General features: G+C 39.1%; 6 protein-coding genes across 21 annotated transcripts; 3 read left to right on the top strand and 3 right to left on the bottom strand.

The window, feature by feature from the left end:
• Positions 1 to 3,280: 3,280 nt before the first annotated feature.
• On the top strand, positions 3,281 to 54,940 carry FKBP1B (FKBP prolyl isomerase 1B). 6 transcript variants are annotated; one of them, XM_055810313.1, is made up of 5 exons: positions 3,288 to 3,347; positions 4,570 to 4,678; positions 9,944 to 9,991; positions 51,482 to 51,594; positions 54,243 to 54,940. In XM_055810313.1, the coding sequence occupies exons 4-5, from the start codon at positions 51,484 to 51,486 to the stop codon at positions 54,369 to 54,371; spliced, it is 240 nt and encodes a 79-aa protein (XP_055666288.1). In that variant the 5' UTR covers positions 3,288 to 3,347; positions 4,570 to 4,678; positions 9,944 to 9,991; positions 51,482 to 51,483; the 3' UTR covers positions 54,372 to 54,940. The 6 variants fall into 6 exon arrangements, with proteins under 6 accessions (XP_055666290.1, XP_055666288.1, XP_055666289.1 ...); XM_055810312.1 differs by having other exon boundaries at positions 3,297 to 3,656; XM_055810315.1 differs by lacking the exon at positions 9,944 to 9,991 and having other exon boundaries at positions 3,281 to 3,347.
• A 5,305-nt stretch (positions 54,941 to 60,245) lies between these two features.
• Positions 60,246 to 64,191, bottom strand: SF3B6 (splicing factor 3b subunit 6). Its single transcript, XM_055810316.1, has 4 exons — positions 64,043 to 64,191; positions 63,608 to 63,726; positions 61,064 to 61,202; positions 60,246 to 60,555 (listed from the first exon to the last, which is right to left on the bottom strand). Exons 1-4 carry the CDS (start codon positions 64,070 to 64,072, stop codon positions 60,466 to 60,468), a joined length of 378 nt encoding a protein of 125 aa, XP_055666291.1. The 5' UTR covers positions 64,073 to 64,191; the 3' UTR covers positions 60,246 to 60,465.
• A 339-nt stretch (positions 64,192 to 64,530) lies between these two features.
• On the bottom strand, positions 64,531 to 70,908 carry TP53I3 (tumor protein p53 inducible protein 3). 4 transcript variants are annotated; one of them, XM_027777503.2, is made up of 7 exons: positions 70,588 to 70,774; positions 69,570 to 69,769; positions 68,824 to 68,966; positions 67,883 to 68,150; positions 66,488 to 66,700; positions 65,684 to 65,880; positions 64,531 to 64,894 (listed from the first exon to the last, which is right to left on the bottom strand). In XM_027777503.2, the coding sequence occupies exons 3-7, from the start codon at positions 68,959 to 68,961 to the stop codon at positions 64,706 to 64,708; spliced, it is 1,005 nt and encodes a 334-aa protein (XP_027633304.1). In that variant the 5' UTR covers positions 68,962 to 68,966; positions 69,570 to 69,769; positions 70,588 to 70,774; the 3' UTR covers positions 64,531 to 64,705. The 4 variants fall into 4 exon arrangements, with proteins under 4 accessions (XP_027633304.1, XP_055666283.1, XP_027633305.2 ...); XM_055810308.1 differs by lacking the exons at positions 64,531 to 64,894; positions 70,588 to 70,774 and adding an exon at positions 70,808 to 70,908 and having other exon boundaries at positions 65,040 to 65,880; XM_027777504.2 differs by lacking the exon at positions 64,531 to 64,894 and having other exon boundaries at positions 65,040 to 65,880; positions 69,557 to 69,769; positions 70,588 to 70,777.
• Positions 70,909 to 74,582: 3,674 nt separating this feature from the next.
• Positions 74,583 to 93,640, top strand: PHF10 (PHD finger protein 10). Of its 8 annotated transcripts, none has more exons than XM_055810097.1 (12): positions 74,583 to 74,785; positions 77,490 to 77,596; positions 78,162 to 78,286; positions 79,066 to 79,149; positions 80,650 to 80,783; positions 80,900 to 81,049; positions 82,254 to 82,363; positions 83,910 to 84,063; positions 86,478 to 86,633; positions 91,425 to 91,533; positions 91,819 to 92,007; positions 93,418 to 93,640. In XM_055810097.1, exons 1-12 carry the CDS (start codon positions 74,717 to 74,719, stop codon positions 93,501 to 93,503), a joined length of 1,473 nt encoding a protein of 490 aa, XP_055666072.1. In that variant the 5' UTR covers positions 74,583 to 74,716; the 3' UTR covers positions 93,504 to 93,640. The 8 variants fall into 8 exon arrangements, with proteins under 8 accessions (XP_055666072.1, XP_055666071.1, XP_055666070.1 ...); XM_055810096.1 differs by having other exon boundaries at positions 74,585 to 74,785; positions 78,156 to 78,286; positions 79,072 to 79,149; XM_055810095.1 differs by having other exon boundaries at positions 74,589 to 74,785; positions 78,156 to 78,286.
• An 817-nt stretch (positions 93,641 to 94,457) lies between these two features.
• Positions 94,458 to 97,187, bottom strand: C7H6orf120 (chromosome 7 C6orf120 homolog). The gene is made up of 2 exons (XM_055810100.1): positions 96,821 to 97,187; positions 94,458 to 95,408 (listed from the first exon to the last, which is right to left on the bottom strand). Exon 2 carries the CDS (start codon positions 95,369 to 95,371, stop codon positions 94,814 to 94,816), a length of 558 nt encoding a protein of 185 aa, XP_055666075.1. The 5' UTR covers positions 95,372 to 95,408; positions 96,821 to 97,187; the 3' UTR covers positions 94,458 to 94,813.
• A 5,539-nt stretch (positions 97,188 to 102,726) lies between these two features.
• On the top strand, positions 102,727 to 233,129 carry WDR27 (WD repeat domain 27). Its single transcript, XM_027777499.2, has 24 exons — positions 102,727 to 103,027; positions 103,821 to 103,962; positions 106,361 to 106,485; positions 106,951 to 107,064; positions 109,061 to 109,112; positions 110,259 to 110,329; positions 111,224 to 111,338; positions 112,653 to 112,785; positions 115,820 to 115,923; positions 116,346 to 116,413; positions 117,366 to 117,499; positions 118,867 to 118,943; positions 120,524 to 120,602; positions 121,115 to 121,186; positions 122,210 to 122,313; positions 125,215 to 125,304; positions 129,658 to 129,779; positions 130,365 to 130,498; positions 138,426 to 138,523; positions 138,821 to 138,942; positions 147,049 to 147,146; positions 159,356 to 159,458; positions 173,462 to 173,560; positions 232,566 to 233,129. Exons 1-24 carry the CDS (start codon positions 102,848 to 102,850, stop codon positions 232,611 to 232,613), a joined length of 2,484 nt encoding a protein of 827 aa, XP_027633300.2. The 5' UTR covers positions 102,727 to 102,847; the 3' UTR covers positions 232,614 to 233,129.
• The last annotated feature ends 1,140 nt before the right edge of the window (positions 233,130 to 234,269 follow it).

The following is a 234,269-nucleotide window of genomic DNA, read 5'->3' as shown; positions in this document are numbered from 1 at the left end:
GAGCTGGTCGTAACCCTGTATTGAAACTGGTTGGTTGACAGTGTAGACAGGGTCAAACTCTGAGCAACATTTATTTTGGGAAGTGCACTAGACAGCAAATTTCATAAGGTATATCAAAATTAGTTGCTTCTGAATCACATGGATTCTAGTATCTATTCAAGCAATTAAACCACGGTTGAGAATATTGATTAAGAAAGATCGTGAGGTCTCTCTCTGAATCAAATTTTGCTTGATGTATGGGTGTGTATGATGATAACAATTCTGATGGCCGGACTGCAAGAATAGTTTTGCTGTTGCTGTTCACTGGTAGAGCTGTTCTACTTTAGGGATGATTATGGGACAATGTCAGAAGTATCTGAAGAGAGCTGCCTCCCAGCTGTATTTGGAAACTCTCGTAACAAATCACTTTTTACTTGGTCTTCCATAGAAATGTTATTTTTGTTAAACCTGACAGGGTCTCCCTACGTCTCCCCTCATGATATAAACAAATTATTGCTGAATATGTTGTAACACAAACCTGATAATAAAAGTTAGGTGGTGGTAACATTGTGCTGCTATCCACCTGCTTTTTTTAAGTGGTTCACCTATAGCTTTCTGTGTAGGCTGAAACAGAGCTAGTGGGTGATGATCTTAATACGTAACAAATTAAGTTAATTTGTAAGGTAGAATTGTATTGAAGGTCCTGTGGTGTCTGCATTCTCACTGAAAGGCTGCAATGGTTTTGGCCTTCTGCTTTGTCTCAGATAAGGCCTTAATTTAGAAGAAAAAAAGATAAAAATACTGTCCTACTTCACTAGGAAGGATTAGCTGGGTTTTTTTCCATTTGAGGGTCAGTTTAAGCCTAAATAGTTCTCCGGGATTCAGCCACCTTGACTCCATAGGTGCAAAAACTAGAACAGCTGATGCAGCCTTGCCTTGCTGTAGGAGACCTGAAGGCCAAATGCTGGATCAACCCTCACGAGGAGCTGAACACAGGAAGGATTAGTGTTTGTGTTTGTCTTAGAGATGAATGTAAAAAGCCTGAAATTTTCAGTGGCTGTCGTCAATCTGTTGACACTCACTTTAATTAGAGTTAAAGCTGTTGCTGGAGTATCATGCAAAAAAACCCCAAACTTTTTACAATCTTTCTGTGCTGTCCTACTTGTAGCCATCCTAGTATGTGTGCAACCTGCCTCTCTGCATGCTGATCTTTCTTTCAGTTGTAACTTCAGATCATTTTGGTCCGGAGGTTCTAGAAACTCATTAAATAGTGTTATAATTGCACATGCAGAATGAAGGAAAACAAATATGGCCTTAATTTTCTGAATCCATTACCCAGCTCCCTTGATTCATTTATCTGGAGGATTGAGAATGCCAGTTAATTTCTTTTCCACAGTTACATTTTCCAAAATCATCGAAAGACTAATCAGAAGCTTGTAGCTAATATTTGCGGTTTGTTTGGTTTTCTCCTGTTGTTTGAACTGCTTCCAATATGTCTTGCCAGTGACATTTCTTCACCAAGCAGAATAAATACCGCAACTACAGAGAAAAGAGTTTTATTGGAGAAAGCAGTAAATGTGCTGCACTGTAAATACAAAGTTTCTCAAAGTCACTGTCTTCCTTCTATAACTTCATTGGCAAGGAAATGACAGAGCTGGAATAATTAGTTAACTGTTTATAGATGTGATTCCAGTACTGTTCTGTTCAGTTTGAAAGATAGATCTACTTACATTTTTTAATCCATTTTTTGCTATGAAAGATTGGATGGAAGAGAAAATCTAATCCTCTTGGGCTGTCTGCTTATGATATTGTTATTATTGGAAATGTTATTTGTGAGACCACACTGCATGACCCTGAGTTCAGGCTCTGGACCCCAAGGTGTTACATTCATGTATAATAAAAGAGGACCTCTGCCCCTGAATTGTTTGCAATCTAAATAGACAAGGCAGAATGATCATTCTCATTATATAAATTAAATTCTGAGGCACAGAGCAACTCAGAGCATATCTTCAATTCAGCAAGCTGGCTTCAAAATGGTAGGCAGTGAAGCAGTATCAGCACAGCAATATGCATGCGTGTTAATTAGCCTGGATGGATGCTGCAATTTTATATTTATATTGCATCTGAGATGCTAGCTAGTTTTTACACATACTGTTGTGAAGTGCCCAGTAGATCTATTAGCCACTTTGGAGCATGATGCATTGCAAATAGAACCAAAGTGATTTAGGGTCATGCATTCTATTTCAGGACTGTGGTTAACCTCGCTACCACTTCTTTATTTCCTTCTCTTCTTCATTCTGTAGGAAAAATATTACAGACTTATAAAGCAATTTAGGAGAAGGGATCTTTGAAGGCCATATGGTCCAGTTGCTTGCTTGAAACAGGGCTGATTTCAAAGTTTGATCATATTCCTCAGAGCTTTGTTTGATAGCTTATCTTGTGAAGACTTTTTCCCCTATATTTAGTCAGAATTTCCCTTGCTGTGACTTGTGTCTATTACTTCTTGTCCTTTTGTTGGGCATTTCTGAGAAAAGTGCGGCACCATCCTCTCCACCACCCATTAGGTAGTTGTAGATAGCAACTGAGGTCCTTCTTTAGCTTTGTCTTCTTCAGGCTGAACAAATCCAGCTCTTGTCACCTTCCCCACATTCTCCAGCCACTAACCACATTGTATTGGTTGGATTTGCTCCAGTATGTCACTGACTTTTCTTGTACCAGGGAGACAGAAGCTTGAGGGAGTGTGAGTCCATCTGAAGACATTAATCTAAACCTACTTTTTTTTGGAAGTGGTAAATTGCATTAATATTTTCTGGAAGTGAGCTCCATTAGTTAAGTCCTGGTGTTGCAGAATTTTTGCCTCCATTCTGGAGCATAAGCTGCCAATTTCATGGTTCTAACAGCTGCTGGTGTGTATCCTGATGAGCTGGAGCTCTTCCCTGTGCTTACCTGAGGCGACCTTACCTAGTCCTGTACAAGTCTTTGAAGATCAGGAAGAAGACCTTCATAATGACTCACATGTAAGTGCTGTGATAGAGAATAAGTGAATATCTGAGTTGCGAAGAGCCCAGTGAGCCAGAAGAGAATGCCAGGGAGAAGTGGCCGCTTTCAAGTCAGTTTTAGCACTACTGAAAAATTCTGGCTGCAGTTTTGCACTCATAGCTACAGCTGCAAGAGGAAACTATGGATACAGAAGTGGATGAGGAAGATGAGGATTCAGAATAATTGTTTCAGGAGGAAGCTTTATTCTGTTTGGGGGCATTTGGAACTAATATCAGTTGTTAGGATGCAACTGTGCTTGCAGACGTGTGGTAACCAGCAGTGGTGAGAAGTGAGACAGGCTTCTTATGACAGTTTCATTGAGATTTTTGGTATGTTTTGATCTATTTATCAAAGAGCCATCACTGCAGGTATGCTCTCAGAATTGCTCTGGGCACCTGCTTTGAGGGAAGTCACTGATTCTCGCCTGACTCTGGTTGTTGTTTTATTTGTTGGTTGTTTTTTTTTTTATCAAAGCTAGTTGATGCACAGGAACATTTGCAGTGACATGACCTGCTGAGCTGTGCAGGCTGGTGTTTATTTTGGTTGGTTCTTTTCTGGTGTGGTGCTGGTTTTGCATGTCCTGTACACTTTTGAATGAAAACTACTTGACCGTGCATGTTGGTTCAGTGAGTGGAAAGGTCAGTATTTGTAATGCATTTTTAGTTTGCTTTCGTTATTTGTTCATAGAATGGTGGCTGGATTTCAAAGTAATACTGAGTCCTTCATGGATGCTGGTGAGGGAAATGTGTATTGTCTGGTTTTTTTTGTGGCCTCCATGAATTTATAAGTTTGCAGAATTTGTGCTTTCCATTTATGGGCAATTTAGTGCTTTGGCCTTCCAGGGGAGTTCTTCGTGTGCATATGGATTCTATTACACATGATTTGTAGATCCTTTATAGTTTTTAAAAACAGTGAAGAATAGGATTTCACAATAAAGGAACTATGAACTAAATTAAAACACCCTAAAAACTGGAAAACTGTTTGTCTTCCTAGAAGTGGAAATGCATAAATAGTTTGTAAACAGTGCAGGCTTTAGGGGTTTTAACTAAAGAAAATGAGATACTTAGCTGCTAAACTTTGAGGTTTGGGGTTTCTGCAATAACTCATAATGACTGTGATCAACTCTTTGTGACCACTGAGGAATCTTAGACATTGGAGTCATGTGGTTCCATCATAACGTTTGGGAACAAGGGTTCAGAGACCCTCCAGCTTTTCCAGGCTGCTGGTTTTGTTGCCAGGATAGAAAGACGTGCTGTGGGAAGGTCTTGTGGTAAACTGCTGTTCAGAAAGGTGAGCTCTACAGAGCCTTGGAAGCTGAGAATAATGGACTTTATTCTTGATACAAGTATGCTGGATCCCAAAGCGGAAAGAGGTGGATGTTGTACAATAGCTTTCAAGGAGTGTTCTTTAAAACACTGATCTCCTGGTCTGCTTTGATAATTTGGTTTTAGCAATTTCCTTGGTCGTGGACTTTCCCTCTTAGCCCCTTTGTCTTTTTTGCCTCTCCTCCAATTCTCTGCCAATCCTAAACAGCTTTCCCTTGCATTTCAGAGGCTTTCCTGAAGATAGAGGACATTCCTTGTTTCAGTCTTCTCTTCCAAGACCTTTGTATGCTGTGTAGCTGTTAACAACAGTGTCTTTGAGGACCTCAGTGTCTCTGGTGAGTACTACAAGGTGAAAAGTAACAACATTGTTTGTTATTCAATGTCTGTGGTGACAAAAATTTTTAAAAATATTCACCCGCCAATTTTAAGATACTCTCTACAGATCCTTTTTTCTATCTTGGAATTTGGTCTCACATTTCTTTCCATGTGCTTGGGAATACAAGTGTAGAGGATCTAATTAGCTTATGCCTGAAAGAAACTCTATGTCTGCATATAGGGACCCAGCATGGGCAAGAGGCCGTGGGATGGGATGCTTATAAATAGAGCAGGTTTAGACCTAGGTCAAGGCTTGGTCCCTCCTAATCCCACCTTGCGGCTTGTGCAGTTTGCTGTTGGTGGGTTTCACTTTTTTATTATGGTTGTAAGTCTGCCTGAGAATGCCGGGATCTGTGTTTAAGGCCTGTTATTTGTGATGATGCTTGGAGCAGATGTTCTGTGGTCCCTTCTGAACTATATCTATTATGCAGTTGAGTCCAATCTTCTTCTGTCACTAGACATGACTTGGGAACACCTTTTCTTCCACCATCATGGAAAGATGTGTAGCCCTGATAAAACGAAGCGTGTACTTGTAAAGGCTAAAGGGAACACAGCAAAGTATAAATGGTTTTTATTCATCAGAGTTATGCTTTCTGAAGTTCCAGTTGTCTGAGAGGACATAGACATCTGCCTGGAGCCTGGATGAAAGCAGCCCTTTCTTGTAAAGTCAAGGGCTCTACTAGGACACTGTGTACCTAGAATTTCACTTTATAACTCCCCTTATATGCTCAGCATTTGCCTTGTTGCTCTGTAATGCCTCTGAGGCACATCTGGGATCAGCAATGTTCGTGTGTTCTTAATACCTCTGTGCCACTTACCTCCTACCTGCCATTTTCCTATTTCTCAAATGCATCTTTCTACTGATCAGAAATCAAATGACGTTCTGAGATTGACACTGAAAAAAATCCCTTTTCAGACTTTGCACTGTTGCAGATATGTTCTGATGAACTGAAGTAAGTGCCTGCTTACTCTATATATGCTACATACAAATATAGAAGTCACTGGGGTGGAAGGCAGGCTAAAGGAAGCCCTGTCCAGTCCTTAGTACCGCTTCTGAACTTGTGTGAACTCATGCTTTTTCCTCACTTGCCTCCTTTCGGGTAGCTGCATCCAGCCAGCCCCAGTAATTTTGGAGTGGCTGACTCACAATAAAACATACATACAATAAATCATGCAAGTGAACAGTCAGTCTGATCAGAATAGTGTGAAAAGCAGCAAGGAGGAGGTCAGTCATAGTTCAGGGTGTAGATGCAAGGGCCACATGATCACAGTTACAAAACGACACAGTGTTTCTGCAGTTCAGTCATCCTGACAGCTGCCTTGTATAGATGCTTTTTTCCTGAATGGAATCTAGTTTGTAACAGATAAAAATCCTGAAAAAGCAATGTCAGAGAGTGCAGGCTGGAATTAGATGGATACAGACAGCTCTTTCAGTTGGAAAACTGATGACATTGAGGTTCCATTTCATATTTTTTAACCCAGAACACACAGAACTGTAAACAGAACTATTCCTTTAGAGTCAGTGGGAACTACGACATTCACGAGCACAGTAGGTTTATGGGGAAATAGGATTTTTCCTCTCTTTAGGGCACACTCGTCAGAAGTAGTTGTAGCTCTAGCACAGGCTTTTGCATCTCTAGTCTCACATCATGGGAGCACCAGAGCAATACATACATGGATTTTCTTATTTCAGACACGGGTTAGGGCAGGAAGTTAGCAATTCTGTTGTGCACTGACAACTCGGGGTACCTCACACTGGCCTGCTGGAGACCTGCCGCTGCTGCAGCCCCCTCCAGCAGCGGGTACACAGGCGGCTCCGGCCGGTGCGGACGCTCCTGCCTGCGTGGCCGGTTGCAAGCAGGGGTGGCTGCCCCCCGCGCTCGGTGCAGCCCCGTCCCGCAGCCTGCACGGTGTCAGGAGCGCGCTGCGCGGCTCCCCGCCTGCCCGCCGTGCCTGCGCCCGGCAGCGAGCTCGGAGCGCCGCACCGCTACTCCCAGCTCCCGCAGGCGCCCCAAGCCCTCCCGCCGCTCAGACCGCGCGGCGGGCACGGTCGGACGCCGGGGGTCTGTGTGGGGGGTGAGACAAGACCCCCGGGGAAGCGCTCTGCCGGGCACCCACCGCGCGGGGAGTCGGCGGGAGCCCCCGGTAAAGCCAGCCCTGCCCGGGGGAGGGCAGCAGCACCCCCCGCACGGCACGGGGTGGGGGGGCCTCGCCGCGGCAGCCCCCGGGCGCTCCGGGCGGGGGCGGGCGGCCCCCTCCCCTCCCCGGCCTCCCCGCCCCTGCCCCGCATTGGCTGCGGGCGGCTGACGGGCAGCCGGGGAGGCCCCTGACAGCCGGCCGCGGAGGGCATGCCTGCACTGGGGGTCCGGCCGCGCCGGGGAGCGGGGCCGTGCCGAGCCGAGCCGAGCGAGCCGAGCCCAGCCCGTGCCACCATGGGGGTCGAGATCGAGACCATCTCTCCGGGAGACGGTACGGGACCGGGGAGGGGAGCAGCCCTGCGGTACAGGGGCGGGGGCGCCCGGCTCCGACCGGCGGACCCGACCCGGTGGGTGCCAGCCGGGGCGCCCAGACCGGAGGGAGCCGCCGTCCCCGCCGGCGGGCAGAGGACGGAGCGCGGGGCCCCGGTGCGGGCAGACGGCGGGGTGGCAGGAGGGAAGGCACGGCCGCCCCCACGCCCCCCACGCCTCGGGCACGCACCCCTGATGCGGGAGGGGGCAGCGGAGCCAGGCAGCCGCCCGGCGTCCCGGCGGCGGGGGAAGCCGGTGGCTCCCCGGGCGGCAGCGCCGCAGCTCCCGGCCGCTGGGGCGGCGAGGGGGCCGGAGATTTTCTCTGGCATTCGCCGACAGCTGCGCGGCCGCAGGGCGGACGGGGGGCAGCGGCGGGGCTGGGCAGGGGGCGCGGGGGTGCGGGGGGCAGCGGCGGGGCCGGTCGCGGCCCCCAGCCGCAAACTTTACCCGGTGCCTAGCCCAGCCGCGCCGGGGGCCACCGGCCATTTGCGGGAGCATCCCTCCCGGCGGGGCAGCCTGCCTCCTCCCGTGCGCACGTGTGGTGCTGAGGGCCGAGGTGCAGCCCGGGTGACAGTGCCCTCTGCTTGGCGCAAGCTGGCCTTTCCAATGCCGATTTGGTGGTGGTTTGCTCTTCTGGGGCATTGTAATAGCATTTCGTAAGGTTTGGGGTTGGTTTCCTTTTCAAGAGGACGTAATTTCTAACATACGGCCATACGTATCTTTATAATAGGCCAGATTCATCCTTGGCTGGTACATAACTGTAAATAATTTGTTCAAGCCGATCTCAGCTTAACTTTCTTGGCCCGGTGTCTTTTCTTTCTTTGTGTATGCTTTTAAATTGGCTTCTCCCTCTGTGTTGTTTAGCTCTGGGGATCAAATTCTTGTCTTGGTTGCACAGATGTAAAAGCAGAATACTTAACGTGGGTATAAGTAATGTTGCAGGGCTGAGAGCAGAAAGAAGGGTGGAACTTAATCTCGCAATAGTACTTTCTAGCTATTAAATATATCAAGGCTGTCTTTGTAAGCAATATGCTATTCCAAATAAGGTTATATGGATTAGTTCTCTTGGTTGCAAGTCTTAATCAAAATCAGCTGACTTTAAACACTGTCTTAAAACCACAGCTAGTCAGCGGTCTTGAGAATCTCTGCTTTTAATTCAGCTTTGATGTGAATTTGCGTAGCTCCGTTGCCTTTGCTGCTGTTAGACTCACACAGCAGATTATGTGTTGGTAAGGTCTGATATTCCTTTTCTCAGATCTCCGTGTAATAGTAACTCATTTGAATAACAACTGTTTTACCGAGGGTAGGATTCATCTCACCTAAGTCTTCTCTGGTTAGGTGGTGAGTCTAAAGCAGTCTTCTAGGGTTTTTTTTCTGCAGTCATCTCCAGAGAATAATCCATTTTGCCTTTCTCTGGATAGGCTGGGTTTCTCTCAATGCCCTGCTAATTCTCCACTGTCAACAGAAGCAGCCCAGGAGACTGCCGTATGATCATTGCCTGTGTTTTAGATAGCTAGAGTTAAATGAGATGAATCCCATGACTGTACAGCAGTGCCCTAACTGGGTACCTACTTGTACTGCATTTTGTGCAACCCACAGCTGGAGATATTCCAGCCAGCCAAGCTGATGAACCAGGCTGCTTAGATGACACTTGGGAGCACCATCTTCTCGATTTCATGTTATAAATCTTGTTTCATTGTATTAGCCTGCCTTCCTGCCATTTTACTGCTCATGGTGGTCTTGGCATATAAGCCCCAAGTATACAGCTTGTGTGTTACTTGTTTTATACCCTGCAATGCACCCTGTAATGCATAGCTTGTTATCATGTTAATTCAGACTAAAAGAGGCCAGAAAGCCAAGTAAGATAGGAGCCTGCTTTTCTACCTGAACCCCCAGTTTCTAGCTTTCTGTTAAGGGTGTTCCTTAATGATCGATCTCATTCATATTTTTAAGTTCTTCTGAGCCTTGGCCCTCCCTCAACCAACATAACCTTGATTTTTCAAGTAATCTGCTTTAATACACCTTTGGCACCTAATTGAGCCTGGAAAAATCTTTCCCTAGTTTTTAGTGCCTTTGGCAGCCCAGGTAAAATGGAAATGGTAGTTTCATTTTCCAGTGGCAAGAAAATAATATAAGCTCTTTTCTCCTTTCAGTATGAAAATTTTAGGAGGAGTTACCGGGTTCTTACAACAACTCAGTGTATCACTGCTTTAGTGTTGCCCAATGCTGTAAAATTAAACTGCTTTTGTATGTGAATTTTTTTTTTTTAAACTCTTCCCTGCTAATTAAAGTAGCCCTTGTTAGAGCTGTCTTGAGTGAAAGGCATTAGAACTGTGAATACAAATGGACTTTTTCATAATGTCAGCCTAAGATTTTATTTGAAAAATTACAGCAAAAAAATTCCAAGAATTTTAAGGTTATAATCAGTGAAGCATTGACAGTCTTTTTGCACTTACAGAATGTAAATGCATATATAATGCACACATGTATAGGGAAACTTATGTAAGGAAAATATTATTTGGTCTAAGAGCTGAATAGGAGCCAAGCTGGGATCTTCTATCCTAAATGATACCCATTCCTGTCTTACATATTAGTAATTTGATAACACATAGTCAATACGAATCTCAGTCTAGCATTTTTTCTTTTAAAAGATAAAACTGCCTAGCCACAGAGGTCAATCAGAGAAAATGAAAGAACAACCTTTTATACTTTTAACAGGACGGACATTTCCAAAGAAGGGTCAGACATGTGTGGTGCACTACACAGGTAAGGCATGTTTTGAATGTTCTCTCAGTCCTGACTGCCTTGCATTGAAGAGTGATTTCCCATTTCAAATGTGTTTGGTGTATTTTTTGCTTTGTTCTGTCACTCATAATCCATTTGATTATGTTCTGATGGGTTTTCTGAATATTTCACTTCTAGCTGAGCAGTTCAGGCTACAGTACCTAGAGGTGCCTGCTAACAGATTTGCCACTATACTAGCTAATGAAATCGAGCATGAAACTGAAAATACTGGGCTCAAATTTTTCTAGCCTCTGATCTTGATATAGACAATTGATCATTGTATATATCTTAAAAGCATGTGTCTATGTATTGGCAGTAAAATTCATTCCAGATTGAAGAGATCAATACAAGGTCTATTTAACACCTGCTTTATGGACTTGTATGAATCTTAAGTGACGAGTTGGTTAATGGAGCTGTTTATGCTGCATCTTTGCGCAGAGGGGAAAATGTCCTTTAAATCGGTTTGTGACGCTGTGTTTTGTATATAGTCATGTAAATTGTCAAAAGGATGCAAAGACCTCTGCAGTCTGAGTCCCCAGCTGGGAAGTTCACATCAAAAACTGCCATTTTATGGGTTGTTTTTTTTTCCTTAAGAAGGCAAAACATAGGTGATCAGGGTATTGACAGCTACTGATCTGGGCCTGGATCTGTGAGGTAGTGTTTTTCCTCTAGTGTTCAGTATTACAGGAAAGTTCTCGCTGGTAGCTGTTCCCCTCTAGCAGTTTTGCACTTGCTTCTGTAGCTTACAGCTGGAGCGAGGTGGGAGCATTTTCCAGTAAAATTAACTAATGAGGTAAACCTATCTGTGTTTTCAAGAAGCTTTTTGATACAGTTTCAATAGTATCACTCTTCAGAACTGTGAATTAGTCCGCTGGCTTAGGATATAGGATGTTTGGGTTTAAACTTCTGTGTTTGTATATTCAGTGTTTTGATCTGATGAAGATTGCTAGTTTGAATTAGAAGCAGTAAAACACATGCGTCTCCCATGCCAGTCTCAGCTCTTACATACATTCTTCTGTAACTTGGACCTGAAAATAGATGTTTTGAAACTATTTTTGTGAAGATGCTGAAAGATATGTTTCTGTTCCGGTCCAAATTTCATAAGTTTTTGTGAGATAAGATTGTCACCTCCCACCCCCAACTAGTTCAAGATAAATTTAAACGTCAGAACTGAAACAGGCAAAAAACAATTTGAGGCCAGTGGCTCCCACCAAGTGCAATTTTGCTGGATAACTTCAGAGTGAGTGTGAATGGTAAATGTGGAAACATAACAAGATGCTGCATATTCTTATTGCTATTGGATACCATCTTAGATGAGGCTATCATAAGCTGGCTTTGACATGAAAGACTTTATGAAAACTCATTAAATCAATCTCCAGCATAAACTGTGCTTCCTCCATGTATCTTGCTATTTGTGCTACGCAGCCTCTCTAGCTCCCAGATCAGAGCAGATACTAGGAAAAGCTCGTCATCTTAAGTTCCAGTGCTGTTGCAATGTCCAAGCAGTCTTTGGTGGTAATATTTTTAAGGGGAGCCCCATGGCTGGTGGATAAAGTGTTTTCTTCCAGTGGTCTGTAAAGCATATGGGAAAGATGACATACGAATGTCAAATTTTAATTTAGAAGTATTTTATCTGAATGCAATGTAACTTCTTTTTATCCTGGTGTGATTCTGGATATGTTCGGGATTAATCTTTAAATTATCTGTCTTATTTCTATGATCTTATTAGGCCTTACTGTGCTTAATGCTTATTCTCACCACACTCCTGTGAGTCCTGCTTTAGGAAGTGGATAGCTAAGTTACAGAGGCATCTGCAGAGATAGCCAGAATATCTCTCCTGTCCCCTGAAATGGGAGTTAGGAAAAATTAGGACCTGTAGGTGCAAGGAAATGATCCAGAAATCCTGCTTTCCAGAGCTGCCTTATATTGGGTGCATGTAAAGTTCGCAGGTTGTCTCTGTGTTCAGCCTACATGTCACTCTGGAGCTGGGCACAGGTACCTGCAGGGAGGTGTTGTAGCCTGGGAAGTGAGGGAACCATGCACTGGCTAGATTCCACCAAGATCTAGAGGTCACTTGGATCCCCAGAAAAGTCTAACCTCACTGGAGTGCTCCAAGCACTGCTCTGAATCCAGCATCAAGCACAGCAGACAGCCACTTGCTGTCAAAACCACGGCCTGTGGGAGCTCACTTTATGTATAACAACAGAACAGTTGTTTCAGCCGTGGCAAACAATGTTCAGTTGCCTTTTCCAACAGAAGAGGGTCATAGCTCTATTTGCCGCATCCCTAACTGCAACCATTATGTTCTTGGAGAGGAGAAAGCTGCAATTTCCCACTCCAGTTTAGCCTGGGACATTCTGCAGTGAAGAATGCAAGAACCATGGGCAAGAAAAGGAGCAGTCAAGAGGGTGAGTAATTGGTTCAGGCACTTCTGCAGGAGTACTGATGGAGTTGTATCCAGTCCCCTGTCTTCAGGGATTATTTCTGTACTTTTTAAAAAAAAAACCAAACCAACCAATTATTTTTCCATATAGTGGTGCCTAGTCTTGACAGCTTGGTAGGCCATGTAACTTCTTGCTGTGGCCTTTCCTCCCTCATACTGATGCACGCACTATGTGGCGATACAGGTCCTTAGCACAAACATGGTTGGTTCTGTGGTTCCCTGAAGGGCTAGATTTTTTGTGCGCACGTAGAAAAAAACATTGCCTGTCCGCTAATTATTCATGTCATGAGAGTTTCCAGCTGGGAGGAGGAGGAGAGTAGAAGGGGCTTGCTTCTGCTAGAGCAACTTAACAATTTTTTAAGAAGACTCAAACGAAGAGTGGGCTGTGGGCTCTATTTTGTCTTATTTCCCTGTCTTGCCTTCCATCTCAAAGAGTCTCATAGATGTGCATTTACCATGTGTTGGGGAGTGATGGTGGAGAGCATGCACAGGAGGGGACTGCTGGCACTACAGGAGTAAAAGGCCTGTAGCTTGCTTCTGAAGCATCTTTGGGAAGAAGTTTTTTAGGAGCAAGCTCTCTGCATGAGTTGTCCTAGCAGTCCATGCAGAAAAAGTCCAGAGAAGACCAAAGGCTGGTATCCTAGATATTTGACAGAACTTCACAGAGTCCTGTCTGCTCATCCTCCAGGGTCTTCTGATTCATGCATCCCCAAAGTAGGGATTCAGCAGGGTAGTTTCTAGTCTGACGACCCCACATGTTCTGGAGAAGTGGGAAGTGAGAACTGGAATCTCCTCAAGATGAAGGAGAACTGTGATCAAGTTTTACACTTCTGTTGTCAGCGATCCAGCTATTAGGCTGTTATATGTGGCAGCTTTGCCTCCTCCTTCCCTCCTTGTTCGACTAGAGATGCATAATCTCAGGAGTAGACTTTGTGGTCTGATTCCCAAATGCATTGTGATGCCTTTAATGGACAGACCTGAGTTCCAGTGGCAGCAGGGGTTAAGGTGCAACCTCACTGGGGAACAGTTTAGAAGGAACCTCTTAGATGAAGCAGATATTTTTCTTTTTTGTTGTTTTGGTTTGTGTTGTTGGTTGTTGGGTTTTTTTCCCAAAGAGTCGTTCTTGGCTGCTTTACAATTAGAGCAGGATTTTTGGATTATCCTTCAGAAGCATGTAACTGCCCTTTCTGACTACATAAGACGACTTAGTGCCTAACTTTGGTACTGTAAATCACCTGCTAAATTTTCAGGTTTACACAGCCTAAGTTAAGTATACGAATACATGCTCCAGATTGTTGTAGATTAGATAGGAGAACTGTGATAGAACATGAAACCAAGCCCCGATCTTAGTGTATGATGGAATAATGTGGTCAGATTCCCGTATGTTTTATATTTGTTAAGAAGTATAAAAATGCAATAATTTCTTCTTATCATCCAGCATCTATGTTTTGTCTCGAAAGTTACCTGACGCTATATTGAAGTAATGGGATTGATAGATAAGGTACTGTGTTGGCACCAAAATGCATTTCCAGCAGCAATGGTTTATGTCATGTTTTTGTCAGAAATTTCATTGAGCAGGCTTCTGAAAGCCTTTGGCAATCTGCTTACTCCTTCTGTTTTCCATCTGTGAAATGATAGTTGTACTTTGCCTCATGTAGACTGCAAGCAGTTTGAGATATGAACTGCCTCTCTTTGTGACTAACATAATGGTGTCCTAATCTTGATGAGTCTTCAGGTTACATTGTAGTACTGATAGTAATACAAGTAAACAAATTACAGTGTCATTAGTCCTGAGTGTATCAACAGAATTGAGGCATTTTCTGCAGTTTTGTTTGCTGTGATTTAAATTTGTTGACTCTGGCAATGGGAATTACCAGTGCAGAATTTTCAAAGATTTATGAAGGTGAAACAAAACAAGACTCAGTTAGAAATGCCCCTAAACAAAACCTTTGATGAGGTTGTGAATGCTCTGTCTAGAGACTGTGGGGTAAAACCTGCACTCTGGGAAGCTGAATACCATTCCTGGTCCTCCTGCTTGATGATGGTGTGCCCTCAAACAAGCTTTGCATATATTGGTCCCAAATCTGCTCTTAACAATGAAAGGGCAGCTTTTTTTCCAAGTTATTCAGAGCTGACATTCTCTTGTGCTGTCCCATGTAGCTTGTGGCTGAGCTGAATTCTTAACCTCTTCATCTTTCTCCTTGTCCACTTGTAAATCTGTGGTAATAATACAATTACCCTTTTTGAGGAACTGATGATGTTCAGTATTTGTAGTGTGCTGGAACAGACTTGCTTGAGTAAGGCTGTGAAGGCACATTAAATCATTAAACTGAACTTCTATTGGAGAAGATTTTCCATAGACCTTTTTAGATTAGGGCAATGACCACAAAATTGCATCACATACATTTTGAATGGAATGGAATAGACTAGAATATTTCAGTTTCATGGGACCTACAAGGATCATCTAGTCCAACTGTCTGACCAGTTCAGGGCTGACCAAAAGTTAAAGCATGTTGTTCAGGGCATTTTCCAAATTCCTCTTAAACACGAACAGGCTTAAGGCATTGACCACATCTCTAGGAAGCCTGTTCCAGTGTTAGACCACCTTCTTGGTAAAGAAATGCTTCCTAATGTCCAGTTTAAACCTCAGCTGACACACCTTTGAACCATTCCCATGTGTTCTGTTGCTGGATCCCAGGGAGAAGAGACCAGCACCTCCCTCTCCACTTCAATATTTCAGTACTGGAAAGTTGATTGATTTTTTTAAATGCTTAAAATCAATTTCCCCATTGACATAAGTTAATATTACTCCACTTATTTGAGCTGAGCTGTACAAATTCATTCTGTTTTAGGAAGCAGACCTTTATTTAAAGCAGAACAAATGATTAATTGTCCTTTTCCTAGTGATCTGAGGACAAACTCGTATAATCTCCTTTTCCCAAATATTACCAAAATTACTTTATATTGTTTCTTTAGCTTTGGCAGTGGTGTAGTGTTGAGAGTTATGGTTGTATCTGTGTAGTTGAAAGCCTCTTTTCTTTTTTTTTTTCCCCACCTTTTTTTGTTCTAGCAAAATCATACTGCGTAGATGCAGGTTAATAGTAATTTATAGAATATGCTTGATTTATCATGATTTCAAAAAGCATTTTCCATTTAACACAATACAAATATAATGCAATTCCCTTGAAATAACTCTTGCCAAAAGAGAACAGATCTGCCTATTTTTCTTGGATCAAAATCAACCCAGTCTTAAGTGTACGTAGTAAAAGCCAGAAATTTCTCTGTACTGACATGCTCTCAAAAAGACTAATGTAAATTCAGAGTAACTTTGTGGACTGTCATATATTTGTTTATAAGCCTCATTATCTGCATGACTAGATGTGCCAGGTTAAGTACAGGACTATGTTATTTCTCTGGTCCTACTTTCGGAAACATCTATAGCACTTCAGTCTTCAGTGGGAGCTGTGCATGTGTATCTGAGAGGAAAATTGAACTAACTAAGGAATTTAATCAAAATTCTTTGTCTCCAGGAAGCTGTCTAGCTGCATTTGGAAGAGGATAGTGAACACTGTAATTAGAGTTATCATTAATAAGAATTGTATTGTAACAGACATTATAATTGAGTCTTGAATTATAGCCAGCTAAATCTTGCTTAGCTAGAAAGAGCTTAATTGTTTTATTGAGCATGTTCCCAAGATATATTATACTAGGAGAGCGTGATGTCTGTCCATCTTTTGGGGCCTGCCAATTTTCTGCATTTTTTTACTCAAAGTAGCTTCTTCAAATTGCCCTGGTTTGAAAGGCTGAAAGCCCTTTCCTTCTGCAGAGGTCTTGGTGGCAGCTAAGCACTTACAAGCATCCTTTTTCTTTGGGGAATCATAACTGAAAAAAGTAGCTTTAGTCCTCAATGAAGAATGTGGTCTTTTGCTTCCCCTCAGAAATGATTTGCAAGTCTTAAAACTCTCTTGATAAAAGGAATAAGATTCTCATCTTTGCTTATTTAGTATAGATGGATTACCTCTGGAAATATTTAAGTGCTGTCTTCAGCCTGATAGTGATCAGAGTCCAGAAGCAAAAGTTCGAGAAGAAGAGATTTCTCCTACACATTTTGCTATCAGCTTAGTGACTGATTTCAGGTATACTACTTGTTCTTTCATTTTTAAAATTTGACAGAAAAGGGGGCTGTGCCTCTCAAAATTAAATTAATTTTTGCAAGTACCGTGAGACTCACTGTAAGAAGAGGCTATTGACATGAAAAAATGATTTGATGAATAAAAAAGGTTCAGAGATTTGTAAGAAAAAATGTAGCAGTTTCAGCAGCTGAATTGGTGAGTTTAAACTGAACATACTTGATTGTTGCCTGATGGAAAAAGATCAGTGTAATAGACTGTAACTGCAGGTTTCGTGGTTGCTCCTCCTTTGCACTGAATGCTGCGTTGCTATGTGCTGTGCCCATCAGTTTCACTGAAATAACTTGTGGTATTAGGTAAGTGTGGGTAAATGAAACAGAAAAGGAGCTCGAAATTATCCAGAAGCATTCTTACCGACAACCTTCGCTGAGAAGCAATGGTTTGACTAAGAATTGGAAGTGTCTCCCTGTAAAGGTGGTCCCCATGGCATTGAGGTGTTATCTGGACATCTGCTGATATGCTTTGTGCAAAGAGGGGGAAGAATTCAGGATTGCCTGTAAACACCATCTTACATTCATTCAGGAAAAAGACAGGATGAGTTTCTTTCTTACAGAGTAAAGATTATAAAGAGATTTCTTTAAGATAGCATGCACAGGCACTTTCTCCCCTGACAGAGACCTCTCTGTCAGCATGAAATTTGGTGACTGCTAGCTTCAATTTCGGAGCACCTACTAACCTGCAGGATTTCCTTTCACAGAGGGATTGTAGCATCATGCTCCCTTCCTATTGTGCATAGAAATGAAACTGCTAGCAAATAATTAAACCTCCTACTCCTACTTCACAAAAGCCTTGAAGAACTGGGTTTCAAGATATTAAAAAAAAGTTCACAAAGCAGATTATATAAAGTACCAGAGAACTAGCAGCCTCTCTTCATCCAGTTTTTAAAAGCCCAGAACTGATCCAAAACAGTGCCATCTTTTAGAAAATTAGATTGCTGTCTTCAAACAAAATATTTTTGCTGGGTCCTCTTTGCATTTACTTTCAATGATCCCAGCGTGCCACTTTGCCTATTTACAGCTGATACGTATATTTAAGGACTAGGACCTGAAAGGTTTGCATCAATTTTTGATCATTAGAATTCCAGGTCCTCACAAGAACGGCATCGTTTTCTAATAATGTATGCCTCCAAAAATCAAAGAATGGCTGAAACAATCATGCAATGAATAGTGTTTGTTACGGTAACATGTAAAAATGGTTATTGCATCAGCTAAATGAGAAGCTCTTATCAGCTGGCGCCAGTGATAGGCTTGTCTCTCTTTATTGACAAAATAGAACTGACATCACCATCTTTACCTAATTAAGAAGTCTTAAATTGAGAGCTTAGTTACCTCAGGCTACCTAAATAGTCAGCCTTTGGATACACCTCTCTATTGATAAAGCAGAGCTTAGAACAGTTCTTAAGTCAGGCAACTCAGCTAGGCAGTGTTTGTGGAAGGGGTAATATTTTCTTGATTAGACAGCATGCAGTGTCATCTCTCCACGGTGGATGCATGGCAGCCACATTTCAGGTGTATTACCCAAGCAGTTGCTGTGGGGCCAGAGATCTCTGCAGGCTTATGATCTTCAGAGCTCAGTGGGTTGGTAGAGTGCTGCAGTGATGTGTGTGGGAGATCCCTGGGGAGGACCATTGCCAAGGAGCTCATACAGTGCCTGTCTTTTGGCACTGGTAAGCAATTGAATGGGCGGCCTCAGAGGAGACGTGTACTGCTGCGGGAAACAGCAATTCAGCATTGGCATGAGTTCTGCTGAGTCCTGCTGAACCAGTGCCAGGGGGCTGCTAGAGGCCTTTATATTGAAAGCGACATCTCTTAATTGAGATATATTATTTAGCTTTAGTTACTCAAGGGCATTGTACATCTTACTTAATTTATTTTTTTTTTCCACAAGACTGCTGGTTGCAGAAGATCACTCATGGCTGGGGATCTTAAATGTTGTAGCCATGGTGTCATCAGTGGATCTTTGTAGATGAGGCAGTGGCAGATCCATGCAGTCAGGCCGTGTAGCCTTGTATCTCCCTTCCAGCATCCTGAGGTTTGTAAAACTCAGCATTACAGGAGTGGTTGTGAGGCACATGTGATTTGTAACTCTCCCTCTGTATCTGCTTACGATATCCCAAGTCTGGTTTCCCCTTCCAGATCTTTTCCATTTAATCCTGCATAGTTACTGGTTCTTAGTTGTAAGAGCTTCCCTTTGCACATTAATGATGCAACTACTGTGATTTAGCAGGATAGTCTTTTATTCTGTTTTCAGTGATAAATTGAAGTCTTGGTTTGGTATGGGTGATTTCCTCCTGGACACAGGAAAAGACCTAACACCTGATTAGTTCATTTTCCAATCTAGGATTGCTACAAACAATACACTCTCTGATGCATTGGTTCTGTCTAGTTTTAAACTACCAAAGTGATAATGCTATTTTGCTACTTCCAAAGCCATTGAAGTTGTTTCTGTTGCAACATTAAAAGTAGCAGCTTTCTGTTGGAATTCTTTACCCTGCATTAGAAAACAAAAATAAAACCAAACCACAGAACAAGTGGTTGTTTGGAAATGACACTATAATACTATACAGGGATTGTTGTTATGGGAACTTGTATTTTCGTTCTCTTCTGTGGATGAATTTCTGTTTATGCTGTAAGCAGGAATTGCCAGGAAGACAGGAGGGCCTCATACTTTCTGAGGTGAAATCTAGCCCTATCTAGGGTACATAAAAGAAAACAGATGAGTCACACAGTGGACAAGTTCCTGAAGCATCACCATGATGTGTTGCCATTTCCAGACTGGAATGTACAATTTTCAGCCTGAAGAATTGAAGTAAATTTCCGGTTGTTGTGAAAGCTGTAATTTTGGTGAAAAAGCCTTTCCCACAAATTGTATTGTGGAGGTTGAGGAGCTGAGACTGAAAGTCATAGGCTAGCTGCCAAGTCTGCATCATAGAATCACAGAATGGTTTGGGTTGGAAGGTACTTTTAAAGATCATCTAGTCCAACCTCCCTGCCATGGGCAGGGACACCTTCCACTAGACCAGGCTGCTCAAAGCCCCATCAAAAAATAGGACATCCACAATTTCTCCAGGCAACCTGTTCCAGTGTCTCCCTACCTTCATCATAGAGATTTTTTCCCATATATCTGATCTAAACCTACTTTCTTTCAGTTTAAAACTGTTGTCCCTTGCTTTGTCGCTACAGGCCTTGGTAAAAAGCCTCTCTCCATCTTTCTTATAAGCCTCTTTAAGTATTGAAACTCCTCAATAAGGTCTCCCTAGAGCCATCTCCAGGCTGAACAGCCCCAACTCTCTCAGACTTTCCTCATAAGAGTTCCAGCCCTCTGAGCACTTTCACGACCCCCCCTCTGGACCCACTCCAACAGGCCAATGTCTTTACTGTACTGGGGACCCCAGAGCTAGATGCAATACTCCATCCAGGTGGGGATATTATGAGAGCTGAGTAGAGAGGGAGAATTGCCTCCCTCAACCTGCTGGCCACCCTTACAATTGACTTTCTGGGTTGCAAGTGCACATTGTTGGCTTGCGTCCAATTTTTCATCCACCCTGTTATGGTTTAACCCTGGCCGACAACAAAGCACCACGCAGCTGCTCGCTGTCTCCCTCTCATCGAGAAGGATGGGGAGGAGAATCAAAAAGGAATGTAAGACTCAGGGGTTGAGATAAGAACAATTTGATAGGTAAAGCAAAAGCTGTGCATGCAAGCAAAGCAAGGAATTCATTCACAACTTTCCATCAGTAGGCAGGTGCTCAGCCATCTCCAGGACAGCAGGGCTCTGTCACATGTAACAGTTACTTGGGAAGACAAACACCATAATGCCAGATGTCCTCCCCTTCTTCTTTCCCCAGTTTATATACTCAGCATGATGTCATATGGTATGGAATACCTCTTTGGCTGGTTCAGGTCACCTAACCTGGCTGTGTCCCCTCCCAATTCCCCGTGCCCCTCCAGCCCTCTCACTGGCAGGGCCCAAGAAACTGAGAAGTCCTTGACTTGGTATAAAGTAACATTGACTTGGTTATCCAGCAACAACTAAAAACATCAGTGTGCCATCAATGTTGTTCTCACATCAGAGCCAAAACACAGCACTGTCCTAGCTACTAAGAGGAAAACTAACTCTATCCCAGCTGAAACCAGGACACACCAGTATCCCCAAGTCCTTCTCCATAGGGCTGCTCTCAATCCATTGATTCCACAGTACGTTGATACTGGGGATTGCCTTGACCCAGGTGTGGGACCTTGCACTTGGCTTTGTTGAACTTCATGAGGTTCACATGGGCTCACTCCTCAAGCCTGTCAAAGTGCCTCCAGATGACATCCCTTCCCTTAAATGAGTCAGCTGCACCAATCAGCTTGGTGTCATCTGCAGACTTGCTGAGGGTGCACTCCATCCCACTATGTCATTTATAAAGCTATTGAACAGTACTGGTCCCAGTATGGACCCTTGAGGGACACCACTTGTTACTGATCTCCATTTGGATGTTGAGCCATTGACTACATCTCTTTGGATGTGGCCATCTGGATTCAGCAAATTCTTTATCCATCAAATAGTTCCATACCTCTCCAATTTAGGAGCAAGGATTTGTGAGACCATGTCAGAGGCCTTACAGAAGTCAAGATAAATGGCATCAATTGCTCTTCCTTTATCCACCAATGCAGTCGTAGAAGGTCATCAGGTTCATCATATTGGTCTGAGCTGAATGAAGTACTGTATGTTAACTAAAATTTGTGGCAGTATTGAAAGTTGTGAATCTGAATTTTACAGCTCAGGCTCATCTTCAGTTTTAATCTGAATTAGTCTTCCATGGTTTTTGCCATTTTCATTGTAAGGCAAGGTTATTTTTTTATTATTAGGAGGTCATTCTGTCTGACCCTGCTGTAACCCTTTCTTGTTTTCCTTGCTTGAAAGTTATGCTTCATGATGGCCACCCTACTACACACGTGCAGCCACATTAGATATATCCAACCATAGTTTACAGTACCTCTGCACCTGACCACTATCCACACACACTTAAATTACAGAGTAAATAAAAAAAACTCAGAATTGCATGTAATTGTCTCTCATTCTGAAATTTTTGTTGTCCTTTTTTTCTGAAAGAATTTGGAGTGGTAATCACAAAGACTAACTTTAACCATGGGGGAGAAGTCTTCTTCCATGACATCTGGCATTCATGGAGAAGAGTGATCTTTTTTGCAGTGTCATGCTGAAACACCTGACCTTGGCTTGGGCTTGAGATCATTCTCTGGAAATGTCTCTCCCCCGATCAGAGCAGGAAATGCTCCTCTGTCATTCTGCCTGTGTGACTAGCTCCCCACACCCTCTGTGTCCCGCAGTGGCCAGCTGGCAACAACTCCAGAAAAGCTATGGCTGTGACTGCCCCAGTCTGCAAGGGGAGTTTGGTGAGTGCACAGGCAGCCCCATCAATAGCTTTCATTTTATGCTGTCCTTTGAATTTTCTTCTGCTGTCATTTGCACCTTGTCTTCAGTCAGATAAATAGCAGGGACAGGTTCACAGCTCTTCCTTAGGTCAGTCAGCAGTGCTTCTGTACAGCACAGCTAAGGGCTATCATCTAACATGGGTTCAGCCCATTTTGTCTTGTCCTACTTTTTCCTGGCTGGAACTCAAAAGTCATGACCTTCTATATCTGAATGCGGGGGACTTCCCGAGCCTGTAACTGTAAGAAGATGTATTGAAAAGATATTGGAACAGGATGGAAATGCTTCATGAAAAAATGATCCTTACCTGTGCCATTAAGACTTGTTCTATGTGAAACCATTGATATAGCTCATCTCCTTTTCAACATTTATTCCTATTCCTTTCTGGGAGTATTAGAGTTTTAAATGCTTATGAGTCAAATGCAAATTCAAGGTTGATACAGTCAGGAAAAACTGCTATCATTAATCCCCTGTGGACAAAAAGTTGAATCTGATCAAAGTGGCACATCCTTCATTCATAAATCCCTTTGGAAAGGGAGAAGCATTGTTTACTGCTTTTTAAAAGACAGGGACATTCAGAAGGGAAAGGATTTGTCCAGGGAAAACAGCAAGCCTCTGATAAAGCTGGGGGTGGAAATTCACGTGCTTTTAAGGTCCTTATCTATTATATGTATCCATTATGTTACCAGCCTGTATATTTTTTTATATATATTTATTTATTTAGGCGTTGTCAGCTCTGTGGAATAGCTGTTTCTTTGATCCAGACCTCAGAAGTGTTTAACTTTTGAGAACAAACTATTTAAATCGAGATGAACAGTGGAAAATCACAAAGTATTTTAGTTTTTATTAAGTTTTCTGTCGTTCTCTGACCAGTCCTGATTTGATTGGTTATGTAAGCATTGTAAACAGATTAAGGGCTCAAACCTTCCCTGCTGTAAAGAATAATAGGGGATTTGATTGTAATGATTCACTTTATTTCAATAAGGTAACTAAAGCTTGCAACACATTGATTCACTAAAACTGCAGAGCCATTTCTGAAGGGTTTTCCTAAGGCTTGCTGTCGTAGCGCATTCAAAGTTCCTCTTCAGATGCAAAACTTTCCAAAGCATTTGGGTAAACAATATCAAACAAAGTAGGCTGGACCTGAGAGAGTTGTAGCTATAAATGCAGGCGCCAGAGGTGATGAAGAAATGAGAAATGATTTGCCTTGAAGAAAAAGAACAACGAAATCTTGGCCTGGGATTTTTCCCTGCATGAGCTTGAGAAGAAATGTTTACTGACTGCAAAACTCATCCATAACTGTAATCTTTCTGTAATCATACAACCTGTAATCTTTCTGTTATTCAGTCTTGTCACTATAGGACTGGCCCTTTTATAGAGTACAAAGCATTTAAATGATGACAGCTGTATTAGGCAGTCAGGGATGTGGTTAGCCGTTGTGTTTGTAGGGAGCAGCAAGATAAGAATAGCTCCCAGTCTTCAGTGCTTACCACACTTACTTTAGATTTTGGACACCTCTGTACGTTTTGTGGACAAGTAGCTGTGTTGAAAAAGTGGGGGGTACTAGGGCAATAGTTATCTTAGCTCTTCTTTTTCCCTTGAGAAACTGATGCACAATACAGGCGAAGAGAGTGTCATCTGATAAAAGCCAGACAAATGTGAAGTGTTCTCTGGATTTGATGTCAAGGATCCTGCCATCCGAGAGAAACCGGACATTGTCTGGCAGCACCACGAATGAATGAATGAATGTCCCTAATGTGCCCTTTCACTGCACCTTCCTGTTACTCTCTTGCTCCGTGTAAGACCAGCCTTCTTCTAGTTTTACTTCAGTACAAGTTGTAATAGACTCTTAGAAGAATTTTCTAGTCTGTTTGTTTAATTGTGCAAGTTTCGTTACAGTTTACAGTGTTACTCATCATGCAGCTTTTAAGCATGTTCTAGCAGTACATTAAGTGATCGGACTTTTTTCTGATTGCATCCTCAGAGGATGAAGCAGTGAAGAGTTTTAACACATCCACAAGAACGTGTGAGTGCAGCCTGCATTTGAAAATGTTGCTTGTTCTGCAGCATAACTTGTGCATCGTAGGCACCAAAGGTGCTACAACATGAATAGGTAGAGCTGGAACAGGGATGCAGGAACTTCCTCAGCTATTTCCTCCTGCCTTTGCACCGCTCCATCCTGGGCATAGAAATGTTGCCGTGGCTCCACTGGGCTGAAAATCTGATGTGAATGAAAAACAAGCTGGGGAAGGAGGGAAGAAGTGATTGTGAAGGACAACAGGATGGAAATGCAGGGTGATGGAAAAAGCAGCAGCAGTGCTTGTAATTCAGCACTGCCGCAGGTCCAGAATTTTGCAGTGATATGGGGGACCAAGGCACTAAGGTCGTTGTAGTGAAGAGAGAAGACTTGCCTGTGGGAATGAGGGGGAATATTTATTTCTGTTTCCTTTTCACATTTCTGACCTGTCAGACTTTCCCCATAGTGTACAGTTTGGGGACCCTCCCACAGCATGCTCTCAGTCTCCCTATTGCAATAATGCACTGGGTCAAATTTCTCTTTTTAGCGTGCTTCGTATATTTAATGCTGCTATGGTGGGGACTATTTAGTGGTGCTGTTATTTGTTTATATAAGTGATCTCAGAATAAGTTTGTTTGACTTCTTTTCCCCCCAAAAAAGAAGACAAAACCAGTCCTACTTGAATCTCTGGACTAAAGCACATTTCTGGTGCACAGTTGTTTGGTGAGTGGGTGGACAATGATTTTGGGGTTGAGATTATAGTTCACAGTGAGAGCAGTTTACCTTGAATAGGCAGACAAGGTGTTTATACACGGAGGAAGAATTATTGTTATTAATTTGTTTAAAGGAAGTATTGTTGCCCTTCTACTGAGTGATTGCAAATTTCAAGTCTTTATAATTAGCTCCTTATCAGAAAATAAATCAATGTCACTAGCCAAGGTAACTTTTGAATTTGACTTGCATAAACCTGTCACTGAATAGGATTCATTGGAACTGCATTTGTTCCTGATGAAGGAACAGTAACAATTTGAATGTGAGAAGCCCTACCAGGGTGAAGTATTTAAAGACTCCCACCTTACCTTGAATTAGTGGCAATGCTGCGCAAGATGATCTGCCTACTTTTTTCCCCCCACAAAAGATTCATGGCTCTTGGATTTAAGAGTCAAGAAACTGTTTTGCTGAACCTTTCTTTTACTGCTCCTCATGAAGCAGTGTTTGCTAATTTAGAAATGCTGCTTTTGGCTGAGCTGAGTGAGGATGGAGTTGATGACTGGCCCTACATATAAGAGGGATACTTAGGACCGTTTTATAGTCAGAAGCCACAACTCATGCATGGTCTTCTACCCGCTGTTTGCCGAAGAGCTGAGGAGACAACTTAGAAAAAAATGAAATCAGCATACCCAGTATTTTTAACTGTGGTGTGTATCCTATACAACAGAATATTGTTTTAGTTTAAATACATCAGCATTTATGTATTTAAGGTGGATTAGTGTGGATTTTTACAATTTGTTTTCCTGCTCATGGGTTTATTTGAGTAAGGCGTCTCTAGTACAGGTGTATATGTGTGTGTGTACCCTTGAAGTATAAAGATCTTAGATCAGAATGTTAAAAAATTCAAGTCAAAGTGAGTGGAGATTTCTTAGTATTCAAAACATTTTAAGGTAAATTCCAATTCTTGTTTTTACTCAGTATTGGAGTTCTGAAGTTTATTATATTGTACCTCGTTCAGCCAGTCTTTTTTATCTGTGTTTTTGATCAATAATAGTGGGAAAATTCTGATTTAGGATTGGATAGAATAGAAATAGAATAGGTTATGTCAGTTGAAAGAGACCTGCAGTGATCATCTAGTCCAACTGCCTGACCACTTGAGGGCTGACCAAAAGTTAAAGCATGTTGTTAAGGGCCTTGTCCAATGCCTTTTAAACACCAACAGGCAATTTTGGGGTTATGGATAGCAAAGTTGTCAAGCTGGCATCTCCAGAAGTAGGTATACAGATGACTGGACAATGCTTCCAGAGGGTCATAAGGATTTCCATCATGATATGCAAGTAATTAAATGATACTTTGAATAAGAAACTAAAAAAGGTACAAAATAAACATGCCAGTGGATATGAAATTGACTTTGTGAGTAGAGGACTTTCCAGGAGGCCTGAAAGTGGACTGGTGTTAGCCCCACTTCTATCAGTGGAGAAAGGTATCAAGGTGATAAAAATTAACAAATATATCCTAAATAAAGGATCTCATCCCATAGGTTATTGACAGAGAGTAATAGGGATCACTATGTAAAATGGTCACAAGTCAATAATGCATTTCAGTTTCTATAAAACCCTTTATGAAGTGGTAGGTGGAAGAACAAAGAATGAAGCCTGTGCTTACAGATAAGAGATCTTTGTCATGCAAAGCAGCGACTTTGAAAATGACTTGAGGAGTGGTGGTTGATTATCAACTGAACACAAGCTCCGGAGCTGTTGTTTAGTCTTTACCCAAAAAGCTGACTGCAATCCGTGAATATAATAAACAGGAGCATGCAGGAAAAGGGAGGAGGTCCAGAGGCCTCACTACTATGGCTGTTTCAAAAACAGTGTGCTGGTTTGTATTTTACAATGCTGGAAAGAGACATGGGGGTGGTAGAAATGCTGGGAAACCTTCCTGAACATAAAATACTTAATTTATTCAGCAGAGGTTAAGGGATGGTTTGCTACTTACATGGGGAACAAAAAATTGATAGGACAACTGAATTGTTCTGTTAGTTCCCCAAGATACATTAAGATAGAGTAGCTGGAAAGCGAAGTTTTACAAGTTCCCCTTAAGATAAGGAATACATTTGAACTGGCAATACTAATTTATAAGTGAACACCAATCAATAATTGCAGTCAGTTCATTGTCCCAAGAAATCTTTAAATCAGCTCTAATTCAAACAGGAATTATTTAGAGAAAATCCTACAGCCTGCATTAAAGTAGGAAGTCAGATGAAGAGATTGCAAGGATCACTTCTGGCATAGAGGTGCATTAATTAAGAGGTTAGTCGTGTATTTTGGAAGCTTTAGTTGCATTCTTGTTCAGTGGTCTTTTCCTCATGTAGATTAGTCGTAGGGGCTTCAGATCTTTCCTAGATTCATAGCTTTTGGGGCTGGGCTGGCAATTAGTCTGGCTTCCCCACATAGCAGCGTTTGAACTTGAACTCATTTGCTTCCTTAGGTTTAATCATGTTGGTTATTTCTCTTCTTTTGCGTTTCAATTTTTTGTGTGTCAGTGTCTTTAATATGTTTTCCTATGTAGATAGGGATGACAACTTCAAAATGTTAATTGAAATGTTACCTGCTTTTTCAACTTTTGGGTTTTCTGGTGGTCAAATAAATGCTCTGCCACAGGTGGAATGCACTGACATCAGAGGACAGTCACCATTTTGCAGGAGATGCTCCATATTGTGAAAAATGAGCTGGTACAGAGCTCTGGAACCATTTAGATCCACTTGCATTCTGATTACCAGCTTGCATTGGGCGTCCTTAGAATTGGTCACTTCTCTAAAAAGTAACTGGAGCATATTAAAGGGTGATTAACAAAATGACTAATCAGTTACGGAATGTAGTATCACATTTCACTCAAAGTCATTTTCCATGCTTAGCCAGAGGCCTTAATGATGTTTTTACACCACTTTGGTTGATATGATATTTATTAGAAAGTGCTTATTGTAGATGAAAACCAAAATAGTTGCATTGAAACAGATGGGTATTTGACTTCAATGTATATCTTTGATGTGGGGATTACTGGGCAGAAACCTTTGATCGGTACTGTGCATCTGAGCAGAGAGCTGTGATGGCTTTTTCTGTAAAAATGGGTGAGTATTAGAAAACCCTAGCAAAAGACAAGTAGTATTTACGAGAAGGAAGGCTTTCCATCGTGATCTGCAATGCACAGAAATACTTGCAGCTCAGAAAGATTGACAAGCCAGCACACTGTTCAGGGGAACAAATGCTGTTTGCAAAAACCACCTTGCAGTCTCATTTAATTGACATCCCATGACTTTGTTTTTCTCTTAAAACTTTATTTGACTGAGCATTCTGGAAAACTCTGCCTTATCAATTTAGTACAGGCAAAGCATGTTCCTGCAGCAGGTATTTTCAGGAGCTAATGATGCTGGCCATTCAAAGCCCTGTCCCACCTTTACTCTGCCCTGTTTTGCAGCAGGACTGCCTGACTCTCGTTCTGCTGCATGCTCCCACTCATGGGGTGCGCAGTTGTGCAGTTGTGGATGTCACACGCCCATCAGAACTGTATCGTGTTACAGGAAAACCCTATGCTGGCAAACAGCATTCACAGTTTGTGCTTTAAGCATACCTCAAGGACATCTGCGTATGGTAAAAATAAAAAATAGCCACACTGGAAAGAACATGGAAAAATTCCCTGGAGAGTGACTGTAAAATAAAATGATCCCATCTAAAAATATGATGCGTACCTAGCACAGACGTTCACCTTGATTTTAAAGTCTAGCTAACACTGGAGGTGGTTTGGGAACAAATCCTGGGGCTACCAGAGGACCTGTGGGTTGACTACACTGAAGGGTGCAGGCAGAGGTGTCTGGGTGCTGTGCAGGCACAGCGGGAGCCTGGGGTTGCCTGCGTGGCCTCACACAGCACAGGTGGTGAGCGGCACGGTCTGTGCAGGATGATACTGAGAACCCACCGGTCTTTCCCAGCATAGGCCTGTGTCATAGACGTTAAAAGAAAAGACAGAGGCATGGGTAGCCTCGCAGCCTATATTTTGGTAAAATACAGCCTTATCCCATAGATGGTTTGGGTATAAGACCTTCTACTTGATTTTATAATAGGTTTGCTTTAAGTAGAAAATGATACCTACTTTGTGTATTTTCTAGACTTGGTGATCAAACCAAATACACAACAAAACCCTTTGTAAAAGACATTAAAGTTACCTTCTCTCTTAATGTCACACAGCAATCTCTGAAATGTAAAGCCACCTGTAGCCCTGATTTTGCTGTGCCACCAGTCATGGTATGAATTTTATTCTTGAAGTTTGTATTCATCATTATTTTCAGTACAATGCAACTGTTCTTTACTTGTGTTACAGTAACCCCTAGAGGTCCCACCGGAGGGTTTCATCATGCTACGCACAGCTGACATAATGAGGTTAATTTTATTGAGTGTAGTTGGTTCTCTGTACCTCAATGTTCATGATTCATCATTTCTTTTGTCAGTAAATAGTGAGATAATGAGATAGCAGGTTGACAAGGGCAGAAATAAACTTAGATTTAAAATGACGGATGTGCCTTGTGAGCAAGTTCAGCCAAGTAGGATCTCCGTCTGTTCTATGGGAATTGCCAGGTCAAAGCTGACTCAGAATTAGTATTTGTGAATACTCCTTCAAAATGGAAGCATGAATAATTACAAATGTCTTAATACACATACTGACTGATATTTTCCACTATATCTTAAAATATCTATGCACCAAACTTGAGAAGAATAATACTTTCAGTATCATCAAATCAGAATTATGGCTGCCTGCTGTGATGCAGTGTGTGTCCTTTATACTAGGTAATAAAAATACGTGTCTTGTACTGTATGGACATGATAAATGTTGTAATGTTCTCACCTGTCGATTTCCTCAATTTTAAGAATTGGGATTTTTCAGGTGATGTTATACATGTTTTCACACAGCATTGCATCTTAGGAAGTTGAAATTTTAAATAAGATGTTTAGGCTTTGAAGTGATGGTAATTGCTGTAACCTTGTGATAGTTACACCTTATGTCCAGGGAGGGCTTAAGAAAATGTTTAGAGTTGACAAGTTTCTAAAATAATCTCATTTGAAATCGAAGGAGTTAGATGCCAGATGCCATTCAAAATGTCCACAGTATGACTAGTGCATCTTTAGGCACCTAATTATCTTCAAATATCTGTGTTTTATGCTGGTTTTTTGCATGCAAAAACTGTGCCGTTTATAGCTAGCATTTTGTTTTCTGGCATGGGTGTGCTGATATGTATGATGTGAGCATTGCAGAAGTATTAAGAAAAACTTGTATCTTCAACCAACATTTTTGTAGGATATAAAATGTAACCAGATATTGCATTCTTCTATCCTAGTAGGTGTGACATTTTTAATGTGGTTAATACATACTGCATTTTGTATACATTTGCAGTTAAAAGAAGATAGTGTGTACCGCTGAGTAGCGGGCACCAATTGTTTCTTGACTTTTTCTGGGGAGTATTACACAGTTCTGGCCCCATTAAATGAAGATTGGTTTACAGTCTTCATTTGCATTTGGCTTGCAATTTTAAGTACTGACTAGTTTATTTAATAAAGATTTTGACTGCCTTCTATTACGTATATCTGTGTGGTTCACCGGCTTAGGAGATGTGGCATGTTCCGCCTCTAGCTTGAGAGGATCTGCTGTGTTAGAGGCGAGCACGTTCTTGGTCTTGAACACCACCCCAGGCCGTGTCTACATTACAGCTGACAAGGGCTGGGAGCAGGACTCTTGTGTGAGCCACAGCTTCTGATCAGAGGCTTGCCCTGCAGGCATCTACAGCCTGCCCATGCGGGTGTGCTAAGGTGCCTGGCAGAACAGTAAACTGCCAGACAGGCTTAGACATAAGAGTCCCTTGGGCTGTGCGTGGGGTTGCGCTTGTAGTTTCGCTGTCTGAATATGGAGTAGGTCTGATCCGGAGGGCAGCCTTTGGATGACCCCGGCACGCAATACCCACAGTCTCAGAGCATAGATAGCCTGCTCTCTTAAGCTGGAAAGTTAGGTTGGAGATACGTGGCTACTCAGGGGTGAGAAAGAGAGAGCAATTTCAGCTGAGGAAACATCTATGACCTCAACATGCCCCAGCCATGATTTTGTAGCTCTCCACTGGTGATAATCCATGTTGGCTCAGACCCCAGCTGGGATCAGACAGGTCAGCTCCGGCTTAGAGATTTGTGACTGGGGAATAGAAACAGAGCTCAGAACAGAAGGAAAAGAATTAAAAGTTTTGAGATTAGACTGAGAATGATTAAGTTTGTCTTGGCAGTAGCAATGCCACACACACATGCAGCATTTGGGAGCTGCGTCCTGACGGCACCACATAAAATGCTCACGGAGTAGCATCCAGGCTGCGTATCGGTGCATTCGCTTGACTTGCAAATCTGAGCGTGGCTCTGGATCCAACCACAGAGCTTGCTACTGGCCTCACTGGGCAGTTTATCACTTCTTTTACTTACTCTTACTTTAGGCAGACTGAGAGCCTGATGACAAGAATGTCCAGTGTTTGATTTAGCTTCTGCAGGTGGTCAGAACGTGCCTATCTAACTTCTTGCAGGTAGGGGCCAAAGGGAGAGAAAGCAAGGAATTTAATGGGCCCTGCATAGGAGTTGCCTTCTGGTAGTCTGCAACTTAATGCGAGAGTCACACTAGGTAAACAGAGTCTTATCTGTGAGAACAAAGGTTTGTATTTGATTTGGGTCTCCTTAGGGCTGGGTAGGAAGAATGTTTCTCTGCCACTTGAAGGCTCCATGTTGCTGCAGTTTGTAACGTTTGTGGGATTACATTATTGATATTTTTTTTCTTAGGAGAAAAGGTAAATAGAAAATTTTGTACACCCCAGCGTGCATTGAACATCAAGACTCCTGTATTAGAGCTCAAGGTGACTGAGAAACAGAAGACACTTCATTATTTAACCTCCTGCTGAAGAGACGTGTTTAATTCTTTATTACGTAACTGCTTTTTCAGAAAATTTCTGTATTTTTCCATGCATCTCTGACTCTGTTTCCAGTTATTCTAGTAAACATGGGTGTGTAGGAAGAAGGGGAATAATTCCTTTTTAAATGGTTGAAAATAATGCAATTAAACCCCTGTAATCAGATGCTACAGGATGTGGCTATTCATTTCAAGGCCCTTTTTGCTTAAGATGTATCCTGCAGTGATCAATCAGTGACCGTTCTTGGGCTTCAGATATAAATACTCAGGAAGGCAAAGCTGAGGAGATCTTGAAATCAAATTTTGGCGTTTTTAAGGGTGGAGTGAGAAGTTCAGCTCTGGAAAAGTAAGGAATGAGCTAGCTAGTTATCACAACTAAACCACCGTTTTAATGATCCTTCGGTTGCTTTCAATGCAGGTGCTTTTGAACTGAGTTCTGCTCTCAAACACCTTCTGCTCCCCCCCTATAGATGTGCCCACCATTGTTTTTTTTATAGCATTGTCCTTGTTTCCAGGAACAGAGGAAAGGCAATTTGATTATGTTTGTATCGTAGCATCATTGAAGAGCTCCATTGTGCTTAACTGTGCAAAAAACAAATTAAGAGAAACTCATTCCCAGACAGCTAAGGAAGATGAACAACAAAGAACAGAGGAGGAAGGAACACAGTCAGATACACACATATATATTACTATTACATTTACTTTCTATTTTCAAAGGTAAATGAAGTAAGAGACATTTCTCAGCCAAATCATTCAATAACTGATTTTTCTGTAATGTTAGGACACATTTGGGTGTTGAGGAGAGACACAGAAGGAGGTGGCCTCAGCGAGATGCTTAGAGAGAAAGAGAGCATTCAGGGCATGGAGCACAAATCAACAGCTCCTCCAGGTCTCCAAGATCATTTTGTTTGTTTTGAATGTGGTTTAGCCCACTGGCAGTCTTGCCTGTGCTCACTTCAGAGAGAGGTGGTTATACTGCTGTATGTACAGTATGACTACATGCTATCAATACAGCCCCAGGGAAAGGGAGGATGGCGTGGTACAGTGTGTGTGAAAAGATGCCTTGTGCTGGCGGCACGGTCGTTGAGTCATTCCAGCCTGTCTGCGGCTGCGGAAGGCAGTCACTTCAGGGCCGTAAAGCTGCCACAAGCTAATCGTTATAATAAGCACTTCAGGCAGAGTCTGGTTCCCCCCATTTAGTCTCTCTCTGCTTTAGGTCTGTAAATATTTGTCCTGTCCGCATCTATTGTTGGCACAGAGGCATCAGAAGAAAAGTTCTCTTAAGCCTTTGCTTGCATATTTGGCTTTGGGCCACTGAAAGTTAAACCTGATCATCTGAGCCTCTTACTGCCCCTGCTAATTCTTATTTTTTAGTACTAAATGATGACTCTCTTCAAGATGGGCCGGAATTTCCTGGGAGTAGGTTGGCACTCCCCCGAGGCATACGCATTTAATATCATGTGCTGGTGCAAGTAAACAGCAGGATAGAGAGGGGGTTTTTTTCTTCCTTTTGTACTATCTAATTGGTTCCTTGGCTCTTTCCCCACTCATAGGGAAAGATTGCTGTCTCTCTAAACAAGCCAGAGTTTAATTTATTTATTTATTGCCTTTCTTCCTCTATCTGTCTGTAGCAGGCACACTGAATTTCCAAAAATGAAGGTGTTAATACAAGTATCGCTTACTGCCCCTCCAGTGACATCTATGCCACAAGTTACCCAAAATGAGAAATGCAATTTGGATGAGTCAGGGAGTCTGCCCTGACGCAGGCAGTTTAATGTAAGAGTGTCTCAGGGTCATGCATATTTCTATTAATATAGAGTCAAACTTGAGTAGGGAGCTCTGGTCTGATTTGCCTATTTTTAGCAAAGGCACGCCAATGTGGCAAAACCAGCCAAACTAAAGCAAGCTGTTTGCTTTGAATTTGTGTGAACAAAAGAAAAAAAAAAAAGCTATTGTTTTCTTAAGGTAACAAAGCCTATTCATTTTATTCTGTGCAGACAACATGCTAGTTTTCATGTCTGTGGTGGGAATTTTGTACAAAGTTCTCCTTTATTCTTGCAGCTCCAACTGGTACAACCATCAGTTGTTCTGCTTTTGCAGTAAAAAGTGTTGGAACCTAAGTATTTTCATGTCTCATACACAGGTGGTGGGTTTTTTTTTTTCTCTTCACACAAGTTAAACCACAAAGACCTCTTAAATTCTGGTCCTTTCAAAGTGAATATGCAAGGACACTGAGAGAGCCTGTATCTGTTCTCCTTCCTACCCTCTCAGAAGGCTCTTGATGCAAGGACAAAAGAAGAGTTTGGATCCAGGTGTACTGTTTGTTACTGTTAAGAATAAGAAGTTGTAGGTAAATATTCTTATTCTCTCTCTTGTAATCCCACCAAGGTTTTTCAGTGCTGGGTCCAGCAGAGTAATTCCATGTTAGAAAATATTTGTGGTGCAAGGATTAGGACATGTTAATTTTCTGGCTTCCAGGAAAGCAAGTTGTCTTTAAATACAGTGAGTAAGGGGGGAAAAAAAACCAACCAAAAAAACCCACCCCAAACCAACCAACCAACCAACCAACCAACAACCTGCAAGAAATTGAACACAATATTTAGGGAGCTAGGGAAACTGTGTAGGAGGGTAGAAAACAGTTTCAGGAGAATGTGTGGTGGGAAAAACCCTCTATCCTAAGTCTCGTATCTGTGGAGTGGCTCAGTGAGAATTTCTCCTTGGCTGGGACAAGCTAGTGTTGCTCTGTTGACCTTTTTGAAGTTCAACTGATTTACTCCAGCTTAAAATCTGACCTTTTGTGTCCAGATAGCAAGGTGGCATAGAACTACTGTGTCCAGATAGCAAGGTGGGAGAGATCAGAGCAACACTTCCTAATCTCCATGAAGGCTTCTGAAGCAGATAAAAAGGTAGCGCTCCTGCTTTGCATTCTGTAACACTTTAGCAGAACAAGCAGGATGTTGTAGTTGCTCTGAATGAGATCAGAACAAGGGTTAGACAGTCTTGTAACCTTAAAAATACAGGTGACACTGATTTTCATTCTCTTCTGAGAGCTTAAATGATTGAGATGTAAGCAACCAAACTGAGACATGGCCCAGTGCACTTAGTCTGGTAGCACTGTCACCACAAACATAGAAGTAAAGATAATATCTGGGCACCAGCCTAAAAACATTCTATGGACTGTTAAACAAGTTAGGGATCAGATAACACGTTCTCCCAGTCACTGAAACAATGTCTGTCTGCCTTAGAGTAAAAACATACGTTATGCCATGGCTCGAAATGCTCACTATCAACTTCATGTCATGAGTGAAAATCCGTATCATCTTTATGGCTGTGCAAAGCATTAGATCATCTGAAAAAAATGTCAGAATTCTGTAGTTTAAATTGGCCTTCCCTCTTTTATTAAGCAATACCAAGAGTGAGCACAGGTCTTGGAGCTTGCCCAGAAGTTTGGTATTTGATTTGAACATGCACAGTGCATCTCTAAAATTCAAACTTGATGTAGAGGCCAAGACAATTATATTCAGACGTGCAGGCTGGACCTGCAGTCCACGTTACATGGCAGCCTGATGTCATGCTCTTAGCCTGTGAAGCATCTGTAGCAGAAATCATCCTTGCAGCATTGCAAACAAGTCCTTTCTGTTGTCTTTTTTCACTGCTAGAGCTTTACCTCTAGCCATTATTAGATTACTAGATAGAGAACCTGACACAGAGCTCAAGCTCATGTGAGAAAATAGAATCGTATGTATCCATTCATGCAGCAGTTCTGAAGAATTGATATTGCTTATGTGTTTATTGGGTGTAGATATGATCCACCTTTAGGCTGTACTCCAGCAGTATCTCCATCACTGCCTTTCCCAGGGCAGTCTGTGATCTTCCTTGCTGATAGGATTCTATAATTTCCTCTTCCTTCCCATCCTTCAACTCTTACTTGCAGCAGAAAGACTAAAAATAATAATAATAATAATAATTTACAATGGTTTTGTTGGATTTCCAGTCGACAATACCCTGGGAGAAGCAGCTTTGGCTGCTCCACTGAAAAAGTTGCTACAAGATGATGTCATCTGGCAGTAGGCACCAAAACAAGAAGTGGTATTGCAGCAGCTAAAAATGACAATCTGCAATGCACCAGTATTTAGGTTTCATGGTCCTATAAAGCAGTTCCATTGAAAGAGACACAACTAAACACTGAGTTCTGGCTCCTTGCAGGGTGCACTGTGCCTATTATCCACATAACCTGGTGTAACAGAAATAGAAAAAATACTACACCTAAACAGAGGCAGGCTGTTATATTTTCTACAAAAATAACTTCGCTGCTTAATGCAATGTTGCAATCCAAATGCAGCTGGTTTATAAATCACTTGGTTTTTTATATCACACTACTTTCTTTTAAACCCTTGGGAAAGCACTGATGAAAGATGTATTTCTGTAACTGTTCAGCAAAATGTTAATTTGAGATTTGCTGTCTAGAAGTCCAGTGTCATAATCTCCAGAGTCAGGTGTTCAGATCTTTGCAGAAAAGGCTGTTCATGTTACAGAAGCCACCTTAGCACTAAGGGCAGATCACAGAAGGGCTCACTGGTTCATTTGCAAGCTGTGCAAAAATTTATATGTAGGTTTTTTTCCTAGCTAATTGGCTGCTAAATACCAACCATACTGGGCTTTGAAATGTGTGACTGCCTGTCTAAGAAGGCTGTGAACAGCAAGTGAAAAAGTAAAGTTACATACCTTGTTGCTAGAAGGTAAACGCTGGGACACACAGCGCACAAGCTAGGCAGATGATGTTTTGACTTAAAAAGGCAAACCACACAAAAAATACAGAAATATGCATAGATCAAGAATTGAATTCTAGAATTGTTACGGCTGGCTTAGACTTTTGATCCAGCAAATAATACAGCTTTAGATGTCCGTCCTTCACCCAGCATCCAGGCTGACACTCAGGATGTGGTGCAAGCAGCAGTGCCCTATACATAAGGTCAGGTATGTGTCCATTAGTGACCACACTTTACTGAAGGCAGAGAAGAGGCTAATATTCCTGGCCTGCAGGGAGTAGTGGTCTTGCGCTCCATCCGTGAAACCTGTATGGTGGGACAGGGGCAGCTCAGAAACAGAAGTCCTAATTACATGTCACAACCTGCCTGACAGGAAGTTCTCCACTGAGCATTCTCAGAATTGAAAACCTTGCTTGCAGCAGAAATGGAGCTTTCCCTAACTTACAGGATGGGATGAAAAAGTGAGGTAGCTGTGCAAGGCAGCAGAGACATAGCTTGCATGGTATCATTGCAGTGCCGGAGGTCAGGGAGAGCCACAGGTAGTGCCTGAGCAACCTCATCGTGCCATGATGGCTACAAGAGAGAGGAACCACTGATGCAAAAAAAGCAAAACCAAAACTCAGCTGAGCTTCTCGGCCTATCAACAAGAAAATACAGCCGATGAATGGTCTTGGCAGAGACTCTGGTATCAAAGAAAGACCCAAAACACTTGAAAGCCATCATTTGAGAGCACATCCTAGGCTATAAAGCACGGGTTTATTTAGAGCCTTAGCCAAGGTCATAGACATGCAGCAGAAGTCTTCATCTGGGTAAAGACCAAGTACTGGTGGTGGGAGAGTTCTCATGAATCAGTGTCCTGTCTTCAGGGAAGATTAGCAAGTTGAAAACCATAAAAATTATGCCAAAAAAATTTAGGTGGATTTGGTGAAAATAGTGGTTTTATTACACAATTATTTTTATTGTGCTAGGTGGATGCTTATAATAGACAAAATAGGAATGGGGTATATGGTGCTCTGTGTCTCTAGGATACTGCCTGAGCCTACAGACTGTGCAGAACACGTGAGATGTGAAAAGAGATACAGAACATGCTTTCATGTGGTTAGTTCCTGTTAAAATGGAGTTATGGCTTAAGCATGCCTGGCAGTGTCCTTAGTGATCTTTGGTCATGTGAGCAGGCAGAAGCTCGCAGATACTCCATTGTGTTAGGGAACACAGATTAGATATACCAAGAAATTTAAATTCTCTGCATCCTTTTTCTTGAAAAAGCCACAAATAAACTTGTTTTCCCAGGAAAGAGATTTGTACCCATGTCAGTTTTAAGTTGAATCAGCAGGGTTTTTAAAATTTATTTGAAACTTAGATTACTTAAGTTCATTGGTTTTATGTAATTTTTCATTTAATTTCCCCTTTTTTCTTGGCAACTCTTTGATAACATGAACAGCCAGAATATTTACAGTTCTGATGAATAATTTCCAAAAACTCAGTAGCTTGGGTGGTTGCTGCCCTTGCGAGTGGGATCACTGAAACTCTTTATGCAGGCAGCCAGTAAATCTGCAGACACATGTTTAAGCATTAACATGGTACAGAAAACTGTGATAAAGTAACTCCCACAAACCTTTTTCTTTGCTGTGCAAAATGGGAAAATGGAAGCAGCAGCCTAAATGAATTGACCTTTTACATGTTCCATAACATTACATATTATGGATTACAGAGTAAGCCGTGTTACCTGGTCAGAGAAGATCTGTTCAGTTGTTTTTAAAAGTGATGTAGAATACCTCTGAGTGTCTGGGCATATGGCTATTTTAGACTACATAACTGTATCTTCTCACATACATCTCACCTTCTTTGATCCAAATTTTAGGTCAGTTCTGCCTTTCTTTTGACTGGTTTGGCTGTCTGGATACTTGAATTTTATCTGTTATGCATCCCCTTCAGCATGCTCCTTATGAATTTTAAATTTTCTCTTTTCCTTTTATGTTTTCTCCTTAATAGTTCCAGGGTCTTTTGGCTTGGATGTAGCTAAACAATACTTGGTGTTAAATAATTGGAAAGGTGGCGATATTCAAGAACTCTCTAGACCTCATCAAAGCTGAATTTAAATAGTTCATATTAGTAATCTGAAAACAAAGCAATAGCAATGTGTTTCCACTAGAATGAAACATTTCTGGTGAACATAAAGCTTTTTTTAAAAAAATTATTTTCTAAGGCAAAATGTTTCATTCCATTTGACCCACAATTTTCTTTGGAGTTTTGGATAAAAATGAACAGGACGTCCATTATTTTTCTGCAGAAAATAATGTGATTTGTATGGGTTTTGCCATTTGATTGTTAGGAATAGATGTCTACCAACTTGTTATAGTAAGTTACTCATATAGGCTGCTACTTTTTCAGTTACACTTACTGAGATGATAAAAGATAGCGCGACCTGTGGTAGAGAGCTGTCTGGGCTACAGCAATTCCTCTGAGTTATGCAATATATTCACCATCTCTGTCTTTGCTTGTACAGATGATAACGTTACACATTTTGCTGTAGAGTCTATAATCATCTGGCTTTTCATTGCTGGTGTAATAATACATTTGTTTATTAAATGCTTCACTGTTTGGTCCATTCTCAACTTGTGTTGTTTTCCACTCTGTTGTGCTATTGATGTATTTTTGGTAATGTTGATCCTTGTCATTTGTGTCTATGGACTGGCTACTATTTCTATCTGTAGTATGTAAACTGGTGTCATTTACAATGTCTTTCGCTTGCAGCAGTCCTGAGTGTGAAAATACTTTTGCTTTTACGGTTTGTGCAGTCCATCCTCAAGCTCCTGCTAAAGGCAGCGAGAGCAGTGTAGGGACAAACCCTATGCAACATCACGCACAACTGATCTAACAAGTCCTGGGAGAAAGGATTGGGGTTCAGGTCTCTGCCCATCCTGCTGACCTCCCTAATTACTGCTTGCTTAGTTTTCTCCTAACTTCATTCTCCATTTCCAGCTACCACACAGCTTCAAGGGGAGAGCATCAATGGTGATTCTATTGAGTGTTTGGTTGACTGATGATGAGAACACCATCAGAAAAGGTGAAGGACAGGGTTTTAAATTCAGGCTTGAGGTGGAGTTGAATTGATGGTGCTCTTGGCAGGTGTGCATGACAGAAAAGGTGGGCAGCAGCACCCTCTCTGCCAACCACTCTTGAAAAAGAATGAACCTTTCTCAGACTTGTGCCTGTGCTCTAAAATTGGCTTCAAAGCTCTACATCTAAAATGGACGATGATGCTAAATTCTAGGAAGAGCTGAAAAGTGAGGTGCATCCTTGTATTTATTGTGTCCTGCTAATTGCCGGTAGACTGCAAGTTACTCAGTGCAGACGCTTTCTGTATCTCACCTTCTGGAAGTGCTTGTTTGTCTCCATTGCCTGCATAAGAAAGTTCTGATTCTTTTTCTGTCACTTCAGTAAACCTCAAGGGGGAAGTCACTAATAGGTGATACTCATCTGATTCTCACCCCTTTCTTTGAAGAGTTTCCCCTAAAACATTTATTTTGTATTCTCCTTGCATCTTCCCTTCACTAGTCCAAGACATGAGTGGCTTGTTAAGTAGATGAAAATAGATACAGGCACTTGGAAATTCCTATTGTTCTCCAGAGAGACGACTGTCTAATGTCCAGCAGAGCAATGCCTAAGACCCATCTGTCAAGATAACAGCTGCCACTTTTTCCATAGTTCATTTATAAGATCACCGAGATCAAAACTTAGAGATGGAAAAGACCTATTTATAATAACAAACTGCACTGTTAATAGCTCCTTTCCACTGTGGCTCTGAAGATATTTTAAAGGCTTACTGAATGAAGCCTTTCAAGATACCTAAGGCAAAGTATAGTAATTAATAATATTATTGCTGGATATGCTAGTGACTCTCTTTCTGACCTTGGTGAAACTACAGTCATTGTTTCACAGGGAATAAAATGAAGATGAGTTATATTTACACAGCTGTCTGGTGACAGAACGTATTCTTTTTGACATCCAGCTTTCTACTCTGATCACAGATGTACACTATTCCGTATTCTTGCAGGATTCTGCTCTGGAGAATAGTCCGGAGTGCATCATTCAACTTAGTTTTAGATTACCATTATCCAGGTCTTAAACTGCCACATGTATTTTTGTACTTTCATTAATATCAGGAGAACTATGCCAGTTTACACCAATGAGAATCTGCAACACCAGAAATTACGAAGAAAAATAGGAAACATATGTGGCAAAAAGAAGAATTTTGTAGCTAATATTTCAGAGCATACTCTCAGAATTTACTGGCAGAGATATATTTATGATAGTGCTAGGGTCTGCCTTGAAGCACGTAAAACACTGTTTACATTGAAAACAGTACTGCAAAAATACTTTTTTTTTTTTTGTGAAACCAGGTGCATTCCTAGTAGGTGGGAAGAACAAACTATACATCTGTAGAAAGATTTGTTCCTTTGATGAGTATCTCATACATCGTTTAAAAAGACAGCCTAGAAAAATAACAGTATCTGAGTAAGACATTCTTCTACTGGAGTGCTGCAGCAAATGATAAAGGCTGCTTAGCAAAATGCTGGGTTTATCTGATCTTAACGGTAGGCTGAACTTCTGACAATATAATGAGGGTTACCCAGTACATAACTTGTTAATAAACCCTTCTCAGAGTTCATTCAAAGACTAGAAATGGCTTTTATCTTCTGTTATTTCTACAGCATGTTTACTGTATGTGTTACTACAGTAAGTGACTAGGTAGATCTAGGCAAATCTGGAGTCGCTGAGTCTAAAGGACCATAGGCAACATAATCCACAGGAAGGTGTTTGCTACGCAAATCAAAACCGGCTTGGTTTTTAAGTGCATTTTTTCACTAATCTTGACAGTGATCAGGTCATTTTGGGTGGAATTAATCTCAACTGTCTTTAGCTATCTAGAAGTGTATGCTCTGTCTATGCCAATGGAGAGAGTGCAGCATCTAGGTACCTGTTCTTCTCCACTCTTGAGCAAGGGATTTATTCCTTGGGTGAAACAGCAGTGTGTTTCACTTGATTACCCTGGAAACTGTGTGTCATGCTGAAGTGAGGCCCCATGGTGGCCCCAGATTGGTGCCAGTGAAGTCATGTCTTATTTTCCTGCGTGGAATTGCAGGCAGGAGGGGACGATTCCCCAGGAATTCTCGGAATGCTTGTAAGGAAGGGGATATTACATAATGCCAGGCAGGAAGGTTATACCACATCTCTAAAATAAGCCATATGACAGGGATGTCTGACCAGTCTAGCTCAAAAAAGTTGGATATCCTGCATAAAAAAGCTTTTGACCTCTGCATTATGTATGTTTTATGTACATATGAGATAATGGTGGAAGGGCAGTGTCTGCCTCTGACTTTAGAGTGTATGTAATCTTGGCATATTGACTGCACCTTCTTACATAGCTCAGTCAACACCCGATTTTATAAACTGTGTTTTCTTCTCTGGCTGCATCTTGTGTGTGTGTCTCTCTCTCTCCAAGAATTTTTTCTCCTTCTTAATAAAGTAGTTGCTAAGTCCTTTGCACAATGTTAGATGATTGCTGTGTTTGTCAAGATGAGTTTCAGTAAAACGCTCCTCCGTGAAGGAGGTATAGCCATGCTGTGCATTAAGAAAGTTGGATGTGTTAAAGAACCAGATAAACAGGGACCTGCAGGAAAGGAAGAGCATTCATTCACAAGGGATGTGGAGAGAAATGCTATTTTTCAGTTCCAAATGTCCTAAAAGCCAACATGCCATTTTAACGTTTTGGTGTTAAGTGGTAACACATTGAGAATATACTTTTTCATGCTCAAATTTATTGTCTGTGGGTATGCATAGCCTTTTAATCCAATGCCCTACTAGAAACAGGTAGATTTGTCATTAGGCTGTTGCTAGCTTAAGCCAAGGGAATCAGAAGTGCTGCACTGATAAGTTAAGAATTCAGCACAGATTTTATTCAGAAGGAAATGAAGGCACATACTGGAAATCTAGACAGTTGAAAATCAAAAGATGCCAAATCTGGGACCAGCTCGTCATTAAAGCACGTTTAACTGCTGATGCAGTATTATTGTATTGGGTTGGAAAGGTGTTACTTGTGGCAGGTCATTCAATATCCCCTTTCCCTGAGCAGAGGAGGAATTAACAAGTAGGGAAGCTGGTACTTTTCTCCCCAAACCCCTCTCTTATATGACCTTGGAGCCGTGCTCAGAGCATTCGCAAGAAATGTCTGAAGATCCCTTTCTGCTTTCTGTCATGTTTTTCCATGCTCCCTGCACCCAGATCTGTATTCAGAAGATTTGGTGACCTAGCTTGGGCACTTCTTTTGCTGCATGTTCACCTATTTCAGTGAGGTTTAACCCCCTGCTGAAGTGTGTGACTTCCCAGTGGAAGATCATCTGCACATTCATATATGTACTACAGGCTAAAATATCAACTCCATACCACCACTGCATAGGCAATCATAAAACAAAAAAGGGGCAGCAGGGAGTGCATGCGTGCATTGTTGCATAAAATGAGGCTGAGAATGAAAGCAAGAAGGAAAAAAAGAGATTAATTGTATTGTCCTTTTATCTTGGTGGACTAGATGGCCAGAATTCTTTGGCCAAGCTCCACTGCATGTGTTCGGGTGGAAAGTCTTGCAAAATGTTTTCTTTGTATTACAGCCGTGCTCTCAAACTGCTCTTTGTGCTTCTTGGCTGGTACCAGAGGGGAGGGACAGAAAGACCTAGCCCAGTCAGGAACATTCCCTCTCCCTCCAGAACCTGTGTTACAGGACATGGTACTTAGGGGTAGAGATGCAAGAGATAAAGTATATCTGTAGTTCTGTATCGTGTCTAAAAAGTTGCTTTAGATTTCGGTTGGCCTACTCATTAGCATACCCAGATTGACCTGATTCTGCCATGCTTATTCAAATGAAATTTGCCTTATGCTGCAAAGCATTTACATTTTACAGCTGAACTTTGTAATGGTAACAGAATCAAACCCTAAAATAAAATGACTGTTTCAAGGCAACAGGATACCAGAGGAATTGTTTTGGTCTCCTTACAATTAATGTAGAATATGCTTATTGAGCCTCATATCTGCCTTGAGGGTAAATCAACGTTTTCTTCTCTTTTAAAAATATGCAAATTTATAAAGCCGTTAGGACAAAATAATGCCTTTCAGTAGAGTGAACTAGACAACTGCATGTAATTTTCTTGGCTGTGAAGTCAAGCTAAGTGCAAGGCTCTTTCATATTGTCTTGTAGTTGTACGCAATACTGATATATTGTGCATGGTAATGCATTATTGAATAGTTTTCTGTTGTGTCTTCATTGCATGTTGTCAGCTACATAATAAATAATTGATTGTGTTGCTCTTACTCCAGATTAAAGATATATGAGTATATAATACATGAAGAAAATGAAGCAGCAAGGCTGCCTGTATTGAAAGATCAACCGTTACTGAAGTGCACTGTGGTAACAGGAACTAAGACGTGACCACCACCGTTACCACTATCCATTTCCTATTTCTGTACTTTGAGTCAGTGATTGTTTGTCATGGCAACAAATGGCACATTCAAATCATTGCTGCTGCCTTTTTAAACAATAAAAAAGAAATTGTGGTAAAGAGCTGATATGCTGCAGAGATGCACCCCCAGTGTCTTCAACTGATATCCCTCTAGACTGAAAAGTCCCTTGGAAAGATTAATCATTTTCTGAGTGCCTGAAAACTGTCAGAAAAACACGGTCTAAACTAGCAAATCCTTTTTTCCTCTGAAGACTTTATTTATATTAAACAGAGGAGGAGTTAGCAGGGAAGAGTGAGTTTGTGTTGCAGTAGTACTAGACATCTCTCGTTGAACCTTTCCCTTGAAAAGCTATGCTTCTCTCTGTTCAGTTGCCAAAGTCCCCATACAGGACACGGTAGGCCCACGATTCAAACGTAGCGTAGGAAACGAAGCATCCTCCAGCTCGCATTCAACACTCTTTATTTCCATTACAACGGTCATCATTTCTGATGGAAACGATTTTCATCAGTAAAATTGATGAGATGCCAAATTTGTGCAGAAAAGAGTTTGCTGTGGAAGTCAAATCAAGGAAATCAGAGGCATGCAATACTCAGTGTGTTTTTTTGGAAAGAGGCTCGTGGCCAGCTGTAACTACAGATTCTGGGAGCTGTTGTAATGATGAAAAGGTGTCAAACAGTGAACTGTGTTTTGAGATAATAATGAAATGGCAGATGAAGATGTAAGAGGTATGAGAGATCTGGCTTATGCAGATCTGGAATCTGATGGAATGAGCTGGAGAGCTGAGGTATGTTAGGTCCTCTAGGCCTTTCCCTGGGAAGCAGAAACACAAGGCACCACCTGTATTGGCCTAGAAAACTGTTGCCCAGATCTCTCCATTTAACAGTAAGACATATGGGAGCTGTTCTTGTTCCTCATGGGAAACCACAAGTTTTTCAGGTGTGTTAGCATGAGACTTAGCTGTGACCTAGGGGGGAACGCCACTGAACGCAGAGGAGTTGTCTTGCTTTACCACAGTATGTCAGAACGGAGTCCTGAAGAGAACTGATCTATTTTAATGTAAAATGTGAATAATACTGCTGAAATCAGTGGAGTTCTGCTGGTGTAAACCAACCTGGGATATGATTTGTGACTTTATGAATGTGTTTCTCCCACCACCTCTATGCAATTAGGCTGAACTCCTCTGCTTTGCTGAACTGTGTCTTTGTCTATATGCCGTGAAGGTGTCAAAGTTGACACAAAGGCATATGTACAGTTTCTAGAAACTTTCTGATAATATGTTTTATAGACTTAAGTGTATATTAGTAATAGTTACAGGCTGTAAGGGGGGTGTGTGTCAGAATTTCCAGCCTTTGTGACATTCTTCCAACAGAATATTGACATATTTTGACATAGAAACTGTATTTTGAGGAAAAAAGTACACACTTGAGATCAAAAATTCTTAACCCACAGCAACACTAACTACAGCACATGCTGCCTCTGAGTCCTAGGAGCCAAACTGAATGGGAAGCTTGTAACAGCACAGATTTATTACAAGTCATAATTGCAAAGGTGATTGCATTAAACAGCATCAAAATATAGTCCCTGTCCTGAAGAATGTGTCCTAGAAACACCCGAGTAGCTGCTCCTCTTTCTGCTGCCAATCTGTGTTCAGAAAGTAGCTGTCTTCAAGTGTATGTATTGCCTTTTTGTTCTGTAGGTAACCCGTTTGAAAAAATAAGGTAATGGAATGTTTTGCAGGTAAATGTTGCTGTTTTTTGAAAGCCACCTATTCAATTTATTCCCTTAACACTTGTAAGTGAATCCCATTGTACAGCATAAAAGGAGAGTAACTAGTGAAATCAAGGGATTTGTCCTGGATTAGGATCTCCATCTTCTGATTCCCAGAATGTGTCAACACTACAAAGACAAATAATTCAGTAAGCGCTGGAGCCAGTGAAGCCTAGGATGCAATTTGGACAACTTCATTTAGGTATGGATGGATGAGTTAATACCTCCTCACTAGGGCCCTATAAAAAGCTGGCAGTCTAGCATTTAAAATTAATGTTGTTAACTTTTTTAACTCTTGTAAGTTAGTTGACTGAGAACGATAAACAATTCCGGGAGGTTATTGCAGTCCTAACGTTTAAATCTAGGTGGGATGAATCATTCTTGGAGATACCTCTCTTTCTCCGTTAACTGTGGAAGTAGCCTAGGTGACAGGTTCAGACGCAGTTTCTATCCTTGAGATGGCTAATGTTAGTAGTGGGATTTTACACATAAATTTTCCAGATTCAGGCACGAAAGCTTGAAAGGCTGTCGTGGTTTAACCCCAGCCAGCAGCTACGCCCCACATAGCTGCTTGCTCACTCCCCCTGCGGCGGGATGGGGGAGAGAATCAGAAGAGTGAAAGTGAGAAAACTCATGGGTTGAGATGAAGACAGTTTAATAGGTAAAGCAAAAGCCGTGCACACAAGCAAAGCAAAACAAGGAACTCTTTCACCACTTCCCATCAGCAGGCAGGTGCTCAGCCATCCCCAGGAAAGCAGGGCTCCATCATGTGACTTGGGAAGACAGATGCCATCACTCTGAATGTCCCCCACTTCCTCCTCCTTCCCCCAGCTTTATATGCTGAGCATAATGTCATATCGTCTGGAATATCCCTTGGGTCAGTTGGAGTCACCTGTCCCAGCTGTGTCCCCTCCCAGCTTCTTGTGCCCCCAAGCCCGCTCACTGGTGGGGTGGGGTGAGGAGCAGAAAAGGCCCCGACTCTGTCAGCGCTGCTCAGCAATAATGAAAACATCCCTGAATCGTCAACACTGTCTTCAGCACAGATCCAAAACACAGCCCCATACCAGCTACTGTGAAGAAAATTAACCGTAGCCCAGCCAAAACCAGCACACATGTGGTCTATGGTGGGCCTTTGGTGTTCTCTCTCCATCCATCTTTTGTATAGATATTGGTTTGGATGTGGTTTGGGGCATGGTTTTGTTGGGACCAGAGGTGTAAGTTAGGTGTCTGAATAGCTGGGCTGGCTCTGCGGAGTTGTTATGTGGTTGGTTGAATTCCCAGCTGAATCATTTCCAGATGAAGGAACCCTCTGGTATAAAGAAACTTAGGCTGTGGTCCAGCTGCAGCTTTCATGTCTTTCCGTTCCTGACCTCTCATCCATAATACAGGTTCTCTGATACTGTATTATTTCTCTTGGTAGAAGCTTTTACAGGATCTTCTTCCCAGGCAGATTTATTTTCGTGACATGCATAGGATCTTTATGTCAGTATGAACCCTACTCCTCTGTCAAACTTGGCTGAAATTGGCTGAAAGATTCAAAAGTTATTAGGCAAGTACAGACAGTCATTAGCCCTCTCCCCTTAGGAAACAGGCTTAAATTATGTATCTTAGCTGAGGTTGACTGGCCTCAATTAGTTAATTCATGTTAAAAGAGTAGTGTAGAAAAATCTATTTTAATAAGAAATTACAGCCTGTGTTAAACCTAGATTGAAGTTTTGTTCTAGCCCAAATGGCATTGCATTTTTGGCAGTTTCAATGGATCCCTAGTCATATTCCTTAACAAAATAATTTGTCTACTCTTTGATCTTCAGCCTCAAAGAGCTGAACTTAAGTGATTCAGCAGGAACCATGATCTGAACATCTCCTTTTGTACAGCCACCTATTTTTTAAAACCTAATCTTAATAAGGACACCTTATTAGATCAGAATATTTTCAAATCCGCACAATATTATGATAACTGAGGTTTTACAATTAATTACTTTAATATGACGATAGTTGCCTTTCAGCATCAAATGTAAGGTTATTAGAACAAGTAAGCATACAGGCATCTAGATGTCCTTGCCCACTCAAAACTCTTATTTATTGTTCTGACTTTGCAAAGCAATGCCATTGTTCAGTTCCAGATTGTGGTTTTTTTTCTCCTTGTTAGCTACCTAAATAAAGGTGCTAGCAGACTAAAGATGGGCTTCCATTGTTGTTGAAGAATATTAACCAAATCAATTTTTCCACAAAAAAAAAAATAATAAAAATCAATTGATGCATTAGCAAGAGAGAAAGTAAAACATTATGCTCTTTTAGCTCCCAGGAGCCTGAAGAGTTGACTCTAACTTTCAGAAATAGAGAGATAAGAAAGATCTAAAGTTCAGATCTAAGTCCAGATCGTAACTTCTCCAGGGCACATGGGGACTGTGACTCATTTCTAAACTAGATGTGCATTTAAAGGGCAGTCACGTAAAAATTGACCCTCCTGCCATGAGCTTTGGCAAATATGAACACGTCTGACTCTGAATCCCAGTTTGTCCTCCAAGATCAGTAAAGTGGGGTGGTGACAGAGGAGGTTACATTTCTGAATTCATCACCTGAGGAGTTTTCAGCCATTGCTGAAAATAGGTTGTTGCTGTAAACAGAAGCCGCCTGTTTTCTTCTACAAGGCCTAACACATCTTCTGTAGGCTTTTGATGGTGAAATGAGAGTCAGTTTTTATGTGATATATGTTAGACTAGCAGGCTCGTGGGCAGATGGAAACGTTATTTTAAATGGGAAACGTCCAGTGGCTGTTGTCAGGCTCTCTGAAGAGTTAATCCTGGTTCTGCTGCCAGTTTGATGTGTGGTATTTAGTAAGCTATCAGACCTTTAAGCTAGGTATTTTAATAGGATTTAGTTAAAAAACGAAGTGAAAGCGTACTAAAGTGTTGTGGAACTTTGCACCTGTATCTGAACTTCCAGACTGAGGCTGTTTTATAATAAACATCTGCCTCCTTAGGCTGCTGTGAAGAATAATTAATGTTTGAATTTTGCTTTGAACATGCAGAGTGTAATGACAGTACTAAGTTTTAATATTAAAACTGTTAAATATTGGAATTCTCTAATAGTCTGTATCCATTTCATATAATCATAAGTTTTTATGATGTGTTTAAAAAGAAAATTGCTTTGAGGAAGTACTGCCATTTAAATTTAAGATCAAATACTTCAAAAAGGATTATATGATATGCCTGAGAGGTCCCCCTGAGATGCTTCTCCCTGCCTGCCCTCCTCCATATGCAAGCTGGTTTTCTACGTTGCAAATGAACCCATGTTTGTCTGTAGCTAGAAAGCCTTGTGCAGGCAGCTGGTGCGACTTCCCAGCCTGCGTGAAGGGCATTTAGGGATGTCACTGAGCCAAAACACTGCATAATATGTGTATGTACTTGCATCAGAGCATACATAAAGTCCTTCATTGTTATGCTGTGAAAAACTTAAGGAATATGGCAAGTGCTAATGGTGAAGGTTATGAAACATACCTTACGGGGAGGTTGTTCAATAATTTTCCTCCTAAGGCCTTATACACACACACACACATCTCTGAAGTACCAACTTTGACAAACGCTGAACTTGGTCAGCAACTAATTTGCCTTAATATGGCATTTGGTTTTAATATTGATGTAAAATATCTAGACACAGAACCCCACTGGAGCAATCAAATACTGTGTACCCATTACGGCAAATTCAGAATGCCATCACCACTGATTTAACTACTAATGAATTTGGAGACATCTATGTCTGAGCTAGTTGTTTGGACTTCCCCTTATGTTCATTGCAGAGAAACAGGCACTGCTAGGATGCAATTCATTATGTCCTAATCTAGATCCCTAGATTCGGCTTGAATTGCCCTCTGAAAGTGCATTTTTCTCTGTCTTCATTATAGAGGGAAGCAGAGTAATTAGTTCAAAAGTAGCTGGCTACATCTTAAAAGCATGAAGGTTGGTGAGATGAATCCTACCTTTTAGTCTTTGTTTTTCATTCTGGCATATCTCTTTCTTTTTACTTTTGATTTGTAACACAGACTTTTTAAGCAAGCAGAATATTACTATTTTTGTTGTTGTTTGGACAATAACTGATGGTTTTCACTGGAAAATAAAACTTGGGAATCAAACTGGTTTATTAATATAACTGCTTTAATGAAAAAAAACTTGTGTCTTTCATATTGGATCATAAAGTCACTATTTCTTGGCATTTTCTGTCAAAGCTGTGCTTGATAATATTTTTTTCAACCAGAAACTTTCTCAGATATTTGCTTATTAATGAACTTTTCTTTGTGCAGCACCTTGCTTGGGAGAGGCATGGTACATGCCCAGAACATAGGCACTACTGCATTACAAAGGAAGGATTTACTCTAACACATAAATATCAGCCCAACCTTGCCATATCCAGAGTATAGCATTTTGAAAGAGCAATTACAAGGTACTTTTAAGTTGAAAGCTACCATAATTATCCACTGTTTAGAAAGAGAATGAGAATACCTAATCACCTAGAGCTCTGTGAAGGTTTATCCATGTGCAGTAGAATCTGGGCATGTGTTCATAATATATAGGTTGAAACAGTGGTGTGCCCATCAAAAGGAACGAATAAGGTGTTCTGTGACTCTCTTGTGGCTGAATGAAAATATAAAGAATAAGGGTAGTAGAGTATTCATATCAACATCCCTGGTATTTTCATATTTTTGAATGCAGAGTCTTTTCCATTCTTTCTCTACAAGGAGGAGGAAGCACATGCAGTTGTAACGTTGTGTAGAAGTTTCACAGGCATGGTGGGGAATGGCCACATTTGTGAAATGCACAATTATTCTAGTACTCCTGAGTAAATCAAGTTGGGAGAGTAAACAGTCCAAGATACCAAATATTCCTTCTAGGTATGCTGGTATAAATTTACAGGAACAAGTCAAAGGAGCTGCTGTGTACTTCCAGATGTTTAACTGGCAGCAAATTTAGCTCAAGAGGTCCCAAACCTGAATCTACATCCCAGCCCTTTGAAGTCGGCGGAAGGCTCCTGTGGACTGTGGTGAGCTTTGAGCCACACATAGCAACAGCCCGCTGGCTACCAAACATGCACTCCTCAAGGACTACTCCCTTTAGTTAGTTCTACTATTAAGAGAATACCTTAAAATAAATGGCAAGTATTTAATGATAAGTAAACCGTAAACCTAGTCAAAGTTATGTTAAATTTGGTTTCTTTGTCTGTAGGCTTGTTTTTTGTGTTTAGGAGCAGGTGTGGATCAGGCACATGCATTGGGATTCCCTCCTTTGCTGCTTCCCACTTGTTCCTTGCCTGCTTTTATCTACTTAGGTGAGAAGCTCCACTGTGCAAGCCACAGCTCTTCTGTATGTCTGTGCAACATTTGGTGTTGAGCTTATGAGCTCAACATTACATTAAGAATAATAAGAATATATTTCCATTTTAGAGCCTAAATTACTAGAAAGCAAAGGTAAAAATACGGTACCACTGCATTTGACTCTCCTGCCTTATCCATTTTGGGTGAGGTTTCGAAGTGAAAATGGAAATGGGCAGTTGATGTAACCAAGACATTAATTTTTCACTCCTTTCCTCCTTCCCAGCATTTAAGTTTAGCTGTAGCTCAGATTGAAACTCTGTGTCTTGTTTTGGCAGGAATGCTACAGAATGGAAAGAAGTTTGATTCCTCCAGAGACAGAAACAAGCCTTTCAGGTTCAAGATTGGCAGGCAAGAAGTCATTAAAGGATTCGAAGAAGGTGTTACACAGGTACAAAGAAATTATTCTGGCAGAACTTTGAGCCAACTGAAGGGTGTGTGAGCACAGCAATGTCTGGTGCAGTGGTGACAAAACCACGGGGAAATTGCAGTGTAGGATACAGAATGGTTTTCTGAAAGTGTGGTCCATTCGAGCACAGTATTTCCTGTAGTTGTCTGTCTGTCCAGGGGCATCCCCTACTCATGAGGTTTTCCACGTGGTATGTGTTTGGGAGGGGAGAGGCAAAGTCCCCTCCCCATGTGCCAGTGTGCCACATAAGCCCCGTGACTTTCCATGGGCAGCTCCACAAACTGTGGACTCTAAAATGTTCCAGGTGGCAGCATTTTTATGGAGTGGCCTCTATTCAGCTACTCCATAAAAGTCCAAGCTGCCGTTTTTGATGACAACCATGGCCAAGCTACAGATTTTGATCCTTACTGAATAAGGTACCAAACTGCACTGTTAAATTTTTATGACTTCAAGCTCCCAGCTACAAAATTTAACATTCAGTGACCAACCCTACACTGAGAAAAAGGAAATTGCACTCCATTAATTACAGTTTGAGTGCCAACACAGTACGATCCTAAAAGAGCCACACAATGCAATTAGTTGCTTTTTGTCAGCAGTGTTGTAGGGCCCACTATGTGAGGGGTGCAACAAGCCTGCTCAAGTGCCAGAGTGAACAAAATCAGGGTGCAGATTCCTCATGAGTGCCCGTTTCGGGGTCCTAGAGCTCAGTGTCAGATGAAACTGCTTAAATATTATTACAGGAGGAACTGTAACAGGAACAACTTCTTATGCTTAGAGAGAAGGGAAGAATGCAAAATAAGAAACAATCCATGGGGGAATGAGCAACTATGCTTTTCCAGGAGGGGTTGAAGAGAAGATGGTTTCCAGCCCTGTGGAGAAAGCAATGCAAGCATTCCCTTCTCTCCAGCCAGAGAAGAAGTTCATTTGAGGAAACCTAGACTCTCTGAAAAATACCTACCCTCCTCTCAAGAGTTTGAGTTGGACTCTTTACTATTTGCTTTGCAATAAGGCCTAAGAGTAGCTCAGCACCCCAGTGTACTGTAGAAACCAGAAGCCAGTGCAGATAAAGCAGTGGCAGCAAGCACTGGGTGAATCAGTTTGTCCCTTCCTTGACCACTCTCGCTCCCTGACTCCTGGCCCTTCATTAATAAGTGGCCGAAAGCCATTCCAGTGATTGGTGTGGGAACGCGCTGCCCTCTGCTCCTCCTAGTGATCACTGACTGAAGGCCAGTCTGTGGCTGCTTCCTTCCACTCCAGGGTTTTGAGGGGTTTGGGGAGTGTGATTGACACAAACCACTTTGGAAAAAGGCAGTTCGCTATGTCTAGCATGCAGAGTTTTCAAACCTTGGTTTAATGACTGTCAGATGTCAGCAGTGTCTGCATTTCTCTCCTCAACTTCGGACCGTTCAAGGTTGCCCCATGCCTAAAACCCGTGTGTGACTTACCAGCTGTCTGGTTTGCAGGGGCCCATCAGAGCAGCAGGCAGCCTGCTGCATGCAAACCCTTGCAGGGACCAGGGGAGGTCATCTGCTCTTACCCCCTCATCCCCATGGTATGAATACTCCCTGAATGTGGGAAAGGTCATGTTCACATTTTTCTGCTATCAAAAGTGATCAAAGTTCAAGCTTTGGCATATTTTACAGGACCTGAAAAAAAAAATTCAACAGAAGATAGCGTGTGATCTGTAGTCCAGTGATGTGCCCAGTTTTGGGACAGAGGTGTGAGTTAAAATCACTGCTTCAAATCAGGGATTGTTTCTTCGCCAGTGAATATCCCATTACCAGTGTATGGTGCATGAATAGCAATTTGAGAATGCTCTACCGCAAAATACTCTGTTGGAAGAGCAGAGGTTTGATTCTTGATGGCCCAAATCTCAGTGAGCACCTCAGAGCTAGTCTGGAGTGAGACACATCGTCATTTCTGTCCATCCCAGGAACAAGGGCTCACTGCCGGAATAAGCAGCGCCTGAGGTGAGGTGGCTGCCCTCAGGCTTCAGCTGAGTTTAGGGAAATAAGTACCTCTTTTAAACACGATCTGTTTGCTTTGCATCTGCCCAAAAGTAGAAAGTTGGGTGCCTGCACCATTGGCGTTCAAGCAATGGTTCTGAAGTGGTCCCTGGTGGTGGCTGAAGAAGGAAGAATGTTGCTGAACACTTTTCAGCAGCTGAACTTGACTGATCTTATGAATACAAAGCTCCGGTCCTATCCGTTACTGAGAGCCTTTTCCTAACACCTGCTGGTGGCGTTACATGCACCCTGCGCTCTGCAGAAGGGACTCAGGCCTTCTAGTGCTGGCTCCAGTGTAGGCAGGCTGAACCAAACTGTGTTAAAAAGCCTTTGTGTGACTCCCAGATTGGCGCTGGCAATTTAAATCACTGCTGTGAGGAGCCAGAGGAGTCGGGAGATCTATCTCTAGCTGCTTGTGGCAGCTTCAGCTTGAAGTTAACGATGCAGTTGGACTCTAGTAATCTTAAAGGTCTTTTCCAACCTAAACAATTCTATGAATCTGATGATCCCAACTCTCCTTGATTCTGTAAATCTGCCACGTAGTGATTTGTTCTTTGTTTTCCTCCTAATACTGGTTTGGTTTTTTCATTTTCTCTTTTCCTTTCTGCAACATCCAAACCCCAGATGAGCTTAGGACAAAGAGCAAAGTTGACCTGCACACCTGAGATGGCCTATGGAGCCACAGGCCACCCTGGGGTCATCCCTCCTAACGCTACTCTCCTCTTTGATGTGGAGCTTCTCAGGTTAGAGTGAATCTTCTCGAGGGAGTTGGCTGGAGACATCTGTTAATAACCATCCCTTCTTTCTCACCTTGCCAGCAGCGGGAAGAATCTTCACTGGAATCCCAATCTTCCCTACTCAAGCTGTCCTGTCAATAGCACCTGCCATTCGGTTTCTTATGCCTTCCTTCTCTTTTTTAACTTTGTGGTGTCCGTATTTGCCTTTTACTAGAAGCTTTGCTTTGAGAAAAATATCTACCATTGTAACATTTTCAAGTTGTACATTTTATTTAATTTGCATGTAAGAAGAATTCACAGTGATGACTGAAAATATATATAAATATAAATATATATATATTCCTTATTGAAAAACCACTGCCTTACTGTACACTTAAAACCAAGAAGAAAAAAAAAAAAAACACAAAAGGTGCTCAAAAAAAATTCCAATGTACACCTTGTACATGAATGGGCATTAGCCAAACAGAGTTACCTGCGCTGCCACTTTTCTCAACTTGTACGTTCTGCTTGCTGCTGTTTAAAAAAATACTGTCTCATTTAAGAATTAAAAGTATATATATAAAACAATAAACTCTTGATACTTTACCGTTTCTATTTGCTGGTTTTTTTACTCTGGCCACTGGAATGCTTTTTGGTGTATAAGAAGTTCTTCAAACAGTCATCAACCCATTTTTTGTTTTATTTCTCCTCTTATGTGAAAATACACATAATTCCATGCCTGCTTCTGTTATAGGTGGCACAGTGGAAGATCTCTGTGGGACCAGAGGTCCCAAGAATGTGCAAGTAAGGGCTGCTGGGACAGAGAGGTTCCCTAACCCTCCATCTCCCCTGCCCTGCTGGCAGCCCTCAACTCTGGCCAGAATTTGGCTGCTGAAGAGATGGGAAACGATGCTTCTCAAAGACACGCAGTGCTGCTCCACTTCTACGTCTTTGTAACAGTAAAACAGTGTAACATTTTCTGCTGGGGCTAGGAAAGGCTAGAGAAGAGCAGAATTACGTACACCCACCTTACAAAACAAATGTGAACTGTGGGATAATGTGGCCGCTGAACATACGGGTTTTTTTTAGGCTGCATCTTCTGATGCTGTTTACACAGCCTGCAAACTTACTTTGTGCACTGTGCTGCTGGCACTTGAAACCAAGCAACATTTATTTCATTTGATGGTCACACAAATTCCCGAAATGCAGCTTCCTCCCCTGGAGACAGAAAGATGTGCAGATGGTCATTTACGTGGTTTTAGGAGCAGGACCTGAACAGTGAAGCTGCCTCTATGCTGTTATTTTGTTTTGCCTGAATCCGATTTCTCACTTTTTGGCTTGCTTCTCCCATTTGCTGTAGAAAAAAAGAGCATCACTGGGTCACGATGTTTTTATTTAACTTCACTATAAACTATTGGCGTAATTTTCAACTAATGGATTTTTTTGCTGGAAATTTTTCATACAGTTGTGCTATTTTCTCGTTTGTGTAAGAAGAACACACTTAGCACGAGCAGACAGACTTCAAAGCTACATAGGTCTCTCCAGGCGATACCTCCTGGAGAGAGAAAAGGAGCACAGAAAAGCAAGCCTGGCTGTCTGGCCAGTGACTGCAGCTCATGCTCTTCTTTCTCTAGGTGTTAATTTTTCCCACAAAGCTGCATTTGTTTGTTCATGACTAAGCCCACAGAGTCCAGTTCTTACGGATTATTACTTACCAGAGGTTGGTGGAGTGAAAAATTTTCTTGCTCCCCTCTCCATAAAGAAACAAAAGGCCTTTTAGGACCCTTTTTTTGGTGGAAATCTAGGATCACTGCAGCAGCCAGGTTAGACATCCACATTTCACTAACAGTTCTTTTATTTAGGACAGGATAATTTCCTGTTAATAAATAGGGAATTAGACCTGCTGGGTTTTGATGCCCACTAAGTCTCCCAAATTCTTTTAAATGGTCCCGGTCCCCTGTGCCACTACCCTGGCCTCTGTGGCTGGTCTCTATTTCAGCACTGGGTTACAGCTGGCGGTTGGGTCGTGGCAGTTGCAGATGTGAGCTCCTATAGACGTCTTGGTTAAATGTAACGCAGCCCTGTTGTGCCCGTTGAATGCAGGTCAACAGCGCATCAGTCTAAAGCTGCTCCTACTGATGGCCCATCCCAAGAGAAATACAGAAGTTCTACTCAGAGAAAACTAGTGCTGAAGGCAGCTGAATTAGCTAAAACCTTGGAAAAACTCAAGATTACCATGACTCTGATCAATCTGTAGTTGCTCGTTAAAAATAAAGAAAAAAACCCCATAAAGTATCTGCTTTGGGACATTTCCCAAACGCTTCAAAAACAAACAGTGACATGAAGGGTTGGCTCAGCGTACCTGGAATGGCCATGCATTCCCTCCATCATCTCCTGGTCCTGCTGCTGGCAAGTGTCTGCTGCAATAGGTAGGGCACCGCTCTGCCCTTCTGCTGGGTTTCCTACCAGTGACAAATGTGTTCCTGCTGGGCTTTTAAGAGCTGATCATATTCAGTCTTATCATCTCTATCTGCAGAGCTGCTGTGCACTTTCCTTTTGCCCTCAGCAGCACAACGCAGCCATTACCGAGTCTGTAAAATCCTTATTACAGCTGGTTGATGAAGCTCCCTCCCTCGTCACCCTTTCTCTGCAGAGACCTTTGTTGGAAGCAGAGATTATTACATTTTTCATGCCAATTTCATTAAAAAAAAAATCTGAAAGGAAAACTAATTGTGCTTTGTGATACTTAGGGAAATTAAGTCTTCAAGGAAATGTAATCTTCAGCTCTTTATTTGACTGCAAATGCGTTAATTTATTTAATTGTATCATCGATCAACATACTACATATAATTATTACCACTGTATAATGGATTGGAAAAAATTTACTGTCATTGCCTGTGTAATCAGATATGCTCTTGTTACTAATTTCTAAACAGCATCGATGGAAAAAAATGACCTTCCAGGCTTAATTTCATGCCCTACTTCCTGAAAAATTAAATGGGAAGTGAGCACACAAAAACCAGCACAGATGCAGAGTACAAGGCTGGTAACATCTGCCTTATTTGTTGCCCCCTCTGCCATTCATAGAACTGAACTCATTTCCCTGTCCTTTGATATTACATTTCAAACAAAATCTTGAGCAGACCTCATCAAAACAATCCTCTGGGCATTCAATTTCCATTCCCTCTGTCTTGCAGGTACAAATTATTATTTCATTTTACATGTGCAGGGACACTGAAAGCCCTGAACAGGCACTAGAAGAAAAAGTATGAAATGGAATATTTAATGAAAGGCAGCAGCTGAGCTCTCAGAGAAATCAAAAGCTGCTGATCTTGAGGATTCATTGAAGGAATTTTTATTAATCTTATTACCCTAAAGAACTGCTTTCTATATATGTTTTTCAAACAGCATCAAATCCTCATCAAAACAGACACTGCAGTGCAAGCACCATGCTCTCCGCTATTGACAGAAGGAATGTGGTATTTGCATATGATTTTAAACAAGGCTGGCAGCATGTGGCACCATTATTGGCACATTGATACTTTATCGCTATTTATTACAATTTATTAAAGCATAAATCCAGCATGGTAACAGCACCTCCAGTTCCTGTTACAGCAAGGGGTCTTCTAAATGCCCAGCAACTGGTGTAAACGGCCCCAGTTACCCTAGTGTTCGGCACGCCTGTATTTATATACACGGCATACATACATGTATACAGGGGGGCAGTTAGTGAACATCCATAGCTTTTTAAAGGTTACGTAGAAGAAAGCTCTCCAATAGCATTGCATCAATTTAAACATTTTTAAGGCAAATTGGGTTTTGCCTGGGCAACTTAGGTTTGTATTAATCTGATGGGTAAGACCTGAAAACCAAGCTGGCATCAGAGGAGTAACTGCTGGCCTAACCACCACAGATCCCAGCTGCTTTACATTTAATGCATGTGCATCCCAGTGCACCTGACAGTACTGGGCTGGGCAAGGGGGAAAGCTGGCAATGATACTGCAGCAGAGCTTTGTTTCTGTGGTCCAGAGATGTCAACCCAGCTACTAACGGGCTCAAAGTCTCCCATCGCTGTTCCCAGCCTCGGGGACAGGTTACTGCAGCCTGCAAGGCTTCTTGCTGCGAAGAGCAGCAGCTTTAAGGGCAGGACACATGTATGGAAGAACCACAAACTAAGGACAAAGCTCTTCACCACACACACTAAACACAGCTCTCACGCACGTCCCAAATGCCTGTCTGCAACAGAAGGCAGACCTGTCCCAGTAGGACACTTACTGGTGAGGCGCAGGATGGGATTTCCAGCACCAAGCCATTTCAGCTGCCTCCTCCCTGCTGCTCAGGGCGAAACAGCCAGCTCCGAGTGTCACTGCCACCCTTCCTGCTCCTCCCAGCTGGGGACAGACTGCACAGCACATGGCAACAGCTCAGGACCTCCTCCAGGTGAGAGCTGCACCTTGGTACCCACAGCAGGGCTTCCCTCCCCATCATCGGACACTGAACCTGTGACCATTCAGGTTCATATGGGGACAATGCTCTACAAGTTCTTACCTGTGTCACAAATACTCACGTGACAAGTTATTTCCTTTCTAAAAGGAAAGGTTACATGCAGAGGCAGCACAGCTTAAGGCAAGCCTTGATGAAAAAAGCAGAACTGTGTAAACACACATTAATTTTTTTACTAAATGGACACCAAGAACAGCATGGTTCTTTAGGTGACAGATTTCAATGAAAATCAAAGGATAAGAAAGTGGAAACATTCCTTTTTAACAGTACGGTGCACTGAAAAAAAAATTAAACTACAAAACCTCAGGCAAAGTGTATTTGCATGTGCCCATGTTCTACACCAGCTAGAAGGCATCTGGTCAGGGAGTTAAACATCACACCCAAGCAAATAAATCCTCCCAAGGCAGGATACAATCAGCATTCACAGAACTTCCAGCTGGTTCAGAACAGAGGCAGAGGTTATTCTTCTCCACTTCCAAAATACACTGGTTATACATACTTTGTATCATGCTAGTTTTTGTTCATAGGATGAGTGTTGGGGGAAAAAAAAAAAAAGAATTTTTAAATGTTTTTCCTCCACCAGATGCTATATTTAAAAATGTATGTACATAAAATATATTACAGTTCAAACACAGAGTAGAAAACAATCACACTACAGGTATTTGAAATTACCACCTTCATCTACTATCTCATTTTGGTCAAGTGTTCTCTACTTAACATTAAAAAGTGTTAAGTTTATTCCTGTTGCTGCTACTAACCTCAGTACAAACCTGGCACATGCAATAAACATCTCGTATACCATTAAGTCAGCCCTGCAGCAACCCACTCTTAGAACAATATTAGTTTACTGCAGCTTATCAGTTTTGTCTCAATCACTGGGAACAAGGTATTCTGCCTGAAGTCACCTAAGCAGCTGGGTTCTTTTAAAAGGGCATTTATTTTCTATAGTTTGTAAAAGAAACTTTGTTATAAATGTGGATTTGGGGTGCTTTGTTTCCAGTAAGAAGTAGTCTAATGATAATGTAATGGAGTTAGGCTCCATCAAACATTCCTGGAGGGAGAAAGGTGCAATAATTTGTGTACCATATATAAGTGTGATGAAGTATCAAACCACACTTTCTTTTTTAAAAAAAAAAAGTACAAAAATTCCTGTGGCAGGGAGACTAGTTGCAATACTCCATTTTCAGAAAGTAGCAAGTGAGGTTCACCTCCACGCAGACAGCTCAGAGAACCCCTGGAGCCAGATTCCCAGGCTGCTGTGCTTAAGATCTACCCTGGAGACCGGGCAGAACTTCAGGAGGTGTGAAACACTCAGCCTGCTCGGTCCCATCTTGAGAGGTCCTGCTAGAAACAGGACTGTGGTTATGCAGCATTTACCAGGTCACCCTTACAACATGGAGAAGTCATGTCCATTTAGGGGGATTTAATCTTAAAGCAGATCTTCCGATGTTTTACATTTAATTCTAACATGAAAACCTAAAGACTCAAATTACAGCTTATCAATTTTTTTTAAAAAAAGTTATACTTCATGGAGAATTCCCATGTTTAGTTCAAGAACTCAGTTGCAGGGCTTCAAAAGAGCTGAACTCAACAGCAGGGCTTGGAAAGAGTTTTCCCAAAAGATCAGTTTATTTTGGTGGGTCTGTATTAATTCCGTATTTTTCCTTGAGAAGCTTAAGCTGTTCCTCTTTCTTCTTTGTGTCCATCTTTTGGAATGCCTGTCATTGGGAAAATAAAAGATGTGAGAAGAAATAATGTAATAAAAAATATTTCATGACGTTATTTCCCAGTAACTGCAACCAGCATCACTACAAACTACATCAACATCACACAAAACAGCGTTGTTTTAATTCTTGACCTCCGACAATGCCACGGTACCCTGGATTCCATCAGCAACAGGTAGAACATCAAGAACAAGAGACTTTTTACCTGTAAACAAGATCACACAGCCTGTTGCAACTGTGCAGTTTTAAGGCCCCCACTTCCTCTTGCCCAAAGTCCCATCTCCAGAAACGTGTTTTTCACACCCTTGGTCCAAAGATATGGTTCTTTGCACACAAATCACCAAGTAAGGATGAAATCCTGATAAATTATCTAATCCATTCCCTCTACCAGTTTGGATTTATTTCTCAAAAATACCCAAGCAACTGTCTTTTCAAACTGGTTTTTTTCTTGTGCTCACTATGTTCACAGGTAACTTAAAAAAAACACGCCACATGTACGTACCCTGTTTGCATTATAGTACAAAACGACAAGGTATCTGTTGCACACATTGAATCCCGACAGGTGGTCACAAGCGTTTTTGGCATCAAAGATGTCTTCATAGACCACATAGGCTGTTCCTCTAGTTTCAGGAGTGTTTCCACTGCAAAGCAAGATCAGTTTTAATATTAAACAAAACGAACAAGAAATAGTTCTATTAGTCTTCAGCAGTGACTGAGATCAGATTCAACTATTCAACAATTAGATGCAACTGCACTAGAAACCCATTTATTGTTATTTTTTTCCTAGACATTAAAATACATCCCTGCTTTCCACACCAATCTCCACTTACAGTTCAGTCTCAGAGATGGCAGGAAAATGTGAGTGTCGTGTGCTATGTTATGCCTCTTAAGGAAAATTCACCTCTTCACAACAGATATCAGAAACTGTTCCTGTCAGGGGTTGTTATATTTCTTGAAATACTTTTTTATTACAGCAATTGGCTTGTTTTGTTTAATATTACAAGGCTGGGCTGTCAGTTAATGGCTGTCTGGATCAGATGTCTCCCTAGGACAGAACACAGCTCTTGGCACATCACAAAGTCAATTTAAGAGAGTCAAAACAGCCCCACAGGTGCAAGACCACTCGAGACGCAGAGCCATCACCTATCAGACCATCAATTCAATTTCCTTTGCCTGAGGGACAGGAACACATCTGGGCATGTAACGCTAACTAGCCCAGAGAGACTGCAGAGTTTACAGATCCAAAATATCTCAGCTAAAAGACAGTTATAGCAAACTTAGTAATCAGAAGAACTCTCTCTAAGGTGCTTGCTTCTTAGAAGAGGACTCCTGAGGACAAATGCTATCAAACTCGTCCACACCAGGCTGTGTATAAAAACAAAAAGGAGAATAGGATAAAAACTGCAAAGCACAAAAATCATTACAAATGGAGTTCCACGTTATGCCTTGTCTTACGACGACGTTAGGATTTCTGTGGAAAACAACACTGATCGGTAGTTCTGAACAATCCGTGGGGATGCTGCCTCAAGTTCCCTGTTGGACACATAAGCCAGCATGTCGCTGATGGAAAACTCCCCTTATATGTCTTAATACTTTTATGGCCCACTGCCATGCTGTTCCAACCTACATTTTTAGAAACCTTAAATATTAGGTGGAATCCTCCACTGATAAGCGTAAAGGAGAACTATTTAGCCAAGCAGTAAGTTTATTATGTCCCCTGTTCCTTTAGCCACATCTCATACAGCGAAGCGCAACAAAAGTGACTGGGGAAGGATCTCACGAGCTACACCTTCCAATGCAGCATCAGCAGCATGTGTCCCCATCCTTGTTTGTTCAACAAAGGCAATTCCATAGATAAACCTCACTTTATTCTATACACTGAACAACCATTTTTAATCAGTATGGTCTGAAATGAGCCCTTTATTTGGGTAGCTAAGTTTGGTCTGTTTAACTGTTAACATATTGACATCTTACATACTCAAAGCAGTTAAACAAACTGTGGATTAATTACCAACCCCAGTCTCAGAGCATGGGGAAACGGTTACATAAATGTCAAGGATACATTCTGCTCTAATCCCCTCAGCAACCTAATCAAGAACTCAGATGCTGCCGGTTATTTTGCCACCATCCAATACATCCAAAGCAATACAAAAACTCCCATATGAAATATAAACTATGCTTGCTTTCTGTTTGTACAACTATTGAAATGTGACCTACAATGTTTGAAGTATTAGACACCAAGTTTTGTTTCCTCCCTCTCCACGTCATAAATATTTTTCAGAGCAGAAAAAAAAATAATTCTTTAATATGAGTGTCAATACTCCAACCAGCCTTACTACAGTTCTCAAGAGCTCTTCCTAAATTCCTGCTTCAGCCAACTCTTTCCACTAGAAACCTAGTGGAACATAACACTAACCAGATAAAATTGTTGTTTAATTCGCAGCATTCAGCCAGTACTCAGGATAACAAGGAATATCAGGTCTCAGGTGTTCAATATTTGAACTAAGAACCTCGGATTTGCTGTAGACATGTATACATATCTCCGTGCATTTTGAAACAAATAGTCCACGGACTATGCTGCTCAGGGACAAGCTGTATCTGACACACAGGAAGCTGTTCCTGGTATTTGTTTCTAGTCGCCAGGTCCAGCAGTAACATCTCTACTTTCCCATTAGTTAGGTATGTAATACTCATTAAATATGGGAACTGGTTGTATTCAACTTTTGCCTTTCTTATTTTTGCCTTTAGCTAAGGCAAAAGGTTAGCTGTATTTAAAGATTTACTGAAGAGTGTGTCTCATTTTTACCAAGTTGTCTAAGTCCACATCAAATTTAAGCTTTTTCACCCTACCTACAGGCAATATTACTTTCTAACAGATTCACACATAAGAGAAATACCATCACATCCACCTCTGGCACACAGCGATACTGCTAAAGCACGCTTAACTTTTTCAGCTGTGAAATCGAGTTGCTACCTACTGCACTAAGAACACTGACGGTGAAGTACATAAATTTCTCAATTTTTCAAATAAAACTAGAATACTTACACTCTGATTTGTCGAATAGGTCCGTATTTCCCAAAAATATCATACATTTCCTCCGCTGTGATTTTATACGGCAGGTTCCGAATATAAAGGATCCGATTGACCTCCGGGGGCAGCCGGATCTGATGCAGAAACAACACACACAGCGTCAGGCCTACGGCGCTCGCTGCACACCCTAAACGCAGCAGCCGACGTGCTAAGCCTTGAGGCTAACATCACCACTGAGAGGGCCTCACCAGTGCTTTCTGAACCCTTCACAGCTACAAAGTTACCTCAGACCAGAGGCCTGGCCGGAGGGGCCGGGCTGCACCGGCCGGGGAGGGGGAAGGAGGCCCAGCCGGGCGGGAAGGCCTGCTGCCAGCCCCAGCCCGGGGAGCCGCTCCTCACCGCGCCGGCGGGCTGAGGCGGGCCAGGGAGGGCCCAGGGGAGCGCACTCACGTTAGCTCGCTTGGCCGCTTGCATCGCCATGGCGCCGATCGGGGAGAGGGGGGGAGTGCCGCCTTGGAGAGAAACAGCGGCCGCGAAGGGGCCTGCCGGGCTGCGCGCCGCCGCTCGCCGCTGCCGCGGGGGACCCGGATGCTATCCCGGCATGCACCGCGCCGGGAGCGCCCGCCCGCCGCCAGGCCCCCGCCTCAGCCCGGGGTCGCCACGCCCCACGGCCGCAGGGCCGCCGCCGCTCCCCGCGGCAGAGAGGCGGTCCCGCCGCCGCCCCCCCGGCAGTGGGGGTCCCGCCGCCGCCGCCTCAGTGCCCGAGGAAGGGGCGCTGGGGGGGCGCAGGCGCCGCCATGTGAGGGCCGCTGTGAGGTGCGGGCCTGGCCCGCGGGCGGCGCCCAGCGCGGGGAGCAGCCGCCGGTGCCGGCAGTTTCTCCTGCGTGGGGGAGAGCTCGCCGGCGTTCTCTGACGCGATCAAGACGTGATGCTAGAGCTGCATCGCGAACCGTTTTATTAAGCGCATCCTGTAAGGCGTTGCTTTAGCCCTCCTTTGTGGCATACTCCCACAAGAAATCATTCCAGACTGGGAAGCAGAAGTGGCAGATTCACTGCCTGTCAGACGCCCCTAATGATTCTGTCCCTGAAACCACTACAGCAGTAGGCCTTTCTTTAAGACGAAGCAGGCATTTTGATGACAATTTTACCAATATTCTTGTTTTCTTCCATGATCCTGTGTGCCTCTGCAATCTCGTGCAGAGGGCAAACGCTGTCGACAAATGGTTGGAGGTGAGGGGAGCTCCCTCCAGAAAAATATGGCAGTGCATCTTCTGTGAAGGCTTTCACCAGCCGTTCTTTATACTGAAGAAAAAAAGTATTTTGAAAGTTATTTGCAACCATTTCATTCACTGATGTTTCTCTAAGCACTGTGTAAAAAATGAGCACAGTTCTCAAGGCGGTTCTGACATGTTCATAGTGAGATGGACATGTAAACATCTGGCAGGTGTAAATTACAAACAAGAAGAAAGCTTTTAGTTTTATTATATTATAATTGAATTAAATTCTCCAAAACAAGGGGTATAAGCACAATGCAGAACCATTTAAACTCAAACTGATAAAAGCTCTTGAGAACATTATGTATTAAACCATGGACAGAATCTATCCTAGGGCTCTGCACTGCTGTCTTTTACTGTAATAACCTGAGAATTTTTCACATAAAGTGATTTGCCTGGGTAATTTCTGGGCATCCAAATGGCCTTGGTTTCTCCTTTAAAAAATGATCTAATAGACCTTTTTCTTTCCCACCCCCCAGACTAAATCATTGCTTCATCACTTGTGTTTTGTTTCTTCTTAGGCCAAGTCTTTAAGCACTCATGAAGTATGTTAAGAAGTCCTGGGTATCATTCCTCTGATTCTATAGTTGTAAAAGGGAGGCATTTAATAAAAATAGAAAAGGGAAATTATAACTTAATTTTGCAATGTTTTCCAAAGTATGCAGTAACAATTCAAGGTGGTGTTTTAGTAATAATAAGTTAGGTTCTGCTTTAACACTATATCAAAAGAAAGTAACACTGTATCTGTATCAAAAGAAAGTTCACCATCATCAATCTTAAGATCAAACTGTATACATTGTTGATAGCCATTACTTGCCTCCTTGCCTCGTGATCGTAATAGACTTGTATGGATGCTTGCTCTTCTGGAAAGCAGCCTTGCAAGCAAATCTCCATGTACTTCACCCCCACTCAGTAGTCCATAAATAATCCACCGGCCATCAGTACTCAGACAGTTGAGATTCTTCTCCCAGTATGAGCCACCAACACAGTCTAAAATAATATCTACCCCAGAACCTAAAGCAGAAACAGAAAAGATTTCAGCAATGTAGTTGAGCTGCATTAAAGGTAGGATAATTTCAGACAAAATTAAAACCTTGTTCTTTATAGGTACAGAATCAATTCTGCAATTCTTATTTAAATCTTTCTGCTGAAATCAGGAATTGGCATGATTATTTGTAAAGAATTCTCGAATCAGGCATGAAAAAAGAATCATTGTAGATATCCACATGCAGACTCCTCTGTAAACCATCCCAAACGCTTAGAAAAGCTAAATTTTTCTACCAGTAAGAGAATTAAGTTTTGGTCCTGTATTCAAACACTTACAAAGACAAGCGCGAGGATTTGGTCCCACAGTTCCTTGTGGAGGCAACAATAACAGGCAAGAATATTTATGCCCCAAATGAACACAAAGACAAAGAGTCTGTGCAGAAAACAGCACAACTAAACCAAGGAAAGGTATATTCTTCAGCTGAACAGGATGTTGGGTTGTGTTAGCAGGGTCGTTACTGTCTGCTCCTTCACCGACTAAGGTGACAGTTGAAACTGAGTGTATGTGTGTGTATGTTAGGAGATGCCCACTCCTCCCCAGCTGTAACAGTGTCTTTTGTGTAGAGGTTCTTACCTTGAGTGAACGCTAAGACCTTTTCACTAAAATCTTCATTCTTGTAGTTGAACCCTGCAGCTGCTCCGGCCTTTGCTGTTGCCTTCAGTTTCTCTTGAGTTCCTGCTGTCACGATGGGAATAGCTTTTGCCAGTCTTACCAGCTGGATGGCTGCCATACCAACTCCACTAGCTCCGGCATGGATCAACACTCTCTCGTCCTTCTGTACTTTACCTGAAGGAGGACATAAGGGCAGTGGTTACCTTTTTGGCATCACCTCTGGTTTAAAACATGATCAGGGTGGAAAATACCAAAGAGGAAGCTGAAAGAGATGCCCTTGAGTGGGCTTTGTTTACATCTTCATACCCTTCATAAAAGAAAGAAATTCAGAACTGTGTGCAACAGGACTCCTTCTACCATCTTCAGTGGAATGGCTTTAACTTGGCCGTGTCCTGGTCCGGGCATCTGTGACCAAGCTGGTTAGGCGAGTGCAGTCAGCCTTTTTATACCGGGACTGTCCACTGCTACCAACAGAAAATGCACTTGGAGGATGTTAATACTGAGAAATCAGGCACTCAACAACACTCAGACTCAACCCAGAAGCACTCGGTAATGTTAAGGACCAGTTCTACCGATCATTTCACCATCTACCAGTTGCTTTAATGCATTTGTTTGTGTTCCACTGATTGATGGAAGTGAGGCACCAAGCAGTCCTGGAGACCTTGATCAAAGAGCCAAGGGAAGCGAGTCTGCATTTTGGGTAGTGAGGGAAGCTACTTGTTTGTAACTCCTGTCCTTTGGTGAAGTTGTAGATACTACTGCTGAAGAGGGTAGAAGGATAGTTGTCAACTGAGGGAAATCCCGGAAAGTGCTTCTGTTAGTGCCTCATGAGCACATTTTCAAAATGAAGAGCGTGAGCTTACAATTGTTTTAAATCATCTCAGAGGGGATTTAACCTACAGTTAATGTCTCTGTGAAACAAGGTACAAGAAAACGTTGTTTACTGTAGGGCCACAGGCAATTAGTGAGAATATGATCATGCTTGCAGAAAAGTCAAATCTTTAGAAGTGGTATATGCATTTTCAGTTTAGAGAATGCATAAATTATTTCAGGGTTTGAGTTTAATGGGAATTGCCATTCGAGCTGAGAAATACAGATTAAAACAAAACTGACCATCTTTCTATATCCTTCCTTGTAAATATGCAGTCATCAGAATAAGTTGTGACTGAGGAGATGTGGTCGTTATTTCAGGATATGGAGTCTGGCATACCAGATTCTGATTCATGTGAATACAGCGACAGAGAAAACATTCTTTAAAGGCAAAGAGCATTCAGATGGAGGCAACAAAGAGGGGATTTCATAACAGAAAGGAGGACGAGCTGTTTTGCTGGATAGATTTGTGAATACGCCTCTCACCTACAAAATGCAGCAGCTGAAAGGCGGTTAACCAGGCTTCGGGAATGGCTGCAGCCTGAATAAAAGACATATCATTGGGAATCGGCATCAGGTAGCCTTCGGGTACTGTAACGTATTCTGCCTGGCCACCTCCAGAGAGCAGAGCCATCACTGCATCGCCAACCTTCCACCGGCCCTTGCAGCCAGGTCCAAGCCCAGCCACACTCCCAGCTGCTTCTAAGCCTAAAATATCACTTGCTCCTTTGGGGGGCGGATACTTCCCTCTCCTCTAAAACAAAAGAAAAGAGAGGGCAAGGAAGGAAAAGCCACACATCAATGACTGTAATGATCTGCAATATTTGATTCACATGCCTCCCAACTAAATTCCTACTTATTTAATCTTGATTTTGCAATGTGCAAATGTTCAAGTAATTTGAGGATCTTCCATCCTCTGGCAACACCTCTGTTTCCTTAAGTATGTTTTTTATTTAAAACTGTGTGCAAATTCAATTTGTTGTGAGTCCCCTTTGTCCAGACCAATCCATGGTGGGGAGGTATTATGGTCTCCAGTTGCAGAGCATGGCTTTCAGCTCAAATTAAAGCAGCTCAGACTTAAAAATCTGAATGTGATTTTTCCCCACTGGAATTGAGCCAGTGGAGCATTTCATGTTGACCTCAAATGTCCAGAGAATGGGCTAAGCATCTAGAAAGACCTGAGCTTTGGTTTTACATCTTGAAAGGCAACAGCCTTTCCATGCCACCCCAGCATTTCAGCGACCCAGGTAAAAACATTTATCTGCTGAATCAATAGACATTTCTTCTTTCAGCCCTATGAACTCTCCCATCCAAGTGCTCACCAGATCCAGTCTCTTTTAACTTTTCAAATTTGTCAAGACTTCTGATAGGGACTTGAAAAATCGGTGTCATTTTTAGGTGCATAAATCTCCTTAACATACACATACCTGGAGTAAATCAGCCCTATTCAGAGCACTGGCAGAGACCTTCACAAGAACTTCTCCTTCTCCTGGATGTGGTTTCATCACTTGTTTCACATAGAGATTTTCTGGGCCTCCTGGGCAATCAAAATAGGCTGCCAACATTTTATCTGTAAAAAAAACCCCAAAACAACAACAAAACAACCCCAGCATGAATGGAGGCACACTTATGTGCAGCTGGAACATCTCAGTAATCAGTAACCACTCCACTCCGCAGACAACGCAAACTGTGAAGCAGTTCTAAGGAGGGCTGCCAGAGATAGCTGAGGGCTTAGCCTGCAGTGAAAAACATTATAATTGGGACACAATATACTGTTGCAAAAGCCATTTGACAAACCATGAAGATCCCCTTGCATCAACTCATAGGCTTTAACCCTGCACAGAGCCGTGTGTGGATCCAACAGTGCTGGCCACCCACCCACCTTCACTGTAAAATGTAACACACAAATAAAACCAACATCCTTTGCTCTCGACTTCCTGCATGATTAGGGCCCAGTGCTCAGCCGACTAAAGGACACAGGTCCTTAAAATGGTAGACACAAATGGCATTTTAAAACCCTCAGCAGAAAGAGCCTTCCTTTATCTGAGACATCTAAAACCATCTAAGTGCTGCTTTCAGCCCATAGACTTGAAGATCCGTAATGGCACAATGGTGATCTAGCGCAAATGAAAGACAACAAATGGTTTTAAAAGTTCCTACTTATTTCCCTTGCCTCAGCAGGTGATTGCTGTGTGCCTGCTTTGCTCCGGTGGAGGGTCCCACTGCTGCAGGAGTCTCTGAGGTAACTCCTCAGACACTGTTCCTGGGTTCCTGCTTTTGGCACCGCTAGTTGTTGAGATGGGCTGGGATATCAAGCCTCCTCCCACCCGGCAAAATCAAATCTGGAGCAGTCTTCCCTCTTCCCCCTGGGTGCTGGGTGGAAGGAGAGGAGAAGAGAATCACAACAGGAACCGCCGTGTTACTTCCGGAGAGCTGGTACTGTACGGAATACAGTATAGGGCTGCCACCCAAAGGCATGTGCAGGGTGGGCTGCAAGCCAGAGCCTCTCTTCAACTAAACAGCATTGTGGGATAGACCACCAGGCCCTCTGTAAAAATCACTTGCATTATGCTATCTGCACAGGAAAAGCTAAGTGCATGCTTAATTATTTGTGGTAAGACTGCACGTGTGGAAGGATAAACACCCTGAAACCCCAGGAATGTAAAACCCCACGGGGTGGTGCTCTATGGCTATTTTATGGTGAATAAACATCCAATGATTCCTACAAAATGTAACCTAAAGGCTTTTCTTTCTGAGGCTGGCTGGCTGTTTTCAGCTGAACTGTTTAATCCAGTTACACAAAATTTGTATTAGCACAGAAATCTAGTGGGAAGCCCACCAGATTCCACCTCATAACAGCTGCTTCTGCTCTCTTAACTGTATCCAAATTCAGTCAATTAAAATTAAAATGCGGAAGACGCTTTGGTCCCACTCACAACACGGTTCACTGAACTGCATTTTTATAAAGGCTTGTCTTTGTTGCTAGAAGCAGACCCACAAAAATATTTTTAAAAGAAATACATTGTGGATCCGAATACGTACATCGCTCTCAAACGCACAGAAAAACACAGGAATTAAAAACCAAGTTTCCAACCAACTGCAACAACTCCAGACTGTCCGATCTGCCAGCAATGGCCCCAAACAGCAATTTAAAGATGTTATGTGGCTCCAGAGCACAATTTGTGACTCACCTTTTTCCTGAAAGAAGAAAGGACGTTCTCCTACACCAAACCCAGCGTCTCCCCCAGAACAGAGTCTGATCCCTGTTCCTCCTCTCCCAGTTCCTCCTCTCCCAGCTCTGCCCTTGCAGTCAGCTATTCCCCAGCAAGTCAGGGGGTGGAACAGAGCGAGGTTGGGTTTTACTTTGGTGGGACAGACTTGAGCAGAATCAGAAATATTAGTACATCTCACCATTATTTCTACCCACCGATATGATTTATTCCACGGAGTGAGGCAGGAACCTGCTTTCCCCTTTGGCACTGAGGCGGAGATCTGCTGCTCCCCCCCGGCACACAGGGAGGTTTGGCCTAACGCCTGTGCTGTGCCCATTTGCTGCGCGTGCGTGTATTTGTATGTTCTCGGGCACAGCACTGAACTGCTGTTCTGATTTCTGAACTCTTGAGTAGTGCAGACCCAATTAACTTAAATTGCATTAAGGGCACGTGAGCTGTGACAGCCCTGGTGCTGTATATCCGCCTGAGGAGGCTTTATTGTGCTCTCTTCCGTAAGACGGCAGCGTGCAGCGTTCAGTTTCCTGGTTCGTCAACGCCGTGCGTTACTACCTGGTGTTCTAGCTGCCCGATCGCATCTCTTTGTTCAGCTTTGCTGTGTCCCCCAGAAGGAGAAGGATCAGATCATGCCTTTCTCTGTGCCCTAGTCACCAAGGCTTGAGTATTGGAGTTGTCAGGGAATAAAACAGACAGTTCAGAGTATTTAAAAACGATAAATCATATGTCTGCCCATGTGTGGGATTCGTTGTGGATTGTTTTCCTATCAATTTTGAGATTTTTGGATTCAGGCTTTTGAACTCTTTGAAACTAATCTAGAATCAAATATAGCTAAAAATTATTGTGTTCTCACATGACTCAAAGAGCTAATAATTTGTTTCTGCAGATGAAAAGATCATGGAGCCTGGTCTTCTTGGGACTGCTCTTGTTTGATGCCCTGTAGTACTCACGGTCTGATTCAGGCCTGGTAGTCACACAGTCCCTCCTGCCCAGCCCTCACAGAACTGTGCAATCCTCTAGAGTTTAAAATAACTGTTTGTAGCAGTCAATGAAAATACAAACTGACATGTTAAAAATATTTTTTATTTGTAGCATTCAAAGATACTGAACAATCTGAAAATCTGTTAATGTAATGATTTCCTTTGTCCTTTGGGTCTGTGATGCTACGCATAGTTGTAACACTATTAGAGAAATTGCTTTGCTTAGTGAGATTAGTGATATTCTTATTTGGAAACAGGATAAAAGACAACATTAGAGAGATTAAGCAGAGCATCTTAAACCAAATCTTGATGGTATCACTTTCAGTTCAGTTAAGAAACCTAGATGATAGATGCATAGGGTAGTCTCTCTGGGCAGCGAGCCCTCAAGCGTTCTTGAAAAAACAGAAGGAAACTCAGCAGTTGGAATGTTGCAAAGCAGCAGTTTCTTGCTTAGATTGGACAATGCTTCAGACTTGCATACTTTATTTCCTTGTGAGCAGTCCTTCTGAGGTAGATGAAGTTCAAGTTTTCTGCTGATTCAGCTACTTGTCTCTAAAGTAGTCCGCTATAGTAGCACAAGGAAGTACATTTGGAAAATCTAAAAAATCAACCATGATAAAAATCATATACAGAACTGCTATAATGGAGATGCTTTTTTTCAAGTTCAACTCCACCTCTGACTGCACTGTACTCAAAAGAAGACAGCAGTATTTCTAGCTGAACATTTAAAAATACTAATATTAATATTCATGAGGTATTATCTGTTCTAAAGCATAAACACTGAGCACTTTAAATAATTTTCAGAAATCTCTTGTAACATGCAAAGAAAACTACTTTGTTTTCTTTTTGTAAAGAAAACATCGAGAACAGCAAGAATAAAGTCCAGAGAATACATGTTGTCAAAACTGCTGCACATCTGGCCCTGGAAACACTTAGACCTTAGACTTTACTCAGGAACTGTGGCCAACTATGGACAATGTGACTATTTGCAAAACAAAATAACTTGTGTGGAAATTGTTACAGGATTTTGCAAGTGTTGGCATTGTTTTGCCATCTTCCAACTTTACACTTTCTGCCTTCCTCCTGTGGCAGCGGGGCAGTTAGTATCGGCTATGACATGGCTCCTGAATTCATTACTGAGCCAGCCGGCCAGACATGGGGCTAAATGACACAATGACACCTTGTGGATCTACTTCAGCCCCATTGGTAGTACAACAGAAAAACAGTAGGATAGAGCTAGTATACATTTATTGCACTGGCTTTGGTAATGGCTTGTTATGATAAGTAATACTTTAAAAGCCACAGCTGGTTTTGTGCATCACGTGTACTTCGTATAGTTGAAAATGTTCAGAACGTCATGATTTTAGTACTAGTTTTTGTCCTAATCCTGTTGGCACGTTGAAATTGACATACAGTTGAGGTAGTTTTGCTTGCTTTTCTCTGTCAGAAAACCCCAAACCCAAAAACGCTTTTGAAATGTGTATGGGTGAGTACATATGGGCTTCATCTGTTGTAACGCTCTACTGTGGAAGTTAAAGCAGCTGGTGTAAGGCCAAACATTGCAAAATTTTGAATGTTGCTTGTCTGTTGCATGCCTAGGGTTGTTAATGAATGTTCACAATAAATTGCAGGTGTTGGTATTCTTAAAAGCACACTTCTTGTAGGAAGAGGCAGCGCTCTTTTTCCCCCCTGCTTGTGTCTATGATAACATGCGGGTGTGTGCAGGAACCTGGCTGGGAGGGAAGCCATGTTATACACACTTAAGAATTTGTGCAAATTTCCAATCGTTTGCTGTGAACGAAGCGTGAGCTCAGTCATAAGCTTCTGTGGGCCTTCAGCTTGCATGGAATGGAGCTGCCTTCGGGCCGGCGCCCGAGTTTGCTCATTTCAGTCCAGTGGCTTCTGTCGGCCGCGGCAGGGGGGCGATGAGGCCAGCGGGGAGGCTATTGATCGCAGGTCGGTGCCTGGCAGGGACGGCAGCGACTGCATTTTGAAGAACGGCTCCGGCAGATGTGTGAAGCGCTTGGGCGCAGCTGTTGGAGCCGCCGCGCGTGGGCACGGAGCGCGGGTGCCGTTTCCGCGCCTGTTGTATGAAGAGCTGGAAAGAAACGCGGGCGAAGACAGCAGGCGGGGGTGGCGGTGCTCGGGGCTGCGGGCCGGGGGGGCAGCGCTGCGGCCAGGGGGCGGCCCCGCAGCCCGGCGAGCCCCTGCGGGCGGCGGCCGGGGCGCGGCTCGGCGCTTTGTTCGCCGGAGCGGGGCCGTGCGCGGCCACGGCGCCCGGCAGCGCGCGTGCGAGCGGGCGGGCGTGCGCGCCGCCCCGGCGGCGGCGGGACGAGGGTCTTTTCGTGCCGGGGAGGGGCCGCGCGCCGCCTTCCCCCCGGCCGTAACGGCGGGAGCGGGACGCGACCCCGGGCGGCGCCCGGCGCGCAGCTGCTTCGGCGCTTCCGCGCAGCGGCGGGGCCGGCTTCCAGAGCCCTCCTCGCAGGGGCGAGCGCGCTTGTGCCGGCTCCTCGAGTGCGCCCCCCGCCCCCCGTACACCCCTCCTGCGGGGGCTGATGGTTCACAAACGTAGCTCGTCCCCGGCTGACGTTCCCGGAGACGGGAGCCTGGCGGCGGAGCAGCCCAGCCCAGCTGGGTGCCAGCTCCCGCGCCGGCCAGCGGCGGCGGCGCTCGGCGCAGACCACCGCGGGGGAATGCTGCCCCTCCGCCCCGCGCTGCTGCCCAAGCGCTACCGAGGCGGCTCGGCTCCGCGCTCGCGGCCGGGCCGCGCGGCCGCCCGAGCGGCGGCGGGAGGAGGCGGCGGCGGCGGCGGCGGGCGCGGCGGAGGCGGCGGCGTGGGGGCCCCGGCGGCGGGCCCGCGCGGCGGCGGCGGCGGCGGCGGCGGGGCGGGCCGGGTGCCGGTCCGGCGGCGCGGGCCGGGGTCGCCGCGGGCTGCCCGGAGGGGGGCGGAGCAGGAGCTGCGCGAGCCGCCGCGCTCGTGCGCGGGCTGGCCGGTAGGGGCCGTTGCCACCCCCCGCAGGGGGAGGGGGGGCGGAGCCGGGCGCGGCGCGAGGCCGGGTCGCGCGGCGGCGGCGCTTCTCCTGGCCCAGCCGGCGGCAGCCCCCGCGGCGGTCATGGCGGCCGTCCTGTCCCCGCGCCTCTGCGACAGCGACCCGGCCACGCCCGGCGCCCAGTCCTTGAAGGTGAGAGCGGGCGGCGGCGGCGGGCCCGGCGCGGCGGCCTGGGGCTGCGGCGCAACAAGCCGCCTCGGCGGGAGGCCTCGCCCAGCCCCCTCCAACGCGGGCGCCCTGACATGCCCGCCCCCGCCCGGCTCGGCTGATGGCCCCCGGGGGAGCCGGGCGGCGGGGGCGGCCTCTCGGCGGGGGCTTGGCGCCTGCCCGCGCCGCGGGCCGAAGTTGGGGGGCGGGTCCGGGGTCCCTCGGGGTGGCCGGGGCCCGTCCTCCTTCCCCGGAGTCCTGACGCGCCTGCCCGGCCGCGCCGCGGCGTCGCACCGGCAAAGTTTGGGTCCGGTCGGGGCTGCTGCGCGTAGGCCCGCGGGTGGTGCCTGCGGCAGCGGCCGGGGCTTGCGGCGCCGGGTACTTGCTGCTGTTTCTGCACCCAGGGCTTGGCAGTTACTTTTTGAAAGGTATCTTGAAATGCCTTTGAAAGGCGTAATTCAGGCTTTCCCGTTGCATAATAAAAGATCGTTGCGTAGATGCTGTGATAGGAGTTTGTAATGTAACCTCATTTCCTAAGCGCTAACAGGCGTTTAACAGAAACAGGCGTTTTCAAGGGAAGAGAGGGCTTTTTTTGGCAGTGTTTAACTTTCCATGTAAAGAGAGCCACGAGACTGTCCCCACTTGTTATTTTTGGTACACTACAGCATGTCTTAGATGGCGGTGCAAACGTTTTCATTTTCTCTGCAAAGTCCTTGCAACAAACTGCCTCATTTCCTGGAGTGTTTAGTCTGTGAGCCTGTGTGATTGGATTTGCAGAAGTTTTGAGCAAATAAGAAAGAAAAGATGGAGATGGAGGACGCCTATCTCTCCTGTGATATAGGTGCTCGTATTTTTTGACAGTACTGGATTTAGTAAAAGAAAATTTCGAAGCGAAAGGAGAAGCTGATGCAAGGCACTTCCTCTCAACTGTCAGATGGAGGTCTTCCCTTTTAAAAATGTTTTGAAGTCTCTTGGTAGCTTTGGTATAGCAAAGCATGGCGTTGGCCCTGTTTGTGTTTTTGTCTGGCAGTTCAGAAAGTTTGGAGTGCATTGATGTTCCGTGTGGGATGTAGGGATGTGCTGCTGATGAGATACAGCTGTGTCACAAAATACTTCAGTGTGATATTGTTTTGATTGGGGACTGCTACTTGGTATGTTCAGTTGAGTTTATACAGGGTATTCTCAGCAGTACTGGGAAGTAGTATTGCTAGTAATATTAGTGGAGATGCCTACTTACCTGATTCTTTAAGTATAGCTGCATTGAGTAAGCATAGTTTCATTAAATTTATTTTTCAGTTTTTGTTATTGTATGAAAGATGCTCTTCTTGCTCCTCCATAAGAAAGAAAAAAAAAAACAAACCTGTGAAGAATTGTGGGAAAACATGAAATAAACCAAAAATACAGGAGACGCATGCTTTTTCTCTGTGGCCTGTCTTGATTATAGGGCTGAGAAATGTTGCATAACAAGTGTAATGTATTCTCATTTGCTGGAATCTTTTAAAATGATATTTCAAGTGATTTGATATGCAAAACATAATAGAATGAAAGACACTAGCTAAGGTAGACCTAACAGTGTTCTTGTCATTATGTAATAAGTAAGTATAATGTGAGTATAATTGGGCTTTATTTCTGACAGGTTAATTCTTCTTTCCTAAACTTTTCACCAAAGTTATGAAATTTGATTCTTTCATGCTACTCGGCAGTTTTCATGCTTAAAGAGCTATCTTGTTCTTGGCTCTACTACTGGTTACAATCAGTGATTCACTTTAACAGTTCTGCCTTCTGTTTCTCAATTATAATCATGCAAGGTTAGTCACTAAATGCTTTGAGAGTTTGATTGTATACTATTATTGGACAATAAAGCAGTAAAAAACGCAAGAAGATCAGTTGAATCATTGGTCTGCTAGATTTTACAGAATTCTTTGTTTTTTTTGTTTTGTTCTTCTTTACCCTTTATTCCCTTGCTTTGTATAGATCTCATGAAATCTGAATAGTGACCATCTGTAAGTTAACTTCTAAATACTCCCTTGTAATGCCTTTTTTCTCTTCTGCACCTGTTGCAATGCAACATCAGATATTTTTTCTTCAGTTTTTCCCCACAAAAGACAAGTCTTTGCTACTTGCTGTAATCATATATCTTTATATACTGTGTACCATTCCTTTTACTTTAACTGTATGTCTGTAAACTCCCGTGTTGCTTTTGGTAATATTTTCCTTGATTTTATAAGCATCAGCTTTTAGCAAGGGCTTGATGTTTTTGCTTTGCCCTTGCTTTTGCTTTGGAGAGCTAGCCTGATTAAGTGAATTAGTCTTGTCCCTGACTGTCACCATTGAGGGAAGTTTGCTGGCTCTACAGCTGTCTGGCCGTGCTGATGCCTTGGGTAGTTTACATCAAGAGCAATGAACTTGATGGTCAGAGCCACAGCTTTTGTCTGTTCAGTGCTCCACCTACACAACAGGTGAGAAACTACCCAGTTCTCCTTCTGCGCTCCTATGTGTCATGCAGCTAGTTTATAGCAAAGAATAATTTGCTATGTAAGCTGTCCTATGAGCTATTTGTAAAGAGTGTTATTAAATAACTCAGTACTTAGGTATATTTAAACTGTGGATGGCCTTGCAGTATTTTTTGATGTTTTGCATTATCTGGTGGATTCTCTTTTTTAATATTTTATCTTCATTTTCATTTCAGGATGACACAGAAGAAAATTCCAATGACGGCAGCCAGCCATCCAAAAGACGACGTATGGGCTCAGGGGACAGTTCTCGCAGCTGTGAAACTTCTAGTCAAGACCTTGGGTAATATCATTTTTTATGATTCCTGCTTTCTTATTGCTAGCTTTACTGTACTGTTTGATATGCTTAAGTATTAGCTCTTCTTTCTTTGCTTGTATATTCTTCATACATCTTTCTGAAATAAGGGAATGTCCTATGAATAACTAGCTGTCTTTTTCTTCCAGCATATTTAAAAACATTTTATTTTAAAATGACACAAAATCTGTTGCATCTAATTTACAATCTGAAGCATATCTCACATGTTTTTAAAATGTTGCATATTCTTTGAATGAATTTAAATGCTGTAGTTTCTACTTTTCCCAGTGTGCTGTCCACTATCATGAATATCCCTTTCTTCGTGTTCTGTCCCTCAGCATATTGATAAATACTGGTCTGGAGAAATACATGTAAAGTGGGGTGTGACAAAGTGACTTTGAAATGGGTTTACAGGACAAAGTGTTCTAAAGCCAAACTTCATAGATGTTGTTCATTGACATATAAGTAGGAACTACTGAATTTCTAGAAATGTAAGTATCCCTCTTAAGGATTCTTTGCTTTGTTCTGACATTGTTCTTATTCTTAGATACAGCTATTTTCCTGCTGAAAACTTGATAGAATACAAGTGGCCACCAGATGAAACAGGCGAATACTATATGCTTCAAGAGCAAGTCAGTGAATATTTGGGCGTGACTTCCTTTAAGAGAAAATATCCAGGTATTTATTTTTAAAGTTTTTCTTCTAAAACTCTTTGTCTTTGTACAGTTTGGTTGTAATCTGTATCAGTCTGACTATAGCATGAGACAACTGATTAAAAAAAAGACCCTGGCAAAAGCAGATCTGAATTATGTATGTTGTACTTTTTGTTACTGGCATATTGAAAATATATCCTATGTTTTTTGAAATAATTTAAGACTTTTTGGTATTGCCAGTAAAAATCTGTAAACAAGTCTGATTTGGGGGTTAGATCAGCAAGTACCTTTTGAAAACTGACATCGGTTTTATTTTGGGGTATTTTGTTGGTGATCTAGTATATACCTGTATCTCTATATTCTGTTTCCTGAATTGTGGAAACATTTATACACTGGAAGCATTTAAAGAAATTAATTGGAGAGGCTCTAATATTTGAGCCTTCATTATTCAGGATTGTCAAACCTTGTTCTTCTGTTGTGGAATTTATTTTGAAAAGGCATATTAAAAGGGAGTATACCTTCAGTGCCTGATAGTGTTTTGTGCATCTGAGCTCTTACGTCAGATTTCTTCACTGTTTCTGTAAATCATAACTACAGGCAGGGTACTCAGAAGAATTGACCATGTCCCTACAGTGTATGTTAAATTTAAAATTATTTTATAAAATTAATGTGTTTGTAGGAATAGTAGTATAATACAGACTTTTACTGGCTGGTAATAAAATTGTCAGAACACTTTGACACTGTTTATGGGGGAGCTGGAGTAACTGCACACATTTTTATTGCTCTTTCTTGTTTTCTTTGGAGATTTAGAAAGACGTGATCTATCTCACAAGGAGAAACTCTACCTCAGAGAACTAAATGTTATCACAGAGACTCAGTGCACGCTAGGTAAGAAGACAAATTGTTAGATTCATGGTTTCAGTGGTGCACTTGACAATGTTGGGTTAATGGTTGGACTTGATGATCTGAAAGTTCTTTTCCAATCTAAGTGATTGTATGATTTCTTGTTAAATTATTAAAAAATATGACAGGCTGAAAATGTGATTCAGTTTGGTAGAGAAGAATTGCATCACTCTCAGCTGAAAATGTAAGTTCTGAGATGAAAACTGGTTTATTATTATTTTGTGTAAATTCGCCATGAAGTATCAGTATTCCAGGTTTATTATAAAAACATAAATTTTTGATCTATTCCAATTACTTGGCAAAATCCCTTCTATATTGTAAATTAACTTTTTAGAACTTTGTTCTCCTTCTAGAATAGAGAACACCATCATTTTTCAAATAAAAAAAGTAATAATTCAGTCTTGTTTTTCTGAGTTAGTTAGAACTCAGCAAACACTTGTGACACACATTAACTTAGATGGTTCAGCTAATATGTTGGAAGTTAGGAGGGTGTGTATTAAAGCACTTTAACATATGTGAAATGGAATGATGCGACTTATATGGAAAAAGCTTGAAGTATTTTTTCCTCCCTCTGCTAATACATGTGACTTGGAGCATGTTAGAAATTAAATGATGCCTGTCACATTTTTTTCTGTATGTTGTGAGTCTGTGTAAATTTGTGTATTTGTAAATGTAATGTCATTTTATATATGACATTAAAATGTAGTGTCATTTTATATACGAACAATCTTTGGTATACCACCTTTATTTCTCACTTGCCAGCTTTCTTGATTTGTATTTTTTTTAACTTAAATATGTGGGAGAGAACAGTATCTAGTTTTTATCAATAGAAGCAAAATGCTGTATTCTGCCTCATGTATCCAGTAGAGATGTGCGCTGAGTTGACTATCCCTATTTTTTAAAGGTTATATTTGTAATCAGTGGAGGTAAGTTGTGTTGGAACCTTTGAAGGAGGAGTTCTGCATTGTAGCTGCAAACTGAGGCATTCTAACTTCTGAACATCACATGCTTTAATTGGGAGTCAGGAATCTGTGTGCAGTTTGCTGCTCTGAATTGCCCTCACTGTGTTTCTTCCTTGATTTGAATAGAGAGGTTATGTAAATTTCATAATTTCAGTTAAAGTTCTGCAAGTTAATAAAACTAATGCTTCACTAATACTGGAAACTGAAACTAGCAGTTGAGCAGATCCCGCTTAGAGGTTTCGCCTTGCAGGGGAGTTTAGTAGGTGGCTGAGTCGATGTGAAGGGGTCTGTAGTTCTAAGGAAGGAAAGAAATAAGCCTTGGCTCCTTGGGTAGAAGCAAACTCCCAATCAGCCTTGAAAGCTAAACGGCACAAGTTCACTCCTATATGAGAGAGAGAGAGAAGCATTATTGTGCACAGCAGGTTGTTGTCTTTAGCTGCTCAAAAACTTGATCATTGTGGGATATAAATAACCTACAGTTAGTTTTGCCAGATAGCATCATTATTGCTTTTATCTATTTTAGGTCTAACAGCTTTGCGTAGCGATGAAGTAATTGATCTTATGATTAAAGAATACCCTGCCAAACACGCTGAGTATTCTGTTATACTGCAAGAGAAAGAACGTCAGCGAATAACAGACCATTATAAAGAGTACTCTGTAAGTAACTAGCATTGTAAGTGAACCAGATCTGTAACATGTGGAGTATAAGAAAAGGCTGTTCTCAAACTGATAGTGGAATGTATGTGAATTAATAAAATATTTTTTATTTTCAGCAAATGCAGCAGCAGAACACACAGAAAGTAGAAGCCAGTAAAGTTCCAGAATATATTAAAAAAGCTGCCAAGAAAGCTGCAGAATTCAACAGCAATTTAAACCGAGAACGAATGGAGGAAAGAAGAGCCTATTTTGATTTACAGACACATGTAGGCAGATTTAAATTTCTTATCGATATCAGTAGGTAGCTCCATGCTTTTCAGTAAAGTTGGTTTTGGTACCATTTTAACTATTTTATTATCAAAGGTTTTGATTAGTCTTGTTTCAGTGATGTAGGGACTTGAAAAGTTTTGCTGTTAAATGGGTAATACTGCTAAAAAAATAATCTCAAATATATTTAATGTGAAACTTTTTTTTTTAAACTTGAAAATACTTGTCTCCGGGAGCTTTACAAATTTCAGTGTTACTTTGTTGTTATGTCTTTAATCTGCTGGTAGTGGTATAAAACTAAGAGGGATGCTTAGGTTACTAAGAAGCTTCTGTTGCTATTGTATCTATTCATATAAATGGCTAATTCTTTTTTGGAATACCTCCAAAATTTTGACTGAACAGTACCTAGAGTAAAAGAGGAAACTATCCTCTAAGAGAGTGCTGCCTGTCAAGGTTATGCCCTTGATTTTCTTAGGTGTTGTATTATTATTGTATTAGATATATTTCATGCTCCTGTGCCTGATTAAAAAAAAAAAACAAAAACAAACCAAAAACAATTAGCTGGCATTTTGAAGCAAGACTGTTCTACTTGTGTAAAGACAGTAAAAGCAAAAATTTTCTCTATGCAAATCATTACGTGACAGTCTATTAAGGAAAATTTACATTTTTCTAGTACTGACCCATGTTCAAGACAAGATAGTGGATAATTAGTTTCATTTTTTCCAAGGGAAAAAAGGCTTTTATGTAAGCTTCTCGTTTCCATATATTCACATTATTAATTCATGTCTTTATAGTACAGTCTGGTTTCAGAATTAGATGGACATGTTCTTGCTACCCTCTACCAATATGGACCAGCGATGATAATTCATGCTAAAGGTGCCAGTCACGAAAGTTGTTTACTGTTTCAGTTGTTAGCTTTTAATTTTTACATTACTTAAAATAATATATTGTTAGAAGTGGTCTTGCCTAATATTCATTCAGTTCATTAGGCATTTAGTGATTGGACTTAATCAGTAATACTGTTTTGTGAGTGGGATCTCTTACCATTTTAATGAATTGGATTTCCCATGGGAGAACCCGATTGGCTGTTCCAACTCAGTGAAACTAGTTAGTTAAAAAATATTTGAGGGGGTAGATGGTGAGGAAGGCTCAAAAGTTTGTATGTGAAAGAAGAACGTCATTGTTTTGTATTAAACAATACAGATTATCCAGGTGCCTCAAGGAAAATACAAAATCTTACCTACAGAGAGAACAAAGGTTAGTCCTTATCCAGTGGCTCTCATACCCGGCCAGTTCCAGGAGTACTACAAAAGGTATTTTAAAAGCATCCTAACTGCCGACTCTCTTGCACTGATCTATTTTCTCTACATCTAGCAGATAGAAAACATTTCAGTGTATTAACTGTAAGGTTTTGAATTAATTTAATGTGTGAGACACTTGGTAGTCTAATAGCTGCAGAGCATGACAGCTTTTGTCAACAAAACGGTACTGGCTGCAAGAGTACTGTCTCCACTGACGTATCACAGTGCCTGAGATTTGGCCTGCTCAGATATTTACTGTGGTAAAAGGAGACATTGATTTCACTCCTGCTACCCTCATGTGTTTACTAATCTGCCTCTGCATGTGTGCTAAGGTTAATGTTGCTATATTAAAATGTTGTAATGCTGGCTTGTGATCACGTTTTCTGTGTTAATGGTGTTAATTGCTGCCCTTTTAAAAATTTGTAGAAAGTTTTTAATTAAAAAAAAAAAATAGTTTCGTCTTGTGGGCTAAGTTTAGTGTTGGTTTTAGAAGTGAGAGGGAAAGGTATTGCTAGTTGGATAGTCATATTTCATGAAAAATGTGTATTGACTGTCTACACAAATTTAAGACTTTACCAGTAGCGTTCTCCCATTTGACAAATACGTAGTGATTTGAAAATTGTTAGCTAAGTCCTTACCCCTACCAACAGGGATGGTACTCATCCTGTATATATACAGTTTTCTTTAGAGAAGCTCTTTATTTGCATATGCCTTGCTCATTCCAGTCTGTGTGCAAACAGCCCACTCCAAATTTGCATGTTACAGGACATCCTTGAAGGACTTTAACTTTAATAAAGTAATTTAATTAAAAATACTAGATACCTTGTGTATTTTGCAGTTATAAGCTGCAAGTGAAACTGCTTGTCCTTAATGAAGGACACAGCATTTCAAAATATGCATCAAAATAATACCCTATTCCTTACAGTGTTCATCCTTAATAGTAAGAGGACTTTCACTTTTTTCTTAGTATTTAAGGTAAAAAAAAAGGGGGGGGGTTAGATACACATGTTAAGTCGTATCTGGCTATAAGCAATGTGATTAGATCTTCACATTCTTCTGAATTATATTTTTATACACATTTTATGTTCTCCTTCAGTAACCAAAGAACGTAAAACATAGCTATATTCTTTACTTTCTTCGCTTTGGACCCTAGCTGTTTGCGTGCCCTGGGTTAGAATTGTTCTGCGCATGCTTTGGGAGCACTGTACATTCACTAATGAAGTGTGTAGTCCACTGGGCGTAGTAACGTGGATTGGCTAAAAAGTTTTTAGGGGTTCCATGGCCTCTTATGATTATGTAGGTTTGGAACATTGCAAATATATTCTTCCTGTGTTCCATGAATATTCGCCATACAATGGAGACAAGTACTAGATGGTATCACATTTGGTAGGAGAAATTAGTATGTTTTCTGTGTTTTCAGAACTGCGTGTTTTTATGTGCTTTTCCGGGAAAAAAAAAAAAGCAGCTTTTCTTACTCTTTCTCATTGAAGTCCGGGTATGCTGTGTGACTTTATGTATACTTTATGCATAAACATTAAATTATTTATTTTAATTTTAGATACTCTCCAGATGAACTTCGTTACTTGCCATTAAATACAGCTCTTTACGAACCTCCTTTGGATCCAGAGCTGCCTGCGTTAGACAGTGATGGAGATTCAGATGATGCAGAGGAAGGGCGAGGTGATGAAAAACGGAAAACCAAAGGCAATTCGGTGAGACAAATTGAAAGTGTTTCAAAGACAAAAAGATCCTTTCCCTTCACTTTTGTTGGTTTCAGTAGTTTCTTTAACATTCACAAAATGAAGGAGAATCATAAACTAAAAAGTGTACTCCCTTTTTTTAATACTTCTATTTTATAACCTTTCTCTCCAGCTTTCCATTTTGCTCCATTTTTAAAGTAAATTGAACAAATATTTGAAATTTTAGGCCCTTTCTTCCTTCTTTTTAAAGACATTTTGAAGAATCTTCCCAACCACAGCTCTTTGTTATGCCTTTTTCCCAAGGGGAAGTTGGTAGCATTTCTGAGGGGAATGAACACTGTAGTTCAGGTCACAGCATATTTTGCTCTTTAAGTCCCACAGAATCTGTCACAAAGCAAAGAAAGGTGTTGATAGCCTTACAACTTTTTCTTCTTGCGACATAGAAGCAGGAGGTACTTGATACAGAAACAGTTATTTTATTCCGATGTAAAGAGAAGGTAAAAAGCACTGGGTTTTTACTTTAAAATACATCTTTTAAAAGATGTTTATGTTCTGTTACTGGAAGTTAAGGGAAACTTTTGCATGCCTACCTTGATAGCATTTTAGATGCTCAAAATCAGCTGAACTTCAGATGAGCTGTCTGACTACAGCTGAACTGCTGGTATATTGTTGTAGTTAGTATGTTGGTGACAACCACTTTCCAGAAGTTTAATCCTAACTTTAAGAGAAATAGAATGTAAAATCACAGGTGCTTTTAACAGTTTCTAGTTCAACTGATGAAGATGTTAGATGGTGGATACCTATAATGCTAAAGCTTCATATAAATGTTTATTTTGTTTGAATATTCATAAGATACTCATAAATGAAGAAGAAAGGAAGGGGTCAGCTTTTAGGTTAATAAGGGAGGGATAGCTGTTAATACACCCTTTCTGCTTGCATTTTTTTGGAGAAAAAGAAATCATATAAACTTAGCATGCTAAATATCAGCTCAAAATTTTGACTTAATCACACTCCAGCTTGTTTACAGTTAGTCTTTAACCGTTTCTTCCCAGTTCCCTTTTCCACTGACATCTATTCCCTTTAAAGATAAAGAAAAGTAATGGGACTGAGCAGACTATCCTTTCTTTTTTACAGAAGTTCAGAAGTCTTTTTGGTGACAGAATGCAGAAGGGAAATGTCCTTGTGTTGGAAAAGTGTAGGGAAAATTTAAAATGGGATTCCTGTGAAGTGGGTTTGTCTATAGGAACAGGGGTCCTTTTCTAGTCATTGGGGTGTATTGTTCAGGAAAAATACATGTTGAACACAGAGGTGCGCAGTTGTCAGGACTCTTTTCCTGAGTTTTGGGCTACCTACCATTTGTCAAATCTCCCTGGTGAGTCCTACAATGTGCTTTAAGCTTTTGCTTTTTCACCCTCCCTGTTGTTGGAGTCAGGTAGCAATTTTCCTGTTCTGTAGTGTTTTAATGGGCCTGTCCTAAATAATCCTTCCCCTAAAATAATGGTGAAACATACAATTTCTTATTGCCACATAGTGTGCTTTGCTTTTACACTCCTCCCTTTGCCCTGTGTCTGTTTTGTCTGGTTTAATTTTAGGCTCTGGGGCATAGGCTCATTACTGTGATGTTTGTACAGAGTGCCTTTTACTGTAGGGCTCTATTGTTACTTGGCCTTCTGGTTTTTATTATAATAAATGTGATTAATCATATTGCTTTCTTCTGGAGCTTTTTGGAGGCCTTTATTAACACTTTTCTGAGAAAAAGCTTGTGCTCCTGTTCTTAATTATGCTTACATTGGTCTCTCACCCTCTTTGAACCTCTTGCCCTCTTTCTTGCCTCCTCATTCCTCAAAAAAAAAAAAAAGCTTTAACTGCAGCGTAAATTCTGTTGTTTGGTTCTGTATTAAATATTGAAGCGTGTGTTGCCTTTGATGGCATTCTGCTGCTGCAATCCAAATTAAGTATTTCGATTGCTCCTGGTGAAAATAGTAGATGAGGGTGGCAGAAAAAAACTTCACATGTTTATTAATTCAAGGCAGTGCTATTTGGTGGTACACTTCAAATGCATGGCAAGGGCATTTTTAACTTTTGCTGGCCCTTTACTTCTTAAACTTCTTAAATCTTGCGTATAGTGGATTTCTTGCTAAATTTTAAAGGAAAATGGTTCAAAGAATTGCAGTGTTGTGCTTCCCACCCTGGTATCAAGATGAACTGGAAAACATGACTGCTGCTGCTGATGCCAGTCTCTTAGCATGAGAAAAAGTAGTTCATGAAGGTTATGAGCAAAAGTGTTCTAGATTGTGCTGTACCCCATGCTTTTGCAGAAGGAAAGATGTATCCTTCTCTTACCTTAGTTGGCTCTCAGGGGCATAGGAAAGACTTGTCTGTCTATCCAAAAAATAAAAAATATAGCTATGATATTTTTATTATAGGACAATTCGTCTGGCAATGTATCTGAAGGTGATTGCGCCACAGACAACCAGGAGGATTCTTTTCAGGGAAGACAAAAAACAAGAGACAAAAGTGCTACACCAAGAAAAGATGGTTCCAAACGTTCTGTATTATCCAAATCAGTTCCTGGGTACAAGGTAGAAGAAAAAAGCCCCTGACTGAACTTCTTTACTGACCAGCCTCTCCCTGAAATATTTGTTTTTTCAGTAATATGGGACTTCTGCTCGCTGTACTTCACTAGCTGCTCTCCTGTTGTGTGCTCCATCTGTTTGCTTCCTTACTTCCTTTTTGCTTTTATTTCATGTGGGGTTTTCCTTTACCCTAGCTATACAGTGGCCTCTGTTTCTGTCAACTTCTCAGATTCCCAGGTAGTAACGCTGTAAAAAATCTGCTGTGGATTTATCATTGGAACTGTACACCTGTCTGTCTGCCTTAACATAGCAGTCAGAATTACTTGCCAGTTCGAAACTAGCATTCATTATCCATTATTGCTTTTTCTGCTATTTGGTGTGGCAGCATACCAAGAGATCCGTGCTGTAAAGTGCAGCTACGTGGCTGAACATATTGTTACGATGTTCATTTTGAGCACAGACTTTCATCCTGAGATGTTACGACGTACAGGATGGAAGGCAAGAAGCTTACTACAGTTGTATAGGCAACACTACATAACCACTTTAACAGTATATGGAAAACAGCTTTTTATGTAGCTCGTACTGTGTAGAAACATTTGTGGGCAATATGGTTTTATCCAAGCCAAAAACTTGGGGAGGTTGTTAAGACATATCAGCTGTCGAGCAGTGATTGCCAAACCTAAGACCCAAATCTTCAGTATTACTGTATAATAATTTCAAAAATGAAGATGAAAATAAGATTAAGAGAAAAATACTTTTCAGGAGAAATGGTAATTGACATGCATTATTTATATGTGGTTATTATTCTGCATACTAAGAGAGGATGTGAATATAATGTAACACTTTTAAAGCACGTTACTGCCTAGTCCTGTTCCACTGAAAGGAATGAGAATTTTCCATTGACTTACATGGGAGCAGGAATAGACCTGTAAGGAAGGAAAACACTATATTAAGATAGTGTTTAGTATTTAGCAATCAAGAATGCTTGTTAGGAGAGGTTATAGAAAAAGAAACACTTTTGTCAATGACAAGATCGTACATACTGAGAAACTGTCTCAGCAAGTGAGCTGTTGATGGCTTGCATTTTATATTCATAAATATTTACTATCTGTATTTACCAAGTTAATAGTAAATCAACCATAACTTATGTTAAGCTAATTTCCAGCAAGAATTGGACAGCTTTGGTGAATTTTCTCTACATACAGTATCTGTACAAGTTCATAACATACAGCAAGCTCCAGTTGCGTTTTCTCTTTTCAGGAACTTACTAAGAAATATGCAAACTATGGAGATTTAGACTGTGGTACCATATGTATATTTTTTTATATGTAACTTTACAAATTGTTGTAGACACCAAATGTATACCAATATTCCCATGAACATGAAATCCAAAGATAGAACTTGAATTTTATTTTTTAGCTTCATTTGACTTGACATTAGAGATTGTGTGCCACTGGTTTACAGAAGTTTCACTTAGCTGGGAATGCCGGAGTGATTATTAGTCCAATCTGTGTAATGGCCTTATGAGTGCATAGAGAGAGAACTGAAGGGCAGAACTTTCTGCAAGGTTCTGAACTTCTAATTGTAGAAGAGTAACGATGGTATGCAGCATTGCATTTTGAAAATGGTTTCCTGTAGCAATTACTTACTGGTTCAAAACCACCGATGTTGTTAGTAACAAGGTGTTACTGTAAACTTGCAGTGCCACATCTCGGCAATGTCAGCATGTCCTGCCTGCATCAGCCATCAGGCTGTTGATAAGTCAAAGGTGGTGATGTTGTGTTGGGAGGGTGAGAGGATTGGCTTTCTTGTTTGTGGGAACGTTTAAACGCTTTCAGTAAACCCAATTACGTGAGCTGTTTTAACTGGTAAGACAGAACGATTCTTGTTTGTTAGTCTATAAAAAACCCAGATAATGATATATACCATATGTGCCTAAACGTTAAGGCACTTTGAGCTGAAGGCTTAACTGGTTTAAAATGTTGTCCCTGTGAATTCTAAATCTTTGTAATACTTTTGTTCTGTATTGTTCTCTAATATCTGACTATTTTTGTAGGGCAGTAATCTTTTGGTTACATGTAGTTAAAATTGAAGGATAATTACTATGGCATTGACATGCAAATGTATAGTTACAGCCACACGATGAGTATTAGAGGATTCACACATTTCCACTGAGTTATTTTTAAGTAAAAGAAATAATGTATTTTATATGGAGCCATTTTTATTGTCAGTTCTTTAACAAAGAACGGTTAGCGTGTGTTCTACATTTTTGTCATGTTACAAGTAGTGAGTCTGTGTTGCTGCAGGACTGGCTACGACAATTGCACACACAGGGTACTGTTAAAAGTACAGGAGATCTTTTGCACATAAAACTGAAATGTATTGAGAAACTGTATTTTACAACACTTCTATTTCGGGTCACTGTGTATAAAAATGGAACGCTTTGCATTCGGAATAGGACCTTATAAAAAGGTGTAGTTGGAATGCTTGCTTTGTGAGCTGCAGCACAGCAGCATGGAAGTGAAAACTTACAGAGCAGGGCGTCATCGTTCTGACTCTGCATTCATTTTCTCTCCCTTTCTCATACCAATAAGATGAGGATGTAGAAAGCAAAATTGACTCTAAAATCAGATGGGATATTGTGACTTCCCATTTGGATTTGATAGACTTTTTTCATAGCATTTCTAAAAGCCATTTACGGTGGTAGAACTTGAACTGATTTGAAATGTGAATAGTCTTCTTTTTTTTTTAATTATTTTTGTAAAAATACTTCCATACTGTTGGAACTTTATTAGTAATAGGCTGTGATTCTCACCCCCCAACATGCACGATTTTTAATGAACAGAATTTAGTGAAGTAAGACTAGATGGAGCGTTTTTAATAAATGCATCTGTATCAGTGTCTAACTTTAGAGTTATGTGTATCAGAGTGTTAACTGCACATACCCTAACGCAGGTACAGCGACCGAAAAGCAGCTCACTTGAGTTTTCTTGCTGGAGTACCGGGGAGTATGCTGCTGTATATTAAAGGCTGTAAAATACAAACCTATAACAAACTAGAAGTCTGATTAGAAAAGTGCACATGCTATTCTAGAAAGGCTTGGTTTAGTTAGAAATAGATAAAAACACAGTAAGAAAAAAAAATAATAGAAAGTAGCCTAAACAATGGAAGGGTAAATGCTGCAACACTGACGAGGTTTAAGCATGTGCCACTTTTGTTGGGAGGAGCAGGGTATAAAGGTATACATGTAGGACACATAGTATAGTTAACAGTAAAGGAGTTTGTGTGGTTTTGCTTCCATTATATTTATTATTTTGTAGAGATGTTTGTGAATGTTAGACTTATTTTATTGTTTTATTATATTTATGTATAAAACAGGTTGACTCTGCTTTTTTATAATAAATAAGCAAAAAAAAGTCTGTATGAATGCCTCTGTCATCTTTTGAAGGAAGTTACCTATAAATATCTGGTATGGTGTTTTGTTTTCTCAACTAAAACTCTTTAGACCAGAGAATTTGAAGCAGACTGTAGCCATATTTTAATTTAAGAAGCAGTTTGAAAACTTTAAGAAAACTTAAAGCACTGCGTCCTGACTACTCTAAAAATGAATCAAGATACCTTTCTAGGTGCGAAAAAAAAATGAGGAAATAGACACACTTAGATAATTCCCAAGATCTTTTGCAGTACAACTTTTATGCAGTTTATATATATGTATGTAGAAAGAGAGTTCTGTTTTCACTTTTAAAATGTATTTTAAAATTAAACTTCGTTCTTTTCCCCACTGGTGGGAGTTGACTGGGACTCTTCTTGCTTGCAAACAAGCTGTTTAGTTCTTTAGAAAACAGTATATGCCTTGAACTCGCTCTGCTAGCTGCCTATTTGCAGCAATTCTTTTTTTTATAAAAACCCTCTGGCACTAGTCGATTTAACATCAGTGAGTACTATATGAATTTTAAACTGCGTTTCTCATGGATCTCATTATGCAGTGGTCAAAGCTCAACAATATAGTAACTGAAATCTGTCTGAAATTTGTAGTTCCTTACTTCTTTGGTCCTCATTGGGATAAACCTCTGTCAGTGTATCTCTTGGGTTGGGACACAGAATACAAACACACCGTTACTCGCGGTAACAGCCTGCTGTTTTCTCTTACCTTTTAAATGGATCTCGTGGACCCCAATACACTCCAGAGGATCACTTACATTATGTATGTAAAACTAGAGTTAAGTGCAAGGCTGTGTTTCTTACAGTGAACATGACTGGATACAAGAAAGAATGGTAAAACAGACAGCTGTGTACAGCATAGCTAACCAGATATTTTGGAACTAAAGATAGAAAAATCAAGTTTATTGCTTTTGTAATTAATTTTCACTGTTTAGGAAGAAATACATTGCAAATGGAAAATTTTATTTCATTTGCTCCATAAACAGGAAATCCGCATGGAGATTCATAAAGAAGTATTCTATGCTGGAAAAAAGTTACTAAAGTTTTTCATTTTATGTCACATTTAATATACATTGAGAAGAATATTAGCTGATGAATTAACAGGAGGAGGCAAGTAGATGCTTTTGCTCCAATTCAGTTCACGTAGAACTCGCTGTGTGTGCCAAACACAAAAATTTACGTAGTTAATCGATATTTTTCAATGCTGCTGCTTGTCAGTTACTGCCATACGTTTTAACGGTCACACATCTTAACAGATAGTTCATTAATTTTAAGAGTTAAGGAGATAAATGACATTTCCTGTTAAATCTGTAAATTCTTCTGGAATGAATTTATAGCCCTCTTCTACCCTTCCAGCCAAAGGTCATTCCAAATGCTATATGTGGAATTTGTCTGAAGGGTAAGGAGTCCAACAAGAAAGGAAAAGCTGAAGCTCTTATACATTGCTCCCAGTGTGACAACAGTGGTAAGTATCTGCATACACTAAGCGGATTCCTAAAGGAGTTTGTTTGACGGATCTTTTTGTGAAAATATTTAGTGTACTACACATATGTACCAACTGTTTGGTTGCCCTTTCTGTCCTTCGTTAAGACTCCACCTCCATTTAATGTGACATGTACTAGCACATTCAGTACCCTGTGGGACCTCACCAGGAGGTGAGCTAAGCTTCAGCTTCTGTAAAAGCAAACAGTCTTAACTAATTTTATATTTCATTTCAGACATAAAAGTAATAATATTGGTTTTAATCTAGGCCACCCTTCTTGCCTTGATATGACCCCGGAGCTTGTTGCTATGATTAAGACTTATCCTTGGCAATGTATGGAGTGTAAAACATGCATTATATGCGGGCAGCCTCACCATGAAGAAGAAATGATGTTCTGTGATGTATGTGACCGTGGTTATCACACTTTTTGTGTGGGGCTTGACGCTATCCCTTCAGGTAATAAAGTAAGAATTAATTGTTCCTCTCCCACCTCCTCTGAATCCTGGGCTTTCTCTGTCAGAATTAATTACTCATTGCTTTTGAAAGAATAGTTTAAAAGAAGCGTGAAGGGTAGAAGTAAGTAATACTGTAGAAAAGCATTCACACTGTAGGACCCAATTTTTTCTTAATAAGCTTTATTTCTGTATATTTGGTTGGGCGGTTTAACTTGGCAACTTCTGTATAGGAAATATAATTGACTTTTACAACCGAATCTGAACAGACTTTCAGAACTCAGGGTTTCTTTCCGTATCCACAAAATACTGAGAAAAATGACCTCTTCGTAAAATAAACCTGTGAAGAGGCTGTATTGCTGCATACTGCTGGCGTACAGCTTTCGCATTAATAAAGCATTTGTGCTGTTATTTCAGTTTCTAAACTAAAAGCTATGCTCAATTTTATGTTTGTAAGCACCCTTCCTTCCCATTTTTTTCTTACACGTCAAAGCTGGACGTGATGTCAGGCAGCATGTACCTTTACATTACCTGGTCACTCCTATCACCTGGCCAACTCAAGGCAATGTAAAGAAAATTACTGGTAGTACTAGTACTTGCTTTTCACGTAATACTAAGTCCATGGTAAGGTAGTTCATGAGTAAGTGTTCAGCAACTGCCAGTTCTGCAGTGACAGTATTCCTTGTAACTACAGTACTGCATATTCCCATTTTGGGAAGCCCTGGCACTAGCTGTCACTTCTGTACGGGTCCTGTGGCTGATTTAACTTTCAGGCTGACCTAAGGACAGAATGTAAACGTAATAGACTATTCACCTACAAAACTTTAAAATTACCGAAGCAGCCTTTTATGATTCCAGCTGTTGTAATACAAACAGTTAAATGCTTCTGCTCTTTGCTCAACCCTTTATTGTTCCCTTAGCAAGCGAGCTTTCATATGAGGTCTGGTCATGAAACTCTGCCAGCAGTTTGTGCTGTGCTGAAATAACAAGCACTGGTTTGGGGAATGGGACCCCACACCTGAGGTAGAAGAGCAACATTCCCCCAGCTGCTGTTCATTTCTGCTCTGGGGAAGTGTCTTTAACCTCACACCATGGTCATTCACATGAAAATAAAACTTTCAAACTCAAGCGTTAGTTTGTCAGCCACCTCCTTAGCAGTGCTGGCACCTCTTGGGGTCCATAGAGATCAGTGTAGCCAGTTGTTGCGCGTAATCAGCCCGCAAGGGAGGGTGAATTTTACATGCTGCTTTTTGTACCTTTTAGAAAAGATGCTTATGTTTTAAATAAAAGCACTGGTGGTTTACATTAAAGGAAGTATTGCAGATAGATGAGCACCTATCAGAATGGTAAAAGGTGCGTAACTAGGTGACTGAGTAACAAAGTTTCCCAGTAATTGATAACTTTCTTTTCTTAGGTCGCTGGATTTGTGATTGTTGTCAGAAAGACCCTCCCGTACCCAGAAGAGGAGGAAGAAGGGGGAAAAACAGCAAGGAGGGCTAAACCCCCCCAAAAACTTGCTGTCCAAAAACTTAACTGCACAAACTAAAGTGATACTTTGGTGCTATTTAACCAACCACTCTTAAGAGGAACAATACCACTTTTTACCAAATAAACTTTTAATTTTGTCTATATAATGATTTTTTTGTGATACAAGTCACTAATGATGTCCTGTCAGATGTCTAGATAGAGACAGACAAGCCAAATTGCCACTCAAAATGAGAAGGCTTTCAGTAATGGAATTTAAATTGTACATGCACAGTTCGTATAAAATTACAGTAATGCACTTATTTATTTCAGTGCACTCATCAGTAAGCTCTGTGAAAAGAAAATTACAGAGCCATTTAAATACACACTATTTGCATAGCAACTGGTTATTTTGAAAGACTCAACTAAAGCAAAACGTACTCCTGGAAAAACTAACTTTCAAGGAAGAGCGGGCATGACTTGACCTTCTTACCATGTACTACAAATTCTTTTCAGTGGAAACTTTCTTTGCAAGCTAATGACTTAATCATAAAAATGTAACAACGACAACAACAAAATCACCGAAGGCTATAAAGGAAGGTGTAAGAAAACACCTCTCAATTTCAGGATACTGTATGCTATGTTGCTTTTATGAAGGAACAAAAATGTCGTATTGACAAGTAACAACAGCTGAAGGCTTACTCTCCCCACCGTAACAGTGAAGAAGTAACACTATTCATGTCATGGATATGCAGAGGTGATGAGTGACTGGCCAGACCTCTGACTGATAGTTGACGTGATTTAGAGCACAAGCAGTCAAAATGTAGGTGATCTATCCCCTTAGGTGATTGATTGGTTTTTCCATTGTACACCCTAGGCTCCTCAACCTGAATACACTCAGAAACCATTGCCAATTAGTCTTACCGGAGATACTTGCTCAGAAAAGAAGCAGATTTTATTTTAAAATATGCTCTAAACTGAGAGTGGGCATGGAAGTGCAGCAGTTTATTTCACTTTTCTTTATAAAAAAGAATAGAAAATACTGAATTGGAGTTGATTTTCCTAAGCACCTGTTTAAAGTTAACAAAATCCCGACTGTACATTCATTTTTAAGTGCTGATCTCTGAAGAACGCTGCAAATACTGTGCTTGCTGCTCCTTTTACCTATAGGGAAAGATTTACAATATAAAATTAAATATGGCTTTTTCCCCTGCTTCCCTTCTGGTCTAGGAAAAGTAACCTGAATACCTCTTCAGGAAACATAACAAAGAGTATTAAATATTACAGCAAGTCATTCGTGTTCGATTTCACAGGCTGAAGTGTGACTTAGTCCAGTGTGTATCAATTTAAAAGAGAATTTCAAGTATTAATTTCAAGATCCCAATAAGTATAGTCCAGAAAACAGATTCCTCATCCTGAGATTCGTCTTCTGTAGACTGTGAGTATTTCTGGTGTGCCTCCACCTCCTCAGGGTTGTAAGAAGCCTCGCCAAATGGATACTGTACAACTGTTCGATCGTAGTACACTTTCATTTCAAACTCGCTTTCCAGGTGAGAGGGGTGGCCGTAAATCCCTATTCCCACGGGGCGGCGGAAGTGTGCAGGTACATGGACAACATCTTGGCCACAAGTTACAGACTGCAACTCGTATTCGTCAAAGCTGGGGTGAAGCGTCATATCAGATACATACAAGTCTGCATCACCTTTTAAACTCCGCATCTGAAGTACTATTTTTCCCTCATGATTTAGTCTCAAATAGCTGTAGTTTCCTGCTCCAATCTGACCTTGAACAACATGAAGAAGAATCCATTCTTCAGGTACATCCTCTTCCTCAAAGGTATTTACCACAAATAGTACTTCAGCAGCCACAAATATTACCAGGATTCTTCTCCAGCGTGCTGCCATGGTCGTAAGTTTTATTCAGACTCTTCCTGTGTGCTACCTTGTGAACACAAAACATAAATCAGATTTTAGTATACTCCATTCTTGGGAGGAATCAACTTCTTTTTTTAAAAAAAAAATTCAGCAATTTTTATAAATCCCCTCTGGTCCATACAAAGTTAAGCAACTTCAATTAAGTATGTTCATTAACTTTTCTTTTTTAATAGTAAAAAAACCCCACTGCTAAGATTCAGATCTCTGTAGGATTAAAATGGCTTGAATTTCTTAAACAATCTAGCAGGTGTTCTTTCACCCAGAACTGACACGGAAACTATGGTTGCACTCTATCTGCATACATGCCAAATTTGACAGATACCTTGAAGAGATGAAACCCTCTAATGATTTTAGCTTCTGTTAAAAAAACCCCACCAGTTAAAAATGAAGGCTTTTGCATTCTTGAAGAAGCTTAACTTTGTATTTGGGGCACCCTATTTGTTCTCCCAAAGACTGACGTTACCAGGACAAGGGGGAGATCGAAAGGACCGCTGCGAGGTTAAGGCTCTTATATGCTTTCCCCCCTCCTCGTTGCACACTCCTGCTCAAAGAGCCTGAGCGCGTCTGCAGCACTCCAGTCCTTCGAACAGTTGCACGAAGTTTGTGCATACAAAGAAGCAAGCTCTGACCCTTGCTGAAGGCTTCCGAAGTACACAGCTGGCTGAATTTGACATGCAAACCACAGTCAGAGGAGCCACAAGCATACACGCTTGCATGTTTAAGAGGATGATTCTCATCCCCTCATTCCTTCCATAAGGGCACTACAATTACCTTAAACATGAAAGCTACCAGTAAGTTGTTTTGTACCCTGCTAGCATCAAAGCAAACTGCATTACCTCCACCGAAATGTCACTTAAACCCTAGAGGTTTTACAGTTAAAGAGATCCAGGGGAAAAAATACACAAATATTTCCGTAGTTCCAAGTTTTCTGCCCCAGAGGCCTCTTACACTGCACGGCCACAATTATTCTGCAAAGACAGCATAAAAGAGGGAAGCAGAGCACTCACAGAACCTGCCAGACTGACAAAACACCCTCGACAGCGACAGAAAGAACAGTCAGTCTTCTGCCTTTTGTCTCCCTGCGTCAGCGAGCTGCCTCTCGACCACTTTTAAATCCAAATGGTGAGGAAATACCCGAGCGGAGGAACAGGAAAAGCCCCGCAGCGGAGCAGAAGGTAAAGTTGCCCAGGGACACAGGCAAGCCGCCTGGGGCCGGCCCGGCGCTGGGCCGGCCAGGCCACCTCCGGAGACCTTGGACAGAGCCCGGGCGGCTCTGCCCGCCCCCGCCGCGGCCGGGACAGCCGCCGGAGCGCACGGCCGGCTCCGCTCCCGCCGGCTCCGGGCCCCGCCGGCGGCCCCGAGGGGCGCGGCAGCGGCTCCGGCGTCGCCCCGCCAGGCAGGGGCTGGGGCGCTGCTCACCTTACACCTGCCAACGGGGCTCCGGCAACGGCGAGGCCGCGGCCACGGCGAGGCGGCGCAGCAGGCTCCGCGGACGTGCGGCAGCTCAGCGCGGCCGGGGCGCCGCGGGGAGGACCCTCCCCGGGGCGGGCTGAGGCGGGCCCGGGCGGGCCTCGGGGCAGCGCGGCGGCCGGCAGGAGGCGGGCGGGCGCGGAGGCCGCCCCCTGAGGAGCCGGCAGGCCGGGCAGTACGCCTCGCCGCCCCCCCTGCGCGCCCGGGAGCCGCCCCGGGGCGAGCTGACGCCGGGCGGCTGCCGGCAGCGGAGGGCTTGGCCGGCGGGGGGGACCGCACCGCCACCCACCGCCACCGCCGCGCTCCGCCGCCCCGCCCCTGCCCGTCCCCTCCCCGGGGCGGGGCGGCGAGCGGGACAAAGGCCGCGCCCCCCGCTCTCGCGAGAGCTGCCCGGGAGCCGGGCCGGGCGGGCTGCGCTGAGCGGGCGGGGCCTCGGGCCGGCGCGTCCCCCGTCGCTGGGGCGCCCGGGGCTGGGGCTGGGGCTGGGGCGGCGGGGGCGTTCGCTGTGCGGTGGGAGGGGACCCGGCCCGGGGACGGGCCTTGCCTTGCCTTGCCCCGGCCCGAGGCGCTGTGGCGGGGCCGCGCTGGCAATGCGGGGCTGTGTCCGGCCGCAGGGTTCCTGGCAAGGCGCCGGCGCGAGGCTTCTGTGAAACCTGCCAAGCGAGGCGGGCCTGGTGCCCGTGCCATCGGCCACTGCCCCAGAGTACAAGGTACGAGAATTAAAAGACAATCAAATGTGAGAATTCCTGGCGGATGAGGCTATGAAACAAGATCGGGTTGTTTTCCAGGAACCAATATTAAACGATAAACAAAACGAGTTGTTTAAGCCAGACCTAATATTTGTAAAGGAACATCAGGCCCTTGTAGTCGATGCCACATTTTGGTATGAAAGTAAAGCAACATCTTCAACAGATGCCGCTAATGAAAAAGTAAGGAAATATCAACATCTAAATGACCACATCCATGAATTAATGAATGCTACAGCCATCAGATTTAATGGCTTCCCTTGAGGTGCTGGAGGGAAGTAGCATCATGGTTGTTACGGAGCACTGGATGGACTTGGACCCTTCGGTTCGTGGCAAGAGAAGGCTGCGTGGCACCCGCCTGACCAAGCGCTCTTCTCTCCGCGTGACATTGTACACGTGCCTGCTAGGTATTCACGGGCCATTGTTAGATCTAGTCAGTTACAGTGATTTGTGTTTGCGTGCTTGTTCATGCGTTATTGTTAAACCTTGCAAATTGTACAGTTGCTTATGGACCATAAATTAAGTACCCATTCTCTGGTAGGTAGGGTTCAAGGGTAGTAGGTAGGGACATCAAGTGGGACGCGAATTCATGATTCATCACGTACTCCTCAATAAGACAAAATTTGCCAGTTCTGACCTAGGTGGATGGGCCACCTTTACTTACCCTGGAAAAGGAACATCTATAAATACATATGTGCCTGATAAATGGCCCGAAGCAGGGGGACCTTGCAGCACATCGGCAGGCGCCTGCGCTCAGTGCGGGCACGCTGGGAGGGCAGCAGCTGTGGATGTTGCATGCAGTGGCCGTGCTTGCCCCGGGTGGTTGGGAGTGGCAGGGTTCACGCTCTTGCTTCAGGGCATGCCTGGGGTGGGGGTCCCCATGGGAAGGGCATTGGCCCTTGTGAGGGTCAGAGTGCTGCAGGCAGGGGTCTGCTGGGGTGGGTGGGTGGGAGCTTTGCCCTAGAGCAGGCTGGGTCTGCGCTGGTTCCCCTGTCTCTTGGGGCAGTGCTCTCCCTGGCCTTTAGGATCTACCTGGACTATGGCTGGGGAAGTGGAAAGCTTTGCCATGTTGTTAGAGGGGATGTGTTTGGGGCGAGTGGGGGGCCATGGCTTCACAGCACCAAACACTTGTAAATTCAGTATAGTAAGATTTGCTTAGTTGTAAATTAAGAGTTAAGGGTGACACATTTGAGGAGGATGGTGAGACACTGAATGCCTGAGTATGTAGATTTTTCTACAACACACTAAGCATTTTTCACAATGGAATCCTGAAACCAGAGGAATATAATTTGATCTGTGCTGAAATTGGATGTAATATACCTACTGGAGGATAGGTTGCCCTTCAACAGTTAGTGAGTTTATTTGACTATCAGCATAAACGTGACCTAAGATCACAAAACAGAAAGCCATTGTGAAGAGAGAAAAAAAATATCATTGCATTTGAATACCTGTTGATATCAATAGTTACCTTAACTTGACTGAGCTCTTTAAAATTGTGAGCAAGATTGAAGGACTGAAATTGAAAAAAACACAAATCTGCATAGATTGTAGTGTTTACAGAGAGATTCACAGGAATCTGTGTATGTATCCCAAGGTTCCTGTATCAACAGAATGAGCTATCGTTCTGTCTTCAAAGCTTTCTTGATTTCATAAAACTTGTTCTGTTCATTCCTACCTCAAACAGACTGCATAAACCCTTCAAGTGTGGATGCTATTAAATTTTAGCTTTATTAAAATCAATTTCAGTCTTATAAACAGTCTTATAGACTGCTTAAAACACATTAAAATCTTAAAGCTGATAAATCTCATTAAAGTTGTTCTTACAATGATTGAATATCGAGACCAATAGAAATACACTACAGACACAAAAGCATGATATGATAAGGAACTGCCATTTCCCTAAAATGCCCTAAAATTGTAACTTACTTCCCCCCCCCCCGTGACTGTCAGTTCTATTTGAAACGGGTGGATACCCAAGCTGTGGGAACATGCTGGAGCCAAGGTCTTTTAGCGTTGAGTTCCACAGAAACAGGATGTTGCCAGGAGGTATGTTTCATGGGAGAGTGGTATAAATTTCTCATTGCACACTTGCATGTCACTAGTCTTCTCATGCAACAGTCACCTTGTCCTAATGGGGCAGAAATCTACTTCTTGTCATGTTACTGGATGAGTGGCATCTCAGCCACTGAGAAGCAACAGCACCTACTGGAAGGGCAAGAAGCAGTGATGGTCCGCACCTGTCTGAAGTGATCTCCATCAGATTGCCTTTTACTGGATCAGGGTCCAGCTGCAGGAAAGGAGTTGGTATTCCAGTTCCTCTTTGGTAAGTCAAGAAATCAGTCCAAGATCTCTGATACTTCCTTGGATTGCTGCTAGTTCCCTAGATGTTACGGGCAGTAGGTTGTTGAAAGTATTGTAGCCAAAAACATTGAAAAATGAAAATATACTACAGTGAAAAGAATTGGGAAAAAGCCGTGGAAACAGTTGCAGACAAATATACAATATGTTTCAGAACAAGTTCTTTACTCCTGGGAGTTGTTTGCCTGTCTAAACAACAGCTTTTTTCTGTATCAGAATTCATCTTTCTTTACTGGTGACTAAACTGTCATAACACATTCATGACTGTACCACTCATGAAAATTGTCATCAGCATGTCACAATCAAATTTTTCTCTAGTGTCCTGGTTTCAGCTGGGATGGATGGTTGGGAACTTAGTAGCTAGGACAGTGCTGCGTCTTGGCTATGATGTGAGAACAATGTTGATAACACACTGAAGTTTTCAGTTGTTGCTGGGTTATGTTTATACTAAGTAAAGGACTTCTCAGTTTCCTTGGCCTTGCCAGCCAGAGGGCTGGAGGGGCACAAGAGACTGGGAGGGGACACAGCCAGGACAGCTGACCTGAACCAGCCGAAGAGGTATTCCATACCATGGGATGTCACACTTGGGGGGTTAGCTGAGGGGGGGATTGTTGCTCAGGGACTGGCTGGGCATTGGTCAGTGGCTGGTGAGCAGTTGTACTGTGCATCACTTGTTTTCCTTTCTCCCTTTTCCTTTGGATTTTATCCTTTTCCCCACCTTTCCATTATAAGTGTTACTATTATTATTGTTATTGTTGTTGTTCTCACCTTTTTATTGTTTAAATTATTAAATTGTTCTTATCTCATCCCTTGAGTTTTACATTCCTTTCCAATTCTCCTCCCCACCCCTCTGGGTGAGGGGCAGTAAGCAAGGGGCTGTGTGGTGCTGGGGTTAAACCATGACATCTAGTATTCTCAGCTGTAAGTCACAGTTCAGAAAAGAAATACTGTCATATGCAGCGCATTGGGTTACCGCTATGCAGCTGGTGCTTAACACAGTGGCTTTATCCAAATTTGCAAGGATGCATGAAAGAGAATATGGACTGGTACATTCTCCAGGCAAAACTAATGCAAGGAGATTGTGTTGTCAATGGCAATACATATTACCTGCTCATATAGGGCAAAAATGCTTGTAGTGTTACAGACAGACATTCCTGTAGAAAGCATCTGTTTGAAATGCAGTGAGGTACGTACTGAGCCCACAGATTGATGGTTTAAGTTGGTGTGGATCAAAAACTTGATCATGGAATTGTAACTCAGGTTGAAAGGGACCTCCAGACTCCAGCCCAACATCCTGTTCAAAACAGGTCTAATTAAATCATGGTGCTCAGGGCCATGTCCATTTGACTCGTGGACAACTTCAGGGATAGGCATCCACAACTTCTCTTCAGAAACTTGTTCCAATATTCAACCACCTTCATGGTATTTTTTTTTTTAATAACAATAAAAATCCTGACATCTACTTGGATTTTCCCAGGTTCCAGCTTGCCTCATCACTGAGCACCTCTGAGAAGAATCTAGCTCCAACTTCCCTATATTCTCCGACTATGTAGTTGTAAGCAACAATAAGGTCTTGGCTGTCTCCAGGCTGAGGCACCCCGTTTTTGCAGCCTCTCCTTATACATCACCTTCTCCAGCCCCCTGCCCATCTTGGTTGCCTTCTGCTGGACTTGCTCCAGTATGTCAATACCCTCGTACCGACAACCCCAAAACTGGACCCAGTACTGCAAAAGTGGTTTCACAAGCACCACACAGGGACCACAGGATCACTCCTGGGACCTGCTGGCTACCCTGCTACTAATTCAGGGTTTATTAGATAAGGTGGGCTGCCTCTGCTGCAAAGGCACCAGTGGTGCCCCACATTCAGCTTGCCCAGGAGGATCATAGAAGGGTTTGGGTTGGAAGGGACCTTAAAGATTATGTAGTTCCAACCCCCCTGCCATGGGCAGGGACACCTTCCACTAGAGCAGGTTGCTTAAAGCCCTGTCCAACCTGGCCTGGAACACTGCCAGGGATGGGGCATCCACAGCTGCTCTGGGCAGCCTGTGCCAGTGTCTTGCAACCCTCAGAGTGAAGAATGCATTCCTATTAGGATTTTTTTTAAAAAAATATTTTATTTATATTAGAAATTTACCTCATCTAAATCTACCCTCTTTCACTTTAAAGCCATTAACACTTGTCCTATCACCACATATCCTTGCAAAACGTCCCTCTCCAGCCTTCTGGCAGGGCCCCGTCAGGTACCGGGGGGCCGCTGTGAGGTCTCCCCGGAGCCTCCTCCTCCCCGGGCCGAGCAGCCCCAGCCCTCGGCCTGCCCGCACAGGCCAGGCGCTCCAGCCCTCGCCCGCCGCCGCGGCCCCTCTGGCCCCGCTCCATCAGGGCCATGTCTCTCTTGTGCTGGGGTCCCCAGGCCTGGACGCAGCGCTGCAGGAGGGATGCCCGTGACAGCGGGACCGAACCTCTCTGCCCGACCCGCCGGCCACGCTTCTTGCGGTGCAGCCCAGGAACGGCTGTGCCGAGCCAACCCGCCTCGGCGCCGCCGCCATGTTGTCGAGGGGAACAGCGCGGCGCGGCGGGGGCGGATCGCGGCGGGGGCGGATCGCGGCGGGGGGCGCGGCGGAGCCTGAGGCGCTGCTGGCTCCGCGCACGGGCCACAGGAGGCTTGTCCCGCTCGGCGACCCGTCGGCGACGCTGCTGCCGTGGTTACGGACCGGCCGTGGGCGGGCGGCGGGACCGGGCGGGCCGGCTTGTCCCGTCCCGGGGGCCAGGAGCCGGGCGGGTCCCTCCGCCTCCGCGGCCCTGGGCTCACCAGCGGTGAGTGGGCAGCCGGTGAGGCGAGGCGAGCCCCCTGGGGGCCTTTTCCAGCCGTAGGATGGAAGGTGACGGGGGCCGTTGTTCTGGAGGAAGCCGCGACCCAGACGTTGTCTGCGAAAAACACTTGTTTAAGTCGCAGCTCTCCGGCTGCCTTGTCCAGCTGGCGTGTGGCCACCGGCACTGCGCTTTCCCTTTGGACTGCAATGGGTTGTGCGTCTGGAACGCAGAGACCGCTGAGGTAAAACCAGAACGTACCCCTTCACAGGCTGCCATTTCAGAAGAAGGCTTAAAAGGAATTTATAAACAAAATATCTGAGGGTAGTGTAGGAGTGTCAGGCTCCACTTTAATGCTAGGAAGATAATAGCATTTGTTAGGAACTTTTTACCGTGAGGAGAATAATATAAACACTTGTGGTCTTCTGCTCACTCCTGCCCAGTGCGGCAGGGGAATTGGATGGGCAAAAGTGAGAAGTCATAGGTCAGTCAAGATCAAGACAGTTTAACGAGTGAAGGAAAGAGGAAAAAAGGAGTGGTACAAAGGCTCACCACCTCCTAGAAGCAGACCAATCTCTCTACAGGCTTCACACAATACCCACTTTTTAGAAGACAACACCCCAGCCCCCCAACACCTTCATCCAATACCCCAGCTTTATTGCTAAGCACATGTGGCTGTGCCCCCTCCCAGTCTCTTGTGCATCCCCAGCCTGTTTGCTGGGGAGGGACACAGTGTGAAAAAGAGAAAGCCTTGATGCTGTGCAAGCAGTGTTTGGCAACAGCTAAAACATTGTTGTGTTATCAATGCTGGTTTTGTCACAAAATCCACAGCACTGCACCATTCAAGCTGCTATAAAGAAAGTTAACTCCATCCCAGCTACAGTCACATTGTAACTGATCAAGTGATTTTGAAACAATAAAGAAAAAATAGTTATTGCTTTGTTAATTGCACGTACATTATCAATTTTTAATTTTGTATTGTTCATCATCTTAGTTTGAAATGCCTCATTTAACTTTTCTTTATCCACATTTTTCAGCCATTACATTTGTCAGGACATCATTACTCAATTTCTGCATTGTCATTTGGAAGTAAAATCAAACCACTTCTTGTCTGCTCTGCTTCTCGTGAACGAGTGATAGTGTGGAATCTTGATGAATGCACACAGAAGGTGAAAGAAGGTAGAGTATTATTGATAGAATATATACATTATATATATATTATATATATATATGTAAAAGAAGAGATGCAAAGGCAATTGCTCACCACCTACGAGCAGACCAATGCCCAGTCAGTCCCTGAGCGACAGCCAAACAGCCATCTTAGAAGACAACCCCACAACACCTCCTTTTCTTTCACTGCTCCTTCCATAAAAAGATCATCTCTGAGTAGCGTGTGTTAACCACTCGGATTCAGCAGCCCTGACAGCGATAAATCGCGCTTTATTTCTCTGTTGCTCTTCTTCAGCAACGCCGAGCCACGTCAGGCCAGTAGCCCAGCCAGCCTGGCCACCAGACCCTCTCAGAAGGCCCCGCGCTAAGAGCCCCCGCACCGCAGGCGGCTGCAGCCCCGCAGCGGACACTGCGCCGGGGCGCGGGGGGCAGCGGCGGGCGGGTGGCGGCGGCCCCTCCGGTGCGGCCCGGGGAACTGGCCAAGGTGCTGCCCGGGAACCGGCGAGCGCGGGCAGCCGCGGGGGAGCCGCGGAGAAGCACTGCAGATCTACCTACCGCTGTGGGGTAAAACGGGGAGAAAAATTCCCAGCCATAGCAGTCCTGCATAACTGAACATGCAATGCCAGTATAACTAAATGCTGCCTTTTCTGAAATATCTGTAGAAACAGTGTTTTGCATCCTGATTTGTCTAGTCCTGCCTCCTCTTCTGCTGCTGCCTGGACACTGTTGTTGTGTGTCTGTGGAGCAATGCAAGTATCTGGGAGGAGAGCACATGAGTGAAAGAAAGTTGTGATAACATAACACAAATAAAGCAGAAGTTCTAGCGTCCTGACCACCATCTTGCTTTGGAACCTCAACAAATGGAGTTAGATTCTAGGAAGCAGTGATGACCCCTCTTCAAGTTTAAATTGATTGGAAAGTAGAGGGATAATGAAAGAAAGGGAGCAAGACCCCCAGGACTCACTGGAGTCCCAAGGACACTGTGTCCAAAATATGTTGTTATGGCATGATAATCAAGAGGTATTAGAGTCCGCCTTTGGTGTCAAAATTGAGAGCTGCATGGCATTGTCCAACACAGTTAAGTTTCCTCCTTGTTACCTGTAGTAGAGTTTTGCCTATGATTTAATGTGTGGGACCTGTCTCTTGTACTCTACTGCATGTTGAATTTGCAAATCTACATATTATGAAAATTAATATTGCAAAGAAAAGTGAACAAATTAAGTGTTTTTATAATAAATGTCATTATTACATTTAAATCCTTGTAAGAATAACATAAAGAATCAAAGAATGCTTTAGGGACTGGGCATAAAATGGGACTATGATTTTGGAGGAAACAGAAATAGAAGTTAGGAATAGACAGTTAATGGCAGGCAGATAAAGAGTATGTGTAGTTTCAATACAAAGATACTTGAGAGCCAGATTCTCTGCTGCTGGGTTTTTTATCTCTTTTTCTCTCTATCTACAGACTCATCAACAGATGCTGTATAGTCTTTCTCTTCCCAGACTGTGATCTGCACAGTCTTTACATGTTTTCTCAGTTCTTATCAACTGTATCAAAGTAGTTAAAGAGTTCTTTGTGTGATCCGTCTCTCTATCCTGGTAGATCTTGACACATTAATCAATTGTAGAAACACTCCACAGCATCTAGGATGAAACCTAGAAAAGGACAACTGTAGTTGTTATGCCTGTACGCTAGTTAATTTGGTGCCTATGAAATCCTAAAATTTAATGAGATGTCCAATACCTCCTCACATTGTTAAAGGTAGCATCATAAAATACAGATCTGCAGAAACCAGCCTGCTTGAATCAGTGAGATGTCCAGAATGAAACTGTGAAGAAAGGCATAAAATATGAGTCTCTTCTCAAACCTAGTCTTATCATCTGACTCAGTAATGACATTTAGCAGTGTACTTCGTCTTTCAGTGCTTTCCCACAGAAGAATTAAAACCAAGAGAAGGAAAGTTCCCCTTACTCAATAGCTGAGTGCCTGGGATATTCTCCTGGAATACAAATCCCTGTTTTGCTGGGCTTCAGTCAGGGTTTTTTGTCTCCAAAATGAATGTGGCACTACTGGGTTTCTTGGGCACTTCACCCTACTCCAAAGATCCTGACCCTGGCAGTCTTTGATGGAAGGACGATTTGATGGGCACACTTGTTATTAGTACCTCAAAGAGTACCAGATCCTGTCTAGGCAACGAGGCAGATGGAAGGATCCTGCTGGTGCACAGTTCTGTGCTTTGCTTCCCAATAGCCTGCTATAATTAAATTGTGGGTTGTTCTGTACATCATCCTGACAGAAACTGGCGTAGCTCTGTGGTTAGATAACCACCATGCAAAGTTTCTAAGAATCCCACTGCACCAGAGTTTTATATTTCATTGAGTATCAATAACAATAAAATTTCTGCAGGATTAACACCTCGAGGAATTGTTATAGGAACTCTTTTGGGAATGGTACTTCATGTAAGATTTAGTCCGGATGATCAACAAGTGGCGGTATGTGCTGGAAATCGGATCTACATGTTAAGTGCAAAGGTGAGATAGCATTCTTTGTAGCCATGGTATTTCTTTAACTTACTTTAAAATAAAATAATGACACAGAAATGTCAATATAAACAAGCAAAAGCATTCATTTTTCTCATATAGATGAAAACAAGTATGAACTAATGCTTGATAAAACATCATATACCAGATAGAAGACTAGGTTAAAAAAGTTGAAGTGAAACAATATCTCAATAACTTAGAAGATGAAAACATTCTGAGGGCATCTGAAACATTACTCTGATATCACTCATTCTGAAGAAGCAAATGTCATGCGTAGTGGTTTTGCCAGCAGGATGATATACAGGGCTGCAGTTTCAATAAGAAACATATTATTGCATTAATATTTTAAATGTGAATCTGACAATTTTTAGCAACAGTTACTAATTATTGAAACATTTAATTGTCATTTTTCATTTTAAATCTAATCTATTTTTATTTTGACTTGCCTCATCACAGAACGAAGCTATACTAGCTGAATTGGATGGCCACCTGGCTCCAGTGACTGCTGCTGAGTTTTGCACATGGGAGAAAAGTATGCTTATATCGGTGTCAGAAGACAGAACCTTTAAGGCAAGGAAATTGTGGAGCTGCACTTTAAAAACATAGAATTTAGTGAATATATGAAGTTGTCTTTTTTTCCCTTCAAATGTTTTCTGAAGATTAAGCAAAAACCTCTTTGACTTTATAGAGATTGGGACATTTTTCTTGGTTTCTTGGGAAATTATTGTAAAAATTAATTACTTTTTTTAAAAAAAAGAATATTGCAGGGTTCGTGTACTCAAAACTTTCCACAGTGAAGTGTTAAATGTGGTGATTATCTGGCATATGGAAAGAAAATATTTTGATCACCTTGGCTGTAAGTGAAACATTTCAGATATGCTGAAATGAAAGAAAGCATTTCAGTTTGAATCTGCTGACATTGATTGGAATTCCCCTTTTGGGAATATGGTTTTGAGTTATTGTATGCTGGTAGGTTTTTTAGCCAGACAACATTTTATATGATGACACCATGGGTTGCTGCTGCTGTACATGATGACAATAGAAAACAACTTAGTAAGGGGAAACAAGGAGCCTGAGTGAACCCAGGTATATCTTCCAGGAGATACTGAGGGCGGGGAGTGTACCTTGATTAGATACAGTTTAGTCTACAACTGATTGTCCTCTATACAATTCTAAAAGCAGCCCAACATTTAGTTTTACAAGACAAAGTAAAATTAAAATTTGCTATATCAAAGGTTCGGGTTTTTTTTGGTTTTTTTTGGGTTTTTTTTCCCTTAAATTTAATTTTTATGTGACACTCTGTTCTGGATAAAATGTGATTTTGATTTTTGTCCTGGCCTTGGACAAAAAAAATGCTAAGATTGAATTGACATTTTAGGAAATATTAATAATTATGACTTTCTGATTTGTTTCTTATTTTGTATATGTTGATCTAAGGAGTTAAGGTAAAAAATGGATGAAGGAAAAGATCTACATGCTTCTTCTTGCTAATTTAATGAAGACTTGATAAACTATACAAAATTGTAATGAATAAGTTTTTGGTTTTGGTTTTTTTTTTAAGATAAATGTTGGGACTAAAATGAAAATCAGCTGAAAATATTTTGCAAGTCTCTCAAATAACTTAGTAAATAAGTCTTCAAATTTCATTTTCTCTGCCTGGTTCTCCAGATCAGGGGTAATTCTCTGAAAGTAGCCATGCTAAGCCTATGATAGTTGGCTGCTGTGGTTGCAGGACATACAGTGTCCAAAACATTATATTCTCTTAGCTATTTTACTTGGTTAAAGAAATGGAATAGGTGAGAATCTCTTGAGAGAAATTTGTGAAACATAATCTTAGGAAACAGCTTTTCAGAAGAATGATGTTTACATTCAAAGAGACACAAAACATGAACAAAGACAAAGTCTTGGGAGCTAAACAAAAGCTCACAGACATGTTCAGAAAGCGGGGACTGTCTGGCTGTGAATTTTCCAATCCCATCTGTGATAGCTATGATAAATGTAGTGGAAGTCCTTTTGGAGAGGCAGGCTCATAGAAGTAACGACATGTGAGGAAAAATTTGGTTTTATTTACTTTTCTTAACTATTAAGCATAAAATGCATCACTTAGCAACAGTCATGTTAGTAATGAAACATGATTTATGTGTGGGTCTGTAGATCAAAGTATCATTATTTTTAATAAAAACCTCTTATCCCAGAGCCCAATATGAAAATTGTGAAATTATGCAAGCTCCCTGTGCAAAATCTAAAACAAGTTCAAGTATGTCTTTTCATTAATTTAGCTTAAGTCACTAAGATATCAACTAAGCAAAGATTATAATAAGTACTTCTAATTACTTTGTGTATCCGTATCTGGATACACATTTTCACTATGGATACTTCTCAATTAAACAAAGCCCTGCATGGTTAGAAAAAAATGCTGAAAAAAACCTTACCATACTGCATCACTTTTAATGGCTGCATTTCTCTGTTTTAACCACGTGATGGCTGTTGAAGTTTGTGTTTGCCTTAAAGATCTTGAGTAGATGCCTATATTTACTGTTTGTTGTTTTTTTTTTTCTTTCTAAAGGTGTGGGACTATTCTACCGGCCAGTTAATATATCAGTCAGGAGTATTAACGGGTAAGTTTTCTTTTTATATGTACTTCTTCATAACAAAAAATCCTCTCTCCAAAAAATAATATAAAATTATTATAGAAATATTTAGTTGATTGAGTGAAGATAACTCTAGGAGACTACATAGTAGTAAACACATTATCCTTTAAAGCCAGTAGTAAATAGATTTTTCTTTAAAGTATCCTTCTGGATAGTTTAGCGCACTTTCATAAACAGCTGGTTTTGTACAGCACACAAAGGGTGTGCATGTGACTATTGCTGTTTGCTGAGACATACAAACGGAGCTCTCTTGTAGGTACAGTCCCACTGTCTGAGTACTATGTGCTTGTTTTCTTTCGAGTTTTCTATATGACATGGAAGGAAACACTATACCATATGTAGATTTATTAGCAGTGCCTGCAGTGGATGGCATATACTGACTTTAAAGATGAAAGGTACTTCTGTGGAAAGATGAGAGCAAAAGGAGAGAAGAGGAGGAGGGCAAGCATTATCTCTGGTGCAGCAGGGACCCTTCCTTCAATAGCACCTTTCCTACAGGAACCATATAGTTTTTAACAGGACTTGCTCAAACTCCCCTTTGGTTGTTCCTGCTTGTGGTGCTGTTAGTGCTGTTTGGGTCACACTTTGGGTGCATGAGCTGCCTGGAGGTTGGTTGTTAAGCTTTGTGCATATGTATTACTGGACGACCTCACGGAAACTAAAAGCTAAAACCACATGGTAGGAAAGGAAAGGAAAGGAAGAAGGGGTGATTCCCTCTTGGTTGCCTGGGCAATTCTTTCCCTTGAAAACCTTCCTTAACTGTAATATCAGGGTTTTCACGTGCAAGACCATGAGAATGACAGCATGGGAACAACAAGGGAAAACTACTGCCACAGGGGCTCTGAAAACCATGGCACAGCAGCTTGGGTGAAAGGGTGCAGAAAACCGCTGCCATGGCAGCTTGGATGAAAGGCAGGTCACAGACCTGCAAATGGAAAGCCCTTAACAATGCAAAGACTAAAGCACACAAAGCATTGTGCAGCTATAAGGATTGCAGTAAGGAATTTTTTCACCCATCTTTATGAATAGGAGGATTCAATTTTGGATCATGTATTTTAGTTAAATATCTGATTTGTGTCTGCTCTGGAAATAACTTTATCTTTTCTTAAGCAGCATTTCCTTTGCTAAGTCTGCTAATCGATGAAGAAAATAAACAGATTATCACTGGATGTGTTGAGGGACAGGTAAGTATTACCTATCAAACTTAGCCTCTATCTCAAAACAGTCAACTATTGTTAATGTATCTATCTATAAAAAAAATTCACAATCTGCATACATGTTTAGAACTGTTAAAACAGTTATTTTAGTGAGCATAATTCAATGCTTTGAGCATAAACCATATGTGGTATATAAGACCTCTGTTATAAAATGGAAACTTTTTCCTGAAAATCAGGGAAGTTTTTAAGAGCACAGTCAGTGATTATATAAGAAGAGTACACTTAGAAGCTATAAATGTATCTGTTTTACAAGAAGAAAAAGGTGAAAAATAGGATTCTCCTATTTCAGCCAAGGAATGAAACACAAGACAATAAGTGGAAGAGGCTGATTTCAGCATGTTGGAATTCTAATAAAAATGTTATAAATGTGAATACACATTTCACTTCCTTTTTAATGTAATGCTAAGAATATATTTACATGATGTTTTCCACCTGTTTTCCTTCAGTGTTACCCGTTCAGTGAATTGTGAAGAAAATTAAGGATTTAACTGTAGTGATTCTTAAAAAGAAAAAGGTATAAATGGAATTCATATACGTGACAGTGAGCAATTACATGCAGGTTACCTGTGAATTTTGATTGTGGGAAATAGTCTATGAGGATTTTTTTTTAAAGATATAAACATATCAGAATTAGGTGTGCAGTTAAAATTGATAATGACCCCTATTGCTAATATTGAATATATCTTTTGATAATCTTAGAAATGCATATAATTGAATTTCTGGTTCAAAGTGATATTCCAGATTCAAAAAGTTTTTAGTTATATCAACAGTTTTAAATATTGGACCTTTAGTTTGTATTCATGTAAGATTTATATTTAACATCAAAAGCTTATTGCAGTTGCTTTTTTGCTTTTCTTGCAGCTTTGGATCTTCAGTTTAATCAGTGATCATAATTACCGTTGCGTAGCACATATCAACTTAAAGAAAGAAGAAGAGAAATTCTGTAATAAAGTGTGGAAATCTGGAAAAGAAATAGGTAGCACAGTGCTTCTAGAATGCTGCTTATGATATGTTCTAGTTGTAATTGACTACTGACTGTGTGCTTTTTATGCCATGAGAATTTATTATAAGTGATGGAGTTGTGAGTCTCAGACTGTGGCATGGAATTCTTACTGAAGCTGATATGAAGTTGGGTATTGGCATATCTGGAAGGAATTATTTGACATATCTGGAAAAAATTATTCCTGTATGTCTATAATAAAATCTTGACCGATGCATCTACTTATAAAATATTACATGATGTGAACTGTTAAGTATTTGGGTTTTATTGAATTCATTGCCCAAGTCTTCAGTGAGAAAAGAATCGGTGCCTAAAAATTCATCCATTGTTTAAGTGGAGTACCATTTCTCAGTTACCTTTGAAACTGCTAGGAATCTATTTTTTAATTACTATTATTCTTCAATCCATGCTGCTGCCTCCATGGTATCATATTTCCCTGGCTGTGCTATTTCTAGTGGTATATAACACGAGTACTTATAAGTTTTTAAAGACTGCGCTGGTAACCTCAGCAAGGTGATTCCATCTTTCCAAATGAGGCAGTCAGACTAGCTGCAGTGAGCTGAGGTCCTCATAAACACAAGCAAGAAAGCCTTTTCTTTAGGGAAAGGCAGATCTGGTTTCCCTTGCTTGTTCTTTTTCTGGCCTTAATGACTGTTGTATTAGCTGCCTAGATTCAATAATCAAAAATCTGTCCAGATTCAATAATCCTGAGGTCCTAACCTAATGAGAAAGACTACTACATTTCTTGTTAATACTTAAAATATATGGATATCACTTTGATCTTTGGATTTTTGAGAGTGATGTAGTGTCTGTGCCTAATGCTGAGTTCTGTGCTATTAGTTCCTAGGTGTGAATTGCACATGTGTAATGAATTGGAGACTCCTTGGGAAGGTGAAAAGGAGGTGGCTTTCCATCTTGTTTTTGGATTATGTTGTAACCATAGTAACAAGCAAATTTTCAGGCTAAGTGGAAAAGTACCCAGTGTATTTAAGTGTGGTTGGAATACAGCTTTCGAAGTAACTTTTTGAGATAAACACATCTAAATTCTGCCAACTACTTTTCAGTCCTTAAGTAGGCTCTTTGTATTTGAAAGAAGATGGTATTAAAAATAATGTAATGAGGATAAATATCTCAAGAGGGCTGGCTCTTAGGATATATCCATCTTTTGAAAAAGAAACTTCTTGAGTGTAGTCTTAGTTCATGCTACTTTACTACATCCAACTCTCTTGAATCCTGTCTGTTTCCTTTATTTCATTGTTGATAGTTAGTATTGTTGATTGTTTTTCTTAGGTGAAGCGCAAACTACCTCCAAGCTTGGCAAAACAAACAACGTAAGACCAGAAGGATCAGTGGAAACATCATTGCCTATCCTCTTAATGGAACACTGTGACTTCTTAGTATGTCTCCATAATGAGGAAAACATGTAAGTCCTTTAAAATACCACCAAGAATTTGGCTGGAATCTACTCCTAGGAGTTCCTATTGGTTCTTGGATTATTTTCACTGCAACTTACTATTGTTTAAAAAATGCACTAGGAAAATTGAAGAATTTTTTAGTGATCTGCGAGTTTTTGTGGCCTACTTTTAGGCAGATAATATATACAAACTGATAAAAAGTTAAAAGTAGTTTCTAGTCTGAGAAGTAGTTTTATAAAAATGGCATTGGGAGTATCCATTTTAGCATCAGTTGATAACAGTTGATCAGGGAAGATCAGTTAAAAAATAATTAAGAAGTCAATTAGAATTAAAATGCCAAAATTTTTTTTGTTTGCTTTCCTAAAGGAAATAAGCCTGATGCAGTCAGTCACGATGTGCCTGTGTAAGTCTGCCTTCCAAATTTAAATAACTTTTGAATTATATAACCTGTTCTAGCCAAACATCTGTCAGACAAATGTCAAAGCATGATGTTTTTGCTCCTTCCCATGGAATGAGTTGGGCAGGTAGAGGAGAGATACCTAAATTAATCCTTATATAAAATTTCTTTCATGAAGAGAAGTTTAACTGTATTATCAGGCACCTGGGAATCTGTTCAGGATAGTGCCACAAGACAGTCTCATAGAACAACTTGTTTTTGTTGTTATTTATAAGTTTCATTTGGGTAAATTTCTCAGCCACATCACGTTTTAAGAAACTTGTTCCACCCTTTGCCCTATGGTGGGTTGTACAGGTATAACTGATTAATCCTCTGGTTGTATATATAAACAATTTTTGATAAACAGAGAAGAATAATATCCAGAAGTCCTAGATAATTTTGTTTGTGTTAAACTGAAGTAACTATTAACAAACAGTTATTTTCATGATGCCTACATTTTCACTGAGGGAGAGGAAGTGGTAATTTTTAAGATGTACATCTTATACATACTTTAATGGAATGTCTGAACTCTAAGGCCAGTAGATGAATTATTACAGTCTTATTGCTTGTATAATACCACTCTCAAATCATCAAAACTTTGTCTTCATCAAAACCATAGGTTTGATTTGATGTACAGCACATCTTTAAAGATGGCTAGTTTTCCAGTGATAAAGTTTTCACCATGTCCCCTAGTTAAGTTGTTTCAGCAACTGACTCATTCCATTTTACTTCTGATCTTTTCATGTACAGCCATTGGCTCTTAGTATGTTTTTTATTCTGATAGTCTACAACTAGCTACTATTACGTTCCCTCCTTGCACAGAAAATTGTGGCTCACAAGCAAGTTATCTCTAACTTCTGGAATAAATAGTTTGCGCATTGTATAGGGCACGTTTTCTGTAACATTTTTAACATTTGCTTTTGAATTTTTTTTGTATTTAGTCTCATTTCTTTTTCAATGGCCTTTAGGACATGGTTGCCTGAAATGGATCCACAGTAATACATTAATTGAAATAATTTTCTGAACTGGTATAACATCACGTTGCAATACTCACCTAATACTGCCTGGCATTGTACATATAAGAACTATCTAACCTTTCACGATAACATGACAGTTGGAGGTTTTGTTCTGCTTATAAACAACAATGACCATTATTTTTTTACTATTAATCCAATTCCATTATCTTTTGTTTTTAAAGTTTTGTATTTAGAACTGTTTTTCTGTTTAGTTTTTAAATTACCATGGGTTGGTTTTAGCAGATGGTTCAGGTTTTGTCTGAGCAGTCCCTGATTTACTACTACTCCTGTCTGCAATGAGGTGCAACAGTGAAACATTTTTGCAACACTGATGTCCAAAAAATTACAGGTCTCATACTTCCCTAATCTATTTGACACTGAGTAATTTCATCACAGTGGATGACATTTTATTATTGTAAAGTAGGCATGAGATCAACTTCCTATATATATCACTTCATATCATTGTTCGTTATAACTTGATAGTGCCAATTCTTTATAAATAATTCAAAGAATTCACAAATTAAATCAGTCTGTTACTGCTGTGCATGAAAGTAGTACAAACAACAAATAAAACTATACAGAGCACATAAAAGTATCACAAGCCAGAACTGAAACTGTTGTTCCCAGTCTGCTTTTTAGAGTATTTGACTGTTTCTGTTGTGGTGATGTTTTTTTTTTGTTTGTTGTTGGGTTTTTTTGTTGTTGTTTGGTTTTGGTTTGTTGTTTTTCTTAATAAAGTATTAAGCCACTGTGATGAGTCTTTTTATGCCAAGTTTCAGCCTTTATATTTTTCCATACACTTACTTCAACTCTTGTGGTCTGACTTAACAAATCAAACCAGTAACTCTACTCACTCTTTGGAAAATTTATTGATGTCTATTTTCATTTACTGTGGCATCAAAACATTTCTAGTTTTTAAGAGTGACGACCATTATTTTTTTATAATCATGTTATGCTTGATTACATTTTCTTCTGTGAGGGTGTTGACTGAAATTGTAACCAGTTGGTCTAATCTAAGGCTGAATTTCATTACTTAACAGCAATACTACTGCCACTAAGCACAGACAGAGACAGATATTCCAGGCTTGCTGGGGTTTTTCCCTCCTCTCAGGTTGTGCTGGTTTTTCTCTTGTACTTCAACTATGTACAAACACATGTTAAATTTCACTGCTTTTTATGTGTTCATATTACAGGTGATAAAACTAAGAATATATGTGGATTTGCCTCTTTGTCTGAGTTACTCTGTGTATACAGTGCTTTTACAGCATCTTCCAACTGTTACAAACCACAGCAATTTTTGAAGTATTTCATATGCTGCTTTAGACTTGCTGTGAGCACTTAACATAAAATCAAGGATTGTGTTCTGTTCTTAGTTTTCAAAACTTAACCAATTTTGATTGAAAATTTTTACTTTGAGCTACAGATATTTTCAAAAATACTGTAAAATTTAAATATTTTTGTAATGTTGTTTCTTATTGTTGTACTGGGACTGGGTAACAAGTATTAAAAAAACCCTTTTGTTGTGTCTTGTATGGTTATAATGAAAGCTTCCTTATCATACTGAGATAATTTTTTCTCCTTTTTAAATAGATATTCTGCCCGGAATACTAGCTATTTTTGGATAGGAAGTTCTACTGGTTTATTAATAATAAATTCAGCAAACTTTGAATTAGAAGCTTTTTTATCTTACAAAGGTATGATTATAAGATACCTGACTACACCATAATGTGATTACTTTCCTTTGTTATCTGATTAAATTGTATAAGAATTAGTTTGTGAAATAGCAGAATACATTAGGAGCTAATTCTAATTATTTTTTTATGTTTTTCTGGCACTTCCGACTTGTCTCAGAAGATGTGTTGGCACTACTAGATTTCTGTAGAGGCTAGCAATAAATTTTTATTTAACTTTGCAGTTTGTAAGTGTTAAATACAAGGAATGTTATTCTGTACCTACTTTATCATGGGGGGTTAAGTTAGAAGGATATACATTGAAGACAGTGGATTATGGTGGTCAGATTAGTACGAGTAATTTTTTTTTCCTGCCTTAGAGATGATAGTTTCTTTCTTTTGAAATGCAAATACAATTTTATAGCACTGTGTTTTTTTTGGTAAAGATTACAGCAACCTCAGCATTCGGTTTGCCAGATCATGTGCATTAACAAGGCAGGCAGTTAATGGAAAGGTGAGTATGCAGTAAACATTGATTTAGTGCATGTTTACAATTTTTTACAGTTATTTTCAATAAATATTAGTTATGCATTTTATTTACAAATTAATGTACACATTTCTTTTGCTTGATGTGAATTACACAGTCGTTTCTCTGGAGAGGGTTTATTATTTAGGGAATCTACTAGTTTAAATAGCTGGGTAGCTTTAAAGCTCTCACAGTTTGTATATTGTCCAAAGTGATTAGTAAGCAAAAGGTGAATTGCTTTTTATATGGTTCAGTATGTACCTTGAATGTCAAGAAAGGCCATTGGGGAAGTAGAGGCAATCTTTTAGGGGAAAAAAAGATATGAGCATTGTTGCACCTTGTTTCTCAAACAAATGTTGGGATGAAATGCTTTTGCATCCCTCCAGGAAATCTGTGAAAACTATTTGAGTTGTGAGAAAAATTCTATGGAAAGTCACTAAATGTGCTTTCAAGGAAATGAAAGGCATTCTTGACTGTATACTCCATTTTATGTTACAGTTTTCCTACAGAACTGAGCTCAATCTATGCCTTTCTACATATTTAACACAGCAGTGTTTTGTTTAAAAGGAGGATTTTATTTTAAATTCATCTCTTAGCATATTCTCAGCATGTCTCTGAAACCGATCTTTCTTCCATGTGTTTTTCTTTTCTCAAACTCTTATTGCAGAAGTAAGTCTGTTGTAGAAAGTATTGGAATTTCTGTGGCTGTTATATATGCAAGTCTGTTAAGGTACTTATTTAAGCAACACAAGTATATTTTTGAAGGACAACATTAACCGCTTTTTACTATTTAATGCTCTGCAAGACTAAACCTGTGGATATTTTTGACTAATTTTCATGAATAACAGAAAGTGATTTCATTTTCCACTATAAATTCTTCAGTGTTGGAGCTTAAATTATGACTTAAATGGGGTGTTATTTTACGGTATAATTGCTGCAGGTTTTGTGCTTGATCACCTCGATGTTTGAAGATATGATCACAGTGTTGGAAGTTAACCTTGCTGCATTGGTGAGAACTCAGCAGAGTGATTTTCTCCTACGTAGAAGTGAGAACAGTCATTCAGTTATTGCTAGGTACAGAATAACTATATGTTTTTTCCTCTGAGTTGGATTATGCATTCATTTTCCTGACATTGAAGCGCATCACATGGTGTTGTAGTGCTATTTGTTGACATGGTTTTATTTTACTTCTTTTCCTGTCATACTTTAGTTGTATTGAGTAGGAGAAATCACAGAATGGTTGAGGTTGTAAATTACCTCTGCAAATCAGCTTGTCCAACTGCCCTGCTCAAGCAGGGTCACCTACAGTCCAGTGCACCATGTCCAAACAACTTTTGAATATCTCCAAGGAGGGAGACACCACAACCTCTCTGGGCAACCTGTGACAGTGCTCAGTCACCCTCACAGCAAAAAAGTGTTTCCTGGTGTTCAGACAGAACCTGCTGTGTTTCAGTTTTTGCCCATTGCCTCTTGTCCTTCCGCTGGGCACTGGGCGCAGAGCCTGTCTCTAGAGTCTTCCTTACAGCCATCTACTGGTGCATAGGGTTGTTCCTTCCCCAGCACAGGACTTTTCACTTCCCCTTGTTGATCTTCATGAGGTGGCTGTCAGCCCATTTCTCCAGCCTGTGGATGTCTCTCTGGATGGCAGCACAACTTTCTGATGTATCAGACACTCCTCTCAGTTTTGTGTCAGCAAATATGGTGAGGGTACTCTCTGCTCCTTCATCCCTATTATTAATACAGATGTTGAACGGAATTGGACCCGTTATCGACACCTGGGGTACTCCATTACTGGCCTCCAACTAGACTTTGTGCCACAGGTATCACTCTGGGCCTGGCTGTTCAGCTGGTTTTCCATCCAAATCACTGTGTGCTCATCTAGCCCATACTTCATCAGCTTCTTTAGGAGGATCTTATGCAAGAGAGTATGGAAACCCTTACTGAAGTCAGACAATATCCACTGCTCTCCCCATTTCTACCAAACAAGTCATTTTATTATAGAAGTTTATCAAGCTGATCAGGCATGACTTCCCCTTGGTGAATCCATGCTGACTGCTACTTTCTTGTCCCTTATGTCTCTGTAAATGATTTCTAAGAAAATACTGGCATCTTGAAGTTAATAAACCCCCTAAAATATACACTAAAGTGCAGATGTCAGTGCTTATAATAAAATCATCAGTTAATCTTCACAGAAATGGGATTTAACATGTAAATGCAATGGTTTGTGGATCTAGTCAGGGCCAAAGCTTGTCTGGGCTGCTGGGTATCTGAGCTGATAACTAATCCACTATGCCTAGGTATTTATGAAAATCTCACTAGTATCAGATGTATACATACACACATGCACAGAAATAGCTGAAAAGAAGTGCTGACACCTTTTCCTAATCTTATGCTTTTCTTCATTGGATTGATCGATTTTTGTGCTTGGTTTTATAACTTAGGTGTTCTTTATTGACGAATTCTCCGTTGTGTAAAGGTTTAAAGAAAAATCTGAAAGAACCTTCTAGTAAAACATTTGGTAAGTGTAAACCATTCCTGAAATGAATTAATAATGTTATATTTTTAATAACAGTAACTGACTCACAACTGGCTGGTGCCTAATACAATCAATATATTGATTTCTGTTTTAAACATATTGCGTTATATTTTTATTCTAGTAGGAAGAATTTTATAGTTCTAGTAGTATATCATATCCTACATATGTACTTGTAGTGAAAATGATGATAATAAGGTATTTTTCTTTCAAAACCAATCCTCTGAGAACTTTCTGTGGGTTTTAAAAGAGTTAAATAATGTAGAATGTTCACATTTTTCAAAAGTATTTTTTTTTTCCATAGCATGCTATGTATTTTTCTGTATAATTTGTAATTTTTTTCTTCATTTTGGTTACCTGTTTTTGTTAATTTCATTGTCCTGAATAGTCTTTTGTCAATACCTGCAAGTTTAGAAGTTAATTTTTGCCTCAGTTTCTTACTGCTTAAAAAAAGACAGATCTGACTTCCAGTTGCTGTTGAAGTACTTCTAGCTTTTTTGCTTAGCAACAGTAAAGCAAAGTCCTAAAACAGTTACAAAATAATTTTTTCATCATCACCTTTTCTTTAGGAAAGATGTAAAAATACTGGTAGCTGTTGATATGAAGAAATAATCTATTTTTAATATATTGATTATACTTGTTGGACCTGTTAGAATGTCAAAGGCTGTCTTTAATGTTATATGATATTCTAAGAATGCATCTACAATGTTTTAGCTAGAATTCCAGGCTGCTTCGGACACCCAGCACTGACAACAGTACTACTCTTGCTGACACCTCATGCTCAGATAGATTAGGTGCTGTAAGGAGATCTCATGGTCTCTTAGGGCAAGTGGTGCTAGGAGCTTCCCAGGAAGGACCCTTTTCTGCCTCGTTGCTACATAAAAAGAAAGGAAAGCTGGTGGGAGTTGAAAGAGCTTCTATCCTCAGCATAGGTAAATGTGTCCATGAGATCACTCCCAATGCACCTGAAGTTCTTCCCTGGGAATATCAACAAGATTTCCCCCTTTATGACATTTATATGATCCATTTGTTTCTGCTGATATGAAATGCTCATATTTAGTTTTGGGGTCGAGGCTGCCCTTCAAGCTTTTTAGTACAGCAATGTGAATGCAGACATTAATGGCTTAAGCCACATAAAACCGCGAAGATTTATGTGTACCCACCAGCCAGTTTGTTAGTGATCTTTAGATGCATTCCATGTTCCAAATATGAGGTGTGAATATATTATAGCTAGTGCATATAAAGTCTAAGTATGAAATAGGCAACTAGAAAATATATTTGTGAATGATGAAAAAAGTTCCTTAGAACAATATTCTTGTTAACTCAAAGTTTAAAGAAGTTCCTACTCATTGATATTATTGGAGGAGGGATGATATGCAATGTAACAGTTCAGATTTCTTTCCTTTTCTCAGTAATCCTTATTTTAGTGTGATTGGTCTTAAGTGTGTTTTGTAATATAAGGAGACACCAAATATTTCTACTGTGCTAGCCTAAGGTATCTACATTAAGTGTAAAAATATAACGTTAAAGAAACATTTTAATGTAATTTAATCATTTTACAATAGGAGTGAAAAGCATGGTGAAAGATCAGCCATTGGTTTTCCATAATAAAATTAAGTCGTCAGGTTATACAGCAGCACCACAGTGAGTAACCACATTGCTATTTTGTCTTTTTTATTGCTGTGTGATATTTTGTCATGGAGCCATGTAGTCTCATGACTGTGAAATTATTCACACATGAAAACCAGCTATGATGCTATCACAGAAAATAATTTAAAAAAATTGCTGTAAAACAGATTTTTCACAGCTTCTGGTCAGTATTCAGCTTCCTTTGAAAATCTATATTAGGCATTCTCTTTCTTATGATTAAACCTTTCGTTTCTTCAACTGCAGAAAGAAATGTCTGAGAACTTTATATAAATGGATTTTGACCCTCAGAATGCATTATCCAACAAAAGGAAAATTTAGGTGCAAATTCGAGCATTAGATCATTGCCAGGTTTATTTTGTCATCAGTGTGTACATTGTCTTGCCTACTGACATTACAGTAGACATAAATATTAAGAAGGGAGTAGGTTGTTTTTCACTTAAAAGAAACTATTTCTCTCAAGCAACATTTAATGTTTCATATAGGAGAATCTGTGTTCTTTCCTGTAGAGTGACCATGTTTTCTCCAAACACTAATCTGAAGAAAAATGAGGTGTCAAAGTGGAAGACCAGCTGTAAAAGGTAGGTAATCTAGCAACCTCCATTAGAGGAGGAACAAATTAAAATGAGGATAAATACAGTTCAATTGGAAATACGGTTTGTGGCTGCTTCTGACATTGGAACTTTTAAGTTAGGGGTATCACTGGAACTAAAAGGCTTTGTAAATTTGCTATAAAATTACTGCAACAAGCGATTAAGATTATCAGATTATAAATTTAATTGCATTAAATTAAAAAAAAAAGTATATATAATGGTACAATTTGACCAGTGGTTTCATCATCACTGTGGACACAAAGAACGAATGGGTTTTTAGAGCTGGCACTTTCATGTCCATTGGTGTGGCATGTTAAATTGGGATGTTACACACATGTTTTGTCTTTAGTATTATGTAGAATCTTTGTTCTATGTAGTACAAATGTAAAAGTAAAGAATGATTAATGCCATAATTTTTCTCTTAAACCCCCCCACTTTTAAATTGTTTAAAAACACTTAATAGCTCAAGACTCAGTCTTTGTAGTCCTTGCACACATAGAGAAGGCTTTAGATGATCACTTCAAATAATTCCAAGATTGGTTTGCAATACTTTATGGTAGGTTAGTAGGTTAGACTACTTATCACTTAAGTTTTGTGTGGGTTTTTTTTAGTATCTTGGTAAATAGGTGATCAGTGTAATTCTTATTTTTACATATGGAGATATTTTTCATATTTCTTATTGTCACAAGGTAGAATTTGCATTCTTTAAATACTTTTGTTAGATAGGTATGCATCTTAAGAAGTTTGAAGTTTAATTTTATGTACAAGTCGATGTTAATTCTTGATCTTGTGAATTCATAACAGTCAGTGATAAGAGTAATTTAGAGTATGACAGTTTAAAATTCATTCTGTTTTTTATCTGGGATTTAACATAAGTTTTCCAGGAAATATTTATATACATATATATAGAATAGCTCCCAAAGCACATTTATTTCATAATTGAAATGGAAATGTACTGGATTTAGATATCTTAATATTTTTCCTCTCTTTCTCTTTTTTCCTTCTTTGAAGTAAAAATAAAGAATATCCAATGGAAAGTTATCCTCCAATCAAACATGAAAAAAAGATATCTGTTACTTGTAAACCAACCCCAATTCGTTGCATTCAGTATTCTGGTATGTACTGGCTTTATAAAATGTATAGTTGTGTCAGTGTGCAGAAAGAAAAACTGAGTTTGTGTGACGTGGTTTATTAAGACCATGGATTTGCTAGGTAAATTCCCAGAAAAATTTCTGGCAATGGCATGTACTGTTTGATCATCAATTTTTTAACTTGCAAAACCATGCAGGCTGCCATCATATATGCAAAAGGATCCTAATTCTTCAGTTTTATGTCTTTTTTCATTTTGGACTTGTTCTATGACTTTCCCACTACAACTTGAAAATTAGGAGTCTAACAAGTTCTTTCACTAAGGAATTGATTTTCTGGGATATTTACTTAATGTCACTAGGGTGTATTAAAAGTTGAAGTTACATTTCAGAAGAATCAGAATACTCCTATTTCTTATGTAAAGATTATTTAGGTTTTATTTATTAAAATATAATAAAAAATAATTCTTCCATACCATCCAAAAAAATGGTATTTTTCTTAACTGTGTTGGAAAAACAGGTCTTGTAATAGGTTTAGTCTTTTCCTATCCATATAAATATGATCATACAGAAACCACTTAGCAATCAAATCTATTACCAAGTATATAATTATGTCAATGTACATGCAAACCACAATATTTTCAAAGTATTAAAAAAAGATATATCTTTATAAATATTTTGAGGCCAAGAGCAACTTTCAGCTTGAAGAAATAAAAGCAATTAGGTGCAATTGGTAACTTTTCTAAAACATATTCCATCAATCTCTCTGTTCCCTTGAGAATGGGAATACATTAATTTTTATGGCTCCTGAAATAAATTGGTTGCAGAGAACTTATTCCTAGGAATGTTATGTGAACTTAAAATGAACAGTTCTTTTTTAGCAAAGAAAAGCATTGCTATATTTTCAATAATACATTTTAAGTATAAATCCTCTTTTACTTACTCTGAGGAAGGAACATCTTTCTCTGTCTCTGTCTCTTGCACACACATGCATGCACACAAAGGCTTAAACAATCACAGTTTAGCAAGACAAGGATTAGCAAAAACTGCAGAGCTTTTTTTCATGGAGTAAAAAAAATCATGTTACTGCAAGCTTGTAAAGAGGTGTTCTCTTATTGTTGTAGTCTGTGTTGACCAGATGGCTCCTAGCTTTGCAATCTATTTTCTGTTGCAATTATGCAACTTCAAATTGCAGCTTGGAACAATCTTTCAAGTGGACTTTATAAAAAGTATGAATCACAGTAATACTTATCTGCATCTTTAAACATAGTAGAAAGAGAATTAAATGGAAAACTTAAGTAAAACTTAAGATGTTGTAAAGATGCATGAATGAGTTAATGCACATCTCCTTAGATTTCTTAAACATCTTTTTGTAGTATTGGAGGCGTTAGGAGTTATGACTTGTTGCTGAGTTAGAAAACAATTTTATTCAGGATTTGAGATGATGTTCCAATAAACAAGCCTCAGAAATTCTATGCAAAATTATTTTCTCTCATTCTGTATAAACAAGAATGTTTATATATTGTTAGTTCTGTGCATGTGGCTGACTATATCACTTGCCTTATATACTTGCAAATCAGCTCTCATGCTGAAAATGCATGCTGTCAAAACTAGGAAAAGTGGGGGAAATTTGCAGAAGAGCACCACCCTTTACCTCAAAGACTTCATACCTTTGAGTTTGTGGAGCATGCATTTTTTTGAATATTATGTCTAGGACTACTTACCTTACTTTTGTGATGAAAATATTTAACACCATTATTTAGTATGTGCAATTACTAGTACTTGGTGAAAAAGTCAACTGAAATATTGCTTGTCAGCTAAAATGAAAAAATATTTTTGTAAAGTAGTTTTTATTAGTATACTGGTGCATTTAGTAACTAGTAACAGCAAGAAAGATTCTGGAATGCTTCTTCTTAGCATATATGTCTACCCAATTATGTGCCTCAGTTAAAATTTGCTTTTAGTAGATGACTCTCAGAGATTAGACATATGGATCTCTTATCTGTTTATACTGCCATCATGTGGGAAAAAATGTGTTATGGAATATAGTATTCTGAGCCCGCAGTGTGGGTGGTACTTGGACCATGGATTGCAGTGTGTAATGTTGGTGAAGTCAGACATGACATTTATTCCCTCTCACATTGTAAAGATGCTCAGGAGATTTATGAAGGAGGTTTTCAGGTGGTACCTCTTTAAAAATACTTTTCACAGTGAACCTAGTACCATTGACTTGAATTCTGTCTTTGTTTCCTTACTTTCTCTCAATGCTGTCCTCTCTTGCTCCACCCTTTCTTATTTTTTTCCCATTGGTTCATTTATCTGTTCTTTATTATTGTAATTTTTTCAGGAAAGCTTTTGAGCAAAAGGTTAAATTTCACAAATTGCTACCATTATGTAGACATTAAGGACGTCTATCCTCTCATCATGTGCCCCGCTGATTACCAAAATAAATGAACAATCTGACTGCACTTGGATGTTTTTTAGGATTACTTTATGAAGGAAATTTATCATCTTTAAGAAGTGATCCAGAATAATTAATGTGCTTTTTATTCTAATATGTAATAAAAGGTGATATAACTGTAATAAGTAGATATAAAAAAATGAGTGTAAGGACATAAATTTAAACAACACTTAAAAATGTCTGCACTTAAATTTTGTAGCGCTTTTTTTGTGAAAAGTGAATTTCTGCCTTGTGATTAACAACTGTTTTGGTAATACATAAGGACAAAAAATGAATTGTGCACAAATTCCTACCAAATTCTGCCACATGAGTTTGTGATGTTCATACAAATATGTGTTAAAAATATGAAAAGAATATCTGGTTTGTGTTTTGTTATAGTGACATATGTGATCTTTATGATGAAAAGAAACAACATATTATGTCCTTGTTGCTTTCAAATATAAATCATTAGACTCTCGTCTTTATAGGGGATGGAGAGATGCTGGCGTGCGGCTTGGCTGACAAAACTATACTGATATTCAATTCCAATCTCACCGATACATATAATGTTTTTTCAGGTAAATTCATGAATTATATTATTAAAGAAATAGTATATGATTAAGTTTAACCTAAATGGCATACTAACTAAAAGTTTTCACTTTACATCACTTTGAGGAGAATGAGGGAGAGGGGATACTGCTGTTTTAAGATGTAGAATTTATTTCTCTGATTGGTAAATTTTGTTATAGAATTAAACTGCCTACCAGGTTTTCCCATTTCTCAACTTTTTGAGAGGTAAATATATATAGATGGCAATCTGCATTATGCATGTATATTACAATAATAAAACAGAAATAATAAAGACAGTATATTGTAATGAAAATGCATGTGTATATTGCAATAGTATATTGTAATAGATTATTAGACAAAAAATTAACTGCAACAACTTGGCAAAAAAAAAAAAAAAGTGTTTGGTTTGCAGCTCCAGACTTTTAAAGAACTATTTTAAAAAAAGGGACTATTCCTATGGAGAAATCAATATTTCCAAAAGTGCATGCATGTGTAAACACATGTGCATTACTTAACATTATAAATGATCCTTAAAAAAAAATATTCTAAATTTCTACAAGGACCATCTGTAAAATTTTTAATACAGTAAATGTTATGGCTTTAAATCAGTCCTACTAAATGAGTTTTCTAGGGCAGTTCATAATAGAATATGACTGTCATTTACTAGCAGACCTTAACAAGTATAAAAGTAGACTATTTAAAGTTATTTTAGAAAAGTATTTCTAAGTAAATAACTCTGATAACTGATTTCTGAAAACGTTTTTTTTTTGGAGTAATTTTCATTGTACTTAGTGGAAGAAGCTATGGCATTGTGACAACTACTGGAGGCAACATTACGGATATTTTCCTTTTTGGTGAGGAAATTGATGAAAATATACTTTATGGGCAGGGTAGTAAGTTTTTTTTTTCCACAGTGGCAAGTTCATAAACTTTAACAAATATTTTTCTTCATGTATCACCAACTACTTTGAAAGAATTCATAGTGCAAGTCATATAAACTGCAGGCCAGAATAGTGTTTTGAGGTTTTATTGACATAATTTCGTTATTTAGGTAGTTACTGGAACAAAAGTGGTAATTTTGTCCAAAGGGACCTCCTATATACGGAATATATTTAACATCATTTTAGAAGATCAGGATTTCTAAAAAATGCAATTAACCAAAAGAGAGAAAAATTCTGTATTTCCTTGCTTTATTTGTTACAAACATCTGTAAAAATAATGATACAATACTGCCACAGTATTTGGTACACAGCAGCTTAACAAGGTTGTGCCCAAGGAATTCAGTGTTTCTTCAGATTATTAATGCAACTTTCTTAAGTTATCTGAAGAAGTTAAGATGTAAATGATTTTCAAAAACCCTAAAGTCTTTCTTTTTTGGTAGCAGGGCTACACTGAACCTGAAGTAGAACATAAATGTTGCAAAATTATTCCATGAGACTATAAATTATTGTTGTACACTACACGTTCTTTTCTGGAGCTGTTCTTTGCAGTTTGTTTTTATTGCAGATCCAGCTTGTCTTTATGTGAACCGCTATCATGAAGTTAGACAGGCTGGTTTTACTTGAATGTGTATACAATTATGTGCTGCAGAAAGTGACGTTTCAATTCTGTGAAATGCTCCTTTTTGGATATTTTTTTCATGCAGGTTTCATTGATTTTGAACTGGTAATAGCTGGGTTTTATCTTTGTGTCATTTCAGGGGAAGATAATAATCCCACTGACTTTGTTGCATCTATACCTTTGTATATTTGCTACATACTAAATAATATCTAGGGAATGGCTCAATACTGGCAGTAACATAAAACATAGACTTTAATAAGAAAAAATATTAATCTAAATAGACATATTTGAAAGCGAAAAAAAAAAGATTATAATTCAGAGGTTTCTAAATTTGAAAGAAAACCTTAGTTCATGTTACTCTAATTCATGAAGGAAACAGTACTTAGGTTATGACACATCATTTACAAAAGACTTTGACTTTCTAAAATTAAATGTTATGATTTTATAAGATATTTCAACATTCAGAGCTTCCTAAAATACTGCAGTGCTCTGCAAATGTAGGCTGATTTATTATTATTATGGTAAGAGTAAAGTGACCGGCACCAGACTTCATGCTACTATTGAGAAGCTTTTTCTGGTACCAATCATTAAGGTATCAAGTACTAGCCTTGCTTTGAAAAAGTTTTGATTTATTGCTAAATTGTTCTTCTGATGGTTGACTTTGTTGTATTAGTTTTCTCAGGTTTTGCACTACTATGTAATTTATTTCATTGATACCTTTCATTCTTTATTCTAAATCTTTTTTCATGATGCACAGTCTGAAATGTAAACCACATTCTACTTGAGGCTATTTAGGCAGCATGAAACTACAACCTTGCATGTAGTTCTTTTCAAAAGCAACATAAATGTGAAACTGTCAGATATTGTACTGCATTGTAGGGGAGTAGGAACCGCAAACCATCAGTTACATGCTCGTTTCATTCATATAGTTCTTCTGTACACTTCAGATTATCATGAAATCACCTGTTTATTTTCTACTTGAGCTGTTTTTTGTTTTGAAGTGTCATAATAAATGTATTTTCATTAAAAACCATGATGCACTACTCTTATTCAGAGCTGCAATCAAAGGTAGTGTAAAACTTTTCCTTTTCAAGAAATGGCAATGATATCTATTCTGTTAAAAAAAATCTATTTCAAGGCAGCATTAACATCTGAATATAGCTCATTGTTGAAAAGCGTATTTTTATAATGCACCATCAGAGAGGAGTGGTATAACAGCAGTTTTGCTATAAGCCTAATCTATTCAGTTTTGTTCCCTGAAGTGCTCAGTTACAGTTTTAAGTAGTTCTGCATTCCTCTTCAGTGTTGGCTTTTCAGATGTCTGTGTCCTATAGCGAAGTGCAGGTAATGTTGACCAGTTTTAAGAGTTACAGCCAGCAAAGCCAAAACCAGCTGCTGTCCTTCTCAATGCTTCAGGACCAGGGAACCCTGAGTAATGCCTGTTTTGAAGCTTACTGGCCTCTTGCAAACCAGCTGGCATCTCCTTCACTGTGCTTTGGGATTGGGGGGCCTGGAGTGCAGACATTCTTAAGCTTTTTGCACAGTTCTTCCACTTTTCCAAACCTCATTTCTCAAGTTTCTCATGCTCCTTACCACTTTGGAAAACTGTTTTGTACATTCTGGTAAGTTGTTTTTGTTTTCTTTCTTGAATGCAGGTAATTCAAGGCTTCTAAAAGGTTTTACATAACCAAAGCCTCCAAATAAATTTTTCTGTTGAGAAAAAAATAAATATAGTACTTACTTATGCAGTACCTATGCAGTGTTTTGGTGAAACCTGTACAGGTCTTTGGTAACTGGGAATTAAAATATCTTGTTTATGAGTCTTTGAATAGAAATATGTTATAATAGATCTTAATTGCTGAGATACTTGATTAGCCTTCCTCTAATTTAAAGAAATATTTTTTTTTTAAATATAAAACTTTAGTTGACTAAAGAGAAAATGCGCACAAGAGGGCAGCATAAGAACTTTGAATGTTACAAGGCTAGATTGAAATTCACCAGGTTTCATTTAGACAAATTAGAATAAGATGGGCCAAAGTTTGTTAAATTTGTTTGACATATTTTCTTCTTTTTTGACCTTTTTGATCAGCATCAATATAATTTTACATTAAGTTAACAATTTTAGCTTCTGGGTGATATTTCTGGCTTTTGAAGTTCATTCTTTATCAGTTTCTAATCTTGTTTTTAACTGTGTGACACCAAACTGCAAAAGTCTGTTTCTTCTAGAAGCTTTTTGCTAACTGGAGATTATAATACTTTAAACTATGATTTTTAAACAGGCAGTAACATTTTTTTTATCTAATAGAACAGTCCTGCAGAAGCTGTTGTAGTAGCATGTTCATTGTGTTTTGTTTTTACAAAACCAGCTAGCTCAGTAATAAAAGCCTAATGAATAAAATAAGGTATTGCAACTATTTGCAAAGTCTTAAGTAGTTTCCAGATTATGTTTAATATAAAATTTTGTTACAATACTCAGATTCTCTTTTCAAGTAATACTGTATCTTTTCTTAAATTGAATTTTAAGGAAGTTTTTTGAAAATACTCTTCCAATAACTGAAAATTAGTGTCAGAATTATCATTGTCTGATTATTAATGAGAGAATTTTTTTCATGGTTTTTGGTGGAAGAAAAAAATCAAGAACTGGTTTACTGTTACCTGTTTTAACCCAACCATTTGAAGGCTGTCTTTAAAATGTATTTTAATATTGTGCATAATTAAATTAAAACAATGTGGTTAACTCTGGAGAACTGTATACATGCAAGAAATTAGCTTGATGTTATTTCCATTTTTATTTTTATTAGGTCACGATGGTGCAGTTAACTCTGTTGGCTGGAGTCATGACAAGAAGTGGTTAGTTTCTGCATCAGAAGACAGAACTTTAAGGGTCTGGTCAGTCAGCCATAACAAACCTGTCCTAACACTGGTAATTAGAAACGTCTGTCAGTTCGGTTCACAGAGGACACTGTTTTGCACTTCCATCTACTTCCATTTTAACAGCTCTGTAGAAGGAACATGCAGCCTGATTTTCAGAGCTACCGAGTGGTGGTGATTCCAACTGATACTATGATCTGGGTGGTCTCCACTGACTTCTAATTAGGCTTTTATCATGATAATTTATGAAATGAAAAAACCCCAACTTTGGTAGACAAAACTAGTGGACATGTCTGGAAGTTTTAGTTTTATTGTCTGCTCTGTATATTCTATTTTCATTGGCTCAGCTCTTCTTGACTTTATAGTCTACTCCCCAATTCAAATGGAAGTTTAGTTTGACTCTAATTGTATGAGTCAACTGACTACAGATACTATTAACCTTACAGCCAACTAGTTTAAGTAGAATGAAAATTTTATATTGACATTAATAGGTATCAAAAAATAGAAAGGACCACTACGTAGTAGGTGAACCTGGAATATGATCGGGATAACAGGGAGACTATGCCTTAACACCAGGAATCTCAGACAAAACATATTATCTTAGAATAGATTCTTAATAATTTTCTTTGCATTTTAGGGCAAAGAAAAGTTCCATAAGACTGTACGCTTTGCCCAGTTCTATTTTATAGATAATTTTATACTGCTGGGCTGTGGAGCTGAATTTCATCTATTAAATTTCCATCTAGACACAACCAAAGATGACCTCAAACGGTGAGTACGATTTCTCATTAACAAACCAGTGAAAGTACTTATACTGTTTGATCTGGGATTTTGTGGGAGGGCAAGAATATTACAAAAGAAAAAAATAATCTAACAAGTAGTAAAAACTAACTAAAAATATCTTTGTTCTGGCATAATAGAAAAAAATACTGAAATGTCAAATAATTTTTTGTAGTGCATACCTTAACTGTTGCAAATACTGTTTTACTATTACTGTTCCCATTTCTGACCTGTTGAGCTTTACTTTCTGCCTGTTTACATCTCAGTGTGCATTAAATGACTTAAGTTATGCTTGAGTAGCTATTGCAAATCTTTTGTGGAAATACTCTATATACTTTTTCCTTTCAGAGAGTCCAACATGCTGTGACTGTTTTCTTTCTCTCTCAAATGGAAGTAGATCACTTTGATAATTTTCAATGACTTTACAACTGTTATATTGTATCTAATTACTTTTCTTATTATTCTGTTTTGTCCCTGGCTTTCTTCATTGTTAGGCATCCCTCATGCACTTTTTACTAATACTATTCTGTTTATCATTATGTGGCTCCTTCTTTCTGAATTGGAATCAGTTCTTTTATTAAGTGTCTGATATACCTTTTCTGTTCTTTTTTTTTTTACAATTTGAGCTAAAACTGTCCTTGTATCCTTTTACTAAATTTCTCTGCTCTTCATTTGCTCTTGTTGGTTTTCAGCACTATTTGTCTAGATAAGACTTTATTACATTCAAATATATATACATATATGCATGTATATATGTATATCTTTAGACACGACAGCATTTAAAAACACCTTGAAGAGATATTTTTCTTTGTCTGATACTATGAATTTAGATTTTGAGTGAAAGGACAAACAGAATTGAAGTTACGACACTGAAGTCTATTAGTTGCTATTGTGAATGGTGTGTTCTGTCTGTTCATGATATTAAATAGAATTTGGTGCATCCTTAAATGGCAAAACATGACCTATTTCCTTGGTAGATTTGCCACTGCACAGAAAACCACTAAGCACAGACTTAAATATTTTTTTTGAATAGGAGTGCTTTCCTGGATTGAGGCATGAACTTGGTAGGTGGAACTTCACTGAAAGTTTAAATGGTCATACAGGAAACAAAAGGAGAAAACCTGCCAAATTATATCACTTCTTTAAACTAAGCTTGTTTTAAAAAAAACTTTTTTTTTTTTGTTTCCTTTTTATTTAAAAAAGTAGCTAATGGATTATGATCTAAATTCTGTTTTAAAATTCTTCAAAATGGATAATTAATGTGGTTTTCAGTCATCTGCTTGATTTTACAGTTAAACCACTGCAATTTATGATTCTTTGCTTCGATTTCTGGTCAAAGTCCTTAACTGGGGGTGTTGTGTCTCTTCATATTTTAGTCACATACTCTATTTGGAATGGGAATAGAGCAAATAGGCTGGAAACTAAATATATAGGAATACAGAATTTCCTGTTTTGATTTTGTAGTATATACATTATATTAGGAGGGTAAAACTAATAGAAAAAAGTGAAAAGTAAATTCTGATATATAGACACAAGTTCTTTTAAAAAAGTTTTCCTGCCTTGACTTTCTTTTCTCCTAACTGGTTCTACAGACATCTCATGTTCTAAAGTGCTTACCCTTTAGCAAAGTGTAACAGTACAGGAGGAACTTGGAAGGCAGGAAAAGTGATTCCTGTTCCAATTTTGCTTGAAATCTATTCATAGTGTCAACAAGTTATATTTGGAAACTGAGGCAGGCACCTTCTTCTCTCATATAATTCTTAATTCTTAAAATTTATACAGGCAATTGTGGAGGGACTAGGAAAAGAAGATGGAAACCAGTATTCTCATCTTTTAGATCCCTCCCTCTTCTGATTCTTTTTCAGTTTTAAAATTTTGTTAAAAATATTTTTTTCTTTTATTTGGGGGGGGCTTAGGCTTGAATAAGGAACTTCTACTGTAGTATATAATGTGCTGGCTCCCCCCTGCCCCCCCCAAATTACCCATGTCTCTCAAGGAAAGTATCCAGTAACCTGAAGAAAATCCATATGCAGTTACTGTTGAGGAAGACTTGTCTGAACTACCTTTAATCTAGTTAGTTCAGAAACTAAAGGGAGTACTTGATGTAATTGTAGAATCCAGTCAAACAGTTTTGCCAAGGACTTGGGCATTGAACTACTGTGCTCTGTGTTATGCCAATTGTTTTGTTACAAGCTCATAATACCCAGGTTTAAAACTGTTAAAAGTATGTATGTAGGATTGTGCTTAGAATTTAGTTATTTCCATGTTCTCAGTATTTCTTGATGCATTAACACTAACTCAAAAATATGCAATTAGTCTCTCTGGGATATTAGTGCAATGTGAAAATACCAAACACAGAATTGTAGACATTACAACAAATCCACAAGCCAGTCTGAGACTTGGTTATACAGATCTATAAAAAAGGGTTTTAGAGGTTAATTTACTTTGACATTTTCTTGTGGATTCCCTCCAGTTCATTTCCCACCATTTCTTTCATGGAACACCGCATCGTTTCTTTTGTCTCGTACAACTCTTTCATTCTGCCTTCTGAGTCAAGTTTGGAAGAATGCTTGAGTGGAACTGATTCAAGAAGATACTAGATCTAACCTCAAAACATGCTTTATACCCTTAATTAGGAGGGCAGGGCAATGCAGTCTGGGTAACGAATAGATTGCTATTGTATTTCAGAGGTGAAGACACTAAAATGTCAAATTGTATCACTGTTTCCCTGTGCTGAGCTTTCAAAAAATGGCCCATAAGTATTAATTAACTAAGCATCACAGCAACTTAAATAAATGTTCAAATATTAGTTCAGTTTTAAAGGTGAAACTGAGAAATGGAAAAAGGAATGTTATATTCCTTATTGGTTTATGTAATTATATCCTTATTTATAAATGTCATAGAGGACATTTACTGCAGTTCAGGGACTAGGATACAGACCTCCTGAGTTCTGCTTCTATGATTAATCTCAGAATGATTTACAACCTAAACAATTTCCTTTACATTCTCCAAAATTACTAACTATTGAATTCCCACTTTCATCAGCAGTTGTGTATGCTGATATGAAGTGTAACTACTTGCTTCTCAGTTATTACTTTTTTAAATTCTTAATTACTTTTAATTCACGTGAGAATTTGAGCAGAATAAAACATCTATGGGTTATCTCATTTTTATAGTTTTATGTGTTGTTTTAAACATCAGCATGAACAATATGAAAGGAGTTTAGAAAGGAGAAAATTGTGTCCATTAACAGAAAAAGTGCCTTTTAAAGCCATTATATTTAACAACTTGTTGTAGTATATTATATATACAGAAAAGAAAATAATGATAAAATATCTGCTCTGGTGAAATGGGAAACTATACCAGAACATATTGTAGATGGGTTAAGCATTTAAGGGATTTAGAATTTATCATGTTATGATACATAGGAGAGTGTTCATTTTGGGTACTTCTGGAAAGTTAATATTTAACAGGATAATTATTTTAACGCAAACACTTTAAGCCAGTTTAAACTTCCTAAGTAAATAGGCTACAAAGACCTGATTCGGCAGCATGATAAGAATATTCTAAGCTTGGTTCCTTTGAGCTTTAGCCATTAGATCAAAGAATCTAAACATTCTTTGGTTTTTATCAGAAACAGAATGGAAACTAGATAAGTGTATAAGTCATAAGATGAATTCTAACAACATTCTAAATTCAATGGTCTCTAAATGCTTTAAATTTTCCCATGCTTATCTTTTCTTATGTGTAAGATTCATTACATAGGGTCAGAGAATGACATCCACCCTCCTTCATAGTCTAAGAGAGAGTATTATTCAGTTATGATAAATTCTAAGCATTCCAGAAGATGACATTATTGTTTTTCTTTTCATGTAGCTGATTTTCTTATTTTAGTGAACTCAGGGCTGTGTCTGGAAACGTATAATGTGACTACTGTTTGAAGATTAATTTTTACAGTGCATATAAAAATGTTTTTAATAGCCTGAAAGCTTATGATCTGTCATACTGATGATACTTGTGGTCTGTTGTTTAGTTTTGACTTTGTCATGTGCAGCGATTTTCCTTAAAATTTTGAATGTCAGATTGGCCTCAAGCTGGTTTTTGGGGGGGTTGGGAAGCTTTTTTGGTGCTTATTCATCTTCTGGTTTTAGCATAGTAACATACTTCCATACATTGAAGTTTTTTGTATGTCATCAAAATGTTTCTACTTTATCTGTGTCTCCTGAAAAATGCTTTCAGCAAAGGACTTCAAATCTGCTGGAAAGTAGACACATCAGTCTGCAATCATTGCAGGAAGTGTTTGTATCTTAGTATCTGGATTTATATTTCATTTCTGAAGATATACCACTCTCGTGAAAAAAACTAAATACTGTAAATGTATCCCCCAAGAATGATTATAACCCCAAAGCATGTAGGATATGGGAGATTTCAGAGATCAGTCATATTCACCGTTGTCAGTATTCTAATTATTGAAGGCATTATAGAAGGACAGAATTGTAGTTTTCAGGATATCAACAGAAATGTGATTTTATTTGGATACCTGATCTATAGGATTGTCAGCTGAGATTATGTGCTGTGTATAGAACTGGTGACCTGGAAAAAAAATGTAGATATTGTTCATCGTTTTTTTGCTTTCATTACAAGCTTTTCTGTGGCTTGAGGAGTTGTTGGTCTAATTTAGACAATTTTTAGAGCACGTTTGTGCTACAATAACCTCTCCAGTTGACTTGTGAGATAGAGTTTTGCCTACATTCACTTCACACTCCTGGTCTTCATCTGTGCAGCATTCTGTAGGGCTTGTAGTGTTTTGTGATAGCTCAAAACAACTTCACAACTGTCTGTGGCACTGCATTCATATTGGAAACCCTGCAACAAATGAATTAGCTTTGCTAATGTCAGACTGTCAAGTTTATCTATGGAAAGTGGCCAGACCTGAGATAGAATTCTTAACTTAGTTGTAAATAATTTTATTTTCAGAATTCGCTTCTGATAGGAAAAGAAAAATCTTTTTTTCTTTCCTTTTGAAGAGTTTGTATCTCATTTGTTATTATCTTCTTTTTTTACTTACAAAATAACCCTTGTTGTATTTACAGAAAGCTGTTCATTTTTTCCAGACAAAAGCACAGTTATTTTGCTAAATGCATCTTCTTACTGAGAAGTTGTAATATCTTTCAACAATATAAAAAGCTTTTCCTTTGTGTACTTTTCACACCTTTATCTTGATAAACATTACAACACCTTCTGACCATTACTGGATTAATTCCTCTGATTAATTCCTTAACAAGCCTTTTATAAGATATACAACAATCTTTTCCATAGCAAGCAAGAAAGTATTTTAAATTAGAATGTAGATTGTGCACTTTTGCTTACATTTCAACATACATTTTTATTCTCAGTTTCTGTTCTTATATATTAAAAGTGAGTGGCATTTAAGCTTTTGTCTTGTGTCTGTTGAATTATGTAATACCTTTCTTCCACAATTACTTTCTGTGTTGGCCTCTTAATTCTCAGTTGATGGAGGTATTATTACAGCAATAAAAGGTAACCTAAATTGTTATATAAACTTCAATCTTTAAGAGATAAGAGCTAATGTACAGTGTCCAGCTCAGGGAGTCCAGAATGTCTGGCTGAATTTTAGTTGACTTTCACTTTGAATTGAATGTGTACAGGGCATGTGGCAAATACATTGTGTTCAAAAATTATAAAGTCTTAAATATACTAAATTTCTTCTTTTTTTTGCTAATGGGTACTCTTATTCTACTTTTTTTCCTTTGTAACTTTGATTAAGTTTTGTCCTAACTTGTGTTTGATGAATCTCAGTTTACTGTTGGTTGAAGATTTGCATTCTAAGTGAAATTCTATCTGGGAAGCACCCTGTGGGGTGTTTATCTATGTAGCAGACTGCACTGTAGAAAAGAGATACTTCAGCTAACTCAGAATAATTGTTCTAGGATTTGGGAGCAATGTAACTGCTTCAGTAAGCCTCTTTCAGCAAGATTAATTAGACCAGAGAAAGCTTCATGCTGCCTTCATTAGAACGTTCCTATAATCTCCATCACTTTATTTAAAGTTATCTTGGATATCTTTACCCCAAAATGAAGAGAAATTATTTGTTCCTGAAGTCTAGAGCAGTTTATTTTTGTGGTTTACTTGAATAATATACTTCTGGAAACCACAAAATGTTCTTGGGTTAAATTGCAACACACTGTACTTTACCTTCTGCTTCACCATCACTGCTGAAGTAGCTTTAAAGTCTACCTGGAAAAACTCAGCAGATCATTGTTTGAGAATGACAAAGAAAGGCAAAAGCAAGTCATTAACCACTTTTCTTTTCAACTGATCCAGCTGATAAATGTATTGCTTTTGACAAATGACCTCAGTTTTGCAAACTTTTAGCATTGTTGGAATGGAACAGAAATTATTCCTGGAAGTGTGTCACACATGGACTTTTGTATTGTCATTAGACATGCTAAAATGCTAAAATGGAAGTATAATACAGGTACATTGGAATTATTTTACTGCATAGAAGTGTCTGCATTTAGAATATAACGTAGAAATTTTGAGTTGTGGTGTGTTGACCTTTGCTGGCTGCTAAGCCCCCACCCAGTTGCTCACTCAGTCTCCCTCAGTGGGATCCCCCAGTAGAATGGGGGTGAAAACTGGAAGATCAAAGGTGAGGATAACTCATGGGATGAGGTAAAGGCCATTTAATAAGTAAAGGAAGAAATAAAAATAAACCTAGTGATGCAAAAGTAATTCCTTACTAGCTCCCTAGCAAAACGATGCCCAGCCAGTCTCTGAGCAACTGCTTGTTTCAAATAACATCTGCCACCCCTGCCCAGTTTTATTGCTGAGCTCAACGTTATGTGTTATGGAATATCCCTTTGGATAATTCAGGTAAGTGGTCATTACTATGTCCCTATCTGAATTTATTTACTCCCCCAGACTACTCAGTCTGGGGGCACAGTGAGAAACACAGAATATCTTAAGGCTGTGCAGACACTGTTCAGCAATAGCTAAAACCCTGCTGTGTTATCAACACCATTTGAGTCACAAATGTAAACCACAGCACCATACAAGCTACTACGAAGAAAATTAACTCTACCTCAACCAGACCCAGTACAGTTATTAACAACTCTGTTTATATTCCTTAGGTGACATCTATGGAAACCACACTCTTCTTGCCCAACATATCCATATCCATATCCATAGAGGAATGTTTTCTGTTGATTTTGATGGATTTAAGATCAGATCCATGTTGTCTGTGCTGGTACATTTCAGTAAACAGAAAGATCTAATCAGATTGAGTCACAACACAGTTCTGTGTTGTGTGATACAAATAAATCTGGAGCCATTTTAGGGGGCTTGGCATGTCTGCAACATATGCATAGAGCTGGTAGATATCCCACAGGACCTCGAAGAGTACAGTGTATGTTGGGAAGCCAAATTTCCTTGGTAGTGTGCGATCAGCACCTTGTTCTGTTCTCATTTAAGTGGAAATTCTTCTTTCCTCACTGTTTTCTCATAATTTTCTTTCTTTCTGCCCTTAAGATCATCACATTAAATGCTATACTGAAACTAGTATTTCTGCTTTTGGATCATAGGTACTTGACAGATTTTTTGGTTTTTTCCTTTTCAACATTTTCAATTTACATAGAAGGTTATTTTAGTTTTTCATGCTGATGGAATATCTATCTTATGTATATGAATATCATGTTCTTTTTCATACAAATGAGTTTTGTTATCAAGATTTTTAATGGAGTTCAGCAATGAGTCAAAAGGTCCGTGGCTTTAATTTTTAATGATGAAAGAAAACATTTTGACTTGCTTTGTTATTCCAGTGGGAGTTCACTGGTGGCCACAAATCATAACTTATTTCATTAACACCAGCATTCCTTTGATTTTTTTTTTTTTTCAGATACAAACAGAGAAGTATTTGCAAATTGGTACAGAAATTTCCCATGGCTTCAACAATGGAGATTACCAGCCTTTCAGCAGTAAATGATTTCTACTCTTGTATCCTTTGTATTTCTTATTTGCTTTATAGTTCTTTGGACTTAATGCCATGGAAATAACTTCAGTTAAAGTAATTAACATTTGATTCTTTACGATTCTTTTTCTATTGGAGTAAAAATGCTGTATTTTTTGGTGGTATTGAACTTCAGCTTTGGACAAAATTTTAGGACTGTAAGAATTTTGGTGCTGCTCATGGAGTACTAAATACAACAGAGTCTTGATATCTATTTATCTGTCTTTTTGTTTATCTATATGCTTTTGTTCCTTTAGATCACTTTAACACAGAGAGCTATACAGATATTGTACTTACAGCTGGCAGCAACCGAGCATTGGAAGTTTTTGACCTCAATGTAGGCTGCAGCACAGCAGTGATACCAGAAGTTCATACTAGATCAGTCCATCAGATCTGCCAAAATAAGGTATAAACTTTATTGAATTTTATTTGTAGTACCAATACAACTCCATCCATAAAAAAATTGGAGACTAAAAATGTAATTTATGGTAATAGATAGAGTTTTTTATATGTTGGGGAGGATGAGCAAGGTCCCTAGTCTGTGTGGTAAAAGCACCCAGACCTCATTTGTTCTCTAGTGGAAAGCAGGGAGCAGTGAGAATGACTGAACAAGCTTGCTACTAGGGAAGTGTATATTACACTTTGCCTTGCTCATGCCAGACTGTAATACTGTAGTTCAGCAGGAACTTTTTCTTATGTAACTGTTCTCCTCTAAAGTTGAATCTGAAGTCATCTGGTTTATTCTAACTTTTCAGAAACAACAACCAACCCCCCCCCATTGTTCAGTACTTCAATAGAATAGATGACTTAAACACCCGCCCCCCCCCCCCCCCCCCCCCCCCCTTACTCTGTTTTTTTTACCTGAAGATTGATTTGAATGTTTGGAGGTCTTATGGCACCATATAGGTTGGAATACTTACTGTGTTACAGTTTTAGTTGAGTATGATTCTTCATTCCCAGCTGGAAAGTCTTTGCTTCTGTGGGTTTAACACAGTTCCATATTACTACTTTTGTAGAGCTCTTTGTGGGTTTTCCGGAGAGATGTGATCTGGTAAAACACTTAAAACTGTGCTAACTATTTCAGTGCTATTTGTAACAGATATAGGCTTAAGGTTCTGGCTTTTCTTTTTGCTTGGTCAGCTTAGTGGCTTCAGGTTATTTAGTTAAGAAAAATTTTAAAGCTGTGGGTGAGTATTCAGTTAGGAAAAAACCTAGAGGCATGTGGTATAGCAAAGAAAATTGACCATTTTTGGGAAAAATTATGGACCCAGGTTCTCTATTTTTTCAGTTTTAGACATTTAATATTTCAGATAAGTCAATAGGAAAATTACACATCAACTGTTTCATTAGAGTTTTATAGTTTAAAGCTGTTAGACTAAATATAACTCAGTGCATTTACATTAAGATAATATGCTAAAATATTTTATAGACATAAAAATTTGCAAAATACTGTGTGTAAATTACATCCTGTTTAAAGTATGAAACACATTGGAATCTAAGGTTAGCTAGCCATGAGAGGTGGTGCAGTAGAAGAAAATATGTGGAGTGAAGTTGATGCTAAAGATCCAGTGCCAACACAACAGAATTTATGCAGGCTTTCCTTTGGGCTAGTCCTAGTCTTGTTTTGTGGATATAATTCTTATTAGTGATTGCAAAATATATATTCTTGAAGTGCATTTTCTGGTGTAGATTCATGCAAATCAGTTCCACTGTTCCAAGACTGCTTTGTCATGGACAGTAATTGAGGATGATCAGGAGATTTATTCTTTAAATAAATAAATAAAAATCATTTAGAAAGACTTGTAAAACACTAAGGAAGATATGTTCCTATTAAGTGTGGGAGAAACCTGTTAGCGAATTATTAAATACATAGGATGTTCTGGGAACATAGGTGAACAACGTGACATTCTGTTATTTCTGGGTTTGGACAGCAGCAGATTTAAGCAAGTATATATAATTTACAGTGTAATGACTTTGATTTTAAATTGTATACTTGATTAAGCTTATTATATTTAAAAAATATAGATATATAAAGATTCAGAATACTGTTCTATTATAAATCAGACAATGTTTGCTGTGAAGCAAACATACTCTGAATCTTTCTCCAGAACAGATTAGTAGGAGATATTGCAAATATTTATACATATATATATATTCATATGAAAGATTTGGCTGTACTGACTGTTATAAAGAATGTCTCTTAGAAGATGATGGGTTGAGACAACCATTTTAATGTGTCTCTGTAATTCCTGTTTCATTTTAGAATTTTAGTATTCTAAAAGTGAAAATATATTTAGAAGATAATAAAAATTGCTACATCTGCATGACATTAATCAGGAAGCATAGACTGGGAGTTCAAATTAAATAGATGTCATACTACTTTTATGTACATATAAACTGCTGCTGAATCTGTAAAGATACAGATCATCTGCATGACACTGCAGAAATTTAGAATGTGCTATAGGTAAATGTTCAGAGGAAAATTCAAACATTTAAGTATCAGCTGAATCTAAGAACTGGTTGCCTTATTCTCATGTCTAATTTTGAAAATATCTCTCTGTGGCCTGTTTAAAATTAATGTACAAATCTTCTGTCTCTCAAGAATCAAGAAACCCTTGTTTCGCTTATCAAATTCTGCAGTAATTGCCATGAAGCCAGAGTAGAATTCTTTATAGTTGCTCTTCTTGAAATCTGCACAAAACGTAGTGGCTAAAATAATTGAGTTCGCACCATCCCCACCCCACCACCCCAAACTGCTGGATGACCATAGGTGGTCAGAATCATCACTTTACATTTAGGGGAGTATAGCACAGCCCTTAGTTGCAGCAGCAGTTATCAGTGTAATGAAGCCTTGATCGAGTAATGTATGCTGAAGATGATAAACCACCCTCTTGAATCATTACGTGCCACAGCTTATCTTTCTTTAGCAGGAAAGTTTTGAGTCTTCCTGACTGTAATGAGGTTATAAAATCAGACTGTATCATTGCCTGAGATATTATGTCTGTAGCCTCTGTACAGATGTAAGTAGTTGATGGAAAATTGTCCCTGAAGCTTGAATTATGCAAAATAATCTCTGTTCTTATTAACACTTTGTAAAATATTGCAGATGAATGTAGAATATGTGGTCATACAGTGTACATATATAGAATAAGTACATGGAGTACTTGCTTTTGTAGTCTAGCAAATTGCTGCAGTGGTCCGTCTTTTCAGGTGACGTGTGAATATGGTGGTGGTTCTACCCATTCTTACTGACTCTTCTCCCTCTTCCCTGGAGACAGCAACAGTGGCAGCAATGAGATGGGGGTCTTCTGTCTTGACACTCTTCTCCCTTTCTCGCTGGCAACCTCTGTGATGACTGTACTGCTTCAAGCTTCCTGATAGTTTGGCGGAGCTCCAGAATAAACAAACTATGGGTAAAGCCTGCACCTCTGATCCTGTGCTGCTTGGTCAGTTTACATCTCCAAACCTATTTCACCAGCTGAAGCTAGGCTATATCTCTCTATATCATTACAGGTGCTCTGCCTCTGCAGCTATGAGCCTTCACTTCTGCACCTCCTACAACTTCTTTTTCTCCTCCTTCTCATACTTAATTCTCTCTCTAGTAGAATCCTCTCCCCACTCCCACCCCCTCCCCCTACTGTTCCAGCCACCCACAACCACATAGATTACTGTTGTTCCCAGAGCTCCTTTGCCCTGATTATGTCTGTCTTTCTCACCTCCTTGAACCTCAGTGTTTTGCAAGGGTCCAAAGGAGACAGATGCAAGGACTGGGAGAAACTAGGTCTGGGGAGGTAATGGCCATGAGGGAGAAGGATGCAGGGAAGTGAAGAGAGCAGCATCGGTAAAGCTCACTCCCAGAAGGTTGCAGTGTCTGCTTTAGTACAAAGAATAAATCTAAACATCTTTAAATTAAATGCAGTAGCACAGTAAGAAAGTCTTCCCATTTTAAACTCAGGTTTTAATGCAAAGGATTACTTCAGAAATGAAAAATTCAATAGTATTATGCTGAAGAAAAATTATAAACGTTTGCATGGAAGCTGGGGGAAAAACAGTTGTTACTATGACTCAGAGCAGAGAGTAATGTTAGAAAAAAATATTTTGGCTGGTAAATCCTTGAAGACAGTACTTTCCATATTTGCAGAAAGTATGATGCTGCCCTATGTTGTTACATGTTTATAGTGAGATGAAGAATAATGAGTACAGTGAAAATACATCTGCACATGAGCATTGCATCATGATAGAAAGTACATGTTGCTGTACTTCATCTTTTCTTCTTTATCTTTGCTAATTGTAGGAATAGCCAAATACCTTAATGCTACCCTGTTTGATTTGAAAACCTTAATTTGCAACAGTGGTTGAAAGTAACATATGTCTATATACACAAAGCATATATATGTATGCCAATATACTTTTCCATCTGTAGTATTTCCATGACTTGATTGTGTTTTCTTCAGATCTTTCCTTACATTGTTCAGAACACTATTTATGTTGTGAATTTTTGTTATTTTGTCAATGTCAGGGAAGGGAAATTGGAGCAAGAATGTAGCAAGCATTTCTCACATGCAAGATACATATTCTGAAACTTATAAAGAAACCATTTTGAAGCTAGTCTTATGGGGCTGTGCCAAATTTAAAGTATTGGATGAAGAAAAACAGAAGGTAAAGAGGAAGTTGGGCAAAATCATAGCAAAAATCCTTGTCACTTAAGGAAGAAGTTGTTCTGGGCACTGTGCTTACTACCAGATTTTTGTTTATCTATTTGTATTGTTTGTGACCCATTACTTCCCATTTGTCGTCTACTTTATTTTAGTACAGTTATTTAGGATAAAGAACCTTCAGTCCTGTATCCAAAATAGTGCAACTTAGTTTACTAAAGTCCAGGAGAGGAAACCACAAGAGACATGCCTAGGTCTTGAAGTTCCATATTTGATTAAAGCTTACACAATTAAATTTCTTGCAGAGCCTTAGGCCTTATACCACTTGCTTAGAACCTCTATAATCTTTATTTAATTGAGCATATTAATGTTTATTATTCCAAAACTGTGTATTTTTGTTCCCTTAAAAAGCATTATGGCACCAAATTACCCTGAAGTGCTCAGGACACGTTATATAATGAAGATACAGAGCTTGTCTTTCTTTGTATACAGGTTCTTCCAGCAGCAAGACTAATCAAGCATCCTTTCTGAAGGATTTTAAGGCTGTGTCCTTAAATACTACTTTCCAAATTCACCACAAAACCTCAAATTTGACTATTAAATTCTTTATAATCTTCACCTCCCCACCACATACACTTCCAGTTTTGTTCCCTAAACACTCCTTTCTCACAACCTTATCTTCTTGTCATGTCCTTATTACTAGTTGACTGAGAGGCATGCCATACTGCACACCTGTTCTAAATTAGTTGTGTGTTGGCTGGTTAATGGCTTGACAAACTAAATCACTTTCCTTGATGGCTGTGCTGGTTTGAGTTTTTGTCTGCTAGTTACTTATTTACATGTATCTCATGGAAAGGTAGTTATCATCAGACCTTTATCTCTTGGATTTAATTATTGAAGCAGGTTAAAAAAAATTCTGGATGGGAATCAGCAAACAGTACAGTTGCATAAGCATCATTTCATCAGGAAACTGGGCTAAATACGTGGTCCTGTGGAGATGTGGTGATACTGCTGCAGGCTCTTACTTTTCAGAGTTTGCTTAGGAACTAGGGGAAAGAGGTTCATTGTTCTCCTCAGCCTGAGGAAACTGGTGGAGATCTCCCACTTTTCAATGATAGGCTGGTGTTGATGGACCCTCCACTCTTTTCCCTGCACCTGTGCCTGATTATCAGATTCTACTCTCAGAATTCCTTATAGTATTTTAGTGCAGGGTGTACACTAGGCCCAAGTGATGTATTAAGCATCTTCTGAGGCAAGAGCAGATGTCGCTCTTCTGGCTGTAGTAACTTCACCTCACTGGTAAGTAGTCCTTAGCCATCTTTTACCAAGCCTAACAAGGTGAATACCCTAAGCTAATAATAATTGATTTACACTTCTATAAGCTGTTTTATTCTAGTGATTTCCAACTTGAAAATTTTGGTTTGATGCATAAGATCACCTGATGAAAACTGATTATTAACAATTCCCAAAGTATTATGTGTCTTCTCATGGTGCCATTGCTTTGTATACTAACTTTTAAGAAATGTAGTAAAATGAATTGGTTGAAATATCAAAATTGCGTTCCTGTCTTAGACTTTAGGAACTTCTGAGATCCAGAAATAGATGGCAATTTGAGATCAGACCTCAAAGATTCAGAGCTTTAGTGTTAGTGATACATTTGCAGTGGTACAAAACATATTCTTTGAACAGGAATGTATCAGTATCAACCACAAATATTTGCATGGTATTATGTTCTCCTAGCAAACACAGTTTTTACATTACATTCATTTTCAGAGAAATAACAAAGTTTCTAGTTTTCCTCCCAGGCCCTTTTATTTCAAAATTAATTTGCCCATTCATTAGGAAATGTACATGATGTGAAGGCTGAAAAATGGACAGCTAAGAAGTTTCAGTCAGTTAACTTTTTCCTAGCGATAGTGGCAAATCTTTCTGAAGGTATGTGCATGCCTGGAAGATGTGGAGTGTATTTTGAGACATGCCTTTAGCATAAGCCAGCTGCACTGTTCTGATTATATTGATGGTGTTCATATGGAATTAGCAAATGAGATGGGGATTCTGTTTAACCATGTTCTTCTTGGGGCCAAATTTTATGTGGAAGTTGCAATGTGGTTAGTCTACAGAGAAGCTGAGAAGGTATTGCACTGCTGGATAAGGAAGATGATGGGGCATAGGCAAGTGATTTGTCTGTCAGAATGAAAGAATATTGTTTGAAGTGTGTGTTGGAATATGCTACTTTTTGCATTAGATTCACATAAATTATAGGTTATCATAAATTAATGGACTATAAAACCACAAAGGGATAAATAAAATTCAGTTTGCATATTATCCTAACTCGTATATATTTTTTTGCCTGCCACAGCAATATTCAGTAGCAAATGTAGTTTGAGGATACAAGTATAGCATTATGTTAGTAAAGTATGTTACTGACAAAATGTCAGGGCAGGGAAGAAACAAAGGGATTACACTTATTCTTACCTTTATTACTGTTAGTGTATTCTAAACTAAAGGAGTAGTGCATGAAGTAAATGCGTATGTGTCTGTAGAGCTTTTTGTATTGGACTCTGTGATCATTGCTGACTGAAGAAAGAGGTAGTGAGTAAAAGTTTCAAAAACACAAAAAGAAAGGGTGTTCTGTAACTTTTAATGAATACTATCCTTTAGACAACTACTGTATTTCTCTTTTATAATTAGTCTTTTTTTTAAATAGTTATACATAGCTGATGTCAGAATGTGAAGACTTTGTTGAGAAACCTGTTGCGCAGTGCATTTTAATTCATCTGTTAGAGCAGGCTGTGGTAATCCTTAGTTTAGGAATGAAATCTGTTTAAAGTAAGTGAAAGCTCCTATAGTCTCTTTAACGATGAGTGGCCCACTTTGTCTTGGCCTTTGGGAGAATTCTGTTGACTAAATGCTAGAGTATTTTCCAGCTATACACACCAGTTTTAATAATGAATAGAAGATTCCTGGCAGTCAAGCACTGATTGCGGGAAATGGCCTTGAGGTTTCTGTGATGTGTTCAGCCAAATCAAGAATGTGAATGGTGGGGAAAGGAAAGAAGGAGCTTTAACTGTTTATATTTAGTTCCCTGGAGAAAGAAGTTTGTAGCCAGCAAAAAGGCCAGGATTTGCCAACGCGGATGTTAAAAACTCAGAAGTTTAAAGATAGACAGGATTTAATTATTTAAAGGTATGAAGCCAAAATCAGTCCTGTTATAAATGAGCACATTTACTACTGAAGTCAATGGAAAATGTGCCCACTTATGCCAAGGTTCAATATGTCTTACAATTAAATGCTGGACTGCTCTTTGATCCTTCCCTCTCCCTGCCCTTGCCTCCTCCTCTAAACATCCTGTCAGTCTGTGAGATGACACAAAGATCCACTCCCATTGACTCATCATGGCGGGTGCCACCCCTGGACCAAAGGGCTCATGGCTGTCCCGAGACAACAGGAGAGGAGTCAAGGCAGTGCTCTGTTTCTCTGACTGGGTTATTGGGGTCCCTCCACATGCCAGCTTTCCTCTGCACAAGTTTCTTTGTGTGCAGACAAGCTTTTTTTCACATAATCTAACAAACATGTATTGTTTATTTTTTAAGTTTAATAAATTTTTCACTGAGAGGGTGGTTGGTCACTGGAACAGACTCCCCAGGGAAGTGGTCAGGGCACTGAGCCTGTCAGAGTTCAAGGAGCATCTGGACGATGCTCTTAGTCATATGGTTTAGTTTTAGGTAATCCTGTGAAGAGCAGGGAGTTGGACTCGATGATCCCTATGGGTCCCTTCCAACTTGAGATATTCTATGATTCTATAAATATTTAAAGCCACAAGAATAGTTATCTGAAACTGATTTCATATTTTACAGGGATCATCCTTCAGCACTCAGCAACCCGAAGCTTACAACCTTTTCATGACAACAGCTGCAGGTGATGGCATCAAACTGTGGGATTTAAGAACACTGAGGTAAGGCTGAATTATGCACCTAGGAATAAAAAGCCATGCTTTGTCTTTATTCAGAGTTGTCATACTTGCTGTGATATACCTGTAGAAATTTTTATGTGGAATCAGATCTACAGTCAGGCCTTTAAAAGGGAAAATTAAAGGCTGATTGGAATTTACTGATTTTAAGAGACCAGACAAAATGTTCGTTCCTCAGTTGTAGTTAGTTATGTGGAAGCCATTAAATAGTCAAGATTTATCACCCATCTTTACCTACCTTTGCAGATCTAATTGTATAATAAAATAGTATGTTGAACTGAATGCTAATGGTATTTCCAAAACAGCATGTCATTGCTGCTAAAGGAGGTAAAATTTATGATCCAGCTTTTAAAATACAAATATATTTGTAACAACATTATTACAAATCATGTATGTCATGCTATAGATTTGCATAATATGTTATCATAAACTCAGAATAAAATGCTACACTTTTTCTAAAAAGCTTTCAGTGTTGTGCTTGGGAAAGCTCTCGGACAAAGGGAGAGAGTACCCGGAGGGAACATTGCTGAGGAAAAGAAATACTTGGGTCAATCTCTGTTGTGCAGGCTAGAATAATTAAGTTTAAAAGAAAAGGTGTTTGAGCAGGATGATGTTCAAGTTTTAAAGAATAATTACGTTTGCTTTTTGTGCATGTAAACATATATTTATTGAAAGATTTAATATAATTTTTCTAGTACTGAATTTTCTATTTAGGAAATGCCTAATGAGCCTTTCATTTATTTCCACCTTTCTGTGGCAAGAATATGTTAAATCTATAGGGGGCATATATGTTCTTGCCAAAAGCATTGCTGTATTACCTGTGCTGAATGTCAGAAAGTAATGAAACTAGAGACTTCTGGGTTTGGAATCTGTTACCTTCTTATGTTTTTCTAATAAGCTGCTCAAACTGTGTTGCTGAAGAGTAATGAAAAAGTAGAAAGCTTTTCACAGATCACTTATCTGTCTTTTTGTTTCTAAATACTAATATAAGTAAGAGCAGGTGAATGGTAAAATAGTTAAAGTGTAAAATCTGGACAATCAATTAAATGAATATGTCCTGGGAAGAGGGGAATAATTTATATATGTTCTTGCTCTATATTTAATTTGGCTAAGTCAGTGTATTCTAGTGTCTGCTGAGTTCTAGTAGCCAAACTTCAAAAAAGTAATTCAAGTCCTTAATGACATGTTTTAAGGGTGCTTATTAGGTGTTATGTATATGTGTGTGTTTGTTACACATTACACAGTGATCAATAGTAGTAACTATTGTGGAGAAGAAATAGAGAAAATAAAGCATTATTTTTCACTTGCTAATAACTTTCAGCAACCCCACCCCCCAGTTTTTAAAAATGAAATGTTCTCTCATTGCTCAGACCAGAGATTGAATCTTCTGTATTTTAAAAACTATTCTTGAGTTCTCATAAGGAAGAAAACTGTTCACTTTTTCCTAATGTGTTCACCAGGTGTTTTTCACATAAATAAATTTGAAATGGGTGAGTTTGGAAAGCTCTATCTGAACTTGGAACAAGTCTCCATTGAAGTGTTAGGTCTACTATGCAGTTACACAGACTGAAAACTTTTGCTTTTTTTTGTTCATAGGTCTTGTCCAATCAAATCCAGTCCATCCCTTGCACTGTTGGGTGCTTACAGGAGAGATTAGTTCCTAAACAATCTTATGATGGGCCAGTACCTTTAATCTTTTAAAGTTGTTGATTTGTAAAGTTGGTGCATCTGCCATTACTATGTTTTGAATGGTCCCTCTGGAATGACCTCTCTTTGTTTCTGCTTTGGGTTTGCCATAATAGGTTTTGTTTAGTAAAATCTTTATCCAGTGTTCTTGAAATATAGCAAAGGTAAGTCCACCTTCTCATTTATACTGTTTGCAGTGTTGTGGATAGTAACACTAACTGCAAGATCTCAACTTGATTGTTTGTTGATTTTGTTCTAAGTATTTGCCCTAGACATCCACAGTGAAAACTGTTTTGCTTTTGTTTAATCTGCTTATTGCCCTTAATGAGTTCTGTCCATTGTTACTTTTTTTAACAATACTGTAAAGTACAAAATTCTGATTAAATAGGGAAAAATCCTCCAGCCTGGTGCTCTTGAAAGCTGCAGTTGAAAGCATGGGAAATAATTTTCAGACTGACTCTGCACAATTTCTCTGGGATTCTTAGTTGTTTATTCAATTTCTTTAGTGATGGTTCCTTTTTTCTTATTCTTCTGACATGCGTTCCTTTTCTCTTAACTGACGGAGGAATCATAGTGGGATGCTCAAATTCTTTTTTGATCTTTGCTTAGAGTAAATCTTCAGACATGTTATCCTGGCCTGCAGTTTTATAGGTTTTGAATATATTGCGGGTTTTTTGCAGTGAGTTCCACAAGAATTTTTCCATTCAGTTTGTATTACTAAGCTACGTTTTTTACCCAGAAAAAAAATCATTTAACTTATCTTTTCTTTTGTTCTTGAAGTAATTTGCAACTTCCATTTTCATCATTCTTTCTGGATAAAGCTGTGAATCTTTATGTCTCTTTCACTACTGATGATCTGGAGGCATTCCAAGATTGCTTCAGAGAGTGCCAGAAAGTCTTATGGGTTCCTCTGAAGGTGGTACAAGAAAAGGCATTTTAACTTTCTGATGTTGTCAGCCAACCTCACGCAGCCAGGTCATCTTGCCAATAAATGAGGGAATCTTGGACACTGCTAGTGACTTTTGGATTTACTCAGACTCCTGCTTCATTTGCTTTGAAATGCATGGATTTTTAAAGTTTCATCTGAAGATTTTGAACATTTTTATACTTCACCTGCATTCTCCTCATTTATAAGTATACCTGAGAAAAGCTCCAGACAATCTGCAAAGCAGACTTATGAATAAAGAACCAAAGAGATGTTTTTGGAAGAAGAAACAACTCTACTTTTCTGCCAGGTTAGGATAATGAACTATGAGGCTTTATGAATACATGCATTAGGGTAAGATAATGACCTTTGAACAAATTCCAAGACATTGTGAAGAGCATTTTAAATCTATCTGGTCTAAAAGAACAGCTACTTGGAGAACAAGTAAAAAAACTTTCTCTTGAGTCCAAGGTGGAAACAGTGAACACAGGAGTTGGACTGTGGTACAATGGGGATCTGAATGAGAATATTACAGTTACCAACTTCAGGATTACCAGGAGTCAGACAAACACTTAATGATCAGGAGGTACAAAAGGCTAACGCATGCTTACATTGTTTGAAGGACTATGTGTTCTTTATGATGAAACATTGTAGACTCTTAATTGTCCATAAGACAAGAAACATTACCATTCTACCTCCTGCTGTCCTTCTATTGAATGGATTTTAGAGACATCACAACTCCTTCTGAAGTTAGCAATCCAGCAATGATTCATAGGGATATGTACCTGTTGAATCCACCACTTAATTTTAATCTTTTGGGAAAGTCTCGTTTGGAATGACACACGTTGGTGAGTCATATAGGTGTGCCAGGCTAGGTATATCAGAAAATTCTAATACATTAAGCCTCCTTGTCTGTCAATCCTGCCTGGTTCTAGTGACTACGTTCACCAACATAGAGGGCAGTGAGGGACAGATATATTTCAGCAGTCTAGTGCTATAAAACCAATGCACAGAAAGAGTGTAGAAACTTAGGAATTAAGGAAAACTCCATTCCCTTACACAGTAAACCCATAACAACCCAAAATGGTAGACTAGACTAAATACCAGCTGCTTCAATACGTTTTGTATCACTTAAATTTCACATGACAGTTTTAAATTCTGTTTTACTAGTCTAGACATTTTCAATTTCTCATTTTCTCCCACTTATAGATTAGATAATTTTGTGCATTAATGCATCCAGAAGAAAGGAAGTCACTTTCATTCACGATGTTAGGAGGAAACTATCAATTCAAGGTGTTACCCGCTTCACTTTGTTAAATGCACTGAAAATATTGACTAAACACTTAGTGGTAGCACCAGCTCACATTCACTGACAAAGTTACATGAATACCCTCATCTTCATGACTGGCTGATACTGAGAAAAATCAGCTGTCCAGATTTCTGCAGCAGTTTGCTTGTTCTCTTGCAAGATTCATAGCAAAGAGTCACTTTCCTGAGAGGTTCTAGAATGTGAAGTAGTATAAGCTTTTCTTCCCCAAGGCAGATTTCAGATCTTCTGCAAAGCTTTTAGACACTGATGTGGACCTGCCTTGCTCATCAGTATAATGTGGCTGAAGTCCTGGTGCAGTAAAGCTTCATCCTTCTTTGTGACACTAATTTTATGGCCTGGCTTGGTCTCAGATTTTCAGGTGTATCTTTACTCAAGTTAGAGGCTGCACTGTGAGGTCCCTGAGCATGCCACTGGGCACTAATTGCCCTGACCAGCCTTGGACCCCCATCCACGCACACTCTGCTCCTTGCTTCAGGAGCTACATTTAAGCTCAGGCCTGGACATTTAGTCCTTGCCTGAACGATGTTGTCAGTGTACAGGTCTCAAGTCCTGCCTCTGGCCTTGTTTTTTGCATGGATCTTGACCTACTCTGTAGGTAGTTTGCCTTGCATCCACTCTCCAGGGGAACCATGTTCCAATCTTGCCTTCAGCCATCTATCTGGCTCCATCTGCTGCTGCTCCTGGCTGGACTCCTGGGATGGACTCTGGACCTGGTTCATCACCTCTCTTTTTCTGGGATTGCCAGTGGACCTTGTTATCAGCATACTACTCTGCCTACCCTATTCAGTTGTGGTGGGACGGTGCCCTGGTCAGTGACAACACTGTGCCATGACCACCATTGGCTTCCTATTTATTTCTCCTTTTGTAGTAGCTATGCTCTTGCTGCACTACGATGTGCATATTCGCAGTTACATTTATTTCTCACATAAGGTGCGTAGGTCTGCAAAATGCACACTAAGGAATGCCTTGTGACGTTTTTATTTTTGTTTCTGCTCCAAAAAAAAAGGAGCTGATAAGTTGGTCCTGGTAATTACCAAGCATGTGATCCACGTAGTTAATTGTAACCCAAAAGCTGCTTAATGTTTTAAGCAATACTCCTAACTTGAAATAATGCCTTCTACTTCTGAAAGGGGTAGTAATATAAGTAATATATACACGGCTCTGTACTGTATTATATGAACAGATTGAAGTAATGCAAGATCAATACCTTTGTGCAGGGAAGCCATACACTGATGTATTTGCTAGATTGTGAGCACAATCAACATTTGAGTCTGCTGATCATTCAAGCTAGGTTAAAAATTGAATAAAGATTTACTGATTTTGCAGAGGTTGTCTCAGAAACATTTCTGAGTGAGTGAAGAGTTGCTCAGATCTTTTCATGTTCTGTGACTGTGATTCTATGAAAAAACTTTCTCTGCTCTGATCATCCATTGCCTTCCCTTTGAAGGAGGACCACCTGCATCAACAGCAGACAATCTAAGACACTTAGCATTTGGCAGAATATGAGATGAAACAAGGCACAAGTTATCTTTGTAGCTGCAGCTTGGGTGTTTTTAAAATGTCACCTTACAATATCTATTTCATAATTGTTCCTATCTGTAGCTGAGGAAGAAGACATGGTTTCTATAAATTTCTGAGGAAAAGGCCCTTCAGGAAGGGCAAGAAAGAGGACCCAGGGAACTACAGGCTGGTCAGCTTTACCTCAATCCCTGGGAAAGTGATGGAGCAGTTAATCCTGGAAACTCTTTCCAGGCACATAAATGACAAGGAATTAATCAGTAGTAGTCAGCATGGATTTACCATGGGGAAGTCACGCTTGACTAATTTGATAAACACCTATGATAAAATTACTGGCTTGGTAGATGTGGGGAGAGCAGTGGATATTGTCTACTATGAATTCAGTAAGGCTTTCAACACCATCTTCCATCACACCCTCATAGAGAAGCATACGAAATATGGGCTGGATGAAGAGTGAGAAGGGTTGAAAACTGTCTGAATGGGAACCTCAGAGGGTGGTGACGAGTGGCATGAAATCTAGCCAGAGGCCAGTAATTAACAGTGTATCCCAGGGAGCAACAGTACTAGTTCCAATCCTGTTCAACATCTTCGTTAACTATCTGGATGATGGGGCAGAGTGTAGCAAGTCTGCTGGTGGCACAAAACTCTCAGGAGTGTCTGATACACTGGGGGATGTGCTGCCATCCAGAAGTACCTGAACAGTCTGTGAAAATGCGCTGACAGGAGCCTTATGAAGTTCAACAAGAGGAAGTGCAAAGTCCCCTTGGCACCAAGTGCAACCCCCAGACACCAATATATGCTGGGAGGGCAACTAGCTGGAAAGCAGCTTTTCAGAAAAGGACACCAAGATGAACGTGAAGTAGAAATGTGCCCTTGTGGCAAAGAAGGCTAATGATGTTCTGGGCTGCATCTGGAGGACTGCTGCCAGCAGGCCGAGGGAGGTGACGCTTCCCATCTGTTTAGCATCAGTGAAGTGCCACTGGCTCTGTGTGAGCAGGGAGGTTGGATAAGGTAACCTGCAGAGCTACCTACCAGCCTCAACCATGATGTGACTCTGTGATTCTATGAAATTAGCATTTGCTCTTCTCTACTTGCCACAGAAATACAGGAATGGGAAACTTGCTGGGGGAACCGATGTAATGTTGAATAAGAGAGCAGGATGGACAAAACCAGCTGAAATTGGGAATTAATTTAAAAGGAAGGAATGGGACAGTTGCACTATGCTGTCAGATATGCTTGTTATTTACCCAGAGGTAGGGACACCAGGGAAGAGTTATTACAGCCCAGTTTAGAGGTCTGGGCTGCTGCTATGGTAGGTGTGGGGAGGTAGATGTGACAGCTGCTAAATTACTGATGCAGGTTATGGGATTGGCAGAGACAAGGTGTTGGGAGGAGCTCACAAGCACCACCCACTAACATCTTTGGTGGCAGGAGCAGCCTGCCTCTGACTCACACTCTGAACAGTAAAGGAACAGAATTTCAGCTGCTGTTATGTTCTTTGCTGCTGAAATAGCCATTCCTCATCTTTTTTTTTTTTTTTTTTTTTTTTTTTTTCCCCTGGAATAAAGGCAGTGGGTGCTTATTGGACAACTGTGAAGATATTTGAAGAATATTGGACTACTTGGACATAGTGAATTTCTTCTGCAGAATATTCAGATGCATGATAATGCTTTGATGCACACTCCCAGGGAAAATCAGTTTCACCCTCTATCAGTCTCTGAAAAGATTTGCCAATTGTATAAAGATAGTTTTAGACATTAAGGTAAAATCTCCAACTAATATTATGATCCTGTGCAACTAGATCATAAGCTCCCCTGGCAACATATTTTAGTAGAATTTCTGCAGCCACATGGAACTCATCTCATACATATTCTAACAGTTACACTTTGAGCCTTAGGGTGAGATATGCAGTTTGAACGAATAGCCCCTCAATTTTCAGTTATTTTTCAGTTTGCATGTCCACTGTGAAGTAACTTGCTTGGCGTCATCCTGAGCAAGATACACATATACACATACTCAGAATGTGATAAATTCTTGGTCTTTTCTGAATGTGATGATCCCATGATTTGTCATCTTTTTTTCCATGGAGCTTTGAGTCTTGCTATCTGGATTCTGAGGGAAAAAGGAACAAAGCAGGGGCTAGAGTTCCTCCAAGTTTGGGACTAGGGATGCATGAAAGTGTACAGGATGGAGAATGTGGTCTGTGCTGGATGTTGTTGGTGAAAGCATGCTGAGCCATACTCAACCCACACATAGGGATGTGAAGGGTTTGGTGTATGTTTAAAATGAAACCCATGTGTACAGAACGTCTAAGGTAGCTACTACTAATGTTAAGCTATACTCAGATTTTCTAGAGCCTCAGTGGATCTCCTGGTACTGAAGGGTCTCTGAATGAATACCACAGTGCTGAGGCAAAGTAATAGAATACAAGGAAAAGTGGTTAAAAAAAAAGACGACTTTGGTTTGTAGTCAAGGTTGGTTGTTTTTTTTTTAATGCAGCAATTGGAATGAAATAGGCTGATTTGTGAGAGCATTCCCTGATTTATAGACACGTGCCATTCTGGTATCTTTCTCTTACAAAGACAGAAAGCATGTTACATTTTTTTTTCCCTGATATTCAGCAAATTGTTTGCAATATAAAAAGATACATATTTTGGAATGTAGACTAAAAGCTGTACAATGGAGAACATAGGAAAAACTTGGCTGTTCGCTGTCCCATGCAATTACCAGATGTTTGTCATGGTAACCCCTGTAAAGCTCTGACCAGAAAAGCGTTCTTAGGAGGCTGGACAGCATGCCAGCTGGCCACATAAAGCTTGCAATATCCAAAATAAGTTTGATCACCACCTGTTGCTACTTAAAAAAACCCACAAACCACGGGAGAAAGAAAAAATAAAGCCTGAAATATGAGAACTCCTAGAATAAGCTAGTTATGCATACAATGCCTATCTATTTATTCTAAGATTTGTTATCCACTTTTTTTCCATTGCTGTGATACCTGGAGATATCTAGAGTTAATAGATTGTATAACAAAGTTCCTAGTGGATTCTGTGAAAAGTTTAATCAGAATTAGTTTTTTAAAATGTCTTTTTGGAGCATAATTTTGAGGGGATGGGGAGGTAGTTATACTTGTAATAGAACATACACCCTGATTATAATGGAAAAGTTGAACAGGAAAACAATTAAGAAAATAGAATCCAGGATGTTATTGATTATTGTGGCTGTAGTAGCACAAGAAACAGTAGCATTGTCATGTGACTCAGACATTGCTTTATATTGCTGTGGTATAGCGGAGAAAAGATTAGTGAAAGCCTTGGAAATTACCTGTTAACAGTACCCTGTTACTTCTTATGCATCCATCTATAGGTGGAGTAAGTGATTTATTGGTCACAGGTGCAGATAAGTCAAATTCTTTTGAGAGGAAGTTGTTTGCAGTGATTTGTTAGGAGACTCTTCTGTGAAGAAGAAACACCTCATTGTGGAAGTTAGCTTTTACAGGTCCTGAGAATGAGGTCTTACTAGTCCTGACGGCCAGTGCTCTGCTTCAGGAAGAAGGGTGATCCTGAAGGCATATTCAGGTCAGACAGAGGATATATGTATTTTGTTTATTTTTCTCATGGAATTTTCTTTCATGGGATGCTGTTACATCTTACAATTATAAGATTAAAAAGAACCTTTTTCTTCAAATATTTGTATCAACATTGTCTGTATGTGACTATAAGAAAAGGCACTGAGAAGGACTGTATTTTTTGGGGGACTCTGAAAATCACAAACAATACAACTGGGGCTCTGGCAGAGACAATAAAAAACATGCTTGAGGCTGAGTTGTGGGAGGTATCTACTCTACACAATTAATAATGTTTAGTGGGAGCCTAACTGAGGGCAAAATCTTGCAATGCCACATCTGACCATGAAGGAGAACAGCAGAGAGATGAAACACATTGTGCTTCATTTTTGTTTCTGTCTGTCCAAGGTGTTTGAAAGACAGACTTGCCCAAAGTTATAATAATGCCTTTGCTGCTTAATCAGCATCATGTAATGATTGCAGTTTGAAGGCATCTTTGGAGGTCATCTTGTCTAACTCCCCTGCTCAAGCAGGTACAGCTGGTTGTCCGTGACCATATCCACATGGCTTTTGAATATCTCCAAGGAAGGAGGTTCTACAATGTCTCTGGGCAACTTGTACTAGTGCTCAGTCACCCTCACAGAAAAAAAGTGTTTTCTGATGTTCAGAGTGTCCTGCATTTCAGCTTTTGCCTATTGCCTCTTGTCCTGTCTCTGGGTGCCATTGAAGAGAGCCTAGCTCTGTGTTCTTTGAAGTGTGCCTCCAGCTCCTTGATGGCTGATGTTTATTGTGAGGCCACTCTCAAGTGTCATTGAAAGATCATGGTCATCAGGAGAGAGATCTGAAGACAGAATGAAAGTAAATGCCATTCCTATCTTCAAAAAGGGGCAAGAAGGAGATCCCAGGGAACTATGGACTGGTCGGCCTCACCTTGATCCCTAGGAAGGTAATAGAACAACTAATTATGGAAACCATTTCCAGTGACTGAGTGCTGGCACAGGTTGCCCAGTAAGGTTGTGGAGTTTTACAGATTGAGGATACTCAAAACCCATCTGGACATGGTCCTCATCAACTAGCTCTAGGTGAGCAGAGAAGTTGGACAAGATGACTTGCAGAGGTTCCTGCAATCATTACGTGATTCTGTGAATGCTGTGGTATGGGAACAACATGCTACCCTTTACTTTTTCTTTTAAGTTATCTTGCAAAAAGTAAAGTTCTTTGAAAGTATAAATCAAATATGTATTCTGTGACTTGTCCTCCATTGCCTAACCTTTGGAGTCATATATGTTAAATGCTGCATTCAAGGAGACGGAGGTAGCTAGTATTCTTTACCGTCCATAGGAAGCCTGAATAGAGGCAGGTTATTCAGTGACTCAAATGCAGCCATTGGTTATTGAAAGTCTCTGAATACTCATGTAAGAATGACGTGCAAATTGACGTTGAAGAATGTTTTTACATCTTAGTCATAGTAATTGACTGTCTTCACAAGTTGCTTCTCTTCGAATTGTAGTGTTTTCTTAAATAGGAATACTTAAAACAGTTTTAGAGTAGAACTAGCTTGAGGTGAAAGGTCTGGTTACTATATACCTAAAATGTCCATTGGTATCAGTAGGGTTTTTTTATACAGAAATTCAGCCAAGTATGTACTATCTTTGAAAGTTTAGAGTTAGGTGACAGTACAGAGTTAGGCTCTGTAAAACGGTGTATTTTCATGCATTCAGAAGTGTCGGGTTTTTATGCTTTAGTAAGTGATAGACATTGGATCAGTCACAAAGTGATGCTTTTGTTTAAGTAGTCCTGTTTCACCTGGGTGAACGAAATCAACTTGGCATTCAGCACATTCCCGCACATACATGTATGTCTAAGACAGAACAACGTGGTATAAAAATTTAGAGATTTCTGCACATGGGTTCAGTCAATTGAATTAACATAGCATCTGTGATTTCACTGGCCAGGAAAAAGTGTATATCACAGGTGCTGGCAGGAGATGTTACTATTTAAAATTTGTTCCTGGACCAAGCACATATATAAAAAAAGAATGTGTGACATCTGTATTATGGAAAAGTATATGTATTTGTTTTGTAAGGAGCAGGACAGGTTGATAGCATTCATAAAAAAGCCAAAGGAATAACATAGATTATTATGTCTGATTTGAAATGATACCTTGTAGATACAAAAAACAAAGCTCTGAAATGAGGTATACATATGTAAATGATAATTCTGAATGGGTTTAAACTTGTATTAAAATGTCCTTTAACACTTAAGCAACTCTAACTACTACTTCGTTCCTCAGTTTTATAGTGACTACAAAGATATCAGTTCTTCAGAGTCATGGATTTTTTTAGATGGATATTAATCTTCATCTCATTAAAAACATTATTATTTTTAAATGGGACAAGTGTGCTCAGCTGTCAAAAACTTACTCTGCAATGCTACCTTGCAATATTAACATGAAAAGTAGGAAATTAATTCCTTGTGTTAAATTTAAATGCATTCTTTTCTTTAGACTGTATTAACACAGATAGGTAAGAAGTTATCTACAGTTGTAGCGTAGATAAGTAGATTTATCAGTTTGGAATCTCATTCAGATATTGCCTTTCTCACATTTTCCACATCCAATAAAATAGTGCACTAAATAGAGCAACACAGATTAAATATCCAGATTCAGGTATAAGAAGAGCAAGCAATAAATATTTGTGTTCTGATTCCACATACTGGATATTCGTTTGATATAAATTACTTGAGGGAGATTTCTAAAGCTTCACAGAACAGACTGGCTTTCACAACACCCTCCCCTTAATGCAGGGGAGTTTGGCTTTCCCTGCTGAGATGGCTAACAAGGGGTAGCTCAATGGTAGGCATTGCAGCTCCTCATTTGTAAATAGGAATGTTGTTTCTATCTTTGTAAACTCAATAAGGCCAAAGCATGGTTTTGGCCATTGTCCTGGGATAATTTTGTGCGTTCATTTTATTTTTAGTTTCTAATATTCTTTAAGGTATTTCAGTTTTGTCAAAATCCTACTGCAGGGATATTTAAAATTTTAATTTGTGGATTTGCCTTGGTAAATTTGTAGACTAAGAAAAATGGATGAGACCAGCAGGATTCATGAAAATGGCAGTAAAAAAGCTAGTTTTTAGTTGGTGTTAATAAGACTGAAATTTCTCTGAAGGTGTGAACGTCGTTTCAAAGGGCACAGTAGCCGCTGCTATCCATGTGGAATTGCAGTATCTCCTTGCGGACGGTTTCTAGCCAGTGGATCAGATGACAAATGTGTAAGTAGTGTTTTCGCTTATTTTCCTCCTGAATTATACGAGCTACTCATATGGTAGACAAAGTAGTCTTTTTATGCGTGTTTCTAGGGTTCAGCTCAATATGCAAAACTTAGGTCTGTTATATTTTCATGTAATTCATTTATGTGTAGTAGTTACATATGATTCCTGATCTGTTTGCTCTTTGTTTTGCCTGAAAAATCCTTGAACAAGCAAATCTTAGTGCTCAAAGTAATTGCTAAAACCTCATTTCTAAAAGTTTTCATAGTGCTTGACTCTAAATTGTCACATGCCATCAAAGGTGGGAAAAATGGTATCCCCTGTATGGCAGCTTTACATAGTGTGTATGTATCTGACCACTAGGAACTGTGTAGCAGCTACACATTAATTCACTTAAGGTCCCAAATACAGGGTGATGAATCTTTTATTACTGGTTTCTTGTGAACTGGTCAGCTGAATACAAAATGAGAAGTCATTCAGCTGTAATTAGAACTTTCCATAATTCATGGTATAACTTTGATTGTGTGTGTTTCCTCCCCAGACAGGTTATCTTCTCATTCAATGTCAACTACATTTTAATTATTACACTTAGCAAAGAATCCTGAGTTAAAGTGTATTACTACCTTTTTGAGTATGCACCTAATTTTCATTTGTTAAGTCCTGCGCTGTTGGCACAATATTTTTCTTGCTGTTTGCTAAGAGGTAGATCATTGCTAGCTTGTAGTATAGGCCTTTGAAACTGGGCTGAGGTTGGGTTCATTGTAAGCACATCCTTTCAAAACATCTGGGTAGGACAGCTGTTTAACTTTCCTTTAGGTATTTTTAGGTGACTCATCAGGGCTATGACACAGGGTTTCTGGTCAACTTCACATTCAGAACAGGAGGAATTTGCTGTTGTGGTTAGTTTTGAAATACTAGTTCAAATCATGTGTGAAGGTTAGAGGTTTTATTGGCAGATTGCTGGAGATTTGGCAATAGCTAATGTGTTCTTGACATTTGCGTGATAAAATATATTTTTCAAATTTCTGGTAGTTTACGTTTGAAAATGTATTTTGCAATGCAGAAGAAAGGCTTTTTGCTTTATGTGTGAAACAAAGTGCATGTAATATTGATCTCAGCTCACCTATATGATATATTTAATCAAGATTACTAATAAAGATTGATTTTGAATAGCATGAAAAGAGGTGCAGTCACAAAACCTTTTGTCCTCTTTTTTTTGCATAAGGCTGTTGTTTGGTACTACTGCTGATAAAAGGAAAGAAAGGTATAGAGCATGATTTTGCCCTTACTCCAAATTCTTGGCACATAGTTGCTTGTCATAGGAAGCTGAATAGATGGACTGCATCCTGCTCCAGTTGGCATGTGATCCCTGGTGGGCACAGTGCCAGTCAATACTTTTTAGTGTGGCTTCTGGGTTGGAATCTTGCATAATTTGCATCGTATATCTGTGGAGAACTTTCATTGTTCTTGTTGTCCCCTCTGGAAAACTGAGTGAAGTTTCGGACTCTTGCTACAGCTGTACTGTTAGGACAAATACAGTTTTGGGGCATTTTTAGAAGGCTTTTCTTTAAAGTGTTGAGACTGGATATACTTTTGTGTTTCCTTTTGAAAAAGAAAATTGATCATGGCACCGAACAATCCATTCATATTGTTAAACTGATAACATCCTGACAAGTGGACTGATGTACGACTGGAACAGTTTTAAGAGTATCAGAAAGCCGCATATTTTTGCAGATGGTGTTCTATGACTGAACGTTCTTTGGAATTCAGAAAGCTGCATAAAAATTCAGCAGTGTGGATACAAAGTGTTATCTTGAAACAAAGCATTCTGGAAATAAGTTATGTAACTTTCCACTGACTAGCAACTGCATCTTCAATCATCTTGGCATTTAATTTATGAAGTGCAACACTTGCAGCCTGTGGTTAACAAATATGATTGATTTTAAAGCCAAAAGAGGCAGAATTGGAATATAATTGAGAGACATTAATCTTAAACTGCCTTTTATATTTCACAATATCTGAAGTGTTTGATAGAGAGGAATATGTTGGCTGCATTGATTAATAGCAAAATCAAAACCATATTTCTACAGGGCATACAATCAGAAAACCAAAATATGTTATTTTAAACAGAGGTACAAATTCTGTCTGCCTTTTTCTGTACTTACAAAGTATATGACATATTTTTATGAGAGCAGCTTGGTATAGCTTCTGTGTGGCTGAAGTAGCCACTTGTTATTTGAACTGCTTTTGTGTGTGTTAGTATGAGATTTGTACATACTGTAAATCATGGGTTGAAAGTGTTTCCCTGAGTACTCCAATTTCTTTAAGAGAACCTTTGTCAAGAGCTGTGTAGGACCTGACAGTCTGATCAAAGCAGGCACTCACAGGATCCTGGTTTTGAACTGAGATTATCCTTTCCATAATTCATTGTGATTAGAAAATGTACAAAGTTAACATTTTTAATATCGGATCTTCTCTTCATCTTAAATAGCCTAAGGTTACAAATTACATGGGCTGACTTATTCTTAATGGAATACACATAATATTTTAACTTCTAACTATTTTACAAGTGGATATTTTGAGGTTTCTGACTATCAGATGATAGTATTAAGGATGCTGGACAAATACTCTCATTGGGTTTAAATTTCCATTTTCCTGGGCTCTGTACAAAAACTCTTACCTAAACATTTGTTGACCAAAGAAATCTTAGTTTAAAAGGACAAAAATATCTGGAGAGTGTGAAATGCTACTTTTAGAAATAGAAATAGCTAATATTTTCCTGTGCTCCATGTAGTTCCAGTTAGCTGTTTTACTTCATGTCTAATTAAGTTCTTCATTTTTGTCTTTGAAGACCTTAGGGCTCTCTGAATAAATTCCAAGTTTCCAGAAATGAAGTAGGGAACGCAGAAATAAAGATTTGGCTCTTTAATTGTTTTCAGATTCATTCTTGCTAGCTCTCTTTGAGCTGTAGACTAAGGGGCACATTTTGACCCTAGCGCTGAAATGGAATTTGCTAACATAAAACTGTGCTCATGCCAAATCCCAAAGCCTGGGCTCACAGTTCACACCGACTGTCCCATACTGCAAACCCAGAAGATTTTCAGCATAACAGGTTGCTACATCGATAGCAAAAATAAATGGTAACGTATGAAATTATCTTCCATTTTATTTACACTTTCCATCAAAGTATAGGATTTTGCCTACAACATTGTCTTTGAAACACATTCTAAATCCCAGATTGAATTTGTGCCTTCCAGCTGTGAAGACACCAAAGCTAGAAAGAGTAGGAAGATTGTTTCTTCTTCTCCAGAGGGCATCAACACTGAAAGGAGTAACAGGAGACAGTGTAAGGCAGTTTGATGCTTATACATAACACCAGTGTACCAAGCACTTGTTAACCCCTGAATATTAACATTTGTGCAAAACTGGGTTTAGAGTAAAATCCAGTTATGTGAGTGATGCTGGAAGCATATTGATCAGGGGGCATATCCAAAGAATTCTGCAAATCTGAGAGTGGTGGCTGGATGCAAACTTGGATCTGATAGTGCTTGCAGATTCAGTTGTTTTCAGATACAAGACTCTGTATCTGGCAAAACACAAACTGTATAATTTGTTTATAGCTGACACCTTAGTTTTAAATAGTTACAGAAGTTGATCTTCCAAATAGAAAGTCAGTCCTACTGAGCAATATACTCTAACGTTTTGTTACCAGATATATGTTTAGTCGTAAAATTCACTGGCTCAGATCACATAATAGATTTATGGCTTTCCTTATTGGATTAGGCTAATAACTTATTTGATAAGGACAAGAGAAATAAATATTATATAGCAGAACTCTTAATTTTATTTTTATCTATTCTTATGTCATGGTTTAACCCCAGCCGGCAGCTAAGTACCACACAGCCTCTTACTCTACCCTGCCCCACAGTGGGATGGGGAAGAGAACTAGGGAAAAAAGTAAAACTTGAGGGTAGAGATAAAACCAATTTAATAATTGAAATATAATAATGATAATAATAACAACAATAAACATTAACAATAATAATAATGAAAAGAAGAGGGAGGGAGAGAGGACTAGAATCCAAAGGGAAGGGAAAAAACAAGGGATGCACAATACAATTGCTCACCGTCTGCTGACAGATTCCCAGCCAGTCCCCAGGCAGCGATCCACAGGCCCTGGCCAACTCACCTCAGTTTACAAAATCAGCATGATGTTCTATGGTATGGAATATGCCTTTGGCTAATTTGGATCAGCTGTCCTGGCTGTGTCCCCTCCCGGTTTCTTGTGCCTCTCCAGCCTTCTCACTGGCAGGGTCTTGGAAACTGAGAAATCCTTGTCTTAGTATAAACATTATTCAGCAATAACTGAACAGTTCATCAGCATGTTATCAACATTATCCTCCCACCAAATCCAAAACACAGTACGGCACCCAGCTACTGAGAAGAAAATTAATTTTATCCCAGCCAAATCCAGAACATCTTACATCAAGACAGGCAGCTTTAAATGTGTTATTTCTCATTTTGTCAATCATAAATGCATTCAAAATGCAATGCTGCTATGTATTAAACTCTTCATCTACTTTACTCTGCCTCATATATTTTGTCTTTGAGAAGCCATAGTGAAAGGAGCTCTATAATTTGAAGTAGTTTAAATTTTTTAAAGTTCTCCCCCTTATTTTCTCTAGTGTATGAGTTATGGTGCACTGGTGCAGAGTGAGCACACTTCTTCTTGAAGCATGTCTCCCAGTCCACCCCGTTTAAAGTGCTTTGATTTGTATTACAGTCTTGGATCGTGCAGATTGATTCCTTTCAGGTGAGGCTGAGGTGGGAAGGCAACTCCTTGAGCAAACCAAATGTTCTCTATATACTAACAGTGTTCAGTCCACAGCATCAGAGGTAAGACAGCCCAAAGTAAAACACCAAAATACATTTGGAGTTTGGGTTGCCAGCACTGTTTTTTTCTATACATCTGCTCCTCTTGCGCTGCACTACTTTCTAATGTAATCATTGCCATAGGAGTTTATGATCTATTTCTTGACTGCTATAGCTGTATATATATATTATTAAAGATATTAGTATTTTCTGTGGCTCAGGTCTGTTACCTATGTGATCAGTTACTCTGATCTTATTTATACAAAATGCTTCCACCCTTGTGTTTCAGTGTTGTGATAAGCTTACAAAACTATACCTGATTAGGTCAAAAATTGCATAAAAGGGTCTAGATAGCAAAGAGAAAAACACACCAAGAACCCCAAGATGTGAATGATGAAATTATGTGGTTGGTCATTCTCCCTTTGAGACCACAATTTCACTGGAACTTTTTAGACACTAATGAATGGAAGATAAAAGACTACAGATGAGGGAAGAGGCAGGAGGTTGAGACAGATATGCTGGTATGGACGTATGTAAATGGGGGAGACAAGACTTGCTAATAGTTCAGAATGTTTAGTTCATTATCTCTTGGGAGTGTATCTTGGGGGTATTGCTGATGTTTATGTATCTTTGATACAAGAATATGCTGTAGTGTTGACTTTAATACTGGATTTGGAAAAGCAGGATATTTTCTGTACTGAAAATTTCCTTTTAGAAAGGTCTGATAGTGGTGTTGTCTAGTACTTATTGTCTTGGTCTACACTTCATACCAGAGGGCTTGCAGAACAAAATGTGTTATATGAAGCAGCGGTAGGGGCTATCTGGGGTATTTAGCTTTTCAGCGTCATTGGTTTCCCAGTTATATATTGCTCAAGGTTTATTTTATAGGTCTGTATTGTTTAACTAAGATAGTCTTTTAGAGAAAAAATCGGGAGAAAATAACATTACTAATGTTTACTGTGGAAAAACCAGGACTGACATTGCTTGGCAGAAGGAAATCGATGGCAGAGGATGAATGGCAGAGACTGCAACTACCTCTCTGCCAGCTCTTGCTGGAGGAAATCTATCTCCTTCCTAAGAAGAACACAATTTTTTGTTACTCTTGAACCTCAGTTTCTTGGATTCTTTGGTAGCATGGTTGGCTCTTATGCCTGTTATTCTAGGAGGGAAGAGATAAATATTGCTTCTTATTAATACAGTAGTGACTTTACAGTGTGTCATTACTTTGCTGTCTCTTTGAGATACCTTTGAAGATGATTGAAAATCTTACCCTTGGTAGATGATTTTATGAACAGTGGAATGAAGTGAACATGAGCATATTAGCTGCTCTTGTGTGCTTCTTGGTCAGGTCAGTCTATTTGCTTTATCTATGCCTCTGCACCTCAGACCTGACCCCCATAAAACCAGACTGGCAGTTGAGAGTAATGGAGGATTTTCTGCTGGCTATGGATGTGTGCTTATTTAACTACTACAGAACACCTTTTTTTCTAGCAGCCTGTCAGACTGAACTTTAAGAGGCTGTAGTGTTTAAGTTTGGTAATACTTTTGAGAGTTAAGTGGAAGTATGAGAAATTAGCCTTTTTGCTAAAGAAAAGTAATTTTGTGGAAAATAAACTGTATTCAAATTTAGGCAAAACAGGAAGTCTAAGTAGATATGAATATACAAGGTTCATTTTGGAATTCATCCAGCAGTGAGGTGCTAAGAGTGGATATATATAGCTTTATATCCATAGGACTTGTGTTTTCTATATGTATACCTCTTAGTCTACAACTGACAGCAGCTGAATTTTGGGTATCGCTGGTACATATGGATATAATCCCACTAATTGGTTGCATTATGCTTGCAAATTTATTAAGGTGGGGTAATCCTTTGTAAAGCTAATGAAATTCCCTGTTATGCCTAAACATCTGAATGAAGATCATCTGCATCATCTACATCTTGCAGTATTTCTGTCAAACAGTCAACACTGGTACACGAACAGGGAATGCAATTATTGGTATAGTTGATATAGAAAGGAGTCTTAGCAGTAGTTGGGAAAGATCCAGTTCCAGAGTGGGTGAGATTCAACCATGCTGCTTCATAATGAGAGGTCAGGTAAATTTTCTTAGAACTAAATCTTCAAGTAATAATTCCACACTCTGCCAAACCTGGATCTTATAAAAGTAACCACAACCTAAATACAGCAGTTTGGTGCTACGTAAATTGCACAGGCAGACAAATAAAAGCAATTGTATACGTGAGACTTTGAAACTGGCTAACTGCATAGAAACTAAACCCAGGTAAAATATGAATTTGAAGCTTCTAAGAAGGGTGCCTTACAGAGGCGAATCTGAGATATGGTTTAGATCTGTTTAGGTAATCTCTTTTAGTGAGGAAAATTCAAACTGTGTTACCTATAACTGCCAGCACACTGATACATTGAGAAGTATCCCCTGGACCTTGAAAGATGATTCATCTTGATAATATTAACTGTTTTAATAATAAAGAGCATTATTAATTTTCACTGTTAACTCCTTTTGTATTATGTCAAAGGAACTCAGATGGAAACTGGGATCCTGCTGTAGCACGCAGTTTCCTGTCACTACCAGAAATACAGCGTCCATAAGTGGCACTAGAAGGGGAAGGGACTCTGAGAAGGTATACTATACTCAGTGTCTTGGTGATAGGCTTGAGTAGCCTTTCCATGCTACCACGTGGCAAGCGTACAAGATATCTTGGTGCTGAAGAGCATTAATCAGTGCTTAGGATGCTTGTGAAATCTATTTTATTATGTGTGGATTTGGCGCTGATGACTATAGTTAAGGTAGTCTAACACTTTCCACTATAACTCTGTTTTCAGGCTTATAATTGAGAGCATTTTGGGCTGAAACTTTCCATGCTGGGTGTCTGCTCCAGGCTGATTGTTATTTTTCAGTTTTAGTATAAGTAGTTCAGGTGCTTTTTCAGCTTGAGATTGAGGAAATATACATGGTTCAGTGGAAGATGTGCCCCAGTGTAAACAGGGGATGGTGAAATGCAAGCCAAGGAATTATATGATGTAGTGTAGGAGTGTGCACCAGGTTTGATGGCACTAACGGAGGTAAATGAAGACCAATGCCTTATTAATAAATCCAGATATCTTTCATAAAACTGTGAGTAAAACTACTTATTTTTCTATCAAGAGGCTTTAACACTTCCATCTTCTGCAGTTCATTTGAAATACTAGAAAAAACAGTCTCAGTAAAGGGATGACTTTGGCCAATCCATGCAAAACTTCTGAAGAAAAAAAAAATCTCTATTTGTGTAAGGTCAAATTAGGTATCTTGGATAACAGCGTCTTCCCCCCCGCCCTTCAACTCCCCTGTGATCTGTTTGCAATATATGTGCTCCAGTTCAAAGCCACAGCAGTCACAAAAGGTGTTTTTTGAAACTGGTGTTGCTTTTCTGGTCCTTGTGCAAGAGCTGATAACAAGGACAATTTTTCTGCTATGCTTTCAGTGTTTCTTGTTCTGATTTGCTGCTCCTCTTTCCCTTCCCAGAAGGGGGTAGGAGGGTAAGTAGTTTGACTCAAATGCATATGGCCAGGGATTGGACCGGGGGCAGCGGGAACAGATGGGAACAAGTTTGCTTTGAAGACAGAGTATAAGAAAACAGAGGAAAAAATTTACAGTGGAGCTCTGCAGATAAAGGGTCAATTTATTTAACACACTCTCTCTACCAATGCAGCAGAATTAAATAGTTTTCCATTTGGCTACAAATTCTTTCCCTCAAGGAGGGACCTTCGCCCTTCTTCCCTGTCTCTTGCTACAAATTTAAAGAAGAAAGAACAAGCTTGTATACACATGTAAGGTGCTGAATACACTCTAACACTGTGGGTTAATGAAAACTGAATACTCCAAATTTTCTTCAAACTTCAAGTGAAAGGAAACACATGTAAGTATGTGGTTAGGGGTGCAGAAAACTTGTTTGGAAACTGTTGGTACAGGTAAATGATTTTTACTTTTGGCTGACCCTTGGACAGAAATGGAAAGGAAATAGCAGTATCTACTGAATCAGTATTTTTATTACAAGAAATTGGTCTTAATATATAAAAAAGGGATTGACTTTGGCTAAAGTCTATAATAGATTATATGCACATATGCATTTTGGGTATTTCTAAGTACTTCCTAGATGTTTTGCTTTCTTTATTACATTTGGTTTGCTGAAAATCTGCTGCTCTTCTGTCATTGAATTAATACTTTTTTTTTTTTTTTTTATGGCTAGTGTTATGGTATCATTTGTTATTCACTTACTGTTCTTTTATTTCTACAGAAAAGAATATGCTAAAATTATCTAATAAGTATAGAATAGGAAAACAATTTGAATGGCATCAGAAATGTAGTAAAACTAGAATGGTGGCAGAGTAATAGTGGGAGAGTGTTTATATTGGAGTTATTCCTCTTATGAATACTTGAATGTAATTTCTGTTAAAGTACAATTTCCTTTGGGTTACTTTTTTTCTTTTTTTTCCTTTCATTATTGAGGTTAAAAATAAATTTACTGAAAAGTTTATTTTCAGTCTTGCACAAAGTTAACATTTTATTCTCAGAATTTAGACTATTATTGGCTAGCAAATATCTGTGATGAGTTACTTAAACAGAAGCTGTTTTTATACAATTTTTTATGATGATGTTTTTCTTTTAATGAGATTTTGTTGTATTACATGTCAAAATTACTCTGATTTAAAATATTTGCTATTACTTTCCTTAAAAGCACAAGAAGAGAATATGATAGCTGCCACAATATAATAAACTATTCTGGGATATATTTAGAGACTCTGCCATTTTTTCTTTTAAGGTGAACCACCACACCTAAATATTTAAGATTTATAGGGCTAGAAAAACAGTATCAGAAAGAAGCTTAACACTAGTTCTGTTAGGATAGAATTGTAGGAATGAAGTACAGTGGGAAAGTTGTCTTCCCACCTATGTTCTGTGTGTTTTGTCTATCAGTTGTTCAATGCAAAAGTAGTCTTTATAGTAAAGATCAGAGTAAAGATCTTTCCCATGCTCATGAATGCTTCAGTGTTTAGCTACAGTTGGGCTTTCATCTGTACTTGCTTGTCATTACTTCTCTCTGACCCAGTGAATCTTGTTACACAATGTGACAATTCAGAAGAATGCTACATCCCAGCCTAACCTCTTCCTCAGGGCTTTGAATCATTTCTTGAAAGGTGGGAGGTAAGAGTTTGAATGCTTTTTAGGTTGAGAAGTGTGATTAGTTAACATTCTTTTTAAACAACTGAATACACACTTCCTAGATTCTACCAAAGTTGCACAACTGCTTCATAGCATTTTTTGAAAGAAGGGTGTGAGCCAAATGGTTGATTTAGGAACTGTATGGAAGAGCGTAAACTACTAGAATACCTAGGTTTCATAAACATTGGATTTATCATCAAAACACCCCAGGGAAATATTGTCACATCTATTTTACAGAGAGGAATGGGGAAATAAAGATTAAGCCAAAAATGAATGTTCTCCTTCCCAAATTAAACTGAGAACCTGGAATGGAAAATTAATTTTTATTGGATAAGTTTGGCAAAGTTCTGTAAACCACTAGATTATGATGGAAAATTTTCAGCTTCACTAACCATGTCTCTCCGTGGTAAGTTCTCTTGGTTAAAACATGAAGCCATGTTTCTTCGTAGCTCAGAATTTGTTGGAAGGCATTGTAGATCAGTAATTCAGAGCATTGTGTGCTCTTGACTTTGACTTTTCATTGTCTCTACTTCCATGAAAGGAAAGGAGGAGAGTAGGCTTGAAGAGGAAAAGTGACAGTACGGCAATTTGGGGCCAGATAGAGAAAAGATGGTGAGTGATAGAAAGCACAGTCCTGTCTGCTGCCTCTCTGCCAAAGACTGGTCTTAGTATATGCAGAAGAACTGATGCAGGCATTCCAAAAACTTGCAATTGCAGAGTAATTAGCCTGTGAATGGAAATAATCGCTCACAATAGGAGTTTTGTAAGTCTCTTTTACTAGCTTCCCATGTGTCAGTTGTGCAAAGTCCAGAGGACTTATGCTACATACCAAACACCTGAATTTGAGAGTTGATTTTACTCTCTCCAGTATTTTCCTCAATCAGTTCTATTCTGTTTCTTATATCTAACAAAGTTCTGTAGTACGTTAAGAACATGATGTATTTGTCCTGTTTCGGTTGTTCCCACAGTTCCAAAGGGGATGGACATGTGTACAATAGCTATGAGGAATAGGATTTGAATCTTTAATGATACAAACACCGAAAAAGTGTCATGGCATTACTGAGTGTTGTGATACTGTTGAACCATTTTGACAAGAGGTCCACAAGATTTTTGAGGGCTGTTTGATAAGAATTATTTCTCCCTGTTTTCACAAATACCCTCTTTCTTCAGTTAATTAGATGTGGAGGAATATCCTGTTCTGGAGGTTGCAGTGCAGCTTGTAATGCTTCTTGCTCTCCACTCACTCAACTTCTTTCTGGAGTCTCCCTGGTATATGGACTTCTACAGCATCTCATATCTCATTTTCTTGAGACTTGCAGATTCCTATTAATTATATGATTATGACCACTGCAGTCTGCTCTGGCACTGTGGTGCTGGTGGTGGTGGTGAAGTACAACCTGACTGCAGTCTCTTGACACCTCATCCTTGCTGGTCACTCTTTTCTTGGAAGGAAGTCTGGACAGTAGGGCCAGGTGATATACAGAGTGACAAAGCTTGGCTATGAAGAAGGGAGCACAATGTTACAGTTACTGAAATAACAGATAGGCGTCAGCATCTGCTAATTTTGATAGCAGGTGAGTCATGGTATAGTATCATCAGAGTGGAGAATGGAAAGCCAGGATGGAAGGGGGAGAAATGGTGGATGTGGCTCTATAAAATAAGGGGCATTTTGGAGGGTGCTATTGTGTTAGAACTCTGAAACCTTCTCTGTGTAAGCCTAATTACTTGGCAATATTGTAATCTGTTTACGATGTGTAGCAATTAACCAACACTACCTCTCAATATTTTTATGTCAATGAAGAGGAATCTTGTGTCTAGCTGGAGGTATTTACAAACAGCAATCACAGTGTTTCTGTATAGAGAAATCAAGAACTTGAGCAGTCCTGGGTACAGACTGAATTTACTAATACATGGTCTTGCAGTTTCCATCAGAGAAAATAATTTCATGTCTATAGACACATCAGAATGCTTTCCTTTGTGTCATTTCATCCTTTTAGCTTGTTTGGGCTCCCCATACCTATCTGTTCCCCGGTGAACTGATCATGTCCCAAGTGGCATAAGTCACAGTAGCCATAGTATGACTGTAACTTTTAAAAAAAAAACAGATAAAAAAAATCGCTGCCCTTACGTTACTAGTAATCAAATACATATTATTATTATCAGTTTTCTGAGATGTTTAAAAAGTAGGGAGGAAGGTCTTTTTAAGGCAGAATTTCCAATTAACAAGCATTTCCTGTATCTTTTCAGGAAGGAAGCAAAGATTTTTAACATATTACTGGGGACTCTGCTACTTTCCCAGTTAGTATGGCAATATCTGTGTGGAAAGCTACAAAAAATCCAGAGGTTAAAAAGGGATACCTACACTACTGTCTGCTTTTAGGTACTTCATTTATGCCAGTAGACAGTTATAATTCCATTTCCTGGACTGAATCCAAATTTGTCTTTTAGTGAATATGGTCATGAATGGAATATTTGACACTGAGGACTATCCAGTGCTTCTTCAGTGCTGGTTTGACTAGAGAATCTTTGGTGTTGGCTGATAGGATTTGTTTTCTGAGTGAGGCATTAAGTGTTTTTTCTGGACCTGCACTGGTCCATGAATCTGTCCATAAATTGGGAAGACTGTCAGATAAGCAAGTTTTCAGGACATACATTTTGCAGCAGTTTGCCATCTGCTAGGGGAAGAAGCTCAGCTGCCTTGGGCCTGAATGATTAAACTAAGTTTAGAGTACTATCAACAAAACACTTAAGTCACAGAGTAATACTTTGTTGTAGTAGTGTCCATGCACAATTGGTTTAGTTTATGTTAGGCTTTGCTCTGAATTCCATGTTCATAAGTTCAAACTGTGAAGTTTGGCTTATTGTCTTTGACTATTCTTTGCATGCTTTACAATTTATTCTTTCTTTTGAGATACACATTTTATTTATAATGTATCAAATAAGTCTGCATATTTTCTGCATGTTATGTGTCTTATTTTATATGCCTTGTGTGTGCATACTGTCTGACTTATCCTGCAAATAATTGCTATTTTTACTAGATAAGGCACAATCTAAACCAATCCTATATGCCTGCATGTGACACTCACAAGTGTTTCTGGAGGACTGTATACTACAGGATTTATTATAAAACATTTTCTGTTTTGTTTATGTAAGATAATGCTTATTTAATATCACAACCCAACCATTTTAATAGTATCAGTATGTCTGTGACTTTCACTGAAATTTGAATTGGTTTCTTAATGCAGTTTTGCATTGGCACTTTTTCATTATTTGAGGCTGTACCAATAAAAATATAATTATTTTGCTACTAAATTTAATTTATTCCTTGTAAAGCACTTTTCCCTTTTTCCTTTAAGAAGCAAAGTCAGGCAGTATGCTTTTTGTCGTTGATACCCACATCATCCATAATATTGATTTGTCACTGAATTCTATGCTGTTCATGTAAAAACTGCAAAGACCTACATTTTTTTCTGTTTACTGTAAAATTTTTGTTTAATGTAGCGACAAACACAAGAGTTTTCAAATCTGGAAATGAAGGTTTTGGATTCTACATATTTCTACTTGGAAGAAAGGGTTTAAATTCTAAAGAACACCCTTTAAAATATATCATAAAAGGGTCATTTTTTTACCTGACTACTTGAAATATACCTAATGGCTTTTTATTTAAGAAGAAAAGATTGCACTACTCTTTCTAAATATCTTTTTTAAAATTTGAGTTAACTTAAGCATTTGTTAAATTATCCTGAATTACAGAAATCAATTCTGAGATGTTGATGACTTTTATATCTGTTTAGCTATTATAAAAGTTTTCTAACTTTTTTGTAGGCTGAATCTTCAGTCTTCCTATACTGTAACTTAGTGCTTCTAGAATGTGAGATAATTCTTTAAGGTGAAAATATAATCTCATTGTTTTTTAGGCTTACATATATGAAATGCATTCAAGCACTTTTTCACATAAACTGAAGGGGCACACAGAATCTGTCACCGATGTGACCTTTAGTCCCTTATCTCCGCAGGTAAGTCATTGGGTTTTTTACACTCTATAATTATATGTAAAATCTTCATTACAAATGTACTCTTTACTACTCTTTAATGTACCTGCCAATATGCTGTGCAGCTGTAAAGTTGGTCATCTACCACCAACTACAGTGTGGCTATTGTGTCAATTATAAACTCATGCAAAATGCTGCATGCTAGAGACAAATGCTCTGACTAACTGCCTACGAAGAAGAGTTCTGGCATGAGAACTTCCCAGTAAAGGTACATCCACCTCAAATTAGCAGAGTAGACTACTAATTCAGAGAATTTAAGAGAAGTAAGTAGGGGCAGGGAAATGGCAAGGGGCTCAGGCTTGCTGTAGTTATTCAGAGGCCTGAAAGATTTAAAAAAACAATGTTATTTTAAATGTGCTGTGTCAGAATAAATGGTGAAATAAATTTATCACAATGTTTTGAAAAGCTGTTACTGCTGTGTTTTGAGCCTTTCAGTTATCTATGTGTAAAAAGTACTCCAAAGAAGTCAGGCATTAGGCAATGACAGTTCCTATTTTTTTTACTGATTGTTAATATTATGCTGTGTTAACAGCATTATATTTTAGTGTAATGGTTTAATTATAGAGCAGCAATGTATACACAGGAGTCTGTTTCCTAAGTTTTATCTTGAAACCAGAGCTTCCCTACAGTTTGTCATGTGAATTCTTTGTATATTGTTTTGAATCCTATAGACTTACCTTTTTTGTTTTCATGTATTGAAACTGCATTGAGGCGTTCTGCTTTCTACACTTCTTACTTTAAAGGGACAACAATGGTCACTAGATATGAAAAAGAGTGTACAGTAGCTGCTCTTTACTTCACTGCCTCCTCAACACTGGCTGTACTTGCTACTATTAAAAACTATTTATGGATTAAGTATATTTTTTTAACGTGTGGGAATATTGTCACATTTACATATATCCTTCCGTTTGTGAACAAAGATGCTAGCATTGCTGTGATTTTAGGATGTCTGGAAATTTTATTTCTTGTGTATATGTTGTATATTGCTATCTTGTGGTGAACATTATGTGTTTCTGCTCTTTGGGTTAAAAAATGCTAAATTCAACCAAATGGTATAGTTTATTAAATTTTGCACCCAGATTAAGAATAGTTTCAGGTTTAGCACTGAACACATTTCTGCAAAAAAGATGTTATATACTGAAGAATAGAGCTGACTGTAGTCTTTCAGCATCCTGATCTGTGGTCCAGCTGTTGGAATACATTTTGGTGGAAAATGTCTTATTAAGAGTTTAACTGTTAAAAGTCTAGAGGCTCAGTTGCAATAATATTATGAATCAAGACTTTGAAGAAACTAAATTCAGGCAAATCAGTTATTGATCAGGGGGTCGTAGTCTGTAAATAGTGTACAATAAACATCCACAGCCATGTGGATTCAAGCAGGACTGGTATAACTCTGAAAGTTGCCTTGGGGCACAAAGCCTTTAATACCAAACTTTATGAAGCATCACACAGTCAATTTAGTATTATGGTTAAAACTCAAATCTGAACTTCAAGAACCAGGCCCCCTTTTCTTGAAGAGCTCTTTCCTGAGAAGCAAAAGCTGTGGATTTGAACCAGCTGACAAATGTCTACATAGATATAGTTCTGGGGCAACATTTTGAACTTAGTGTCATCAGGAACACTTTATTAAAAAGCAAGGAATGTGCAGAAACTGCTCCTTTGAAGGATTACAGTTGAAATGTGAATTCTGTTAACCAAGTCATTCTGTATAATAGGCACTCCAAAATGCTTTCTAAATAAGTGTTTTTTGGGGGAGCTGCAGAACCAAATAAAACCCCCACAAAACCAAAAAATCACTTGGGCTTTCCAATACAGGATTTAGCATGGTTACATTCAAAGGCATTAGGAGAAGTTAAGAAATGCAATAGTAAGCTTGTAAAGTGGAAAAGGAGAAAACCACAAATGAATCAGAAAAGAATAATCCCATGCCTTGAAAGAAAGACTTTTTATTAGGCAGCCAGAGTTTCCAACACTGGAAGATTTTTATACCTACTGCTACCACTAGTTAGGGATTTTAAATTGATGCTATTCTTGTTTCATCCAAAGTCTGAATTAATAGAGTTAGGAATTATACTGGTTTCTGAATAACCTCTGCACAAAGCCCCATTGCATTCAAAGGGAAATGCTGGCAGGGGAAGGAGTAAAGGGTGAAAAAAGGGAAGTGGCTGATGAGTGAATTCAAACATTATTGCTAAGCTTTCTGCCATGGAAAGATCCAGCCAAGGGTGAAGTGTGCTGGCAGCACTCCAGTTCAGGGGTTGCTTGCCCAGCACCTGTCCATGAGGTAGTTTGTTCCAACCATTATTATAACTCTACCTGCATCAACGATCTTCCAGAAAAGAGGGGACATCCCCTCACCCCCCCCAATGGGTATAATAGTGGGGTTTTTTTTGCTGATGAGTCATTGTTTCTTTTGTCATATGGTACTCTGGAATGATTTATGAAATGGTTGCTACGAAAGCCTGAGAAGAGAAATAAGATAGAAGCTTTGCATTTATTTTAGGTTTATGTTCAAGATGATTTCTCAGGTTTAGCTTCTCATTGTCACTTCTTGTTTTTACTCATTGTTCAGAACTTATGTACGGAAAAGTGTTTATCTTACCAAAAATATCAACCAAATTTCAAACTATTTTAGGCAATATACATTAAAGGATATCATAGTGTTTAACACAATTGAGCCAATCTAAGTTAAAACAGGGTGGGGGTCTTGTCTTCCAAATATGGGAACAATAAGTCATCTCTCTATGAAATGTTTTTGAAGCAGGATAAAACCAAATGGGGACACTATCGTCATCTGCTTTTTGGTGGCTTCTGTGTAGCTGAGCGTTGGCTTCATCTTTGAACAAGCTGTGTGAACGCTGTGTGGCAACACCATCCAAGTACACTCTACCATATTATTGTCCTAATATTGTTGCTTTAGAAAAGAAAAAAAAAAAAAAAAAGGTCCAAGCTCTGAGCCAATAGACTGTGCTGTTAGTTATTTTTTCATGACAGAATCATGACGTTAAAATCAGTATGTATTCCTACCAATCTACTTACATACTGAGACACAGCAGAGAGATAGCTGAAAGAAAAAAAAAATCCCACCCCAAACTACACTTTGATAGAACAAGCCCTGAGCAACCTGAACTGAATTCAGTGTTGACCATATTTTCAGTAGAGGTCGGATGAGATAATTTCTTTAAGTCCTCAGAAGGCAACCTGTCTGAAGTATACAGATATTTAGACACATGCTCAATAAGTCAATGTAGGGCATTTGATGAAAAATAATCAAAAATATAATTTGTGTTGGATTACATATGGCAAGTCTGTTCCATTCTCTTTGTCTATAGATTTAAAGCAAGTAAATACATGACAGTTTGATGTGACCTCTGAACTGATATACTGGGAGATAACTTCAAGGGAGAAAAACCACAAAACAAAACTAGACTATAATGGAAAAAGTCCCCAGCAATCTGGTTTGGGTTCAGTGTTGACTTTACTTTGAGTAGGTCAGATGATAAGATTTCTTGAAGTTCCTGTAAATTGAATATTCTCTGATTTTGTGATAGCCCACATACTCGAGAAATCTCTTGTCATTGAAGGCATGGCAATTTAAAATTGTCATGTAGAAGACATTAAAATCTTTTGATTACCACGTAAGTTCAACTTGTGACCTGTTTATCAGTAAAATATGTAATTTACATGCATGGAAGGTATTAAATCAAATTGTTACTCAATAGAATTTTTTTTCCATTAATTTGTAGGTCTTATTTTATGTTTAGAAGTATAGCTATATGTCAAATAACATCACTTTCAGGTATTGTGGCATGTTTAGGTTAGATAATTGCTGACCGTAAGTGCATTTCTTGGCAGCTGGAGAAAGTTAAATGAATAGTAGAGATCTGGAAATCTCTTTCACAGCTAAATTTGCATGGGAGTCACTGAAAATTTCATATTGATTTTATGTTGACCTGCTTGAAGGGAGAGGAGACATGTTTAATGTTCCCAGTAAGGGTGTTTGTTTGTAGGTCTCTCCGACAGTAATACAATTTAAAACTAAACCCACCACTTTATTGAGAATTGGCTACAGGTGGTTTTGGATCTGTCTGAAAATAGGAGTTACCAGCTTTTACTAGCTGCTGACAAAGTGTACTTCTCCTGGTGGTCACATCTGGTGATTTTACTTTAGAATAACTTGTATGAAAATTCCATTCTTTTGCAATTTTGATTCACCATTGATGGTTCACTTAATCATAATTTTTTTTACAATGGAGGTAGCTTTTGTAGTGATACAGAAAATTCTTTTTCAGACTTTAATTCGCTGAGCTTTGAGTATTGAATTAGTTGTCTCATTCTTATGTAGGGTGCACTTTTTTCTCCCAGTATTATATTCTTCCATAGGACTCAGGACTGTCTTTTCCTCTTTGTGAATTTAAAACTTGTGACCAGCTTGACCCCTAATATGACCTCACTAAAGTCAGGAAACCTCTTTCACATGGTTATTTTGACCCTACCGTTTGGCCCAGTCAATCCCAATTACTCCCTCTCGTAATCCGCAAATGTATCAAAACTAAATGTAAATGGAATTTTGTGATGTTTTTTTCTCCTGTAATTTTATCTCTGAGAGGAATAAGCAGCCAGCTGTCAGCTTTTCTGATCTTCTATTCCAGGAGAACAAAACCAAAATCTAGAAAATTCTGAAAAATTTAGGTTTTCTTGTGCTTTTCTGAATGTATTTTACAATTTTAATTTCTGCTGGAAGACTAGAGTAACTTGCAAAAATCAGGCTTTAAAAAGTTTTCTACAGACATTTGTTGAAAAAGCATTTGGTAGAACGCTTTATCTTATTTGTGGCCCTTGAATGTGACAGTTTTTACACTCATGAAAGAAGTAGAAGCAGAAGATGGAAAGTAAGTTAGCCTGGATATCTAGGGGGAAGATGTATTCATGTCAGAAAAACTTCAGAGGGAGTGTGATTGCTCTCATAATGAGCAAAGAAGCAGCAATGAAAAGGCTTGAGAAGGAGCTGTGAGTCAAGCGCTCGGGACATTTATTTTCAGGGCAGATAGCTCACTTAAATCTGGCAGCTTAGTAGCAGCCAATGGATGGAGATCCTCTTGTACTGTATGAGATAATAAGCCAAATCCATGAAGGCTTGAATTGGTTTACTGAAGCCTCCAAAAGCTAAACACTGAGACTAAGGATGTAAGTGTATTTGTGGAAAAGGATACCTGGTAAAAATCTGAAGATGGATTATTTTCTTTTGGATTTTAATTAGCTTCAGAAGGAACAGGGTTTTGCAAATAGGTTACTATTCATCTCAAAAGAGGCACTTTGCTGTAAGTGTAAGAAATTCACAGATTTTCCCGAGCTGACCTGAATACGCCTCTACTATGCATATAAAACAATTAGTTAATTTGCTTATAAAATAGAATTCTCTAAATACAGTAATGTCCTGCTTAGAAATTATTGATAAAGGAGAAGAAGAGGCATGCTTTTTTTGAGCAGAAATGGATTACTGAATTGTTAATTATTCTTTAATACAAGAATTCCCAAACCCACTTGCTCTACTGTAGACGTCTTTTTTGCCATAGGCCTTTCTACTGTAGAGGGCTTCAAGCATCTGCTGTGCTGTGCTGCTTTCTTAGTTTGTACCCATATGCCATTGTAAATGTTAAACAAAACCTGTTTGCAACCGTAGCCGTCTAAGCTAGCATATTTTACATCATTCTTTTGATGAGCTGGCTAAATTGCAGTCGGTCAGCTGGCTTGGCTGAGGACCTTCCAATGCAGTGTGATTTAAAATTAGGTGACAAATCAGAGAAAACTGAGAGAGAGAGACTATTTAATGTTTTTTCCAGCATGTCCAGATGTGTCTTAATATCAAGTTTTCAACTCTTCACTCAGTTCACAGACCTGTTCTCTTTCTACATGCTACTTCAAGCTGCTGAGGAAGAAATTTCATTAGTTGTCTTTATGATCAGTAGTGTGCAGTAATGCAGGCTTTGTATGAAGACTGTCTTTGCCAAACACTGTACTGCAGTTTGTGTATGGTGAGAAGTTATTTCCTTTACTCACATCTAGCTAAAGACGACAGCTGCATTGAAAAGAAAAAAAGAAAAAAAAGCCTGCTGCTGAGTTCATATACCTGCTTTCTGAGATCATATTTCTCTCCTTGTCTTCTCCCTGAACTGTTAGCCAAGTCTGTGAACTCATATTTGTGTAATCTCAGAGAATTGAATGAGGATTTGGAGTGGATATCTCTTAAATTTAATGAACATATCAATTCAATTTTTCTATCCAATTTACTGAAATAACAGTCTGAATAAATTTTATTAACTTTTTATTTTCATTCACCATCATGTTCAATATCCCTCTTCTTTTATCCTCAAATGTACAGCTTTAATATCTTGGTATTAATTGAAAAAAAAAAAAGATCAGGATAGCAGTTACTACAATGTATCTTAACTCTCACGGGCTAAAGGCTGTTCCAGCCAGATCAATTTGTAAGCGGTTCCAAGACATACGTGTAAAGTAGTCCAAGGCGGCTGCGTGTGCCCTTTATTATGCTTACAAGACTCTGAGACTTATTAGAGGGGGAAGTTGTATTCACTGGGACAAACACTGGGGTAAAAAGATCTCTGCAAATGGCAACAGCACCCTGAGTGCTGTTGAGCAAATCATTGTGAAAGTGAGTGAGACTTCTGGGGTGTTTTATGTAAGGCAGTGCTTTTTAAAAAAATATAATTGCAATCATTAACTGATGCAGCTGTGTAGTTTACAAGCCCATAACTTCTTAATAATATGTAAGATAGTCTTCAGATTTAGAGAATTGCATAACCATTCAACTTTCAACAGTTAATTGGATTTAGAAATTCAGCCAAAGCACAGAAGTACAGCTTGTCTTTTGTCCTGAATTTAGTTCTAGTCTAAGTGTCTTGGGGGTAAAAAGAGGCTTCATCTTTACCCGCTTCTAGGAGATTTTCAAAGCGGACTTGGTTTCTTACAGGGTCTAGTTTGACCACTGCCTTTAACTCACTAGTTAATCTTGCAAATCTTGGCCCTTGTCTTTTTAAAAACTGCTTTGGTGGAAAAGAATGTAGAGCCTTGGGTTGTACCACGCTCCTGCTATGAGGGTGGTCGGTCGAGCCTGTGGACAGCCTTTTAGCGTGACACAACAGATAGTCCTACTGGGATTATTCCAGTCCCTGAGAATTCAGCCGTCACTGCACGTGTATATACCTGCTTATAGGGGAAAGACCACTTCTTTTGCTGTTTCTAACGAAACCCAGTAATGCTGTGTGCCAATTAATATAGATGTTGATGTTGTAGAAAAATGTGTTTATACCAAATAAGTTCTTGTAAGTACATATGAAAACTCTGAGGAAGGATGGCAGATTTTGAAAAAGCCTTCTGTAAGCTAGAAAGGACAATATAATTCAGTTTAATCATGGGGTACTCCAGTCATTCTAAGTGTGTTGCCAGCAAACAACAGCTGTACACCACGTGATTTTAGATAAATACATTTGTAGCGGCAAGCTTTTTGATTCATAGTGCATTTTTCACAAAATCTGCTGTGCTTCTTAGATGTGTGGATACTTTATTGAATGGCACTACTAGGTTGAGAGAAGTGGTACTGGACAGTTGGTTGCTCAGTTGTTCAATGTGAATGTTGTTTACAAACTATCTAGACAGGGAGGGAGGGCGTCCCTTGTGGTCTGGAAAGAGGCAGGATTGGCTGGGAGTCCCAAGGAAAGGCACTAGCTGTAGTCATAGGGAGAACAGACAGCTTCCTGGAAACCATCAGATAGAAAATGAGAGTGAAGAGGGAATGGGGGACACTAACTGCAAGAACTGGAGGGAAAGAACATACATGTGGAAAGAAGTGGTGATATTGACAGATGAAGAGAGTGCCTAGAAGGGAGGGAATGAAAGCCCTGCAGAGAGAAGTAAGCGAAGATAGCTGCAAGGTTAAGAATTATAATTTCTGCACTTTTAGTTAAGCATCTTTTTCTAAAAAGATAGCAAAAGTGAGATGTCCAAGGCCTGGTTTTCAGAGTTGCTGAGAACCAGAAGTTGTTTTTGACTTAACAGTTCTGAAAATCAGTATGCTCAATGCCTCAGGAAAAAACTGCTTTTCAAAGGATAGGAAGAGAAGCTGCCAGATAAAATAAACCTTTCTTGCTCCCTTCACACACTATGCAACTGTCCTCCAGGAACCAGTAATACAATATTGAAAGGAATAAGGAAATGAGCATCTACTTTTCATGCTCCATGGAGGGGCATGTAGAAAAACATTTTGTGAAATGTACTTCATACTTTGAATACAGTCTCCTCCTCTGTCCTGAGAAGCTGAAGTGAGGAAGCTTTGCCAAACAGGAAGAACTAAAGGACTAATCATTAGGAGTTTGTTCAGCTGTGATTCTTGTATAGAAGTAGGAATTAGAATTTAGTTATCTTACATAGCATTCTAGGAAGACGTTCTTAAAGTGTCTCATTTCTTTCCATTTGAAGAGTATTGATATCATGCATTTCTCTTACTCAGTCAATAATATTCATAGAATGCAGCTGAACATTTGCTTACTAGAAAAAATTCTGGGGAAGACTTCAGTTTTAAAATTTCTGGTCTTTCATGCAGAACAGGTACAAAGCTTCTTCCCCCACTTCAATTAAAGTTCAAGCATTTGCATTCCAGATAGATTCTCAGTTCTTACACAGTCTTCAAGAAACTTAGGGCCAAATCAAGTGGCACTTATGATACAAATGTATAGAGGATGTAAAACAAAGCAGAGTTTAGTCATTAAACATACAATTAGACAAAATACAAGGAAAATGAAATATGGAATAAACAGCAATCTAAATGAGCATTTGGAAAAAGGAAAGCTAAGTCTTGGCTAACAGATTAAATACGAAAAGAAAAACAGACACAACTTCTGTCTCAAATTAAAATAGCAACATAAAATGATTCCAGCTGTCCGATGGAGTACGATATAGCCACACCAAACATTTTGGCCCAGCTCCTGGCTGTATCTGAACTGTGTACAGCATAGTGTGCGGAAGGCGGGAAGCAGAAATTCTTTAAAGCTACCTTTTGTGACTCTTCTCTTGCAGCCCACTGCATAAAGTACAGCAGGCTTAGAAGTGCTGGTTCTGCACTCCATAACAAGTTTTTCTGTGAGCTGAAATGGCAGCTGGGGGGACTCCTGCTTTGCCTTCTTCCTTTCAGGCCTACAGGGTGTGCTGGATATAAGGCAGGGAAGAGTAGATGCTGATAAGGGGATCCCGTGACTCTTTTTCTTATCCTATAGAAATATTCAACAGCTGGAATTACCATTGTTTCTAGCCGCTGTGTTTCTGAAGAGGGTATTTGAGATGTTTAACATTTATGGTAATTTATGCATTAAAATGCTGCCATTGTAATCTGAGTGGATTGGTTCCTCTATGCATCTATTATGAAGCTCAGTAAGGAGAAGGGCCGGATCCTGCACTTGGGTAACAACAACCCTATGCGATGTTACAGGTTTGGGGAAGAGCAGCTGGAAAGCTGCCTGGTGGGAAAGGGCCTGGGGGTGTTGGCTGATGGCTGGCTGAACATGAGCCAGCTGTGTGCCCAGGTGGCCAAGAAGGCCAACAGCATCCTGGCTTGTGTCCAAAACAGTGTGGCCGGTAGGACCAGGGTAGTGACCATCCCCCTGTGCTTGGCACTGGTGAGGCTGCACTTTGAATACTGGGTTCAGGTTTGGGCCCGTCCCTTCAAGGGCGATGCAGAGGTGCTAGTCTGTCCTAAGCAGGGCAACAAGGCTGGGGAAGGGGCTGGAGCACAAGTCTTATGAGGAGCATCTGAGGGAACTGGAGGGGAGGACACCTGGGGGGATCTTATTGCTCTCTACAGCTACCTGAAAGGAGGCTATAGGCAGGTGGGGGCTGGTCTCTTCTTCCAGATAACAAGTGATAGGAGAAAAGGAAATGGGCTCAAGTTGCACACGGGGAGGTTCAGATTGGATATTAGGAAAAAATTTCTTCACTGAAAAAATGGGAACAGGCTGCCCAGGGAGGTGGTGGAATCTCTGTCCCTGGAGGCGTTTAAAAAACGTGTAGATGCAGTGCTTAGGGACATGGTTTAGTGGTGGACTTGACAGTCCTGGGTTAATGGTTGGACTTGATGATCTCAGAGGCCTTTTCCAACCTAAATGATTCTATGATTCGATGCTCTTTTATAATTCAGCCAAAGTATTTCTATTTTGTCTGGAATATCATAGTAGCTGAGACACTCTGTGATGTGTTTTTTAGAGTATTGTAGCTATAGTCTATCCAGTTAGTTGCTTACTCATTTAAGACCCATTCTTGAAAGAAATAGATCATTTTCCCACTGACACACCACACCATGCACCCGCATCTGGGACTTATTCCAACATTTATGACTTTCATTTCAGCTCCTCTGCTAAGAACATCTGGAGAGAGTCACACTGACTCTCCTACTGTCCTTTTTGTCTCTGACCAGGTAGTTAGTGACCTATACTGTGCACTGAAGAGAGAAGTTAGGTCTGGAGAAAGAGAAATGACAAAGCTGCAGATTATCTTTTGAAATGTCACCTCGGTATGTGTACTATTCTTTAACCTGAATGCAGGTGAACCACTTTTTAACTCAAGATAAGGACTCAGAAGAAGGATTAGCAGAGGATGATGGCAATAGCATGAAATTCTATCCAACTGATATCAGTGGCTTTAGTAATTTTACTTCTGTTTTCCCAGAGAAGTAAAACAAAACATTGGTTCATTGCCTGTTATTACTGGAATCAGGGAGAGAGTGGAAGAAAAAATGATGAGGGAATTACTTGAGACAAAATGCACATTTTGGATTCTTTCTAAGGCAGATTGATATTAAATTAGATAACGTTTTATTTGATTTTATTAAGGTCTCAGGAAAGTGTCCATTATTTATCTTATTATAAGGTTCTCATTTTATCCTGTCATATACCATAACAAAATATGAAACCTTTTTGCTTAGTTGACACCTGGCATGCAATAATCTAAGATGTGATCTTAAAGTTAAAAATGTGTTGTAAAAGAAACTTGAATCATCAAGAGCTGCTCCCTATAGTTGATTGTTGTTCTTTTGCAATTTCCTGGTGTTCCTACTCGTTTATTAATTACCCTCCAACATATTACAGAACATTTAATTAAGAGAAGGAGAAAACCACTAACAACATAGTCTGTGTTTTAAAAAGGATAGGATATAAAGTTGGATAGTTGTATCCTTACATCTTTATCCTTACACTGTTGAGGCAAAGGTAGAGAAAACAGACCCTTTTAATTTATGTTAATAGCTTTCTGTATGACATCGGGTTTTGTTTTTACGGTTTCCTCCAGTTATTTGTAGTTATTTACATGAATTGTGTCACTGAGATCAGTGAAACTACTGCTTTGAGCAACAGTCTTCTCTTACCCACTGAGCTGGTAGTGTGCCTTTCACTATTTGGTTATATACCTTTGGAGGGGAAGTACCTTCCACGTGTTCCAGATGATCTCTCAAAGATATCCAAAAATAGTACTCTAGATGTTCAACCTGAAACCTATAGTCATATTACATCTTAGTAACTGTATGTGTGTCATAGACTTGAACTTTTTTCTGATTCCAGTGGTTTCTGTGTTGAGTGGCCAGGCAGAATAGCGAAGCTTACATGAACACTTTGTCCAATGTTTGCAGTATAAAAGACCTTGGAAGTGTTCACAAGCCTTTCACCACTGGTTATGATGTATACGTTATTTTAATAGATTTTCATAGGAGATTATTTTTATATGCTTTTAATTACAGCCTAACCTCAGTTTGTAGAAAAATTATGTATAAAATCCTGCCTGGGTGCTGTTGAAAGGCATTTAAAGAACAACACAACCATCAGGCACACTGAGCACACGTTCACAAAGAGAAAGTCCTGTTTAAATAATTTGATATCCTTCTATGATAAGGCCACCTGCCTAGTGGATGAAGGAAAGGTGATGGATGTACTTCTTTTGGATTTTAGTAAGGCATTGATACTGTCCCTCACAGCATCCTTCTGGACAAGTTGTCCAGCTGTGGAATGAGTGCATTCACAGTGCGCTGGGTGAAGAACTGGCTGAACGGAAGGGCTCAAAGTGTTGTAGTGAATGGGGCTACATTGTTGTTTCTCAGAGTTCGATTTTGGGGCCAGTTCTGTTCAATGTATTTATCAATGATCTGGATAAAGGAGTTGAATGCACCATTAATTAGCAAGTTTGCTGATGATACTGAGCTGGGAGATGCTGTTGACTCTCTTGAGGGACAAGATGCCTTGGAGAGAGCTCTAGACGGGTTGGAGCGTTGGGCTATGATTAATGGGTGAAATTTAACAAGTCCAAGTACTGGATTCTGTACCTGGGGTGGGGTATATCCAGGCTCAAATATAATTTGGGAGAGTAGCGGCTGGAAAGCAGCCCTGCAAAAAGGGATCTGGGGGTTGTTGGTTGACAGCAGGCTCAATGTGAGTCAGCAGTGTGCCCTGGCAGCCAAGAGGGCAAACTGCACCCTGGGGTGCATCAAACACAATATAACCAGCCAGTCAAAAAAGGTGACTGTCTTGCTGTATTCAGCATTGGTACAGCCTCACCTTGAGTACTGTATGCAGCTCTGCACCCCACAATTTAAGAATAATGTGAAGGTCCTTGAATGTGTATCCAGAGGAGGGCAACAAAGCTGGTGAAAGGGTTGGGAGGAACGTCTGATGAGGATCAGCTAAAGGACTTTGGGTTTGTCTAGTTTGGAGAAAAGGAGGCTGAGGCGACCTCATTGCTCTCTAAAGCTTCCTGAGGAGGGGACGTGGAGAGAGAGGTACTGAGTTCTTCTCCCTGATACTCAGTGATAGAACATATGGGAATGGTTCAAAGCTGCATCTGTCAGGGAAGGGTTAGACTTGACATGAAGAAACATTTATTTACAGAGAAGGTGGTCAAACACTGGAACAGGCTTCCTGGAGTGGTGGTCAATGCCCTATACCTGTCAATATTTAAGAGGCGTTTGGACAATGCCCTTAATACCGTGCATTAACTTTTGGTCGGCACTGAAGTGGTCAGGGCAGTTGGGCTAGATGGTTGTTGTAGGTCCCTTCCAGCTGAATTCTGTTCTGTTCTAACCTATTCTTCTTCCTATCTCCTCCTTTCCCTAGCAGTACATGCTGAGGAAAGCTCTAATGACATTGCTTCCCAGCCCCCCACTACTGAATGGGTAGTCATGTCCCAGCCTAGGCATTGGCTCTGTCACTTTGTGGGAAGGAGGCATATACCTTCTTTCTTATGGAGGTGACAGCTGTGGATAATCTTACGATAATCTGACCATCTGCACAAATGTGCAAAAAATATGTGTTAAGTGCAGTTTTTGAAAGTCTTCTGTGTTCAACCAGTTTAGCTGGGTTTCCACAGGATGGCAAACCCCCACATCTCCGACGCTAACGAGGCTCAGAGATCATGCCCTCCGTCTGAAGCAGGAACTGCTCCTGAAGTAAATGGCTGCAAAACTTTTTGAGGCTAGCAATACCTGTTCATTTCCCTGTGGATTTTTTTCCCCTCCTTGTATTCATTTTTAGAAATGTGTGAACTGTTTTCCTTGGGGAAAAAAAGCTAAAACAAAAGAGCCTGAGAACAACAGTACTTCATCAGCATGAAGGTCTGTTTGGCCCAATACTCCAAAGTGGCCAAACGTAAGTGTTTAAAGGATAGCAGGGAGCTTTGCAAATCTACTTTTGTCAGGGTCCTGGGGGTGCTCATAGGCATCAATGGCAGGGACCGGCATGCCCTGGGACCCCACCCCCACCATCTCCTGCCAAGCGCCATGGGGAGATGTCTTAGCTCAGCCTGGGACCTTCAGTCCCTGCCCAAGCCCTGTTGTATGTGTGCCCATATCTGACCTCTCCTGGATAAGCCTGGGACCTGCCCTGCAGACATCTCCAGAATGGGCCCCTCAGGCCTAGGCCATAGCTTGTCATGTGTAGCTCTAGGCATAACGTAGCATTGCTATTCTATTCTAGTCTGTTCTGCTCCCCTCCCTGTGCTCACCATGAGCTGAATAATGATGAGACTGTTATTTGCCTGATATGCTAGGGGTTTTTCAGCTCCAAAAAGACATTCAGGGACACGTCACAAAGGTTAAACGTGGAAACAGGATTTTCATTTCTTTTTATCTTTCTGAATCTTTTTCAGAGCCAATGCTCACAAGCATTAACACAATGCACATGTGTAGCCAGGAGCAGGCTGATGCATTCTTCAGTTTTGCTTGAAAAACATGCCTTGCAGTTTGGCAAAGGAAAGTAACAGAGCTACAGAAAGTAGCAGCAGGAATACAGACCAAACAGTTCCTGTTTCCTGAAGAGTGAGAACTTGAAGAATGAGGATCAGGACCCACCACACACAAAAGAAGAAGCGGAGGTGTGTGGTACTGTGGAGTATTTTCAAAAGTATGATGCATATTAATGACAAGCATACTTTTTGCCTTCAAAAAATTGCTCGGATGTGCTTCTTAGCCAGTGATGCATGAGAAGGGCTCTTTGTGCCTGCCCTGCCCTTGTATTGCATGCTGGGAGACCTGAAGAGTGGCAGCTCCTGCTAGTGCAGCAAGCCTGGAGCCCTTCCAAGCACAGGCTGTTTTGCAGAAGAAAGAGGACCTGGGGAAATGGATCCAAGGGCTGGGCAGAGCTCGCTCCTGCTACAAACTTGCAATGGGAAATAGAGCCAGAGAGGGCCAGGGCATGAGTGGTGCCTTGGAGGTGCAAGAGCAGCAGGCAAGAATATAGCCAAAATGAATGGCCCAGAGGAGCCCTGACAAGGGCCTGTGCTTAATACTATGGAGGGAAAGAAGCAACTCCTGGGGGCCAGCCACCCTTGGGGACAAAGAAAGCTTCCTCCTCTAGATGTGGGCAGGAGAGCCACCTTCATGAAGCATGAGCAGCAGGCACCCAGCCAAAGTGGCCCAAAGGAGCTCAGGCAAGGGGCCGTGCTTAATGTTGCAGAGGAAGGCAAAAAATCCTTGTGGGCTTTTACCAACCCACCTTTGTGGAAGGAAAGTCTTCCTCCCCCTGGCTGCAAGGCATAAGAGGCCATCTTCATGACATGAGGAGCAGGCAGTAACCTAGCCAAGATGGACCAGAGGAAGCCCTAACAAGAGGTCATGCTTAGTGCTGCAGAGGAGGGCAAAACCCCTCAGGGACCAGTGCCAATCTGCCTCCGGGGAAAATTCCTTCCTGACCCCAGAACTGGCGATAGGCTATTCCCTGAGCATGTGAGCAAGCCCTGCCTCTTTGTCACACAGGCCAGTCAGGCCTCCTAGAACATACCCAACCCCTATTCTCCCTCAACCTAGAGCCATCTCAGTGGCTCCTGGGAGTGGCCAAATGCCCCCAGCCTGATCGACTTTGGGGACATGAATCCTTCCCGTGACTAACAGGACACCAGTGGGTGCTCCAAAGCACTGGGACCCCTATCAACATTGGTGCATCCCATTTCTTATGGCTGCTGCTGTTGGCTCTGCAGGGGATGAGGACAGCAAGCTCTGCAGTGTTCCTCAAGAAGGCATTCCCTCGGTCTTGTCACTGCTATCCAGCTGAAAAGGGTTTTCATCCATCAGATGGGCTTTGAAAGTGGCCCCCCAGGAGCTGGCCTTGCAGCAGAGAACCCCTAGCAGATTTGTCCAGCCTCTAGTCTTCTTCCCCTCCAAGTATTTCCATCAGTTTCTCGAGGACTTCCTCTTGGATGTCTTTGGGCTGCCCCCAGGCCAGTTTGTCCCAAGGGCGAAGCCGGGCAGGCTGGGAGTGGGACATGGGAGGATGTCCCCTTTATCCTGCCCCAGGGCATTGTAACTGCTGCATTGCTTGGTCGTGGCACTGTGACATGGGGGTGTTGGGGCCCCCCACATCCCTGCCCTTTGCCCCTCCACCCAGCACCCTTTGGGGTGCTGGCCCCAAGGCAGGCCCTGTGCCCAAAAGGCCTAGGGGCCTGTCCCTGTCCTTGGTGGCTGTGCACTGGGCACAGCTGTGGGATGTCCCCGACACATTCTCTGCCACTTGGCTCCCAAGGACAAAATAGTGCTGCTACTCAGCTCTCAAGCTGTGGCAGAAACCAGGATGTGAGGGAATCATTCAAAGCTGTAGATGTTCAGGCTTGACATTAGGAAACATATCTTTAGGGAGAGAGTGGTCAAACACTGGAACAGGCTTCCTCAAGAAGTGGTTGATGCCTCATGCCTGTCAGTTTTCAAGAGGCATTCAGACTGTGCTCTTAACTGTTGGTCAGCCCTGAAGTGGTCAAGCAGTTGGACTAGATGATAACTGTAGGTTCCTTGTAACTGAAAATATTCTGTTCTTTTCTATTCTAAAAACCATGAAAAATCACTGATTAAGTATTTCATCAATACTTGATTTATTTCAGAGGTTAGTGCAATTATATTTTGGAGACAATTCTTCAAATTGTTTGGAAAACATTGTCATGATCATGGAACATTAAGACTAAAAGGAATGTTTCCAGATAATACTTCAGTAAAGAGAAATAGAAACTAAAAGATATATTAAGCGTTATTGTCATTGATTGATTTATTCATTCAGTCATTCCAGAAGAACCAAGAAAGGTTGGAAGAGTCAAAGGGAAAAATAATGGCTTTATATTAAAAGGAATGTCATCACTTGAAAAACTGCTACCACTTAAAAAAAAATTGTCAAAGTTTTGTGTGTGAGTATTTTGAATAATTTAGAAGAAAATATTTAGCCTAAAGCAATGGAAATAAATATCAGAGCATGTTCTCATATTTTATTCCTGAAATTGAAATGTATGGAGTCTAAAACGTGGAAAAGCCCCTGTCAATGTAAAACAAATCCTTTGGCAATTTTTGTTTCTCCACCTAGATCAATGCATTGATCCAATTCACCTTGCAGGAAGTCTTTATGATGCCATGAAACATGCAGATAAGAGCAAACATTTAAGGTGGGGGTAAGAAGATGGCTACAGATAAGTCTGAGGAACTACAGTCTCAAGTAATTAGTCAAGTTCTGAAATATACACCATTCAATTTATTTGTTTAAAATTGTTTAAAATTAATTTTTTAAAAATTGTTTAAAAAAACCCCTGTCACCTACAAGTCATCAGGACAGACAATAAAAGAAGATAAACATTCTGAAAAAGAACAGATGCAACAGACATTTCCCTGTTCTAACTAGGCAGTAATTATTACTAGCATCTGGGGCAAAAAAACCCCACTGGTTTCACTGATATTCTATTTTAGAAAAGTGATACACATGGTAAGGAAAACAAATTATGACTTTATAAACTGATGGGCTCAGAGCCAGCCTCTACTGATCTAGAAAAAGATCTTGGGATTCAATAGATGCATGTAAGCATGAGTTTAATGTTCAGTAGCAGTGAGTAAACCAAGAAATGTTAGGAATTATTAAGAATTAAATGGAAAGCAGAAGAGACATCATCATGTTATTATAAATACACGATTATGTACAAAATCTGATTTGTTAATCTTGAAAAACTTAATAGAATTGGAAAAGATGCAGAAAATACTCAAGAAATTGATCAAAGACATGGTATACCTTTGACAGAGGAAACAACTAACTAAAGATCCTTCAGCACAGAAGCGAAGCAACTCTGAGGAGCTGCTCATGAGTAAATCATAAGTAAATTTTGTAGCCTGCAGAGAATGAATAAGGAGTGGTTGTTCATCTTTCAGTATAGAATTATTTGACGTCACATGAAGATCACAAAATGAGAGTTTTTGATTCTTGGAGAAGTAGGAGGAAGGGTGAAGATGATGAACTTTGGCCTGTTTAGGAGCCTGATCGACAGAGTCCCTTGGGAGGCAGCCCTGAAGGGTACAGGAGTCCAGGCAGGCTGGGCATTCCTCAAGAAGGAAATCTTGAAGGCACAGGAGCAGGCTGTCCCCATGCACCAAAAGATGAGCTGGTGGGGATGAAGACGGGCCTGGCTGAACAGGGAGCTTTGGCTGAAGCTCAGGAAACAAAGGAGAGTTTCTGACTTTTGGAAGAAGGGGCAGGCAGCTCAGGAGGGCTACAAGGATGTTGTGAGGTTATGCAGGGAGAAAATTAGAAGGGCCAAAGCATAACTAGAACTTAATCTGGCTACTGCCGTAAAAGACAATAAAAAATGTTTCTATAAATAGATTAGCAACCAAAGGAGGGCTAAGAAGAATCTTCGCCAGTTATTGGGTGTGCGGTAAACATAGTGACGAAGGATGAGAAAAAGGCTGAGGTACGTACTGCTGCCTTAGCCTCAGTCTGTAACAGTAAGACCAGTTGTTTTTGGGGTACCCAGCCTGCTGAGCTGGAAGACAAGCTTGGGGAGCAGAATGAAGCCACCATAATCCAAGGTGAAATGGTCAGTGACCTGCTACACCACTTAGACGCACACAAGTCTATGGGGCTGGATGGGATCCACCCAGGAGTACTGAGGGAGCTGGCAGAAGTGCTCACCAAGCTATTTTGAGTCATCTACCAGCAGCCCTGGCTAACTGGTGAGGTCCCAGTTGACTGGAAGTTAACAAACATGATGCCCATCTACAAGAAGGGCTGGAAAGTGGATCCATGGAACTACAGGCCTGTCAGCCTGACCTTGGTGCCAGGGAAGGTTATGGAGCAGATCATCTTGATGCCATCACGCAGCATGTACAGGACAGCTGGGAGATCAGTCCCAGCCAGCATGGGTTTATGAAAGGCAGGTCTTGCTTGATGAACCTGATCTCCTTCTATGACAGGGTGACCTGCCTAGTGGATGAGGGAAAGGCTGTGGATGTTGTCTTCCTAGATCTTAGTAAAGCCTTTGAAACCATTTCCCACACCATTCACCTAGAGAAACTGGCTGCTAATGGCTTGGATGGGTGTGCTGTTTGCTGGGTAAAAAGCTGGCTGGACAGCTGAGCCGAAAGAGTGGTGGTGAATGGAGTTACATCCAATTGGCAGTGACCACAAGCAGTGTTCTCCAGGGAAGCGGTTGAGTCCCCAGCCCTGTAGGTATTTAAGAGACACAGATGAGGTGCTTAGGGAAGTGCTTTAGTGATGGACTTGGCAGTGTTAATGGTTGGACTCAATGATCTTAAAGGTCTTTTCCAACCTAAATGATTCTATGATTCTAAGATAATCTGTCATAGGTTAAAAACTAATGAAAGAAGGTGATTTTCCATAACATGTAATTAAACTTTGGAGTGCCTTACCATGTGATGCTGTGAATGCTGAAAGTCTGTATTGTTCTAATGGAAGACTAGATAGATTCGTGGCCAGGAAATCTGTTAGAGGTAAAATTAAATACATAGAACCCCCTTTTTCTGTGAAATGTACCTGGATTTCAGGCTCTACAAGCAGAATATTAGCAATGATATATGTAGTCTATTATTGTATCTTAATATTCTTAAAAGTTCATTCTTCCTTAAATTCTCATTTCCAGGACTTACACTTTGGACCACTGCCAGAGGCAGGATAGTGGGCTAGTCTAACCCAGTATAGTAATTTGTGTAATCTGTAAACAGTGAAAATCTCTGTGATATTTCAGATGTTTAGAAATTATATGAGATGTAAAAGTTCCATAAACTAACAAGACTGGATGAAGGACTTCACATGTTTTCCCCAGCCCAAAGGCAGTCACCTCCATATTTGAATATAATAGCTAGTTTTTATTTTACAGTTACACATTAAATAAATATTTTGCTGGTAATTTGAATAAAGTTATACTAGATCTTTGATTATGTCATAAATAAAACTGAAACCTCATATAGATGGTTATGTCTGAAAAATTTCTATATCATATGTTTAGCCAGCACAAATAGCTGGCAGTTTCATTCTTCTCATTACTTTAATGCCTGAGCTTTTTATACAAAATAGCCAGAGTCCCACTTTTTTCTGCTTTCCCCATTTCTTCCTTCCTATCCTCCCTAAGAATTAGGCTCTGTTTGATTTTTCCAAAACTTAACTCTATATTGTTTTCTACAATGAATATTCTCCTCCACCTGCTGGAGCAAAGGTAAATTACTCTGTTATGATGCTGTTATGAAACAGGACCATTTAATTTCAAAGTTTGTCTTATTTTGCGTCGTAACAGTGAGTAATATGGACAGCATCTAACTAATCCTCCTAAGAGCACCGTCATTTCTGTGGTACAGTAATATTGTTAATTCTGCATCTCAGGCTTTTTTCCTTTATTTTTTTGAGTGCTTACGTTGATTCAGATGCCATCCTGTTATTTATGTCAAAGGAGAAATGCTTTCAGTAACAGCAATACTGGAAAATTTAGGGAATAAACAACTCTATACATTACTATTTGGACCACCTTGTTTTACAGTTTGAGTGTTAGAAATAGCTGTCATACTTGTTGTAACAACAAGAACTACAGACCTTTACAATACTATCATTATTTTAAGAAATTTTACAGTTTTTAAGACAAATCGTGGAGAAAAAAACAAATGAAGTCCAGTAGTTCTTGTGATCTTAAGATTTACAATTTAACTGTGCATAGAGTGCAAGTGTAAGTATCTCTGCACAGAGTGGGATTTTTAATCATTTCTCTGTTCTCATTTTTGGAAGCAGAAATCTTGGAGCCTTTGTTGATTTTGTTTTGAGTGTACAGTGTATTTTAAATGTCTCAGAAACTCCCCTTTGATTAGATTTTAGTCTGTGCTTTATCATACTGACAAAAAAAATCTGCCTGGGGGTTTCATATAAAATTTTTTGGACAAAAATCACCAGATTTCCTTATTTTTAAAGTAAGCTGTCATCACCACAACCAGATGATCTATACAATATATCTTAAGAATCTACTAAACCTTGTATTAATTAGACATTTACATATAAAATATTTGGCAAAGATTCTTATTTTTGCTTACTTAATCCTAGAAATACATACAGAGGTTCCTGACTTCATGATGCCTTTAATAAGTACTGAAGAAAGAGCAAGAAAATATTTCTGCTATTTCAATGCACTTTACACCAGTGCTTCAGTCATATTCTGAAAAATCTCTCTTTAATTTCACTAACTGTTCACTGAAACCCAAGGTGCCTGCTAGGCTGGGTGCCTTCTAGATGTCCACCCAATGAACCTGATAACTAAAAGGAACGATTTTCATATTTTCTTATGCTTGTTTTTATTGTTTAGATTCCTTAAATAGTCTCATAATCTTCAGATTATTTCATTATTCTTACATGCATACGTGTCAAATCTTTACATTTTAGTTGCCTTTTCTGAATCTCAGTTATGTGTTAAAATCTATTTCTTCATTATGATGAATTACTTTATATAAGATAAAAGTTATTTCACAAGCTGAGTAAGCCAGTTTTTGTGTTGGCATGACTCCATAGACCTTGCTCACATGAATATCTTGTGTATTACTGTAGTGGAAGAATTATTCTTGCATCAAAAATTATTAAGGAAGAAAAGACTGTTTTTTGCCTAGAATTTTTAGGACAAAGTGAAGGCTTTGGCTTATTATTTACAAGATTGAAAATCAGGTTTCCATTTTGAAAATAACTTAAGGGATGTACAATTGCCATGTTGCAGAGACTGAGAAACAGCAAGGATAGCTAAATGCTGAGGGATATCTGGAATTGTTCTGTATCCATGTGTGTCTGAATGGATGTATACGTTTATCGTGTATGTGCACCATATCCATTATAACTAGACACATCCTTAATGCTTTTAAAACTAAGAAAGATGCATTTTTCTGTTAAACTGTGAAAGCTTTTAAATTCTGCATCAAATTGTTAGTGCCAGAAAAACTTAAATATCAGTTGGCTTTAGAAGTAAAAAAGAAATGTAGATTTGATTAGACAGAACAAGGTTTTACTCATATGCTTAAAATATGTTATATTTTTTAGTTTCAAATTTATCAATCTAATAAAACCTGAGTTCTTGAAACAAAAGAGAAATACAGTTTGTCATGCATCTTTTACTAACATAGCTCTTAAAAACACTAGTGAAATATGAATCTTGTTTCTCACTGTTGTGCTGAGATAGAATTCAGGCAAAGTTTTTTTATTAGAGTATCCAAAAAAGTGATAACATATTCATACTTCTAAATCTCAAAAGTTAGATGTATATATTCAGCAGAAATGAGTTTATTATTTTCTTTCTTACAGTCAAGACAGAATCATCCATGTCTCACAGTATGCACCCAGAACTCATGACCATAAATTTAGCAGTATTTGTTAGAAGTAGTCCTTGTATTGTAATTACATGATATGAAATTTTCTGAGCAGCAGCACAGGTCTGTAAAGTATGGCATTTGAAGGCATAAACTATCTGGGTCACCTAAGGTTTTAAGGAAGGTCCTTCTCTGTCTTCCATCATGTCGTTCTATTCTCACTCACAAAGGTGAGTTTGTTGTTGGTTTGTGTTTTGGTTTTGGTTTTTTTTTTTTGTCTCCTTTTCAGTATTTGAAAAAAATTAAGAGGGACCTTTCAGAACAAGGAAATTTGCTAGAGACACTTTAACATTCAGAATCTTCATGAGAAGGTGAAAATGAGTAGGTCTACTATCAATATGAAAATGTCCTTCACTAGTAAAAATGTTAAAAGTAAAATTATTCATATGCTGATAGTGCATTACCCAGGATGAGTGATGGACTCCACAGAGAGAATTGCTACTATCTATCTACTGCAGTTCAAAGGTTTCGAAAGCTGGCTTTTCCACACCCGTTTTTTCCCCTTGTTCTACAAGGTCTGGCATACTGCAGGCAATGAAAAATTGTATGTAATACGGACACTTTTATTATAGGCAAGGGATTCTGGTACAGATACTGATCATATGTAGGCAGCTTGAGTCCATTAGCCTTTACTAGCTGTGTCTCAGCAGTAGCCCTGCAAAGTCACCAGCTGACCTTCACCGTTTTAATATAGATTACACTAAAATGTAACGTGCCATTGCAGAATGAGACTATGTTTTTTACAACTAAAATTCTAAGTTTGAGATGTGATGATGAGTGTAGTATAGAAGCCTTTGTAGAACAGAATAATCAGAATTTAATTGCCCAATTTGAATTTGGACAGAACACTGAGGTTGAGAAGCCTGCAGTAATGAAAAGCAACATCTGATTCCAGTTATCAGATTTTAGCTAACTTTCCCATATTAAAGATTCTTTAGTATAAATGTATAATGCCAAATGTAATAAATAATATAACAATAAGAAGCGAAACAGAAATCATAGAACTATTGTTCTAAGAAAAGGCATAAAGTAAGATCACAGTTTGTACAAAGTTTTGGAGAGTATGACATGAAGTTTACTCTTTCAAGTGTACATATGTGCATTAGCATTTCTTGAGACTAGTAGATATAGAACCAGCAGATGAATCTTGAGAACTTCCAAGAAATAGTTCTGTAAACCAAGTATCACACTACCTCTGGCAGCATTTTACTGTATCTGGAACCCATAAGATTTTCTCCTGTGATTCTAACTAGAAGTTGCATTCCTTCCATTTTATTTTCAGGGCTGTTTGGATATGAAGTCTGATACAAAATTGAGAAATACCTTTCCTGGGTTTGCTTAAGCAGCATTCAAAAAGTCTAGAGGAAAACATAAATGATAACAAGAGATGCCTATAAATGCCTGTCATTTGTAATTTACTTACTGTCAAGTAATAATAATGCCAAAAAAGTGCTGTTTGGGAAAAATGACTTTTTCATGAGGCTGTTTTAGTTAAATGTCTATTAGGACCCACCTTAAGGTTAAAAAAATACCTAATGAGTGACACCCAAGCTGTGATTCATTACCAAATTCATAAGGATTTCCAACACTCTCTCTGCCTGCAGAATACTGTGTTTTTAGTATGAAGTATGAACATGGACTATGGTTTTGTTTTCCTTGTAATCTATACTTGATCTGAAAGTTTTGAATAGATCCCAGCTAGCACCTGAAATGTTGGCATCTACTCTGAAATGAAGCTTTTGAGGTACTCCCATCAATATTGTATATACACATGTACATTATGAGACTTTCTGAGTACAGTGTTTTTCACTTCTAAGTGCATTCTGTTTCCAAATTTCAGATTTACTCTATATTTGAAGCTTGGAAGAAATTCTGTCTATGAATGACTCAACTTCAAAATGTTTTGTTTGCACTGCAGAATATGATACATGCTCCATTGGGAAGCTGCTAGTCTGGCAGGTTTAGCTGGTTTTCCCACTGACTTACCAAGTGTTATGCAAGCATTGCTATCCCATGACTTGAACAGCTCCGTTACTTTTACTTTATATACGGAATCACAGAGTTTTAAAACACTCTGTAAATAATAAGGTCCTTCATGAAAGTTAAGTGCATTATTTCAGAATTCCTATAAGTGAGACAAAGGTCTGTATGGAATAAATGAGTCCACTTTCTTTAAGTGTGAGTTATATGCCTTCATTATTTTTAAGTAGAATATCCTTTTCTCTTGAAAATCTTTAAATATGCAGTATGTCATTTAAGACCATGGTTTGGCTTTTGAATTTGCTATGATCTGCAAAATATTTTCCTGAGGAAAAGGTGGATTACCCAACAATAAAATGAACTTTCTTTCTATGAGTAAATAGATATGGGGAGGAATAATTCAGAAAGAAAATATATTTTCAGTCCCAGGCTATATCATCCAGACATATATACGCATTATAAATCTCTCTGCCACAGGGGATGATTACCATTCAGAGGAAAACAAAACCTTTAAAAAAAGGAATCAATACTAAATTAATAAAACCAGTTATCTAAGCCATTCAGATGGAATATGAGGTTGCGTATTAAGGAGCTGCAGGGTGTGTTAGAATGACAGAAATACTTCTTTCAGATAGGTTATTTTAAAAGGCAAATCACTACTAACCTTACATGAAAACATGCTTATAATCAGTAAAAATTGATAGATGAGCGGTAGTTTTATACAGTGAAATGAGCCATATTATCTCCTGTTTGCATGCAAGGAGAGCTAATAAAATTCCCTGGACTAGAGCTAGCATTTCTGGCCTCTGGAAAAAGGAAATGCAAACAAAAGAGACCATGATGGGGTCTGGAGGAAAAAGGGGCTGTTCTATGATTCTCTAGGAACAAGTTAAAGAAAACAAATGTTAGTATATTTGTTTAATTATGTAATTAAGACTTGTACTAGAAAAGATACAGGCTTTTCTTTAACCTATTGCACTTCATGGGAGATTGTAAAGAACCAAGAGATTTTTATTTACTATATCAAAAAAAATTTTGTAAATAAACTATATGGTATCAGGTCTGGAATCCATTTGACTGACATCACTACAGCTGGCCAGTCTGTCATAGTGCTTACAGCTGAAGTGAAAAACAGTCATAGTTTTTAAGCTCCCGCTTCTGTAAACATTTCCTGTTCCATTGAGTTATTTTCAGAGTTCTTATGTGCAATGGTTCCAAAGAAGTTGTGCCAATGAGTAGAGTATAAAAAGCAGTATTGAAAATCACTTACTTTAATTTAGTAGGATATTATATATTAGATGGCAAAATCTTAGCTATGTATACCTTTTTTTTAAAAAATGCTTTGATTTATTAAATGTTTGCTCTTTTGTGCCTGATGAGCACAAAATATGTCCTCACAGTTCAAAAGAAGAACAAATGAAAGGGTCCATCAGAATTATATTCAAGATGTAGAATGAAAGGATTCCTAAGAGCTAAACTTAACTTACAGGTCATTAATGGACAGCATTCAAACCCTATCCACTGTGCATCCTCTTGTTTCATTTTCATTTCCACTGTGCTTCTAAGTTACAAATTTCTAGACTCTAAAAACTGGAATGATTTAAAAGTAAAAATAAATACTGCTACAGTTAAAACTAAGAGAACATCAAAGTGACTGAAATTTATACAGTAGGTGGTAGGGACAATATTCTCTAGGAAATGGAATTTTGGAGTGTAGGTAGAGAGTAGGTCATACAGCAATATTCATGACAGATGCTCATAGTGGCACTTTATTAATGGTAATATTGGAGTCTGGAAATCTCAGTAGTTTGCAAGAACATGCAACCCATATTAATGTATCAGAGGGTTTGTACTTTTCCAGGATTTTGTACATAGCAGTGTAAGGCATCTGCTACAGATGTCAGCCTATGGACTAAATAGCAGGATATAAAAACACTCAAGTGATTTAGGCTTCTGAGAGCTTACAGATCCTTTCTGAAGATGGGATTGGAACCTACACTTAAGTCAGTTATTTGGTTATAATTTATTCATTTGTTTGAGTTTTTAGTCCTTTAGCTCAACTCATGGAGGCTCTTACTGTTTTGGTTGAATGGCCTGAGTCATGTTCTTCAAGCACACCCACAATGGGTGGTCAAAATATGCTGGCAGTTTGGGACAGTCGGTCATTAACAAATAGGTCTTAAATAGTACGTATCATGGGTGGCCCAGGAGTTTCCTGGGAGGGGCAGTTTCAGGAAGACACCGTGGCTAGAATGGGAGTAGCATGCTCTGTTTAATTCTGCTGAGCATGGCTAACCTTGTGACAGCCACTCCACTGGGAAGCAGGAAAAGAAGATTGTGCATACATCATAACTCCATATGCAGTGGTCTCATAGGTCACAGTTTCATTTTAAGGCATGCTTTCATTAACTGGCATTTTATTTTTTAAGTAAAGAAAATCAGAGTTTAAAACTCTAAATTTAGAATTATGAAGGTAGGTATAGTTACTGGATTGTGGTAAGGCAGCAAAAGATCAGAATACCTGATTACACATCTTGTAATGTCTTCAGAAATAGATAAACTCTTTACATTGATTAGTATAGTTGCTTTCTTCTGAAAGAATACAGTTTTCTTCGTAACGCTGTATACGGTTGCACTCTTGTGCTGCTCTTCTGCCAAACCACAGGATTTTTCCAGACCTTAAAGCTGAAGGGGATTTGTGTGCCAAACGTCTGTAGGAAAAGGTTGATTTGAATTATATTTGCTTAGTGTGGGAGAGAATCACTTTGATTACCTTGTTATTAGAGCAGAATTTCTTTTTGCTGACGGTTTCCTAAAGAATGACATTACCTCCAATAGTACAGCTCCTGTTGTTTAAAGTATCAGTGGTGCTATCGCTAATGGTTTCAATGCCTTCCATATATTCCACATATGTCAGTGCATTTATCCATTCCTAGTGGTTTATACTAACATATTTATGTCAGAGCTGGTAAATGAGATGGTAGCCATTTTTTTCCTTTCCAGTAGTCTGGGTAATATATGTTTATTCTGCATTAAATGTAGTCTTATGTCTGTCTTTTTATAAAATGCCAATCCTGCAATAGCAAAAACAATTGTTAAGTAGAACAAAACAGAGAAAAAACCAGAAAAATCATGTTGCTATAAACAGCTATTAGGGTTGAATCATACTAGAGTTTTGTGAATGTTTTCATTTTAGCATGTCAGTTGTTTATTAATTTCTGACTTTTTTGCTTTTTGGACAAATTGTTAACATGTGTTTTACTTCTCAGCTGTCAGGAAAAAATGTTTCAATATTTTTAAAGTAAAAAGTGAGCAAAAAGACATTATTTTTTGCATTTGTTTTTGTACTTTTTTTGCACTTGTTCTTGTCTGTCTTGAAAAATGTGGATACTTCAGTAGCATGAATAGATGCTAAAATCATAGCAAGGACCTAGTATTTTCATGAAGTATCTTTCATTGGTTTATGAGAAGAGACAGTTGCAGTTTTCTAACACATCTTGTTGCATATGTACAAAAAACTTGACATGAGTCTTTATGCTGCTTAATTTTGTGGGAATAAAAGTATCACAAAGAAAGAAATAAACTACAATGCATTAGTATTAGTTAATTCTGGCACACAGTGTGGCCTTAAGGTCAATTGGGAATGAGCTATTTTATGGTTGGTTCTGCAAGTATATAACCCAGTCTATTTTGTTATTGAAATCTATATATTGTCTCCGTTTGTTCTTATCCCCCTACTTCTCTGATAATATGAGAATAGAAACACACTAGTGACTTCTTTCTTTCAGCTATAGTTAGCATTCTTTTCTTTTTTCGTTTACTGTTTAAAAATCCATAGCTAATTAGTCTACAAGAATGAAAGGCGGTTCCAAGATCAAGACTGACCATTGATTTTGCAAGTGCAAATTTGACAGTATGTTTGAATTTACTGCAAGTTTGTCTGATGAAGAATTCAGAAAAACTGGCTCATTGTTTCTTTTGTTTCAGAAATTCCTAATGTGAACCTGAAACCAACTATTGCCTCACAACAGATTGATTTTGCAGTTGGTTTCTTGGATGGTACAGTCACTCCTCTGTATATTAAAGTGTCCCTTCTTGATTTTTGAATTCACATAACTGTTGTTTGGCACATGAATAAGTAAAACTTTAGTGCATGTGCTCATAGAGATCATTGGAAAATCTAGAATTTACCATCTTATTCTGAAGAAAACTTCAGGTCTAACTAATGTTGCCAAATGACAGATTTTCAGATATGTTCAAAGTTCTTACACAGCGTTTGAATGCTTCTGTTGAGCAAAACCACGTGTCTCTGGCTGAGGGAGGACAGTGAAGGGGATGGGAATGTAGTCTTGTAAACTACCATTCTTTGTAGGAGGCACATTACTATTATGGAGGAAACAAAGCTGTTACAGAACTTACTAATGGTCTAGTTCCATCCCAGATACTGAAGTGTTGGGCTGACCTGTGGTGAAATCAACCTCATAGATTTAAGCACATTAGGAAAGTTGTTTGCCATGTGTACTTGTGTGTCTTTAACCATTTGTGGCTGCCATTATAGCCTGCTTATAGTTGTGATGCTATAAATACTGTCACTTGTTAAAGACATTTATTCCTTTATGATATTTAAGAAATGCAGGTATTTTAAAAAGTTAATTCTTTGGGCAAAATTAAAACCTATTTTCTGATGGGTAATGGCAAAGAAATCTTTCATAAGATTGCACAAAAATGAAAGCAAATTAACGATCTATTTGTGCTTTACATGTATTTGAACATTTCTAAATGAGAAGCTAATTTAGACAGCAATCCTTTCCTGTCAGTACAGCTGAAAAAAATATTTTTACACAGCTAGATCCCGTATATGCTCTGATACCATGGTGAGGTGGACAGAATAATTAAATCTTGTCAAACTGTTGGCAGCACTTCTTGATTTCCATGCATCCTTATCTGAGCTGCTCCATCATCATTTCAAACAGTCACTGGCTGGTTGGGAGCTCTGCCGGGCAATGTATAACCTTGGCTTGAACGCTACTTTGCCTTAGAAATTCAGCATTGATGATATGCCTTTTTTTGCTTGCTTTTGTAAGACATTGCAAATGCTGGCAAATACAGTTTGAACAGAAAGTATCTACTGGCTTAATTACCAATGCAGCTCCTGATCATAACTGTCCCTATTGAAAATCAGCTTAGTATTAATCTTGCCTGTGATACTGAGGTGCAACATCCAAAGTTTCAGGGACTGTTCACGAAACCTCTTACCCCAGGTCACTGGTGGTTTTTTTAAAGATATCCTGCTTACAGATTTTTCAGAAAGTGAAGTATCTGCACAACAGCTCTTGTGCTTCTATCTCATATTAATGGACCATGGATGCTGAGGATGAATAACAAATGTCAGCAACAGTCTGTGCCTTTGTTCTTTGCCTTATATCAAGTGACAGAAAAAGACCAATCACAAAAGCATTTGCAACAAAACTGAACTGCTACCTCTGTGTTTTCTAGCTTGTTTACTTTCTGTGTACAAATTATAATATAGGATAACCGATGAATTGCCTTGTTCTCAAGAAAGTTTTATATGTCAAGTTGGATGCTTGTAAAAGCTTTGACAGGGTGTTGAGATTGCCAGGAATACACTCACCATCCAGGCAATGTAGTAGCATTTGATCTGCAAGGAAGCTGTGTCCTTTGGAGACTGCAAAGATGCTGAGTCAGCAGTGGAGCTGGAGAGAACTGGGAAGGAAGTAGGTCAATGAGAGTGAATTAAATGTAGGTAAGAAAGAAGTAGCAAGAGAAAGAAAAGAAAGGGATCCACAAGCAGAATGTGGACAGAATTACCCATCTTGACTGAATTTCAGACATTTATTAAGGATGTGTTTCTTTGGGACCAGCACTAGGGCATTTTCTAAGCCTCAAACAGATGAGCCAGAGAGTTTGCCACAAGGTAAGAACATATTTGTTTTTTTAAGAAATTACTTCATGAGCATCCACTTTGTGTTTGCTTGATTCAGAAAGTTTCTTGCCACAGCATGCAGTTAAAGAAAATTCAGAAATTGCTTACTCTGCCTTGTTATAGTTTGCCTTTGTGCTATGGTTCTATGGGCAATGTGTAGGCAACTGTGAGTCCTGGAATTTCACATCAGACCCGCATTCAGCATGCCCAAAGCTAAATGTTCCAAGTTCCAAAGAAACTTAATCTGTGTTTGACATTAGCAATTTGTGTTAAATGCCCACTTTAGGCTATTTTCTGGAGACATGCAAGGCATATAATTATAGCTGATGTAATATGGTCTCTCTTTTTTTTAACTAAAAGGTTATATAAAGAATAATAATATAGCTATAGATCAAATGTTTTGAAACTAGTAAATCTTTTCATTTTAAAGAATGGTGATATCAAAGAATAATAGCTGTCTTTTTACATTTTTAAATCTCAGATTTTTTTCCCCATTTGTTTGTGAGTACTCATGCTGCTCAGAGTAAACATATAAGAATTTCCCAAGACCTGTCTGTCTGTAAGTCTGTATGGAGTTTTTGGTTGTTCTGTGATCCAACATTGACATTTTGTATTAACAAGCTGCAAGAAATAATACTCAGGAGACTAGCAGTATACCTTACATGCATGGTTTCTCTTACTTTATACTACCGTAACTGTAAACCTCGAAGATTATTACAGTGTTGTTTATAATCTTTTCAGAAGTAAATTTCTTTTTTCATTCAAACATCATAATTTGGATTTTCCAATTTTAGCTATTATTTTAGTTTTGATTCAATTAGTTTAATTTCTATCTGTGAATGTCAAAATAGGTCAGTGTAGCACTAATAAACACTTTGCAGCATTCCACAGTAACTATTTTTTCTTTTAAGTAGAAGGGCACTGTAATGACTTATTCATTGCAAAAATGCCTGATGCAGATGAGTTGTGCTCCTGTGTAAACAAGATGCTCAAAGCTTGATGCAGAAACTAACTGCAAATTTGGTAGTGAAAACTAGCTTTGGTCTGATACAGTGCGAAAAAGAAGGGAAGGTGGTGACATCATCAAAGTGACAGACATCTGATTTTTGTTTTGAATCAAGGGGTGACAACAGTGAAAGAAAGGAAAGATGAAAGTAATTAGCAAGTTGAGGAAAAACGACTGTTGCAATGAAACCTAGACTTAGATAAATGGTTTAGCTGTTTAAATGAATGTGGAAGACCATATCCTTGAGATTTTAAGCAGAAAGAATTTGTAGGACTAATACATAACCTAGAGGCAATGATGTAGAAGGAAACTGAAGTTGCAGATAATCTCCAATCTATCTGTCCCAGTGACTAGTTGCTGTCTACAATGATGGAGAAGGGTTGAGCAAAAATTGCAGTGGAAGAGAAACGAGTTCTAACCTTGTTGGACTTGAAATAATGGTGAATCATTAGACAGGTGTGGAGACAGATCTAGAATGGGGGTTTAACTGTAAGTCATGCTTAGAGAAATAGTAGTTTGACATTATCTGAAGATGTAAAGTGGGAGGGGCGAGGAGAGAAAAGTAAGGGCAGACTTCTGTGAGGTGGTGTAGGGAACTGACTGGGAAATAAGAATGCTCTTCTGAAGGACTGATTCATGAAGCAGAAAGATAATCAGGACAGAGGAGAATTAAGGGAACCAAGAGAGACTTAGACTTCAGGAAAAGCACTGCCAGCTGTATTGAAGGCAGCTTGATAGATGGAAACAAATAAGGATGACACATTTATTCTTGGTTATGGCTAGGAACAGAATATTAGAAGGATTTTCAGGAATCATTTCAATGAAATTCAAGGATAAAAGGACTTGGAGAGATTGGAAAGTAACACCAAACCTGACTGCAAACAGCACATTCTTTGTTATTAAGTAAATGAGAGATGATCTGTAACTGGAGAAACAAGTGTGGACAAGACCAGGCATTTTAAGGACACAGAAACTAAGGAATGTTTACATTGGAAGAAGGAAAAGCCAGATGACATTGATATGTTAATAAGTAAGGGAGAGAATAAAGGAAGTAAGTTAATGTGTGAGATTGGGCCTCTGAGGCAAGGGAAGGAGAGCAGAAGAGGAATTTATCAACTGACAAGGAAGCAAGCATTGCAGTAGGAAGAAAGGAAGATATATGTTGAAAAATACTGTGGAGAAATAAAGATGGTTGAGAAAGAAGCAATGGAGGTTACAGCCATGAAATTTCATGCTAGAAAAGTAGCATTATTTAGCCAAGGTAGTAACCACACCAAAAGCAGAGAAAGAAAATTCTCAGAATCTTAATTGAAACACTTGTTGACAGTTCCTACAGTTAAAGTTTCCACTCGTCTGCTCAACTGAAGCAGCACAGTTAGACAGGTCTGGGTTAGATTGTTGCTCCTGGATCCATATTCATGCTAAAGAAACTTTATCTGTCATCAGGGCAGGGATTTGCTGTCTTTTTCTATCACAGTTCCTGGTAACCCATATTTTATCTTGAGTAGAATTTGTCTTTGAGATCTGTGCTCATAAAGGCAAAAGAGATAGTCCTTCATGGAATATGCAGAGATCTTTAAAAATGTTCTTCTTTTAGTATCATGTATAATTTTGCAAAGTGTTGTGAAATTTATGCTTTTGGGGAAGAGAATGGAGTAGAGTCTTTGAAAGCCTCTGGAATGCTTTCTTCTCAATTTTAACATAGATCAGTTTGAGCCTCTTAAAAAAACTTTATTTATTAGCTATGTAGGGCAATAGAATATGCCTTATGGATTAAACTTTATAGGGATGATGGCAACACTAGGATATGCTGTTCCAAAGTGATCCATCTGTATTATAATTTTTTTAAGTTTTGACTTTTTCAGATGAAATAAGGTCCAAGGGAAAGGATTTGCTTTCTATTCCTACTACTGTTAGCTTCTGCTGTCAATAAATGTTTGGATAATTACATGTCAAAATAGTCATACTTTATGTTCTCCCATATGAAATACTAGATTCCCAGAAGGCTAATTGCCCATCCTACTCTACCCTTAATTATGGAATTTATTATTAATCTGGTTGTTTGTGTTTATTCAGTAGGGACCTTTGAAAGGTGATCCATTAGCACTGTGCATACCTTTCAGACTTTGACAGTTTAATGTTCTTGACTTTGTACTGGCTCTTATAAAAGAAAGAAAACAAAAGAAGATGATTTGTTTCCATTTGTCTCTGAAGGAAATACATCTACTAGGTAAATATGTAATAGGATTTCTCTGGCCTGTCTGTGAACAAAAGGAGAAATCTTAGGCAAAAATACAGAGAAAAAATGTATCTAGATCACCAATTTATTCTTTGGAATACATTGGAATACATTTGACAGTGATTTGACCTAAAATTATTCTTCAAAAGAAGTATTAGCAATTTAGCATATCAGTACTAAAACATTACGTAAAATAATTGTATACGATTAAAATCACCAAACATCACAAAAAAGAAACAGAAGTAGAACAGAACCTGGAAGGAAAGAAAGAAACAAAGAACAATTGTGTGTTCACACATAATTACAGTGCAAAGCTTTAAAGTGCATGAAAGGGTAGAACTGGTTTATTTTTATAAGGTGAAAAGTTCTTAAAACTAGAAAAGGTAATGAAAAAATTCTAAAAAAAGAACAGTAATTATGAGGTGAATAAAACAAGCTAAACCTTGTATTTGCAAAACAGTGACATTGGAAATGAGATACATTTCACTGTAAATAGTAATAATTAAACACAAATTGAATTTTGCTGTCATAACCATATGGAAGAAAGTTTGTGTTGTGGAACAGTGGATTCTCATGTTATTGTTCACACGTAAAGTGAAAAGGATTATCTGGATCACTCTGCATAAGAGTGGACTAATAGTAGCAGTAGTGTCAAACATACTTTTGCGAGTAGATCCAATTTTCCAGACTTATGTCTTGAAAAATATCGTTTTAAATCCCAGTGTTCTGGGAAGGAAATTGTTTTAGTAAGTATTCTAATTTAAAAAGAAATAGAATATTATGAATTGACACTAGGGGCATTTTCTAATATGTTAAATTTTAGAGAAAAAATGGAAAATAGCTGCATTAATTATACAAGGAATTTCAGTGCTTTAGAATACACAATATACTCACAGGACTGAAAACTCTGTGTTTGACAAATTTTTGCCAAATGTTTATAACAGATCCACAGTGCTATTTTATTTGGCTGTGGAGTCTGCTTTTCTGGCCAGGAACTTGGGGTTTAATTGGCCTAAATAGGACATTATACAATATATATGGAGAAAAATCTTGATATTCGGAGACAGGATCTCTTTCTAAATACAGAACTTTGTTTAAAGATTAATAATTTTATTTGTACTTAATTTTACAGTGATTTCAAAATATAAGCAAGGGTACTTTCATCTTTTCTGTGCCTGAAGTACAGGATCAAAACTATTGACCTTGCTCTGACTGACATTAGTAGAAACGCCGTCTGTTTCATTTGGAGCAATATTGTGTCCAGAGGCTGTCATGAAATGATAATGAATAGTAGCAAAGCCTACTAGAGCAGTACTCAGAGCCACAGCCGTGATGCTATATAACACAATAAATGTGTAGGCCAAATACACAAATATACAAAATAACACAGTTCTTTGTTGGAAGGTGCATATACAATAGTTCTTTTCAGAACTTGTTCAAGAAAATGATGACATCTTGAAGGGGTGAAGAAAGATTCTTGTAATTATTTTCTGTGTAAGTATTTCACACAGGTGCAGTGGGACTGATTTCCATAAGTTTTCTGTACATCTAGGTATCAGTGTGCTAATTAACTTGACAGAATTAGATGTGTAGGGATAAAATTAAAACCTGACCTGCAAACCTTGGTGGCAAACAAGACCCCAGACTTTTACAGCCTCTGCAATACCACAAGACATGTTCCTAATCTTCCATTGTTTCATGTTTAAAACTTTTAAAGAATCTACCACCTCTTTTCTTAACTATCAGCAGAGCTAAAGCTCTTCTGGTGCAGTGCTTTAGTTACATTCTGCATGCTCATCTTCTGCATTAATTCCTGCTTTTTGGTTTATGTTGCCTGTATTGTCATTTTGGTGTTAATTTTGTCATTTTCTTTCATCCTTGACCTCTCTAGCATCTCCTGGAGGAACTGACTGAGATTCACCTGTGCCTCCATTTGGGCCTGGTTCCACTCTTTAGAGGAAGAACACACACGACTGTTTGGGTATCCAAACCCTGAATTAGGCAGAAGTATGTGGAAAAACTGACATTCTCTCTAGTGTTTGTTTCATTGGGACCTCATGGATGTTCACTTTTGTATTCTTATTTAATTACTGAGAAAAATTTGGGTTTTTTTGGTTTTGTTCTAGTTTTCAAGGATTTTTATTGGTTCAGGTTTTGAGAAGAAGGGCGTTCTGACCTCCTGTGTGGCTGGTGTGCTACAGAAGGAGCTCAGGAAGATCGTAATTACTTGGATCAAAACCTGGTGCTTCTGTATGTTACATGTGAACCATTCAGAGGAGTATAGAGCAAAGAAAAAGGACAGAGCTCTGCTTCCCCTGAAACAGCCAGTGTCTGCCGTGCCCTCAGGCTGTGCTGTTGGCTTGACACCAGGAGCTCCTGCTGCCAGCCAGGGCTTGGCCCCATCACTGACTTTTTCCCGGTTTCTCCCTATTGCTAGCTCTTCTGCCAATAGAACCACCTATTGGAAGATGCCAAATTTGCTGCTCCAGGATCACTCTAGGGATCCCTGTTTGATCTATCTTTTGTCTTTATCTGAGGCTCTAATACATGTCCTTTTGTTTCTGCTTTTTCAAACTTTTTTCCTCTAGGACTGTACATACAGAGGAAAGCAAGGCAGCATGCTTCCAAGATTGCAAGCATGGCAGCAAAAACTCTTGATTTCAGGACATATTCTGCTTACCAGTGCAGTGACTTTAAATTAGGTGACAGCCTTGTTTCATAGCTTGGAATGAAGCTTCCACACAGACATTATAAATCTGCTCCAGACTACAGGAATATTGTATGACTGAGGGTTAAAGCAAGTTTAATTGTCACATAATTAGTAATGGGAAGAAATCTGCAAATCTGTAGTCAAGTGGGACTGGCATTCTGATGTTGAATATAATCAGATCCCTTTCCTGGGAGGAATGGGTTTCCTGGAAGACCCATTTCTTCCCTGTTTAGCATGCAGAATTCTATGAACTGTGTGGAGATGCACTTAGCATCCATCTCTGCTTAGTGCTTTTGTGGAAAAATATATAATTTTTTCATATGCTGACATCCTTAACGTCTTTGAGCAATTCACATTTTCTCCCTCTAGAGACCATATCACAAAAAGGGATATCAAGTTGCCGTGAACCTTGATGTCTGTAGCCTAGTATGTTCATCTTTTAATGAAAATGACCTTTTGGTAACCATTTTCTCCTCTGGAAAAATACATAGATTCAGACTTTTTTAAAAGAACTACTGCATATTATTTGGTTTTCCTAATATGATTATTCTTAAGGCTTCCACTAAGTTCCTCTCCAAAGTACTGCCAGCTTTGTGCATATGTGCTGTGAAGGTCCTGGAGAGAATTATCAGCAGCAATATGTCAGCTCAAGCCACAGGGACTCTCAAGAAAATTCTGGAAATGTTTGCAAGCTAGTGATTTGTGTACTTGCTTGCCTGAAGATCGATCCATGCTTTTATTACAAATTGTGCCACTGCTACAGGAAATAAGTCTCTGAGTTTGTGTAATCAGTGAGGCTGGGAATGATACTGCTTGGGGTCACCCAGAGCTTGAGTGTGCAGCGATAACCACCTGAAGGAAAAGACCATTTCCTTAAAAACTGGGTGCGATTCATAGGAAAGTGTTGTGCATATTCACAGCTGCATTCTTTCCCTTTGGTTTGAAGCCCTTTTTCAAAGGGAGAGGTTGAGTTTGTAGACAAAAAGGTGGGGCACTGCCTACGGTTTTTATCTCATGTTCAGACAGCAGCACAGGGAAAAGGGGGGTGCAGACCCTACGGATATCCCTACTCTAAGATGCTTGACTGCACATGCGTACACAGACTGTGAGCATCTGTGTAGACTGCTCCACTTTAGAGTTACTGATAAATGCCCTCCCTTTATCAGTAAAGACTGAGGTCCTGATCATGAAGGACATATTTATATAGGTGTGCATGGAGACTCCAGCTTTGCTTTATTCACACCAGTGGAGTACTGGCAAGCCAGTTTGTGGCCTGGGACAGTTTTAACTGTTTGATTCCAGCACTGTGAATGAGCTAATAAATCTTGTCAGCCTTCCTAACCCACTGGAAGGTGATACCAAACCAACATGGCTACATAGCCTGTGAACTCACACGAATAAGACTGCGTAGCGTTGTACTAAACCATATGGACATATTGCCTCTGTTGACTCAAGGATAACAGCACCATGGTCCATTTACAGTATAGGCATACCCTAAATTTCATGCCTTGAAGTTTTTTGTTTTTGTTTCTACTATAATATAAATAGCAGAGTTCTCCCTATAAGACTTACAGTTGTTTTAAAACTTGGGTTTAAATTTAATGTGTGCATTCTAACACCCCACCCCACCCCCCCGAAGTTACTTAATGCAAATGTTTTTATATGTATATTTGAGGAACAGCACACTGAATAAGCTTGTTACTTGACATGCTACATTTAAACTTCTCATTTGGCTGTACAAATCATGCACTTAGGAAAAACACTTTTAAAGAAAGCTATTAATCTAATGTCTCTTCTGTTTTTCTTTTGTGAGCTTAGAAATTCCAGGAAACTAGCTCTGGTTAGTCTTCTGTTAGTGTTCAGAGTATTTTGTGAGTGTATATTATTTTAGTATTTTTTTTTGTTCCAAATGGTAATGTGGCATTGCATTTTTTTCTGCAGAATATTTCTCCATATTAACAATTTTGAAGTTAACAGAAATAGGTAAATATTCATTGCTCTGAAAATTAAAATATTAATATTGTATGTTCACTGTGTCACTTGCTATCTATAGAGTATGTTTACTCTGGTGCATATTTAGGGCCTTTCATGTTACAGGATTATAGTCAAAAACATATGTAGGAATCTGCATACTTGCCAATGAAATGATAGATAGCATAAATCAAAATATTTTAAAATTTTTATTTTGCATTTTTACACAGTTATTTTACATGGTGTTCAGGTGTTCACATAAATAATATTCTATTTCCATCATTACTGTAGGATAAATGATTCATTATTAATAGAAAATATATTAATCTAGAAAATAAAAATATAACTCAGTGAGTCTGTAACATCTTTGTTTGAATTAATAAAGTGTATAGAGAACCAATCATTTGTATAACTATTTTACTTCAGAGGGATGGTAAGATTTTTGCTTCCTATATTAAATAATGGATTTTCCTAACTATAACTATAGTAGACCAGCAAAATTTTCTTTTAGAAACAAAATATGCCCTACAAAAAGTATTTGATTTTGTCTTGTAAAAGAACAGATTTGAGATATGATTTTGTCTTAGTGATAATTCTGTAATTGCTTGTGTTTGAAATCCCTGGGCTTTGGCCATGAAAGTTAGTTCAGATTATTTTTTATGATTGTTGATCTAGTATCTGGCTAGTGAAAGCTCTTTGAGCCTAATAGTCTGGCAAGTCACTCAGGTCTTCATGTGCAGAGTACTGGGTTCTCCAGCACTGCGTGCACTGAAGTCATATCTGAGGAATGTGTCAATTGAGTAGTGATCTTCTGTTCTGTTTTTTTTTTTTTTTTCTGGGCAGTTTATAAACTCAATACAATTCTCATCATGCCCCTTTTCCTTCTTCCCCGTACATACAATCCCTTTTCAAAGAGCCTGACTTCAGATACGTTCAGATATGTTGCAATTTTCGTGTGATATATTTATATTATATATGCTGTTCAAAAGATATCAGGTTAATGAAGAACTGACAAGCTGCAAAGTGTATCATTTGCAGAACTTAAAAATATATTCTTTATTTCCCAAATGGCAGCAAACAACATTAAATAATTTCTTTGTTAAAAAATCTTCATATTATGAAATAAGTAATTCCATGAGTAAAGCTTCCTGTTTCATAATTAAATTACAATGGTGAATCTGGAAGTTGCACCTTTGATGGGTTTATTTCAGCTAACAGAAAGATTAAACTTACTAAGTTAACAAAGTTAAAATGTGAAGTGAAAAGCAAAATCAGTTCACGCTTTCCTTCTATTCCTGCTTTCTTTTGTTGGGGAAGAAGTGAAGACTATTCCAGATGTGATGACCTACTCTTAGTAACAGTGCAAGGTTACAAAGAAAAAAATTTGTACACCCTCATCTCATATTTTGCACCGGAATAGGAGACTATTGAAGACACATTTATATTTAAGTATCACTAAGAGTTACAGTATGGATTTAAAAGGTTTAAAGGTAAATCTGTAAAGGATTGTAATCATCTTAAAAAATTCTTTAAAAAATAATATTTCATCAAAAAAACAGGACTAAAGATTTTCCCCATATTCTATATCATTATGTAACTAGAATATGTTTATAAGTTCAGGAAAACAATACTCTGAAAAAATGTCTTGACCTACATGACACATGTAAATTCTCCCTTTTTCTTGCTTGTGGTTTCTCGAGTGGTATAGCAGTATTTTCACTCTAGCTGCCTTCACAGCAGCCGTCGGTGGCAGGAAAGTCTTATCCCTGTCTTCAAATTCAATAAATGAAGGCACTAGGAGGCTGGGTTTCACACTTGGTCATGAAGGTTTGTTTTTTCCTGATGAAAACTAAAAGCAGCATGAGCACACACAGTGGTATTAAAATAGGGATTTAGACCTGTTTCCTAATCTGACTAGTTTAGCTCAGGCTTGAAGATACTCATGAGCTGGTGGTGGGCAGGGGTCCGTGAGGGTGGTTCTGGTGAACGGAACTGCTTTTTGTTGCTCTTCAGGAAAAGAGCTAAGTGTGGGCCCAGAAAATGCGTTAGCTGGGACAGTTGTTTCACCTGAGTGGTACAGAGAGATGTGCTTACTACATGGCAGACAAAGTCCTGTTGGCAACTCAGTGCAGAGGCTGGTGAGCGGCCTTGTCCCCTTGGCATGCCAGGGATGGCTAGGGAGGCATCACAGCCTGTGCTTTGACCAGATAACACACATGTGTAAAATGCCTGTAAGCAAGATGAATCAGCACACCCTAGTGTGGATGGTTTTCAAATTAGTTGTGAATCGTTAGTTTGAGCTTTCATCTAACAGTCTGGTGTCATCCAGCTAAATGAGTACTTTGAACTCATCAGAAAAGCCAGCGGCAGCCTTTATTGACTTCAGATAAATGACATTTATATTCTTTCAGAAACTGCACATAACAGGAATGAGCTACATTTACGTGTCCACAATTTTTCTTCTCATTTGATATGTGATGGTCTATTTTGCCATTAAATCTTTGCATCTCAGAAAGATCCTTGTAATTACCAATGTCAACAACAATCATCTCAAGATATAAGTTTAACTGGAACATTTTAGAATAATCATCTATGGAACAGCAAAACTTCAAGAAATGCTCTCTCTCCTCAAGACGATTATACATACTGTAGCTATCACGAATGGAAGATTCATGCCATGTGGCTGATGCTGCTGTACAGACTTGTAGCTGTCTTGTAGCTGCCTGTAAAGTAAAAAATCATCTATACTTTGACAAGTGGGTTTGCCCATTCTAAAGGCAGGAAAGCACTCAGATTTAGGGCTCATCCGTGCTTTTTAGTGTGTTAGATTCCAAGTGACAATAGCCCATGAGTCCAAGAATACAGCAGTGGAGTCTATAAAGGCACATTCACATTGCTATTAATAAGCTACCTAGATGTTTTTATGGACAAACTGTTGCAATGTGTCACGAAGCAGTGGGAAGATACTCTTTTCATGTGGTGAAGTCTCATTATGTTTTATGTTTTCCGACTGCCAGCAACTGTACTTCATTATCCATGGAAAACACATTTGGCTTCTTCTCTTCAAGGTTCATCTCAAGGATTACATTCAGTAGTTGCTTCCAGAGGCATGTTTGACACACGGGAATCTCCCTGGGCCTTCTGTTTTTTTCTTTGGGAAACTGATAATATAATACTGGTGCAATGATTTTTTATGAAATTACATTTCCATTACTTGGATCAGGAAGGTAGAATTCTGCAGTTCATGTATAAAGTTACATTTTAATCTCATGGTAAACTTTGTTGCATATATATGTTTATGGAAGATGCAAATATACATTTCCTTCTTTTCTAGGCCAGAGGAATAGACATCTAGATTTTTTTAATTTTTTCACTGTACTTTCACTTTAATAAATTTTGAAATACATGTCTATTCTCAGTCTGCCTAAAAGTCATTAGTAAATATCAAGAGGTTTTAGTTAATTTAGCTTGCATAAAAATATCATACTTTTTTTTTGTAGGGGCAGGGCAGTTCTTCAGCATTTCCATTAAATTAATGTTCTTTAAAAATTACATTGGTGGTATTTTTAGTATAAAAATGTATTTAAATATGTATTTAAACTTACTACATTTTGGTAATTTTTTTTGATGAGCGTGTAAGAATATTACTAACTAATAATTGCTTATTTTCTTTATTTAAATTGTTAAGCCAGAAGTAAACTAAAGCCACACACATTTTAGGATACTTCCTGTCACTGTAGTAGCTGCTAAAAGTTTTAGTGATATGTCTGCATTTATATCCATTTCTTTCAGACAACTGTTCTGAGAGAATGTTGATTTTCTATAAATAACAATTCTTTGTATATTTTAAAATCTTGTAAACTGTGGTGACAATTTAAACTGTATGTGTAGGTACCCTGAAGAAATGCATGTACTTGCAGTTCCTTTCAGTTGGGTCTAGATCTGCCAGGCACAAATGACTTCATTATGCTGCTTTGTGCCTATCAGTAATTAACACCTGTTTTTTTAAAAAGTGTTCTTTCTCACAGCTTTTGTAACGCATGAACTTTGTGCCAGTTGGAGAAATTTTGTAAATACCATATGGGGATAGAAACACACTACCCAAGATGAATCATATTGAAAAATTCCATTTACTCTTGTGTTTTGTTTTGAAAATGCTGAACGCAAGAAGTCATAAAAGTTCCTTCATATTGAAGATTTACTCTTTTGGTAGCTGTCTTTCTCTTGTGATACATTATTTCATGATGAAGTGGCTATTTTAAAATACGGACATTCTATGAGCATGTCAGGATTTTGAGGAAAAAAAAGAAAAAAATAATTAAGTAAACATGTTCGGTCACTTGAGTGTGGAATAATAAAGGAATTATCTGAGCCTGTTGAGTTCTGATATGTGTGCTTCAGTTTAAGGAAGAGAAATCCATTCCTCTGGTTTATCAAGGAAAATTATGGATATAAAACAACTGCTTTGAAGGGGACAGTCTGACTACACTTGTGTGGCTACGTTTGCATAAAAGAATTTGGTTTTTTAGTGTATTTTGCTGTGAGCTAATGTCCAGATTTTGAAGTGGAATTTGAAATTATACACCTGAGTAGGACACTAGTAAAACCTTTTTCATGTTTCCCTCAGTTTTTCTCGTTACTGAGTGAAGAGACAGGACTGTAATGACAATGATGTCATGCAAACATTAGCAGTCTCAGAGATTAAGGCAGTCTTTTGAAGAATGCCTGAGATGACATTTAAGTTGTTTCAAACCCATCATTAAAAAAAATGATCTGGAAACCATTCCTGATCATTTGTCCAGCCATATGAATTCTAAGTGTATTTGGCAGGCTTTCAAAAATGCTGTTGTGAGAATCTAGTAAAAATGTTTTCTACATTAAAAAATGGTTTATTAGACATTTTCATGCTGGTAATTATATATTTTCATTCTTTTGAATGTAATTGGATTTTGCTTTAATGTACCTAAGAGTTTGGCTAACCTTGGCGTCTTTCTCACATAGTAATGATTGAGGCCAAAAATGTACTCTATTACAGTCCTTCTGGTTGTTCATCACGTGCTATCTTCACATCTCTGCTTTGCCATTCTGATATCACAGAATCACAGAATGGTTGAGGTTGGAAGAGACATCTGGAGGTCATCTAGTCCAACCGCCTTTCTCAATCAGAGCCACTTACAGCAAGTTGCTCAGGACCATGTCTATTCAGCTTTTTAATATCTCCAAGGATGGAGACTTTACAATCTCCCTGGGCAACCTGACACCAATCTGAGTGCTTTAATATTGCCTCCAATATACCATAATTGTGACAAAGCCTTTATTAACAGTGCCCCATATTTAAGTGGAATAGGAAAGACATATGTTTGGATATGTGGCTGAAAAAATTAGCAGCCAGATTAGCAGTCATCCTCTGATTTGTGCAAATTTGTGTCTGCTGCACAGAACTTGAGCTGGGGTACTACAAGGAAAGGAGAATTGTACAGAATTGTGACATACCGTGGAATGTGGAGTATTCTTAGTCCAGCCATGAAACTTTCAAAAAGAATTCCTTAGAAACAGCAGTCATGGAAACACTCTTAAAACCTCTTTCCTAGTTTGTTGCCCAATAATCAAATGAGTGGGGGCCTGGAAGAGACTTCTAATTGGAGGTGTAGGGGTAGAACACCTTTTAGTTACAGAAAATATCTTGACAATATATGAAAAAGATCAACATTTCTTGATCTAGAATATACTTTTTATTCCATGTTCTATACTAACTTTGTAGGGTATAGTCAGTGCCAGTTATTAGGTTCATCTGGAAAGGAATGACAATGAGAAGACTCCTGTGCACATAACTGCAGCCACATGCCATACTATATACTGGAGGTTCTCTCCCTGGCATCTGTTTCTCTTATGCAGTATCAGTTCTTTGATTGTACCCAAAACCATGGTAGCCCTTGTCTAGAAGAGCTAGCAGTTTGAAATATATATAGGAAGCAAATATTAAATAAAGCTTTCAGAACATAAAAGAAGTATGTCATGGATCACAGTAGACAGCCAACAGTTAACAGCAATGCAGCTCATGTTTATGAGATATTTTCAGGAAAGTGTTCTAGGCTATGAATCCTGAGTGAAGTGAGTTTCCCACTGCCTAGTCCGTGGTAAGTCACTGAACCCTGGGAAAGGAAGAAGTTAAGGCACGTCCTTGATTTCATCATTTTTCTGTTGGCCCTGTTGGCAAACGGCTCCCTAGTCAGCATGCTGCTCTTATGGATTTCATTCTGAGATGCACACCTCTTCTTATGCCATTTCATGGAAAGCTGAAGTGACCATCCTGAGAATTAATTGCATGGTCAAATTTTGTGGTAGAAAGATTATTTGTGACTGAGATGTTTTGCAACTATGATATCAGTCAAAACAATGAAAATTTTGAGTTACAATATGGAAAGCAGTAAAATTATCCAGTTTAAATCTGGTCAGAAATGAGAATCTGTTACAAAGACTCTCATTGTTTCTTACAGTTGAGAATATTTTTATTTTTGTGTAGCATGTCGATTCCACATTTCAATTTCCTCAAGATTTTCAAGTTTAGTGCTCTCTGAGTCTCTTTTTGTGCTACAGAAGAGATGTGACAGTCAATATGAATAGCTAAAGCAGAAGTGGTAATCTTTGTTGGTGGTATAAATCACAAACCCTTAGAGATTAATTCCAGCTTCTTGTACTTGCTGGTGACTTTCCTTTTGATTCCAGTGGGAGCAGGGCTTCATCCAGGAATATGGACATTTTCCAGCTTTTTATCAAAAAGCAAAGAAGCACTGACTCTTGAGTATGAACTCTCAATGGAAATCTTAGATGTGAATGTTGCCAGGCTGTTTAGTTACTATACATTCTGAAGAAATAGTATAGGTTTACGTTGTGTTATTTTAACAATGGAAAGATGTAATCATTCTACTACTTTTATGTACATGAACCAGCAAAGTAAGATATTTTAATTCCCTCAGCATAATATCCTGAAGCAAACCACCTGTATTTTACATTCTGTTGTGTGTTTTTATATGTTGATTGATATGTATTTATAAAGGCAGAGTAATACTAACACAGCACTCATGTTTAAATGCAGCTTTCTGAACCTCTGTTCAGTAGGAAAGGCTCTGAGGTTTTCTTTATCTGAAGCACAACCAGCACATAACCAACTTCTGAAGTTTGAAGAAAGTAAAAATAAACTTTATATATGTGCATGGATATGAACTCATGCATATATGCCCATATAAACAAGCATTGTTAACATATGGTGTGATTTTACCAGCGGAGGGGTAAAGCAAGGTTATAGCAGAAGAGGAAAAGTTCATGGTATGTTGCCTTTTTTTCCAATGGGAGCACATACATACATTCACAAAGTGGGTGGGCATCCCATTAGACCTGAAGGCAGAGGCTGTGTAACCTAGGTCATTTCAAGAAAGGGCACATATATCCCACTCCTTTGGACAGGAGCATGGTTTATATGTCTGCTGTATATTGGGTTTTACGTTTAGAGGTTTTGTCAGTTCATTTGTGTGCTTGCAGAGAAACATTTTATTGTTTTACTTCTTTTCTTTCTGTGCATTGTGACTACTACATTTTCTCTTGTTTCTTAGTACAAAATGGTTCTAAACTATGGCTTCTAGTACCACTCTTTCCTGCATTTCTTGGCTTTATTTTTTTTTTTTCCTGTCAGTATTTTTGCTTGTGAACTGTGTACACAGTAGTTACTCTGTTGAGAGACTAGTCTTTCCTTTTTGCTTTCTTTGTGAAGTCAGTTTTCTTGGGAACGTTGTATCATACTCAGCAAGATGCCACTGTGAAAGCTTTTGGTGTTAAAAGATGTACTTTTCCTCTTCTGGTTTTATATTGGCTGATGATGGCCATATGAACTGCTTTGATTATCTTAGAGATCAATGAAGAAACATGCCCAAAAAAAGCAGGAGTAACCGCCTAATGTCTATTAAACTGTATGCCTGAGCTTCATTTCATGTCTGGGAAGCAGGCTGATAGCGCAAGACCAGAATTGCTCACCGTCCCTCATGAGGGGTGGCAGCACCCGCTGTTCAGCAGTCAGCCACAAAATGAAGTGATAAGCCAGAGGTAAAATTGCTTAAGGAAATCTGATCAGAGCAAGACCCATTAACCTTCTTAGAACTTCTTAGTTTGCAGAGAGGCCTTCGAAAGCTTACCCAGTTTGTGCAACCTGTCTTTATGAGCAGCATAGCTGGATGGTGGTGATGATGATTATCTGATATTGCCTTTTTGACCAACAAAGATCTCTGATGACCACCACCTCCTAAGGCAAACTAATGATTCTTATCTTACTTGAATGACCAATATCTGTTAGCACATACCTATCTCTAAGGCTTTAGCAACATATAGAGGATTTAAATGGCAAACATGAAAAGTCAAAGTAAATTAGATCTTGAAAAAAATCTCAATATTGCAAAAATAAAATTATATTTATATATAAATATGAAAAGAAGCAAGAATATAAGTGAGCTGCTATGTTGTGAGGATAACAACATGATTAAGGTAATGTAGTGTGACAGAAAAGTCTAAAAGAATTCTGTTCTTCATTTCTTACTGATGTTGATGCAAGGGAAGGGAAATGGGAGCCAAAGAAGAATTAGTAGTGGTAACGAGGCATAGAAAAGGAATGCTGGCCAAACTGGAAGGAAACCTTGCAGCCTGCAGAAATTAGAAATGTCCTTGCTGTAAGACTTCTGTTGTCTGAGATGTGTTTCCCCTTCGTCTTCTACAGTTACTTCAGCTCTGTTTTTCAAACAAGTCAAAATAAGTTCAAACTTTTAATTTAACAGGAAACTTGCTAATTAGTCTAGTGGAATTGGAATATTTATATAATTAAGTCCTCTGAAGTTGCTGTTGGCATTCTGTACAGCCATAGTCTTGCAAAGGAAGTCAGAACAACTGATGAAGTGCCTTACATATATATATATATATATATGGTATGTTAAAGATCTTAATTACAGTCCTGGTCCTGGAGAAGCCAACTGGAGTTTTGCCTTTATTGTACTAAGGGATAAAATCCCTGCCTTAGATATGGGGGCCTGCTTAGAAATTTAAATAATTCTGAATGCTTTGTAAAGCAGTAATGGTTTGCCTGAACCTCAGGTATGAGCATGGATTAGACATAAATGGCTCACTCTTGTTTTGAAATGTCTTCTCTTTTTTTTTTTTTTTTTTTATTTTTTTAACTTCAGTATTTTCCTCAATATTTATAGTGTTTTATTCCTCTTCCCTGTCCCTTAACCCAGGAAAAGATTAAATAAGTTCTTCCATTTTTCTGGGTTTTGCTCTTTCCAGTTCTTCATTATTGAACTTTTATGTCTGTAGTTTCTTAATTTGAGACCTGAAATATACAGTAAAATATGTACTATGATTACCTTTTGAACAAATATTCAGCAGGAAACTAAAACTATTATGTTTTTCTTGGACTCTTCCTTATGTTTATGTAAGATCCATTTCAAATTATATTCACAAAACTGGAAATACTGATTTTTCTTTTTTTTGGTCTTCTATCAATCCCTATCCACTCTAGATTTCCTCCCTACTATTTTCTTCTGGATTTGAAAAAGCTGAACAAAATTTACAAGAAAAATATTTTTTTGCGTCTTGTAGTTAAACTGAGCAGTACATTGATGTATGATTTTAATTAAAAGTGAAACAGCTGAGATGTGCATTTGAAAGGACTGGATAATTCTGATGGAAGGCTACTTTAAGAATTTATATATAGTGTATTTACCTACTTCCATTGCTGTTGCCTTGTAATTGCACCTATGACAAATCAAAAATGTATATTTTATACTGAATTTTTTTTAACAATGATATCTGTGCTTCCAGAGCAAGGGGTTAAGCTACATGTCTAAAGTGATAATATGTAATATGTAAGACTTAAATACCCCCGTGATGTGGGATGTGAAGTATGGCATTCTCTTGTCACAAGAGATGTGGTATGTAGAGAACTTTCCCTTTTAATCACAAAACATGGAGAGTAACTATTTGTACTTTCCTTTATTGCTGTGCTTCAATACCTGTCCTGGGTCTATCATTTCTGGAAGAGAAAAGTGTAATTCATCCTCTAACCTCACACCTATTTCCTCAGTATTGTTGTTTGTAATTTTTTTTAAGCAGTGCAAACACAGTCCCATCAGCAGGGTGACCCCCAAGCCCCTGTTTTTAAGTGAGTAGTACACTATGTTTGATAAATACTAACCTGAAGCAGAATTAGCTGCTTCAGAGTGTCAGGCTCCATGCATTCCTCGAGCAGTCCCCTGAGGGGTTAGACCACCAGGATGGAGTGTCTGTTGAGACAGAACTTAATGCTGGAACCAAATTTAATAAATAGAAGGTTGTATGAAAAAACAATTGTACTTAATGAGTCCTTTTCTAAGTCCACTTTTTGTTGCTAAGATGTTTGGGGCTTTTAAAGTAACTTTACTTTTTCTTTTACACTTCATCTTTCTGCTTGCTGTGAAATCAATAACAAAAATAATAATAAGTTTTGATATAAACCCAGGTATGATGTCATAAAGCCCAGGCCAATATAACAATTTCATTAAAAATTTAAAAAAGTTTGGAGAAAGAAAGCATCTGTAGTGAGCAAAACTTACGCTAAAGAAAGAAAAAAAATATTTATTGAGGTTCATGATATGAATTTTATATGAGACACTCTTCTACTAGTTCTCCTGTCAAGCCACACTTCATATATGAGTGCTTAAAACATGAATGTTATGTTAATTGAACCATTCTCCAATGTTGCCGCTGCTCACCCCATCCTTATTATTAAGTCTGACATTTTTATTTTCAGTTATTTTTTAAGTTGTCTCCTTTAATTTGTATTCTAGCAGCTGGGATTTGATGTACTGATATGTATTTAGTTTTGTAAAGAACATTTACTACTACTTTGTCCTTGTGCTCTGCACACAGGAGGGTCTACTGCCAAACTGGCATGCTTTCTGGAATGGAAATATTTAATATGGCCCTTTAAAAGAAAAACAGCATTTGGGGGCCTGTGTAAGTTGTCATTAATAGTACAGCAGCAAGCAGTGAAACTAGACTTTTTGATTGCTGTGAGTTGTAAAGAGTAACTAAATTAGTATGTTCCAGTTATCGGCTTTTTTACATCAAGATCTGACTCAATGCTCCTTGAAGTTAGAGGAAACTCTCTTGCTGCACTTAGCAAGTGTTGGCTTTTATCTTAAAGCTGGAAAATGAGCAAAGCTTTCCATAAAATCCTATTCTGCATCAGAACACTCAGAGGATTTGCATTGCTGTGGTATTGACTTACCTTCTAGTAGTGGTATAAACATTATAACTAACTTCTGTAAGTTAGTTACAAGTAAGTATACTTATATACTTACATATACTTATAGATATATATAAGTAAGTATTTGTTTCTTCATTAGCTCTAGAGGCAGAAAAATATGAAGTGGATTATATTCTTTCAGATCAGGGTATTTAATTTGTTTTTTATTATCTTGCTGATAGAAGATTTTTATATAATTAGACAGATTCTTATCTATGTTTGAGAAGGCAAAGTCAATTAAACTAGACCCATTACAGGAGTCTGTAGTTATTTGGCGTAGCTTATTCCTGCACATCAGATTTAAACAAAAAAGATTTCTGAATGTTAGTATAGAAGCAAGAAGACAGATTTAAGATTGCTTCACATGTTATATTTTGGTCAAGTAAATTTCACACTTCAAAATGCTTATTTGGAATTACTGGGTTTACTTGCCTGTAAAAATGTCATGTTAAATATAGATGAGAAATTTGCTTTTTTTGAGCACATAAATAATACTTATGAAAAGCTGACAGCCAAGAGATGCGGGTGCTGAAATGGGTAATATATTTAAAAATATAATACCTTAGAGAAACTGCCCAGGAGATTCCAGGAACATCTGTTCAGAATAGATGAACTTAATATGAGTCATACAGCAACTAAGATTTTAAAACTGAAGGCTGGGTTTCGGATGACACTTCTATGAAAGATCAAGATGCAGAAATTCTGTATTCTCACAGGTATGTCAGAGGGTAGAAATAGTCAGGTAGAAAATAGAGGTTAGGCTGCCAAGAATGGAATTAGTGACAAATTTGTACAAATTCTAAGAAATAAGATGGGAAAATGGAATGGACAGCACTGGGTGAAGGCAACCCTGGGTGATCTGTTAGGCTTATCACAAATCTAGTGGAAGAAGGGTAATCAGTGAGATATTGCAGTACGAGATTAAAAAATGTACGGGTAACAGACTAAACCTTGCTGTCAGTGGAGTTATGCTTTATGTTAAAGACAGCGTAGAAGAGAGCCAAATAAGTAATGAAGAGTCCTGTACAGGCTGAAATTCCCGGTCTGTATAGGAAGAGTAGAGTATTGGACTTATATCCTAAGAACAAGACCAGGGTAGTAACACTGTCAGTGTTATGACAGATCAGCGAGGCCAGAAAGGTCCATTACCCTGCCTTATCAGGAGGTATGAAGAGATCAGATTTTAGATGTGAAGAAAGCTAAGAACTTTTCATGGTGAGGGAGACCACCAGAGTCAAGCCTTAACTATGATACTAAATATGTAGAAATTGTATCTGGCTCAGGAAGTCATAGAATCATAGAATCATCTAGGTTTGAAAAGACCCTTAAGATCATCAAGTCCACCCATTCACCTAACACTAGATTAGGTCCTAGTGTTAGGTTCTCTAACATTGAGTGTAGGTGTACCTACCTTCAAGCTGCAAGAGTATCTCACTCTTTCCAAGGTATTTGATTATAGCACTCTTGGAGAAAACTCCAACATGGAGTCTAGCTAAGTGGATCTTTGCTCCAATACCTATTCCTCTGTCCAAATAAAAGCATTTGAATAAACACACAGAGAAGTCTGGACAGGAATTTCAAATATGTTCGCATGTTTGGCTTTGCCAAAGTATCTATTTGCTGTAATAATTTTAAGAACTTTAAATGACAGGAAGCCCAGGTCAGTCTATAAAATAAAGATCTGTTGCTTTCAGATTTGTGTTTCTTGAATGTTTTATTTGAACAGAAAATTACAAATAAAAATACGAGGTTTTAAGGATCAGGTTTTGTTATGAAGGTTCAGTAGGAAGCTGAGTTAGATGACCTCTATAGGTTGCATTCAGTCATCTTTTTCTTTTAATGTATCTAGGTGATTTTCTTGTGTGACTAGTAAAAATACCGCATATGGGACATCTGTTACTTTATTCGTAAGTTTTCTGATGTGGTTCTACACATATAGGTGGTCTGGAAAATTTTCTGTTCTTTGCCCTCTACAGCTCCAGCTTGCCAACTCTGAAGCATTGTTTGCCTATTATAAGTTCAGTAATTTGGCTTTCTTTACAGTTATCCTTCCTACCAGTCCTAGAAAAGACTTTCTCCTTTTTAAGGCCCAAGCCCTACCATCCCTATATATACATTATTAGTGACAACTGTTTTAATGTCTTATTCATGGTGGCCTCTGAACTTGGGTTGCTCTAGATATGCAAACCATCTCTGATATTGAAGACATATCAAACATATTTGAGACACTAAAAATTAGGTGTGATGAATTCTGCATTGTGTTAACACTTCTCTACGCCACACGGAGTTTATTTTAGACGTGCTTGGATTCACTTTGTGGAAGTCTTCTGTTCTTCAGTGATTTCTGTCTGGAAATCAGAGATGTGGACTACGTGTTTGAGGGAAACAGAAATAAAGCAATGTACTTGATCTAGCCTACCCTTGCACTGAGCATAATGGGAGGAAAAATGTGAGCATATAATTTATGGGCACTATGAATACAGAAGAGTCCTCAGCTCCTGAATGACGTTACTTGAAAGGTTTTGGCTTTGAAGGGACCTTAAAGATCATCTAGTTGCAACCCCCCTGCCATGAGCTGAGACACCTTCCTATAGATCGGATTTCGCGAAGACATATGAATGTGTTTCCCCCCTGTATGATTATGTGTGTGTATGCTACACCTCAAGGAATTATGTTTAAAAGCTTCTAACCTTTTTTTTTTTTAATGTATTTTCTCCTCAGTTCTCATTTCTGCAACAGGAAAGCTATCTTAACAATTAAAACTTCTGTCTTCTGTCTGTGAAAAAATATGTGGCTTTGATCTAACTGAACACTTCAGAGTGTAGCTGTCAAATTAAGCAACCATCTTTCAAGAAAACATACCTTTTTGAAGTGCTACTTACATGTCTTCTGTTCCTGGCTTAGACCACAAAACCAGTGTTGTTAAAACCTTAATGTACTGTAGATCTTCAGGGGGAAAGGTGGTGAATTCTACATTGCTTTAGACACCACTTTCTGAACAGGAAAAATATAATAAAAGTCAGTTCCATAGTGTTTCCTTTTTCTTTTGCTCTTGATTGTTGCTAGCTGTTAAACTAATGCAAAATTCAAGAGCAACAGTATATACTACAGGATTCGTGGTTTTGTTTTCATTGATAAAGATTAGTGTTTAATGGCATTCTTATCAATTTCATTTCAACCACATCATTTACTTTCTGACAGTTTTGTACTGCAGCTGTTAAGTGTGCCAGGAGTAAATTCAGAGGTTATATCTACCCTTTCAAAGGTAATAAAAACAAAAATCTGTTCTAATAGACATTGACTATATCCATTGAAGCGAGATCTGAGTTGTTTCCTAAAATATATATATCAGTCTAGGTATGACCAGTATTGATTAAGAATCTGGAATTTTATAATATCATAGAAGTATGTAATATAAAAATGAATGCAAATATATATTTAATTGATGTTAAAAACATTACAGTTATAATTTTATTTCTGATATAAGTTTAGATTTGTGAGTTTTTAAAGAGTCTTGGCATGAAAAGATTTCCATTGGCATTTGAAGTTTACCATTTTAGAAGTAAAGCAGTGGTCAAACTCCTGTAGGATTTACAGCATTGGTTTGGAATGTGGCTTGTTGTCAATGGCCTGAAATTGAGATTTATTCTATCAGTGAGTAATGTTTGTTTGTCTGCTGTAATATGTGGAATAAAAGGTGGTGTTTGCTCATGTGTGCCACACTTCAAACCCATTGATCCATGCCCCTTCCCCCCCCCCCCCCCCCCCCCTTCTCATAATTAGCTGAAAAGCATGAAACTAAAGATACTATTGAATGGCAAAAGAGAGATACGAGTTCTATCTATATTTTATCTGTGTGACTAAGTTCAAGTTTATTTTCAAAATAAATACTTGCTAAGATGACTTCTGTGTAGTTTATGTTTGAAGTCACATTGAGAGGTTATCTTTCATTTGGCTTTCCCGAGTGTAAAAGGCATGAATAAGAGAAGCCTGTGACACTGAATAGTGTAGAGAAGGTTGAATTATTTAGTTTAATTTCTGCTTTCTGAGTTTATGTGAATAAAAATGAAGAGAGAATTAATTAAACTTGCTTAAAGAGTCTCAAAACAAACTCCAAAACTTACTATATTGATATGACTCCAAGTTCATTAAACATATAAATGAACCAGATGTTTATTAGGTCTGAAATTCATGAAAAACAGATTTCACTTTTACCATTAGTTCTTTAGAACCATCTGTGCTGCCCTGACTGGTGATACCGGTCTATCCCTAGTTCCTACATGGGTAAGTCCCTGCCCCTTCCTCCTGCAGGGGCTGCTGCCTGTGCCACTTGCTGGTGCACCTTCCATGCCCAGCGCTGCCGGCTGTGGCACAGCAGGACCAACTGTGCCAGTCTGTGGGGTGAGTGGGACACTGTGCTGCAGGATGGGATCCCACCATCCAGCTGCAGGCTCACAATACCTATGAGGGTCAACAGAAAAGTTGCAATTGCAGATCAATTTGGTGAGTGTTTTTTTCAATCTTTCTTTTTGAAGAAGAGAAATGGCTAGCTTGTAACCAGAACAATTCACTGTGTGATGGGCTCTGGCATAACACTTCTTGGTTCTCTGCAAAATCAGTGGTTCTGGTTTTGAATAGCTTTTATAGATATTGATTTTAGTATGTAAATTATTTATATAAAATCACTTGAGGGGAAAAGAAACTAGGTACTTTTTTTTTTTTTTTTTACTTTGACTGTTATTTGCTGTTTATTACTACATAGCACAAAAATTGTCGTGGTTGGGAAGCACTTCCATATAAACAGCTTCAAAACATTAACTTAATAAACCAGAAGGCTATGGAAGATTACTTTAAACTCTGAATTTACTGTGTATGCTGTTTGATAGCAGTGTAATGAATTAGCATTTCCTTTGAAAAGCATGTATTTTGTTGTTAGGTTTTGGTGTATTGAAGCACAGGTAATGGCAAGCCTCTGTAACAAGTGGAATACGAGTCCAGATAATGTTAAAAAGATGGCCTTGAACTAAAGTCTAATGTAAAGATGCCACTAGGACATTCAAAAGCAGATGTAAAAAAGTGTGAGTTAAATTAGAAATGTGTGTTTTCATATAACTTGGTATGTTTACTTTACCTCTCAAGTACATGGTGGAATGCAGAAAGGCTCTAAACTTCCATAGTGGTCAGTCAGCAGTCACAAGCTCTTGTGCAAAAGTTGGAGTTGCAATTGGTGTTTCAACAATATTCAAGTTATTTATATGTTAATATTTTTCCAGTCTCATATGCAAGTATTACTAAAAGTTCAGTATGCTATTCTTTCATTTCTGCTTTGATCGCTTTTTGCTATCATATCAATACATGGCACCTAAGAAAATGAAGGGAACAATAGGATTAACTGACTAGCTAAACCATAAATAGATACTTCCCTGAACAATGATTGCTACTTCGAAAATACAATCTGTGGCAGTTATTCCTATAAATAGTATATGACAGCTTGAACTGAAGAATTCTTTATCTTTTTGAAGCTCGAGAGATGACTTTACAGACATATTAATCCACATAATCTGCTTCTGGCAGTTTTGGTTCTACATGTACCTTTTTATTTTCAAAGAATAGTTTGAATAATGAAAACTAAAAATAGTAAACCCCTAAAAACTGTATTCCCATCTGGTCTGCTGAGATAATGGATTTTTGGCAAGGTGATACTTTTTGCTGTGCAGCTAGTGGTCCTTTTTAAGATTTTAGATTTTAAAGATGCATATTATAGATATTATTATTTGCATATTATACATATTTACGTGTTTATACTAACTAAAAGAAACTAAAGTCATGTTATGTGCCTATAACTTGAAACTAGCTGGAATTGCTTCAATTCTTATTATTTCCTGAAGTACCATATGTCTTGAAGCTACAGTGTATACACATAAGCATGTTGTATGAAATATTAAAGAAAAATATTTGTTACATGCACCTCTATACAAAACCAACTGTTTGTGATTGTGGCTTAAAAAAGTCCAGGCCTGTAATTTACAGCACTTTTTTTTAATGTGGTGTCACTACAGAAGCATATTTCCCACCCTTCAAAGATAATTCTAAAAAAAATATATACTGTGTTGTTATAAAAGGAAATTCAGTAGGCAATGTCTTGAAATTCATTGTTAAATGACAGCCTTCCAACACCACATGTCACTGTTTTAACTTTATTGCAGTAAACTTTTATCTCTTCTGCAGCCTACCAAATAGAGGAGGAGGACTGTGTTCAAGCACTCATTCTCCCCTTGCTATGGCCCCAGGTGTCATTCATAGGTGCTTTCTAAACCTTGAAGCTTCTGTAAAAAGCTCTAAAATGCACAAAACCTTCACCTTCTTCTCTGCCTTACTTGAAGGTCTTTTCTTCACTACTTCATATATCTATTGACATGAAAAATAGTATGTGTTGCCACACACCCTCTAATATTCCATAATGTTCTAGTGTTTGTCCCGTAGGAAACCTTTACATAGGTTTCAAATTGTTCACAGAATTGATGCCAAAATTGAAGTATGCAATAGTAAGACAGAATTATTTTTTAAAATTTATAGTAGTATATTGACATAACTACTATAGAGATTTGAAATATAATTTAAACCACAAATTTGGAGTAGCATGTTTGGGAACTGAGGGCTTTGAGTGAAGTAATATATGCTGACACTTTTTGAAAATAATATTGGCATGAGAAATATTATTTTTTTCTTTAAAATCTTATTTAAATGTCTATGGATTCTAAATATAACTAAGTGTATTCTTTATTCATCAATTTTTATAGCTCTTAAGTGTAATAATTCAGGAATTGCACGGGTCCTACAAGTTAGATTAATATTTATTGCTATTATTACTATTATAATTTCAGCTAAAATTTCTATATTTTCTGAAATGTAACACACTGTAAAACTGTTGTTATGCCTGTTCTGCATTTTTCTGCAGTCACTTCTGAAACAAGTATGCCACTTTTACAAGTGAAAATGCTTTTTTAGCGATCAGGCATAGAAATTTATTCTAAAAATCTGAAGGCTAAACTGTACTGCCTCTGAGCATGTACTAGCAATTTAGTTTGTGAAATGTGCTTTTGAAGTGAATCTCCCAGTTGTCCCTACTCATCCAACTTTGCTTCTCATTGCTGTACACTCACTGGGGGTATGAATTGGACTTGTCTCTGATCAAGTCAAAACCAAAAGATGAACTCCAGGGATCCACGCAGTGTGCTGACAGAGTTTCAGTCCATGGGACTAGAGTAGAGCTAGTCTACATTAACCCTTCTAATGCCTAAAAATAACCTGATGGGACCCCAGTCTGAGGAGGAAGAAAATCCCCACCATCAACACTGTAGTCCTCCCAGGAAAGAACTCAGGATGGTAGTAGCTCACTGACCCCATATAAAAACTCTCTTTTTGATGAAACTTTTCTGTAATCATTAGGCAATTTTTGGATTAAAAGTCCCTTTTTAACTGTCTAATGATTGTTTTATTTTGATTAGGGTTTTTAAACGTTGGTTGGACTAAAATAAGGATAACTGCTGGCTCTGTATATAGGTTATATTCCTTTTGTCCGTGGCAAGATACTGAGTATAACAGTTTGCAGGAGAAAGATGTAATCAAAGGGCAGCCTCTCTTACCTACTGCCAAGGAAAGCAGGTTGAAAAAGCAGAAGAAAGGGAAAAGGAAGGAAGAAAACTTGTGATACAATCAGTGGTGTAGAACACATGACCAAAAAGGAGAGATCTGCAAACCAGAGGGTGGGCATTTTTAGTTCAGCCAGCATTTTAATGGTTATGCGGTTTAATATTGCCAAAAGTATGGAAGGTGGTTAGATAGAGTAAAAGGATACTTTTTAATGGATAATAAAAACAGAGGACTCTGGAAGAAGAACATAATAGTAGTGTAGGGAATACATTTATATTTAGCAGGTGGAAGCCAAGCAGTGTTTCAGTACTGTCAGAGAATATGACGTGAGGGATTGACCACACACTGCAGTTTTTGAGGTTCAGATTGGACATCAGAAAAAAAAAAGGCACTAGGAAGACAGTGCAATGCTGGAACAAGTTGTGAAATTTCCTTGTAGTTTTTCAAGATTTAGGCTTGAAATAGACATAGCTATGCTCTTCTAATGTTTTCAGTGGTTGCACCTAGAACAGGAAGATAGACCAGATGACCTCCTTGGGCCTTGTAAAAATTCAGTTTATTTACAGTTAGTTTATTTTCAATTGAAAACTAAACAAGGTTTCTGTATTATCTCCCAGAATAATGAATCTTCAGTTAGAATAGGATCCATCTCTGATTTCTCAGGTTAGGTCAGTTCTTTTGTGATAACATGAAATACTGTTAAAAGTATTTTCTTTTTTCCCACAAGATAAATGGGTATAGAAAGGATACATTACTTAGATATTTTGTAGGTATATCATCTTTCCAATAATAAGTTATAGAGGTAGATAAGGAGCTAATAGAAGTCTTTGGAAGGATGTAATAGTCTTGGATAGCTGTAAAATATACAGTTGGAAAAATTAGTTTGGACAGTTCTGGATAGTCTATAAGATGACATAAGTGAGAGGGAGAAAGAAGAAAATAAGAGAACAAAAGCCACTGTCTTGGGGGATAATAATTGTGAGAGATTAAAGTAATTCATCATTGGAGATACTGAAGGAGGGAATACAAAGCCAAGAAAATAATTTATTGACCGCAGATCCACTTTATCCAAAGAAAGAAATCAAATGAGTAAACACATAAAAAAAAGAACAGATCAAGAAAAATGAGGATGAGAAAAGTTAACCAGATGAACTGGTTAGAGCATGAGACACATCTTTTGTTCCAGCTCTTCAGATTTTTATCACTGGTATGAATAACTGCAAAACCTAATATGCAAGGAGTAAACATCCTGAATAAAAGGTGCCATTTGTAGATCAAGCTTCTGAGCTACAGCAAGTAGTGTAGCTCAGTGCTTGTTTGTAGAAGTAATTGCAGAAAATAGTTTTTGCTTTTATTTTGTAATTAAGGTTTTGTGAGATTGGTAAAAGAAACCTAATGCAGTTGAAGGCTCTTTATGTAAGTCTTCAAGACTTGCTGACTTGCCTCTTCATAAAGGTTTGTGGCCTTTTTCAACATACTTTATGACAAAGGAAATTCTATACTACGTTTAACACCAATAAAAATCAGAAAACTGCATTTGTTGGTGTGCCTTATTTAATTCATAGTGTTGTCCATCTTCTTTTATTCCAGCTTTTTCTTATTTCTTCCATGCTCCCTTCTTGAGTCATACACAGTGAAGTCTGTTTGACTTTCTATGTGGTTTAAACATATGCTTTGGTTTTACAGACTGTTGATGTGTTAGTGGATGTTGACACAAATTTGAAAATAGTTGGAAAAGAAAAATCTAAGTAAAATGGAATTTTCAGATTAGCTTGGTTGAGAAGAGTCTATAGGATAAGTTGTTCTTTTTTTGAAATGAATCTTGGACCTCTTAACAAAAAAGTAATTTAAGTATCTTCTTAGCGATCTTCATTCAGTTTGTTGCCCTAAAGCGAAACTCACTCACTGGAAAGATGTTTATAAAAGCCATATGTTCTTCTCTTTTGAACTGCAGCTCACCACAGCCACCTTGGATGGCAAACTCCAATTGTTTCTACCCTGATATTTGCCAGCTTGTGGAGCTTTGGCCCTGGTGCTCTGATCATAACGACTTGCTGAGAGAAAGGAGACTGGTAATTGGCCATAGGCAAGCAGCGTAATATTCCCTTTTAAACTGCATCTTGCTTCTGACTTTGTTTTCTGCAAGTTCCTCAAGCTGTTCTCAGAGTTTTTCTATTGTACAATCTGTTACTTTTATTGCAAAAATAGGGCAAAAGATCAAGAAAAGAAAGAGATTACTCATTCTGACTTCATTCTAGCAAATCACCACAGAAGTAACTTTCAGAGGACTTTTTGGGTGCTTATAGTTAGGCATATTCTGTAGTGCTTTGCTAGACTGGGACCACTTTACATTGAAAATGCAGTTAAAATAACAACTGTTACATTTTTAAAGCTAGATCTGCCTGTGACCATATATTTAATTTTTAAAAATTTAGGTATTTCAATCTGAAAGAGAGAAGAATTGTATATCTTTCTGTAATGCCATGAGAATTGCTTTGGGGTTACTGGAATCAGCATGGTTGTTTGAAGGCAGAATTTTACTGGTTTGCCCTTTATCCTACATTCTGTAAATTTCATAGGGAACATGTGAGAAAGATCTTATATTTAAAATATTACTTTCTTGCTACAGTCTGATATTATTAAAACATCTTTAAATGTAAAGAAACTATTTCTGTCCTTTAACAGCTTTAAATGTTTTTTTTTTTAAAAATTAAACAAATATGAAAATAAAGTTATGGGGAAAAAATGTTCATTTCTTGTATTCTTTATAGTTTACTTGTCTTGATTCTAGAAATGATTTGTTAGACAACTGTTTTTTTGAAAACAGTTCATTCTAAGTGTTCATTGACTAGGTAAGAGTAGAGAACATGTATATAAGTGGTGGAAGGAGACAGAGTTTTCCTGGTAAAATTGTGCTGCCATTTCAGTTAAATTTACCAGAACAAAGTCACCAAACTTTATTAATCAGATTACCAAAAAAAAAAAAAAAAAGGAAAAAATGGAATTCCCACCACAAATTTAACATCAATCAGTATGGCCAGATCACTTTCAGTACTTTAAAGAATGTTGCATTTAATAGACATCCCCAATTTATACATATAATATTTAGTATAGGTAAATAAAAGTATTTCTGTGTTGTTTAATTTCCATAATAAAGGTTCTTTTGAAAAGGCTTTAACTGTTTTTTGCTAAGCAAAATCATGCATTGTCGCTATGTATCAGATTCAGGTATTCTGTACAACACAATGGTGTCGTTGACAGCTATAGGAGTACTGTGCGGCTAGATCATACTCAGCAGGAGCCTGACTATCAGAGTCAGGCCTGGTATGATCAAAGCAAATGTGTAATAACCTGTCTGAATACATTTTCAGTTCAAAATCAGATTAACCAAGGGATCACCTTCTGTGCTGTGGCTGTGACACTCATACACTACACTGATGAATTATCAGCAAGACTGAAATTTTATTGCCACCACGGGGATTCTCAGGATGTTCTTCAAACTTCATTTAGCTACCGTGCTCATTTGTGTGATCTGGAATCCACAACAACAGTCACTATTCAAATACAGAAAAATAGCACAGCCCATAGCTGTATTTGCAAGGAAAGAAAATGTTCCTGAGCCCTGGGATGCAATTTGCTTGATAATGACTGACTCTTC

Source organism: Falco peregrinus, chromosome 7, assembly GCF_023634155.1.
Source record: "Falco peregrinus isolate bFalPer1 chromosome 7, bFalPer1.pri, whole genome shotgun sequence".
Taxonomy (NCBI): domain Eukaryota; kingdom Metazoa; phylum Chordata; class Aves; order Falconiformes; family Falconidae; genus Falco; species Falco peregrinus.
This window is presented reverse-complemented; position numbering and strand designations above follow the sequence as displayed.

Coding starts and splice junctions, on each gene's coding strand:
- FKBP1B (XM_055810311.1), top strand. CDS start 7,067: ATGCCTGCACTGGGGGTCCGGCCGCGCCGGGGAGCGGGGCCGTGCCGA. Junction 7,188..9,943: donor GACCATCTCTCCGGGAGACG/GTACGGGACCGG, acceptor TACTTTTAACAG/GACGGACATTTCCAAAGAAG. Junction 51,595..54,242: donor TCGAAGAAGGTGTTACACAG/GTACAAAGAAAT, acceptor TCCAAACCCCAG/ATGAGCTTAGGACAAAGAGC.
- TP53I3 (XM_027777503.2), bottom strand. CDS start 68,961: ATGTTGGCAGCCTATTTTGATTGCCCAGGAGGCCCAGAAAATCTCTAT. Junction 65,881..66,487: donor GGTCTTAGCGTTCACTCAAG/GTAAGAACCTCT, acceptor TTTCTGCTTTAG/GTTCTGGGGTAGATATTATT. Junction 64,895..65,683: donor TACGATCACGAGGCAAGGAG/GCAAGTAATGGC, acceptor TTTTTTCTTCAG/TATAAAGAACGGCTGGTGAA.
- SF3B6 (XM_055810316.1), bottom strand. CDS start 64,072: ATGGCGATGCAAGCGGCCAAGCGAGCTAAC. Junction 61,203..63,607: donor CCTATTCGACAAATCAGAGT/GTAAGTATTCTA, acceptor CTTGCTTTGCAG/TGGAAACACTCCTGAAACTA. Junction 60,556..61,063: donor TGTACTATAATGCAAACAGG/GTACGTACATGT, acceptor TCCCAATGACAG/GCATTCCAAAAGATGGACAC.
- WDR27 (XM_027777499.2), top strand. CDS start 102,848: ATGGAAGGTGACGGGGGCCGTTGTTCTGGAGGAAGCCGCGACCCAGAC. Junction 106,486..106,950: donor TCTACATGTTAAGTGCAAAG/GTGAGATAGCAT, acceptor GCCTCATCACAG/AACGAAGCTATACTAGCTGA. Junction 125,305..129,657: donor TACATATAATGTTTTTTCAG/GTAAATTCATGA, acceptor TATTTTTATTAG/GTCACGATGGTGCAGTTAAC.
- C7H6orf120 (XM_055810100.1), bottom strand. CDS start 95,371: ATGGCAGCACGCTGGAGAAGAATCCTGGTAATATTTGTGGCTGCTGAA.
- PHF10 (XM_055810092.1), top strand. CDS start 77,173: ATGCCTTGGGTAGTTTACATCAAGAGCAATGAACTTGATGGTCAGAGC. Junction 91,534..91,818: donor CTCCCAGTGTGACAACAGTG/GTAAGTATCTGC, acceptor GTTTTAATCTAG/GCCACCCTTCTTGCCTTGAT. Junction 92,008..93,417: donor GCTTGACGCTATCCCTTCAG/GTAATAAAGTAA, acceptor TTCTTTTCTTAG/GTCGCTGGATTTGTGATTGT.